Genomic DNA, 288,358 nt, shown 5'->3' with positions numbered 1-288,358 from the left:
CATATCTGTTTGAGTCGGTACAAGGTCTGGCATGAAGAAGATGTTTAATGAACATGGGAAAGTGTAAAGAAGACCAATTTAGCTCTATTGCTATGTCAATAATTTTTACTTAGAAAAAATAATTTTTACTTAGCATTATGATCGTTATATGCATGTGCAATTGGAACTAAAAAAAAATCACTCATTTGGCACTGAAGCGTGACGAATATAGTTTTTGGGAAAGTGCCCCTAGTTTCTCTAAGCCCCACGTGGAGGCCTCATGAGCCCAAAGCTCTTGACCAGTCTGTTGGACAGCTGTATGCCCAAAGAGAGGGGAATCTTTTATACATACAAAACTCCCTTTATCAGGTACAAATGAGATTTCCCTGGCTCTGGCCTTTGCAGTGAAGCTGCAAATTTTAACACAGGCAGGAGTGTCTCCATTTCAGAAATACAAGTGAAAACAAACAATCTATCTGTCTGCATAACATTCCTTTAAAATCAAATGAGTTTATTTAAAGCATGGTAGCCCCCTGGGAGGTGGGTGAAGACTGGCCAACTGTACCACAGAGACTGTAGGAACCCAGGGGCCTGGCAAACTTTCCATCAAGTTTTATGTCAAGGCTTGTGGGGGTGGGGTAATGTTTCATACCAATAACTCAGAGGATTAAACACATTTCTATGCAACTGTGGCAGATTCAGGTTTTATTTTTACCCCACAGTCCTTAAATTACAATACCTCTTTTGATGTGGCATATGCACATTGTGTATTCTTAACTGCTTATTTGGATACATTTGTGACTCTCAGAAGCCTTTTTTTTTTCACTATAGATGCCAATAAGTATGTCTTTCGGAGGAAGGGAAACTGTACTTTTATATTCCTGGTTTGGGGATTCTAATAACGGTTTAAAAATTTATAACCGAATAATGAGCTATGTATACCGCTGCATTATACTGATGGAGTTTCATTTTCCTTAAAAGGAAAAGTACTTGAATTTTTGGTCTAAAAATGATCTACTACAGTTTCCCATCTGGAAATCCTAACTACCTTCGTTGTCTGATGTTTCCCTATTATAGTCTCTGAAAATTAAAACTATGAACAAGCCCCATTAGATGAGAGGAAAGATTCCCAGTTAAAGTCCTTTCTTGTCTTCACTAATAGCTAACTTTACCCTACAGCTGCTACATCCTTGTTCCTGCTGTCCCTTGATTTACAAGTACAATATTATTTTTCTCTGTTGGATTCTTCTATGCTCTGAATACTTGTGGACTCCAAAATCCATTTAAAACCCTAACCCACCCCCCACTCCCTCCTTTGTCGCTACCCTCGCCCAGCTCCTCGCCCTCCCCGAGCAGGTGGCTGGCCAACGACAGCCTTCCTCCGGCTGCGGTCTCTCTCCCTCCTAGCTGTCACTACCCTCGCCCAGCTCATCCCTCCGTGCCCCTCACCTGGCGGGCTCGCCCTCCCTGAGCGAGCAGCCCAGAGTTACAAGCGGGCGCAGGGCACACGGCTCCCGGCCCCTGCCCTCGCATTACATCTCCAGGCTCTCACTGCTCCTATAGGGGCTTCTCTGAGCCTGAATGTGGTGTCAGTCGAACTTCATTTTCGTAGGGAACCAGTAGGTGGGAAGACCCACTGAGGGTGAGCTATGGACCCTGTGAGTCAGCTGGCCTCCGCAGGCACCTTCCTGGCGCTGAAGGAGCCCCTCACCTTCCTGTGAGCCCTGGAACTGTGAACTGGCCCCCGCCAGACCGTGATCGGCACCCTCCCACCGCTGGAGGAGCTGCGCCAGGGCCCGTGATGGGCACTCTCCCGGACCCCAGTAAGAGCCACACGGGGACCCTCATGGACCTCCGGAAGAGCTGCGCCCTCCCAGACCCCGGTAAGAGCTGAAGGTACCTGCTACTCTGCCTTCAGGCCTCCACATGCCCTGACCAGGAACTCCGGGAGCCGCACAACCCCATGTCCTCCCTCCTGTACTCTTGCTGCCTCCACACTGCCACTCATCTGGCCAGAAACTCTGGTAGCCGAGTGTCCTCTGGAGCCCTCCCTGCCTCTGAACGGAGCCCTTCTCCTGCCCAGAGACTTCTGGAGCCTTGGGCTCTCTGTGCTAAAGTCACCGGGCTCCAGGCACTCCCAGAACTGTGTGCACCACCCCCTGCCCTGTTGCTGGATCCAAGGGTGTCACACTCTGGAGCTGCTCCCACAACCAGAACTCTCTGGCTGGGGCAGCCCCAGAAGAGCTACACAGGGTCACTCCCTACAAAGATCCAGCAACAATAGAATGATCTTCCCCCCCAATCTCAGAGAGACACCACCCCAACTCTGTGGATGGCCAGAGGCAACAGTGAAAAACAATCATGAGACAAAATCAACGGAAATACTCTGCCGATATGAATAAACAGAGTAGATCAACTCCCCCAAGGATCAATGGGGCAGACACAGCACAAGATCCCATGCACAAACAAATAGCTGAGATGTCAGAAATCGAATTCAGAATCTGGATAGCAAATAAGATCAAATTAGAATTCCAAGCAGTAACCCAAAAGATGTCTCAAGAATTCAACGAATTCAAAGACCAAATGACCAGAGATTTTGACACATTGAGACAAGAAGTTGCAGCCCTCAAAGATCTGAGAAACACAGTAGAATCCCTCAGTAACAGAATGGAGCAAACAGAAGAAAGGATTTCTAACATTGAAGACAGCTTTCGAACGCTCCCAAACTCTCGGAGAGGAAGAGAAATGGAGGGCAAAAACAGGTCACTCTCTCAGAGAGCTCTCGGTCAATTTGAAGAAAACCAATATTCATCTTGTAGGGATCCCCAAAAATGATGAAGTGGCTTCACAAGGCACAGAGTCTCTTCTCCATGAGATTATGAAGGAGAACTTTCCAGACATGCCAAGAAATCCTGAAATTCAGATAGCAGACCAGCACAACTCAACCCAAATAAGACATCTCCCAGACACATCATAATTAATTTCACTATAGTTAATATGAAGGAGAAAATTCTGAAAGCAGCCAGATGAAAGAAAACCATCACCTACAAGGGCAAGAATATTAGAATAACTGCAGATCTCTCTGCTGAAACCTTTCAAGCTAGAAGAGGGTGGTCATCGACTTTTAATCTCCTAAAACAAAATAACTTTCAATCCAGGATCCTGTACCCAGCTAAACTGAGATTCATTTGCGATGGAGAAATTAAATACTTTAATGACATTCACATGTTGAAGAAATTTGCCACAGCTAAACCAGCTCTCCAGGATATTCTCAGACCTATCCTTCATAAAGACCAGCATAATCCTCCACCACAAAGTAAACCCACCCAGAAAATTTCTGATCAAATTCCAACTTCCACAGTCGCAAAAGGATTAAAAATGTCCACCGGACTCTTGAAAGGCTTATCAATATTCTCAATTAATGTGAATGGTTTAAATTATCCTCTAAAGAGACATAGGTTTCCTGACTGGATACAAAAACTCAAGCCAGATATCTGCTGCATACAAGAATCTCATCTTACATTAAAAGACAAATATAGACTCAAGGTAAAGGGATGGTCATCTATACTCCAGGCAAATGGAAAGCAGAAAAAAGCAGGCATTGCAATCCTATTCACAGATGCAATAGGCTTTAAACCAGCAAAAATGAGGAAGGATAAGGATGGACACTTCATATTTGTTAAAGGTAATACTCAATATGATGAGATTTCAATTATTAATATTTATGCACCCAACCAAAATGCACCTCAATTTATAAGAGAAACTCTAACAGACATGAGCAACTTGATTTCCTCCAGTTCCATAGTACTTGGAGATTTTAACACCCCTTTAGCAGTGCTGGATAGATCCTCCAAAAAGAAGCTAAGCAAAGAAATCTTAGATTTAAACTTAACCATTCAACATCTGGACTTAACTGACATCTACAGAACATTTCATCTCAACAAAACTGAATACACATTCTTCTCATTAGCCCGTGGAACATACTCCAAAATTGACCACATCCTAGGCCACAAATCTAACCTCATCAAATTTAAAAAAATAGAAACTACACTTTGCATCTTCTCAGACCATCATGGAATAAAAATTGAACTCAATAACAACAGGAATCTGCATACCCATACAAGAACCTGGAAGTGAAATAACCTTATGCTGAAGGATAGATGGGTTATAGACAAGATTTGGACATTACCAAATTTTTGGAACAAAGCAACAATGAAGACACAAATTACCAGAACCTCTGGGATACTGCAAAGGCAGTCCTAAGAGGGAAATTTATAGCACTGCAAGCCTTCCTCAAGAAAATGGAAAGAGAGGAAGTTAATAACTTAATGGGACATCTCAAGCAACTGGAGAAGGAAGAACATTCCAACTCCAAACCCAGCAGAAGAAAAGAAATAACCAAAATCAGAGCAGAATTAAATGAAATTGAAAACAAAAGAATTCTACAACAGATCAATAAATCCAAAAGTTGGTTTTTGAAAAGGTCAATAAAATAGATAAACCTTTGGCCAACCTAACCAGGAAAAAAAGAGTAAAATCTCCAATTTCATCAATCAGAAATGGTAAAGATGAAATAACAAAAGACCCCTCAGAAATTAAAAAAATCCTTAACAAATATTACAAGAAACTTTACTCTCAGAAATATGAAAATCTGAAAGAAATCAGCCAATACTTGGAAGTATGCCACCTTCCAAGACTTAGCCAGAATGAAGTGGAAATGTTGAACAGGCCATATCAAGTTCTGAAATAGCATCAACTATACAAAATCTCCCTAAAATGAAAATCCCAGGACCAGATGGCTTTATGTCAGTATTCTACCAAACCTTTAAAGAAGAACTAGTACCTATATTACTAAACCTCTTCCAAAATATAGAAAAAGAAGGAATACTACCCAACACATTCTACGAAGCAAACATCACCTTGATCCCCAAACCAGGGAAAGACCCAACAAGAAAAGAAAATCATAGACCAATATCATTAATGAATATTGATGCAAAAATACTCAATATAAGATCCTAATAAACAGAATCCAACAACACATCAAAAAAATTATATACCATGACCAAGTCGGATTTGTCCCAGGGTCTCAAGGCTGGTTCAATATATGTAAATCTATAAATGTAATTCAGCACATAAACAAACTAAAATATAAAGACCACATGATTCTCTCAATTGATGCAGAAAAAGCTTTTGATAATATCCAGTATCCCTTCATGATCAGAATACTTAAGAAAATTGGTATAGAAGGGATTTCTTAAACTAATAGAGGCCATCTACAGCAAACCCACAGCCAATATCATATTGAATGGAGTTAAATTGAAATCATTTCCACTTAGATTAGGAACCAGACAAGGTTGCCCGTTGTCTCCATTGCTCTTTAACATTGTAATGGAAGTTTTAGCCATTGCAATTAGGGAAGAAAAGGCGATCAAGGGTATCCACATAGGGTCAGAAGAGATCAAACTTTCACTCTTCGCAGATGACATGATCGTATATCTGGAAAACACTAGGGATTCTACTACAAAACTTTTAGAAGTGATCAAGGAATACAGCAATGTCTCAGGCTACAAAATCAACACCCATAAATCTGTATCCTTTATATATACCAACAATAGCCAAGCTAAAAAAAACAGTCAAAGACTCTATTCCTTTCACAGTAGTGCCAAAGAAGATGAAATATTTGGGAGTTTATCTGACAAAGGATGTGAAAGACTCTTTAAAGAGAACTATGAAACTTTAAGAAAAGAAATAGCTGAAGATATTAACAAATGGAAAAACATACCATGCTCATGGCTGGGAAGAATCAACATTGTTAAAATGTCTATACTATAAAAATACTTGAAGAAAGTGCAGGGAAAACTCTTGAAGGAATCGGCCGGAGCCAGTATTTTATGAGGAGGACTCCCCAGGCAATTGAAGTAGTATCAAAAATACATTACTGGGACCTGATCAAACTAAAAAGCTTCTGCACAGCCAAGAACATAGTAAGTAAAGCAAGCAGACAGCCCTCAGAATGGGAGAAAATATTTGCAGCTTATACCTATGATAAATGTTTAATAACCAGAATCCACAGAGAACTCAAACGTATTAGCAAGAAAAAACAAGTGATCCCATCTCAGGGTGGGCAAAGGACTTGAAGAGAAACTTCTCTAAAGAAGACAGATGCACGATCTACAGACACATGAAAAAAAGCTCATCATCCTTAATCATCAGAGAAATGCAAATCAAAACTACTTTGAGATATCACCTAACCCCAGTAAGAGTAGCCCACATAACAAAATCCCAAAACCAGAGATGTTGGCGTGGATGTGGAGAAAAGGGCACACTTCTACACTGCTGGTGGGAATTCATACTAATATGTTCCTTTTGGAAGGATGTCTGGAGAATACTTAGAGATCTAAAAATAGACCTGCCATTCGATCCTATAATTCCTTTACTAGGTATATACCCAGAAGACCAAAAATCACAATATAACAAAGACATCTGTACCAGAATGTTTATTGCAGCCCAATTCATCATTGCTAAGTCATGAAAGAAGCCCAAGTGCCCATCGACCCACGAATGGACTATCAAATTGTGGTACATGTATACCATGGAATATTATGCAGCCTTAAAGAAAGATGGAGACTTTACCTCTTTCATGCTTACATGGATGGAGCTGGAACATATTCTTCTTAGTAAGGTATCTCAAGAATGGAAGAAAAAGTATCCAATGTACTCAGCCCTGCTATGAAGCTAATTTATAGCACCAACTATAGCACAAGAATATGGGGAAAGGACCAAGGGAGGGGGGAAGTCAGGGTGGAGGTAGGGTATGGGTGGGGCCACACCTATGGTGCATCTTAGAATGGGTACAGGCAAAACCTACTAAATGCAGAATACAAATGTCTACATACAATAACTAAGAAAATGCCATGGAAGGCTACGTTGAACAGTTTGATGAGAATATTTCAGATTGTATGAAACCAGCACATTGTACCCCTTGATTGCACAAATGTACACAGCTATGATTAAACAATAAAAAAATAAAAACCCTAACCCTCCATGTTCAGAGTAGTGTCTTTCAGCCTTTTTTTTTTTTTTTTTTTTTATCTCTTAGCACACTTGAACCTATAGTTAAACTTCAAGGCACACTTAGATAAGTTGATCCCCCCCCCCAAAAAAGAAAAGAAAGTTAAGAAAAAGAATATATTTACTGTGCTTTGAACTTCTTTTGAAAATAACTTAATTAATGATCTTTAACAATTTTCCTGGCACACCTAACATCCTCTCACAGCATACCAGTGTGCCCTGGCACAGTGGTTGGAAAATGACTGGTTAGGAGATAAAGCCTTTGGGAGGTGATTAGATCATGGGAGTGGAGCCCTTGTGAATGGGATTATTGCCCTATAGAGGAGGCTTGAGAGGGTTTGTTTGGCTCTCCCACCTTGTGAAGACACAATGAGAAGATATTCTCCGTGATCAGCAAACATGCCTATACTAGGCACCAAATTGCCAGTGCCTTGATCTTGGACTTTCCAGCCTCCAGAATAGTGAGCAATAAATGTTTCCTATTTATAAACCATCCAGTTTATGGTATTTTTGTTATGGCAGCTTGAATGAACTAAGACAACATTTTAGGCATTTATAATATTTTTGCCATCACAAGTAGTTCTGATAATGCATTATAATGGGTGCACAGGAAGATAGGTGTTATGGTTTGAAAGCTTGTCGCCTCTGAAATTCATGTGGAAACTTGATCATTGAAGTGACAGTATTTAGAAGTGTTTCCTTTAGGAGGTGACTAAGTGATGAAGGCTCTGCTCTCATGCATGGATGCACCAATTGTATGGATTAATAGGTGAATAGATCAACAGGTTATCTAAGGGAATAGGTTGGCTAACTCGAGAGTGGATCTGTTATTAAAGCCAGTTTGCCTGTCTCTATGAACCTCTTTGCCATGTCATGCCCTGCACTACCTCAGGACTCTACAGAGAGTCCCCACCAGCAAGAAGGCCCTCATGGGATATGGCCCCTCAATGTTGGACCTCCCAGCCTCCAAAACCGTAAGAAATAAATTAACCTTCTCTATAAATTTCCCAGTCTCAGGTATTCAGAGGACCTGTCCTGGACAGGAGATTAAGGAAGGACAGCTCAACACAGTCTAAAATCCTTCAAACCCAAGCAATGAGGCCTAATCTCCCTGCCTTCACATTAGGAGCCCTGTGCTGTGTGAAAGCCTCAATTTTAATCACATTTCCACTCACAGAGACTGTGATAAACAAATGGAGACTGATGTTGTTGAGCAGGAGAAACATCTTTTCTTTTCTCACTCATCACTAGGTTTATGGCTGAAACCTCCATAACAAATGACAGATACATAAGAGAAAAGCATACAAATTTATTAAATAAGTTTTATATGACATGAGAGCCTTCTTAAGAAAATGAAGGCTCTCAAAATGGATAAACATGTATATTTTATGCTGGGCTTGATGAAGAAATGGATAGTCATAGAGAAACATGACTGGATAAAAATGTGTGATCTAGCTGTAATAATCTGGGAGAAAATTTTACAAAGCATGTTTAGATTCTTCTCTGTGGCCCTGCATCTCAGAGATAAGGAGGTATCCTTCCTTCTGGTATGGGTAGGGGTGCCTCTTAAATGTCTTAAGATCTGCCTCATGGAAAGGTCAGTATACCATTCCTAAGTTTTAGGACCTGCTTCAAGAAGAAGGGCAAGAGAAGGCAAGAGAGTGACTTTCCTGCTCTGGTGGTTTCCGTAAGTGCCACGGTGCCATATTTTGCAATATTATATCCTGAACCCCGCAGGGCTTAGTGCTGACCAGTGACCAAAGTACCACCATTTGGGACTCAAAATTCCAGCCTTCACATTGATTGCCTAGTGCTTGTAGTTCCTCATTCATCTCTACTATTGAGGAGGCCATTTAAGTTAATCAATGATACTTTGATGACTGTCCATTTTTAGCCTCTGGAGACTTACATGTTGGGGCAAAGGCAGGAGATTAGGATTGGGGTTCAACTTCATTGCCAAGTATAGCATCATGTGTTAACCTCATCCTTTCTTGGATTTCCAAGGCTTTAATTGAGTAATCCTATTAGTAGTGTATTTTAGTATTGGGGAAAGAAGAAATACTGTTCCATAAACATGTAGAGCAAACGTCATATTACAATAAGCAACTATTAGTCATCATGCAAAACAAAACTTTTGAAAGCTTGGCTCTTTTCATTCTTGCTTATATGAAATTTTCTATCTTACAAATTATGGTCCTTCTTCAGATCATGTCAGATTTGCACTGTGGTATTAAAGAAAACAATTTTCTTTGACATTTTATAAGAATGATAATGGTAATTGGTGGGTGGGTCTTTCTTTCAGATCTTACTTGAGTTGGCCAACTTCTGAATGACAGAGTAAATTCCTGTTGATAACTTTAGGAAAACATTTTGCCCTTTGTTCAAAATCCTTCCATATTTTCATACAAGTTTTGTCTAAATCTTGGGAAATGTAGAAATTTTTAGACAAATAAAATAGGAGAGTGTGGATTTGGGGAGACAGGACAAATCAAATTTCTTAATTAACATAAAAGTGCATCGCCTTCCAGAGGGTGAGCTCTATGCTGAATATTATTGTGTAGTAGGAATGATTATATGTAAATTGCTTACTGTATTCCTCTGTTTATGTGCATATGTATATGGAATCTGTGGGCTTTTTTGTATGGCTGAATTTGTGGTCAAATTATGTGACTAGGCTTCTTTATTGGGAAGTGTGGGATGTAGACAGGAAATCAGGAATTAGAAACCCTTATGGTTTTACTTTAACAGAGGTAAGGATGGATTGGCATGGCATTCATTTTTCATATGAAATCATTTAAAATGGAATCATTCTCATAATGTACATTAAACATTAGTCCAAAGCAATTTCAAGAAATGCATTCTTACAAAGAAGGTAAGCTTCCAGAACAACAAAATCAGTGGGTATATTTTTCATAATGTGAAATACCTGACCTGGAATATAATAATTTTACTTCTATAAAACTGACTCCCAGACCATTGAAGAAACACTTTTCTATGGGTACACCTTAAATTTTTGAAAACCTGTCTGAATAATTTCACCCATATAAAGCAAATAGTTATATAGCCATCTGCCTAGATACGCTTAACCCTAAGCCAATGAGAACAGTGGAGAGCTCCAAAAGAGTACAGTCTGCACGCAGTGTAGAACTGAAAAAGGACACCAACATCCCCAGATGGATTTGCCTACCACATTGAAATCAACATGGCAAAGATGGGAGGAAATGAAAAGTGTTTATTTCCTCAGGAAATCTCATATATTCATTCTGATGGGAACACATCCATTCAACAAACATTTAGTGAGAGCCTACTATGTGCCAGATCGTGTGTTGGGTGCCAGAGAAGATTCATAAGAGAGCTTCTCCTTGTCCTACGGACCACCATGTACACGGAGCATGTTGTGGCAGAGTCTGGGCAGAGCTCTGACTGACAATTCTGAGGGAAGGTGAACCTCACAGAGGAAAATGCCATTTGGGCTGAGTCCTGAAGGATGTGTAGGAGTCTCCACATGAAAAATGAGGACAGCATCCCTGGAAGAAAGACTGACTCTACAAAGGTGTACAAAGTACATGGAGTGTTCAGGGAACGGCAGGAAGTTTGCTGTGGGGGAAGCACCAGGCTCTGCAGATCACAAACACTTCCTGGCTCTTACCAAAGAGGTCACAGTCTGGTGTCCCATTCAATTCGATTGGCAGACTTTTTTTTTTCTTTTTTTGGCCCATACACTGTTTTAAAAATATTTTGAATTAGTTGCCAAGATTTAAAAATTGGAAGATTTCTCATAAAATTCCAGATTTCTGGCTTGTCTTGAAAAAAAAAATCAGAAGATCTGGCAACACTGGGCCCATATTCCCACATGGCAATAAATGACTGGAGCTGAGTTGCGGCTCCCAGGCCCCCTCCCTCTTTGAAAGAAGCATGTGCTTGCCAGTTCACCCTGCTGTCTTCTCACTGTCATGTTGTGTGCCTGGCCACCTCCAAACCTATTGGTCACTGAGGTAGTGAACAAAACAGCCATGATTCTCATTCTTGTGGAGCAAAGTTCTGCAGAAGACTTCTTGGAGAGAAGTGGGAGGAGCGGCGACCTAGAGGTTGAGTCAACACGGAAGAAAAGCCTTCTATGCCTTCCCCAAGAATTGTGGACATCATCCTATAGGTCTACAGGGAGACAATAAGTAGTTAAGCCAGTGATGTGATTAGATCTGTCCTTCAAAACTCTGACAACAGAGGAAGATGGCATGGAAGGAGAGTCCAGGGCAGGAAAACAAGTAAAAAGCCAACACAGCAGTGAGAGAAACCCAAATTAGATAATGATGTCCTATTTACATACCTACAAAGCTATCGTCCAACTTTGAGTCATGAAAGCATTTTCTGAAGAGAGATCTTCTAAGACTTCAAACACAGTAAAATGTCAATTTATGTATTTTAAATGTTTATATGCAAAATGAAAGAAAAATCCTTCAGGTAACAATGTAAAGAAATGCTACATCCTTTGAAGTTTTGTACTAACATGCAAATATTGAGCCTCAGACCTTCAGATTGGCCTTGCTAGTTCATTTCTAGACAGCCATAGGTGTTTTCCATTAATACTTTGCAAGATATCATGATCTAGTCTTCTATGGAGGAACTTACATATTAGACCAAGTTGACCCAAATGCAAAGGAAAGTTGATAAAATGGGAGACATACTTCTTGTCCTTGTTTTATGTTTCCTTAAACAAGGGACTATGTGATCTTTAAATTCACTATGTATGTAAAGGCCAGAATTCTTTTCACCTCAGAAACTCTTTAGGACACAAATAATTAAATTTAAATCCCAAAATAATATGTTCAAATTCACTTGTGTTCTGTGGATGAATTTTTTGCCTTTTTAGGGTTCCATAGATTTATCGTAACATGGAGTTTGTCATTTTGTCATTCTGTTCATTATATTATTTTCCTCAATCTTCTCTAGCACAGGGAAGAGGGTGAGCAAAATTCAGAAAGAGCTGGGAAAGGTTATGATGACAGTGGATCTCCTACTTTGAAGCTATGAAGTTTTATGTAAATGTATAGTTGTATGATTAAAACAGGTTGCTTAAGGTCTTTCTTGTAGCAAATAAAAATTCTTCAAATCCCTAATGTTTATATTCTAAAGGGGTCCCTGTTAAATAAAGCAGCCCATAAATATCTCATCTTCTGTACTGTCAAGCATTTCTCTACTTTTCGTAGCCTGTGACTTGATTCTTGAATTTCCTTTCAAGGACTAATACTCAGGTACGTAGATGAGTGGAATTCTGTCTTCTGTACAAGTGCATCAAGCCACTTGAATGAATGAGCTCTTAGAACACAGCTTCCTTGAATAGAGAAGCAAAAATACTTTCTAAAATCTCTTCTGACTTTGCCAATACTCTGTGTTCTTTGAATAAGATATAAAGGTTTAGAGCCTTTTATTGCCACATAGGTATGTGTATTAGATCAACAGTCTTGAGTGATGTAATGACCAATAGGATATATTGCAGATTAGTGATCACATTCTATTTCTAAACTCCTGTGTGCAAAGTGATTACATGAGGTTCTTCAGAGTACAAACCTAGAGCATAATAATAGCACATGCTTATTTTGTACCAGGCACTGATCTAAGTAATATGTAACTGAGGTAAGACAATTGAGTTCAGGAACTCATTCTAGAAAAAGTGCTACATATCCTATTGCTGAAAATCACTACAGTCACCTTCCAAGTACTCCCCTTGGGAAGCTACACACCGATGCCACCCTTCACAATAATTTTTGAACTCTTTTCTTAGGAATCGCTGTGGTTGTATGAAGGTCTAATAATTAAGTTCACAAACTCATCCTAGAAAAAGTGGCCCTCTGGTGACCATAGTGATATTGAGCAATGCGGTATGTAGCATTTTTTTCTACAGAGTAGCTTCCCAAGGGGAGTACCTCGAAGGTGACCATAGTGATATTCAACAGTCAGGTATGTAGCACTTTTTCTAGGATAAGTTCCTAAACTTAATTGTCTGACTCCATATTAGTTACTTAAACATCAGTACAATCCTATCAGATAGGTGCTGTTATAGCTCTCATTTCCATTTAGCAGATGAGAAGGCTGAGGCATAAGGAGTTTTAAGTAATGGTCCCAAAGTCTCAAGCTGAGACTGCGGGGTTTGATTCCATGCAGTTTGACACTAAAAAGTCTGTATTCTTGACCACTATTGTCTTTTACTTTCTGGTATGTAGATGTGCCTGCTTAAACATTCAAGGATATTGATGATATAAAATGCAACCTCCCATCAGGCCTCAAATCTCTCCATTTTGATTAATCTGGAGGCAATTTCAGGGCCTGTTAAACATCTTCCATATAAAAATAATATGCAAGACACAGCCTAAGTTTCTCACACAAATGCAAAATTTTAAAAATGCCCTTTAACTATATCTGGCCTTGCTGCATCTGGTACAATGGGAAATTGCTTTGCAGTTAGCTTTACTTAATGTAAAAGATCATAATGGGCAATCTCTGCTATGTCTTAGTCACAGTGGCCACTAAGTATTTAATTCATAGTCAGAAAGTGGAGGAAACTGTCCTCACCTAGGGCAAGGTTTAGCATGACAGCACAACACACTCTGTTATGGTACATACCCTGTTTCCCCGAAAATAAGACCTACTTACAGGAAAGATAAGACGTCCCCTGAAAATAAGACCTAGCATATCTTTGAGAGCACACCTTAAAATAAGACATCGTCTTATTTTCGAGGAAACAGGGTAGAAACCTAGTGGGATTCTAAGCTGAATCTTTTGTTTTCATTGATCGCCCCCCCACAAAGCCACCATGTATTTTCCTTATTTTACACAGTATATTACATTCATGCATTCAATTTTATAGTTTCTTTTTAACTTAAGATACCCAAAGATAAAATTTGTATTTTAATTAAAAATGGTGTTTACACACAATAACCAGTTGATTTTCAATGAATACCTGTAATAATTAGCACTCATTAGTGAAAATCAAAACACTGCTTAAAATAATAGCACATTGAATTTAATTTTTGTACTTGATACAAGTAAGTGATGCTGTCCTCTGATATATGTCAAAATGAATATATTTTCTTTAAAGACTAGTCCTGAAAGAGGTGCCATGAATACACAGAGTATAAAACTCTTGATGGCATTAAGACTTCATCACTGACTCAGCTGGCTTTGAGGAAGCAGTAAAGTGTATTGCGAAAGAAAGAGTTTAGAATTTCAGAACCCTAATCAATTACTCAGCTTTTTCATATGACCAATGAACATAATAATGTTGACATTGTCAAAATCCTGTAAGACTGAAAACATTGCAGAGCACCAGAAAGTCGCTAAGGAAGGTTTTTTTCCTATTATTATTCTTTGACTTATCTGAGAGGTATTTCATTTTATTTTACTGATAGCATGAAATCATTTGTCATGTTAAAAATACTCATTAAAAATGAGTGTTCTAGCTCAGTGCCTGTAGCTCAAGTGGCTAGGGTGCCAGCCACATACACCAGAGCTGGCAGGTTCGAATCCAGCCCGGGCCTGCCAAACAACAATGACAACTATAACCAAAAAATAGCTGGGCATTGTGGTGGGCACCTGTAGTCCCAGCTACTTGGGAGGCTGAGGCAAGAGAATCGCTTCAGCCCAAGAGTTGGAGGTTGCTGTGAGCTGTGATGCTACGGCACTCTACCCAGGGTGACAGCTTGAGACTCTGTCTCAAAAAAAAAGCATTCCATGGTTCTGTGTTTGGCTGCCTTTGAAATCATCTGGGAACATATTAATGCCAGAGTCCCACCCTCAGAAATTCTGAATTACTTCGTCTGGCACTTGGGATTTTTTAAATAAAAGATCCTCATGTGATTCTGATGTGCAGTCAAGATTTAGAAACAATGCTCTAAAATGACTCAACTCAGCCATAGACATTCTTGCTATACCATCAAACACTGTGATCTATATTCAAGTGACACTGGGACTTCCAGTGTAAGATGGTAGCAGTCTAAGCCTAAGCAGCATCTGGTTCATGGTCTGGTAGGTCTCCGTTTGAAATTCCCATCAAAGCATCTAAAAGTATGAATATTCAAATTGTAAAAAGAAGGGAGCAAAAGTTCACCAAAAATCCAGAATTGTTATGGAATTTCCACAAATGAGAGGGAGAAGATGGGGCAGAAATCATAGGGCATTTCCACTCTGTCTCACATGAATCAGAGTAACACCTTTGTCTGGCAAGTAGATAGGAGAATGTTGTTATTAATCTTCTTTCAGTGATGCAGGAGCTAGTTTTATGAGAAAATGAGACAGAAACCACTTCCTTATAACCAAGACTGTTTCCCTAAAAGGCCAGAGCTAAGTTTTACCTTCCCTCCTGCATCAGTGACTATCATTCTACCCACATCCATTCAGAGACCATCACAGGCCTTTGTAAAAAAGGAAAGTGCATCACTCCCTAAAAATGTGTCCCCTTTGGTAAAGTACACCAGCAAGGCAGGAATGGTACATGCTCTAAGATTACAGGGTACAACATGATAGCCTCTGGTCACGTGTGACAATTTAGATTTAAATGGATTAAAATTAAAAAATGCGAAAACTTGAGCTTCTCATTCAGAGCACTTGTGTTTCAAGTACCTAAGGGTAACATGTGGCTAGTAGCTACTGTGAAAGACTCTGCAGATTATAGACCACTTCCCTCATCAGAGGAATTTCTATCAGACTGATATAAGATAAAATTTTCAAAAAAATCTGAAATGTAGTAATGGTAATAATGCCAATTTCATAAGATTTTTAAAACTCATGAAGCAAAGACCACTGGAGACACACCTGCAGTCAACATTTGCTTATCCTGGTGCATAAAGGAGAAGGCTCTCCAGAGGAACTCTGGGTGCTTACGTCATTTGGAACATTAGTCAAAGAATAGCATTGACCAGGAAAGTTCTAGAATGGTACATTATCTTCAACCACATTGGCCTGTTAATTAGATCACCTTGTCTGTCTTATCGCAGAACATATGGGTCCTGTTTACAAAACTTGAGCCTATATACTCTATGTTGTACAATAAGGTTTGATTTAGTGTAGTTTACCTGTTTTGAAGTTTTCAAAATTATGACTTCTGTTTCAATTCTCAGTATCTCTGCTGCTTCCATCACAACCTAACTGGTAATATGATCAATTTCATTTTGCACCTCTGTTTTGTACCTCTATTAAAAAGCTTTGAACATTTGTAATGGTAGTTGCTTTGATAACTATAAGCATTATTTCTAGTTACTTTCTTGGATGGTTATTCATTGAATCATCTAGTGTGACAGTGCAGCATTTAACACTGGAACTCCTATATTTGGCAATTATCACAGGATTATAATTAATGGTCAAACCATGTACCTAGTATCTCACAAACTACAGTATTTGAATATTTCTTAAATGATGAAATATTTTTTCTTTTTAATTCAGAGAGTTGTTTAATTTGTCTGTATGTGAAGAAGTAGTCCAATACCTGAAAATTGTCGGATAAGAGTCTTAGCATGAATGAGAGACAGAAGTAGCTAGCGGTAATTCTGATATCAGAACCAAAGGACAATAAGATGGCTTACAAGAGAAAGAATATAACGTGTAAAGAAGCACAAGACTACTGGCTCTTCTGGCCTCTGGTTTTTGTGGAGAGGGAGAGTCTTGAACCAAATCTTTCTCCTGCATGTGGTCATCTGCGTGTTCTTAGGATCTGGAACTAGCTATCTGTTCTTGAGGACCATTTGCTTCTGATGATTCTATAGAGACCCTCTGATTAATGTTTCTATTAAGTGTAATTTTTAAAAGGTTTTAGAGAATGGATTAAGTCATATGAAAAACATGTATTATTGGAGTCTTACTGCTATGCTAGTTGCTAATAGTACATGAAAAGTTCTCTGATGAGGTTTAGGTGAAGTCTTTTTCTGGTGGTCTTCCAAAATTTCTAATTACCTGGAATATCATATGGAAGCTCATTGGTTGGCAGGCAAGAAAGTCTGTTCATATCTTCTGGTAAAATGAATAAACATCTCTTGCTAATTTATTGTATTACACTACAGTATTAGATTGGAGAAAAGTAGAATTCTCTATTGAGGTGTCACACAAAATTAACTTGTCAGTAGTCAGTTATCCCAGGACAGTGAGGACAGTGATAAATCCCTAGAATTTTAATTTACCCAACAATACATACTACAGAAATCAACAACTGACATTTCACATCGAAACCTAGAGACCGAAATCTCTGTATAGACTCTTACTATATCTATTATGAATATGTTCTATTTAACATGCGAAGCATGTAATAATTGATACATACTTAACAGTAACACATTTTATTTATGCATATTTAACATAGAAATGCTGAACTTATTTTTGAATTTTTCAGTTTTTTAAGAACATTATCTTAACTCAGGTAAAGATAAATGTTCTCATAATAGTCTTGAATTAATTAAAATTTAGAGAATGGTAAACAAGTCTCATGATTCCTACTGTTCCTTTTTATGTAAAGTAAAGGAGAAAATCTTTCTGTTATCCACATTCATTTAGGAAACCCAAAGGTATTTCAGAGGTGAAAGCTATCATACACAATTTCGTTATTCTAAATTTGTGTCTAAATTTGGAAAAAACAAAATCAAGAAGAGTTGTCATAGGAGAGAAGATGTGTTAAGGCAAGATAGTTGCAGGTAATATTTTTAAAACATTAATGAAATTTATTAAGAACTTTAGCTTAAAAACATTTTAAAGTTAAAGTATATCAATAACAAAGAGAATTAAGAGAATAATTATCTTAGGTGGACACAAAATAACTTAGACTTTTTTTGTGTGTGTGAGGCAGGGTCTTGCTACATAGCCTGGGCTAGAGTGCAGGGTTATTTTCAGAGCTCACAGCAAACTCAAATTTCTGGGCTCCCATAATCCTCCTGCATCAGCCTCCCAAATAGCTGGGACTACAGATGTGTGCCATCATGCCTGGCTCGTTTTTTTGTGTGTGTGTGTGAAAATATGGTCTCAATCTTGCTCAGCCTGGTCTTAAATTCCTGACCTCAAGCAATCCTCCTGCCTCGGCCTAGTTTTTGTTCTAACATTTTAAAGGAAGACTCAGGCAAAGTGCTTGTCCAAAGAAAGCTAATTTGATGAGAACTTCTGAACTCTCACCCTCTTGGAGCCATCTCCAGTATGGAGCCCTTGGGCCAATGTCTGCGGTAGCTGATGGGCTTTTTTGACTAGTTCATTTCTAATAAATCAAAGACTTTTTTTTTTTTTCCTGAATAGCTAGAAAAGATCCATTCAGGAAAAAGCAGACCAAAGATCAAATTTCAGCTCAAGCTTATTGATGTTGGAGATTTGTTGCATGGGTTTATACTGTAAACATCCAATATTTGAATCGCAGCGTGACAACAGAGGAGAAACCTATGTGACCAAGGAGTGAATTATATCTGTAAATGGAGATATAAGTCAGGGTCTCCAAGTCTTAATTATTAGGCTACCTGAATGGTAGTTACAGTATCCTCTTGTCTTCAGTTTGTTTTTTAGGTTTGAGTGTATAAGATTCATTGTGCTTGACATAAAGAGAAAAAAAAAGAATCGGGTGATTTTAGTATCTCAACCTACATTATTTGTAGAGTAGCTATTTTGTGAACCCAAGTACTGTTGGAATTGACTCTGGAGGGGCCCTTTTCATGTGTCTATGACCCATTTGGATTCTGAGGTACACGGACTTGCCTTTGGTTCACATGCTAGGATCAGACACCACTGGCTTCCCAGAGTAGGAATGGGAAGTAGGTTCACTTATCTAGTCTCCTAACAGCACACATATAGCTGCTGCTGTCTGCGTTATTTATGTGCAGTAAATATGAGCTGGCAATCATTGAGGGGAGAGTTTGAGGCCTCCTTGGCCAGTGCTCCAGGTGGCTCAGTGGTCAGCACTACTTCTACACTGAGGGCCATGCTGGGGGATTCCACTTGTCTCTTGCTTCCTCTTCTGTCCCTGAGTTCTTGAGGTTACCAAAGGAAAAGAAAATAATCATCTGTCCTCATCAAGTCCCCACTGAGTGACTGTTGGTTTCCCAGTTTCCCAGCCTGGGCAGGAAAATCATTATCTTCAAGTTGGAGGATGTTTATCTGATAAGAATAAAACCAGCTTGCTAAAGGGCTACTGCATGTCTGCAAAGGATGAAACAGCTATGATTAATTGGGAGGAGGGAGTTGCTACCTTATTGTCATGGAAGCTCTTATGGCCAAAGAGAGAAAGGGAGTTGTCAAAAATCAAAGAGCATACCTTGTGCTGAACCCAATGGCTCCCCAGAAACTCCTGCTGTGGCCCCAATCTCCTTATGGAGGCCTAGACTGTAGCTACTCTTCCCTATACCACCAAGGATGGAATACAGTCTTGTCATGGTGGATGGATGAATGATGAGCTGTAGAGTTGGTAGCTTGAACTTGGGGCCATATCCACCCCTTTGGATTTTGAATTAGGTATTTAGTCTTAAATCCTCAATTTCTCCATGAAATGGTGATAAAAATGGTACAAACCCCATAGATTTAGCTTAAGAATTTAATGAAGCAATCCATGTTTCCATCCCTTGCGTATAGAAAGTGTTATTAAGTCTCAGCTATTATTATTTACAAAGTTTGAGAGTCCCCAAGACCACCTTCGCTTTTGACACCAACTGCAGGTTTGGTATCTTCAAGTGCACCTGCAGTTTTAATAATTCACTAGGACTCATGGAACTCATAAAAGTTGTTATACTCAGGGATTATGGTTTACTACAGCAAAAGGATATAGATTCCAAGAGAAGATGCATATAGGGCAGGATCCAGGAGCATGCCAAGTGAAACTTCCCATTGTCCTCTCCTAGTGGAGTTGTGCAACAGTGCCTATTTCTTCTAGCAACTACATGAGGTAGTATACAGTATACTGCCAACCAGGGAAGCTCACCTGAGCTTTGGTGTCCAGTGTTTTTGTTAGGGTTCAGTCATCTATAATTGGTTGGTGGCATCACTGAACTTAGCCAGCCTTCAGCTAAAGGCCCCCACCACAAACCACTCTGTTAGCATAGACTATCTGGCATGACTGGAGGCCTCAAGTAAATAAAAACACTCTTATCAGGCAGGATAGTCCAACGGCTTTGGGAGCCAGGGACAAAGGCCAGACCTTTCTTAGGGTAAGCATCATCCTATACTGCATTGTGAGTCATAATCAACTTCTTTTGCATTGTCCATAGTCTGCTAAAATAAGATTTCAAACTCCCAATTGATTAATAATGAATTGAGTCTTCTGTTAAAAATTATGTTTCGAGCGCTCCCTATGATCCATGCTCCCTGGTGGGCAGTGGAGGTAAAAATGTTCAGTCAGCCAGTGTCCCCCGCAATGAACTAGTGCAAAAGGCAAATATTTAGACAAATAATTACAGTACTATTCACCAAAATATTCTAGGAGCCCAAGAGAGGAAATACTTAATTATGCTTGCAATTGTGGGACAAAGCTAAGTTCCTTTTATTTAGGAAAAAATTTATTTTGATTTATTAGCTAAAATATTAGGTCTTACTATCTTGAAAACTGACTTAATGCCAAGTTACATTCCTAATCTATAAAAGAGGACTGATAAAAAAATATTGCGGTGATTGATATTGGTAGTCCCAACATTTCAAACTTCTCACTCTGTTGTGTCACCCTTTCAAGGCTTCCTAACTAATCCCTGTGCTTTGCTTCTCATTACTTTTATTGACTCCTTCGAAGATTTCTGCCCCAGAGTCTGCTTCTGGGCAGCTGCTCGATGATAAAACAAGAAAAGAAAGTATTTGTTACATGTTTAGGAGGAGGTGAACTTTGCACAATAGAAATATTTGCTAATTTATATATATTTATTGTATAGATCAGGGATCAGCAAACTTTTTCTGCAAAGGCAGAAATACAGTAAATATTTCAGGTCTTGCAAGCTAGATGGTCTCTGTCACAACTACTCAACTGTGCCCCTGTAATGTGAAAGCAACCATCCAAGATACATAAAGGAATGGGGATAGCTATGTTCTAGGATATTAATTAAATTAAATATTTTATTAATATTTTCAAAATTGCAGCTGGGGAGCTTTGACTGTGTACTCTAGTTTGCAGACATTTATTCTAGGTCATTTATTCTGTAGACTTGCCTGATGCAGAAATGTTGAGGAATGAAAAAAGTTCTAATTTAATGCAGAAATATAATTATCCCAGAAAATGGGAGTATGTGATTATCAGCTTTCAAATCTGGCAAAATGGGACGGAACTCTGGTTCTATGAGTGAAAAGAATAACTAAGGCAAATGTGCAAAAGCTACCCTTTTGACCCACTCTTCGGCACTCTGTCTTTATTCAAATGCCATAGGAAGCATCCAGGGTGTCCCTGAGGCTCTGATAGGCCTGTAGGAAAGGAAAGGAGACCTGAGAGCTAAAGTTTGTTATTGTGATAGCATAATGTTTTTAGATAGCTTGATTATAGGAGGGCGTAACTGAGGCTGTCCCTATACAATGTGAAGTAAAATTAAGTGTGTCCCCAAAGTCACCTCTAAAGTCACCATGCATAGGGAACATTAAGAAATTGTAGTTAGGTGTACCTTTATTTGTGAAATATTGATTCCAAATTTTACAAACTGTTTATAAAGTAGTCTATCGACATGCTTCTTTGAAAAATTTTGTAATGAATATTTTATAAATAAAGGTGTATTAATTAAAATTTCCCATTTTCTCTATGTATGGTGACTTTATGGGTGACTTTTGTAATACTCTGTAGTATGCAGATAAATATATTTGGTCACCATAACCAGCTAGTTATTGGTTAGGTATGAAACAACTCTTTCTTATCTATCCAATATCCTTTTTCATCCCTTCTTCCTTGCCAAAGGACACCTGATTTTATTGGGGGAACCAAAGTGCCCAAACACAAAAGAATTCAATTTTTCAGAAAACTAGAGGTGGCCCATGCGAGACAATTCTGGCCAATGAGATATAAGCAGAAGTCTAGCAGGAAAGCTCTTTTCTCCTCATTAAAAAGGAACAGATTCAGCTGCCATGCCCATTGGTCCTGTGCACTTTCTCCTTCTTCCAGCTGAGAACACAGGTGTAATGCCAAAGATGGAGCAACCATCTTGTAGTCATGACAATCAAAGATCCTGAAAGATGGAACAGAAAAAGGAAGCTCAAAACAAGCTGATTTTCCTTCTGGACTCCTTGTTTATTTGAGAAACCTAAGACTTCATTGGTTAAGCCACTGTAGGTGAGTTTCTGTAAAATGAAGCCAAACACAACCTTAATTGAATTAACGGACTTTAAAATTTTCAAAGCGAAAATTAGTCCACTGTCAGTGTTGAAATGCTATCAAGGACAAAGCATAAAGTCTTGGCTTGGTTTTGTGCAATATAGACATAAAGTTAAAAGCAAAGCGGCACAGGATTGGCCAAGGCTGTGGTTCAGGTCCTGTTTTTCTTCATCATCTCATTAGCTGAAGTTTCAGGTTCCTGAGTGGCTAATAAGAAAGACATTTACGATGGTGCAATGTGGAACCATCATGGAGTTCGGTTGGCTGAACACAATTCCCCTGCAGATTCTACACATTTACTGTGAGCCATGTCATAGAAATTTGGCAAAACATTAATAGTAGAAAATCTCAGCATTCGTTAATTAGTTCATAGCCCCCAAGAGCGCTCCCACATTTATTGCTGTTATCTATGAAGTTCTTTAAGTTAACTATTTTATATAAAAGGAAAAATTATTTTTAAAGTTTTAATAATCCTTTCCTGGTTCTTTAACCAGCTTTATAAATAAATTCTATTGAAACCATGTTTATGATGAGTAATTCTTTAAAAATTTTCTCTTAAAAGCCTTTTGCCATTAATATTTTAGTTAATTAAAAATGCATTATCCCTTAGATGCACAGCAGAATAAAACAGCCCATAATATTGAAGTTGGAAGTTTTTTGGGGATTGGATAGTTGAGGTTACATTTGATGGTTTATTAATGTAAACCTGGTGGGGGGTAAATCAAAGAACATTACATGTTCCTATGTTTGCAAAAGAGATCTAATTTATAAGGGCATTATTTCTTTCCTACTGAATCCCTAAATGTTACTATTAAAAGTCATAGAATATGTGTAATATAAACATGTGTATCCCAAGGGACAGTTCAAAAAGATTTCTAAACATGGAAAGTTTGTGGAAGAATCCAAAGTCAAATTAATATCCCAGAACTTGGATACAAACTTGGATTTTGGAAATGTTTTCCCAGATTAAAAAGGAGTTTTGGTGTGGGGCCCCATATGGAAAACATGCATAATTTATTTAAAAGACCAAAGCAAAAGTGAATTCACAGTTTGAAATCTGGATAATTATGCTATAATTGAAGGACTAGTTTGTTTTAGTTTTAAAATTATTGTCTTTGGAGTTTCTACCCAACGCCATTACTATTCAGGCATTCAAAAGTTTAGTTTATTAAAAAAAAAGGTTTAGTGTTTTTTTATAGTCCTGAAAGTTTTTATCTTCCATTTAAATGCAACCCAACTTAATGAACCCATCTTTTCACTACAACACAACAATGGGAACTTTATTGTCCCTTCCTTCGTTGTGACTATTCATTTTAAAGATTATTTCTGAATGAGGCCACAAAGTCAATGAAATTGATGGAGTAAACTGATTTGATTGGATTGGCCACTTAAGTAAATGAATCAGTTCTACGATTCATTCAGTGAACCACTCTTATATGTTGGGTCCAATAGCTATATGGACAGCATCCAATCCTTGATCCCAGAAGCCTTGGGGTTACAGTACCATGAAGATTCTGAAACATTTTATCAATAATGCCACACATCATAGGAAGCACAGTAGGTCATCAGCATTTCAAACACCCAACTCACCTTCCCTCATTTTATTAAAAGGCAAGCAAACAAAAACCTCAAGACTGTTATATAGAGAAATAGGAAATTCTTTTTTCACAATATCTAAAAATTCTTTATAATAGATTCCAATGAATATATATTTTAACGTCTTCCAAGACCATAAAGAAATGAAGTATCTACATATTCAAATATAAAAACTAGTTTTGAGGATAAAATACTCAAGACGCAAGAAAGTTTAGAACATATATACTTGAGTAGCAACTAAACGTTGGTTTCCACAAAAGTCTCTCTTCTCTATATATGTACATTGTATAATTATATCTACTTAAATTATATAGTGATTCTCTATCTCTGAGATTAGCTATTCTATTAGATGCTCACTAGAATAAATTGTACCTATGAGGGATATTGTATATATTTATTCTTTTGACATAAATTCTGGAAAAAATCAGATAAGCAAACAAGGAATATAAAATATGTTGCTCTGTGGTTACCATTCCCGAATGTAGTTGGCCTAATAGACCAATATCCCCTCTCATTGTTCAAATTGAGTACGTGAGCATATTACATAACTAAAATCTCTGATGACCAAGCACAGAAAGATATAGTTGGGAGATCAATTAGATACACCTTATGAGCAGTTTTAGTCTGATACCTTTAATGATATGCGTAATAATCTTCATCATGCAACCTAGGTAGATTTAAATGAGTAAGCAGTTCGTACGTGGTCTGGCAACTAGTATTGCTATTAAAAAGCGAAACCTAGCATTTTGTGGAGTCAGCTGAGAGGAGGAAGGAACAGGGGGCGTTAAGTAGGTCTAAAAGTTGTCCTGAGGTTTGTCTGAACATTTCCAGATCCAATCCTTCTATGGAATCAACATTCTTCTTCTTTTGGCTGAGAGCATCTAGGGAGGTGGCATTTGCACTATTGCTAGTGGGAAGGTACCATTTTGCCCACCCAGATAATTACACTGAATTTAAATAGAGGCAGGTCCAGGACAAGGCTGACGTTGCATTAATGTTGGGGCAAGGTTCCATCTGCCGAGAAAAGCCGACCTAAGAGGAAGCCAGGTGGGTGAAGGGGATGGAAAGTAAAGGTGGAGAGGAGAAAGAAGGGAAGGAGGAGTAAAACAGGAAAGCACAGAGGGAAACTAGAGAGAAGAAAAGATAGCACAAAGGGAGACAAAGCAAAGAGTGGAGGAATGAGAGAAAAACAAGACAAAGGTGATGAAACGAGAGCAAGGGAAAGAAGGAAACCAGGAGAGACATTTAACCGTAAGTCCTGGACTGTGAGTAGCAAGAGAAGGGTCTGTATGTGTCCATCTGCTTGAATGAAATTATTCTAACATCATCATCATTATTTCTGCATTTAGCTTTATCTTTTTAACCTGACTGCTATTTTTCCCCATTGTATTACTCTAGTAATATAAAAATATTCAAAACAAATCATTATTAGACTTGATTTTAAAACTTTTCTACTGTGCTTTCTGAATGAGTTTCTTTGCTATCAATTGCAGATTAGATTTTACAAGCTATGAAAACTAGCTTTTTTAAGTCCTGCAGAAAATTTTTTGAGCTAAACTGAAAAACCCAACCCAAATATTTCACATTTTATGCTGGTAGATCTAATTATATTCCTGGGTTCAGAGAATGGAAGTGTTTAATAAACATCAAGTGTTGATAGAATGACATAACCATCAGTATCCATCAAGTCTGTCTGCTTAAAAATAACGCTGGTGATATTATACAATATCTGACAGGAATTTTCCTGGATTCCCAAGACAGTGGGAGCTATCAGAGAGTACTTCAAGGTATAATGTGACCAGCTTCGTGTTTAGGGAAGATCCCTCTGGAAAAAAGATTAAAGAAGAGCCAGGAGCTGCTTAGATGGCTATTTCAGTCATTCACAGGAGATCAAGAGAGTCTGGACGAGGGTAGGGGCAAGGATGGAGAAGGAGCCCACTTAAAGTTTTTCCTATATGTATGGAGTTGCCAGCCTAGATTGTGGCGTAATTTTCTCCAACAATAAACAGTAGGTGACATTTAAGGCAGAGAAGCCAGAATGATCGATTTGTACTCAAGAGGTTGACCCATAAGAATGATGGGATGGCACTGTGGCTTGGGCCTGGAGAGAGAGAGAGAACAGAGAGAGGGAGAGAAAGAAAGAAAGAGATAGAGAAAGAGATGAGGCACCAGGTGTGTGCTCCCTGTCTGTCTCTCTGTTTTTCTCTCTCTCTCCCGCAACATGCTGAAAGTCCACTTGAGGACATAACAAGAAGGTAAAGCTGCCTGCTAGCTAGAAAGAGAGGCCTCACCAGAACCCAACCTGGCTGGCACCTGCTCATAGTCTGGAGCCTTTCAGCCTCCAGGGCGGTGAGAAAATAAATAAAAACCTCTGTCTGTGGTATCTTGTTGTTGCAGTCAGAGAAGACTAAAAGAGCGGTAATGGTTGCACAACATTGTGCATGGACTAAAGCCACTGAATTGTACACTTCAAAATGGTTACAGTAGTAGGTTTTATGTTGTACTGCTGTACTTTACCACAATAACAAATAATAATAAAAAACAAATAGCTCTGTGAAATAAAATTAAATCCTTGTAAGAAGAAAAGAGCAATAGAGGTGTTAGACTATGAAATCTCATTTAGATATAAAAGAAAATGAAATACAGAAACTGACATAAACAAAAAAATAAGATAAAATGAGAACAAGATACCTACCTCAATGGTTAAAATTAAAAAGACTGACAATTCTCAAGTGTTTGTGAGATGTGGCAACTAAAGCCCTCATATGCTGCAGGTGGAGGTAAAAATTGGTAAAATCACTTTGGAAAATGATTTGTCAGTATCTGATAAAGCTGATCAGCTGCGATCTTATGACCTTACTATTTCTGTCCTAGATATTCCTCTTCTTCTTCAAAAGGAAAAGCATACATTTGTCTCAAAAGACATGGATAAGATCGTTTATACATAAAGCTTTATCCATAATAATAAGAAACTGAGGTCAAGTTAAATGTTTGCCAATAGTAGCATGAATAAATTGTCATATATTTATGTACTGAAATATAGTATCTCTTGCAAGAACATGGTTAATCTTACAAATGTGACAGAGAATGAAACAAGCAGAAAAAAAGGAGTGCACGCTACAGAATTCCTTTTACAGGAAGATCAAAAATAGACAAGGCTAATCAATGATGTGGTTCCCTTTGATGAGGGCCAGGGATGACTTGGTATGGAACCAAAAGATTCTAGAGTTTTAAATGTTTTATTTCTCAATCTGGGAGGGTTACACGAGTGTGTTCACTATGTGAAAAATCATCAGGCTTTACATTTATGTTTTAATAATTTTGAAATATGTTATATTTCAGTTTTCTTTATAAAAAATAGAGTTAATGGAGATTCTTGGGGTTATTGTCTTAGAATCAGTCCTAACAGAAAGCACATTTGCTAGTACCGTAACAGACACTTCAGCAGCCCAAAGTTGAGTTTCTCATACACTTCAGTTCACAGCTCAGTAGTCCGGGCAAGACTTCTCTTGTCTTTTATGTTATTTTTGTTCCCTTCATTCCCTATTTTCTCCCTCTCAGGTTTCCATTCTACTGTATTTAATATATATCCTTTCAACTCACTGTCCATTATTCTATGGAGAAATATGCATATCCTTTAAAATTTTGTGGTGGTGTTTATGTATGTGCATTTAATATATATAAATAGCACTCTGCTAAAATCTCATTTTGTTTCTTACAAATTAGACATAAACACTGATCATGAGATTTATTTGTGTCATATGGAAATACATTTATTATAATTACTACATGGCATTCTACTGTGTAAAATGCATTTTACTCATCCATTACTTTCATAACAGACATGCAAGTTGCCTCCCAGTCCTCTCTACCTCCGCTGTATGGGTTTCCTTATGGATCTGTGTGAGAGTTAGTTAAGCACATCTTAAAGGCTTTTCATCTTTAGCATCAGTCTTATTTCCATACAGATTTGATCACATTCTTATCAGGCTTTATAATTCCTTTTCCCTTTCCCCCAGTCTGATAAGCAAAAAAAAAAAAAAAAAAAAATCTCAATATAGTCTTAATTTGCATTTTAAAATAACTACTCAGATTAAACTTTTTTTCACTTTTTTTGGCCATTTATATTTCTTTTTAGTCAACCACTTGTTCATGTAGTTCATTTTTATTCTGGGGTTTTTTTTCTTGTTGACTTTTAAGAGATAGTCATATATTAGCAAAATTGACTTATGGTTGTATATTGCAATTTCTTTTCATTTTAACTTTTTCATTTTCTTTTAACTTTATTGTTGCTGCTTACAGTGATAGGGTAGTTTGTTCTGGGGTTTTGCTTGTTTGTTGATTGTTATTTACTGTCTTCTTTCAGTTTTGGCTTTGGAGCTAACGCCTAAGAAGAGCAAGAAATTTTCTAATTTAATTTTATGTTAAGAGGCAAGGGGAGTGTGGGGGAAGGTGAATAAAGTTAAGAAAAACATTAATTTTATCAAGACATAACAGGGGAGAAAGTAACCAACCCAATCAAAGAGAACTGTATTGTAAAACAAATTTTTGATGTGAGAGGTTTTCCTAAAAAAACTTCAAGAATATGGAGTTATGATTTATTTAACTGGCTAATCTCTAATTTATAATTTTTATAATTAATTTAAAAGAGTAGTACACTATAATATCCCCTCTTGCCTTCTGACCTATCCAAAAAATTGTGATTGATATTTCAATAAATGTGGCAATTTGTTTTAATTATGTAAAGACTTAATATCTATACCTTTAGACATACATAGTATTTTCCTTTCAATGTACATTTTGCTGATGTTCTGTCTTAGATTTTTCTCTCTTGAAAATTGGGATTTTTCTCTTTTTTTGGCAGTAGTTGATTTTGTAAAGACTGTGAATGGTGTTTTCTTTTGATGAAGGAAATGAGTCCTCCCTGTCATGGGGCAGCAGGAAGGAAGGAAGGGAGGGAAGGAGAGAAGGAGGGAGAGAGAGAGGGGGATGTTTTAATGAAATGTTAACAAACTAAATGTAGCAAAATATCAAAAGGATAATACATCATGGCCAACTGGATTTTATCTCAAGAATGCAAGGTTGGTTGCATTAAAAAAATCAATCAATAGATTTTACCATATTAGCAGCATAAAAGAAAACTACGGAGGGAAAAAAAAATCCAGGCCCAACTAATGTCCTGCTCATCATAATGACTGTGATGAGGGCAGTGAGCAAAACACAAATTTATCTCAAAACCTTATTATGCCACATATGCTTATACCTGTAAGAATGGAGATAAATAGCCAATGGCTGTCCCAAGGCTACTGATAAATAAGCCATTTCCCCCTTCATTTACATAAAAGGCCAACTTTCCCCATCACTGAATCCTTATGTAATCTGAGTAACATAGACCTTCCATTCCACATGATAGTCAGTTTCAGCACACCATCATCAACAACCAACAAATAAACAAAATTCCAACCCATGTTCTCTTCCAAAAGCATTGAAAGGCAGTGTGGATTTTCAAATGCTGAAAGTGCCATTATCTATCTCTGCAGGCAGTGAAACTTGCTTAGAATTCTTTTTAATTATCTTTAATCATCATTTTAAGCCCTCTTCTTGAAGTTTTACCTAAGCATTTCTTTCTTTTCTTTTTTTTTGTTTGAGATAGAGTCTCACTATGTCACCCTCGGTATAGTGCTTGTGGTGTCACAGCTTACAGCATCCTCAAACTCTTGGGCTTAAGTGATTCTCTTGCCTCAGCCTCCCAAGCAGCTGGGACTATAAGTGCTTGCCACAATGTCCTGCTATTTTTTCATTGTAGTTGTCATTGTTTGGCAGGCCTGGGCTGGGTTTGAACCTGCCAGCTCTGGTGTATGTGGCTGGTGCCCTAGCTGCTGAACTACAGGTGCTGAACCTTACCTAAGCATTTCAAATTCTCTGCTCCAAAACTGCAGGTCTAAATTGACATTCTCTTCCATCTCATTTTAGCCACCATAGCACCTAGTCCTCTTCTAAATGATGCTGCCAACTGGAATAGACACCTTAAATGTATAGCCCAGCTCTTACCTCAATGGTGCAGCTCCTTGGAATTCGGGCTTAGGTCTGGACTTCGTATTCTTTCCTGTTGTTTGCACTGTCTATGCACCTTTACTACTATGGTTTCATAATGCTTTACTAACTGATAAGTTATGATCTTTTCCATTATTCTTCTTTTTAAAATCTTTTCTTGGTCATTCTTATCCCACATAAATTCCCAAATCATTCTTATTTTTTAAACCTCTCCCTTGCTTGTTGTTTTCAAGTGAGATTATAATTGGCATTGTGTTAAATGTACAGGTTATTTGGAAAAACATCTTTTTCATAAAATTATCCTTCTGTCTGAAGACATGATTCATATTTCTATTTTAAGTCTTTGTCCTCTTTGTCATATAGGTCCCTATGCATCATGTTAAGTTTATTTCTAGGTGTATATACGTTTGTCCCAATTTTAACTGTTTACATTTTAAACTGGTTACCACTGTCATATAAGACAGCCACAGAATTATAGCATAGTAATTTTGTAATCAGATAAATTGATTAAAAGTCATATACAAGTTCTAACAACTTTCAGTTCTTTTGGATTTTGGGGTAAATAATCTTGTTTGCAAAGAAGAATAATCTCATTTTCTTTTTATTTTCACCTCATTATTGGTTACCTTCGGTGTTTAGAAAATATCCTCTTCAAGTTTGCTGTTGCTTGCTATCAGAAATGGGGTCATATTTTCATCAAATACTTTTCTGGTACCTACTAAATGTATTGTTCATGTCCTCTGATGTATGTATATGACTAAATATTATTTTAACTTGAAGTAAACTAAAGAAGCCTAAGCATAGAGGGTCTGTGCTACACCATTTATGCTGAGGGGGTTCCTTGACTAGGGTTGTCATATTTTCTTGGCTATATTGCAGGGTGATCTTCCAGAAATTTTTAATATAAGCTTTCCAGAGACTGCCTGGTGGTACAGAAATGAGTGTGATTTTGGAGACATATAGACCCTGTAGACCATCCAGAGTACTTACCTAGGTTCCTGAGTCATCTATTATATAGGGTAGGCTCAAACATAAAGGAAATTTATCCCTTGCTCACATAGATAGCCCTGAATAGTGCCAATTTGTTGAAGAATTTGGAAATGGAGAGAGGAAGAGAAGCTCTGTTCCACGTTGTCACTCAGTGAACCAGCTCACAGAGAATTGTGCTCCATGATCTCCATAGCTGAGGAAACAGAAAAGAACAAGGCAGACTATTCATGGGGGATGTTATGGCCCAGCAGGGAAGTAGAGTACATCACTTTTTTTCATGCTTCCTTGGCTGGAGTGCACTCACATGGACACATCTAACTGCAAAAACTGGGAAATGAAGTCTAGCATGTGCCCAGGAAGAAGAAACCATTGTGTTGACAAAATAATGGTCTTTGCCACAGGCCTTTCTGATTTTCCAGGTTCATTAGAGGACTTTTGTTATGTATCCCATCTCAATACAGCCTTAAGGGCTCCTAATTTTAATTCACATACCCACTGTCACAATCTTAGCTTTACATTCGTAGGAAATGCCAGAAACTACTGTTTGTAACCATAAAATTACATTTGTCTCAGTGAGATTTAAGCAGTTTGTGGACCTGAATCTCATTTGCGAAGCTTTCCAGAAACTGTCTGGTAGTATAGAAATGGGTGTGACTTTGGTGATGTATAGACCCTATAAACTCTCCAGACTACTTAACTTTTCCATGGAAGAGTAACCTAAATTTCTGAGTTACGCCTCATTCTTGTCAAATCAAAGACCTTATTCCAGCTCCTACTGCCTGGCATGTTACCTCGTGTTCAGCATGAAGTATGAGGCTCACAGCGTAAGAGATGAAGAGCAGGGACAGTTGAGTCAGGAATATCTGGGCTCTGGTCCCAGGAATTCATTGCATGATCATAAGAAAGTTCCTTAACTAGTCTTTGTCTCATGTTCCCTTAACCCTAAAATAGACATAAGAGTAGTATCTATCTATAGGATTGTGTGAAGGTTAAATGAAATGATGATCCTGACGTCTCTAAAGCACCTATGTAACTAGGTGGTTAATGATCAGATGGTAATGGTTTGGGTAAAAATTAAGCTGGTAATAGTAGGTACAAAAGTTGGCCTTCAGGTATAATTAAAATAATTTATCAACTCTCTTCATCTGAATCTGCTAGGAAGGTTTTAAAATAAACTAAAATATATTTAGGATGTTGTTTGGACTCCGCCCATCTATTATCACAAAGTCCCAGGAGCTAAAGTCAGAGTGTGTATTAACCATTGTGACCTAGTCCATGGGACCTTTGTCATGCAATGTCAAGAAAGAAGATCATGTGGTACAGCCACGTGGCACAACCTTTAACAGTGGTGAGTGTATCAGACCAGGCTGATATCTTCTGAAATGTTTCACATGTGAAGAAAGTAGTAGTTCTTCTCTGCTCAGATGAAAAGATAGTCACTTATTTTTCCAGACACTTCATTTTAGAAATTTAAACTGTGTTTTGTTCCAAAAGGGGGTTTGAAATTGCTCAAAAGTATAATGCAAGATTAAAAGAGTAAGTGAAGAAAGGGGCCAAGGAAGGGGAAGGGAGGGGGGAGGTTAGGGTAGAGGGAGTGTGATGGGTGGGGCCGCACCTACGGTGCATCTTAGAATGGGTACAGGCAAAACTTACTAAAGGCAGAATACAAATGTCTACATACAATAACCAGGAAAATACCATGAAGGCTGCATTGAACACTTTGATGGGAATGTTTCAGATTGTATACGAATCCAGCACATTGTACCCCTTGATTGCATTAATGTACACAGCTATGATTTAACAATAAAAAACAAACAAAACTAGAAAAAAAAAGAGTAAGTGAAGAAATTATAGAAATTTGAGTAAGAAATATGAGATAAATCCAGAGGCAATATTATTACACAAATGCTTCTCCAAAAGTCCCATATAAGTTGAGAAATATGGGCTAGTATTTGAATGAGCTACCTAGCATCAAAAGTGAAAAGAATGAAACCTTTTCAAGAAAATTGTTCAGGAAAATTATAATCATTTGATTATGGAATTCTAAAAGAAATTTCTCCATTGTATAACAACTGTTACATCTCAGCAACAATTAAACAGTGAAAATAAGTCCTCTGTGTAAGCAGCTAAGGGAAAAACTTGATATTTATACACATTGGTTTTAATACAAACAGGACTGAAAATATTTGCCCTTCTTGATTGGCAAATTCTGTTAGATAAGGAAGGACAGATGTCATGAATGTCTGCATCATATAGTTCAAAATTTACGTGGTGATTTTTAGTTTCTTTGAATTCCTATAGCTAAATGCATTATATTTCAGGGAATGCTTAGAAAAGAATTTTGTGACAAAATAGGACTTTTACATTGAACTCTGTAAATCCTGTTTTTTTCTTCCTACTCAACTCAGACTGTTCTTTTTATATCTCTTTGGGGTTCTTAATGAACAACATTTATTGTAATGATGATTTGAGCAACATAGATGATTTGCTACCCACATGCCTACTCTTTTCCTCTTCCTATTAAGACTGGTTTTGTGAGTGTTTTCAAACAAGTAAATTGAGCAATAAAATAGTTCAGAATAAAAGAGTTAATAGGAACAAAAGGGACAAGGCAGTACATGTTTTTACAGTCTCTTATTTTTGTCCCAGTGCTCTTATAGACACAGAAGTGGAGCAAATGCACACTTTCTGGAGCACAGTCAGCCTGTGCAAAGGCTGTCCTGCATTTGGAATTAGTTCTGGAAGCAGGACAGAGGTGTGTTTTTCATTATGCCACATTGGATTTTTGCATTCGAGAGTATAATTACCAAACCCAGCCCTGAAACCACTGCAAAAACATCACATGCTTCTTGTACATATTTTTTTCCCTTTAAACTGGCACACAAGTGCCCACCAAGAGCCCTGTCCACAGTAGGGTTATTTTGAAATTCTTTTCAAACACAGAAGTAACGTGGCTCTCATTCACAAAAGAAGTTTTATCAGAACTTAAACATAGTATTATTCTTAAATTACAGATAACTAGGTGTCTTTAGTGTGTAATGACTGTTATTCTAAGACCCTGAGTCAGGCTCTGCCTGTCTATGAAGCACTCTCGAGGAGTCCTGCACTCAGCAGTGCTCCTGTATCTCTTTCAGGCCTAAAATGAACTAGTGCTACAAATCTGAATTTCAGAAGGTCAATTCAGTTTAGAGTTCAACTTCCATTTAATTTAGAGTTTATAAACAGGAGGGATCGGGCCACGATGGTAAAGTAGAAATAGCCCATGCACGCTTCTCTCAAAGAGAAGATCAAAAATTGAAAGTATATGCTCACCTACAAACGGACCTTTTGGAGAAAGCATTGTGAATCATCAGAGAAGTGATGAGGGAAGTGTGGCCCAGAGTGAAGGTGACAGGAATGGAGTAATCTGCTCAGTAAAATCAGAAGGTTCCTGGGGGGAGGGTTCCACATGTGGGAAAGGATAGGAGGAAAGAAATACTGGGCTCTGCTGTCCTCCATGAACCTAAGCCCCCATTGTGACCTAAGCTGCAAGGGGGCTTCCATTACCATCAAAGACCTCTGGACTGATTAGAGAGTTGCTTGGAGACTCTGCAGTGACATTGCACTGGAGAGCAGGCACAGCAGGGACTAAGTGGCTTCTGTTCTTAGATCACTATAACTCTTGCCATTGTAAGATCTTGGGTCCAGAGTGCCTGATCCACCCATGGGTTGACTTTCCTGCAGCCACCTTCACATTGCCCCTGCAGGGCTAGGGAGGGAGCAGGGAGAACAGGTGTTCTCATGTGCCCTGTGACTGGGACCCAAGCACCCCTCCTTTCCACAGGGGATTTGAATAGAACAGGCACCACTGACACCACCTGAGAAACCCTGTGGTGACTCCCTCAGCAGGACTTCCACAGGGAGAGAGTTCCAGCAGTCCAGCAGCTCAGCCATACTCCCAAGGCTCCCACGCTGCCACCTAGCCCCATATCTACACTCCCAAAGGTCCCATGTACTGCCTGGGGGGACCTGCCCTTGTAGTCCAATGTTCTGCCATGGACCCATTAGCTGCATGCTGCCATTGCTTCTAGACCTGGGTGGAGTGAGCTCTTGCAGCACAGACAACCACCACCACTTATGTAGCCTCATTTAGCTGCCACTGCCACTGCCACTGTTCCAGGGCACCTGAGCAATGCAATCTATGGTAGCTTCTGTAAAGAGGGACTTCCCAAGCCCTCCAGTGCAAGCTTCCAATAGCTGCCTGGGAAGAGCCCACTACTCTGCATAAAAATCATCCAGCCCCAGCTTAGTCTGTGACAATCATAGGTGACTGGAACAACAATTGGTTTGTAAATTTTTTTTTTTTGTCCCTAGCAATTTTGATGCTACTGTTTATTTCTTTGCTTAGATAGAATTGGTTTGTAAATTCATGATTTTGTTGTCTTTTTGATGTGGACGTTTAAGCCTATGAATTCTCCATTTAGCACTGCTTTTGTATCCCATAGATTTTGAAAGCTTGGGTCCCCTCTGTCATTCAGTTAGAGAAATATCTTAGTTTCCATCTTAATTTCATCATTGACTCAAGAATTATTCAGCAGCAGGCTGTTTGATTTTCATAATTTTGTGTAGATTTGGAAGTTTCTCTTAGACTTAATTTCTAGTTTTATTCAACTATGGTCTGAGAAGATACGTTATGATTTCAATTTTTTTTTTTTTTTTGCTGAAACTTGTTTTGTTGCCTAAGATATACTCAATCTTGGAAAATGTCTTATGTGCTCATGAGAAGAATGTATAGTCAGTAGTTTGGGGGTAGAATGTTCTATAAACATCTATTAGGGAAATTTTTTCTAGAGTCTTGTTTCAGTCTGATGTTTCTTTATTGATTTTCTGTCAGTGAGGTGTCAGTATCACCTTGATACCAAAACCAGGAAAGGACACAGAAGAAAAGAAAACTATAGAACAATGTCCCTTACAAACCTACATGCAAAAATTGTCAATAAAATTCTAGCAAACTGTGCATAATGCAAGGGTACATGTCGGATCTATTAAGTATAGAGTATAAATGTTTTAACACAATATTTAAGTGAATGAGATGAGGCATATATTAACGAGTGTGATGTAAGCATTCCTAATTCTATATGAAATCAGCACATTGTACCCCATAAAGGCATTTATGTATACATGATCTATGTGTTTATGATTTAATTAAAAAAATAATATTAACATAAAATGGGATAAATTCATAGATTGGCAAAGCAGATTAATAAACATGACCTAAGCATAAAAAAAAAATTCCAGCAAACCAAATTCAATAGCACATCAAAAAGATAATTCACCATGACTAACTGGGTTTCATCCCAGGGACACAAGGATGATTCAACATATACAAATTAACATGGTGGACCATATAAACAGAAACACAAACAAAGACCATATGATCATCTCAATAGATGCAGAAAAAGTATTCAATAAAATACAGCGCTCTTTAACAATAAAAGAAATCTTCAAAAAATTAGACATAGAAGGAATATACTTCGAAATTATAAAAGCCATATATGACAAACGCATAGCAGACTTCATACTGAATGGAGAAAAGTTGAAAGCATTCTCACTAAGAACTGCAATAGACCTTTGCGCCCACTATTACAACTTCTATTCAACATCATACTAGAAGTCCTAACGAGAGCAATTAGGCAAGAGAAAGAAATAGACCTCATCCAAATTTGGTATGAGAAGATCAATTGGTGACAATATGTTTCTGTATCTAGAAAACCCTAAAGACTCCACTAAAAGACCCCTAGAATTGATAAATAAATTCACCAAAGCTCAAGTTACAAAATTATTGTACACAAATCAATTGCATTTCTATTTACTAATAACAATTAAGTTAGCAGTCAAATCAAGGCCTCGATACCATTTACAATAACTACAAAGAAAATAAAATACCTAGGAGTATATTTAACCAAGGAGGCAAAAGATCTCTACAAGGAGAACTACAAAACATCAATGAAAGAAATCATAGATGACACAAACAAATGGAAATACATTTCATGCTTATGGATTGGTAGAATCAACATTGTCAAAATGTTCATACTGCCCAAAATAATTTACAGATGCAATGTAATGTCATATTTCACAGATCTAGAAAAAATAATTTAAGCTTCATCTGGAACCAAAAAAGAGGCCAAATAGCCAGAACAATCCTAATCAAAAGGAATAAATCTAGAGGTATTACATTACCTGACTTCAAATTATACTACGAGACTATAGCCTTGTCTTTTGGTTTCTATAGTAACCAAAATAGCATAGTACTTGTATACAAGTAGAGACATAGGCCAGTGGGACAGAATAGAGGATGCAGAAACAAAGCCATATATCTACAACCAACTGATCTTTGACAAAGCAGACAATAACATACACTGTGGAAAGGAGTGTACATTATTTTATTTTATTGAATAAATGGCACTGGGAAAAATGGATAGCCACATGCGAAAGAATGAAATGGGACCCCTATTTCTCACCATATACAAAAATGAATTCAAGATAAATAAAAAGCTTAAATGTAATGTATGAACTTATAAAAATCCTTGGAGAAAACTTAGGAAAAGCTCTTCTAGAAATCAGCCTAGGCAAAGAATTTATGAATAAGGCCCCCAAAGCAAATACAGCAACAACAAAAATAAATAAACAGGACTTAATTAAATTAAAAAGCTTCTGCACAGCAAAGGAATTAATCAACAGGGTAAATGGACAACCTATAGAATGGGAGAAAATATTTGCAAACTATAAATCTGACAAAGTATTAGTATCCAAAATCTAAAAAAACTTACACAAATCAACAACAACAACAAACAAGCAACACCATTAAAAAGTGGGCAAAAGACATGAGCAGAAGTTTTTAAAAAGAACAGACAAATGGCCAATGAACATATGAGAAATGCTCAACATCACTCATTATCAGGGAAATGCAAATTAAAACCACAATGAGACACCACCTTCCCTGTCACAATGGCCATTATTACAAAGTCAAAAAATAATAAATGCTGCTCTGGATGCAGAGAGAAAGGAACACTTACACCCTGTTGGTAGAACTAGAAATTAGTATAATCTCTATGGAAAAATGTTTAGAAATTTCTTAAAGAAATAAATGTAGAATTAACCATTCAAATCATCAGTCCCACTAACGAGCATCTACCCAAAGGAACAGAAATCACTTTATCAAAAAAGATACCTGCATTTGAATGTTTAATTGCAGCACAATTCACAGTTGCAAAGATATGGAATCAATCACCTCCCTACATTGGCCATCTCCTGAAGTTGACCTAATTTTCATAGACCAGACGTGCACCATATGTACACATGAGTACGATAGGCCTGTTTTTTTATGTGGACCACCTCTGTTTGTTGACCAGTTTGGTACAGAGGTTCTACTGTAAATGAGAAGTGCATTTGGAAAACAAAGTTTAGAAACAGTACTAAGAAGAAACAAAGATGGAAAGGCATTTTTTTTAATGCTGCTTCTCTACTCAAGAGCCAATTCCAGGTCAGTCAGAAATTCAAAGAGGGGCAGCGCCTGTGGCTCAAAGGAGTAGGGCGCCAGCCCTATATGCTGGAGGTGGCGGGTTCAAGCCCAGCCCTGGGCAAAAACTACAAAAAAAATGAAAAAAAAAAAAAGAAATTCAAAGAGCTGGACTACTTCCCACTCTCTCTTTTCTCGCTGCACATTGCAAACTCATGAGTCACCCTCTCTCTACTCTCAAGCTCAGGGGACAACAGTGACTGAGATTCTTTTGGATCACAAAGGCTAGAAAGAAGCAGTTCCTTAATGAATTGTACTCTAGCAGCTTAAAAGATTTACTACAGGTTTTTGAAGAACTTCAGGACAGAAGAGAAGTAGTGGAAGAAAGGGAGTCATTTATTACTTAGGATAGTGCTGAGCATACATCACTAACATAATGCAAGATGGCTTTAGGTGATACATTAACAACCATTTATGACTTTAATAGTGAGGTGTTTATTATAATAACTTCCATTTAAATAATGTTCACTATGTGCTAGACATCATTCTAAGTGCCTTGGGTGTAATTCATTTAATTTCCCAAACAAATCTAGGAAGGAGGTAGGTAATATTGTGGCTCTCTATTGGAGATTAGCAAACTAAGGCAAAGAGAGAGTGTGTGATTTATCTTTGGTTGTTTAGCGAATTACAGGTGAAGCCTGAATTTGAACCTACCCTGTTTCCCCGAAAATAAGACTGTCTTATATTAAGGTGTGCTCCCAAAGATGCACCAGGTCTTATTTTCAGGGGACATCTTATCTTTCCTGTGAGTAGGTCTTATTTTCGGAGGATGTCTTATTTTCGAGGAAACAGGGTATTTAGTTTAGCTCCAGTGTCTATGATCTTAGCCCCACTCCACTGCTTCTCAATTAGGGTTTCCTAAAAATCAAGCCCTCGGGCTCTAGGACGTCTATCATGTGTGATGAATTACCTTCTCACCTATTTGCACTAGAATAATTATAGCTATGTATGATCCTTGGGGCACATAATCAACATTGTAATGACTTTAGAAAAATCATGATTCAACAGAATGTTGAATACTGCATGTTCTCACTTGTAAGTGGGAGCTAAATAATGAACACACATAGACGTGGAGACTTATATGGGAGGGTGAATGAGAAATCACTACTCACACTAAGCAGATGAGGGTCACACAAAAATCCCATACTTTATCACTATGCAATGTATCCATGTAACTCCAGCAACCAGGCTTATTATGCCCAAACAGACACTTTTGTTAACCCAGAAGTTTCTTCCTTATAGAAACTGAACTGCCCAGAGTAAATGACAAATAATGGCAAATTGCTCAGTAGCAATATGATTGTACCCCAATGAAGAATGAAGATAACCTATCTGGACACTAGAATTTCTTTCTCTTTCTTTCTTTCTTTCTTTCTTTCTTTCTTTCTTTCTTTCTTTCTTTCTTTCTTTCTTTCTTTCTTTCTTTCTTTCTGTCTGTCTTTCTTTCTTTTTTTCTTTCTTTTCGTTTTTTCTTTCTTTCAATTCTTTCTTTCCTTCCTTCCTTCCTTCTCTCTCTCCCTCCCTTCCTCCCTCCCTCCCTCCCTCCCTCCCTCCCTTCCTTCCTTCCTTCTTTCCTTCCTTCCTTTCCTCTCTCTCTCCTCTCTCTCTTTCTTTCCAGACTCTCACCTGTCACCCTCCATAGAACGCCATGGCATCACATCTCACAGCAACCTCAAACTCTTGGGCTCAAGTGATTCTCTCTTGCCTCAGCCTCCTGAGTAGCTGGAACTACTGGCACCCACCACAACACCCAGCTAGTTTTAGAGACAGCATCTTGTTCTTGCTTAGGCTGGTCTCAAACTCCTGAGCTTAAGCAGTCCACCTGCCCTGGCCTCCCAGAGTGCTAGGATTAGAGGCCTGAGCCACTGTGCCTAGCTAGACAATAGAATTTCTGTTCAGTTTTTAAATGTAATTTTTATTGACAAATTACAGTGGCATATATTTATGGGGTACAATGTGATGCTTTGATACATGTAAACATTGTAGAATGAGCAGATCAAGCTAATTAACAAATCCATCACATTACATTCTAATCAGCTTTTTAAGTGTTTTTCTCTTATATAAGCAGATTGGCAAATATTGCAATATATTTGATAAAAAAAAAAATCCTTCCAACATAAAAGACAGAAACCATATATAAAACAGAAAAAAAAGAGCTTGGAGAAAACAGACAACAAGATGAGAAGATGAAAGCAATCATAAAAATTACCATATTAGGGTGGCACCTGTGGCTCAGTGGGTAGGGCGCCAGCCCCATATACCAACGGTGGCGGTTCAAACAAAAAAACTGCAACAAAAAAATAGCCTGGGCATTGTGGAGGGCACCTGTACCACCAGCTACTCAGGAGGCTGAGGCAAGAGAATCGCCTAAGCCCAGGAGTTGGATGTTGCTGTGAGCTGTATGACGCGATGGTACTCTACTGAGGGTGATAAAGTGAGAGTTTACCTCTACCAAAAAAAAAAAAAAATTACCATATTAGTTTTAAAAAGAGAAGACATTGTATTTGTGAGAAAAAAGTATAAAACTATTGAAAAGGAATAATTTAAAAATAATAAAGATATACTAACAATGATAATGTACTAACCAGAAATATAATACCATTAATAATTGCTTCAAAATAAATAAAATACTGACATAGAAATTTAACAAAATATGTACAGGACTTGTGTCCTAAAAACTGCATAATATTAATGAAAGATATCAAAGAAGACATGAAGAAATGGAGACACATACTGTGTTCACAATTTGGAAGGGTTAACATAGTGCAAATGTCTCTCCAAATTTATGTGCAGGTTTAACAAAATTTCTGTCAATATCCCATCCAGGGTTTTTGTAGACTAGATAAGCTTATTCTCAAATTTGTTGAAAGGCATAGGACCTAGGTAAAACAGTCTTTAAAAAGAAGAATTAAGTGGAAATAATCACTCTACCCAATGTTAAAGAATATTACATAGCTATGATAATCAAGACAAGGTGATACTGGTGGAGAGAAAGAGACATAGATTAATGGAGCAGAAATAAGGAACCCCAAAACAGACCCATAGGAATGTGCTCACATGATTTTCATTTGGGCACATTTGCCAAATGAAAAGTGCAACTTTTCTTTTTTTTTTTGTAGAGACAGAGTCTCACTTTATGGCCCTCGGTAGAGTGCTGTGGCCTCACACAGCTCACAGCAACCTCCAACTCCTAGGCTTAAGCGATTCTCTTGCCTCAGCCTCCCGAGTAGCTGGGACTACAGGTGCCTGCCACAACGCCCGGCTAGAAAAGTGCAACTTTTCAACATCTTTGCTTCCAGAGCCATTGAATAGTCACAGCCAAAAGAAAGAGGAAAGAGAGAAAGGAAAGGAGGGAAGAGAATAGGAGAGAATGAAGGACCTTAACCTAACCATCACACACTATGCAAAATTTTTCACTCAAAATTGACCGCTTTTAGAAAAAAGGAAATCTTCAATACCCATATCGCAAAGATTTCTTGGGCTTGACACTAAAAGAAAGATCTACAACAGAAAAAATAAAAAATTATACCTCATTAGAATAGAAAATTTGCTTTCTTTGTTCTCTGAAAGTCTCTGTAAGAGACTGAAAAGATAAGCTACAAGTTTGGAGAAAATACTTACAAACCACCTATCTGACAAAGGACTTTTATCTGAATTATGAAAAAAAAACCTCCCAAAATTCAATAGTATAAAAACAAACAACTAAATTAGAAGATGGGAAAATAACAGGAACAGATATTTTATTGGAAAAGAAGTCAAATAAACACATGAAAGGATATTCAACATCATTAGTCATTAGGGAAATGCAAATGAAAACAACAATGAGATTACTACACATCAGAATATCTAAAATAAAAAATAGTGATGATAATGATAACACCAACAGCTGGTGAAAATATAGAGAAACTGGGTCAATTGTATATGGCTGGTGCAAATGTGAAATAGTACATTTGTGAAATAGATGCATTATTTTGTGCATCTAACATTCTCAAATGTCCAAATTTAAGGATATAGGACAAACAAGTGATTACTAGAGCAAAAGTGGTTAGGACTATAAAAGGGTAGCATAAAAACACCTTGTGTATGGGGGTTACCACTCAGTTTCTAGATATGTAGTAGATCTACGAATCTACATGTGATAAAATTGCATAGAACTAAATGCACACAAAAAAATTAAAGCATGCAAAACTGTTGTTATCATTGGAGGAAATGGAGTGAAGGGTATATAGCCTTTCTCTGCATTATTTCTTACAACTACATGGAAATCTATAGTGATATAAAAATGAAAATTTAATATTTTCATTTTAATAAGTTAGAATTACATATCTTTTGTAAATTGAAAATACAAAATTCAACTTAATTTTTAAAAAATTCAATAGAAAAGGGAGGCTGTGCATATGTAGGGGTAGGGTGATATGTAGGGGTTATATGAAGGTCTCTGGATCTTTCTTTCAATTTCTGGTTTACAAATAAAACTGCTTTACAAATAGTCTTCACATACACACATAAGTAACCATGTGGGTGATGGATATGTTAATTAGCTTGATTGTGGTATTAATTTCACAATATATACATACATCAAAGCATCAAGTCATGTACCTTCAATATATGCAATTTTTGTTGTCAATAATCCCTCAGCAAAGCTGAAAAGTAAAAATAACTTTAAAACTATCTTAGAAATGAGTAGAAAAGAGTAGAATGATTTTCTAAGAAAATCTAAAGAATGTAGGACAAAAAGACAGAAGAAAAAAGGCAATTGTAGAATCAATCCAGGATTAATGGAGGGTGGGGAAGGAAGAGTGGCTGCTAATCAATGCATGGTTTCTTTTGGGGGTGATGAACATGTTCTAAACTTAGATTGTGGTAGGAGTCGAACAATTCCATGAATGTACCCCAAACCACTGAATTGTAGATCTTAAATGGGTGAATTTTATGGCATCTGAATTATATCTCAATAAAGATGTTATTTTTTCAAAAAAGAAAAAAATCAATCCAGGATTGGATTATTCTTTGAAAGAATTAATCTAGCACCTATTACAAATTCCACAAAGGGAGAGGGAGAGACAAGATGGCGGACTGAAGCCAGCTTTCAACAGAGGCTCCTATCCAGAAGGAGAGTTAAGGGACAGGAATTTAGTAAGTATCCTGGTGGATTTGAGCCGCACCAAGAGAGAAGGTTGAAGAATGCACATCAACACCTCTGAGGCAAGCTGTGATCACATGGACGCAAACAAAAGCAAAACAGCTCACTTCTGGATATTCTGAAGCCACACCCCCTGTCTCCCTGGGCAACCAGAGGAGGCCACCAGTGAGCAAAGGATTTGCCTGACGCTGCTCACAAACCTGGGAAGCTTCCAGGGCAGGGCCGACACAGAGAGGTAATTGGACACAAACCTCCAGCAGCAAAGACGTTTGAACTCAGAACAGCCCGTCTTCTGTGGGCTATTTTAGCAGAAACAGAGACAGAACCCCACAAAGTTGTCTGTTCTGTTCTGTTCTGTTAGCAACATCAATCAGGGATGGGGCTAAGCCTGAGTGAACACCTCCCTCCCACCACCTGCATCAAGCACTCAAAGATGTCAGACCCCATCTCCTCCTGCTAGATAGCGGCAGACTGCAGGGGCCTGGCAGACTTCCTTGCAATTCAGGCAGGTGCAAACCCCTGGAGTATCTGTACACTACAGGCAACTGGGTTAGCCATCTGCAGAAATACCAGTGACTGGGTCCGATGGAGGGGCAAAGTGGGGAAGGAGACATCAACCTTCCCAGACTGATCTATTTGCTAGGTGGCTCCTCCTGACTCCACGCAGCACTGGAGTAAGCCATATCAGAGTAGTCACCAGACCCCTGTGATCCAGTTCCCAGGGACCTCTTGAACTTTCCCACCTGAGACAGGTGCCGATTGAGACAATCGATTTGGACCTTTTGAACTGAACTAATAGACTGAGGACTTTTCAGGCGGTGCCCTGGGTATGCGGTTGTAGGAAGGTTTGATTTTCCTTTCCCAATTGGTGCCAGAGGTGAGCGGACGGGGTGACGTAATTGCTGGTTTTTCCACACAGCTGAGACTTCAAGCCAGAGTAAATGTTACAATAGGATCAAACAGAAACCAGCTGAAAACAAGACAGAACCACTTCGTCCCACCACACCAGACAGGGCCCCAGTTTCTCAGGCCACAACACTGTACTACGGGCCCTCAATAAAGCCCCAGGGGAAAAATCAAAGGGAGTAAAATAACCATGGGGCGGAATCAGAGGAAAAACTCTGGTAACATGAATAACCAGAATAGATCAACCCCCACAAGAAAAGATACAGCAGATGTGATTGAAGATCCCATTCATAAACAACTGGCTGAGATGTCAGAAATCGAATTCAGAATTTGGATTGCAGACAAGATTAATAAAATGGAATTAGTAATTCGAGGAGAAATTCAAAAGTTGTCTCAAGAATTTAACGAATTTAAAGACTAAACCACCAAAGACTTAGACACACTGAAGCAAGAATTTACAGACCTCAAAGATATGAAAAATACAGTAGAATCCCTCAGCAACAGAATGGAGCAAGCAGAAGAAAGGATTTCTGACATTGAAGATAAAGTCTTCGAACGCTCCCAATCTCTCAAAGAGGAAGAGAAATGGAGAGCAAAAACGGACCACTCACTCAGAGAACTCTCAGATAATTCGAAGAAAAGCAATATACGAATAATTGGGATTTCGGAGAATGATGAAGTGGCCTCGAAGGGCACAGAGGCCCTTCTGCATGAAATTATGAAAGAAAATTTTCCAGACATGCCTAGAGAATCTGAAATTCAGATAGCAGACAGCTTCAGAACCCCAGCACGATTCAACCCCAATAAATCATCCCCCCGGCATATCATAATTAGCTTCACTAAAGTTAACATGAAAGAGAAGATTCCCAAAGCAGCCCGGCGAAAGAAAACTATTACATACAAGGGAAAGAATATTAGAATAACTGCAGATCTCTCTGCTGAAACTTTTCAAGCCAGAAGAGGGTGGTTATCAACTTTTAATCTCCTAAAGCAAAATAATTTTCAACCCAGGATCTTGTATCCAGCTAAACTGAGTTTCATTTATGATGGAGAAATTAAATACTTCAATGACATTCATATGTTGAAAAAATTTGCCATAAGTAAACCAGCTCTTCAGGATAGTCTCAGACCTATCCTCCACAATGACCAACCCAATCCTATACCACAAAAGTAAACTCACTCAGAAACTTCAGATCAAACTCCAACTTCCACACTGGCGAAAGGATTAAAAATGTCCACTGGACCTTTGAAAAACTCGATACCCAAAATTCCACCAGACTTATCAATACTCTCCATTAATGTGAATGGCTTAAACTGTCCTCTAAAGAGGCATAGGTTAGCTGACTGGATACAAAAACCCAAGCCAGATAGGGTTGCATACAAGAGTCACATCTTAACTTAAAAGACAAATACAGACTCAGGGTAAAAGGATGGTCATCCGTATTTCAGGCAAATGGTAATCAGAAAAAAGCAGGTGTTGCAATTTTATTTGCAGATACAGAAGGCTTTAAACCATCAAAAGTAAGGAAGGACAAGAATGGTCACTTCATATTTGTTAAGGGTAATATGCAATATGATGAGATCTCAATTATTAATATTTATGCACCAAAGCAGAATGCACCTCAATTTATAAGAGAAACTCTAACAGACATGAGTAACTTGATTTCCTCCAGCTCCATAATCGTCGGAGATTTCAACACTCCTTTGGCATTGTTGGATCGATCCTCCAGCAAGAAGCTGAGCAAAGAAATCTTAGATTTAAACCTAACCATCCAATATTTAGATTTAGCAGACATCTACAGAACATTTCATCCCAACAAAACTGAATACACATACTTCTCATCAGCCCATGGAACTTACTCCAAAATTGACCACATTTTAGGTCACAAATCTAACCTCAGTAAATTTAAAGGAATAGAAATTATTCCTGGCATCTTCTCGGACCATCAGGGAATAAAACTTGAATTGAGTAACAACAGGAATCTGCATACTCATACAAAAACATGGAAGCTAAATAACCTTATGCTGAATGATAGCTGGGTCAGAGATGAGATTAAGAAAGAAATCGCCAATTTTTTGGAAAAATACGACAATGAAGACACAAACTATCAGAACCTCTGGGACACTGCAAAGGCAGTTCTAAGAGGGAAATTTATAGCACTGCAAGCCTTCCTCAAGAGAACGGAGAGAGAGGAAGTTAACAACTTAATGGGACATCTCAAGCAACTGGAAAAGGAAGAACATTCCAACCTCAAACCCAGTAGAAGAAAAGAAATAACCAAAATTAGAGCAGAATTAAACGAAATTGAAAACAAAAGAATAATACAACAGATCAATAAATCAAAAAGCTGGTTTTTTGAAAAAGTCAACAAAATAGATAAACCTCTGGCCAACCTAATCAGAAAAAAAAGAGTAAAATCTCTAATATCATCAATCAGAAACAACAAAGACGAAATAACAACAGACTCGTCAGAAATCCAAAAAATCCTTAATGAATATTATAAGAAACTTTATTCTCAGAAATATGAAAATCTGAAGGAAATTGACCGATACTTGGAAGCACGCCACCTTCCAAGACTTAGCCAGAATCAAGTGGAAATGTTGAACAGACCCATATCAAGTTCAGAAATAGCATCAACTATACAAAACCTCCCTAAAAAGAAAAGCCCAGGACCAGATGGTTTTACGTCAGAATTCTACCAAACCTTTAAAGAGGAATTAGTACCTATATTACTCAACCTGTTCCAAAAGGTAGAAAAAGAAGGAAGACTACCCAACACGTTCTATGAAGCAAACATCACCCTGATCCCCAAACCAGGAAAAGACCCAACAAGAAAAGAAAATTATAGACCAATATCACTAATGAATATAGATGCAAAAATATTCAACAAGATCCTAACAAACAGAATCCAGCAACACATCAAACAAATTATACATCATGACCAAGTTGGTTGTATCCCAGGGTCTCAAGGCTGGTTCAATATATGAAAATCCATAAATGTAATTCAGCACATAAACAAATGAAAAACCAAAAACCATATGATTCTCTCAATTGATGCAGAAAAAGCTTTTGATAATATCCAGCATCCCTTCATGATCAGAACACTCAAGAAAATTGATCTAGAAGGGACTTTTCTTAAACTGATAGAGGCCATCTACAGCAAACCCACAGCCAATATCATATTGAATGGAGTTAAATTGGAATCATTTCCACTCAGATCAGGAACCAGACAAGGCTGCCCATTGTCTCCATTGCTTTTCAACATTGTAATGGAAGTTTTAGCCACCGCAATTAGGGAAGAAAAGGCGATCAAGGGTATCCATATAGGGTCAGAAGAGATCAAACTTTCGCTCTTCGTAGATGATATGATTGTGTATCTGGAAAACACTAGGGACTCTACTACAAAACTCCTAGAAGTGATCAAGGAATACAGCAGCATCTCAGGTTACAAAATCAACATCCATAAATCGGTAGCCTTTATATACACCAACAACAGTCAAGTTGAAAAAGCAGTTAAGGACTCTATCCCATTCACAGTAGTGCCAAAGAAGATGAAATATTTGGGAATTTACCTAACAAAAGACGTGAAAGATCTCTATAAAGAGAACTATGAAACTCTAAGAAAAGAAATAGCTGAAAATGTTAACAAATGGAAAAACATACCATGCTCATGGCTGGGAAGAATCAACATTATCAAAATGTCCATACTACCCAAAGCAATATATAATTTCAATGCACTCCCTATTAAAGCTCCACTGTCATATTTTAAAGATCTTGAAAAAACAATACTTTGTTTTATATGGAATCAGAAAAAACCTCGAATAGCCAAGACATTACTCAGAAATAAAAACAAAACAGGAGGAATCACACTACCAGACCTCAGACTTTACTACAAATCGGTAGTGATCAAAACAGCATGGTACTGGCACAAAAACAGAGAAGTAGATATCTGGAACAGAATAGAGAACCAAGAGATGAATCCAGCTACTTACCACTATTTGATCTTTGACAAGCCAATTAAAAACATTCAGTGGGGAAAAGATACCCTATTTAACAAATGGTGCTGGGTGAACTGGCTGGCAACCTGCAGAAGACTGAAATTGGACCCACACCTTTCACCATTAACTAAGATAAACTCTCGTTGGATTAAAGATTTAAACTTAAGACATGAAACTATAAAAATACTAGAGGAGAGTGCAGGGAAAACCCTTGAAGAAATTGGTCTGGGCGAGTATTTTATGAGGAGAACCCCCTGGGCAATTGAAGCAGCTTCAAAAATACACTACTGGGACTTGATCAAACTAAAAAGCTTCTGCACAGCCAAGAACACAGTAAGTAAAGCAAACAAACAGCCCTCAGAATGGGAGAAGATATTTGCAGGGTATATCTCTGACAAAGGTTTAATAACCAGAATCCACAGAGAACTCAAATGCATCAGCAAGAAAAAAACAAGGGATCCCATCGCAGGCTGGGCAAGGGATTTGAAGAGAAACTTCTCTGAAGAAGACAGGCGCCACGGCCTTCAGACATATGAAACAATGCTCATCATCTTTAATCATCAGAGAAATGCAAATCAAAACTACTTTGAGATATCATCTAACTCCAGTGAGACTAGCCTATATCACAAAATCTCAAGACCAGAGATGTTGGCGTGGATGTGGAGAAAAGGGAACACTTCTGCACTGCTGGTGGGAATGCAAATTAATACATTCCTTCTGGAAAGATATATGGAGAACACTCAGAGATCTAAAAATAGATCTGCCATTCAATCCTGTAATTCCTCTGCTGGGCATATACCCAGAAGACCAAAAATCACAACATAACAAAGATATTTGTACCAGAATGTTTATTGCAGCCCAATTCATAATTGCTAAGTCATGGAAAAAGCCCAAGTGCCCATCGATCCACGAATGGATTAATAAATTGTGGTGTATGTACACCATGGAATATTATGCAGCCTTAAAGAAAGATGGAGACTTTACCTCTTTCATGTTTACATGGATGGAGCTGGAACATATTCTTCTTAGTAAAGTGTCTCAAGAATGGAAGAAAAAGTACCCAATGTACTCACCCTTATTATGAAACTAATGTAGGACCTTCACATGAAAGCTATATCCCAGTTATAACCTAAGAATAGGGAGAAAGGGGAAAGGGAGGGGAGGGAGGGGGAGGGAGGGGGAAGGAGGGGGATTAATGGGATTACACCTGCGGTGCATCTTACAAGGGTATATGTGAATCCTAGTAAATGTGGAATGTAAAGGTCTTAGCAAAATAACTAAGAAAATGCTACAAAAGCTATGTTAACTATTGTGATGAAAATGTGTCAAACGATCTATGAACCAAGTGTATGGTGCCCCACGATCATACTAATGTACACAGCTATGGTTTAATAAAAAAAAAAAAAAGAATGGAAGAAAAAGTACCCAATGTAGTCAGCCCTACTATGAAACTAATTTGGGACTCTCAGATGAAAGCTATAACCCAGTTACAACCTAACAATAGGGGGAAGTGGGAAAGGGAGGGGGGGTGGGTAGAGGGAGAGGGATCGGTGGGATCATACCTGTGGTGCATCTTACAGGGGTATTTGCGAAGCTTGTAAATGTAGAATGTAAATGTTTTGGCACAGTAACTGAGATAATGCCAGGAAGGCTATGTTAACCATTGTGATGAAAATGTGTCAAATGGTCTATGAAGTGAGTGTATGATGCCCCATGATCATATCAATGTATACAGTTATGATTTAATAAAAAAAATAAATAAAACAAATTCCACAAAGAAGGAACAGAAAAACATTGAGGAGGAAATTTAAAAAATATATAAGTGAAAAAATATCCTAGTATTAAAAGATAAAAATACATTTATGTTATAGATTAAACAGAGCAATATAGAAAAAATATGCATACCAGCGCACAACAATGTGAAAGTTTGGAATGGTAGGCATAAAAGGAGAAAATTTTGAATTTCCAAAAAGGAAAGAAAGTAGTCACATATAATGGATAGGGAATAGGAATATTACCAGGTTTGTTTAAATTTATTTTTTGACTTACATACGCTAATATTCACTCAGTTTGTTGTATAGTTCAATATGTCTTGAAAAATGCAACGTCACACAATCACCATTACTGCTGAGAGAGAACAGTTACACTACCACAAAAAGAAATTCCCTGCTGCTGCCCCATTTACAGTTACCACTGAAAAAACAATTCCTTTGTTGCAGTCAAACCCTTCTTCACTGCTACCCTCTGAAAATCACTTGTCTGTCCTCCATTACTATGACTTTGCCCTTTCAAGAGGTTGTGTAAATAGAATGATGCAATATGTAACCATTTGAGTCTGGCTTCTTTCAACTTACCCTGAGGCATTTGAGAGTCAGCCATGGTAACGCATGTATTCATACTGCATTCCTTTAAGTGGCTGAATAATATTCCACCTTATAAATGCATCCATTTACTAGTTGCATCCATTTACTTGTTTATCCATTTACTAGTTGAAGAAAATCTGTGTTCTTTATCGTTTTGACAATTGTGAATGAAGATCACATATGGGCTTTGTGAGAGCATAAATTATCACTTCTCTTGAATATACCTAGAAATGAGATTACTGGGTCATACAGTAAAGTAATTACTTATAAAAAACTGAAAAACACTTTTCCTAAATGGCATCTAATGGTATTCCCACTAACAGTATAACAGAGTTCCACCACTTGGTGTTATGTCTTTGTTTTGTTGTGTTAATTTAGTCATTTTAGAAAGTATGTACTGGTACCTTATGGCTTTACTTTATAATTCTTTAGTGACTAATGAGAATGAACAGCTTTTCATGTGTTTATTTGCTATCTGCATGTCTTCTTTGATGAAGGTCTTTTCAAATTTATTTTGTTTTGTTTTGTTTTATTTTATTTTATTTTTGAGACACGATCTCACTATGTTACCCTCGGTTGAGTGCTGTGGCATCACAGCTCACAGCAACCTCTAACTCTTGGGCTTAAGTGATTCTCTTGCCTCAGCCTCCCAAGTAGCTGGGACTACAGAAACCCATGACGATGCCTGGCTATTTATTCATTGTAGTTGTCGTTGTTTAGCAGATCTGGGCCAGGTTCAAACCCTCCAGCCCCGGTGTATGTGGCTGGTGCCCTAACCACTTAGCTATTTTATTTTATTTTTTATTTCAAATCATTATGGTGGTAAAAATGTTTTTGGTTACATGGATTACCTTTATAATGTGTGATTCAGGGCTATAAGTGTGCCCATTACCCAGATAGTGTTCATTATACTCATTGGGAGGGTTTTCACTCATCCTCTCTGCCCTCATACCCTTGGCTTGATTTCCACTGAATTTTACTCCCTTCGATGCACATGAGTGCTCATGAGTTAGTTCTAATTTAATAGCGAGTATATGTGGGGTTTGTTTTTCCATTCTTTAGTTATCTCATTTAGGATGATGATCTCTAGTTCTATCCCAATTATTTTAAAAGGCAATATCCTTTTTTATTGCCCAGTAGCATTCCATGGTATACAAATACCACATTTTGTTAGTTTACTCTTGAATTGATGGGCACTTGGGTTGATTCCACATCTCTGCAATTATGAATGGTGCTGTAATAAGTATGTGAGTCCAGGCATCTTTTTGATACAAGTACTTCTTTTCCTTTGGGTAAATACCCAGTGATAGGATTGCTGGATTGAATGGTGGGTCTATTTCTTTGAAGAATTTCCATACTGTCCATGGAAGTTGCACTAATTTGCAGTCTCATCATCAGCGTATTCCTTTCTCTCTGCAATCAGTCTAGCATCTACTGCTTTTGGGCTTTTTAATAAAAACTGTGCTAAGGGGGTATGGGAATATCTCATTGTGGTTTTAATTTGCATTTCCCTAATAATTGGTGACATAGAATATTTTTTCATATGTTTATTGGCATTTGTCTATCTTCTTTTGAAAATTATCTATTTTGCCCAATTTTAATGGAGTTGTTTGTTGCTTATTTGTTTGAGTTCTTTGTAGGTGCTGCCTATTAGCTCTCTATTGGATGTATAGAAAAAAATATTTTCTCTCATTCTGTAGGTTGTCTCTTTGCTCTGTTGACTATTTCCTTAGCAGTGTAGAAGCTTTTCAATTTAATCAGTTCTGTCCATTTTTAACTGAATTGTTTATTTATAGTTGAGTTTTAAAAGTTCTTTACATGCTCTGGAGAACAGATTCTCCATCAGAGTGATTTGCAAATACATTCTCCAACTCCAGGAGTTTCTTCTCATTCTGTTGTGTATAGTGTGAAGTAAGAGTCCAAGATTTTTGTTTGCTTGTTATGTGGATATTCAACTATCTTCAAATTGTTTGCTACCAGTATAAAGAAATACAGTAGATTTTTAATGCTAATCTTTATGCAGTGACCTTGCTAATCTTTCATATTAATTCCAATAAGTTTTTGTAGATTCCTTAGGATTTTCTACATAAAATTTCACACTGTAAATGAAGACAGATTCACTTCTTTTTCCCCAATTTGTGTACCTCTAATTTCTTTTTTTTAACCTTATGAAACTGCCTATAACCTCTATACAATTTTGAATTGAAGCTGTGAATGGTACGGGCTTCTAAAGCAAGGACCATTTGTTCTCCTACAGCCTATGTTTCTGTAATAACAATTAGTTCCTGTCTTGTTGGTAATTGGGGTAGGAATGTCAATATAATGCAGGACTTTCCTAGCATTTCAACATTTTGTGTCAGTAAGTAGCAGCAACTAAAAGTAAAGCACATAAAATAGGCAAATGGCACGAGCCACGGGTGTCAGCCCAGTTGCCCCACAGTATTCTCCTTGGCTCAGTTTACCTGAGTGATTGTTTATCTTCATCATTGTTTATTTTGCATTTTTCTTCATAACTCAGCAACCTCAATTCCTCCTTTAGTCCTGTTTTATTTATCTATCACTGTATAACAAGCCATCCCTAAACTTAGTGGTTTAAAACATAAACATTGAATTGACTCATGTATTGGCAAATTTGACAAGGAGTGGTGGGGACATCTCCTCACAAGGACGGCTCCAGTGGGTAAGACTTGGGACTACTGGGGCTGGCCAGGTTTCCCTTTTGTCTCCTCTTTCTCTTCTCTTTTCTCTCCCCTCACGCCATCTCTGAACCTCTATCTCTTTCTGTCCCCTAACCCCACGTGGATAGCTCAGGCTTCCTTACGGCATATCAATCTCAGTATGGTTGAACTTCTATTATGTGCCAGCTGGTATTTCCCAGTGCCGGCATCCTTAGAGTCTATGGTGGAAGTACCAAGCCTTCTGTGACCTAACCTCTAAAAATCCTAGAATTTCACTGTTACGACAGTCTATTCTAGGTCAAACAAGTTACAAAGACCAGCTAAGAGTCAATGAAAAGGGTACTGGAATTTACTTCTCAGTGGGAGGAAAAGCAAAGGATTTGTGTCCGTCTTTTATTTACCTAAAGCCCTTGTCATTAAACTAGTTTGAATCTAAGTTTAACTACCATATTAATTATAGCACTTTTTATTTGTTAGGAATTTAGTTTAAATTGTGCCAGTATACCCATTTTAAATTGTGCTGTTAGTAATTTAGGTATTGCTTAATGATCAAATTTGATAGATTTTGAGAGGTTTGCCCAACTAAATTTTCTCCACGAATCTTGTGGTTTTGAGTGTAATATTTCAAAGAACTCACTATTTTCATGTGTATATGCGTCATGTATACACCATTTCAGCTGCAACATCTGTAAATACATATGTTTATGGTTCCATCGTCTTTGCTGAGTGTTTCAGGCCTCTGCTTAGATTCAGCATCTTTGAGAGAGCCCTCATCTTTTATTTTCCTTCTTGGTCCCAAGGCAGAAGTACATTGTTACATCAAACAACACTCATCCATTAAACAGAAGCTGCTAGAAAGAGGCAGTAATAAAATCCATCTTCTGTGATAAAGATGGAGGTTGACTTGGAGGTGAATTTAGGAAAGTAATCTTTCAGATTATTGTTGTTCTTGTTTTTTTTTTTTTTTTTAAACTTAGCACATTGTTATACATGTGCCATGACAGAGATTTGCATGTAAGGTTTAGCTGGAGGCATGTTAGTCATTTCAGCAGGCTTAATGCCAGAGGAGTGTGCGCACATGCGTGTGTGTGTGTGTCTAATCTGTCAGTCAAAGACTCTGCTGAATTCTTTCCATGCCTTCTCGTGTCCTCACCACCCCTTTGGTAAGTAGTTTTCAAAACATAGGAACACCAGAAGAAACCAAATATCATGTACAGCCTAAGCGAAGACGTTGACTTTTCTTTCAGGCACATTCTCTGTAGAAATAAAAACACGTATGCACATGCACCCACACAAACACAGCTTAGCACTGAGAACTGGAGCCACACTGCTGAAGGACTGGGCCTAGCACCAGATTGCTGACTTAAAACTACTTGTCAAGATGACATTCATAAAAACATGAGACTTGATAAATTAGTAACCCCATAGAGATGAAAGTTATGAAACCTTACAGTCACAGGCCAAATTTCAACAAAAATTTCTTGACAACCCACTGTGTACTAAGCATATGACAAGAATGTGTGAAAAGGATCAAGACTTAACCTACCACCTAATTTCTTGGATGTAAAACCTAAACTGCCCTTTGGCTTCTCTCTTTTTCAAGCCTAAGTTCCTACTATAGAATCTACTATCCCACAGAATGTCTAACCCAGACATTGTTCAGCATTTCTCCAGCACCCACGTAATCCAAATCACCACCTTCTCCTCCATGGACTAGGGCAGGAGCCTTCTCATTGTTCTTTCTTCTTTCACCCCTCAAATTCCACATGGCAGCCAGGATGACCTTTGAAAAACTAAATTAGATCACTCCCCTCTGAAAGCTCTCCATCGAACTCCTTCCCATGCCTTCAGGCCCCTGCCTCTCCGGCCTACCTCATCTTCCGCTCATGACTCCGGCCACACTGACCTGCTCTCTGTACTTTGAACGTATCTGGCTCCTGCTCAGCTTAGGTCCTTTGCACTTGCTGTTTCTTCTGCTTGGATTCTTTCTCCTCTTTCCACTCCAAATCCTGCCTCCAGATACTTGCTTTGGGTCTCCACTCAAATGTCATTTCCTTAGAATGGCTCTTCCTAACCTAAAACATCATAGCTAAAATAGCAGATTCCCACTTCCTCCCTTTGTCCCTACTTTGTCTTCATAGCTATTTTTAGCAACCAGAGTAGTGTTAAATGTTTATCTTTGTTTTCATTTTTCTTCCTCATTAAAAAGGAACTCCAAGAGGTCTGTTCATCTTAACTGTTGTCATCCTAGTAATGCCGAGGACAGGGTTTGTGCCATAGTAAATACTTAGTAAATATTTGTTGAAGGAATAAAAACTTATCCCAGAAGAGCACATGATCTATAAGGAGAAGCAAACTTGGAAGCAGTCACGGTCATATAATATGATTGTTTTGTGATAGATTATTGTTAAAGTGTTTGAGGAGGAAAAAAAGATGGAGTCCCTGGCAGAGTTTCTTCAACTGGGTCTTGAAGGATGAATAATAGTTTACTACATGGAGAAATCTGCAGAGGACATTTCAAACACAAGAAATAGTGGAAGCAGAAGGGGACTGTAAAAATATTAGGTAAGGGTAAGACAAGTTATTTTGTTATTCCTTTTTCCACTCAGCTCAGGGCCAGAAGTGACTTTAATAGGAATATGAAAAAGTATTTGGATTTTACGAAGGTACAATTATCTTCAGTTTTTAGAAAGATTTTGCTGGCAATTGTATGGTGGATAGTTTGAGGCAGAAAGGCTTTGCTGTTCTTTGGGCCAAAAGAAAGTGGACAGGGAGAGGTGATGGATGGGAGGCTCATTTTGAGAGCATATTGAGAGGGTTTGGTGACCTATTTGTGGCAGTCAATGGAAAGAGAGGTGGAGGCCTGAAGATTTTTAAACTTGAGTGACTTAATTGCATTTATTCCAACAGGAATGCAGAAAAAGTTCAGAAAGTAGAGAAGGGGAATAGTGATCCTCCATATCTGCCTACTGTCCCTCTTTTCTGTGCTTTGAGGGTTGGGCTCATACCCGCTCCTCCTTCCACCACTGACCCTTGGTTAGTAGCCCACATATACGTGCTTGTCTCTCTCTTCCCTTGAGACAAAACCTCTCCCAGGAGGCTGTCTGTTTCAAAAATAGATCCCTAGCAATTCTACCCCTCCTTACATGGTCAGACTCGCCAGTCCCAGGGGAGACAAGACCTGAGCTCAACCTGCACCTACTCCACCTACATGGCTACTATAATCAGGCCTTTGCATGTAATTTTAAAATTATATAAATAATTTATAACTACCTTCCCATTACTTAAAAGAAATGCAAGCAATTAAAAGGCTCCTTTCATCCTCTCTCCTTAACAAATAAAAGATACCAGGTGGTGCCTATGGCTCAAAGGAGTAGGGCGCTGGCCCCATATACTAGAGGTGGTGGGTTCAAACCCACCCCCGGCCAAAAATGGCAAAATCATAATAATAATAATACTAATAAATAAAAGATGCCACTTCACCTGAGAGTTAGATGTTTCTTTCTTCAGTCTTTTATTCAATATAATTACAAGCATATGTATTATAAAATGACATATTATATATTCATGTAGAAATAATATAGATTATAAATAATATAAATAAATAGAAATAATATAGGTTTATAGATTATTATTTTTGAGTTCAGAATATTATAAAACCTTTTTTCTTTTTTTTTTTTTTTTTTTTTTTTTGTAGAGACAGAGTCTCGCTGTACCGCCCTCGGTAGAGTGCCGTGGTGTCACACGGCTCACAGCAACCTCTAACTCTTGGGCTTACACGATTCTCTTGCCTCAGCCTCCCGAGCAGCTGGGACTACAGGCGCCCGCCACAACGCCCGGCTATATAAAACCTTTTTTTCACTTAAAAATATGTCTTTGATGATTTTTTTTTTTTAGCTGGGGCTGGGTTTGAACCCGCCACCTCCAGCATATGGGGCCAGCACCCTACTCTGTTGAGCCACAGGCACCACTTGTCTTTGATGATTTTTTTACATAAGTAAACATAAATCTACTTCCTTTTTAAACTACTGAATAGCATTCCATGGCAGAGATATATATTTGCCTTTAAATCATTCCCTTCTTTTTATTTTTTTATTAAATCATAGCTGCGTACATTAATAAATCATTCCCTTCTGATGGATACTTGAATTGCTCCTGAGTCTTCAAGATTACAGTGCTACAGAGAGTAGCCCTGTACCCCTCTTTTTGTAGATGTTTCAGATGTTTCTCTGTGACAAATCCCTGAAAGTAGAATTGGTGGGCAGGCCTAATTACCTTTTCTGGAGGCTGCTAGTTTACTGTTCTGTTTTTTTTTAGGTGATTCTAGGTGTTGGTACTCAAACACAAAAATTTCCTGAAATTGTAAAGTCAGTTATTTTATGTATGTATGTATTTTTTGAGACAGAGTTTCACTCTGTCACCCAAGGTAGAGTGATGTGGTGTCATCATAGCTCACAGCAACCTCAAACTCTTGGGCTCAAGCGATCCTTTTGCCTCAGCTTCCCGAGTAGCTGGAACTACAGGCCCCTGCCACAACACCCAGCTAGTTTTTCTACGTTTAGTAGAGATGGGGTCTCCCTTATGCTTGGGCTGGTCTTGAACTCCTGAGCTCTGGAAATCCACCCAAATGAGACTCCCAGAGTGCTGGGATTACAGGCATGAGCCACTGCGCCTGGCCTCAGTTTATTCGTTAACAGGGTCCCTGATATGGCTAATATTTATCCAGTAACAAACCAAACAGTCCCTCTAATAATTTTACTGTATTCCAGAAAGCTAGGAATCTTTGGCTGCAGGCACAAATATTTGTGCTTTTTTATAGTTTTGGGGGGCCTGCTGAAAAATTTGAGATTTAAAAAAATTGTTTACTTTAAAAAGTGAAAAGAACACTAAGGAACATTGAAGTTAACACAGATTTATTAAATACCTATAACACAGAGATTATTTCAACTTCATAAATACTGAATTTAATGTTCATAAATGTTTTATTATTGAGCCCTGAATTCTCCTTAATTCTTTCCCTGACCTGCTCTACTCCTTGGGTTGAGGGACCTGCACCAACCCTCTTGGTTTCTCTTTCCACATATTCAGGGAAAAGACATCCCTAGAAAATAATTCAAGTACTTTCTTTCTCCTTTCAGTTGTTTAAGTGATTTTTAGGGGGATTCCTTTCTGCTCCTAGTTCAGGAAGGAGGCTAGTTTAAGGATAGCAGTTTGGGGACAGAGCTTCCATCCCCAGGAGGGGGCAGTGTTGGGGAGAGAGTGGCATTTGTCCATTGGCAAACACTAGGGAGAAATATTTTTCTCCAGGCTTCTGGGAGAGCCCAGAGAAGGCAGCAAGACGTGGAGAGGAACAGACCCAAAACGTTGATGGGTCAGTGAGCCAGGGGCTCGAGCTCACAGTTTCCCTTTTGTGGGGATGAGGTGGCAGGTAATGAACAGGATCTCCTCTCTTCTTTATTTCTCATGTCAAGCTCTTTTTCAATGTCCTCATTTTCCTCTAGTGCTTAATTCTTAGCAATGACATAGCATCTTACTACATTTCATCATAAAAGTATCATGTTTCAGCAGCATGTTGAGTTAAGCAGTCCTTGCTGATTAGGCTGGGACCCTAATCAACAGCAGCGTTTCTATGGGAAAATGCATTCAAGGTTCTCCACAATAGACTTACAGTTAAACCTTTGGAGCTCAGTCCCAGTCCTGATCAGATACCCTTCACATTGACCACATATGAGATGATCAGACTGTTCTGTTTTCCAAAGAAGTTTGTGATTCTCTGGGAAGTATCCCAGGCCAGGGGGTTTTTTGTTCCAGGTTTGTCTGTAATACGTACTGTGTGGGATGCTTTATGGATTGGCCTGGCTAAATTATGTTGTGTTTAAGCTGGTGATTTTGTAGTTTACAAAATGATCCATGGGGTCTGGCATCTAACAGGCATTAAAAGCTAGAGATGCATTTCTAAGAGTACAAAAGTTCCCTTTGATCGCTTGGGCCACAGAACTCTGCAGGTTTCCATGCATGGGGATTGTTGGAGACCTTCCTTTTCTCCAGTTTGGAGTCCTGCCTAGACCTTCAAAAAATGAAGTGGAATAAACTGTTCAAATTCTATAAATTGCCTGATCATTCCCATTCTTTTCCCCATGAAAATTACGTAATTATTAAAATCTCTCTATAGACATATCCAGGATCTAGTAACCTCAATTTCTCCCTTTATCAGACAACCGAGATGGAATTGTGTTCATCACTCAATAGTTTCCACATGTACACTCCACAGGAGCTCTGACGTAGCAGCACAGGTTCAAGAGTGGATTTTAGTGTTTGAGAAAGCTCCCACATGTCATATGTTTACTTATCTGAAATAAAACTGCACAGAAAAAAATGAAAACATCAAATGTCTTTTGCTTTTGGATGAAATTGCATAAACTTACCAGTTGAGACATTGGCCATACGGAGATGAGGAAGAGATGGTCCCTTTTTTCAGGGTTTTCGCTGTCTAGCAAGATACTTGGTAAGCACTCAACACATGCTTGTTGAATTAAATTCAGAGCCAAGAAACACTCGAGGTGATTACATTCACTAATCCTGTCATCCTTCTGATATCACTTGTCTTGGCCATTGCATGGGATAGGCCTGTCCCTGCTCAAAAAGACGTAGTTCTTTTGTGCTGAGGAACTAGCTAGATTTTCCCATACACCTAGCACATCTGCCACACTGTCTCCTCACAACTGGATCTGAAAGTCCCACTTTACTAACACTTTTTTGGGTTAAACCACTATTCTTATTCAAATATAAGTTACTAGGAGGAGAGGGAGAAGCCTCTGTAAGCCTCCCAAACACTTAACACTTGTATGTTAAGTGTATGGGATATGTTTGTAGTGTTTGGTGGTTAATAAGGGGGAAAGAATAGTAGATAGACTCAAAACCTCTAATTCTATATTTTTATCATGAAGCCACATTTTCTCTCAAGTTGTCTCATTAACACTTTGGAAACCTTGAAACTTGGCTTTGAAGACTAGGAAACAAAATGGTACTGGTCAAAGACTCCCACATGGCAGCGACTCACTTTAATGATACACTATTGAATCCAGTAGCCACCAGCCACATATGGCTCTGGAGCCCTTGGAATTCAACTAGTCCAAATCAGGATGTGCTGTAAATATAAAATACACACCAGATTTCAAAGACTCAGTGTAGGGAAAAAAAGAACATAAAGTATCTCAATGACTATTTGTATTGATTACATGTTGCAAGTATTTTGGATATGTTGGAATAAATAAAATACACTATTAAAATTAATTCTCCCTTTAAAAAAGTTTTTAAAGATGGCTGCTAGAACATTTTACATCACATCCGTGGGTTTTGTATTTATATGTGTTGACCGGCATGGCTCTAGTCACTAGGACACACCCCACCCTAGAGGGCGCTGAAGTCCAGGGCATGGGCAGAGATCCTGAGGCATGAGACTGCTAAGGCAGAAATGTCACTAGGCGAAAAGGGTGGCCTTTGCAGGGGGAGTAATGAAAATTACCCCCTTATGATAAAAGGATTTTTTTTCCTCCTGGGTAGACTTTATGGGGGCAAGACATGATTGCAAGAGGGACTTTACCTAACAATTGCGATCAGTGTATCCTGGCTTATTGTACCCTCAATGAATCCCCAACAACAAAAAAAAATAAAAAATAAATTAAAAAAAAAAGAAAATTACCCCCAAGTGTCTGGTTTGAAGCCTCGCTATGCACACAGTGAATTCTTCCCTCTCTCCCTATTCCAAGCACTTTGGGCCAGTTGGATGATTTCCTTAATGTGGACTCCTGTCCCAGAGGAATACGGTGGGGATGAAGTACAGATCCTGATGGCTCTGACTAGATTTGGTTTGGGATTGGCTCCTGAGATGACCTTTTCACTCTGCCATTACTGGTTCTATATGTGGAATCTGCATTGCAGATTATTAAAATGTTTGATATGAGCCTGATAACACAGGCAGATGTGGAAAGGCTAATAATTCTGTTGATTTGGTAGATGTAAAAATTTCAGATAATACATTTTCTGTGTAAGAATTTGTTTATTAGTTGTCTAAACTGACTTTGTGGATTGACACATACACATTGGTATCAAAGCAGGAATAACTGGGTTTTGCATAGTAGTTTACAGTTTTCAATGTCCTTTTCAGCAAATTATCACTTTTTATTGTCACAACATCTTGTAAGGCAGGCAAGACATGTATAGATTTTTATCCATATGTTATAGCTAAGGGGGAAAAAAAGGTTTCCTTGACCAGAATTTGAAAGCTGTTAAGTGACAGAATTGAGGATGGACCATGGAACTATGATTGGTCACCTGAGCTTTTGATCTTCAGTAGCATCTTCTGGTATATGGAGGATCACTGAGGTGGGGCAGGGGGTGAGTGGGTGGCCCACAGCTACCTGAATTCAAGCTGTTCTGTTACCTTAAAGTAATGTATAGGGTTTGGATATTTGGATTTGGAAAACTGGCATGTAGGAATCTAAGGAAGGGTCTAAGTGGAATACTGCCCTGCACTCAACAAAAATGCCTTTGAAGTCAGTGCCTCTGTTGAATTCCTTCAGCTACCTCCCTGGCAGCCCTTTGAAAGGCCCAGCTGGTTCCTCAGAGCCATAGGCATAGCCCAGAAGAAGGTGCTGGAAGCCTACCCTAGGGTAGGGCAGGGGTGAGAACTGGACACTTTGCAAATATGAATTACCGAATGAGGAGAAAACCCAAGAAAAGAATGGGTGCAAGAGCTTTCCTAACAGCAGGGTGGTGGTGGTGATGATGATGATGATAATGAACACCGTCACCCTGGCAGGCTGAAGGGAGACAAGGGGCCTGGATATACCTGGTGAGTATGTGTTGTTTGGAAATGTTAAAGGCCTAGAGCAAGTTTCCTTAGTTTCCACTATTCGTTTGAATTAAGACAGTCCTGGAACAAGCAGGAAATGGAAGGCGGAGAAGTCAGTGAACCAGAGAGCTGGGGGAAATGGTAGCAGTGATCTCTACGTCAATGCCACAGATTGACTTAGGGGTCTTGACCACCCTTTTGTGATGTTTGTGGATAGTACTGTGATCGCTGACATGAACGTCTCGTAAAAATAGGTTCGGTTACTTGTCTGGATCCCAGCAAATCATTGCACAACCCAACTTTGAACTGTAGATATTTAACAAAGTGATAGATTTAAAAGGGACTCAAGAGATAGTCTTGTCCAATGCCTTAATTTTAGAATAAGGAAAATGAGACCCAAAGATGGAGAAATGGTTTCCAAAGCTCACACGGCTAGTAGTAACACAGAAGAACTAGAAACAGTGAAGTTTCAACATCATGGTCAGGAATGCAGGTTATGGAATCTGGCTTCAAATCTGGGTTCTGGCAATTACTTGTTCTGTGACTTTGGACAAGTTATTTAACTTTTCAGATCTCAGTTTCCTCATCTTTAAAATATGGATTTAAAAAGTATCACCCTTAAAGGTTGATGTATTAAGTGGAAAAATAAGTGTGAAGCATTTACAAAGAGCCTACTTTTATTTTTCTTTATTTATTTGTTATTTTGGTAGATTTAGGGGTATGAGTGAATTTTGGTTACCATGGATGAATGATGAAGTCTGAGCTTTTAGTGTCCTCATCACCTGAATCATGTATATTGTACCCAAGAGGTAATTTTCACCCCACACTCCCCTCCCAACCTCCCCCTTCTGAGTCTTCAATGTCATTATTCCACTCTGCATGACCCTGCGTACCCACAGCTTAGCTTCCACTTATAAGTGAGAACATGGGGTTTTGATTCTGTTCCTGAGTTACGAAGTACCTACTTTTAGTAAAAATTCAATACATGGTAGCTGCTATTATTATTAGAATTCAGCTTCTTTGATTTTCAGGTCACAATTCAATTTTTATACCATATGGCCTCCTTCAATCCTACTCAAGTTTCTGCTTGTCTGTGTAGTTTCATAGTTCTGCTGTGATATCTTCAAAGAAGATTGCATGAATGGTAACAAGGCATTTATCTGACTTCACAATTTCCTCCATATTAAATATAAAAACTTGTTGGGTTGCAGAAAAACAACTAAATAGAGTGGCTTAAGTAGGATAGGAGCTTGTTTCTCTTTCTTATAGTTGTCCCAAGGTAGACAATGCAAGTTAATACAGTCTGCCATTGAATCTCATCTCTAGGTTCAAAGTGCCTTTTGTAGTTTTCATATTTTTTCAGAAAGACAAATGGGACCAGAAGGACGTAGATCCTTTTAAAATTAATACCAAGAAGACCAGGCATTGTGGCTCATGCCTGTAATCTTAACACTCTGGGAGGCTGATGTGGGTGGATTGCTTGAGGTCATGAGTTCAAGACCAGCCTGAGCAACAGTGAGACACTGTCTCTAAAAATAGCCGGGCATTTTGGTGGGTACCTGTAGTCCCAGCTACTTGGGAGGCTGAGGCAAGAGGATTGCTTGAGCTCAGGAGTTTGAGGTTGCTGTGAGCTGTGATGCTATGGCACTCTACCAAGGGCACAGGGTGAGACTCTGTCTCAAAACAAACAAACAAACAACAACAACAACAAAAAAAAAACACCCCCAAAACCAACCAAACAAAAAAATTAAGACCAGGCATTGCATCCATCACTCCTCACATTTTGTTAGCCAAAGCTTAGCCATATAGGCATGCCTAGTTGCCAGGGAAGCTGGGAATTGTACGTGTCCTCCCAGTCAGTCAAGTGACTGGATGAGGAAGTGAGAACAATATTACATGAGACCCAGTCTTTCACAAGCCCCTCACCATTATAGCAACAACAGTTAATATAAGTGCTGCAACAACAGTTAATATAAGTGCTGATATTTCTGAAGTTCTATCTAGCCACTTTTCACAAAAAAGAAAAATAAGATTGCTTGGACAGTATCTTCTCTTGAAGCAGTTTGGCTCTTGGCTTGTGATTCAAAAGTAGGTTAGAGACAGGGAAGTTGTTTGTGGTTATAGAAAACGTGATAAAGAATTACTACTGCAGAACAGAGCTGAAAAATTAGTGGGAGAATCACGAAGCAACTAAGAAAAGTGGCTCACTGATGGAGAGGGAGGGAGGAAACACTGAAGTGCTGTGATGAACTATGGATGCTGTTCTGACCATTTTGGGATAAAATCTTCTTCCTTGAAGGAGATACCCATCTAGCGCACAGTTAACCTCTAAGACCTGCTTAGTTAGGAGAAGGCTTCAGGAGGTCAGCCCAAGGGTCTGAATCCATGAAAATTGTTCTGAATAGAGAAAAACAGTTTCCACAATCTCTCTCATACAGAGAGTAATTTCTAGAACTTTAGTACCTTCTTGGGATACTTTGGGGATATTTAATTGGGATCAGATCAGTTTCTGAGACACTAGATAGTTAAAGCTCTGGAAGAAAGTAAGTGGAATGGAAAAATCCAGGCAAAGATTCTAGTAGCTCTTCCCAGGGTCAAGCATCCAATAGATTAAGAGGACTCTGCCATGAAGTTTTCAGGAGGCCTGGTGGTGACCTCCTCTAGAAGTTCTGTGGCATCCAGTCTCCCCTCGTCACTCCTATTGCTACAGCTCTGGGCCTGGCCTTGGGATTCTTCTGGCAACTTGTCTTTTCTTCTTTTGTTTCTCAAACCTGTCCTATGTGTTTTTGCTGTAACAATTCTCCAAAATCCTTTGTATTATGAACCTTCTTCACCTCAGAATTTATCAAGTGGCATTATTAGCATTGTTTGATACTTCTTTTTTCTCTTTCACTTTTAAAGGTGGAATGTGGATAATAGTATTATCTATCTCATGGTGTTGTTGTGGGGATTAAATGAGATAATGGATGTAAGGTGCCTAGTAGCATTCATAGCCATTATTTCTGTGGTTGTTTTCATTATCCCTTAAGATAGAAGACAGCTGAGCAATGACTCAAATGAACCAATAGCTGCTCACTGTATTTGTTGAATGGATGTGGATCTGTGCCACGTATTTTGGGGTCCTGGATGTCAGCAGAAGCCTGAAACTTTTAATCATTGGAGTGGCTAGTATCCAAAGCTATCCCTTTTTTCTTCTCTTTCTCCCTTCCCGAGGACTGAAAATATCCTCAGAAGTAATAAAAACAAATGGCTATTTCACAGGAGGGGAGGGAAAAGAATGAGAAAGTTGCTACCTCAGACTCCTTGGTTCCACTTTGTAAGAGCCAATCAGCCCAAGTGGAACAAGGGTTCCCAGAGTGGCCTCTTCCCTTTTGCTGCCAAAGAGTATTGATTGCTAAAAGGCAATCAATTTTTGTTTGGTTTGTGGGAGGGAGTGAACACAGTCTGTAAGGTCTTTGAAATTTTATTGTCTAAATGTTTCAAACTGATGTAAATATCCAGGCAGAACTCACAAAGGACAAAAATGTTTGAATGGGAGGGAAAACCTGACAGAGCCATGTTGGGTGTTTCCCTTCTGATGTTCTATTCCTGGGCCTCACGATTCTGTATTTTAACAACCACCTCTCAAGTCAAAGGCAATGGGAAGCTAGGTGTATAAAGAGCCTGCTGACGGCTGACTTGGCTCAGTGTGTGGACTTTGAAAATCCTCTGAGAAGAAACCCAAAGGAGGCACTAAGCCATTAGCCATAACTGGTGCAATCTATTATGCTTTTGCTAAAGGCTGGAGGAGCAGCTCTTGTGAGGCTCTGCGCAGAGGCTCCCTGGTTGTGCGTTTGCTCTTGCAGGTAAGTGCAGCCAATGGCTCAGCACTGCTGCTCCTGGCAGGCTCTGCTTTTTCACTGCCACCTCCTGGGTTTAATCTGCTCTCAAGGAAACTAAAAGAACACAGCCCAGAGAAAAATCTGACCACAATGAGAATAGCACAGGAATTTATAAACTGAATGGAGAATATTGCCCAACACAGCAAGATGTAACCATTTTCTTTCATAAAACCAAATCATAGTATAGAGAAGGGAAGGGCAATGTTTTGTTTCTTTATCAAAACCAAACTAAGTAATATTGGCCACCGTGCAAGTTTGATTCTGAAGGGTGAGAAAGATGTTTCCTAGAACAAGCCTAGGTTCCTCTCACCCACTGGGTATGACATCCTGGGCCCTGTAGCAAGAGTCAAACACCAGAGGACACAGTCTCCGAGTCTCTTTTCCTCTACCTCGACCCTGATAATGTCATATCTCTGAAACTGTATGATGAAAAGTTCTGCCTGAGTACAGCCTTCTATTTTTGAGATGGCCTCTCAGCATGTGGTGCTGGTAACTTTGCCCAGATGAAGAGCCTTTAGTGTAGCGGAAGGTAGGGTGCAAAACAGCTGAGGAGAAGGTACTAGAGAAATGCTTAATAAAATTCAAAGAAAGTTCATTTGTGATGAGTTACTTGAGTTATTTTGACAAGATGAAAATGGATCAAAGAGAAACAGTATGGTGTGGGTGGGTGCTGTGACTCACATCTGTAATCCTATCACTCTGGGAGGCTGAGGCAGGAGGATACTTGAGCTCAGGAGTTTGAGATCAGCCTGAGCAAGAGCAAGTCTAGTAAAAATAGAAAAAAAAATCAGCTGGGCATTGTAACAGTGCCGATAGTCCCAGCTACTCCGGAGGCTGAGGCAGGAGGATCGCTTAAACACAGGAGTTTGAGGTTGCTGTGAGCTAGGATGACACTGTGGCACTCTAACCTGCACAATACAGTGAGACTCCATCTCCCCCCACCAAAAAAAAAAAAAAAAAGAGAGAGAGAGAAAGAACAGTGCGAGCCAATATTCAATCCTTGTTCAAATCCAGTGAATTTCAGTATGAATTGAGAAAGTCAATTGGATCAGCAATTCACACATCATAATAATATAGTGAACATCTGAGTTTTTACTATGTTCTGGGAACTGTTCTAAGTAACTCACAGGTAGTATGTCATTTAATTTTTACAATTTTCTGAGATGGTTATTTGCATAATGTCTATGTGACAGATAAGAAAGATGAGGTTTAGAGAGGTAAGTTGACTTCTCCAAGTTTATGCAGCTAGTAAGTAGGCAAAGATAGAATTGATTTAGTCTATAGGTTTAAAATCCTAAACCATAATTCTTCATTCACCTCAATATTTGTAAAAATTTTAAGAATATTTAATAATTGCAGGAAAATGGATATTATTGTTTCAATAAATTTAATCTTTTAAAAAAAGAGTCATTTCCTGCACCAGCTCCAAACACACACTGGCTTACCCTCCTGAAAGGTGATCACAGTTCTTCCCCTTCCATCACTCTTCCCTATCCTCCATCTTCTTCACTACCAGCCTTCTCTAGGTGGGTGTGGGAGGAGTGTGGGCAATGTTCCACATCCTTCTTCCTGGGCATCCCCCATCCATTTCTCAAGGAGAAAGGAGACGGTAGATTCCAGCCCATGACTGGAGGAAGGTGAAGCACAACTTTCACCTGGGGACAAGGGACAAATTGTCTTTACCATACCCTTCCCCTTACTCCAGCACACACAGAGAAAAGTCAAGTGGCCCTAGTATATAGGAATTTTCTAGATGATGGTACTAAGTCTAGAGGATTGAGATAAGCAAATATAAAGCCTGGAAGGCAAAAATATTTAGTTCTTTTTGGAGTGAGGGAAGGGAGCAGGAAAAACAAAGTAGCTTAGATGCAGGTGTATTTAGAATGCACAGTTCAACACAGTTCAACACAGTTCACCCTTTCTAAGTGCCAAGGGGGTAGAAGTCTGAGGTTTGTTATTACTCATGTATATTGAGGTTTGCTGTAGATACTGTTGTGTGTGGCAATTCCTAGGCAGATGTTACAACGTGGAGTCTCTCTGGGCAGTTTAGCTGGGATTTTTAACAGGTCTTGGCTTAAAAGTCTTTTTCCTCAAAAAACCGGTTCAGTGATTGAGGCTGAAAGGAGCCCTGCTTTGAAATCTTCTCCCAAGAAACCAAAGACAATCAGAACAGCCCTATTTTTTATTGGCATGACTCTGCCATGAACCATCGCAGTTTAGGCCACAGGAAGATCTCTGGACCTCCCAGGCGGGAAATCACACCAGCCCATGGACTATGGAGCTCCTTTGTGAAATCTGCAGCAAGTGCCAGTCTTCAGGAATACCAGAGCTTCTAGGATCATAGAGCAGGGTTTATGAGGTTGTAAGCTCGACAGCACCAGTGCATATTATTTCCTTCCGTGGGAGGCTCTGCTTTTCCTCCTACTTCCATCAGTAGGCTAACTGAAAGCTAGGTGCTTTCTGATATCTAAAAGGTTGAAATTAGAAGGGTAAAATGATAAAATGATAGGGTGGGAGAAAGGCAGGTTCATCAGCTGAATGGCCTTAGTGTCACCCCATTATGAATTTCTGTAAGCAATACTCCTGAATTGTCAATTTTATCAGCCAAATGTAGTTTTTGTGTGTGTATGATAGAATAAGTATTGCACATTTCAGCCAACCTGTGCTTTTCTTTCTTCTCCCCAATTCCCAAAGGACTTTGAAGAAGGGAAATCAATAAGTCAATTGGAACTTTGTCCAATACCCATTTAAGTGACATCACAGCACCATTAAGATCAGACATTAGTTACGGAAAGAGATGGAGACATTATCATTTGAGAATGTATCTGTTTGCCTTTGTGAGCAAGAGTACAAAAAGAAATAGTAAAGTGGTCTTATAAATAATAATTTTTGTGTTGACCTTACCAAAAAATAAAAAGGGGATAATTACAGAGAGGTTGATAAAATATCAATTTTTTAAAAGCAAATCTATTTTTTAAAACTTTATTCAAATTAATATGAGGGCACAATGAGGTTACATTGTTCTCACTTCCAGGGTAAAGTTCTGATAAAATACCATTTGTATCTCAGAATTTATTGAAAAGCCAGTGTTTTATGGGCTTATTCTATAATATTTCATTCAAAAATTTCCCCTATTCTTGCTAAATCAATTTTTTAGAAAGTTTTTTATTTTTTTGAAATATGATTTTAGAAATGTTTCATTCCTGTTGGTTCTTAAAAATGATACCAGAATTTAACACTTAAAAATCTATAAACGTAAACTAGGGCCGATGGCTCATGCCTGTATGTAGTCCTAGCACTCTAGGAGACCGAGGCAGGTGGATTGCTTGAGCTAAATAGTTTTAGGTCAGCCTGAGCCGGAGTGAGACTCCATCTCTAAAAATAGCTGGTAATGTGGCAGGCACCTGTAGTCCCAGCTACTTAGGAGGCTGAGGCAAGAAAATGACTTGAGTCCAAGAGTTTAAGGTTGCTGTGAGCTGTGATGCCATGGCACTCTCTCAAGGGTGACAAAATGAGACTCTTCCTTAAAAAAAAAAAGGCAAAAAAAAAATATAAACACTTAAGCACTAAATTAGGTCTAATATTTGAAGAAAAATCATAAAATTTGAAGAATGCCTTTATGATAGCAACAATCTCACTTTTTTGCTCTTTTTTTATTCACTCATTCATATGTTTGTATATATCCAATATTCTTACATTGAGATGAAACAATACAACTAATTTTGTTTGGTATTTCCCCCAATATTTCAATGTTATATGTAATTTCATTTCTAAAGTTCAGCCTCCCTTTGAACCAAATGCCATACTCTTTTCCACTTAAAGACCTTCCAGATTTTATTATTACAATAGTATCAAAGGTGTGAGCCTTACCAAGAATCCTAAAATATGTGGAAACATAATAATCACAAGGATAATGACTGCCTTATACTCAGACTGGATTGGACTGAGAGGTTAAGGAGAGGAGAGTTCCAGTCTCAGCTCTATCTTACCTGAAGTGATTCTTTGCCTCTGCTCAAGTTTCTCAACCACGGGGGTGCAACCTCCAACCTTTTTTCTTCCCTGTCACACATTGGAAGAAGAGTTGTCTTGAGCCACACATTAAATACACAAACACTAAGTAAAGTTGATTAATTAAAAGAAAAAAAAGTCCGTGCAAACTTTTCACGATATCGACATCACAGTTAAGCAAAAAGAGTCCTCACATGAGGCTTTCAAGTAGACGCCACAGGTTGGACACCCCTGGATGGTCTTTAGGTTTCCTTCCAAGTCTGGAATTCTTTGCTTTTAGGATTGTCTCTGAAGAGATTTTGATGACCTGGCATTAGGAGCCAAATTCCTCTCTGCATTTTGGGTTCCCAGTGAAAGAGGAATGTAGGTGAAAGGAGAGCTTGCAAGTCTTTTATCAGTGGGCATAGAGACCAGGAAGTCGCTGGCCCATCAGCACAGGTGCACTGCAGTGGGTGCAGTGGACTGGCCCGTGGGCTCACAATCCAGCTGTTTTGTCTTTCTCGTTGGTTTAGTGTTGTTCTCTAAGCCTTGGTCATACCTTAAAATGGAGGGTCTTAGTTAAGTCCGTGCAGTGGGAGAGAGAATCTGTTGCTGACATACTGTAGCAAAGCCAGCTGGAACTAAAACAAGTTCTCAACCACTGTACATACACACATACACATGAATACATATATACACACATGACCCACTATACACGTATTTGGGGCATATATGTGGGTATGGGCAAGGGAGGTGATCTCCTGAACCTACAAATTTTCTGGACTATATGTGGATCTAAATAATATAATTAGCTTTCTCTTATCTTCTTTGCTGTGCAACAACCGAGAATTGGGAGCAGGCTTGGCCCTGTGCTCCCCTCTCTGCTCGTGGCGCATTATCCGGAGGGCAGGTGAGGAGTCCGCTGGAGCTTGGCGTTCCAGGGAACGTGGGGAGCAGGGTGGACCTGAGGCTTGGACCCAAGCGAGCCTGGAGCCCGCGGCGGCTCCCCCTACCGGAAGTCCCGAGCAACGCCGGTGGCAGTGTCCAGGGTGTCACAGCCGCCTCCCAGCTGGCGGCTCCCTCACGGCTTCGCCGGTAGGAACAGGGAGCTGCCTCTGGTGGGGCCGGCCGGCGCCGGGCGGAAGCGCTCGGCCCGGGTAATGAGCGTTTCCAGCCTAAGAATTAGTTGCAAGTAAACATTTGAAGCGGTGGCTCTGTAAACGAGTGCCCGCCATACGCCTGTGACGGGCGGGGCCGTGGTGGGGGCGGAGGGAGTGGTGGGAAAGGTGCTAGGCCGGGAAACTAGCGCGGGTATGGGGGTGGGTGCTGGGAGGTGCCCCAACTCGCGCTCCCCGATTCGGAAGCTCTTAAGTTATTAACAAAGTAAGGGCTGGTCTCCGGGGAGGCAAGACCGTCCCCATTCCACCAAGCCCCTCTTCCCTGCCCGGGGTCTGCGCGCCTTTGGTGGTCAGCGTAGCCCGTCCCAGCTCCGGAGGGCTTAGGATACCTGGACCGCGGATCGAGCGCCTCTGGCCACAGCCGCTTTGCACGCGCTGGTCTGACATAACAGATAGTTAATTGGGGCCTTCGAAGTCAAGGACTGAGGTGAGCAGAGGAGTCCCCCAGTCCTGCCCTCGCCTCCTGACTTCGTCTCTTCCGCGTGTTGAGTTCCAGCTGCGCTCAAAGGCAAAGCCATTTGAGGTGAAAGACGCGAGTGCGAATTCGTTTTCGGGCGGGAGGATGCTTACACGTGCTGGGATCGCGAGCTCTTTTATAGGTGTACGGTGCGGAAAACTCCCTCGTGGGTGCAGGTTAATGCACTGCACACTCCGCTGGGACTAAGCATTTAGTTCTGTCGAGGTGGGCGCTGCCCGGGGTAACATGGGCCCGGCGGGTGAGTAGGAAGCAGAATACTGAAGTGCATCATCCGGGAAGCCAGAGCTCCAAAGTCTAGTCCAACCCTCAGCTATTTTCCGTAGAACACGACATTGGGGTATAGGAGGCTGCACCTAAAAAAGATATGGGCGAGAAAAACATGATAGAAAACAATGAGCTGGAGGTCTGGCCTGCCTCTGGGCTTCTTGCCCTCGCGGCCTCCGCAGGCTGGGGGCAGTTTGAATCTAGCTCAGTGCTGTCCCCAGACCGCTGCCGGCTCTGCCTGGGTCGGGGTGCCCCTAGCTCAAGGGGAAACCACCAGTAGCGGCGCAGCATCTTCTGCTCCCCGCCTTGGGATCTAAGACCCAGACAAGGCCTCATAAGAGGACCTGGGTGGTTCAAACCGCAGACCATACTCAGGACTGGGAGGTAAAGGAAGTCTGTCTTTCCCAAGCGTCTTCAGCTGCTTCCTGGGGATCCTTAGGCAGGGACTGCGACCTGTGAGTGGAATCATCATCTCAGCCGTTTTTATTTGTTTGTTTTGTTTTGTTTGTGCCCTGTGTGGGGCTCTCTTGGGTCAAGGGCAGTACACTTTGTTGGTGTCAACAAACACAACACTTAGGAGACCAGGCTTTGCAGTCCGACTGTCCTGAGTCTGAGCTCAGAGAACTGGCTTTCTCCCTCTGCACAGTCTTGGTTCTTGGCCCCGGTGACCGGCCAGGCTCTAGGGGTTCAGGGAGCTGATGAGGGGGAGAAGGAGAGAGTCCTCTGCTGTCTGCTGCTTCTCTGGCCTTTTCAGAAGGTGCCAGCGATTTGGCAGTTGGGCTGTTACAGAGACAAACTTTCTAAAACTACCTTCTCCCCCTGTTCTTGAAGTTATTTCAACCCCCCACCACACACAGACACATCCTTTTATTTTTATTTTATTTTATTTTATTTTATTTTTACTAAATCATAGCTGTGTACATCGACACATCCTTTTCTCTGTCTCCTCCTCCCACTTCCTTGGAAAATGTAACAGGTAGGGAAAGCCCTGTGTCTGTAACACAGCAGGAAGCTAAATGCCTGGGGAAGGGGTTTCCCTAGTGTTTCTTTCTGAAGTTGCTGATAATACCGATTGCCAAGGGAGTTCGGCTTTTTGGCGAGTGAACTGGCTGAGCCCAGGGCACTCAGGCTGTGTGCACCTCGCGCGAACGTGGTGTGACCTGTGTGTCCCTCTGCTTCGGGACCCTTGGCTCTGCTGGGGGCCGGGATCAAGTTCCTGAGCAAACAGAAGAGTAGGACAAATGATCTTGCTTCATTATCCTCCCTAACTCACTATCACCTGTCTTTCCTTCGCTATGTGGTCGGTAAAGGCTGCGGAGTGGGAGTGGTGAACGATCCCGGGGCTGCCCCTCCTGGATTTAGGAACCGCCGGGGGGCGGAGGAGAGTCAAAGGGGCATCCGCTTCTTCTGAAGGAGGGTCGGGTTTACCTCCCGCAGACCGCGGGAGGGAAGAGCTTAGAGCTGATAGCTCTCCGGGATGGCTCTTTCAGCAAGTAATTCTGCGGCTGGATCTAGAGCTGGTGACAAACTCTCGGTGATGGCGACCAGGCAGGGCAGCGAGTTGATTAACCTCCCGGTTATCAAGTTGATTAACCTCCCGGCCTTGTCGGTAGTGAGTTGTCCCCTCTTCTTTCAGCCTCCCTCTCCCTCCAGAAATTGGGGTGCTCCTTTCAAAGAAAGACCCAAGTCTCGAGACCTGGGCCCTTCCTTGCCTCCGCGCGTCCTTTCCTCTGAGCGGGGCGGGGGCAACCCGGGGACAGCGCGCGGACCTGTCCGTTCTAGACGCCGCCTCAAAGATTCGAGTTCACTGGCCCAGGGGCCCCCGGGCGACCTCCCCCTTTCCCGCAACCACTTGTCTGAAACTTACCAGATTCCAACCTTAAGGCAGGAAAAAAAGTCTTTCATATACAAACCGATCACGGTATTTGCAGATAATTGCGAATGTCAAATACCCGGGCGTGATGACAAAGTGCAGAGATTGCCAGGGCCCAGGGCCGGAGCTCGGCCTTAGGGGCGGGGGCTGCTGGCGGGGCTCCCAGGCCACCTCAAGCTTGCCAGGGGCAGGCCTGAGGGGGAGGAAGAGCAATCAGCCGCAGCTGCCCACAGACCTTTTCTCTTAAGACGGCTACCACCCCTCTGCCGGTGGAGCTGATTCAGGAATACATTTAACCGAGTCCACGTTGGAGCCCCGCTCAGGAAGACAGTGCGGCGCGAGAGTGGATACTGCACAAATCCAATTCTCACCCAGATGCAAAAACACCCCAAGCAAGATGGGATTGATGGGCATCAGTTGGACGCTGAACTCCAATGCAAAGGGCCAAGCTGCCCTCCCAAAGCTAACTCCTTGTGGCCTGGCAGGAGGGGTAAAAGCAGAGTCACAGGCCACTTTGGGACTCATGGCTGCCTCTTCCTAATGCTGAGGTTGGGTTTTCACGGAAATAAAGATGAATATTTTAAGAATAAAGGAAGAAGAATAAATAAAATGCTCGACCAACCACACTTGACCCACCTAGCCAAGTCCTCCTACTCTGGTTGTAGGAGGCCGTCCAGGTGCCCTCAGAGCCAAGGCTGTCAAGGACTCAGCAACAGCAAAGGTGGCTGCCTTCAGGACAACTCTTCTGAGACCCCCACCTTCTCTCAGAATGTTTTCTAAAAAATAGAAAAGGGGGAGTTACTCCTTGTGGATTCCAAATCTACTGAAAATTGAGGGGATCATAGGTGATACGATGAAGTTGATGTCAGATGTGTGGCTTCCCAGAATCAGAATTGAGGGTGGTGAGGACAAAGACACTGGAAGCAAGTGGAGCACTCCAGGCAATGCACCTCATGCTGAGTTATGAAGCATGAACCACAGTCACCAAGGCTCTCATCTTGGGGTTCTGGGTCCCAGATTAATGTGGTAGTGGTGCCAGTATAGGGGTAGAAGAGAATGCTGAAAGCCTGATAGATCTTGACCTATGCTCCCTTTCCTTTCCAAGGGCCAAAGAAGCTGGTGGGAATACTTCCCAAGCAGAAGGAAAAAAGTCTAACGGAGTCCCTATCCCCCTTCCATTGAGTGGCTGAAGTCAGAGCATCCCTGGAAGCCCTTAAAGTTTTACATTCCAATTGTCTGAGGTTTCTAAGGATGACAAATTTCAAAAACGCCTGGCTACCACCCAGCACCTAAGGCTGAGAATTGAGGCAAGGGAAGGCTGCTGGATAAAAGCTGCTTGGAAAAATGAAGATAATTGCCTCCCCCTTTTTTGCCACTGCTAAAATTGCTGGGTTGAGACAAGGGAGGGCTCAGGCTAAGGCCCCCAGCTGAAGAGCGCTCCAGTGGTCAGAAAACCTCATCTGGAGAAATTGGGGGCCTGACTCTTTAGCCACCAGCCACCAGGAGTGCTCTGGGCATTCACACCTTCATGCCCTGTTCAGAAAGGCCTCAGTCTGTCTGAAAGACCTGACTTGTGGTCTCCCAGGTCAAGCAAGGTGGACTGGCCTAGGTACCACGAGGCCAATGTAGAAGAACAAAAGCATAGCTCCTGCATGTGGGTAGCCAGCCAGAACCTCACATGTGTAAGATGTGATTCTATTTGACTTTCCAAATCAAAGTGCATTGATTGGAGTCCAGAGAGTTCACAGCACATAACTATTTTAATTAAACTTGCTATAAACAGACAAATCACTTCTTACTCTTGTACACAGAGCTTAGGGAGATGACACAGGGTCTGGCAAAAGCCAGACTTGGGGAATAATCTTTAAAAATAATTTTAAAAGGAGTGTGAAATAGGTAAAGACAGAAAAAGGATAAATGGTGTTTCCACCTTTTCAGAAAATAGCTGAACTGAAACCAAAACACAGGATAGCAGGGAAATAATGCGGGGATGATACTCTAGGTTCTCAGAACAGTTAGGGTGGGACCGGTAGTGGAAAGGCAGGGAGCTGGAGATACCATTAGTTGTTTGGGAAGATGGAGGTGCACTTCACTGAGGCTCTGAGTTACTCTACTCAGCACTTTCCTTCCCAATCCTTCCATCTTTCCTTGCCCTGGTTTGACTTCCTGGTACTTGGAGGACAGCGCTGGATGAATAACATGTCCAGCTTGGGAGACAAGGGGCAGCCTTGAGTGCACTGAGCATGTGCACTGTGGCAGGCCACTAGGAGCCAGAAGATGGCCCCATCTGGAAAGGATAGGAAGTTATAGTAGCCCAGGCAGGAGGAGGTGGGAAGGAAAGTTGTCTGTATCCCTCTGGGAAAGCAGATAATGGAGATCTTAAACCCACAGCTTAAGATCTCCTTCTGTTGCAGCCAAATGCCAACATGGACAGAGGCAATCTTGAAAAGGTTTAGGTACCCTAGTGCCGTGCCCCCAGCCCAAGGTGCAGAGGAAAGGTTAGGGGAGTGGTGGCATTGGGAAGGATGGACCCAATGCCTTCCTCCTCTTAGAATATGCAAAGAGCAGGGGCTTTCTGAATAAATCTAGGTCTCTGGTAATTACCTAACAGAGATAGCCCACCGCAGACTTTGGTTTTCACAGCTTTAAACTAGACAAACTAAGGGAATCCCATCAATTTCCTTGCTAAAGGTGGACAAGAAAAGTTCTCCAGGTATTTAAACAGAGGAGATATGAGTGCACAGGTTTGGGTGTGTTCCAGGTGATTTCAAAAGCTAGCTTTCCCCCACCTTGGTTTGCAAACTTGAGTTCCCATTTCTTTTCATTGACTATTTAGCATCTGACCCCAACAAAAATCTGATTCAGAAATACTCATCATTTCGTTAGACTGACATTCACAGACACTAGTAATGTTGTATTTGATAAGGAATTTAATTCCAGTAAATTTTAGCACAACAATTTTCTAAAAAGTCCTTTTAACCATGTTTTTAACTTCCAACAACAGTAATAACAAATATATATTGCTATGGCTAGAGAGAAACATTCTTAGATTGCCTTTAGATTTCACAGATTTTGTATAGGTACCAGCAACTCCGTAGACGCCAACGAATGTATTATTTACAATTGTTGTTCATGAAAGGACTTTTATATTTTTAAATTGGGGCATGGTTCCCAGGTGGAAAAATTCCTTACAATTAAGAACTGCTTTCAAAAAGATTAGAAAATTGAAAAAAATTAGCACGTATGATACAGCATACAAATCTTTACTAAAAAAAAAACGGATATTATTAAAATCCTTAAGATGAAGTCAGACTAAAGTGAAGTTAATTAAAATGCAAACTATGAGGGAAACACTGTAGTTGTCTTTCTGTTACATCCAACTGAGGGCAATCTATAGAAACTCCACCCCCCTTCTTTTATATTTGTATTGTGACTTGAATTGTCATCATTTTTCTCTTCTGAAATAATAACAGTTCACCTTTCAAAATTCTTCACTCTCAGAGAGAATGGTGATTGTTTTTGAGAGGGAGGACTTTTGAAACAAACAACTTTCACTCATTCACACTCAGATTTGCACACCACAAACACGCAGATTTTGAAAACATTGTCTCTCAATGAGTGGAGGGGGGAGAGAGAAACTAGAGCTTAGGTAACCAACAGATCCGATTACTAAGGCTTTATTGATACTAAAAAGAAAAGTTGCCCTCATAAAATTTATCTGAGCTTATTAGTTATTTAAATCAGCCCTAGGGCTGGACCAGCGACGCCTCAGGCTTCTGGAGGCTTCTGGAGGTAACCAGCCTGCACCCGCACCCTGACCCGCCGCCCCTCGCTACGTATCGGGTACTAGGGGCCAAAGCTGGCACAACGAACGAGGTGAGACATTTGACAGGGGTGCTGGGCCTGGCATGCTTGGCGAAAGCTCCGTGGCCTAAGGTAGGACACCCGGTATCAGACGTTAGAAATGAACAGGTCACAGCCAATAACCAGGGCGCAAGGGAGCAGGCCAAGCGGACGCGGAGCGCGGGATCTCGTCCAGACGACCGCGCTGCTTCACCTCGCGCACTGCGACCCCGCCCGGAACATGAGTTTTGGGGCAGCTAGCCAGCCATAGGACCGTTCTTGGGTCCAAGACTCGGTACTGTTTTGTGTGGGGCTGAGAGCTTTGCAACTGGGTGGCCACCGGTTGAATTTGTACTTTTCTAGGTTGTTGTTCCTTTGAATAGTTGATAGTCCCACGGCGTGACTGCGTGCGCGCGCGCGCCGGTGTGTGTGTTTGTGTGTGTGCGTGTGTATGTATGTACGCGCGCGTGTGGTTGGGGTGGGGGGACTGAACAGTTGCATTTATTTAAAATAAGCTCCAGACTACTCAGTGAAGTCCTCTAAACCCATCGTGGGGGCTCCCCAAATCCCGACGCGGATCTGGGACAGCGGAAAGCAATGCCTAGCTCTATCGCAGGGCCCCGAGGGAAGGCACCGCGGGGTGGGGAAGAACTGAGACCCAGGACATCCCAGTCTCAGCCACCTGGGCCTTAGCCTAGAGGTCAGGCCTTAATGGATTGAGACGGTGTCCGGGGGGATTCGTGAGTCCCAGAGAACAGGCGAAGCGCCAGCTCGGGAAGCCCTTTAAGTTCTCCGCTACTCCGTGCGGGTTTGAACCGCGGGATAAACAGGACCGCCCTGGTCCCCCTGTCCCAGTAAGTGTCTGGGACCTTGGGTCCTGCAGTAGGCTTTCTCGCCCTCTTGGGCATGGTTCCAGACCTGCGCGGCCCAGAGCTGCCTTGCGTTGGGGAAACAACTCCCGCTTGGGCCGCCTCGGGCCGGCAGCCTGCGTTTACCTGCGGTAGGCACAGATTTCAAGACACAGGCCGGCCTGTCTGAAGTTTGGGGTGTGGATGGGGTTGTCGAGGCTTGCACAATCCAGCTGTCCCAACCAAGGGGTTGGGGTATTTTGAGGGCCGGGCGTTTTGCGCGCGCCAATGCATTCTTGTGTTGAGCGGTCTGGTGGTGCCCCGGGCTGGGGACCTGCCCATTTCCCGCTACATCCTTAACCGGTGTACTAGAGGCGAAGCTAACGAGCTGGCTCCGGGACGCGACAGTCAGAGCCGGAGCCGCAGATTTCGGCTGCAGCCCACGCGGTGGCGCTGTCGGAAGAGGACGCCTGGGCTCGGGGCCGGGACCCGGGAAGTGACCCAGGCTCTAGGGTGGCGGGATCTTGACCGCAAGTTGAGCCTGCGGATTCTTCGCGCCCACCTTGAGCCCCAGTCCTTCTGCTTCACTCGGTGTTTTCCGCCGGGAAACGCAGTGGGTCGCGAGCGCAACTCCTGGCTCCAACCCCCTCTACTCTGAGGTGGGGGCAAAAAGTCAGAGGTGAATCCTTCGGTGTTTCCTTCTTGGCCTCTTGGCCTTGTTACTCCAGTCGTATGCAGTTGATTTTTATAAAGTAGATTAGCAGGGTGGTCATTCTCTCGCTGCACTGCTGCAGGAGATCCACCTTTTGACTCTTGAAAAAGAACGAAGGGACCAGGGAATCCAGAGGGGAGTTGCCAGGTGTCGCTGGGGTGGTGCTGGAGCCCCAAGGCCCTCCGCCTTCCCGGGCCCTCAGCCGCAGCCCCAGAAAGGACTTAACAGATCTTCCAACCACCGACTCTTTCGGACTCTCCCCGCTCTGAAACCTGTCTTCTCGATTTCCTCCTCCCAGGGTAGGCAGTGCCCACACAAGACACCCATCTCCAACACCTGGGACCCCAGTGCAGAAAGCTCTCTGTCCTCGCCCGAGGCAGGTTCTTTGCCAACCTTCGCGCCTCCTTTTCCGCCCTCTGGGCCTCTGCATTGTGGGTCCCGCTGGACCCTTGACCCTCCAGCCTCTTGGTGCTCTGCTCACCGCCTTATGAGGACTAGTTGCCCACCACCCTCCCTCAATCGAGTCATCTCCCTGGGGCGCATCTCCCTGTCCAGGCCTCAGGTACTCATCCATTTTCAGACCGGAGGAGGACCTCTACCTTCCCTACCTCTGGCCAGAGACAGATTCCTCACCACTTCGCCCCCGCCCAACGTGCCCCGAGCCGCTGGGGGAGGCAGGAGTAACTTGTCCTTTGCCTGGAGAGGGATGGAATTTGTCCGGCTCTGATGCCAACGAGGAAGGCGTGCGGATAACCAAGTAAGTGTCCCCCGCCCCTGGGCTTCGGTCAGTCCCCAGACGTCCAGAGCAGTCTGGGGAAGGGCTGCAGCCCATCCAAGTCCACCTGTCCTTGAAAGCCCGTCCCCCTCCTGGCATCCTGGCCCTTGTCCTCTTCGTGCATCCGATTTCGAGTCCAAGCCTCCCTCCCCCCCCCCACGCCCCACTGTTACACCGTCCGAGAAAGTTGTTGGTCGCCCAACTGTCGGTCGGCAGTCCGCGGCGGAAATTGGCTTCAGAGCTAGCGTGGGCTTTATTTGAAAGAAGTGATTCCCTCCCGCCCTCCTCCCACCCCTAACAGGGCAAGCACAGGGGAAGAGGCAGGCCAGTCTTAGTTTCTAGAAACCGTCGAAGGCTTTAAATGCTGGCACGTCCCATAGAGTTTTCCCGGTGTGTTCCGGGGTAGATGGAAAACGCGTCACAACTTTCCGTGCTCTCTAAGAGACAGCGTATTGAGGGAGGGTCTCTTTGCCTGAATGACCAACTTGAAAACCAGGGAGTCTGGGTATGGATGGAGGCCGAGAGCCAAAGTCCGGTGCCTGGCACCCTGCGCCCGGACGTCCGGCCTAGGCCGTCCAGAGAGGGCATGCAAGGAATGATGGTTGACCACGGTCGAAAGCACGCATGACAAAACCTCAGTGTCAACAAACAGAAATCAAGAAATATTGTCACTACAAGTGCAGGCCATAAGAGAAAGAAAAAGAAAGGCCTGACAAGAGGGAAAAGGAGAAAAGGGAATAAGAAAAACCATACACATTTAAGCTCACAGTATAAAGATCGGTTGATTTTTAAAATACCAAATTTCAGTGTGTTTATGAAAGACAGGAAACCTTTTACTAAATGACATAAGAAAAAAATTGAGAGATGGGAGATGAAGGGAGGAGGAAATGTCTGTGAGAAGTCCGTGAGTCTCAGGATGAAAATGTCAGTGAGAAGCAAACCGAGGGATAAAAATGTCCCCCAGATTTGAACTTTACGTTTTGAACACTGAAGCAAACTATCTCAATATGTAAAAATGGGTTTTGGAACAAAGTATTAAAAAAAAAAGACAAATGTAATGAAAAGAATTCTTTTCTTGGGTGTGATTTTGTTTCAAAAGTGTTTGGAAATAAAGCATTTGAGGAATACAAAACGAAACCAAACAAAACTTTGAATCATCAAATTTATTTACTGTTTTAAAAACTAGAAAATCCTAGCGAAAGGTAAAAAAAAATCTCTGTCGAAATCAAACATGCTGGAAATAATCGCTTACTTCAGTTGAAATAAGGTCAATACAAAAATTGTGCAGTGAAAAGAATATGTATGTAATTTGAAACAGAAAAGGCCTTTATTAGGGATAAAACCCAAGGGAGGGGGGAAATCCTGACCAGGCATACATCACAAAACTTAGAATTCTCCTTTTTTGAAACGGAAGAAATTTGTAAAATGTGTTACTAAACATAAATCTACATTTAAAATACAATTCTGGTAATAATTTCATTTGAGATTTTCTTCTATGGTTAGTACAATTTTAAACAATTCAGGGTTTTTGTCTAAAATGATATGTTTTTTAAAATATCAAAATCGGACAAGAAAGTCCAAAAAGAGGAAAATCAATGACTTTTAAAGCAAACTAGCCACAATGTACATTTAATTGTATTTAATTGTACATTTTATTTAAATAACCCTTCTCAGGGGTTTAATAATTTAGAATCAATAGTTCCCTTCAAAACATAATAAAATATTTACACTTTATAAAATATTAACCGATTAACAATACGGCCGGCCGTGTTGTTTATAAGAGTGTAACTTAAGTCCTGTAATCATGCTGTTGACACAAGCCTGTGAGGTTAGCAAAGTGATCCTTAACAAAATGTAAATGAAGATCTTCAGACAGTGGTGTTTATAAAATAGCTCATTAATGACTTAGGATTGAATCGCTCCAACCATTCGCATCATCAGATATAATAATAGTGACGAATCAGACAGGAAAGATCCTGGCTAAACCATTTGCATTTTTTTCCAGAAGTACTGAAGTCCTAATATCACCAATTCTTCTAAGTTCCTGGACATTGATTCGGAGGATTCCACAGTTCAACAGAAAGGTAAGGAAGGAAACAGCCTTATTATCGTTAAGATATCAACGAGAAATACGTTTCCCCTCATTTTGAAAACGGGCAAAGATGGACAGTGGTAATTGGTTTTTGCAACACCCCCTTCCCATTTCGAGGTGACAGTACAGATTTTTAAAAGTTTGTGGATCAGACTTACAGTTTGTTTCTTTGCAGCCAGAAACCTTTTAGCTACCACCACGGGTTTATTTACTTGAGCCACTTTGCTCTCCTCAACTTCGAGTTGTGCATTTTCTCCTACTCGTTTGGCTGCGGGTGGGGGTGGGATGCGGGGGGCGGAGGATAGGGCTTGAGTAAGAAAAACAGGGAAAGGAAAATACTGCCCCAAACTCTCAGAGTGGCTCCCTTAATTTACTATCCTGTTGGTTTCCTTTCTCGTCTGGGCTCCGACCGCCCCACAGGTCGTCTCCCGCTCTTCAGAAACTTGTTGGGCGGTGCCTGGGTTCGGGGTTCACTGAGACTTAAGCCGGGGGCAGGTTTCGTTTCTGGGACCCTTTCTCTTCCAGAAGCTCTCAAGCCTCCCAGGCTATGCGCACGCCGCCACAAGAGAGATGCGGCGAGTGGACTGCGGCCTGGTCTCGGGCACCATCAGCGGATGCGGTTTTCCGCGGTCTCCGAACTCACGGCAATTTCCAGTATTGCCTCCGAGCGCGTTTCCCGAAACCGAACTTAGTTTGGCCCTCTGGCGCCGCCGTAGAGTCAATGCTTCTTAAGGGGGACCGGTGGCTCAGGCGGCGAGACGTGGGAGAGCCCTCGGGATCCAGGGAAATTAGGAGGGAGAGCCTAAGTGTGGGGGAGAGACAGGCGGCACAGCCAGTTGAGGGGGTTTCTCCGGCTTCAAGGCCAGCGGGGACGAGTCCATATTTTCTTGTCCAAGGTCCCTGCGGCTAATGTCCGCCGACGCCCCAGGCACCTCGCGGGGGCTGCGGCCCCTGCCCACGTGCTTTTCCTTAAGGAGGCCCCGCGCTTAAGCGGGATCTGTGGGACAAAAGCGCGGCCAGAAGCCGGCCTGCTCGGCTAGTGATCGTGCCACCTTAAAACAGTACCGCGGCCGGAGTCGGGCTGCGGGCGGCCGCGGGAGTCGGCAAAAGTTTGTGGCTCTCTTACGCCTTCGCAGGATCTGCTGGGGACGCTTCAGCACAGCCTCTTCGTCCTAGGGGAGGCTGAGTCCTCACCGCACAGGTCTGCTCGGCCCGCAGCCCAAAGGTCCAGCAGCTCGGATTCCTCAGTACCCTCAGTCCCACAGCCCTGAGGACTGGCACCTTCGCCGCTCTCACTCCCACAGCGTCACGGCCTCCTGGCGGCCGGGGCTGCGAGCGCTCCAGGGATGCCATCTAGGGATGCATCCCACCCTCCGCCCACCACGCAACCCCCTCTCCTCTGCCACCCACTGCCCGGCGGGCAATGGCCCTGCTCCTGCCATTCGGGACACCTGGGCTATTGTTCCGGACTCGCGGCCGTGCCAGTTCTGAGAGAGAAGCGGCCTTCCCTGCGCGCGCGGCAGCTCGGAGGGCGGCCAGCCGGGACGGTCGGCTCCCCTCGGAGGGGGAGCTCGCAGGCTCCGCGAAAAGTTGCTCCGAGGGGCGGAGGCGGTGGGCGGAGGCGGTGGGTGGGGGAGGCGATAGCCCTCCTATCTCCAAAGTCGAAAGTACTCTGCTCAGTTAACGGAGCCTGGAGCCCCGGCAGCCGCGGCAGCCTGCTGCGTGTGGGTCTGCGCCTCAGCCGGCAGACGCGGCACCCAGCGCCTGCCTTGTCGCCGCCGCCTCCGCCCGGGGACTAGGGCGCCTACGGGTTGGGCGAGGCGGCCGCACCCTGGACCCAACACAAGGAGGACTAGACCCCGGGCCCCGGTGCCCGCCTGCGCCCAGACGCACCCACCCGCCGGCCTCGGCCACCACCTCGCGTCGCATTTGGTCCTCTGCCATCTGTCCTTCGCTGCCCAGTGCACGAGGTCCTCGCCACCTCGCTCCGACCGCCGACTCTCCTCTTCCTCCTCCCTCTCAGCCTCCCACCCACCCCTCGCCTGTCCCTCTGCCTCCTCCGCAGCCCCGCCGCCGTTGGGTCGCCTAGCTCACGGCGATTGATTGATTGATGTTTAATTTCCTGCCAGGCGGGGCCCTCCTCCCCCCGCAACCTCCCCAGCCTTCCTCCCCGCCCCCCACTCCCCTCCTCCCTTGCGGTGGACCAGTCTGGCTTGGGTTTGGATCCGTCCCCCCCAATCCCGAAATAACCCATAGACTTCCCCTACCCCCACCCCAAATTATTATTTTGAAGGCGCTAGATCTGGGGACGGAAAGGGGGAGGGGGAGAAATCGGAAACCGAGGACAACCCAAAAGGACTCACTTTGCCTGATGACTCAACGCAACTAATAATCATCTCCCTGTCAGTGTGTCTCTCTCTGCGGCTTGTCAGTGAGTCCGGCTCTGGCTGTTGGCAGAGGCTGCCGACAGGGGAGAGGCTGGAGGTGACAGCTTAGGCGGCCGCTGCGTTTCCTCGCGCGCGGTCCGGGGTCCCTGCGCCTTCTCGGTTCTTGGTGGCACCGGCCTCGCCGCTCTGGCTGCGCCTTCTCGCAACCTAGCGGCCCTAGGAACCGGCAGGCCTGGCCCGCCGCCGCCGCTGCCTCCCGGTTCTCAGCCCTTTCTCTCCAGAACGGGTCTCCTTTCCCAAGGTGTGAAAAGGCTCTTTCAGCCTCCTTCTCTCTTCCCCCCTCCTTCGCGGTCCCCTCCCCCGCTCTCTCGGGTGTCCCTTTGGAGGAGTCCTTTCCCTCTTCTCCTCCTCCTCCCCCTCCCCTCCTCCCCTCCCCCCCATCATCATAACAACCATCACCGCACCAGAAGAAGACACCCTGACCCAGGACCTTAAACGTTAAGACCGGGGGAAGAGGAAAGGGGAAGGAGTAAAGAGAAAGAAAGAAGACTGGGACAACACTGCAGAGCAAAGCACCAGAAACTTTCCACCCTGGATTCTCTACTTTTGCTCCATGGACAGAGCTCCAGCCAGCCAAGTTTCAGGCAGACCGTGAACAGTAAGTACGCAGGGCGAGGACACCCGCGCCGCGCTTGAGAGTTCGGAGAAGCCCCAGGCGGGCTAAGTTCCCTCCCCGCCGCTCTTGCACTCTCAGCCAGCGAAGTCGGGAATGCAGGCGAGACCTTCGCTCGCAGCCCTCCCTCAGGTCTCCGTATCCCGCATCTTTCCTTTCACCTCCCCTGTGACACCCCACCTCATCTCCTTGACCCGTGCCGCACGGTTTTTCCCGCGGCCAGAGCTCCCGGGAGGGTTCCCAGCGCCCTAAGTTGTGCCGGGATCCTGCTTCCCGCGGGTGTCAGTAACAATGCAAGCGCCGATTCATCAGGTGTTTCCCCTGCTTACCCGCCCCCCCCAAAATCGAGGGGTGCCTAGACCTGCGGCTTCTGTGAGAAGCGCACTGCTAACCAAGCAACCCAGAGGAAAACTTTCTGGAGCGATTTAAAAAATGGGGTTGATGAAGTCTGCTCCTGCATCTAAGTGTAAATGCTTTTTGTTTTTGGGTTTTATACTGAGGAACTTTTAAAAAACACTCAAGATGGGATGAAGAACGCTCCATAATAACGACTGTAGCACCCGCTCTTGTGATGGAGGTTTTTCTTTAGGTTATTCTAATAAATACCTCCAAGTGTTTGGATGCTTATTAATGTGGAATTAGAATTGATTTTATGCAAAGTCCAAGTGTCTAGGACTTGCTCCGTAAAAGGTAAATGTGGGGATTCATTCGAGGGTCCTTTTCCCCCTGGTCTTTGGCTCCTGCCTAGCCATTCACAGCGCATTTATCAGGGGCTTAATTCGGTTGTGGACTTGTGTGCATCCCCAACTCCCTTCCCAAGTGTGTGGAACGTCGTCTTCTGAGTTTATTTCTTTCGTAACCCTGACCCCCATACGGTGAGGCTGTCGCGCTGTGAACGGTTTATGCCAATCCTATCCCAATGAATGGGCCACTTTCAGGCGCTGATGGGCGCTGACCTCGGCCGTGTCACCGAAGGCCAACTTCTGGCGAGCAGCGAATGGGCAGCGTCGGAGCACCTCAAGCCTTGGGCTTCCTCTGGGACCAGTATCCCGTCTCGGGCCCCTCGGCAGCGTGGGAGGAAGTTTGTTTGGCTGTGGTGCTGGCTCTGCCACTGGCCTGAACATCTATCACGTGTGTGAGCGGTTTTCCCTCTTTTTTTCCCTCCCCCTTTCCTCTCCCCCCACCCCCTCCCTAGGTCCCTGTGCGTTTTATTGCGACCTGCCGGTGGGAACTTTGTCTCCGAGTCGGAGCAGCATGGAGCGGCGGAGCGAGAGCCCGTGTCTGCGGGACAGCCCCGACCGGCGGAGCGGCAGCCCAGACGTCAAGGGGCCTCCCCCAGTGAAGGTGGCCCGGCTGGAGCAGAACGGCAGCCCCATGGGAGCCCGCGGGAGGCCCAACGGCGCAGTGGCCAAGGCCGTGGGAGGTAACAGCTTGGAGTAGGGAGGCGCGCGCAGCCCGCGGCCCAGTGATAATGGCCCGGGTGTCAGGGTTCAGGTTGATTAGGCGCTGTGGCGGTGTAGGATTACAGGAAGTGAATTCCAGGTTGCCAAATAATGCCTCGGTCGCCTCTCATCTGCAACTGGTAGCTTCATCTCGAGTTAAAACAAGAAAGTGGTTTACCCAGAGGGTGGCATTTTTTGGGCACTTTGCCACTGTGTGCTGAGGTGTTGGCAGGTTTATGTCACAGCCAGCTAACTGTTTTCTAGATTTTCCTAGAGAGCTCTTTAGTGATTTAACTCTTTTGCCTTCCAGAGTATCTGTTGTAGGGATGAAGTTTAGGTGCGTTTGCTTTTATGGACTAAAACAGTCGTTAGTGCCCAGGGTAGTACAAGAGTGTTGGGGTTTGTAGTTAGGGCAGAGCTTCAAGACAAGTGAATGACAATTGGGAATATTTCCTGACACATTTCAAGTGGGAAATAAAGAATCAACCTAAGTTTATCAGGTCCGTAGAAACTTTAATGGTAAAGTTTGTAGTTTGGTCTGTACAGTTTGGTCCTATGCATTTGTAACTTTGTTATGAATTATATAGGACAACAGGTAAAAATAACAGTAGGTTTATTGGGTACTTATATTAGCTACATGCTGTTTTTCTTCCCGAGAATTTAATTTTATTTAAAGAAAATATTTTGTAGTTTTTATCACTTAAACAACTATTTTCTTTTAAACTGATTAGGCACAGTGATCTTAGAAAATAAAGATATGAGGAAAATTTAAACATTAAAATATTTGGAGTTTGTATGCTATTTGCTTAGTTGTCTTTTACATATAAATATACAATTCTACATTGCATGCAGATTTCTTTGTGTTTGGGATAAGTCACTAGTTTAATCTTCTTCTTATTTTTTTTACTTCTAAGATTTTTTTGCCCTAGTATTTTCAGCAGGAACCCATTTAATACAATTCTTTATGTTAGCCCACCCCAGGCAACTTTGGCAAACCTATAAATGATAAGCTCCCACTCCCATGACCCTAGTATCCATTTTGTTTATTTTAAAGTACATACTTCACTGTAAATGTCTACTCTATTTTAAAGAGTTAAATGCATACATTTTATAAAATGACTTTTTTTTTTTGTTTTTACTTATTTTACTACTTTTTCTTCGTGATAGACTTTCAGGTTGGTTTGACTTAGTTCTTCATGTTAATAACTTTGTCCTGTCAATCTTTAAGTTATTCGTCTATAGTGGCTTGTGTATCTCTCCTTTTAGGGACTTGAAAATATATTTTAATGAAGGAAAGGAATACTTGACAGTTCTGTAACCCACTTTTTGAAAGTGAGGCTTATTAATGCTTTGTTTTGAGACAGGAGCAATAACTTCAGGCCTTTCCTATCATCATTTGATATATGCATATTAGAAAAATAGTGAATATGGTGGGACCAAGCATAAGATGATTTGGAAATCTTTTGAGGCAATGTGTTCCAGAGTGGCCTTATGTGTAAAGAAAAAACTTGGAGTTAAAATTTGGTCTTTTTCTGAAGAGCTAGTAGAATTCACTAAATTGAAAGAAGTCTCTAACGTTTTAGAATGTAATTGTTAATAATGGTACTTTCCTAAAATAAAGTTGTTGTTTTCCTTCTTTATAGTACAGCAGTATGAAAGAAACTGCCTTGTTCTGTTGACTAAAGATACTTCTAGTTTTAAATAGTGGTTGCTTTTCAGATTTTCTGAGACTAAATTCACATTTGATTACTTATTATAAATTTGATACGAAGTAAAATTATGGTCTTGAAGAATAATACATGTTTCAACCAACTGCCTTAGATACTTTCTCTAAGGTTTAATTTAGTAATAGCAAAGGTCTTATTAGCTGCTTCTCAAACAGAATAAAGATGGCATTTTTTTGCCTCAATATGTGTCATATACAGTCTCTAAAAGTAAAGTGTTTAAAATAGTTTATGTTTTGTGGAATTTTAAAGTTTTTTTAAAAATCATTTATTCCATATAGCATAATACAGTGTTTGGAAAGAGATTGATTAATTTAGAAAACTTCAGAATGTAACAACTTAGGATATAAAATTTTGAGAGTGTAAAGTTTTCTTATTGAATATTAATGATTATTTTGTAGGCTTAAGTTTATATAGTTTTCAAGTGTACATTAAGATGCTAATAATTTCATTTCTTTGTAACTTTTAATCATGTATATAGATTAGAGAAAACCAAGTCATTTTTAAAAGGCATACTCTAAATTTTTAAAAATATTTAAAATATATTTCTTGTTAGAATTTTTTTTATAATGAAAGGGGGTTTTTGAACATAGGGTAAATTTAAAATAGATCATATGTCTATCACCCTGTGTCCTTTGTTTAAATTTTCTTTATAAAGCAACAGAATAAACATAGATATCTATGAAAGTTATTTATAGCTCTTCATCATTTTTCAGTTATACATTATAGTTTTATCAGTGTTGCAAAGGTAGATATAATAAAACTTGTCTTAAAAATAGAGCTTAAAACTTGGGGGTACATATTTGTTAATTTTAATGTTCTTTCTTAAAAACTATCTCCTTAAGAAGACGGGAAATCAAGTTAATTGGTTTCTCAACAAAATAGCAATTTATTTTACTGTTTTTGAGAAGTAGTAAGGTAAATAAAGGTTTCTGAATGTATTCGCTGCAATAGTAAAATCTGTTGCTGTTACTGTATTTTTTTAGGAGAGGGAAATTGCTGTTTTTTTTTAAGAAGATCTAAGTATTCATAAAAGGGAGGCATTATTTTAGTGTGTGAATTTATGTAGTAGAGGCAGTAGATATACTGTCACAGTCTTCAAGGTTGTGTTTTAATAGGGGACTTAAAAGTTAGCTCATTGTTTACAATGTGGTTAGCTTTAGAAGACTGCATTAGAAACTAGATCAGTTTTGCTTTGTCTTTCCAACACTTTCTAGTATTTTTTTTTTTTGCTCTTATCTAAGCAGTATGTTTTAAAGCTTGTACGTAATAAAATATAAGTGCTCAGATGTGTATGATAGTCAGCTTTTATGGAAGGTCCTTGGTGGGGGAAAAAGGCTACTATCTCTTTAAAAAACATATGAAAGCTGGGAGAGAGTTTAGAGCAAGCAAGAACACTATGGTGTTGACAGCTTTATATCCCTGCTGGGTAACATTCACTTACTAGAATTGGCGTCCCCTCTCAGCTAGTAATTCACTCCATAAGGATTCTGAAAAAGGATGATTAATGGTGGGAAAATTTATATTTGTGAAATTGTTGATTAAAACTTAACAGATCTATTTGAAGATTTAGAAAAGGAAGAGATCATTAAGAATAATGGAAATAGAAAATAAGAGTCAGATGATGTTTTTCACTATTACTAGCATAAGTATCTAAAATGTTCTGCTGTATGGAATGCTCCAGCCACGCAACCTACAGCATAAAATGAAAGTGATGCCAGTCAAGTTTCCAGAGGAAGTAAGGCATTCCGCTTTCCTCCTGTGCTGCTGAAGGTGCTAGCCAGTTGTGCTTTAACAGCGATAAATTTTTGTGCTTTATTCATTGTTAACACTAGCATTTTAGTTTTTAATGTTTGGCTTAAAGAAAAACTTTCAGACAGCTTTATTTAAACTGAAGGAACAGCACTCGAATATACCAAATGGTGTATTTGCTGATAGGAGGTATTAAACATCAGAATCATTCTGATATTTTTTATTTTCCTGTGAATTTTTATGATTTTTTTGGTGTTAAATGTTCTAGATTCTAGGGAAAAATGCTTAGACATTAGGAATATCTTTTAGGATATTTGCTTCTTTTGAAAAAAATTTGCTTATTTTTGAAAAATAATTTGAGTTTTACAAATAACAATTTAATTTTGTTGAAGAACTTATATCTAGTTTACCTGAAGAAGACTTCTTGCTACCAGGCAGCCCTTTCAAGACTATAACTGTCTGTGGAAAAGGGGAAAAAAATCATGATGCAGTACACACCGATGTATTCAAATAGGGAAGCAAATGTGATCAAGATTGTTAGTCAGGGCCTCATTTAGAGCTGAACATTGTCTACAACAACAGTTAGTTTAATTGTCTACATGTGGAACATTTCCTTTTAGATTAAGAGTAAAAGAAATGTAGTTCAGGTCAGGTGTACTCACCATATTAGCAATAGTAGAGAGACATTTTACTTTTTCAAAAAATTGGGAGATACGAAAATATAGATATTTATATAAAAGAATATATAAAATACTTAGAAATTTAAAAATATATTGTCAACATCAGCAAAATGGAGAAAGCTCCATTTCCAGGGATAAACACCATATAATACTTGCAGAAAGGACATATATTATTACTTCAAAAGAAAAAAGATTGTACTTCCCCCTCCCACTTACTTTTTTTTTGAAGGTTTTAGAATCTTTATATAGAATGAACTTAGACTTTAGGGTCATCCAGCAATCTAAGATGTCCTTTGTAGTTTTGCTGAGGTAGAAAAATAGTCCTTTTCTTAAGTGTTTTTAGTCTTTGGCCTGTTATTAAAATAAAGATATACTTGGTTAAAAAAATATATGCAATGGAACATACACATTAAACAGAACATAGAGTATCCGCCCTTCTAAGTCCTGAGTATAATTTGATGTTTCAAGCAATTTTGGAAGCCTTATATTCCATCAGCAGAAATCCACTGACCATTGTATATTCTAGATCAGGCATCCTCAAACTTTTTAAACAGGCAGCCAATTCACTGTCCCTCAGACCGCTGGAGGGCCGGACTATAGTTTAAAAAAGAAAACTATGAACAAATTCCTATGCATACTGCACATATCTTATTTTGAAGTAAAAAACAAAACGGGAACAAATACAATTCACACCGCTTCATGTGGCCCGTGGGCCGCAGTTCGAGGACGCCTGTTCTAGATCATCCACCCTGCAGTGTGTGTGTGTATGTGTGTATGTGTGCTGGAACTACATCAATGTCCCTTAAGGCATCTGTTTTTTAACCCTTAGAGAAAATCAGAAATATCATCATTCCCCAGGGGCTTGTAACCTGTACAATCAGTCTGTGTATATTAGATATTCCATATTAATTCTTCCGTCCTTTTTGATTTTTTTTTAAAAAACCTATTTCTGTAGAGAGAAAACAGACTAATCATCATTTGCTAAATAGCTAAGAATACAAATTTGAGTCATTTTAAGAATATGGAAGTCAGTTTTATTCAGGGAAAGACTACGATAATTTGGTGTATCTGGCAAGATGGTGAGCAGTTAAGTTTGATGGTTCAACTTTGATAATTTAAAACTCTTATTTTTCTTTTTTAAAAAAATTCAGAATAGAGGCAGTTTATATGCATATATTTAAAAAGATACGTTAACAGGGCTGGATGAATTCTAAATTGTATTATTTTCTTGGGTCACATTTATCTTTAGATTTTTAGATTTATATAGAGATAAAATTGACACAGTTTCTCACTATTAAAGAAGTTTCTTATAATTAATCCTACATTATGTGTGTTAAATAAGTGCATAGTTTATTTTATTTCAGGAAGCCAAACTTCATCCTACTTAGCATGTCAATCAATAGAAAGTCCTTTATATTCTTTTATTTAATAAGTAGGATTTTTTTTAGCCTACATAACAAATGTGTGGTAACAGTGATTTTTACTATCTTCCTTTAGTGAATGCTGAGATACAATGGCATTTTGGAACATATTTAAAGATGGAGCATTTGACAAAAGTTGTATGTGTAACAGTTTGTCAGTGAAAAGTGACAAGTGGGAAATGACAAATGAAATGTTGGCATCGTCACTCTTTATTTTGATAAAAATGTCTCAATTTGCAGTGATATAATACTGTTTCATATTATTTCATGAGTTGTGTGAGAATGCATGAGGGGAATTTAGATTTTGTGAACGGAAAATTAGCAGCCCAAACTCTTTTCAGAAGCTTTGGCAGCAAGTCTCCCCTTCTCCCCCACTCCCCAAGAAGAAGAACAGCAGTGAAATATTGGATCTAACCCATACATTTTAACTCATTATTTTTTTTGGGGGGGGGAAAGAAACTGGTTTCAAGTAAAAGACCTTTATGCTTAGTTCAAAAAAATGAAGAAGGGAGTTTGCCTTTTAGTTTCCATTTTTTCTTTATAGCAGTTTTAAAATGAGCGATTTCCTTCTGCTGCGGCTTTTCTCACTCCAGTTACCACTGCTCTCCAGCATTAACTTAGGAGGCCAATAAGAACTGTGAATTCCTTTTGTTTTAAAGCAAAATAGAAGTTTTGAAAATATGCATGTGTTACAAATGGATTTTTATGTACAGAAGATCCATCATCCTACTATTTAAGGGTAATGTGATAGTCCAAGTAGGTGTCCTGAGTGGAACTGAGATTTGAGTTAAAACTAAAGCCAGTTGAAAACTTACAGATAAAAAATAAAAACCTCACACAGATGTAGCCACTACAGTGTATTATTTCCCATTTTCTGATATCACATTGTTCTTTATTGTTAGTGATCAGCCAAACACTTATTTTTTTCTCCTTTTGATACCAGCCTGCATCACTTTTACATAGAAACAAATCCCATGCTACAGTGTTTTTGTGAAAATGTTCCACGGTGGAGTTTTCAAAATCATGGAATGCTATTTTTTCTTTTTTCATTTAACAGAATTGTTTTATGTTTAATGGCAAGTGAGTTAAAAATTGTGGTAAAATCAGAAAAATTAAGTGGTAGTGAAAGTGTATATCAAAAATTGTCTTCCATAACTTGTGTGTCTTTTGCTTCTCAATTGCAGTTTACTTATTTTAGATTTAAAAAACTAGGTAAAAAGACATAAAATGAAATAAATGTGCTTTAGATGTATAATTATGGCAGTTGGGTTTATGTTGTGTATGTTTTTCCTTTTTAATTGATGTCTATGCCTTTAAAACTTAAACTGGTGGATGTTATAGTTACTAGTTTGACAAATGACTGAAATTTAGAAAAAAGCATCCACAGAAATTTTAAGAATTTGAAATCATACTAAAGATATCAGCAAAGTATGTCAGTCTTACATTAAGCATATTTTTTATTTGTGATTATGACACATTAGGCTGGTAAAACCCTCTGGGGAAGTATACTTCAATTTTAGTCCCTCTTGATACCGTTACTGTTTGCTAGCATATAAGACAAATTCAGTTCTGGACTTACCCTAGTTGCCTTGTCGTTGGAGTGGAGTTTTATCTCACATAGTTGGTTATTGAACTGTAGCATAACATAACAACAAAGATCAAAAAATTAAGGGGAAACACTGCAAGCTACTATTTTTGAAAAGGGATGCATTTCACACCAGGTTAACTATTTGATGCCCAATGATGGTTACACAGTTACTGAAATGTACCTAGCAGCTCAGTGTCTTTCTTTGTTTCCTTGAATACATGTGTGAGTGTGTGTGTATCTGTATGTACACATACACAATACACACTCATATATGTATATATATAAAAAATAGGGACTCTAGTTAGAACAAACATTTTCCAAAACAAAGCGCTAAGATCTGACAGAGGTGATTAGTAGGCATTTGTTCAAGAAAGAACTTGAATTTCATCATGTTAACCAGATATCTTTTTCTTTCTTTTAAAAATACTTTTTGTTTTTGCATTTGGCTGAGAAATTAGTATCTCAGTTCTTTTAGACCTGATTATGATCAATTTTTTAACACAAGAAAATATTTTCTTTGCCTAGACAGCAAATTTGGTTAAATGTCATGTCCAAGATGCCTGGAAAGAACCAAAGGCATAGAATAAAAATAACCATATTTTTAGATTTCCCATTTATGCCATATATTATAATCAAGTATTTTTATTGCAATTTTTATTTCAGTTATTTATACATATAAAGAAAGGCAAAATCGACATATTTAGTAACTTATGTATATTGGGGAAAATGCATTCATATGAAAACTCTTCAAGTAGCATATTTTTGAAAAAAAATTTTTTTTTTTTTTGTTAACAGAATAAGAACTTCCTTTTGTCATAATCCAAAGATGCTAACAGAGCAGCATGATAAATGTCTCTTTAAGTGCTGTAGTAAAAGAAAATGACTTGTCTTCTGAGGCAGTGGAGAGTTTATGTTGTTTTGGACCCATTTCCTAAGCAGTGATCGAAAACAGATTACAATAACAATTATACAGTCAGAAGATGCAATATCCATTTCTGCTTTAATTGAGTGAAAGAATAATAAAAACATCATTAAGAAAAATGAGGTGGACCTGTCACACAGTGTACAAATTTTTAGTCTTAGAGAAGATGCAGATTAACTGAAGTGCTTTTCACATACTTTGTCGTGTTTATTAGCTAAAATCTGTTGTGGGGAGAGTCTGGCTCTCATTCTTTCCTGGGAAGTTCAGGGAGGAGCCCATGGGAGGTGGTTGCCCAGGAGACATTAAAAGTGCTCACTGACTTTGTCTTCATATACAATTTGACCAGGAAAATTGTCTTTTCTCAAATTCTACCTGTGGTGTAACTATTCTCTCCCCGTTTTTTTTTTTTTTGTTGTTGTTACCTGTGTAAATGGAAGCCAGAAGTAATGAACGTTCCTCTTGTTACAAAGCCCTGCCAAGTAAGGATAAGGATGGGTTCTGAGCCTGCTGTTCTTTCTCTTCTCAAAGCTCTACCCAGCCTAAGGGGAAGAGAGAACTGAGGCTGAATAATGGGCACCCTTATTTCTACCTAAGACACATAAGATTGTGGGGGGACTCCAGTTTCTATGTGTACAGGTCACTTGATTTGTACTCACCTGACTGTAGCCTGAGACACAGAGGCTCCAGCTTCCAGCTGCAATCATTTGAACCATTATGTTGATAATCCTTAGCATTGCTGAGCCTCTGACCCTCCTTCTTCAGAGTTGTGCTTTTAGCAACTCCAAGTGAACTTGCAGCTGCCAGATCAGTGCCTAGTTTTCCTTCTCTTGGAGAGGTATTTGTTACTTTATTCATAGGAACTGTGAGCTTCTGAGAGGCTGGGTGGTGACGCTGGAGGTAGCCCATGTACCCTCCTCACTGTGAGGCTACTTGACTTGTGAATATTGCTACCCATCAGAGAAGTTGGTTGGACTCAGTTGACAGCCTTAAAGGGGAGTATATCTTGGATGTGTTGCTAAAATTTTTCTTGGGTTCAATATGTAAAAACCTTTCTGAAGCAGCAAAACGAAAGAAATAAGATAGGCAGTACATCCTCCTCCTGGTGGAGGTCTCATAATTCCGGAACTGTCCCAAGCATAATATCATCTCCTTCAGAGTGGAATTTATATCAAACAGTCCAAAAAAGCTTTTTAAAAAATGTTACTCAGTTCAGAGAGTCCAGTTAATAGAGCCTTCATTAAAATACTTTTGTCAGCAAAGGGTTTTTCAGTTTTAACATTTACATAACCTAACAGTGTTGATGAAGGCCACAAGCTTTAAGGGTCTATTAGTGGTTCTGTTTTTTCTGGACTTTATAATTTAAACCTAAACATTAATTCTGGGTGGAACTTGGCATAATGTCTTTTTTGCCTTAGAGGGAATTTTTGTTGTGTAATAAAAAAAGTGTTTTTTTTTTTTTTGTTTTTTTTTTATACAATCACCTTCTCCATGTTCCCCTTACCCCAAGTAAATAGCAATTAAATAGTGAAGCTTTTAAAAGGATTTCCTTAATTTTAAAAAAAGAATGATTATTTTAGGTGAATTTAAAAATTTTCCATTAGTTCACATTGCAAACTATTGCTTTTGATATTGATAAGTAAAGTCTGTATGGCTGATAATGCAATGAAAATATTTTTTTGTCTTGTCTCCATGCAAGAAAATCATGTGGTAACTTTTAAAAATAAAATATTTTTTCATGTTTCTTTGAAACTTATAAACCAGTTACTTATCTTCTTTATTAGAAACTGAGAGACATACAGTTTTTTTAAAAAAAGTTTCTGTCACCCGCAGTTATAATATTGACTTGAGGGAACAAAATTGGAATCTCACCAGGAAGCTGTAAAAGTGCCTGAAATGTCTAGTACTATTTTGGAAAATATACTCAACCTAAGATTCTTAAAATGATCTTTTCTGTATATTAATACATGTTAAAGTTGAATTATTACAAGAATTTTGTTACCTGGTAGGTGGGAAATGATCTGAAAACTGAAGGCACTAAGAACGTTAGTGAAGGTGCATGCCGGGGAGAAGCCTCGGGGAGGAGAAGGGGCTAAGCCCACATAGTCCTGAAGCCTGGCTTTCACGTTACAAGGTTCCATTCAGACAGGTTTGTCCTTTAGATTTGGCAAATGTGGTATCAGAGCACCCAAATCCCTTTATTATTGAGGGAGTATTAAGAAGAGCAAATTGTTCCCTGAATGGGAAGTCATTACATGCTTAAGACCCAGGTGAAGATACTTTAGAAGGGCAAATAAGGTGATCCTGATTTTTTTTCTCTTCTTAAATGATTCTCTAGGTAATATTCAGCAAAACTACCTTTACTTATAGCCTCATTCATATGGCAAATTTAAGCCTTAAGCACATTTTTACAGCTGACTTATAAATCCCCCCAAACTGGAGCTTACCATTGAAAGTCTGCCAATCCTGTTACAAATGGTCATTACTACCCAAGAGACTTTGAGGACAAAAAGGACTGTAGGAAAATGTTGTGAGTTTAGTAAGAACCATTTTGTTGCGTGTGTATTTTTTGCCATGATGACAAAAGTAGGGGCTGACCTGCATGTTTAGGATTGATACTGAACACTCTCCTATGGAAATGTATAGAATTCCAATTTGCACAGGTCAGAGTATAAATGTACCTCTTTTCACACTGTTCTAAGTGCTTAGTGGAAAACAAGCTGCAAAGTAATTCCCTTAGCCCCCCAATAAAAAGATTTATAGCAAAATAATTCTCGGCCCTATAATGGGACTGTTGTAGGCTTGTGTTTGATATTTGTGAGACTGAAATATAGTCCATGTACCCAAACTAAGCATTTACTGTAAACAAGTTAACTGCCAAGAGCTTATATTCTGTCAAACATAATTATATTAAAGATTGATGTATAACTTGAAAGCGAGTTTGAAGGAGACAGTTCTATTTAACCAAGGAAGGCTTCTAAGCTAGCGCTCTCCTCTTCCTTTGATATAATGACTTAGTAAAGTCGTCTTTCTCACAGTCAGCCTTTCGTGTACATAGTGTGTATATATACAGACACACACACATAATAAACATACTTGTTCTTTGAAGACGTATATGTTTGTCAATTCTACTTTTGTTAACAAAATAAAGAAATGAATTTATGGGCGGCGCCTGTGGCTCAGTCGGTAGGGCGCCGGCCCCATATACCGAGGGTGGCGGGTTCAAACCCGGCCCCGGCCAAACTGCAACCAAAAAATAGCTGGGCGTTGTGGCGGGCGCCTGTAGTCCCAGCTACTCGGGAGGCTGAGGCAAGAGAATCGCTTAAGCCCAGGAGTTGGAGGTTGCTGTGAGCTGTGTGAGGCCATGGCACTCTACTGAGGGCCATAAAGTGAGACTCTGTCTCTACAAAAAAAAAAAAAAAAAAAAAAAAAAAAAAAGAAATGAATTTATATTCACGTGAACTGTTATGTTTCTTTTGTCATCCTCATCTCGATCTGGTAGTGATAGTGCTAAGATAAAATAGCAGTTCATACGTTTCTGGTGGCCCTGGAGTTCACCCATACACCTAAATCTATAACTTTAAGTTATCCTCAAGTGAAATCCTTTCTCCTTTAATATGAGGTTTGAAAGAGAGTTATTTAAGTTGTCTTTTTGCTGTTACATTCGTGTTGAGCTTGTGGGATTAGAACTGTTTTTAAACTGTGAGGGAGGGGACGGCACTAATATGTTTCATTTTGTGGCTCAGATATTATGTTAGGCTTAGGAATGCAGGGCATTTCAGGGAAGTCAAACCTTTTTGAGACTGAGATGTTCCAGCTTGGAATTACACAAATTTAAGATTCTGTAGTGGTCTTCTGTGGTTTTTTGCTTTGAGGAAGGTAGAGACTTTCTTACATTTTATGTAGGGTAAAGGTGTTTTACTTTTTTGTTCAGGAAACACATCACTTTAGGTTTTAGTAACACTTCTCAAAGGTAGTGAGAACTGGAATAATGTTCCAGTTTGGCTGGGTGAATAAACGTAACAAGGGTGACAATAAGGTTTTCTATGGATTTCTAAGCAGTGACTTAAATGGGCTCTTTAGTTTTTTTTTAACATAAATTTAATATTTTATTTTGGAAATTATATAAACTATAAAAATTATAAAGAGGATGTCAGAACCATAAAGTGAAAAAAGTAATAATATACTAGTTTTCTCTGTTCTGTTTTTCTGATTTGAGTAATTGCTATAAATTACACAGGTATACATATACCTAACATATTTTGTCTGAGAAGTATTCCATCAGATCCTGGTGTCCCAGGTCTGTAGGCTGGGTTTCATTAACTTGATCTGAGTTACGTTAATAATATCTTACATATTGCAAACCAGAGATCTCAGTCTCTCCTAAGGGATCTAAAGATTTTGACTTTCTTGCTCTCTCTCCCCTCCCATTCTCTTTTCCTCCTCCTTGTTGAGGGGTTGGTTGCTATTGTATCTCCATGGAGGCATTTGTTCATCTAAGAATGAGAGTGGCTTTTAGTGGTTGGGAAAGAATGGTGGTGGCTGCCTGTGTGCTCAAGCTTGTGGCTTTGTGAAAACTGCATTCATTTCACAGTGATAATTTCTACACATCTAGTAAGTATCCTTAAATGTCTTGCTGTTTGAACTCTACACACAATGAAGAATTTTCTTTTGGTGAGGGAGAAAGCCTTTCATTTTTTGCTATGAAAACTTTACTTTTCAGTTTTTTATTTGATAAAAAACTCTTCACTCTAGTATGATTTCCTTTGAGGCTTTGCACCAATGTTTGATCTCAATTTTTAATAATTTTTGTGAGTTAAACTCCCTAAAGGAAACATGGTTGTGCTATGAAATATTCCCACTAGAGATCTGGGTAGTCTTGTCTTATTGAGAGCTGAGCGTTTGACTCCTTTATTAATTCCTGGCTAGAGAACCTTAGTTCAGTTAACCTTTCCTTAACACTACACTGGAGAAATTAATCAAGATGTTTTTTAAAGTTGTTTGAATTAGATAAAATAACATTTAGACAGAGCTCAAAACCGCAGGTGATGAAGCAGATGTTAGTGTAAGGATAATTTTTATTGACTCCTTTTTTGGCACATGGGGCTCTGAGTTACAAATAACTTTTCCAGAGAGGATAATGAAAATAGGAGGAGAGACAAATACAGCTGCACTTATATACTATTTTAAAAATTACCCTTTTGGAAACCTCCAGAATAAAATTGTACTTAATGAAGGACTGAAATCCTGATATTCATGAATTATGATGTATCATTTTTGACATGCCCTTGAGTCTCAAGACTTGTTCATATATATATATATATATACACACACACACACATTTTTAACCAACTATGAAAAGAACCTTAAGAATGTAGGTTTGAACTAAAGATACGCCAATAACATGCTAGATGTTTGAACTTTTCTGTAATATCTAAACTTGCATATTTTTCTTTTTAAAAAATATTTTTATTCCAGGATCAGTAAACATTTTTTCTCTCTGTAGTTACTAAATTTAAAAAGATGCCATAGTTGCTCAGTATAAGACATGAGTACGACTGCCCATGAGACCACCCCAAAGGCTCCAGGTTGTGTACAGCACAGGGCATCCTGCGTCACACTGGTCTGCATGACGTACCCATCCACTGTGATGCCTTCCTGGTGATACACCAACAGTCTCTGTCAACAGCGGTGTCAACAGCTCTGAGGTCTGGCTAACTTCCCCTGCACAACATGGAGAAAGCTCCTGAATCCATGTGTGCAGATTATTTCCTACAAACATTTTCTTGTCTGCTTATCCTGAATGCAGTGCAGTAGGGCCAGAGTGATGCGGACATGTTTGACAGCCGGGGAATTAATGGGACAAAACCAGATTGACACTGCCTGTTAATGGTGATGATTAATGTCTAGCATTTTGTTAGACTAAAGCAGCATTTATTTTGGGGCTATGATAGGTCACGCTCCTCAGGTGGGAGAAGACATGGGGAGTGAAAAAGACTTATCTAAGCCCAGCCTATGTTGGAGAAGTAACGTAGGCCTCTCATTTACACCAGCTAAAGCCTTGCCATTCCCGACATCAGGGAATTTAGTTCTGTGGGACAGGCTTGCTGTGGCAGTTACTCATGTGTAGCTCAGGCTTTCTTGTTTAGGTAAGTTGCCACAACATGCCTCTTGTGTGCCCATGAAATGTGAAATCCTGTTTTGCAAACTGTCAGGCCATTTTGATTTTGAAACTGAAGGGTACTTAGAGACCTCCGAGTTTATTATTCAGCCTTTAGACTAACTCCTTGTTGAATTGTTCTCACTCAGCTTATGGGAGAGAGATGTTCTAACATCAGAAGTGAGGAGGACAAGAGCCTAGCTTTCTTCCCTACCATATTAGGTCCAATTTGAGCCTTTAAAACATTCAGCGAAAAAGGCCCAGAGTCCACACTCCCATCCTCACCTTGATCTGTTTTTGTACTTATCTTCCAAAGTTAAAAATGGCCTCAGGGGTTTGGGTATTGTGGTTCATGCTTGTAATTCTGCTCTGGAAGGCCTAGGCTGGAGAATCCCTTGAGCTCAGGAGTTCTAGAGTCCAAGACCCTGAGACCCCATCTATACTCAAAATAGAAAAATTAACCTGGCTTTTGGTGTGGGTGCCTGTAGTTCCAGCTGCTTGGGAGGCTGAAACAGGAGGATCACTTGAACCTATGAGTTTGAAGTTGCTGTGGCTCCATGATGGCACTCTAGCCTGGGTAACAGAGTGAGACTCGTCTCCAAAAAAAAAAGGAGAGAAGAAGAATGGCGGCTTCTGGGGCTGCAAAGCCCTGTCTGGTTTTACTAAAGAGAATTCTGAGAATAAAGTGTTTCTTGACATATTCCCTATTACCCCCACCCCATTCTCCTTCAAATAGTAGAACAATTGGAGGGTTTTATTGTTGTCGCTATAGTTAGAGGCCTAACCCTGAGTTGCAGACATGAAGTCAAATCTTTGCATGTGTGACTCAGTTTGTGCTTAGAGTACTTATTAAGCAGGTTTCGCCTTCCTCATAATTATAAAAGTCTCCATGATCTTTTACCTGTGAAAGACCCAGAACTTTCAGCTGTCCCACCCCTGTCTCAGCTTTTGCTTCCTCTGCAGTGAGAGTTAAGAAAATTCAACAGGAAAAACAAGTGAATTAATCCTTCAGAGAATGTGTAGTTCACAAGCAAAGGAACACTGGAAACTGGTGCAGTTTGGCGAGCCTAGAGGACCTCTAGTTGACCTGTGTGTGTGTGTGTGTGTGTGTGTGTGTGTGTGACTCCCTTTGCATCTAAATGATTGCTCTCTCCTCTAAAATTGGTGAAATTTTTGTTTCTACTTGATTTTAATTACACTGCCTAAAATTCCTTCCATGAGAAGTTCATACGGGATAAAATGTGTCTTTTACAATGAAGATGTAGCTGAGCAGATAAGGGATGACTAACCCATTCAAACAGCAAAATGTAGCATCTTTTTTATTGATTAATCTCCTTGGAATTTTTGAGATCAGCCCTTGGGGGGAGTAGGAAGTTGGAGTGGAATGTTGAGCCTGTGGCGTTCTTAGCCCAAGAAGCTGTTTGCAGTGCGGGAGACAGCAGGGCTGGGAAGAGCAGAGTAGGTAAGACACGCTTGTTTCATTATGAAGTTTTGCTTGGAACCCCAATAGTGAGGGGAGAGACACCCTTTTCTTCCTTTTGGTTTTTCATGACAATTCTTGGTATTCAAACTTTCCTTCATTATTTTAGGCTGGAAAGAAGGGGCTAGAGGTTAGTATTAGTAAGTTACTTTTTTTTTTTGAGACAGAGTCTCACTATGCTGCCCTTGGTAGAGTGCTGTGGCATCACGGCTCACAGCAACCTCAAACTCTTGGGCTTAAGGGATCCTCTAGCCTTAGCCCCCCAAGTAGCTGGGACTACAGGCACCCCCCCACAATGTTCGGCTATTTTTTTTTGTTATTGTTGCAGTTGTTATTGTTTAGCTGGCCCGGGGCCGGGTTCGAACCCGCTAGCCTAGGTGTATGTGGCCGACTCCATAACCACTGTACTATAGGCGCTGAGCCGGTAAATTCTGTTCTAGTCTCTGACTCAGAATGTTTGTGTGAGTGTGTGAATGTGTGCGTGTAAGAAAGAGAGTGAGAGAATATTTGAGGGAATAGAGCAAGTAAATTGTCTTTCTAGTAAATTTTCAATAAGGAAAGATAATCCTTATTCCTCATTCCTTTCTCTCCCAGGCCTTAGAAAGACCCTGTATTATTCACTCATCTGTTTCAGTGTTTCCCGAGGCTTGTTCTTTTATGTATTTATTGTGGTGGTTGCTGAATACTTCAGGTTTAGTTTTAAGAACTCTGCCCTGTAGCCTTATCATCTTCAGTTTGCCCTGGGACCCACTCAGGTGATAAAACCAGATATGCCCCTGACCCCTGGGGAAGGGAGTGGGCCCTCTGGCAGCCTTCCTTCAAGAAATTGATGGGCTTCAGGAGCCTTTGAAAAGGGAGGAGAAAGACTGGCCTCCGTTCTTCTCAGACTTGCTCCTGTCATTGTGGGGGCAGTTTCAGGAATGAGGGTGGACCAAGGAGACAGTGAGGGAGGAGACTGCAGACCATGCTCATTCACGCTGACATGTGAATCATCCATTTTAGCCAGCTCCTCTGTTTCTTTCCCTCCTTCTCCTCCCCTCCCCCCTCCCTTTCCCACTTCTCCCTTCCTCACCTCTCCCCTCCCCTCCCTTTCCCACCTCTTCTCTCTCCTTCTCTCCTTTCCTCCCCTCCCTTCCCCACTTCTCTCCTTTGCTCGCCTAGCCCAGAGCCTAATACCTGCCAGGCAGTCAAAAGTGAATTCATTTATAGGCAACAGGGTCACCCATTGTACATAGCAGGTGGTAAAAGGTCCCTTAGATTTCTAAGAGTTTGGGTTTTGAAGCATTGTTTTCAACCCCCAAAGAAGCAACATGCTCAGCGTTAAGAGTTGGATAGCCTGAACTGTCCTACTCTTGCCTTCTGTGTTTCTTGGGGCATGTTACTTATTCTTATACTTTCAGTTTCTTGAATTATTAGATGGGAATACTATTAACCCTCTCCCAGGGTAAATGTGAGGAGAAAATGAAAGTATGCATGTTAGGTTACATGGTGAACTAGGAAGTGCAATGAGAAGGAGAGGTTTATTTTGTGTCCCAACTTTGGTGGAAGACAATTGACTTTTGTCATCGACATTCCTGCTGCTGGACTATCTTTCATTAGTGAATTAAATATGTGGAGCATGAAAGAATACTTATTCCTCAGATCACTTTCATAGCCAGTGCTGTGACATTTCCTGAAGTCTGTAACTCTTCTTTAAAATGAAGGGAAGTGGGGAAAAGCCTTTTCCTTATTAAAGAAGTTGGATCAATATAGTTAGTAATAAAACAGCTCCTACAATTGCCAAAAAGGTCTTACATTGGATTTTCACATTTAACCAAGAATCTTCTGTCTTTGAGACTGTCTTGAGTCACCTAAGATCTGGATCACAGAGGAGAGATAAGGAAAGGGCACTCAAGAAATGCTCACAACAATCTCACAATTGTCCTATTATCAGTATGTGATGCATTTATCCTGTGTGAGAAAAAACATTGTATACATTGGTATTTGGCAGGTTGATTAGAGCAGTGCTGCCTGATAGAGTCATAATATGAGCCACGTGTATACTTTTAAATTTTCTAGTAGCACTAAAAGTGAAAGGCACAGGTGAAGTTAATTTTAATAATACATGTGTATTTATTTAACTCAATATATCCCAAATATTATTTCTATATGCAATTAATATTTAAAAATTATTTGTGATCTGTTTATTTTTATTTCTTCTTTGGTATTAAGTCATTAAAACTGAGTATGTATTTTACATTTACAAGCACATCTCAATTGAAGACTAGCCTCAAGTGCTCAATCACATCACTCAGGAGGTGATATGAGCAACAGTGGTTTCTGTGTTGTACAGGTGGTTTTAGAGTATGAAGTATGGTGCTTTTAAACATTTTCACCTTTCTGCTGTGGGTTGTATTGAACATTTTAAGCTGTTATTTGTATAATAGGCTATGTAATGATTATTAGAATCACTTTTATTCTGAAGAAATTCTTTTTGGTATCACAAGCATTGATTGTGGTCCTTGAAAAAAAAAAGAAATGATTGGTTTGTTTTTTCCTCTGTGAAATGATAGTAAATACTTATTTTAAGAAAAGGAAAACAGATTCCATTGTTTAAGAGCTATCTGACAATTTAAATATATAATATTGTTTAATATTCACAACTCTATGACATAGCTATTGTCAGCATTTTAGCTAGGAGGAATTTGAGCCTCAGAGAGGTCAGATAAATTACTCAAGGTCACTCATAGGTAAGGAGGGACGGTGCCAGGTTTCCAGCCTCCCATCAGAGCCTATTCATCACCGCAGGTAACCATCTTCCCCCTGTCTCAGTTCACAAGGCTGTTGCAATGAGCAGAGGTAGTAACAGGGTTGAACTCTTTATAATTATACACAGTTCTTCAGAAATGACTTCATACTGAAAATGACAACTTCAGCATCATAACTTATGACAATTGGGAAAACGTATTTTTCTAGTGTAGAGAGGGTCCTGGGCTTACTTTGCGTCTCTAACAACAGAATGTGCCATGTATCCCAATTTTTGGAACACTTAATTTTTAGCAAATGGCTGTGGCTGAGTGCCTCTCCTTCTTACCTCACTTCTCTCCTTTCCTCGGCTAGCCCAGAGCCTAATACCTGCCAGGCAGTCAAAAGTGAATTCATTTATAGGCAACAGGGTCACCCATTGTACATAGCAGGTGGTAAAAGGTCCCTTAGATTTCTAAGAGCATAAGCAAGGCTTATGATCTAAAGGTTCAAAGGTCTCTATTAGATCATCTGAAAATGGGTCTGGTGGTATCATAAAAGAAAACTAAAGCTATAAGCTCAAGATGTAGGGCTAGAACAAGAGTTTTTTTTTTTTTATTTGCCGCTGCTTGACCATTTCTAGATTTTATTGCAAATTCATTTTAGTTTTACACTGCTATTCTTTTATTGGAATTTACCTTTTAATTCTTCTGATTCTTAATTTATTTTCTGAAGTGCTTTTCAAACACACTCCTAGCTTTCCATCCATTGTCAGTCCTTCCTTTTTTGCCTTTCTTTCTTTTTTCTCCTTTTGTCTGGAGAGATCGGTGATAAAATGGATACATATCTCTTATTTTTGGCATATACATGTATTTCTACTTATCTTTTTATAGTTTGCTTCCCTTAGGGATTTCCTGTTGTTAAAGGTTTTTAAATAAATGCCTTAATTTTCTTCATCCCACATTTGACCTCAATTGTACTATTTTACTATTTTTCATTTCTCTTGTCATTGTCACTAGTAATTGCATCTATTTTTCCTGCCTTCTTCTTGTGTAAAAATTGCATTTCATTATAAAAACAGTAATTGTTTAGGTGTATCAGATTCTAGAAAGAAAATAAATTTCTGTAGGGGTTAAATATAACCCATTTATGATATTCTTCAGTATTTCATATATATAGTATACATACATACACAGACACACATACACATACATGTGGGTCACTACAAAAGTGTTGAGACAGACTGTGTTATTTTCCATTATTTCACATCCAAGAAACACAGGCAACAGCATCCTTTCTGATTCACTCGTGGAAGTTTCAACTTGGTTGGCTTATCGGTGTTGCTGGGAGGGCTTCATTTGTTTCCGTCTGTGAAGATTTTATTTTTCTCTCTCACACACATATATATATTTTATATATATATATACACACACACACACACATAAACATGTTTCAGAACAAGTCCTGAATTATCAGACATTTCCTGATTAATATTGATTTATTTTATAAATGACCTCAAAGTTTTTTTTTTTTTTTTAATTTAAGGCAGGTGCTGCCAGTGAGGGTTTGGTGCTTGCTTTTTGACTGTACTGAGTTATCGCTGTTGTGTCAGCTAACAATTGCTTGTTTTAATCACTAAAATGCTTAGGAAATAGTTAAGTAATTGGCAGTTGGAAAACATAAGTCCCTTCATGTTATAGATCCATGCCCTTTCATGTTGTATTTCATATTTAACTGATTGAACAGTTAATACTATTTTACGAAATTAATAGAGTTTAAGTTTTTTCAGTTGGCTGTAGACTTGAAAACGATTTGTGGTTCCTAAGTAATGGATATGTGACAGCTTATGGAACAACTAGAATTCATGTAAAGTCTTATCTGTGATTCCCAGATGTGTGACCCTCAGATGTTGACATTATGAACTGCACGTAGATTTTTAGCATTGAAACTTACGTACACACAGGGTATTAGTGGTGAAGTAGCTTATGGCACCACTGACTACATGGCTATATCTGTGCATATGCTTAAATCACTAAAAGTAGAAATCAACCGCTTCCTTGATCAAAGATTGTACGGGGTGGCCGTAAAGATCGTGTGCAATTTAAAATAGTGTGCAATTTAAAATTGCACATGAACTTTATGGCCACCCTGTATACCAGTATGTAAGAGTTAAAAGGTCTAAATGGGGGCTATTCCCTGCTGATAAGGACTCATGAGTTGGTCCTTTAAAATGCTTGCTTAGGAAGATTTTATAATGCCTTAAACAATATTGAAGGCAGGATCCATATGAAGCTTGCTGTCACTTGTATCCCTAGAGACACACGGTGATACCTAGTACATAGTAGGTGTTCAGGAAATAAATGCTGGATAAATGAATGAATGCAAAGGTAATTTGGAGGAAATCTAATTTATATTATTCATTATATGTCTTCAATATATTTAGAAATAAACTAAGTACAAATAAATAAGCATTTCATAATACCTTTAATGGTCATAATTTCATTGTGTGGCTGAGCCAAATCCTCTTTTTGTTGAAAAAATCGATCCGTTCTACCCTTTTCTCTTAGATTTTTTGTAAATCTTGATCATGGGCAGTGTATTTGCTATAGATAATAATGTTGTTCTCAAGAGTGAATGTGGAGTCAGTCATTGTCCCAGATGTGATACGGTTTTTTGACTTGCTACACTGTTGTGCAGTCTTAATAATAATTACCATGATCCTTAATGATAACAATTCTTAATGAGTATTATTATTGTTAATAATGATTATATTTAATAATTACACCTAATACTCATTATCTTTAATAATAATAATTAGTACATGGGAACCAGTTGTACCATTGTATTATCTTTAGAACAAAAATATAAATCTGCAGCCCAGTAGTTTGTTCCCACTCTCTGCTTTCTAGATCAGAGTGAGTCAGGAAGCCTCTAGGGTCCTGGCAATAGGGAGGGACTTCTGGAAAAATTCCTAGGCATTCTGTGTATCAGGGGCCATACTCCTGTATAGTCATTTTTACCCAGAGGCCTTATTTTTGTTGTGAAGTACCTTTACCATGTACCATCTAAACTTCTGCCTCCCCTACCTGATGTCTGCTTGCCCACCCATACTTTATAACACTTGATTTTTCTTACATAAAGAGAAGACCCAGAGCAGATCCCTATTCCATAACATACTAATTTGTGTGAATTACATGGGACAGGGTCCATGTTTATCAGTTGTGTGTTGGTAAAACTTTGATCTTCTTCTGCCTTGGCTATGTTTAGATTTAAGTGCCTGTATGACTTTTTAAAAATAAAAAAAAAAAAAAACAGTTTAAAAATCTTTGGTGAATTAAATGCTTTTTGGCTTTTCACACTTTGATACAAAGCAGAGAAATATTTCAGTGACAACAGATTTCAACAGATTTTTAACTAGACTAATTTGCTTTATTCTTTAGGGTAGTTTACTTCTTTTCTCTGAAAACACTAGAAAAGATACTCTTTTTTTTTCCCCAGCAGTAACTTGTGTTAATGTATAAACTAATGATTTCAAACAAAGTTTTATATTTGGGTGTACATTTTGATATAAATTAAATGTAAGTTAAAACTTTCATGATTGGGTCATTTTCAAGCCAGTTTGTGATCTCTTTACTAGGATTAGAAAAACAAAACAATAACTTAACAAGAGGGACTTCTTTTAAATTCCTATTAACTTCCTTGTACATATTCACATAACAGCTTAGGTCCTGAAATTAAACATGCCTCCCTCCTAGGTATCTTATACCTGGAAGCGTCGAAATACATTTTTAGAAAAAAGCAAAATGCTAGTGCTGATTAATAGTTAATGATAAAACTACAGCTTAAAGATTCAAGGATTTTTAAGGTCACTGTCGCCTCACTTACGTGCCAGGGCATCTCTAGTTGGTGTGCTCTACTTTTTAATAGCTGGAATCTGGGGGCTTCTGCCAGAACCCTGGGCAAGTCTGTAATAATAAAGGGGGAGAACCCCACAGCTTCCCATTAGGCCCATCTAACGAAGAGGCTTGTTTAATCTAAACCATTGTCGATCACAGATGAGTGACTTTTATAACTGTCTCTTCCTTTCCCATCGTGGTGATTGAGATTTATCTTGTAATGTTTGTGTTTTGCTCTTGAATTTTGTCCCTCCAGGTTTGATGATTCCTGTCTTTTGCGTGGTTGAGCAGTTGGACGGCTCTCTTGAATATGACAACAGAGAAGAACATGCTGAGTTCGTCCTGGTGCGAAAAGATGTGCTTTTTAGCCAGCTGGTGGAGACAGCTCTTCTGGCCCTGGGGTATTCCCACAGCTCTGCAGCTCAGGCCCAAGGTATTAATCCATCTCCCTTCTCCTCCCTGAGTCTCCTGTGTGTCGTGATATGAGGAAGAGCATGTTTCCTGAAACAGTCGTCCAAACTGGGGTTAAAAGACAATTTTCAGGTTTAGCATCTTTCCCAAATTGTGAACAGCAGAATGTTTCTTATGGAGGGTCTTATTTTCTTTTTGTTTTGGGAAGCATTGGACTAGCATCTCTAGAGCTACAAAACCAACTTACATTTCAAAATGATCATCATAGGTTGTTAATTTGTCTAAGTCACTAAAATAGTGTTCTCAGGGCCAGTGCTGAGATATATGACTCCTAACTTATCCAAACTTTAATACACAGTGTATAAAGCATTCAGTTTTCTAAATGTACATATTGCTATGGGCCTATGACTTTTGCACTTTGTATTAGTTTAAATAGAAAGAAGATGTATCTTATTCTTTTGTATTTTTGAAAACTGGTTTATGCTTTGATGTGGTCCATTCAATTAAAAAAAAATTACAGTGTCTTTGTGATCAATTAATTTTATTTATTTAATTAAATATTAAAATTACATCATTATTTTAGTGTGTTTTATACAACACTGGGGAGCCTGTTGTGAGCTTCTGTTGTTGTTGTTTCATTCTAAAGCATAGCTCATTGTTCTTTCATGCCAAAGAATTAACAAAACAGATAACAAAAATACCTTCCAAACCTTGAATAATGAGAAAATCTTTTTTGATACAGTGGAATTATTATCCTTGTTTTTCAGCTAAAAAAACTGAATTATATAATTTATGATTATGGTTATAACTAAAGGAGAGAGATATGTAGCTTCTGTTATTTTGTATATTAATTTCCTATATTACTTTCTTTAGTGAGCATTTGTGTGTATGTCAAGGAGTTTTGCTATTTTTTGTGAGTGTTTCTTCATATCATTTTTAAGAACTATCAGTTAGAGCCTCATTTATTTTGATAAGGACACTGGGAGGGATTACACATTTATACAAAGTTAGAAATACGGTGATCAAGGACCTGGGATTTAAATTCCCAAGCTCTTGAATCTGATTCTGTAAATAGATCATCGCTTTTTAAAAAATAATTCTGTTTAGTTTTTACTATTCAAATTATACTTTAGTTTTACCAAGAAAGCAACTCATTTGAAACCAGGGGTCAAGAATTTTTTTTTTCCCAGATGGGTAGCACCCTGTGAATTATTGTGAGTCTGAATCCTAGCGTGTGGCCAGCCTGGGTACAGTGATACAGCTGAATTGTGGAGTCTGATGCTTTCAAAGCAGCATGATAAAAGATGGTTCATTTCCTTTCTCTGACGACTTTTCTTCTTGTGTTGAGGGATTTAGGATTTGATCCTGAGCAAATTGCTTAGCGGGCACCGTTACTTTTATTTCATGCTATGTACCTAACTGAAATAAAAGAATCCCTCCTCCTTTCCCCCCATAAACTTTTCATGCCATTTTAGGGATATTTTTCTCTGAATGTAAAGGTCATTGTATCCCACTGCTTGTATCCTGGTGTGCCAGCGTCCTGTTTGACAGGGCTATCCATCTCAGTTAGCACGGCTGCTCAACGCGTTGTGAGCTCACATGTGGAACACAGAGCACTAAGTGGCCAAGATTTGATTCTTGGCACATGCTGAGGGAAGGGGCTCTCAGGAAATTTGTACTAGGGAGCAAATTTGCACTATTCCTTTCAGGGATGTGGGCTGAGAGTTCTCCTCACCACGTGAGCTGTATAAGCAATAAATACCATCTGCAGGGAAGGATTATACAAAGGACAAGTTAAAAGTGATTATTTCTTTTCCTCAACATTTTGAAAATTAAGCTTAAAAATGTTAAATATTATACTTTTTATAAGTTATATCCATATTCTGAAGGTGTTCTAGATCACAGATGTACTTTATTTTGAGCAAAGATTTTATTACTAGGTCCTGAATTATAATCTCACAACTGTTTATTTTATTTTAAATTAGGCTGCTGATCTCTGTTTTGGGGAAATGGAAAATCTTAGAATTGTTTATTTTGAAATGACCATATTAGATATTTGTTGTGATTCAGATCATGTAAAGTGTGCAGTTTCCTGCATATTCTTGTAGACCAAATGACATGCATGATAAGACAGTTCATTCATGTGCTACACAAATAGCAGAGTGAGAGAAAGACTGAAAAAAAGGTAGAACACAATATGATTTTTTGATGATCCAAGGCATGAGGTTTTATGTGTGTAGTTTTTTTCGTTGTTGTTGTTGTTGTTTGTTTAATGTTTGTGTAATTCCCTCAATATAGGGGAACCACTGGGGGATCTCCTAGCAAATCCATTTGCAGCAGAGAAACTGCAGTGTTCTTGAATGTCTTTTTCATATACTGAAGAAGTTGAACAGAACTACACTGCAATAATAGTGGGTTTTGAGCCTATTTAAAAAATTGAGGCTCTTGAAAGATGATTTTTTTTTCTTTTGACATGACCAGAAAAGAGTTTCAGCAATTAAGTTGGAAGAATATTTCAGATTGCCTGTAAAACAGAAAATACATTAGCAATGTTATTATTTTGGAATAGTGCCCAGGTCCTGATGACAAAGAAGTAGACCTATGCTCTTAATGAACATGGTATAGTCAGGTTCTTTTCCTAAAAGGGCATTTGGATTCTTATTAAGAAAGCATATTTGCTTCTATACAATGATAGAAATCTTGCTAAAAAATGGAGCTTAGGGATTTTTCTCCCAGGGTTGATAGTAACTTACTTGTATTTGAAGGCCAGATTTTTGGACCTAAGAGAGAATAAGGATATGAGGTACTGTCATAAACTATGGGAACTGGTCTAGCTCACCAAAACCCTCCATTTCTCAACATACATATCACTGTCATTCTCAAGAATATGAGATGCAGGATTCATCAGATCTGTATATGCAAAAAACTGAAGGCTGGTAGGTCTTTGGCCTCTCTAAATAAGTAGACTAGGGTCTAATGAATTGCAAACACATTTTGCTATATGACTGTGACTATGTGTCTCTGCATCAAGTCTTTGAATCTTTTGGAAGAGGGGTCTTATCCCAGGGTATTGCTGCTGCTCAAGGAGCATCAGAGTCTTCTGATCCCCCAGCTTAACCCCAGCCCTCCCTTTCTTCTTTCTTCTTTCCTTTTCATCCTTTCAATCTCTCCCCATAAGGCTTTTGGGAATAGCTACAGAGCTCTCCGCACCATCCAGAGTTCTGTAGTCCGCTGGTTAAAGAGTGATGATAGACTTTGGGAGCAGCCGTGGTGGTGAGGTGATGCCTCACTGGGCGTATTTGACTTAGTAAGTGTATACTTTATCTCTCTCTTGCTTCCTGTAGATTTTAAAATAAGTTTCAAAATTTATTTTTGACCAGACAATTTTATTTAAAAACTAACATGCTTAGCAAAAATTGAACAAATATCCTTTGACTATTTTTTAAAAGTCAAAATTGTGGGTTCAAAAATAGGTGTATTAATCATCATTATTTATTTTTGATGTTGAAATACTAAACATTTATGCAGTAATTTTAAATGATGTTTTTAAAAAGTGGCTCAAAAAAGATTTATCTAGTAAGTATATTGGTCAAGCAGAGTGCTAACTACAGTCTCAATTGTGTAAAATTGCACATATATATATATAGAAGAAAGACAAAGGAAATAAATTAACATGTCAACAGGGTGGGTGGTAGGTTTATGTGGGATTTTCTTCTTTTTCTAATTAGAAATAAAAAATAGGAAATTCTACATCCTCTGTAAATTGTTCTCTGAATAAGTGGGAATTTGTTATGTCTACCTTAATTCCTCAATTTTGATAAGCTGTTTACTTTGTTCTTAGTTTGTTCATTAGTATTAAAACTTATACATAATACAGATGAATTTCTATTTTTTCAGTGGAAGATTACAAAAAGAATCATTAAGTCATTAATGAGCTCCTGTAATGTATAACTAAGAGATTGCTTAGAGTTTTAGTTGCTAGATAACAATTGAACAATTGCCATATTTTTGGTACTGTTCTACAAGATTTACATGTCTTTATTCATTTAATTCTCATAGTAGCCTTTTGAAACATAAGTTATCTCATGTTTCCCATTTCAAAGAAGAGGAAACTGAGGCAAAGAAAGAAGAGTAACTTTCCCAGGGCCACAGGCTGGTGGGTAGAAGACCTGAAATCTGAAATTCATTGAACTCAATTCCAGAGTCAGGGTCCTTAACCAAAGTGCTGTCCTGTGACTAATCTGCAACTTTAGTAGCTTAAAGTTGGCATAGGAGCTAATTCTTAATTTGATACTTGCTCTTTACTTTGGACGTAAGCCCTAATAGGCAGGGCATTTTGGGTTGGGTGCTTACTAAGTACCTGATGATTATTTTTATTTGATAGTGAAATTTATGCATTTCGTTTATGTGACAAAATATGTACAGATATTTTTTCGAGGTAACTGAGACAGACTTCATTAAAAATTAAACACAAAAAACCACAAAACTCATAGAATTGTTGTCTGTTGATGCTTCTTTATAAAACTAAATACCTATAGAGGGTCAATAATTGGTTGAGTGATTCAAATATACAGTTTTTGCTTATGTGGAAGGATTGAGTCCTGTCATGAAAATAGAGCATATTCCTAAGCTATACATTTCTTTTCTTTTCTTTCTTTTTTTTTGAGACAGAGCTTCAAGCTGTGGCATCACAGCTCACAGCAACCTCCAACTCCCGGGCTCCAGCGATTCTCCTGCCTCCGCCTCCCAAGTAGCTGGGATTACAGGCACCTGCCACAACGCAGCTGTCATTGTTGTTTGGCGGGCCCGGGCTGGATTAGAACCTGCCAGCTCAGGTGTATGTGGCTGGCGCCTTAACTGTTTGAGCTACAGGTGCCGAGCCTAAGCTGTACATTTCTGTTCAAAACTTAGACGTATTTTGTCAGTTGATCTTGACCTCATTTGTTTGAAGGCATTGTATGTAGGAAGACTAATTTCAGTCTCTGAAGTAGGAACAACAGCAAGGATAAATAGATAGAATAAGTTTTGAAGCCGAAATAGTAAGGATATTTTTATTTAAAAAATCTATTATTTATTACCATTTCATATATTATTTATTTATTTATTAGTGTATGCTTTTTAGTGTGTTAGCTCTTTACAATCTACTGTTGGGAAGATCTTTACATAGAAGGTTATTTTAAGGTAAATTTCATCAGTAGCAATGAATACCCTTTCAATTAAAATAGTTCAGTGCTTGAAATGCTCTGCTCTTAAATTAATCCTCTTGAATTTTTTCTTACGGAAAGATGCAACATATACAAATGCAAGAGATTTGTGTAATAAATATTCATGGAGTCCTCATCTAGGATCAACAATTAGAAATTCATGGCCAATCCTGTCTCATCTCTGTCTCTGTCCACTTCTTGCTCCTCCCCCACTGGATTATATCAAAGTGTAATATATCCTAGACATCTTATTTTATCCAGAAATACTTTATTAAATATCTTTAAAATATAAAAGTCTTTAAATAACTAAGCGCAATGCCATTATCACTCCTAAAAAAGGTAATTTTTAAAAAATCACGAAATATTCAGTAAAGATTCTAATTATCCTAATTATTTAATTTATTTGAAATATTCAGTAAAGATTCTGGTTTTCCTTATTGTTTAATTTATTTTAATTTATTTTTTTTGTGTTGGCTTATTCAAATAAAGAGCCATACAAATCTGTAAATTGCACTTGGTTGATGTGTCCCTTAAGTCTTTTTTAATCTATGGGTTTCTTCTATTCACGTAAATTAAATAAAAATTCTTTTCTAAAACTTAAGTTTGCTACTTTAATTCAGAATTATTTTTGTTTTCTAAAATTAATGAAGATTCTAACCCTAAAATTTCCTTCAAATACTACAATTTCAAATAAACAATTATTAAGCTCAATTATAACCTTGCAAAAGGAATTCAGAAAGTCATACTTTTCCTCTCTCCCTCCCTTCTCTCCTTACTTTCTTTCTTTCTCTTCTTTTTTCTTTTTTTTTGAGAGAGGATAGCAAAAAGGCATATGTTGTGTGGAGCCAAAAGGTTTCATATGCTCTGAAAGTTTGACATTTTCTCTATTGAAAAGGTTTAAAATGGTCTCTCGTCTTGTCTTGCTTTCTCCATTTCTTTCTTTGGCTCTCTCTTTCTCTCTCTTTTTATTTTTTTCACTTTTCCTTCTTTAATTAAACTCTCATGTTTGGGAGACTTTCAGTAGTTTTTTTCTTTATAAGGGCAATGTTGAAAAAAGGTGCATATTTAGAAATTTTAAGGCCTTGGAGCAAACTTTTAACAAACAAGCTGCTTTTTAAAAAATTCTGCGGCTCCCAAAAGACTGCTGAAAAAGCTACCCCAAATTACTGTTAACCATATCTCAGCCCTCATTAGAGCTGGATGGGCCAAAATGTAAAACACTGGCTTGGAGGACACAGTTCTTTATAATAGACCCCCCACACTTTTACCTCCTCTGCTACATAAAACTAAATATTCATGCATATGTGTGTGTGCACATATCTGTATTCACATGCACACAGTGAAACATGAAACATTACTATATGCTGAGGCTCACCTTATTTCCTTGTCCAATACATAGTTAAAATTAAACATCTTATATAAATGTTTATAGTTCTGTGTTCCTTATATTTGCTTAGGTGGACATAAATATGTAGCTAGATAATTATGGCTAATGTGAAGGTCAGCTGATGGAAATATTGTCTGTATATAGATTTGTAGAGTGAAGACCCTCTCCAACTTGATTTTCAGGGCAGTTGAGTAGGTAGTGCTTAATAAAAAATTATTGAGGGCAGTGAATGAATGTGTGATCTCACTTTGCCTCTGACCTTGCAATTTCTGTTTGAACGCCCATTAAAAAATCCTAACACTAGAAATAATTCATTAAAAATATCTAGCTCAGGCGGTGCCTGTGGCTCAGTGGGTAGGGCGCAGGCCCCATATACTGAGGGGTTTGAACCCCACCCCGGCCAATAAAAAAAATAGCAACAAAAAAATAGCAGGGCATTCTGGCGGGTGCCTGTAGTTCCAGCTACTTGGGAAGTTGAGGCAAGAGAATTGCCTAAGCCTAGGAGTTGGAGGTTTCTGTGAGCTGTGACTCCACAGCACTCTACCGAGGGTGACATAGGGAGACTCTAAAAAAAAAAAAAAAATAGAAATATCTAGCTCATTATTTCTTCCATGGTGAGGAAAGTATTTAGCAATGTTTTAGGTTGTCTGTTTTGTTTGGGGCAATTAGCCATGGTAGTAATTAGTTTTAGTGTATTTTTTTTTTTTAATTGCTTAAAGTCCTTCTAGGAATGTAGGCATTAATGCCCATGACCTGGAGGGGACTGATCATCTGAGGTATTTATGTAAACGATCCAGATTAAACAGACCTACCCACCAAGATAGATATACAGCCTTTATTTAATAATTCAGATGTGTCCCATTAAAATATGTAGCTCTGCGGAGTTATGGGTGTAAAACCTACAGCCAAAAATTGGTGATAATTTGGTATGATTTATATTGCATTTAATTTTTTATTTTATTCTCTTTTAAAGCATAACTGCCTTTTATTAATGCTTAGTTTTTAAATGCAAGGTAGTCATTTGCTGAAGACCTAGGTCCCTAAGTCTGTTTGTACTTGAAGAGGATGCAGTACAAAACTTATTTGGTAAAGATTACCTTCAGTAAAACGCTTAAAAATGCTTCAGCAGTGCTGTTACCTTTTGGGTAGATCCTTTCCATGTAAAGTTGTCTGTTGATGTAACTCTTAGTTTTGGCGTTATACCATCATTCCAAGTAAAGTCTATTTTGATACTCATTTGACAGTAAAAATGTCTTGGCCATAGAACATTTTATAATATTAGGATATTTTTTAAAAACTTCTGTTTCCTGATGTTTTCTTTTTTATTTGGAAAAGATTCCTCATCATTTAAATCTTATTTCAGTTAACATTTTGCAAAATTGTAATATTTGGTAATTGTAGGCCTGTCACCTCATATTTTAGTATATGTTTTACATTTATGCTTTGTCCAGATTTTCTGAGATACACGTTGTATTTTTATGTTGGAATAGGACATCAATTCCATAATAATTCATTTGTCTGAAAAGTATCAGTAAGTAGTCAGTTTATTTATTACTTACTTTGGTAGCTTGGCATGTGAGTGGGACCCAGGGCTCATGTCTTCCACCTGCAGTGTGGTGGAAGAAAGGCTCAGTGCTGGTTGTGAGAGGCAGAGTAAAAAGCGAGCATTCAACTGTCCAGTCACACATGGGCACCTTGGTTTGGTTTCCTAGGTGCCAGATAGATTTCACATGACTGTGATGAGCATTTAAAACCCAGGGCTTTTAGACGTAGTGTTTTTTATTTTTATTTTTTTTGATGTAGTGCTTTTTTTGACGGCAGCTTTGAGAGCTTTAAAAGGGTCAAGGCTCTAGAACATGTGCCATGTGCTTGCTCAAAAGCAGTAATTGGCAAAATTATTTGTGTGTCAATGAGAGAAAACACAAAAGTTTCCCTCTATCTGTCTGTCTCTTTTTGCTTTGAAGAAATATCACTCAGGACAGAACTGCTGCGAATCAGCTTTACTATTTTACAAGCTCATTTTTCTTAAGTTGGGAAAGATTGCTGTAGGCTATATGCAAATCAGACGGCGCTGAGGTTCCCCTTCAGCTTCCAGCTCAGACTCAGCAGAGATGCTTCTAACATACTCTTTTTGTCAGTTTTATAAATTAAATGGTGGAATGCTGAAAAGCTCATAGCACATTTCAAACCTCTTCCCTCAGTGATTTGGTTGCACAAGCCTAATAATCTCTCAGATAAAAGCCTACCATTATCAGAGCTCAGTTAGGAGTCCAGTTTATTCTTGAGTAAAATCCCTGGCCAGTTTTTACCAACTTCAGACGGTGGTTCTTCTTGAGAATATGTGCTCGAGAGTGACAGTAATAACAATTCTAAATGTCTTGTTTTATTATGAATACAGTAATTCCTTAAAGGATTGGGGAAACTTCCTTTAAAGGGAGCCTGTTTTAGATAATCTGCAGTGGAAGATATATCAAAATTACTTGGGGGGATGAAACCACTTTATTAAGATCTTTAGTCTTCTGAACACTATTGTAAGATAATTGGTCGAGTTTTACTATTCCCATTTTGTGGAGAGGAAAACTACAAAGAAACTTTTAAAGATTATACCTTGGTTCTCTGGTTCTTTAGCATCATATTGTTTCATCCATTCACGTAGCAAATATTCATTGTCTTTTATTAGTCAGGCATTGTTCTAAGTGTTGGGGACAGAGCAAAGACCAAATGTATAGTGCCCCTACCCTCAGGATACTTCCGCTCTTATATGTAGAAGAGATAGAGAATCAATAACTCTCGAAATATTAAAATGTTTGGACCTGATGTTATTATATATTATGTTTTTGTTGACCGCGTTCTCTCCATTGAGTCTAGAATTCAAACTAATAGAAACTATACTTTACAGGTACAAAACCCAAAAATTGACATTTTGAAATTAGTAACTTAATGAACACATATGTATATTTTTAAATTGGGGAGCTTGTTTGGAGTTTAAGTCACAAAATTAGATTTGGTATTTTGGCTTGCATTTTATAAGAACCTATTTTTTAGACCCCATTTTTATGTATTTTATTAGCTCCTTATCAACTTATAAAATTAAAAACAAATCTTTTTCTCATAATAAAGTAATGCTTATTAATTACAGAAAACTAAAAAGTAAAAAAAGTAGAGAAACAAAAATTTCCCATGGATCAACTACCTAAAGATTAGTATAGGTAGCTGTTGGGTTATTTTCCTTTGGTTATGTGTGTATCGTTTGTTCTGTGTGTACTTTTTACATAGTTGAAATCATATGTTTTAGGTGTTTTCATTTGTGGTTCTCAGTTAACATTATAATGTGTAATTTTTGTATTTTTTATTATTCTAATGCTTCATAACAGATTGGGTTTTCAAATCAAATAAGAAACACTAATTTCTTTTGATTGTCTAGAATGGTGTTTTTCAACCTTGTGTATCCTACAGTGCATTTGAACATATAACTAAACTTCCCTGGCATACTTAAATTATGTTGATTAAAAAAAAGTTAAAAAATAATATACTTACTGTGCTTTGAACTTTTTTCAAAAATAGTTTAATGATCTTTAAACATTTTCATAGCACACCTAAGATGCTCTCACGCACACTACTGTGCTGGGGCACACCCGTTGAAAATCACTAGTCTAGAAGTATTTAGAAGTAGTCAGTAAATTAGGGCATGTTAAGTGCAGATACTGTACTAGCACATGCTAGGTAAGCAGGGTGGTTTACTCTAATATTTATGTGCATATACAGTTACCCTTTGAAAATAAATTTCTTTTCTTTTTTTTTTTTTTTGTAGAGACAGAGTCTCACTTTATGGCCCTCGGTACAGTGCCGTGGCCTCACACAGCTCACAGCAGCCTCCAACTCCTGGGCTTAAGCGATTCTCTTGCCTCAGCCTCTCGAGTAGCTGGGACCCGCCACAACGCCCGGCTATTGAAAATAAATTTCTTTCCATTGGCTTATGTTAGGTGAAAGGCCAATTATTAAAAAAAAATAAATGAATAAAAGAATCTTTTTGACATTGACCTGCTTTCTTCCTTACCTCTTCATTGTGTTAAAAGGTTAAGTTTCTCTCCTCTCTTTAATGTAGAAGAAGGGTAAAAGGACATTATGTCATTCAGAAAACTTTAGTTAATTGATTTCATTTGTTTTTGCAATTGTCTTGTTCTTGCCCACATTTGGGGCTTTTTCCTCCTTAAAACATACACACACAGTGTTATGTGGGTTAGTTACTGAGTGCTTACTAGTTTCATAGTGACAGTCCTGTGTTAAGATGTCTCTTTGTCCAGGCATTAATAACTGATGACAGTTTGTCTATTTGTCAGCTCAGCTCCTGATTATTTTTTAATTTAATTCTTTTTTATTTTTTTCTTTATCTGTTATTTTATTTTCTATTTCTGTTTCATTCAAACCAGAAGCCTTTGATTTTTGCCATATGCATTGAGATTTTATGAAAGAGTCTTTGGGAGAATCCCTTTCTTCCAAAGGATTTTTCAGTGTTTGAATTGACAGAAGACAGCCAGTATTGGAGGTAGGGAACTTGTCAAACAAATCATGAATGCGCCCGTGCTTGCAGGAGTAGTAGGCTGTAATAATCCCTTTTGATGCTTTGTTCATCCTGGACCTCAGTCCTGTTGGGCATGGAAGAGAGATGAGCATCCCTCCAACTGCCTTCTGCATTTTATAGTTCTAAAGTGGCCGCACCTTCTTTCACAGTCTTCCCTGTAGCTTAGCAGGTGTGAGGTGGCCTAGCTGAATTCAGACGTTTTTGGCCACCTATCCTAAACCTTTTCCTGGTAGCATCATTGGCTCTCTTCTGATAGTCTCCCTTCTTGTGCGCTTTTCTGGAATCCTTTGGCTCACACTGAGGTCTGTCCTCAGAAATAGGGATCATTCTTCTTCTATGTGACCATGTTGGTGCACCTCCCTCCCCCACTAAGAGAAGTTTTTCCTTTCAATAAATATCTAGGTGTGTTTTCATAAGAGACGTAGTGAAGGTCAGTCAGCATTTATGTAGCTCAAATTGTCTATGAAAATGTACTCATGTAACCAAAAATACCAATTTGTATGAAAAAAGAGTTTTAATTATGGTATTGACATTTTTTGTTTCAGGTTAGTTGAGGGTACAAAATGATATTGGTGTTTTATTACAAGTATGCAAATCAGAGATATCTATGGAACATATTGTTATACGCACTATACTCCTTTTTTCCTTGTAACCCCTCAGTAGATATTAAAATGCACCCATTTTCAGTTTTAAATTAATGCAGTTAAGATGAGCAATTGCTTTTCTCTTACTAGGGTGAAGTTCCTGTTGTGACTAATGATAAGACTGTGAATCTGTTTGAGTCTTTTAACCAGATAAATGACAAGAAATGGTCCATTCTCCCCAAATAATAAAATGACTTATTTTATCTGGGGTAGAGGAATGGCATGTTATCCCAGGAAACTGAGGTGTTACTTAGTATTTAATAAGGGCTCCTGGCTCTGTTATCTTGAAGTTCACTTAAATAAGCAATTTATCATTCAAACAAGCATCCTCTAAGAAGATTTTTTTCTCTTATCTCCTATTGGAATGCCTTAGTAGTAGCCAGAAAGATACAGTCTTATGAAGCTTTCTTGTCCATTTGGTCCTTAAAAGGAGTGCTGTGGCTAGTATTTCTAATTATTAATGCTAGCAGACACAAGCTTACTGTGTGTCAGACACTATTCTAAGTGTGTGGAAATGTTAACTCACTTAATGCTTACAACTCTTGTGTGACATAGTTATCATTCTCTCCATTTTACAGCTAAGGAAACTGAGGCATAGAGAGGTTAAGTGATTTACCCAGGGCACACAACAAGTAAATGTTGGGACTGGGATCTAAATGTTTAAACTCAGGTATTCTTCCTCTTGAGACAGTGGCTTAGTCATTACACAGCCCTCTGCCTCGGTGTGTCATGATTAAGACATTGTTCTGATAGCAGGTTATTATTAAGAATATAAATAAAAGGCCCTATATCACCTGACCTAATTAGGCTAACTCATTAAAATGCTAAATATTTCTTCCTCTTTTTTCCTTTATTCTTTTTCTTCAAGGGGTACTTTGGGAGGAAGGGAGAGAGAATGAGAAATTCAAAGACATCACAAATGCATTCTACTTAATCTGAAATATTTTGATGCTTCTGGAAAAGTGAGATGACTTAATTTCATATATAATTGCATGAGGAATTATAAATTATGTTTTCTAAAATACCTATGACACTAAACCACAAAATGAACAGATAAAACTGATTTGTTCTCTGACAAATCAAGATATATGACAGTGTTTTCATTACAAGTGCCGTTTGTGTGGATGGAGCAGCTGAGTCTGCTACATGATGACAGGAATCATTCCCAGGCAGCGCAGCTTCCACATGGACATCCCGAGTGATTTATAACCCATGCTGAAATTTTTTTAAAGCATGCCGTCAAGCAAAGTCCAGGTCAAACTTCTGAAGTCATGGAATTCAGATATATTTTTCTCATTGACCTTCTTTAGCATAAATTCCATAGAAATAAGTCATTTTATTATTTGGGGAGAATGGACCATTTTCAGGACACTGGAGGTGCCATTTAGAAAATTATCTTAGTGCATTTAACGATTTCTTAGAAATATGTGTTGACTTCTGGAGGGTAATGTAGTCACAGTAAGACTGAGTAAGAGCTCTTGTTTCTTCTCATTGGCCTAAAAACTGTGTGTTCTCGATCTCTGTGGTAGTAGAACGTGAAAACTCAAAATTTGGATGTTGTGAGTGGAAGCACTTCTCAAAGGACCTATGTCCCCAAGCTGCCACAGTCATTTGTTTGTCCTGAATTTAAAAAGGGCTTTGAAATGTGTGGAACCAAATAGTTCTATTTGTAGTACTGGTGATTCTGGGAAAATGCAAGCACGGCCTTCAGAGAGAGCGTTGACGTGGGTTGATTACCAGTAGCCCTGGATTGTTGTGTTGTTTTTGCTATGCAGTGATGGATTTTTTCCTGAGCCAGTCAGAATCACTCGCCTGGTCCTTTTGTGATCCATGACATAAGATTTGTGATGAGTGGGCAGGAACAGGAGTGGAATCCAGACTTTTGGGTCAAAGAGGATAAAGAGGAGCCCCATATAGCAGACCCCGGTCTATTTTGCATCAGATGCTAGCCTGATGAATTCAGATACACAGGGGACATTATTCCTTTTAACAGGAACTTGTATTTAAATGCTTTATGCAATATTTTCTTTTTAGGTGCATTTTCCGTTATGTGTAACAAAATGTTGGCTGAAAGTGATTATAATTTAAGTGTTATAGTTTATTTAAAGAAATAAAATCAAGCAACAAATAGCATTGTGTAAAATTCTGAGAATATAGAAATAAACCAGGTTAAGATTTGAAAGTAAAGGTCACTGATAAAATTTCACAGATGTACATTAGATTTTCTTTTTTAAAGTCTGAATATAATGGACATAAATGGTTAAAGCAAATAGTTTTACTAGTTTCTTTTCCTTGAAGAACTATTAGGAGTTGTTCCTGGCTGATTACCATGGCTTAGCTTATTTAGCAGTCAGATTATCTGAGAGCTAATGCTGCACAGCAGCCATGAGCCTCCAGTTCCGCATCTTCCACAGTCTTGTTGGATTGTGAGGACCCTGTAGAACAGTGTGGTGGTTTGGTGTCGTGGACTCTGGAGTCTGACGGTCAAGCTTATGATCTTGGTGCTATTTCCTAGCTCTCTGATTCTCAGCCTTAGTTTCCTCATCTGTAAAATTAGGATAATAACAGCAATTCCTCCGCTGGAAGGTTGTTAGGAAGATTAAATAAAAAAATCCAAATGAAGTGCTTTACATTACCCTTGACACAGAATAAAGGTTGTATAATGTTTATTGCTATTATGATTCTTGTTGCTGTTATGACATTACAAGGCATAAGCCAGCTATAATGTGTTAACTTCTTTTGTTTTCCATAGCTTCAATTCACATAGCCTCCTTTTCTGAGATAACTGGATGTAAATTGCCAATATTATTTCCTTTATTTTATTTTCTTGAGCTATAGGAATAATCGATTCTCTGATATTCCTTTTCTTAATTGACAATATTCTATTTCATGGCTCTGCATCAACTTGGAAAGGAGTTATTTTCCTTTCTTCCAAAGCATTTAATGTATTTATGTAGGCTGACAATGTAATAAAGCTGTCCTCTCCAATCAACACGTTGAAGTTGTATATTTTAAAAGTGAAATAGCCTTAAAAAAATGAAATAGCTTTAAACTAATGACAAATGAAAATTTAAATATTCACTGATGGCCTTATATCTAGTGAGTTAATTTTTTTAGTCAAGTGACAAGTATTTTATATCTGTTCATTTTTTCTTCTATAGAATTCTAAACATTGAGTTAACTAAGTACAAATGCAACTTGAATGTAGTGAAGCCATCTTGTTTAGCACAACTTTCTCCATGATTGTGTTGAGAAAACAGGCTATTTCCTCTTCCATTTCTCGTCTGATATAGTTGCTCAGATCTTTACTTTTCTTCTCCAGTGGTTCCACTTGTGGAACTGCCTCCAAGCAAATCTAGGGATATGTGGAGCAGAAAGGATGTAAATTATTTCCTCTGGGAACACATTGTCAGTAGGTATTTGTGTCCTAGAAAATTTGAATGTAATGAACTTGTCACCCTTGAATCATTGCTCTTTCTTTCCATTCTCCTTCCTACAGTATTTCACAGGGGGTAGCTTCATGCTGAATTCCATTATTTGGGTGCACATTTACCTGACCTAAATGATAGCTTAAAAAAAAAAAAGTGATATTTGTATGACTAAAGAGCCCAACTAGACAAAGACAGTAGGTTATGCTGTGTTATATTCAGTTATGCTACAGAATCTGCAATTAACTTATAAACAGGGCAGTATGACGTGAAATGGTGAATTCAAAAGTAGTAGTTTTAATGTAGTTCTTATTTATTAATTTCTTTTCCCTCATCTTTCCAATCTTCTTCCACTTTCACTACTTGTCTCTCTTTTCTTAGTATTTAAAGCCTTCCTGTCTTCCCCTATTTTTTTAAAGCAAGATTCAATTCTTAAAAAAAATAAAAAATTAAACCTGAATTACCTGTGGTAAAACATTTGAAGAAGTCCTCTCTCTTGCCAACTGGCAGATGTGTGGTCCCACTGTGTTTTTGGCATATGTTTACTTTAATACTAGAATTACCAACTAAAAGCTAATAATACTCTAGGAAAAGTATAATTATGAAGGTAAATCTGTATCAAAAATTGCATGGTGTACCTCAAAGTCAAATATAATTATTAGTGGATAGTCTTCTGTTTGATAATCATCCATTCATAGATTTGTACATAAAGTAGTGTTTTTTAAATTGTGTAATTTTTAAATTCATTCAGTTTCCCACAAAGTACAATCCATTAGATCATAGACAAAATAACCTACTTTGGCATAACAGAACCATACCTAAAACACTAAAATAAAAATATAAAGGTCCTTCTGCCAAATATATTATAATATGATTTCTGCCAAGTTCTGTTTTTCACCTTCTGTGTCTAGTCATTTTATTTTTACTTTCTTGAGTATTCACCTATACCAAGGTCTGTGCATTTGACAGTTACCTTTCTACCCCATGGCCTTTCACAGCGGCAGTGAGGGCAATGGTGATGCTGCAATTTGGCATATGGGCTTGGTAGGGCCAAGGATAGCCTTACACAGCAGGACAGCTCACAGAGGGTGGTGCTGGGCCTGGAAGCCACCCTCAGAGGTCTTAAAGAGCAGGAAGGTGCATGATGCCAGGAAGGAGAAGGCTGGACCAGTATAGGTTCCTTAGGTCTCCCTTTTGATCATAAAGGTTTGCATGGCCACGGACAACTGATATGGGAAAGCATTAGGGAGGTGATAGGCCACAGGTCATACCCAGCAAGCATAGCCTCACTAGGGACTCAGGGATTCAGTCTGATGAATGACATATTCATTCTTCTATCAAATTAAATCTACAATATTGTTTTTTTTTTTTTTTTTGAGACAGAGTTTCAAGCTGTTGCCTTGTGTAGAGTGCAGTGGCGTTATAGCTCATAGCAGCCTTCAACTGTTGGGCTCAAGTGATCCTCTTGCCTTGGTTTTTCTATTTTTAGTAGACATGGGGGTCTTTCTTTCGCTCAGTCTGGTCTCAAACTCGTGAGCTCAGGCAATTCACCCGCCTTGGCCTCCCAGAGTGCTAGGATTATAGGTGTGAGCTACTGCTCCTGGCCTACAATATTTTAATATAATTCATATATCTATTTATATTATTTTGAGTGAACTCAGTAATTTTTTTTAGCCAGCATTCATATTTGGTATTAAATGCTTATTATAGCAATGTGATTTTGAATGTATTATGCTTAGTAGCTTATTAGCTTAGTAGCTAATAAGTTAAAACAATGCCATGTAGCATTTTAAATAATTCACATGGCTAATGATTAGCAGCTTTTCTCAGAGGTTTACAGTAACTTATGACTTAGTCTTGATTTCAATTAAATATGTGCAATAGTCACTGTTTTAGTTATTTTAAATACCCTGTTTCCCTGAAAATAAGACAGTGTCTTATTTTAACATGTGCTCCCAAAGATGCACTAGGTCTTATTTTCAGGGGATATCTTATCTTTCCTGTAAGTAGGTCTTATTTTCGGGGAAACAGGGTAGTTATTTCTTTGAAGCCAGGGCCATTGGGTAGATGACAAATTTACAGCCATTCTCTTAGTGAAGATAATATTTTCCTCTGGGGCTAGTGGTCACACATGTGTAAGGCATGTATTGTAACCATGTACTGTGAAGGACAATGTGTGTGTTTCTTGCTTTAGGCCCTATATTTTAATATGTAAATATTTGTGGCTTTCATTCTTATTTGAGTTAGTTTTTTTTTTTGGGGGGGTTTTATTCAAATTACACAGTCTCTGTTGCAATTGTTGTGTAATTTTTTCCTCCTTTAATTATCCCCGGTGTTTTGCAATATAAACTTAATGCATCCTCAGCACTGCTTGTGATGTAGCCTTTCCCGTGTGTGGCTCGCTGTGCAACATGCTGCTCATTCCCCCCTCTTGCATATGGGCCAGGAGTCATTCATTCCCTAAGGGATAGGTATGTGCAGATGGGTCCAGTGAGACCTTGCTGCTGCTGCAGTCCTTCTGTTTTGTTTGTGATCCTAGAGGAGAGGAGTGACCAGCTAGCTATATGCTTTTCTTAAGTAGAAGCCACATGGTGTTTCTAAAGGAAAGGCTTTTGCAGATTGGGGCTTATGACAAGCGGGAGAGGCTGGCACAGGGAGTCTTGAGTGAGCGCTTTGACATACCGAGTCACAGCCCATTATCACTTGTGCTGGTGTCAAAACAATGCAGCAGTTTGAACTGCAGCTCCCTCATCCCTGCTGTCACACACTCCTGCATAAGTCATTAGAGTCTTGGCGTGGACTTTTTCCGGATCAGTCAGAGATGCATTAGTAGAGGGGAAGTGTTTATTAATTGAATTTGAGAAGTGACTATTAATCATCTGCTATGTATCTGGCATTGTGCTGGGGGAGGGAGGGTTCCCCTACCAATATGACAAGGCCCTTGACCTCACGGTGCCTCTTGCCTGGGAGGAGGGTACATAAGCACAGTGGCTGTCATAGGTGTGGAGGGGAGCAAGCTAACCTGCTGTGAGAGTTCAAGAAAGGGAGAAATCTCATCAGGTTGGAGGGATTAGTTTAGACTTAAGAGGGATCACATGTGAGAGGGGTCTTGACAAGACTGCAAGATTTTGATAGGCAGAGAGGAGGTGAGACAGACAGTTGGCAGGCATTTCTGTTTGGCTGGTATGCAGGATATGTTTCAGAGGTATCAGGACTCAAGAATCTATTGTAAAGAACCTTGGATGCCAAGCTAAAAAGTTAATGTTTTATTTAGTGATCTCCTACTTGAGACCACCATTTCAAGGTTTTGAGTCAGTGGAGTGCTATGTTAGAAATATACCAGTCCTTACTAGGATGGCTGTTAAGTTAAGGTTACAGTTGAATACATGCAACAGAACCCTACCACAGAGGTTTAACAGAATAGGGGAGTTTTATTTATCCCATGGAGGTGACCAGTACAGAGGATGCCCCCAGGGACCTGGGCTTTGTCTTCATTCCTGGCTTCCTCCTGTTATGATTGCAAAATGACTGCTGGATCTCCAGACATCCAGTTCAGATTCCAGCCAGTAAGGAAGCAGGGAAAGAAGGGCAAAAAGGTAAATGCTTCTCCTTAGGATGCTTTGCCTTTATTGTTCTGGAAGGAATATCCTCCCCTAGGCCTTTGCCATTTATTTCAGCCTCAGGTCCAGAGAGCCTGGGAAATCCAAGTTTTTCATTTGACATAGTGCTGCTCAGAAAAAAAAAGGAGGATTATCTAGTAAAAAAGAAGGGAAAAGTGAATATTGGGTAGGTAAGTAGCATTGTTGGCCATAGCTTGTTTGTGAATCTATTGTGGGAAATCAGAGAAGGTAGAGAGCTGAAGGGTAGAAAGCTAACATTGCCAGTAAAGAGTCTTGATGAGACTCAGAGAAAAAAAAAAATCTCAGAATAAAGTTTCACTTTTAGTTTGTTTAATAAAAAAATATGGGACAATGAGTTAGAAAACCTAGGCCTTAGATCTGGCGTCATTATTAAACATGCATGTGTTGAGAGAAGCCACTTTTGTGAACCTCAAGTTTTCTTATCTATAAAATCGGAGACTTCAAAGTCTATAAGCCAAAATCTGTGATGCTAAGAAAAAATTGCACATGTGCTTTTAAATACTATTTTCAGATTAAACACCAAGGAAGTTATAAAAGTGAATATACAGATTATGAGAAGATATAAATTTTATTAAAAAAAGTTTTCTCCTAATTTGAGACCTAGCAATAATATTTCACATATTAACTTAAAATATAGTATCTAAAAAAAAAAAACAACAACACTCTGTAATATTCCTTGGCATTGGTGTTTTCTGTTATCATCTATACAGTACTTACATTTATTTACTGTAAGGGAAGTAAAAGATAACAGATTCATTCTTGAGCCCCTGCTCTAACAGGATTATTTATAATGTGACGATTTATTACAGTCTTTTCTGATAAATACTTCAATTACATTCTCCATGTATTTTACAGTTCCATCTGGGGCAGCTTGTCCTATACACAGTGAAGATACACAGTTTTTATTTCTCATCCACGACTTATCTCGATGGAGGGGATGTTGTTTTTGATCTGTCCCTGATTTTCTCCTAAACTCAAAATGATAAAGGACTAGCTCTTAAGTGCTTACGTTGTTTTTATGTGGCGGGGGATACAAAGAAATATGAAAGTTGGCCTCTACTTTTGTGGGGCTTGTGATATAATTGGGAAGAGAAGACACAAACACAGGGAGTGAATCGAGAACAGCGCAAGAGGCTGAGTAACGAGGTGCTGCCACAGACGCCCTTGTCTCTGGTGTCGTCTGTGCCAGTGGCGTGTGCAACTACATGAGGGTCCCCCACTCTCGTTCAAGGGTGTCTTCACTTGATCTTAGCCAGAAGGCCAAGAAGCAATCAAGGGTGTCTTCTGTCTTTGCTCATTTAATTGCTGACTCTTTCCCCTTTTGGGGATTTTGCTTCATAATTTGTCCCTGGAGTTCTGTGTCTTCTATATTCTCTCCCTTTCCATTGGCTCTTTCTGTTTGTAATACAGAAATAGTCAAGATTATTCCAAACTAAACCAGAAATCTCAACATTTTCTTCCTGGCTTAGGCCACCACCATATTTTATCTCTTCCCTGTTAAATATTTTCAACAATATACATTACTCTATTACAACTGGTGTGTCATGAGAAGATCTTAGGTGTGCCTTGAAAAATTTTAAAGTTCAGTAATTAAATTATTTTCGAAAGAAGGTCAAAGTGCAGTAAGTATATTATTTTCTCTCTCTCTCTTTCTTTTTTTTTTTTTTGATCAACATAATTTAAATGTGCCAACAGAAGTTTAACTGTAGGTTCAAGTGTGCTGTGAGATAAAAAAAGGTTGAAAAACACCGCTCTGTTTTTAACAATCTAGCTCTCATCTGTCTCATCTTTCTCAGGACAATAGTGCTTTTCTATTCACTAAATTTAGCTGTCCCCTAGTTTGTTTCAGGTCTTTTCTTTTTTTCTCCTTCCGAGGATAAGACTCCTTGCATTTCCTGTCCTCTTTCAGGACTGAATTTCCCATAGTTCCTCAGAGCCACCATATTCCTTGAGTCTTTGCCCTTTTGCATTTTTCTGCACTTGATTTTAGCCAAAAAGCCAAGAAGCGATGATCCTTATGCATTTTCTGAAATGCTTCCCCCCTCCAGTTCATCTGGAAAAGTTAAGACCCATTTACAATTGAGGTTATCTTCCCAGGAAGATCATCTCCCCATCCCGCTGTCTGTTTACCAAAGAGCTTTACTTACTTTCTTCTCTGTGCTCTTCTGACTCTTATCTTTGTAAGGGTAGTTAACACACTGGATAATAGTTTTATCTGTCGACATATCTCTTTTCTCTCTGGTCTGTGAGTTATTCTAGTCTAGGAAAGATTTGTGTCCATACCTACTGCTTGCCAACAGTTTACACCATACCGTAACCATTATAGTGATTATACTGCCGGCTTGGGAATCACATATTGATTCATATTTTGACTCTATGACTTGTTTGTTTTGTGACATTGGATAAGTTTGTCAACCTCCATGTGCATTACTTTATCTATAAATAAAAATAGTACCTGCCCTTAAAATGTTGCAAGGGTAAAATGATATCCAAGCAAAATCCTTAGCATAATGCTTAGAACATAGTAGGTATTTATTAATATGAAAATAATAAAGTTTTGGGATGATGAAGATGGGAAGTGAAAAAACAGTTTTTGTCCAAGACATGAAGAATGACTTGGAAAGAAGTCTTGTCAGATGTAGCAAAGGAGGTTTTGCTAGAGAATGAAAAGGGAAGGTATGTGGCAGAGGAAAGTAAATGATTCAGTATGATTTGAATTTGATACATAGGAATATTGCCCAAATAAGGTCTTTATCGTAAGTAACTACCCTAGATTAATACGTAGTAAATGCCATTTATTAGCGATTACTACTTGGGCTTCTTTAATTAGGAAAAAGTTTCCAGGCATCTAAGATCACTAATGGAGCTTTAGAAGTAAGAGGCAAAAAGGATTTTTATAGTTTTTAAAAAAACTCTTTATTTTTGTATTTACAAAGGTTAATGTAAATGTTTTACCACACCATAAGTGTATGTTTTGATCTACTTTTACACTTATTAACTGCTTAGTTATAGTAGGAAAATTCATCATAGGTTTTAACACTCGCTTTTATGATAGCTTCATGATGTAATTCCTGTGTAGTACATTGCATTAAAAAATAGTGACCACCCTGAGCAGATGGTGAAAATAATGGTGTATTCATTCTTCTTGAAATGCAGCCTAAAATTTCCATAGTTAAAGTTATGGTAATATGTACTGAGAGAGCAACTTTTCAGAATTGTAATCTCACCTCACGGTTGGAGATTGGGTAAAGATGAATTCCCAGCATTTTTGGTCCAATTTTTTGGAGAGAAGCAAAGTTTGCAGATGATACTGGACAATATGGAGTTCTGATAAATGAGGCATTAATACAGTCTTATTCTAATTTTGAAGCTATCTGAACTGAGGAATAAGTGATCAGTAATAACAGTTTAACTCGAATACCAATTGAGACAAGAATACTCCCCTGCCCCTGGGAACAATGACTCCTTTTACAATGTAGGTACAGAATTCAGCAAGGTTCATCTCAACTGCCTCAACTATCATTAAACTAATCTCAGAGCCTAGGATTAGATTTGGCTGATCCAACTGTCCTTTCAGGTCAGAGTTCAAGGAGTTCTGGTTAACTTCTTTGAGCAGAAGCAGGGAGAAGAGCCTGCTCATGATATTTTTTTAAGCGAAGGTTTTATTCTGTTGTGCTTTTGAAATTCCTCAAATAGGCTTCACTGCTATTTGAGAAAGCTAGGAGTAGCTTAACAGAGAAGAAGGCAGTTTTTAATATCTGTCATAGTCTGTGCAGATTATTAATGACTCTGGCCTATAGAGTGTGTACAAACCAAAAAAAAAAAAAAAGTGAAGGTGGGGGCTTTGATGGAATGAGGGGGAGCCATGCTGAACTTCCTCCCTCTTGAATTCTCTGCAGATTTATAATTAAATCCAGACTTAACAGCTGTATCATTACATTGGGAAGATGAGCTAGAAACTCTTTTGAAGTTAAATTTCTTAACGTTACCCCCTATAGTAGAAGGGGCATTCACACTGTGATCAATGTTAAAAATAAAAGAATGCTAAATAGTGCATGCACATTCCCAGCAAAGATTCATCCTTCATAAGACATTTGTTGTAGGTGGTGTTATGACGCCACAGTGTAGAAAAATCTTGTCTTGATTTTTTTTAAGTAAGGTATTAAAAATATAAAGTAAGCAGAGTTGGAGGGCGGAGATTAATTTAGCCATGATAAATATGTTAATTCACCATTTTGTCCATGGAGAAAACTGTTCCTTCAGGGAAGTCGTATTGACTATGCATCCTGTGTACCACATAGGATCCACTGTGTGGCAGCCACACAGTGCTCTAAGTTCAGGTCTCTATTATTTTCTTTGATTCTTGTTTTACTCAATAAATGTACTGTAAACACCTTTCCTTTCAGTGAAGTGTAGATCGCCATTAAAATAATACAGCTGAGTAGTATACAGAACAGAGAAAAACTGGATTTGCTATTGGGATTATCGTTGAGTCAGAAAACGTAATTAAAGACCATCTCTTCCCCTCCTCCACCATATTTAGGAGTCTCCTCCATGACTTCCCGGTGAGCTTTATCCAGCCTTTCCTTGGCTTCTTTTAGGGATGAGGAGCTTACTTACTTGTGAGGCTGTAGATGTCACAGTCGCTCTTGTTTTATGATTCCTAGGGATTGTGAAGGAAATTGTCTTCATAGTATGCAGATACTACTTCCTTTCTTATAGCTCAGATATTTGGAATGTGTGATCATCCCTCCCTAAGATGTTTTTCTTTTGGTAGGCTAAGCAGTCACGGGGTTGAATATATACGTTTGGTTCTCTTGGCTCTCCTCTCATGTTCTGTATCACCTGTATCTGCTTGCTTGCTAGTTCATGGCCCTCTGAGGCTAACTCAGCTTCTTACCTCACATGTGATCTTGACTTTCTGTGAATACATTAATTCTTTTTAGCAGATGTTCACTATAGTGGTCCACATGGAGTTGCCTCAATAAAATAAAGTTTGTTTTTGTTTGTTTATGTTTTTCACATGCCTTTATGCAAGGTCAAAAATTAGCTATATTACACATACATATAATTTTTTAAAATTAATTAATGTGTTTATTCTTGTTAATTTTGGTTTATATATTTCAGGCCATTCCAATCATTTTGAATCTAAATTATGTTATCAAGTGTATTGACCTTGTGAAATGTATAAATTCTCTAAGTATCTTTTTCCAAATCCTTAGTAAAATGTGGAATGGACAGAGCACAAGACAGGACTGTGGTAACCTTGAAGACCGCCTTCCAGGCTGTTAACTTTGAGACTATTCAATAGGACACAAGCTGCCTTGTCAGCTCTTCTAAGTTATCAGGAAAGGTTTCTCAAATATTTTTACCATTCCTTTAACCCTGATGAAAGGACATTGACATTATACCTGTGGGCTGAACTTTTTTACCTTTAAAATTTTGAACTTTGAGTAAACATTTGATTTGTTTTAGAGTTTTTCTGTTTGTTCATGATTTTACTTATTTATATTTTTATCATATCAAATATCAGTTCTACACATTCTGCTAATACCCTGGGATGTGAATTCTCTGGGCCTAGGAGTCTTACACTCATTTGGCACAGCCATGGTTTTATTTCCTGTGTTAGCTTTCAGGGCTTTCTTAGCCATCATTCTAGCATTTCCAGTTTGAAACTTCATACTAGCAGGTAAAATGGAAATAGCAGGGTAATTGGGTAGTTTTACTTCCCATTTATTTATCGTTTCAACATGACATCACTTCCCACAGGCAGTTGTGTCTGTCTTTCCCTAGGTCATCATAAGTTTCCTGACTTCACTTAAAAACTTTATTGAAATTAGCAGGCTGCAAGTCTCAGAGCTTTCTGGGCTGTGACCTCTTTCATAACATTCTTAGAAGTTCCTGTTTATTCCTCTGCTCCGTTTCCCACAATTCTTACCTAGCATTAGAAATTCAAACTCATCATAGAACTTCCTGAGCAGCCAAACAGAAGGCCTTTTAGTGTTCAGATCCTGGCCTCATCCCTACTAGGGTATCTGCCCTTAGAGAAGTCACTTAACTTGTCTCTATGTCATCTGTAAAATGGATAAAAACCCTTCTTACTTTAGGGCAGCTTTAAGAATTAAGTGAGATTGTAGTGACTAGTATGTGACAATGTCAATGCGTGTCACTTTTAATGACTATTATTTCATATAGTGATGCTCACTCTTCTTCTTTTATGTTAATCATACAAGTATTTTCACAGCTTCAAACCATTTTAAACTAACTCTCCCAAAACAGCTCCCTCTGTGGAACTACATCTATATTTTCTTTTAACTTTATGACGTCTATTTTCCTAAAATACAGTATGCATATCTCCTCTAAGAATGCCATTTTTTACTGTAACCTTTAGATAGAAGTGGGTTTTGTATCTCAGAGATTCTTTTGGCTTCATCCCTCTCAAGCGTCTGTTCTTCTGATCCAATCCCAGCATAGTTCCCCTTCATGAAGGTGTTCATTGTGTCTTCCACCGTGAGCTCTATGAGACACATGATCACGGGGCAGCCTCCTCCTCTCAGGGTGCTAAGCTCTTCGAAGGCTCTGAGGAAACCCTTTTCTTCAGGGGGCTAGATTCTCAGCAGAAGATATTCATATTTCCCTGGGTTTTCTCACAAAGGAAACTAAACATTATTAGCAGATAGGGCTTGAATTTTAACAGACTTAGGGAAAAATAAATGAAAATTGTAGAAACATAATCATGAAACTGTAGGGTTTTGCAGTGTTTACATTTTAACTTCCTACCTTGTTAGGTGTAATAATTATAAAAACTCTGCCCATTGGTATCCAGGGGGGTTGCTTCTAGGACCCCCTTGGATATCAAAATACTAAGCCCCTTACATAAGATAGCACAGTATTTGCCTATAACTTATGAACATCCTCTCCTATACTTTAAATAATCATCTCTAGATTACTTATAATACCTAGATTATTTATAATAATATAAATGCTATGTAAACAGTTGTTAAATTGTATTTTTTAAATTTTTTAAATTGTCTTTTTTTTTATTTTTAAAACTTTTGGTACAAGGTTGGTTGAATCTGTGGATTTAGAACCCTGAAATACAGAGGGCTGGCTGTACTTACCTTGAACCATGTAATATTCATATAATTAAGCATCCCTAATTTTTTTGAATTTCTAAATAAGAATAGATTTGAGAGAGTTTGGCCCTAAGTGCTTTTTTTTTTTTTTTTTTTTAAACTACACATATAAGCATGTGGAGTTTGATTTCTTTACCATGAATAATTATACTAAAATATTTCTAGGACATGTTCTAAGTTTGCAGTTATATGTGTGAAGGTTCAGTGAACACTTTTGAGGAAACTGCTTTCCTCTTCCCTGAAAAAGTGATAGTGGTAGAGAACTCCCTCCACCTTCCCCCAAAATATAGCTTCTTTTTTCCCACTCATTTGCATTTTCCTATTAGCCTTTCTATACTTCCCTCAGGGGAACACACCCCATTCTTGTATGTCCCTGAGTCAGCCTGCATGCCTGTTAGGGTGGTTATCCAAAGTACAGATTCCTTCCTGGGCCCATATAGACCAGGAATTGGGTCCCCTGGTGGCAGATCCCAGAATCTTCATTTTCACAGGTTCTTCATAGGGGAGTCTCATGTCCCCAAGTTTTGAGAGCTGCTGCTCAAGTCTAATTGTCATTGGCTTCTATTATGTCTGATGAAACCAATATTATGCAGAGCTCCTTTTTAAGTGCTTTGTTGCTGAAGAACAGGCTGTTGGTGGGCCAGAACAGATTGTCTCCATGTAAATGCAGAGTCAGGGGACATAATTTTATGGGCTCACACCTATCTCTTAGCCAAAGACATTTCAGGTTAGTTGTTTGCCTGTACTGGTAAAGGAATATAGTCTCATTTGAACTGGGACAACCCTAGTTCTGGGTACATTCTGTGGTATTATATTTGCCAACTTACATTCAGCCCATGCATTTATAATTACTAAACTGTTTCCATGCATTGAGTCATTGCAGAAAAGCCTCTTCTTTGTAGAACCTCATTAAGATTTCAGCTGCTAACAGATTTTATTTTACAGTTCCAGCTTTCATGATATTAAGATATGGAGATTTGGGCTTCTGAGAGGGGTTATTTACAAGTTTAAAGCTCTTAGCTACAGGAGCATCACAGTTTTGTTTTTAAAGGTTATAACCAGAAAGGGAAAAAGGGCAGTTTGGTATTCTTATCTACATGAAAGATTATAAGCTATCTTAATTGCTTTTGAGGCAAAAACAAAAAATACTAAATTACTTTTTAGAAAATTATTACTTATTTGCATTTGTGTGATTTTATTTAAGGTAACATTTAGTTTAAAGCGATGTTTTTATAAATGTTATTTATTTGGGATATCTAGAAATACACATAGCATTAAAGTAATATTCACTTTTTAAAGGTATATACTTTCTCTATGCTAAGTATATATGGTAAATGAATAATCTCTGATTTAAATAATACATTTTTTGTGTGTGTGTGTGGTTGCACCCAAAATTATACTGTGCCATTTTATATTTCATATTGCCCTTCCCTGTGGTGTTTTAAAACTTTCTTCTAAATAATGTGTGTTGTTTTCAATACAGTAAGTAAACATTTACTGGTAGTTATTGGTATGTCAAGTAGAGGTGGGACTTATATTTTGTCTTTTATCTGTTAACATAATAATCATTTGTTAGGCAGTCCACAAAGTGAACTTGAGCTAAATTGGAGAGAGTGCACACCTGCAGGAGTGCTAGCTTTCGAGGTGGTTGTTTTATGTCAGAGTCCTTGTCTCTGTCCTCGTCATGGTGGTAACATTGCCTTCAGTGAGGGGGCATTGGCAATCTGTTCCCTGTGGTAGCATCTTTGGGAGGTCAGAGCGGAGAGCCTCACTTACTGGGCACAGCCTGCTGGTGCTGCGGTCACACTTTGTTTCTCTTCTTCCTCTTGATGCCTTCTTTGGCATCTGTCTGTGGATCATTTACCTGTTGTTTGTTCCTGCTATCTTTGCATTACCTGCCCTTTTTCAGCCTGGTGATAACAAACCCCTTGTTGACAGTGATTGTCTTCTGATTCTCTGTGTCCCTCTTGTCATTTGGTCTCTTGCCATCCCACAGGGCACTGTATAGATGTTTGCTGAATAGATGGTTGACTAGGGGAGGACTTAATTTTTGCTGACAGATCACACATTTATGTAATTTTTTGGTGTTCCTATCCAATCACTTTGACTATTAAGCCTTTCTTGCTTAATATCCTCTTAGGCACCATCGTAACTATTCATGTTTCTATATGTAAGATTTCTAAATCGGAGGTCTTCTCATCTGAAGATAGTTGGGAATTTATAAAAGAACTGAGATTTCTGAATGCAGATAGCTTCCTTTTGTGTGTAGGTTGCTTTGCTTTATTTGCAGGGAAGGCATAGCAATTTAAAAGTAATCAACACACCCATTGTAGAAAATATGAAAAATATAAAATGGTATGAAGGATAAAGTAAAATTCCCCCTTGGTGTCACCTGTGGTCCCGGATATTTCTTATCTTAGCAATTTTGCTAATAAAGTCTTTACACACCTTGGCTCAGTGCCATAGCTCAGTGAGTAGGATGCCTGCCACGTACAGCAAGGCTGGCGGGTTCGAGCCCAGCTGGGCCAGCTAAACAATGACAACCGCAACCAAAAAATAGCCAGGCGTTGTGGGGAGCACCTGTAGTCCCAGCTACTTGGGAGGCTGAGGCAAGAGAATCACTTAAGCCTGAGAGTTTGAGGTTGCTGTGAGCTGTGATGCCACAGCACTGTACTGAGAGCAACATAGTGAGACTCTGTCTCAAAAATAAAAACAAAAATAAAAATAAAAATAAACGTCTTTACACACCTCATAGTCTTTTTTCTTTCTTTCCTCAGAGTAAATCTATGTATCTTATTTTTGTGTGTAATATGATAAACATTTTCCATGGGATTGATTTTTAATCACTTTCTAATGGTTGATGGTATGAGTATATTATAATTTACTTAACTGTCCCATTTGTTTTAGAAATTTAGGTTATTTTTGTGAATAACTCTTTAATAAACATCTTTGTTTTTAGATGTCATTCTATATTTTTGATTTAATTAATTAGGGTAATGGATAATAATTAAAGTCTGGATTCTTTTCCCAGCTGACAAATTCATGATTGATTTTTATTGATGCTTAAAGGTGTTACATTGTCAAATTTCAGATTTTAAATTGAACTTATAGTTTTCCATTATCACAATTAACCTGTTATTAGAAATTATCAGAACTTTCATCAGAACTTGCACTGGGGAAAAGCTTTACTGTCCTGATTTAAGGGTCGAACTGAAGAATTTTTAAAGACTGCCTGAAATTCTAGACTGTTACACTTGAGTGTTCTAAGATATGATAGTCATTTAAATCTCACAGCATTGATACCTGTAAATGTTTTATTGTGAAAAATGCCATGGTTGTAAAAGAATGTAAGTAACACATATGTTTGGTGTCAAACAATAAGTAACAAAACAAACACTTTTATTGTACCCAACCTTCTGTTTAGGAAATTAGGACATACCCTGTACCTTTGAAACTCTCTCATGTTCCCCTCAATGTAATTGACTTTTTTAATGCCCACAGGGCTAGGTGATAATGGATTAAATATTGAGGAAGCTTTGAAAGAGTCTATTTTTCCCATGTCCAGCGATTCCTCCTGGTCTACACCAGTGGGCATCTCTGCCATTCATTCCCAGTGCTCTTCAGTTCAGACTCCCCAGTAGCCTGGGTGGAGACTCAAACACAAAAGCTAAATAATGCCATCAATCTGCCTAAAACCCTTTCTTGTTTTTTTGTTTAATTTAGAATAAAATCCAAATACTTACCATGGTCTGCAAATCTCTTTCTAATCTGTTCTGTTCTCTGTCCTCAACCATGGACTTCCTAAGGCCTATTCCCAGCCACACTGCCCTTCTTTGAATCTCTCATCCCACCCCAGCCTTTCTTTTTTTATGAACATCCCACGTTCTTTTCCGTACTTCTTCCCAACATCCCATTTTCATTACTTTTTGCTGAGCACATTCTTTTTCATCCTTTGGGCCATTATCCCCGACTACTTGATTATTCTTTCTCAGAGTATTTTAATATTTTCATTCCTAGCACTTGTTAACTTTTTAATTGTGCCTTTGCTTGTTGGTTAGACTGACTAGACCTAGGTTTCATGAGTGTAGGCACCCTGTCTATCTTGTTCACTATCCTGTACGGAGGTGCCTTCTAGTGTATCCTTAAATGTTAAAAGAATGAATGAATGAAAAAGTTCAGTGATACATTTGGAAAAAGGATATTTATTGGAATTATACAGCTTTTATATTCAAAAGATGCATACAATATTTTGAGTCCAACAAAAACAACTGATTCAGTTCATTGAACCAGGCCCACATTCCTGGACCTCCTTTTATGTGCTATACGTTTTATTTTTTATTCTCACTGACCCATTTAGTAAATGTAACCAGTGTAGGTTAAATAGTCAATTTGAGATTTATTTTATCTCAAGTGCTTATCTCAGGTACTTAAAATAGAAAGAGTTAGGCAACATAATATAGTAGAACGGATCTAGATGTAGTGGAAACAATGTGGGCTTTGGAGTCCTAAAAACCTGAATTAGATAATAGTTATGGTGCTTGTTAGCTGTGTAATCTTGAAAATCTGCTTAACTGTTTTGTCCCCTGGTGTTCTTATCTGCAAAATGTGGATGATAACACCTACCTTCTTAATTTGTTGTGAAGATTAAAGGAGATTATTTATGTTAAATCCTAGGACTGTGCTTGGCACAAATAGGCATTTAATTCATGATATTGTTATTATTAGTAGTATTGGCAGCTATGTGTCTATAGCAGGTTGTTTAATCTCTTTCTGCCTCTGTTTCTTTATCTACAAAATGAGAATGATTATTTACAGGAATAATTTGAAGATAAATGGCATAATTCATAAATGTATTGATGGTACCACATGTAGGGTAACTCTGCCTGGCTTATGGTTGACCCTTAATAAATGAATAAGGGTAGTTAAAAAATAATAGCATCATATTACTTGATGGTAATTTGGAATCTTTTTCATTTATTCATTTATCGGCCAGATATTTATCGGCTGTTTCTTTCATGCGAGGTGCTAGGTTCAGAGCTGGAGCAACAAGAACTAAGATGAAGCTCCATTGAGCAGCATGCATTTTAATGGGAAAAGGAGACTTCAGATCAGTTGTATAGTTATTTACCTCATAAGTGAATGCAAAGTGTGGAGACATTAGTTCTGTGGGAGGGAATAAGAAAAGTGCTGTTCCCTCTGGAGATATTGTTTGAGCTGGGTCACCAAGGTTAAGCAGGCATTCTCCAGAGAGGAAGTGGTACCTTGTTGTGGAGAAAGAATATGGGCTTGGAGTCAGGCAAACTTGGATTCCAATGTCTAGCATTTAACATTAACGCTTAGGCAAGTGATCTATCCTAATCTAAAATGGGGACACTGATATCTGTATCATAGGATTTTTGTGGAAAAATACTTGACATATAGTAAGAACTTACAAGTGGAGGGTCTTCTCAATCATCTCAATTTTCATCCACTTCTCTATATACCAAAAAATTGCAAAATCGTTTCCACTCCTAAGAATCCTAGAATCCAAAGTTATGGGTCTTTGCCGGGTCAAACATAAATTTTCTCTTACTTTAAGTCTTATGTTTATCTTTCAAAGTTCAAAGATTGATTGTTTATCACCATTTCAAATTCAATTTGTTTGAACATTTACTTGGCTTTTTAGGAATTTCCTTCTTATCCACTGTTGGAGGAAATAATGCCCCTCTCTTCCTCCAAGATTCTAAATAAGAAATAAATCATGTTTAACTCTTTATTATTGTGTTTGCTCTTTTTTCCTCTCTCCCTCCCTGTCTTCTTCCCCCCCCTTCCTTTTTCTTTCAAGATAGGGTGTTGCTGTCACTCAGGCTGGAGTACAATGGGTGCTATCATAGCTCACCACAACTTTGAACTTCTAGGCTGAAGTGATCCTCTCACCTCAGCCTTCTGAGTAGCTGGGACTACAGGTGTGGGCTACCATGCCTGGCTAATTTTTTTTTTTGTGTGTGTGTGTGTGTGTGTGTAGATGAAATCTTGCTATGTTGCCCAAGCTGGTCTCAAACTCCTGGCCTCAAGCAACCCTCCTGCCTCTGCCTCCTAAAATGCTGTGGTTATAGGCATGAACCACCATGCCCAGCCTTTGTTTATTCTTTATAAAAAGCCAACAGTAATAGCATCGCTTATGTTTGGTTAACAGTTTAGAATTTATCCAGAACCTGAATTTATATTACTTCATTTAATGCTTCCTACAGTCTTTTGAGGTGGAGGCCATTGTTACTGAAAAAGGGCACATTAACAGGAGAAAAACAGAAGCTTATTAATATTTGCTTCCGTGTCTGCGTATCTGCTTTTCACTTGTCTTCAGCTCAAAATAATCAATATGCAAAGGGGAATATTTGGGGGTGAACATTCTTTCAGTATCAGACCTGCCTTTCTGTTTCGCCTATTTTCAGATCCCATTGTTTCTTTCAAGGTTGCAGGTTGCTGACATTCATCCTCTTTTTTTCTCTCTGCTGCAGCAGTCTTTACTTCCTATGTGTTCTAGGTTTAGCAGTTTCCTATGACCCAGATTCCATAGCTCTAGAACATGCATGCCTGTTCTTTAGCTGATATTGGAAGATTGCTATTTCTCAATCATTTCTCAATGCTCTACACTAGCTTCCCATTGGTCTGTGAAGCAATTTCAAGTTCCTTTTATCTTTCTCCTCAAAACTACTTGGTATTTCCTGTTTCTTGACATTAATTCCACCATCCTGTCAAGGTAGGGAATGTCCAGAAAATATGGCTTCTCTGGGTGGAACCCTTTTATTTGTAACATCCTTTTGTTCCAAAAATCCAGCTATGCACCTTCTGTATGTATTTTTACAGCAGCAAACCCTCAAATTCTTCCATCATGGTATTCTCTAGGGACTTCCATGCCAGCATTAACTCCATTTAAAAATTTATCTGGTACATGCTAACCTTTGTGGTTTGTTGTCTGTTTTTACCCCCCAGATTTTGTGTGGCTTATTTTAGTCACTCTTCATTATTACTGTGTTATTTTTCAGACTCATTCAGGCTTAAACTGAATGACTTTGATTATTAATTCTTAGGATGTAAAGAGCATGATCATTTTAAAGTATGCTACGAGCAACAGAAGCCAATATTGAGATGATAATAGTGATAATTAATACAATGTTTTTCTCTGTTAGATCACAGGTGTACAGCTCATTATTAGTCACGTACTCTTTGCTAGCTGTATGGTTTTCCCAAATTGAAAGTATATTTGAAGACATTTAGCATGTCTTCACAGAACATAGAAACATTAATTTCAAATTAGAACTGATTTGGAATTATAGAAGATTGTGGAGATCTATGAAAACATATGACATTTTTTTCCATATGATCATTTTGTGATCACTGCCTACTCCTTTTCCTAACACGTTTTATTTTGTTATCTTTGTTTAGGTTAATAGCCATTCAAGAAAATGATTTGTACAAAAAGAATGAAAATAAAGACATAAAGGAAAATATATGCACTACCATCTCATGTCTCTCCCCCTGAGATTTTATGTATGCTCTGCTTCAAAAACCAGTTTAAAAATAAAATGATGAGGGCGGTTGCAATCTGCTTCACTTTATGCAGATTAGGTATGGCCCTCCGGCACCTGCCAAATTGCTAATATGGCCTTCCGTTGGGCCTGATTAGTGTGAACCCAGATCTTTTCCATTAAGACAGAAATGTATTTGCTAGGAATAAGATAACAAGGAACGCAATATTTTCTCTGCTAACCATGGGTCAGATTACATTAGACCACTTTCTCAGTGTGTAAATCTCAGCACTTAGGATTTTCACCAGCTTCACTTGGTGTCTTCCTAAAGACATGGAGGTTTCTAGAGACCAGTGAGACTGTGACTTCCCTTTGTGCCGCAGATACTTTGAGAGGTCACTTTCTTCTGCATTTGAAATCCAAAATGCTATTGTTTTTGCACAACACATTTGCAGGCCTTATATTTGCAAAAGGAAATAAATTATCCAGAATGAATGTTTATATAGGCATACCCACTCTGGGCAATTGAAGTTTTGGATTATTCCAACAGGCATTTTGAATGCTCCCAGGTGAAGCATTAATCATTTTTCTGAAAAGATAATAGAGACAGCAAATCTGGAAATCTCAAGCATCTTTTATGACGCCATTAGAGCACTTTTTAAGAAAATATTTTGATATTAGTGATTGTATCTTATAGGAATAGAATGAAAGTTTTGTGTGAATTGAGCAGGGACTGGAAGTTCAAAGAGACAAAAATCAGTCCTTACCTCCAGATTTGGATGCATAATAAGGAGTTATAGAAAGTAGAGTCAACTTTACCAGTTGTTTAAATCCATCCCATGTTGAAAATTGCTGGATATTTAACATGAGCTTTAGCGCATATGAAGTCATTTTGTAACTCAAAATTATTTCTTGCCCGTTGAGGGACAAGAAACACATTTAATAATGGACACATCCTGCAGCATCATGGATAGACCATAGAGAAAAATAGCAGTGCCCAAAATACAGTGTGAAGGTCATTTACATGGGTTGGCTTCACATGGAATGGTTTATGAATGAGTAAAAGATTTTTTTTAGGACTTTATTCTGGTTTATTGTAAGCATTTTTACAGGTACCACTGCAGCCCAGTATTTTGTATCATCAAGTAATTTGGTAGCAAGGACAAGAATTACAAAACTTTTATTTCTTATTTCTTTATTTGGCAAAGTATACATTAAATGTGAAAATTATACGCCACATAGATGTGATTGGGGAAGAAAGTTGTGATCATTTTTGGACTCATATAGTTCTTAGAACATTATTATGTTTCAACACTATTATATAAGCAATTTTTTTTTCTTTTTGCATTTTTTGGCCAGGGCTGGGTTTGAACCCACTACGTCCGGCATATGGGGCCAGTACCCCACTCCTTTGAGCCACAGGCGCCGCCCTATATAAGCAATTTTTTTGAGCTTCTGTTAAGTGTCATATACCCAGGCTAGGGTATTCAAATCAATGAGGTAGTCTTTGGTTGATGATGACTGATTTTGAGATGTATCCAAATGTGTAAGGACCATAAACTGATAAATAAATGTCTTTGGGCATAATAGTCATGCTGAAAAGTGTTATATCAGAACTTAAAAATTAATGATTTGCTCTTTGTTTCTGGTACAAATTAATTTTAATATGATATTGGGTACTTGGTTAACTATTCTAGTGTAGCAACATAGCAATACCACAATAAGCTTAAAAAAGGCTCGGCGCCCGTAGGTCAGTGGTTAGGGCACTGGCCACATATACCAGGGCTGGTGGGTTCGAACCTGGCCCAGGCCTGCTGAATGACAATGATGACAAAAACAACAACAAAATAGCTGGGTGTTGTGGCCGGTGTCTGTAGTCCTAGCTAGTTGGGAGGCTAAGGCAGAAAAATCACTTAAGCACAAGAGTTTGAAGTTTCTTTTTATTTTATTTTATTTTATTTTTTTTATTAAATCACAGCTGTGTACAATAATGCAGTCATGAGGTACAATGTGAGTTTGAGGTTTCTGTGAGCCGTCATGCCACAGCACTCTACCGAGGGCGACATAGTGACACTGTGTCTCAAAAAAAGAAAAAAAAAAAAGAAAGCTTAAAATAATACCCAAGTTCTTCATGGATCATTATAATGTGATCATAATAAAACACTTGTTGAGCATCTAAATGTGAGTAGAGGTAAATTTGAGCCCACTAATGCATCATCAGTATTCAAAAGCCCATTAGTGAACAAAAAATTAGACATGAAGAAAATCAGTCTTCTGGCAGTGAATATTTCCTATGTTGCCTGTCCTCCCCATGTATTATAGAATGTATATGTTAAAACATCAACAAAAGCAGATTGAAATAAAGCAGTAACATGAAGTGAGACTAAATGGACTTTTTTTCCCTCCTCATTTAACTTGCTGACCAGAGTGATCGGATTTATTTTTAAGATTTATGAGAATTTCCTTCTTAGAGGTGGGAAATTGATGGTAGTTTGATATTAATTAGAATCAAATGAAATATCACTCAAGTTATTTTAAGAATGACTGGATTAAACAAATCCTTTTGACACATAAGCCCTTTGGGGCCCCACTGCAGCTCTTTTCCTCTGATAGAAGGCATTATAAATCTACAGTAGAAGCTCTCCTATGACTCCTGTCATCCTTCTGAGCTTCCCTAGTTTTTATATTTTAAAGCCCTCAAAAAAAGTAAGTCTTACTGACATTTTGAGTTTCTTCATGTTAGTTATTCCTAGGGAATTAATTAGTATTTATAATTAGATAATTTTAAGATTTCTGTACCTTTCTCCTAATTATTGTACTTCTTGAACGAATTGTGTTTATTTATGTACGTGGGCTATTCTAGGGATTTAGTTGGTCATATAGATGTAATGAGAAGTAATTACGTATTTCTGTGGAGGCATATCAACAATTTATTCTATTTAGTGCAATAGAAATGCAAAATTGATCTGAATGTGTCTTACTTGTCCTGATAATTGTATTATTGCCTTTTTACTAACAAAAGGATCTTTGGGGAAGTTACTCTTGGCAATTTTTATGTAAAGAACTCATTAACACAATTATATTTATTCAGGTAGAAGTCCACTAGCAGTCTGTAGGCAGCAGCTTTGTTATTTTAGTAAGAAGTGCAGTTGGCAGAATGATAGTCAAATAAAAAAAACATGATTGAGCCATGTTCCCTTTTTTGGTTGATATGAAAGGCATTGTTTTGCTCACCAACTGGCAGACCTTCAATTATCCTGAATTTAGAAGTTGTTTACTATACTTTGAAAGTTTAAAAATGAAACCTCAAAAAAAAAAAAATGAAACTTCCATGAGAAACACAAAGCTGGGTACTTGCTGTTACGTTTTTAAAAGAGTAGAATTTTAATGATAGAAAAATCAATCCACCAATTCAATGTTAAATTTATTTTCATAATTTTGAGGGCTTACAGTATTTTAAAAATGACAGTAATCAAAGCCTCAGTTATTGGACCTGAAGGTATTTGAGCATCGTTTTAATCTAGACTGTCAGAACCTCAAGGGGCTATTAGGATCATTGCTAAATTTCTGATGGTAGAGTAGATTCCACAAGATTTAGTTTCAGGGCGTTAGCAACTGGAGCTTTTCTCTATGCTTTTATCTGTTGTCTAAAGCACCTCTTGTGCGGGTCTTCCTGGATGTCCAGGCTGCCAAGAATATGTATGGAAGGTCAATTTTCTGTTTGTTTGGAGTTGGCAGGATGCTGGGGCAAAGTCTGGGTAGGGCGCAGAAGGCGAATCTGCAAAGTAGGCTGGTGCTGCTTGTGGGCTATGGCGAAGTGAACCAACCAACCTTCCTCCTCCCCTCCGATTCTTCTTTGCTTCCCTCCCTTCTTCTCCTTCCTCCCTCCTTCCCTTCCATACATTCTCTGAGCCTCTGCCATCTGCCAGGTACTATGCTATGTGTGGAACTTACAGTTTAGTGAGGAATAGAGATACCAGATATTTATAAGTGCAAAGAATGTCTGGGATCATTTGTAGCAGAGGGCTGGGGGTAAAAAGCAGCTCCTGCTGCCGTCTTTCAGATTCCAGTCATTCCTAATGATGACAAAACGGAGGCTCAGGAATTAAGTGACTGGCCCTAATCCTAGAGAGAGGACAACTTTCTAAGCCTATCATCTTTGAAGTACATCACATGACTTGTTGGGTTAGCCCGTGACATTTTAGAAGATTCGAGTTTTTGCTTTTAAGTTAAAGGCAACTTTCCCTTAAAAAATTGTAAAAAATTGCAGTGCTTACCTCTTGTTAACTTACAATTCATGAATGCCAACATAAGTTTATGTTGCACTTTATAATTGTCAGTGCACTTTAACTCATGTTATTTCATTATAATTACTATCTTGAATTAGGGAACTTATTTTTGTTTGTTTTTGGCTTTAAATCTCCATTTTATAAAGCAAAAAATAGGTGCCCAGAGAGGTTAAGGCAGTTGCTCACAGGTGCAGAGCTATAGCAACAGGCTGTGGATCCAAGATCAAAATCAAGATCTCTAAATTTCCACCCTACTGCTTTTCCAAAAAAATAGTTTTCTTGTCGATTCCCATCACACACCTTCTGTGTTTTAGGATCCTCATGCTGATAGGGTTGTAGCTTAGGGTTGTAAAAACAAGTTAAATGGTCATCCATCCTCCCCACCCCACTCCACCCCAGTATTGCTGACTTAGCCCATGACAAATCCTTCATACTTAAAAAAAAAAAAAATAACACGGTTAAAATGTACCCTAGCCCCATATTTACATGCTATAATGTTCCTCTTTCTCTTTTAGTATCCTACTTGACAGTAAAGAGAATGTCTTCTGGTGAGTTGAAAAAAAAGGAGTCTGGGAATCTTTTGGTTTCCTTCTTCCCTGGAGGAGAATCGGTATATTGATCTCAGTGCTGCAGGTCCTTGATTTTTCCCCAGACACCTGGCCAGTGATTAGCTACCTTGACTTACCATCGACATGTTTTAGGATTTATCCCTGGAGCTTTGTTTCATAGGCCAGGATGGATCTCATGACTGCTCTAGGAATGACCTCGGAACCCATTTACTTCATCCGACTACTCTGAACAGCATAGTCCTGGGAAAAAGTTTCCATTTCTGACTGTCACCTGTCCTCTAGATCATCTTTTGGTCCACTGCCACAGGATAACTAGACATCCCATTTGGAATAGTCTCTAAGTCTCTCCCACAGTTCATGTCTATTGGTTCATGTGGCATTTTTCTGACAAGGTGGACTATTTTAGGGGGCTCAAATAGGCCATTGTCATTATTTGTCACCAGATATATTGTGACTATAAGTCTACCTTTGATTCAATTCAAGAAACATTTGGCAACTGAGAGAGGCACCTTCTATGTACTGGATCCTTGGTTTCTTTTATAATCATTTAAACAGTAGTGACATATTTTACAGTTTCATTTGCAGCCTTTAAATATTACATTTACAAAAAATGTAAATCAAGGAACTGTCAGGACATCTTTGAATGTAAAATACCTAAAACTTGGAAATCATATCCACTAACTATTAAGTTTAATAATAGGATATGCATGGAAGTGTACCGATATAAACATATATGAGCGTTGCCATGTTCGCAAGTTACAGGCCTACCTGCTTCCACATCTCACAGGTCCCTAAGAAATAACTAACTGTGAAATCAGGTTGGTTGGAGCATGAATAAAGGAGTACAACATCAAGGAGTATACTTTTACCTTCATAGTTGATGACAGTAGTTTCTTTGAGAATATGCATGCTATCAAAATATTGTCCTTAAGATTTAGGCATTATGTAACCTTAAATTATAGGAAACAGAATGTCTGAAGGACAGTCCTGGAATATATGATTAGGAGTATGTAGTTGATACTCCGGGGAGCTGAGCTGGTGAGAGAGTACCTGGAAAGTTAGGTCCTCAGGAAAACCTATTGTAACACGTTAGTTCTCATCTATTAAGAACACATGTAATTAATTAGGATGGGAAATATGTGAGGCAACTGTATTTTTAGCTCTTCAGTGGAGACCTTTTACCCTAGAGGATGCAGAAACGTGGCCTTAAATTAAATTATTAATAGCATCTGCTAGAATGTAGCAAAGTATGCTTCCCCCAACCCTGTGTCTTTGATTGTTGAAGATACTTTGGGAGGGGGCAAATGTTAGGGGTAAATCTCTTAATGCAGATGTATTTCTGAATAGAAAGGTGGGGGAAAGAGAGAAGCTTATTTGTGTTACCTGCCAAAATTAGTCTTTTAATTTAAAACTCTTTTAGATAATGATTAAACTTAGAACAATAATAAGAAAATATATACCAGATGAAATAGTTTTTAACCAGTGACAGAGGTTTAGAATTGATTCCAAGTAATTTCTCATAACACTTTTCTTTCTCATTTGTCCTATTCCTCCATGTAATGGTTTTAAATAGCACCCTTATGAAATAAATAACTAAACACCAACCATATTTTTTTCATATCCTGACCAATATTTTGGCTGTTTTTCAGATGAATTGGAATTTTGAAAATTAAATAAAGGTTTCTAAAATACTAACTTCAGAAAGTTTTATTTAATTTGTGTAATAATTTTGTTCTTTCTCTCTCTTTTCTCCCCCTTTTCCCCCCAGTAAGATCTTTATTAATTTAGTCTAGTTACTTAGTGCTTATATTAAATAATCTAATCTAAGTCAGAGTTGTAACATAACATTTCCCAAATGTGAAGCAGCATCTATTACACGAGACAAAATCTTTATGCCACAAAATGTAAAAGCGATGTATAGAATTACAAGACACCAAATGGTACTATGTACACATATATTTTTTAAATAAAACATTGCTGTAGTGTAAGAGGGTAGTTAACTCGAAACAAGGGTAACAGAGAGTTGTATATGATTACAGTGGGTTCAGAATGCACTCTGAAATTAATTTCTGTTTTTTTAAATTCTAATAATCTTCTTGCTAATAATTCCCCCTGAAAGATACACATAGGATTTAAAAATAAAAGTTAATATCCTAAAAGAGTTAAAACCAACTTTGTTTGTGCTTATCCATGACATCTGAACTGTTGCCGTAAAGAAGCTATCTGTGGGGAAGGAAACAGTACATTTAGTATATGTGTGTGTGGGGGGGGTGCATGCACACACGTGTGCATCTGTTGCTGTCTAGATAAATTTATATAACAGGGTGGCCTCCGCATTTATACTGAATCATTGAATTATTTATTTTTTGTCTGGTGTGTCCTTTTGTATTGTTATAAATGCAGGATTAGGTACATTGTAGGCTCCCAGACAAGTATGTCATGAAGTTTCATTAATTTGTGTAAGTTATGAAAGGCACTCGAGTAATGTTAAGATGCCCAAAGAATGAAATTTTATTTTCCATTATTTTTACCCCAATGCAAGCCATTTGAAATAGATAGGGGGTGTCTTTAAAATCAAAGAAGAAGTAGAAGAGTTTGGTTTATTTCAGTGAGTTGTATTGGGGTACTGCTAAGCTATGCATTGAAAAGGGAAATGTGTATACTTCAAAAACCATTTCTGTTTTGCCTTTTTTTCCATCTTTCCTTACTGAAAGAGTCATTCCCACCACAGATTTAGCAATAATAACAACAATTTATGCCTTTTCACTGAAACAAGTTGATGATATGCCACAGTCAGGCCACAGGTTAGAAACACAAGCTGAGTTATAATATACTGCTGGATAGTGATTTCCTATGAACTGATTTATGGATAAATAATTCTATGTTCTTATTATATAGTACAGACAGCTTTTAATTTCTTTAACAAAGCATAGCTGAACAACAGAAAATTACATGCTATAGCATAAGGACAAGACCACTCCAAGGAGGATAAACAGACGCAATCAATGTCATGAGTTCTCCTGTTTTTACAAGAAGCCTCATCAGCACTTGGTGTATTGTGGAAATAATACTGAGAACCAGAAGCCCCAAGGCTCAGTTATTCTGAGGCTGGGGTTTTTATTGACACTCTTTTGTTGAACTCTTTTCCAGGGAGTTATGAGATACATGAACCCCAGCCTTTGGATATTAAAGCTAATGTCTCATTTTTTCCCAGGCTGACTTTTCACTTTGCTTTTAAAATTAATGTTAAAATGCACCTGGAATAAAAGAAAATTATCCTTCGAGTTGCATTATAGTACTGCTGATATCTTGCTGGGTTGCATGTATCTATTTCACAGATTGATTAGCATGCTTTATTCTGAAGTATACACAATATGTATGTAGTTTATCAGCATCTAACTACATGTCATTGCAAACTGTGAGAACTGTTCTCAGGTACTTTACAGGTGGTCTGTTATAGGCCTTTATGAAGCAAATATTTCTCATACTTTAGGGATGGAGGTAAAAGCTATCACTTGGGGTTTTTTTTTAGAAGTGGTTTCACTTAGTCATGTGCTTAGCAGTAATAAGCTTCTCTGCTCAACTGTGAGCTCTGTAATTATAGAGACAGTATGTATTGGATTATCTTTGCATCCTAGTGACGTGTGCTGCTGACACACATGAAAAATTCATTTAATGAATGAGTAACTTATGCTTAATACAAACTCTTCTAATGTTCTATTGATTATATTATATTGTCACTACATTTTATTTTATCCCTAGAAGTGATTGACTTTCTAAAAACATGAATCAAATATTATTCATCTATAATGCATATTATCACCACTCTTGTTTTCACATAATTACAAGCAACACTAAAGATATAAATTATCCTTTTATCCAGAAGAATATGTAGTTTCTTTGAGGTAGATTACAAACTGATAAAAATTCAAAAAACATATGAACATAAATTGTTGGTATTTCTTTTTGTGAAATGTCAACTCTTTGACTCTGGCAGAATACTGCAGTGAGAGAGAAAAAAAAACTGGTTTCCATTATTGCATCTTTTTAATTTTAGACAAAAATTGCCTCCATTCCAAACCTAATTTTATGTCACTAATGGGAAATTTACCTACAATTGCATTTTGTTATTTGGTCTGAACACATTACACAATGAGTGAATTGGTACTCTATATTTTAGTGAACAGTTTTGTCTAGTTTTATTTATATTGTGCTCAATTCATTCATGTTAACATTTGTATGAATTTCAACCCCAGAATAAAGGCCCATAATTTGTGACTCAGAGACCTTGAAACTGCATCTGTAATAGTCTTCAACACTAGACATTTTCTAAATGTTTGCAGATGATAAATTCTTTGGAAATAATAAGGATGATTTGAGAAACAATGTTTACGTATGAAATGGCACTTTGTGGGAAACTACTTTTTCCAGAGAAATCCCTGGCTCTTTAGTCCTGGGGGCTTGTCACCTGTTTGCTCATTTGTTCCTTTGTTTAACATTAAATGTCAAGCTGGGTCTGAGGTGTGGCTGTGGATGAGCAGTGGCCCTCCTCTCCAGGGGCCCATTGTGTGGTAGAGCAATGGCACATGGGCACATCCTCAGGGCAGCAGTCACAGAGCTGGGTAGAAAGGATATTGGTCCAGTAGTTCAAAAACTTGCAAAATCTAATACCCAGGTTCTAATCTTGCCAGCCATCCACTGATGTTCTTGAAAAGTCACTATGCTAAAAATTCTTAATGATATCAGCTTTAATTCTTGCGTGGGAAATAATTCATGTAGAAGATCCCATTGGAAACTGCAGCAACAACAAAAATAAATAAATGGGACCTGATCAAGTTAAAAAGCTTCTAATGATCAACAAAGCCAATAGACAACCTTCAGAATGGGAGAAGATACTCACATGTTATGAATTGGATAAAGGGCTAGTGATCAGAATATATGAAGAACTGGAGCAAATCCACAAGAAAAGAGCAAATAGTCCCATCAACCAATGGGCAAGTGACATGAACAGAACTTTTTCCCAAGAAAAAGATGAATGGCCAAAAAGCACATGAAAAAATGCTTTTCATCCCTAATCATCAGAGAAATGCAAATCAAAACCTTCTTGAGATATTGCCTAACATCAGAGAGACTAACATATTATCACGAGGTCCCCAAGCTGCAGATTTTGGCGTGGGTGTGGAGAGAGGGGCACACTGCACCTTTGGTGGGATTGCAAACTGGTTCAGCCTTTTTGGAAAGAAGTATGGAGAATCCTCAAAGAGCTAAAAGTAGACCTCCCATTTGACCCCTTTGTTTCTAGTCCCATTACTAGTTATGTACCCAGAAGAAAAAAAATAATTTTACCATAAGGTCATTTATACTCAAATGTTTATAGCAGCTCAACATAATCAGCAAGATGTAGAAATAACCCAAGTGCCTGTCAACCCATTAATGGATCAATAAACTGTGGTATATGTATACCATGGAATACTGTTAAGCCATAGAAAAAGATGGAGACTTTGCATCATTTGTATTTACCTAGATGGACTTGGAAAACATTCTCTTTAAGTAAAGTATCTCAAGAATGGATAAGCAAGCATCCCATGTACTTGGTATTAATCTGAAAATAGTAGAACAACTACAGGCCCACACAAAAGAAAAAAACACAATTACATTTCATGAAAGAGATAGGAGGAGGGGGCTCAATTAGTTCCCACCTGTTGAGTATAATGTTGGGGTATATGGCACACTCAAATACAACTCAGACTTTGGACTTTACCTTACAATGCAAATAATGTAACCTTCATGTCTACCTCATATTAAACCATATTAAAAATAAAAGAAAAGTCATATCCTTTAATCTTCAGCTCACACCCAGGTAGAATTTTGACCCCCTGCTGTCTTCATAAGGATGAACTAATGGTTTTGTAAAACACTTTGCCAAAAAAATGATATTAACAGAAAGGGATACTATAAGATGTTTTGTGTAAGATGCATAAACCAACCAAAAATATTTATTGTGCAACTTTGTTTAGAAAGAATTATTTTGGGTGGGCTGATCAGGGTTGGACTTATTCCCAGGGAAAATTTTGGGGAATGTATTAGATTTTTAGAAGTAAACATTGGAGATCCATGCTCCAAGAAAGAGCAAGAGTGAGAGTTTGATGTTCAGAGAAGAAAAGGGGCTTGACATGTCCTGAGCATCCACTGTGTGTCTGGCTGGAGTTAGGATGTGTGTGTTAAAAGTAGACCTCCATGTGACTCCACAACCCCTTTACTAGGTATATACCCAGAAGACAAAAAATCATGTTACCATAAGGACATTTGCACTAGAATGCTTATAGCAGCTAATACTTTCTAATTTAATCATTATTTTTTTCTCATTTCTTACACTGGGGCTACAAACCTACTCATAGAGTGTGAGTATCAGAAATAACATCAGCATACTAAGATTATGCCATTGTTATTGTTTCTCTAGTGCTGTGATAGTATATGGCCAAAAGGCACATAGCCCAGTCTTCCTTCTTAGTCCTTCTTCACTACATTGTAGCATTTGGTGGGACCTGTGTTCCTTCTTAGAAGCCAGGAAGTGGCTGTTACAGTTGGAATTAGACACACCTGCCGGAATTATTTTAGCTCTTTTTTTCTCCCTGAGAATTTCTTGTTCTTTTAATCCACCTGTATTCCAGTACAGGTTTGAGCAACCCAAACCTGAAAATCTGAAATGCTCCAAAATCTGAGACTTTGACACTGACATGACACTCAGAGGAAGTGCTCATTGAAACATTTGAGATTTCAGAAGTAAGTTAGAAATCCAAAACACTTCTAGTTCTCCAAGCATTTTAGATAAGGGATACTTAATCTGTGCAGCTTAATTTCCTAAAGCTTTGTGTTGATGGTGTCAAGCCTATACTCAGAATCTTGTGGGGATCTATTTTCCCCTTACTTTTTTTTTTTTTTTTTTACTGAGGACTTACTATGTGGCAATCCAGTGCTAAAGTCTCATTCTTATTAAAAACCTCTTAATGACCCTAAAGAGTAGGTATTTTTATTATCCTCGTTTTACAGATAGTGAAACTGACCCTTGGAGTGATGGAACAGCTTGCCTAAAGCCTTAAAGCTGACAAGCAGAGGAGGCTGGACATAAATCCACCTGATTCCAGTCCTTACTTCTGACTCGTACAGTGTGCTACTGAGGCAGGCATTTATGGCCCTCCAAAACTCATAACCAAGCTTCTTCCTACTCTTTTCTTCTATTGTGTCACGTACGTGAGCCAGTATGATTAGCAGGATGACAAGAAGAGTTGAGAGCATTGTCATGGAAGTGAATCTGAACTCTGCCACCTGCTAGTGGTGTTACCTTGGCTACTCAAGAGAAACTAACCCTCCATTTCCTCGAGGAAAAAGTTGAAACTAGATATCCATAGAGGACAGATGGGGAAATTGGAGGTACACTTACAGTAGTTTGGGTGAGACAAAAAATAAAGAGACTGGGAGAACAGAGAGATTGTTGTAGTGTTTTCTAAAGTAGAGGTGATGTGAACCTACTAATAGGCAAAAGTGAAGGAGCCCCTGAGGAGCAAGGAGGAAAGAGATGAGTAAGGGCACAGATGAGCCCTGCTGATGGACAGTCCTCCTGTGTGGTTTAAAATAAATGAGGGGGGCGGCACCTGTAGCTGAAAGGAGTAGGGCGCCGGCCCCATATGCTGGAGGTGGAGGGTTCAAACCCAGCCCCGGCCAAAACCTGCAAAAATAAATAAATAAACGAGGGCCTTTTACAGGCACATGACCCAAGATCGGACAGCTAAGGAGGTCATAAAAAATTTCTTGTGTCAATATTTTTTGAAATCAACTGTGTCTTCCCTTTAATAAGCATTAAAAAGGTCTTTAAAGAATGACTAAACAATTGTTGAGATGAAATTCTAAGGGTTTTACATTTAATCTGCACTATATGTGTATATATATATATATATATTTTTTTTTTAATGAAATCAATACTCTTACTGTTCCAAATTACAGATGAGAGGATTTAGGTGTGGAGAAATTAAGTAACTTGCTAGGATTACATAATTAGTAGGCGGAGTCGCCAGGATGTGAATAGAAGCAATTTGACTTGGAGGCCTGCGTTCTTAGCCACTGTGGTACGCTGCTTCCCAGTTTGATTTCCTCAATTAATGCTTGACTACAATTCCAAGTAATATTTTTGTGTATTTTATATCAGGGGAAGAGGACTGTTCTAAGGAATATATTTCTAAGGGGGATTAAAGTAGTACTTTATTCAGAGACCCTGTTTGAAGAAAAGGCCTGTTTAAAAGATTGACTCCAAGTCCCTACCTGGCTGGAGGAGAGTGGCCTTTGGGAAATAGCCTGGAAGCCCTGATAAATAGTTGGACAAAAAACAGGACTTCTAGGACCCTGCAGGGTCAACTCTAACATGCAAAAAAGTAAATGCATGTACCACCTCCCATTGCCTGAGAAAATAGCACGCGTCACCAGCTCTCTTCTAGGATGTAGAAACCAACCTGTAGCAGCTGCTCTGTATGGAGGTATTCAGTGTTGTGAAAACACCTGTGTGTGTCTAATTCCAGCCCAAACAAGTCTCCTTCCGTCTCATCAAGGTGGGGAGAGAATTTACCTAAATGGAGATTACTATTTCCAGTAGAGTGATTTGTCTGTTACTTCCTGTAGAGATGCCTCTCCCTGTATTTTTTTTTTTAAATTGAGGTATAATTTGCATACAATAAAATGTATGCTTATTAAGTGTTTGGTGGGATTAATTTTGACAATTCTTATGCCCATGCAAATACCAGCCCAAACAAACACTAGCCAGTACCCCCCTCCTATCCCTCTGACTTTTGTCCCCATAAATTAGTCTTGCCTGTGCTTGTATGTCATCTAAATGAAATCCTACAGATATATCCTGTTATGTCTGGCTGCATTGTGGTTATTAGGACAATGGAACACTTCTGAACAATAAAAGGAATGAACAACTGACGTGTACAATATGGATGAATCTCCTGTAGAGTTGTGTGTTGAAGTTTTTAGGATTTGTTTTCTTCATATTGCCTTCATGTTCTTGGTGACCAAAACGACCCCCCAAACCCCTGCTGCTTCTACTTACTCATTATTAGTGGACAATTACTGCCTTCACCTAGTCTCTTACAATAAATCACGCCTTTAGAATACAATTTATACTCTTTAACTTATGGGTGATCATGATAATGACTTCTGAAAGGAATTTAAAATTGGGGAATGACTTTTAAAAAAGGAAATATGTTAGACATGTCACATGGTATCTTTTTAGTACTTGCAAATGTCAGGAGCAAAAGCAGCAAGGAAACAGACCCAGCCTCTTAGAAGTAGCTGTCCAGTGGGCCTGGATGTTCATTTCAGGACTACTACACGCTACATGCTGTGCACTTTTCATTGTCATGAGAGAGAATGTTAAGAAAACTATCCCCTCAAGAAAACAGCTTTTCTTGGCAAGTGAAATATGACTTAAGGAGCCAGAACTGGAGACATACGGTACTATGAATGAGCGCTGTGTTACTTTATTGGATCTGAGTCCAGGCACTATTTATACTGCAGCATATTCAGCACCAGATTGTTAAATCTTAATACTGAAACAGTGCATCATTTTAATATTTTTGTTCTGTTTATTCCCTGTTTTCAAGCATTATGTCAAGCATTGCACATTCATTTTATTTCATCGTGGACAGGACGTGCCCTGACCAAAGAGTTCATTTTTTGTTTTTGGAATTTTGCCCCATACCTGTGAAGAAGCATCATTTTGTGAAGCTTTTAAAAGTTTGCTTGGGCTTACAGATGTTGTCTCTCTTCGATGATAATAAATATATACATTTATTTTTTTAATAAAGAACAGTGTAGTTAGGCTCACCTGTATTGTCAAAAATAAAATAAAAATGCTATCTTTCTTTTATCACTAAGACATAACTGCTTTTTTATGAGTGACAATTTCTGACATCCTGGGGACCGCTGGATTTTTCATAGCTTTACAAATAAAATTTTTGTTACCCTGTGTCATTTGTGAAATGGGTTTCTCTATTTTTCTTCATCAATGTTATGCATGCCCTATGTACCAGATAAGATGGGCCTATTTTAGGAATGTTAGCATTTTCACCATATGGTGCTGAAGCCATCCCATGATTCTTCCTTTAACAAGGGTTTTCCTAAAATCACTGCTCTACTTAGCCTAAGTTCAATAGGATTTTTACTCTTTCTCCATTGTCATGCACATTTTTAATATGCAGCTGGTAATCCACAGGGAAAGAGTGCTATTGTCACTCTAAAAGGAGCTGAGGAATTACAAAAAAGAAACTTAAAGGCATCTTTGCTATTTCTGATCTGTGGTCAATCATGGTGCTTTTGCTTTTGGCCCAGAAAAGCAACCCCTCTGCCTGGCGAGACATGGATATGGAAGTGAACTCTAACTGCTTCATCAGCTCCAAATGCTGTTCGCACTGGGAATCACACCACAGGCAGGATGTAACTGTGTGCTGAGCCCACACAGAGGAATTTTCTCGTACAATTCAAAACCGAATCTTATATTTACTTAAGCCTTACTTTTTTTTTTTTTTGTCTATGAAATCAGCAGTCCTGTATATTTAGCATCAGTCTTAAGTTAGAATGCGAAACAAGACTTTGGGGGAAGGAAGTATCCGTATGGTTTTCTAAGTAATTTAAGAAACAGGAAAACATAAAAGAATTGATTGTCTGTGATTAAACCTCATCCTTTCATTCTCTCTTCCTGTAGAGTTAACTAACTCGATTGTCAGCCAGAAAGAAATAGCTTACTGCATGGGGTTATAAAATATCTGTGTGGGCCTCGAATGTTGACGATTGAATGACCTTCTTAACATTGGACAAACAACAGGAAGGTTTAATAAATAGCAGATATGTGTTTATTATGTTTTTCTTCCCTGTGCAGGAATAATCAAGCTGGGAAGGTGGAACCCTCTCCCTCTCAGTTATGTGACAGATGCCCCTGATGCAACAGTGGCCGACATGCTGCAAGATGTCTATCATGTGGTGACGTTGAAAATCCAGTTACAAAGGTGGGCACTTCTGAACATCTGCCTCTCCTTGCTCTTTAAGCTCCTCTGTTGATCACAGATTCACAACAGGGATGGGCACATCCTGTCTTCATTGATTTCTAGATGTTGGATGAATGGAAAAAAGGAGGAGAGAGGGGAGGGAAGGGAAGCAGTTCACCGGGCATCTTTATAGTCCACATTCCAACTGTTTTATGCTTTGTTTTCAGAAGCGGTGAAGTGGTAACCTAGGGGCAGCTTGATAAATCATTAAAAATCCGTAGCCCTTAAAGGGGAACTGTCCACAGCCCCTTATTCATAGGTCCCCCAGACCCTGCTAAATGCAGAATGCCTACTATTTGAAGAGTAAACACCTCTGCTGTCCTCAGGCTTGTATTGTGAGGGGTGAATTTTGGTCCTCTACCAGGTTTACCAAAATGCACTGGCACTGGAGACCTTTTCATTCCCTTTTTATTTTTTTGTAGAGACAGAGTCTCACTTTATGGCCCTCGGTAGAGTGCCGTGGCCTCACACAGCTCACAGCAACCTCCAACTCCTGGGCTTACGCGATTCTCTTGCCTCAGCCTCCCAAGTAGCTGGGACTACAGGCACCCGCCACAACGCCCGGTTATTTTTTTTGTTTGCAGTTTGGCCAGGGCTGGGCCTGAACCCGCCACCCTCGGCATATGGGGCCAGCGCCCTACCGACTGAGCCACAGGCGCCGCCCTTCATTCCCTTTTCAATGGCCACCTCACAGAAATATGCTTTGTGGCTGCAAAGATCCTGGGGATGGTTTTTTTCTTCTTCTTCTTTTGTTGTTTGTTCCAGATATGGCATCCAGAACAAGATATGCCTCCAAATAAAATCTAGAGGTTCTTTGCAAGGTTTTATTGCAAAGTGCCTGGTAGTTGTGATTTAAGGAACGTTATCCTTTAGTGTAATGGCTTTGAATTTTCCCTTTTTTGAAAATTTTTACTTCAACAGGGACTCAAGAGCCCTTTCCTTGTCTAGGCATGCTTGGGTGTCTTATCTTAAAAGTTACTTGATGAGTTAGGAAAATAAAATCTCTGAATCGTCCTATGAGGATGAAAGGCAGGCGTTCAAACTGCAAATAGGATGGAAAGATCGTTTACATTTAACCTTAGGAATGCCCAATAATTAAATTGGTCTTAGGGAAGTTCATAAGCACACTGTCATGCATTTCTATTAGCACATTGGAAAAATCATATATTTAAAAAAAAAATAGCATTTCTTTATATCCAAAGTGACTATTTTTCTTAGACAAGTGTGATAACTAACCTGTAAGTTAATTAGATCCTGTTGGATTCTATAAAGGTCCTAGAAAAGCAGTTTTGCTCCCCTTCCCTCATTTAGGGCCCACTTTAGACCCTGTTCTTCAGCAGTTCTGAAGTTGGCACAGGACACAGGAGTGGCCACTGACTTCATACAGTCTGCTGCCAGGGTTTTCATGGAGTTCATTCTTGCTCTGTTTTGCAGTTGCTCGAAGTTGGAAGACTTGCCTGCGGAGCAGTGGAACCATGCCACAGTCCGCAATGCCTTAAAGGAACTGCTCAAAGAGATGAACCAGAGCACACTAGCCAAAGAATGCCCTCTCTCCCAGGTCAGTATCTCTAGATGGGGTCTGGGAAACCGAAGGCCACTGGTGGGCTGTATAGTGGGGCTACTGCTGTTGGTTGTAGAGTAGAAATAAAACTTACTGAGGTCTTTGATGTAAGAGGTGAGTATTAAAATATTTATGTACACAATCATTAACTTCCCACATATGTCATTGGAGGGTAGCGTTCAGTGTTTCCATTTTATAGGTCAAGAAATAGAGGTTCGTAGAAGCCCTTAGACCCCCTCTCTAAGCTTACTGGCTGATTAAATGGTAGGTTGAGACCCTATTTCAGACCTTGCCTTCAAAGCTGATGCAGATTATTGCTTTTATTTGGTTAACAGGATGACTCAGCCATGATTAACCCATCTTTTCATGATTTATTGAGCCTTTTGTCTGTTTGGTGGAGAGAGATGACCTTTACATCATATACATATGTAAAGGTTTTGTAGTGAGTTTGGCAAATAAAAACGTATCATGAGAAAAGGGGATATTCCATTTTTAGTGAACTGATCATAAACTAAAACAAGCCACAAAAATAAGAGATTGAGAGAATCAGAGGAAACGGAGGGAAGTGCTGTATTTTTCGTTTGTGTCCATAGGCTAAGATGCTACTTTTAAAACGATGAGATAGTAATTCATCTGTGATGGCTTAAAACTGCTGTGAAAATGAATGCAGGTTGACATGATCTAAACTGGAGGTGTCCAACTTGTGGCCTCCGGTGTCACATGTGGACTTTGTGAAGACTTTTTGTTATTGTTGTTTATCTGTGGTGTCAGATATCACAAAAAAGTAGAAAAGTGTACACAGACCTTTTTTTGCTAATCAGCTCTCCTTAGTGCTTGTGCCTTTAATGTGTGGCCCGTGACAACTCTTACTCCTCCAATGTATGGCAGAGAAAAAAAGCTTTGCATAGAATTCATTTCCTAACGTGAGGTGCTACAGTTGGTTTAAAGCAATGGGCTATTTACACGTCTGTTAAATTCAAGGAAAGATGATGGAAAGTCTAGAAATCTGGTGTGCCGTGTGCCAGAGTAGTAGAGCCTCAGGGAGTAGGAAGGCCAGTGGTTGAGAGCATGTATTCTAGAATCAGATAGCTCTGGATGCATGTCCCGGTTGACAATTATCTGTAACCTCGCCTTTTGTGAGCCTGTTTTTCTGAAAATAAAACTGGAGTAGTAATGGTTTTTAGTCATATAAGGAGGATTAAATGAGATAAACCACATAAAATGTTTGGCCTAGTGCCTGGCATGCAATGATGTTCCATAAACAGTAAACTGTTATTATTGTTGATGTGGGCTGAATATTTTTTGTGTTTGTATTTAACAGTGGTTTTGAATTTAGTGTATCTAAAGCATGCTATTAATATTTGTGCTTCCAAAATCAAGAAGGCATGCATCCAAGTGTTAGATAGCTGGATAGAAAGGGACACTATTCTGGTCTTACGTTTAGGGGTGTTAATACTTAGCTGTAGGTATGTATGTAGGTGCTAAAGGCTTATTGCTAAGGTTGTGATTTATTCCAGAGAGACTGCTTATGAAGTTATAGAAATAAATATTTTTATTATTCTGGTGATACAGAGGAAGCGGATAAAGAACAACTTAGGAAAAACTTTTAATAATTTGCCCTGAATTTCACAACTATTCACAATTAATCAGCTCTTAGATTCACTCAAAAATCAAAACAGGCTTTGCTTAGAAGTGGGCAAACCTTTAACTTGATATCAACAATTCAGAATTTTATCCAGGAGTTTTGAGCTGTATAGAAATTTATACTATAGTACCTGGTGTTGGTGGCTCACGACTGTAGTCCCAGTGCTGTGGGAGGCCGAGGCAGGTGGATTGTCTGAGCTCAGAGGTTCAAGACCAGTATGAGCAGAAGTGACCCAGAGTGAATACCCTGTCTCTACTAACATCAATAAAAAAAAAAAGCCAGACATTGTGGCGAGCATCTGTAATCCCAGCTACTGGGGAGGCAAAGGGAAAGAGAATCACCGAAGGAAGAACAAAAAAAGAAAAAAAAAAAGAAAGAAAGAAAATAAACAAACAAACAAAAACTTCAAATGAAGAAGAATGAACAAGCAAGCTGAAATTGAAAGCAAAAAAAAAATAAAAAAAATCAAAAAAAAGAAATTTGTACTATAGAGTTATGGCTACTTGGTGTGGTTTTAACTATAAATGTGACTAGAGAGGCAGCAAGAGGGGAAAGAATCCACACCAGGGCCTAGAACGCTGAGCTCTCATCTTTTAGCAGGCTGTGTGATCTAGGCATGTCCCTCCACTTCTCAGAGCCTTGTTAAACTTGTCTGTAAACTGAGTGTGATTGTATCTGCTTCTTTCACATAATTTACAGGGTTGCCTTCAGATTCAAATGAAATCATCTTCACCTCACCATAAAATCCTTTTCTCCCCTCTTTCCCCCTCATTATTTACCCATCTAGTTGTCCATCCTAAAATGTCCCTTCTCTTTTACTGTGTTATCTTATGGATTCCACCACCTTTTTATCTAAAATTGTTCTCCCTTGTGCCACTGCCTTGTTCATGCTTCCGTTACCCCTTATCTAAAATCTTCCAGGTCTTCCTGCCTCACGCCTTTCTGCCCACACCTGATTCTCGAGCCCCAGTATTGCCCCATTTCCTTGTCTGAAGCTTCCAGTAACTCCCCCTGTCCAGCCCACAGGAAGTACAAACTCCAAGGCACAGCTCCTAAGAACCATCAAGATGACACTGTTCACACTTATTTCCCCCCAGAGCCACCTTCCTCCCTCTTCCTGCACTCAGCCTATGCTCTACACATGTGAAGTTAATTTATTGTGGAACACTTGCCTCTCTCTAACTTTATCAAAGTATCTGAGAGTGAGAGATGGAAGATACCTGTTTGGCTGGTATTGTGTTATGAATCTAACCAAAAATTTCCTGTGTTATTTTAAAAAATTAATGCAAAGTTTATATTCTGTTTCATATACCTGTATTTTGAATATTTCTTCAATGCCATAAATATCACTTTACCTGTTACATTATTAATCTCTTTCTATGTACATAAGACTGGCCTTCCAGGGAGATATGCCTTGTTAAGCTATGGCTTTGGAAGTCCCTGCACACAATGCTAGTGACCCTGGAGTCCTTCATTTTGACACTTGCTTGCTTTTACTTATGGGATTTCTCCTGGCTGGAATGCATTGCTCTCTTCTGCTTGATGAAATCGTCTTTCAGATTCCAGGAGGAGAGTCACCGCTGAAGTGCCTGACATCCTGGTTGAAGTAGTTGTTACTTCTGCTGTTACTCGCCTTTTGCACACACCCCTATCACGGCACTTATCTCAGCCTGTTGTCATTTTATCTGCCAATTCCCATCATTTGATGGACTGTCCACAACAACAGAGGCCATTTCTTATTTATCTTTGTATCCTCAGCGTTCATTGCAATGTGTACCTTGCATGTATTTGTTACTCTAATGTAGGAGTTCTCAGCCTTGGCCCTGTTAACCTTTGACAGGATAATTCTTTGTGGCAGGGGGCTGTCCTCTGTATTGTAAGATGTTTAACAGCATCTCTGTCCTATACCCGTTGGATGCTGGCAGCATGCCACCATCCCCCTCCTCCCAGTTGTCACAACCAAAATGTCTCCAGACACTGCCAGATGTCCTATGAGGGGAGCAGTATCATTTTTACTTGAGAACCTCCACTCTGATGTGTTTGATGAATCAAGTAAAAAAAGGTTTTAGAAAGTGTGAAGTTTTATTAATATACAAAGTTAGAGTTTTATTATCATTGCAGTGTTCTTAGCAACCCCCATATGCTTTAAACTAGAAATAATGAATAGAGTAGTTTGGTAGTTGATGCTCAGCACGTTTCAGTCAAATAGGGGCTTAGTTCTATTGTTCAGATTTGGGGGAGATTGACTTAGGCTTCTTGTGTGTTGTGTGATTATGAAACATCTCACTGGAGTATTTCTCAGCCAGCATGGACATGGAGTGTGGGTTCTGGCATTAATCCTTAAATGTTCCAGATGATTCACTTAAATTGCATAGCCAGATTGCATTTCAGCATGAAAATAAGCTCACCCATTTTATTGGTGGTTGTCATTGAATAGTTGTATACAGAGATTCAGCCTATGGAATGTGAAAAAGAACCCACTTCTGCTGTACGCAAGGTGAAACAATAATTCAACAGTGTGATTCCACCAGCATTCCTGGAGTCTTGATTCAGTCTAGCACTTGGTAATGGACTGGTTGAGATGAGAGAGGGTGGAGATGAGAGAAAGATTAAAAATCTTTCAATACAGGAAAAGAGAGTGGAGTATCCAGTTATTACTCACCTACATTTGAAGGGTTATTGGATTTTTTTTATTAATATTAAATCATAGCTGTGTACATTAATACGATCATGGAGCACCATACACTGGTTTTATAAACAGTTTGACACATTTTCATCACACTGGTTAACATAGCCTTCCTGGCATTATCTTTTTTTTTTTTATTGTTGGGGATTCATTGAGGGTACAATAAGCCAGGTTACACTGATTGCAATTGTTAGGTAAAGTCCCTCTTTTTTTTTTTTTTTTTTTTGTGGTTTTTGGCCGGGGTTAGGTTTGAACCCACCGCCTCCGGCATATGGGACCAGCGCCCTACTCCTTGAGCCACAGGTGCCACCCCAGCATTTTCTTAGTTATTGTATTAAGACATTTATATTCTACATTTACTAAGTTTCACATGTACCCTTGTAAGATGCACCGCAGGTGTAATTCCACCAATCACCCTCCCTCCGCCCATCCTCCCCCCTCCCTCCCCTCCCTCTCCTCCTTCCCCATATTCTTAGGTTATAACTGGGTTATAGCTTTCATATGAAAGCCATAAATTAGTTTCATAGTAGGGCTGAGTACATTGGATACTTTTTCTTCCATTCTTGAGATACTTTACTAAGAAGAATATGTTCCAGCTCCATCCATGTAAACATGAAAGAGGTAAAGTCTCCATCTTTCTTTAAGGCTGCATAATATTTCATGGTGTACATATACCATAATTTATTAATCCATTCGTGGATCGATGGGCACTTGGGCTTTTTCCATGACTTAGCAATTGTGAATTGAGCTGCAGTAAACATTCTGGTGCAAATATCTTTGTTATAATGTGGTTTTTGGTCTTATAGGATTGAATGGTAGATCCATTTTTAGATCTCTAAGTGTTCTCCAAACATCTTTCTAAAAGGAATGTATTAATTTGCATTCCCACCAGCAGTGTTGAAGTGTTTCCTTTTCTCCACATCCATGCCAACATCTCTGGTCTTGGGATTTTGTGATATGGGCTAATCTTGCTGGAGTTAGATGGTAATGCACGGCCTACAGACATATGAAAAAATGCTCATCATCTTTAATCATCAGAGAAATGCAAATCAAAACTACCTTGAGATACCATCTAACTCCAGTAGGGTTATTGGACTTTAAAAGTAGACTCAGCTCATAAGTAAAGATCCCTGTTTTTGTATGGATAGTATGTATTTTCTTGAGCATCCCAGTGATCTAGAGTGCAAAAGATCATCCTTGAAGGCAGAAGGAAAATGTGGAGAACTCCATGAAAGGACAACAATTGTAGCCTGAGGACTATATATTTAAAGAAGAGGAAAGTTATGATTTACTCATTCTCCGTCTGGCCAGGTGCTTGGAAAGTACAGGTTGTGTCTGAGAAGTTATTTTTGATTTCACCTTTCAGAGTGTGTTTAAGTGCCGATAGCTTCTTCCTTTTCCTCTGGTGTCTGTGAGTAACCACTTCCAACCTCTTCTTTTAGCCACAGGCTTTCCCAAGCATCCTAAATTCCACATTTTTAGCATAGGTCTTATTAAATGGTCTTCTCCAGTTGTTACAATTTGAAGAAATTATGAACACATCTTTCTATAGCTTATTCATTCTTACTTGAGGAAGAGTTAAATGATTTTCTGTCTATTTTTTGATGGCAGAGCCCCAGGTCCTCAGGGTTTTGATCCATTTAAATAAGTAGAGCTATTAGTACCTATCTTGTCCCTGTGGTCAGTGCTCATGCTGACCAAAAGGGATGGCTAGAGAGTTCTTCTTAACTGAAAACTACAATGAATGAACAAGTAATTTACAATGCGTGCACCTTCCAATGTGTTTCTATCCCCAACAGTATGTTCTCTGTGACTCCAGATATGTTTAAAAGCCTTTCTTGTGTAGTAAAATATAAGTAATATGAAGTTTACCCTTGCAATCACTTCTGAGTTTACAAATAAATGGCATTAACTATATTTGCAGTGTTGTACCACCATCACCCTTGTTACTTTTAAAACTTTTTCATTATCCCAAACAGAAAGTCTGTAACCTTTAAGCAATAATTCCCTATTTCTCTCTCCCCACATTCCCTGGTAACTCTAGTCTGTGTTCTGTCTCTGTGAATTTGCTTTTTCTAGAGATCTCATGCAAGTGGAATCATGGAATATTTGTTCTTTTGTGCTGTCTTATTTCACTCAGTATATAGATATGTTTTTAAAGCTTTTTTCTATACCTCCAGATGAGATTTTTATTGTCAGATATTTGAAGGGCAAAATGACTTACAGAAGTTACTGAACTGCAGAGATGTTACTAGATTTCTAGTGTGACAGTGGTAAAAGTGTTTATACACTCTACCTTTAGAAATAGACTGTTGGATAATTATTTCTGTCATCTTAAGCAAGCCTCATCCACTTAGGGATCATTAGGGGACCTAATTTTTATGTACAATATAGTCCAAAATAATTGTACAGTGAACTCAAGCAGCCAGTTGGGTCAGTAGAAAACAATGAATTGAGCATTGCTCATCTACAGTCAAGGGGCTGATCAACTGCATGGATCAGTATTGTGGTAACTAGTTGCCACCTGTCCATTTATTTAATCTGAAGTTTACATAGATACTGGGGATGGATCCTGTCTCATGTTAACCTGTTGCCAACTGTCCATTTAGTTACTTTCATGTGGCCCTGTTTCAGTCTGTGGCTCCACCTCATGAACTCATGTTGAAGAAGGCTTACAAATGACAGCTTAAAATAATTCCCAACTGGAGGATTGCAGTGAACATAAGAAATGTTTGCCCAGTGGGGAGAGAGGACATTTGTTGACTCCACATCTTATGCTGCTAGATTTTTTATACAAAAAATCTCCTGGAGTCTTTACACTGTTTGATGTGGGTGTTAGTATCCCCAGTCACACCCGAGGGTGCCCACATCGGACAAGTGAGCCATTCAGCAGCACCTTTGGGGAAGAGCTCTCAAATGTTATGTTTTCATATTCCAAAGCCCTGATATTATACTCAGAAATGGAGATGGTAGAAGGCTGCCAAGTGGCAATAAATGCATTTTTCAATCAGTGTGTTCTCTTTACTATACTTAATTGAAGTATCATTATATTTATTTATTTACTTATTTTTGAGACAGAGTCTCACCCTGTGCCCCTGAGCAGAGTGCAGTGGCATCATAGTTCACTGCAACTTCAGACTCGGGCTGTGGGCATCCTGTTGCTTCAGCCTCCAGAAGCCACTGGGACTAGGGGTGCTCGCCATGTTGCCTGGTTGGGGTTTTCATTTTTTTAATGAGTTGGGTTTGTCTCTCAGACAAGTCTCGAACTCCTGAGCTCAAGCAATTCTCCCACCTTATCTCCCACAGTGCTGGGCTTATAGACATGAGCCACCACACTCGGCCTTACACTTAATATGTTATTTAGCATAAAACAAAATAGCTTGAAAAGGCTGAAAATGAGCAAAGAACGCACATATCACTCATTGGCAGGCTCCTGGTCTCTCACTCATGTAAATGAAGGAAAGGAGGCCAGGGCATCGCCCCACCTGTCCCCAGCCCCCAGGCTGGGCTTCTTACTGACAGGACGAGTAATCGTTCACTTTGGTTTTAAAATGTTCTTTTCCGGGCGGCGCCTGTAGATCAGTGGGTAGGGCACCGGGCACATAATCCGAGGTGGCAGGTTCACGGGCTCGAACCTGGCCTGGGTCAGTTAAAAACAACAATGACAGCTGCAACAAAAAAAATAACTGGACGTTGTGATGGGCGCCTGTAGTCCCAGCTACTTGGGAGGCGGAGGCAGGAGAATCGCTTGAGGCCAGGAGTTGGAGGTTGCTGTGAGCTGTGATGCCACGACACTTTACCCAGGGCGAAAGCTTGAGACTCTGCCTCAAAAAAAAAAAATGTTCTTTTTCATAGCAAATTTATTGTGTATTTGCAGCTTAGCTACTCTTAGTATCACATTAGTGGTCAAACAAATAAAGCCCACCAAGCCAAGGTGAATGTGGATACGCCAATTACTTTATCTTTCTTTTTGTTTTCTGTGGGAAAAGCAATGCTCAGATCTGTTTTTCCAAGTATATTTATAAGTCACCTTGACCTGTATTTTTTGTTTTGTTTTTTCCTATTACGTGTTAAATTGCCTTTAGGTTGCTTAGCTTTCTCTGCTTCTAAGCTCCTAATTAACTTGTACAAGGGCCTGAGGTCACAGCTTTGTTTTACTGTTGTTGTTGTTATCCTTGCCTTGTTTCTTGTTTTGTTTAAAGAAACGGCTGTAGCAGCAGCTACTGAGCTTGTGCTAGCTGATGGAGGAGGTGGTGAATATTTCTTTCCTCTGATTAATTAGTTTACCTTCTTAAGAGATGCGTGAAATAGCATAGCCCTTTGGTAGAGTCTCCTCGTGGTCCTTCCTTGTGCTGTTTGACTTTGGAGAAGATGTTTCTGTATTTGGAGCTTCCAGGACCTTAGTTTGAAAACAGAACCATACCTATAATCACATGTAACATCTATTCTCTGGGCTAGTTAAAAAACCAACAAGTGAATTTAAAATTTGTTTCTGGAACCTAAAATAACAATTATTTTTAGATAAGGCAATCTAGCTATTGTAAGTATTAATAACAATATTATAATATTCTCTTACAGTTTGGCTTATGGTAAATTCATATCCACTAGTAAAATTTCAAATAACTAAGGAAAATTGTGGAATAGTTTGATCCCTCCAAATGTGTTATTTTCTAAAAAAAAACCTTTTAAATACAAGTGGCAAACTTACGTCAGATGGACTGCAAATAAGAACACTTAGGCTTCATAAAATCTTTACATTTAAAATCCCACAATTAATTGCAAAGAAACCTGGAGTTTTTCAAAAGGTTCTGTAGTTGGGAAGACATTTTAAACATTTTTATTTATCTTAAAATGCAATGTTACTCAAAAAGCAGCATTGACTGCACCCACTTTTTATGTGGTGTCTGTGGCTAATGTCTGCATACCTGTGTGGGGGCTGCCCCTGTTGCCCATCATGCGTGTACCCTTACCCTTCCTTATCACAACCTACTGCCACACAGGGTGATGTGGGCTTGGTAAATGCAAAGTCATTTTAAAATTAGCTCTAGTAAAACAGAGTTCTTCTGTTTAATTACTAAAAATAGCAATACACATCTCTTCAGGGCTTTTTAAAAATTAGCATTGCTTTATATTAACATGGATACTCAAGAGTAGATTGTGTTTTGGATTGAAAAACATGTCGTTTCTTTATGATAAAGATGGAAGGATATTACAAGGCCAACTGGGTGGTTGCTCTAGAATGACAGGAAAACATAAAAGAGCAAAATAAGCAGCAAAATTATAAATTAGATAATAAATAAGTATAAATTATATATCATACTATGTAAATTACATACTTTAAAAAGTAGTAAATAGAATTAGATCCTTTTTGGCAGGGTGGTCAATGGGAAAGATTTTAATCATTATCTCTTTCTGCATCAAATATATCTATATCAGGTTTAAGATGGTATACATTACAAGATACATCTCTATTTCAGTGATATACTTCCATACGTTAAAGTGTAAAAAACGGCCTTAGCAAATAGAAATTCTCTGTGTCCCAGGACCGCTGGAGAAGATTGTTTCTTGTGGAGTGAAAGTCAGCATGTGCTGAGTTTGTGTTAACTTCTTTCAACTTTGCATATTATTTATAAAGTTTTGATTTTCTAGAAATGTAATTGACATTGTCATGAAGATGACCTTACAGTGTGTATGTGGAGTATTCTCCTGAAGCGCAGACCATGGGAATATAACAGTCTTGTTAGGGTTACAAAGTGTTCATGTTTGAAGTTGGAATATTGTTCTGTGGTCAGTAGGGATGAAAACTCATTTATGATAATCTGGGGAAAAAAAACAAATCTGAGTTGTGTAAAATATAGCACCTTGTGATGGGGCTAGCGGGAACCCAGATATTAATCCCCTTACCTCATAGTTTAACACTGGCCTTATGCAAGGTTGATGAAGATACAGTTGAAGCAAGAATAAAGTGAGAGGCTAGAGAGGGATGGGATGTGGGTTGTCGGGCGCCAGAGTGATGTGAGCAGTGGCCTTGTTTTTTGGCAGGAAGAGTTGAGGACCAGCTCCAGGTGGTATTTAGACGCTTTAGTCTGCTTTCTAGACCAATTTGCAATGCAAGTTTTAACTCTTAACTCCTGCGATGGCTCTATATTCTATGACCTTCCAGAGGATGATATTCGTATAAACAACATAGAGAGATGATAAGTGCATTTGTGATTATTCACATACACCAGGAAGGCCAATGTATCTATTATTAGGATGCTTTCATGTTAAAATGTTTATTATTATCACACTGCAGTTGGCATTTTAAAATTTCATCTCTGTCCCTCTTCATGTGCTAAATTTCAGTGACTCAGATATCCCACATCGGAACTATGTGAGACACGAGGTAGGAAAAAAATGAAACAGACATAGTCACTGTCCTCAAGGGTCTCACAGTCTAGGAACAGAGAATCTCAGCCCAGAGAGGAAGCTGGCTCAGCTTGTCAGGAAATAGTCTTCCTTAGTTGTTAACAACACAAAGCAGAATGCTGCCTGTGAGATTAGGATTCCAGTGGCCCCCTAAGGCATCAAGCAAAGTGTCATAGGTTCTATCATACATTACTGTGATACTGACTCTTTGACTTCCCAGTGCTGTATTCAGACCCTGGTTTAAAAGACTTCTCCTTACTGTTTCTCTTTAGAGAAAAGAATTGTCATTTAGAGATCAACGAATGGGGAAGGCTAGCCATCTGCTATGTACAAAGGGCCAAAGAGATTTCTGTGAATTGAATTAAGGACCCCTTTCCCCACCAGTATTGCATACTGATTAAAAAAGACAGGGATTCTGATGTTTTAAATGGGAATGTATTAAGTAAGTCTATCTCCTGGTGTTTGAAACTCTTGGTAAATAACTTGGCATTGGTTTGATTTATGGTTATCCTTTTTATCTCCATTACTTTGTAGAAATGTTGTTAGAAGTTCTGAGATTTCTCTAAACTGTTCCATGACTGGGGATAACTTAGAGAAAGATGAGGTTGCAAGGCAAACTATAAAACCTTATGCAGGTCATTTGGATCTCTTGAGTTGTTAATATTCATTTGTTTGCAGGCAAAATTTGCAGGAACAAAATCTATATATGTGTATGAAACATACGTGGTCAATTCAGGTATAAGTTAACAGTCACAAATGTTGGCCCAAGCATGCCTTATTAACTGCAAATATATCTCTCTGTAGGAAATTCAATTCAAGGTATAAATTTATAATTTTAACTTTTCAGTGTTAAGTCCGAGTATGTTCCCCTTCTCTTTCCCTTAATGTCAATTACAAATAAGTCAGCTGAGGGCTCAAGCTGAGGAGAGAGAAAGATGAGAGAGCAAGGAAGAACCATGCACTTAAGCACTCAGAAAATTTTAGCTTTGATTCATTTTTGGTTGAAACACAGTACAAGTGTTATGTTTAGTTTCCCCTGCTCTAAAATAGCACTGTTAATTTTTTCATTTGGTGAATTTTCACACAAGTGCTAATCACACGTTTCTATAAATTATATTAATTTAACTTATTTCCCTAAATGTTGTTCTGCAGTGCATAGCACGGATGTTCTCAGAGTCTTGGCTGTGTACACTTGTTGCAGTTGGGAATGGAACAGAAACATCTGAAAGGCATTATTCCTGTTATGGATGCTGGAGCAGCTGACCTCACCTTTTGCTCTGGTTCCTGAATCACAACTGTTCTTCCTCTTTGCATTTAACCTCATGCCCTGTGCTCTCCATTTTTGACATTGTCCTAGGACTGGCTTTTTGAAGAGATTATTGTCATTGTACAAGTATAAGTTAAAGGGTTAGTAAATTCAGGTAATGATCTTTGATGTTAAATAGTCTAGTTTGCAAGACAAAAGAGATTGGTGTGAGCTATAGTGTACCCTTTCATGTCCCTAAAAAGTTATCATAATTTTGAAAAATAACTTTTTTGTTCTTTTCAGAGTATGATTTCATCCATTGTAAATAGCACATATTATGCCAATGTGTCAGCAACCAAGTGCCAGGAGTTTGGGAGATGGTATAAAAAGTACAAGAAGATTAAAGGTAAATGGACTTTTTTTGTCTCTAAAGCCTATTTTTAGTTTCTTAGGTCAATAAGTTGTTGGTTGTTGGGAATTTATGCTAATTTTAGATATAATTTATATATTTTTTTTACACAGGTCAGGGTCTCAATATTTCTGTCACGAAATATAAATTGATTCCCTTAGAACTAAGATGGTGTTGGAACTAAAAGTAAGATTTTTAGCATAACATATGAAGTTGATAGTTTTCATAAGTGATACCTGCCAAAGCTTAGATTCTTTAGAATGGAAATTTAAAAATAATCATTCTAAGTTAAATTAGCATTTATACTTGAGTACCAGTTAACAAATTGGAATGACACTTGTGGTATAGGGAACTCTTTGGTCAGAAACAGAGTTTTGATGCTGTCTTTATTTGAGATAGTTCGAGAGCAGTGGTTAAATTGCAGACTCTGCAGTCAGGCAGACTTGTGTTCAAATCTTTGCCTTCCTCTTGCTGGCTGTGTGAGCTTCAGCAAATATGTAACTTCACCAAGACTCAATCTTCTCCTCTGAAAGTTGAAAATAATCAAAGTACTTGGATGGCTGGTGGTTGTGGAACTAAGTAAGATAAAACTGACCCAAAATAACTCTTACTAAATAATAGCTAGACCATGTGGGTCACTATAAAAGTTTCTGAGACAGACTATATTATGTTCTATTATTTCACTTCCAAAAAACACAGTTGATAGCATCCTTTCTGATTCACCCATAAAAGTTTCACCTTGCTTGGCTTATTGATGTTGCTGGGAGGGATTCATTTGTTTCTGTCCTCCCAGATTTTTCTCTAAAATTTCATAATGACTCATGTACTATACTAATAATAGGGACCCACATACTGTACTATACTAAACTTTCATAATGACCCATATACTATACTATTAGTAATGAATAGTAGTAATACTAGCAGTAATGTTTTATATATGGAACTATGGTTGGTCCTGAAAATACAATTTTCTTATGTAATAGATAGGATGCTATTTAGACCACTCAGTTCTTTAAATATGTCATTTTTCCATTTTTTTGGAAAAATGTCAATGTTGGAAAAATTCTGTTCTCACTCCAATTCAGATACATACCAACAATGAGGCAAAATTGGGGAATTTTTTTTTTATTGTTGGAGAATCATTGGGGGAGGGGCATTTTTAAAATACTGATGTTTGAGAGTCCTTCAACTCCAAATTTTGCATGATTATCACATCATCAATAACACTTTATTGTAGGTATTCATAGTCTTGCTGATACCTCACTGCTCCCATCTGAGGGTCAAATGATAATTTGGTTGATGATAAGGTAAAACATGAAATTTATTTGTTTTACTACCTGTAGGTTTTCTCAGGGGTCAAAGTAATGCTAATTGGCTATTGTGTGTTTGGGAGCTTGTTTACAAGATTATCTTTTGAGGAAATAAGCTTTATTTGCGTTGTGGCACATTTCTGTTACAAATGGATGAGAATATTTCATGCTATTTCATATACAGTTTATAAGGAAAGCTAATGTGGAGCTACCCAGGAGAAATTAAATGTACTAAAAATTGAATTAAGAACCATTTCTTTTCAACATCTTCTAAAATTATTAGAATCCTTTAGATTCTGGCTTTAGAATATTAATATTCACCCTTGTACAGGATAAAATGAGTAGCTCCTTGTCATAATAAGACATGATTGTTTGGTTCAGAAAGGTTTATTTTCTTTAAGTGTTGCCTCCAAGTTTTTCTTTTAAAATAGGATTGTTAAAGTGCTTGAACATATCCTCTTTGGCTAAAAATCAAAGGAATCATACAGCTTCAAGGTCCTTTGTTAGATCCCATTTACTTGCTGTTGTAAGAGAAAGGAAGAGAGTGCTTTCTTTTAACAGGCTGGAGTATAATTCCAGTTTCAGAAACACTGGAAACTCTTCACTCTAGTGGTCTCAGAGTTGCCACTACAGACTCTGTGTGTGTGTGTGTGTGTGTGTTGAGCACGTGCACATTTACATTCATGTCTTCTGTTTTACTACTTTCTTTATTCCTTCCTTGGAGACTGAAGCTCTATTTTTTTTTCAAAATAGTAAATGCACAGTTAAATTCTTAAGTGCTGTAAAAGCAGATTGAGACCTTGATTTCATTCAGTGGGTCAAGGACCCGCACCTGAAGAGGCTGTCAGTGTACACATGCTATTCAAAGAGATGGAGCTAGTCACTGCTGCTGAAAAGTGTGTGTGTCTGTGTGGGTGTCAGTAGGAGGAGAAAAGGGAAGGTTAAGGTATGTGTGAAGTAAACACAAGCTGCCGTAAAACAGTTCAAGTGGTGTTGATTCATCAACCAAGGGAGTGGGAGGAAAAACAAAGCATTCATGACAGGTATAATGGTGTACAGAAAATAAACACCCAGAGAAGTGCATTTTATTAACTTTCGACCCTCAGAAAAAAGGAAATGCTGGACCTAGACAGACATATTTCATTCAGCAGAAGTTTTTTGCCATGAATAGTTGTCACTGTGGGAGTTTCTATTTAATGGGACCCATTCATCATGGGAAAGTTATGATTTAGTTTGTGAAATTTCAGTTTGTGTTCATCTATATCAAAAATGAATGAAAAAAAAAGTAGTGAAAGTCAAATCTGGAAATTGGTAGCAACAAAACTAGAATTCTACCTGAGGGTTCTTTCCGAGAATGCTGAAGTTCCATGTCCCTCCCTGCCTCTCTACCTTCTGTTTCTACCTCAGTTACCAATTTACATATACTGTGGCTGATACTCAGTGTAGAAGAAAATCTAAGCTTACTTACTGATGTCCCAATGTAAAGGCAGGCTACATTGTTAAATGTGTTTCCTATTATCTGCTAATGTCTGTTTTAATAAAACAGTGGGAACTAAATGGTTGCTTCTTAATCAAAACCATGATTTCCTAAACATAAGCTATGTGATTCTGTTACAAATTGCCACATATAGATCTCCTAGGTCAAAATTTTTTTCTCTTCTCATAGAAATAAATAAACAGTAAAATAATTATATATTCTGGAAGATCAAAGTAAATATGACTAAAACCTGGCAAAAATAAAAGTCTACTGGAAGGATTAAAAAAAAAAAAGAGATCAGATTGCAAATTCTATAGTTAATGCTTAAATAAATATGAGAAAATGAACAATCAATAATTTGATACCATTAAAAACAGATGTAAAAACTATATACAAATGGAATTGTCTAAATTTTGAAGTAAACATTTTAATGTGCATTTTTTGAATTTGTTGTTATTATAGCTGAACTATTTACACTTATTCTTTAAAAAGTCCTAAATTGGTTTGGCTTAGCATGTTAACTTTATTTTCCCCAGTGATCACAGCAAAGCACATTCTTTTTACCTTTTTTTCTTTAATTTCAAAAATAATTGCAGTTGACGCAGACATACTTGAGTTAACATTGCAGTTACTTCAGGGTAGGTAGGGAAACAGAGTTCATATACTCTGGTTTCAAGAACTAGGTCCATGAACCTGTTTCTCAGGAAATTTTGACATTGAAGACAATGGAACAGGTGGGTGGGGTGATGAGTTGATTTAGACAGCAGTTTTCTTATAATTTTCATATTGTATAATATAAAGCTTTTTAAAATAATATTTTATAATGTAAAATCCCTAAGCTCAAGTATAAGGAAAAATGTACATTCTACCTAAAAGCAGAGAAAAAAGACCAATACCAATAGTTGTTTACTGTTTCATAGTTTTAGTGTTGGACCCCCCAAATAATCCATAGGCACCTAGAAATATTCATGCTATTATAATATCATGCTAAATATTCAGGGTTTTAGAATTATGAAGGCTTTGCCCCATTAATTTTTGTTTTCTTCTTATTTTAATAAAAGATTATATACTTTTACCCAAATCTTCTTTTGTGTGAACTCTATTTAAATATGAACTTGTCACATAATTTTTTATGAAACCAAATGACAATTATGTATACATTACCACCACCAATTATACTGTTAACAGCAATTTACTTTTTGCAGGGGATATAATAAAAATAAGAAAGCACCATAACAAAGAATGTCTCATATCCTTTAAATGTATCCTAATTAATAAATTAAAATAAAATAATTTTATATCTAAAGTGCCTGTCATCTGATACCATAAATGGATTAACGTCTTTGATGAGGTCAATCCTACTTATTTAATATGTCTCAACTGTTGAGGAGGTCACTGAAAGTTCACACAAATACTTGGGGTTATTAGAAAATTATTTGTGTCATAAAATAATACCACTAGAGTGAATAGACCTAACCAAAGCCTGTATTTTGGCCAGAGTGCAGAATTTTCCCCATCACTTTCTTTTTCTCAATCATTGCTCAAGAATCTCCTGATTGCTAGTTGTCTTAATTTTATTTGTTTATTTGCGCTTATTTCGCAAAATATTAAAAAGCTGGGAAAAAAGAGGATTTACAAAACCAGTGTTACTTCCCCAAGCCTGGTTTATTCTAGTAATCAGTATTTTATCTGACCCTGTCTGATCTAGTCTTGCAAGATCAAACATCCAGGCCAGCAAGCAGACAGTAAACAAAGCTCATGAAGGATTTCAGTAAACAAAAAGATTAGATGTTGAATGAAAATTAAACTCCTTGAACTAGTCCTCTGTACTAAAGTGGTTAAGTGGGTTGTGATTAAAAGAAATAAGTAATTATGATCATTATAGCTGAAATGATATAATGTTACCACATTTAAAGCACCTCTTGTACCCGAAAATGATTGTGTCATTTACAAAGTGGTGCCTGAGAGTTGAATACAGAAATCAATGTCCTCCGACCTGTTTCCATAAGGCAGCTCTTGCTTAGCCATGGTGGAATCGGTGGTTAGGACAATGCCTTTAATCAACTCCTGGTATTTCTGTCTCTGCTGTTGTTTAGCTCTGATGAGGTAAAAGTAACTTACTTTTCTCTACCTAATGCTTTTGAGTCATGAAAGAAATTTGCTTTCAGCTTCACATCTAAATGAAAATGTTCTACAAGGAAGTTGATCTGCCCTCTGCCTGTATCCTGCTAAAAGTAATGGCAACATAAAATCCTTTGAATCTTGCAATAATATTTATTTATTTTGTTGTATGTTGAAAAATTGTAGTTGTATATATTTATGAGGCACAAAATAATGTCATTTTTTAAATATAATGTGGAATGATTATATCAAGCCTCAAATATTTGACATTTTTGTGATGAGAACATTTAGGATTTACTCTCTTTATGGTATTGAAATTACAGTACTCAGTTAGCTATATTTGTACCATGCTGTACAATAGACATAAACAAAAAATCAGGCTTATTCCTCCTAATGGAGGTTTCCTACCTTTTGGTATTCATTCATCTCCTCATTGTTCCTACAGCCCCAGCCCCTGGTAACCACCATTCTTTTCATCTATGAGTTCAATTAGATGCCACATGTAAGTTTGAACATGTGGTATTTGTCTTTCTGTGTTTGGCTTATTTCACTTTGCACAGTGTCCTCCAGCTCCACCCATGTTGTCATAAATATTGGATTCATGGAATTAAAAACAGCACTTCCACAACCAACTAGTGTTCATCCTGCTAGTTTTCCCACATTTGGAAGAGACTTGTACATTTTCACTGAGACAATCACTGGTGTGTATTCATAGCCAGCTTGGCCCTTCAATCAGAAGCTTATAGGTAGCGTCAGCAAGTGGAAAATGTGTAGGGAATGTCTTGGGCACTCAGCTCAAATGTGGGCTAATTCCTTGCCTGGATCTTGAGAAGGTCAATCTAGCTGTACTGGTAGCTGCTTTGCTGGCCTGAATGTATTTATTTATAAATATTTAAATAAGTAAAAACAGTTGTTTGTTGGTAATGTGGTTTGGGATTAAAAGAAACACACTTGCTATCTGCTCATTTTATATTATTAATAATGCCATTTTAAATATACATTAAAAAAGTATGGAAAAAAGGAAAAATGATCTGCTTCCTTACTTCTTCCCTGTCTCCTGTGCACCTACCCCTCCAACCATCTATCATGTAAACTTACCATTTGAAAGACTTGTCAGACCCTGTTCCTGATTTCAAAAATCCTACTGTTTATATGAAACAATTAATTAATAAGGTAGCATATATTTTTTCATTAAAAATAAATTTGAGCATCTATTTTACGTGTGTGGTGGGATTCTAAAGACTGGGGATACAGTGCAGAGTATTACACTGGTTTTCATTGCAAGAAAACTATAGTCATAGTTAAATACATAATTTTAATTAAATGTTTAGTGAGTGCTTCTACTGCAGGCCATATTCAGTGCAGCAAGAAACATCCAGAAACACATCCAGAAGATGTGGCTCCTACTTCTAGTTGTGTTGCTCTCCACCCAGGAGGGGAAATATTCCTAAAAATGTATCTGGTAATGATATATTAGTGGTATAAACTAGTGCAATGGTAGTGCAGAGAAAGCTCCATAAATTTTATCTGCTAGGTTTGGGGTGGGGTGGTTATGGAGAGGTAACACATGAATTATACCTTAAGTATAAGCAGAATTTTACAGCAAGGAGAAAAAGAGAAAGAAGAATATTTCAGGCAATTTCATGTTCATGAGTACAGATACAGGGGTGCAAAAGAGCATTGTGTGTTTAGAAAATTACAGGTAGTTGTCCAGTATGTCTAGAATGGCATTTATCATGGTTAAGATTTTGAACAGTGTAAGGTAGAGCTAAGGGGAGGATGGTGGCACCAAATATTGGTAGATGAGCAGAAATGGTTGGGACTAGATGAGGGGAGAGCATTTGTGTTTTAACAATGGAAAAAACATTTCTGGGAAAGTAGAAACCAACCTTATTTTCCATTGTTACAACACATGCTCTCCTTAGGGGATTTGGAAAGCCTAGTTGAGGTGTTCTGAGGATGTCTGAAGACTGTTCAGTAAAGGAATGATATAATGAAAATGGTGGTTTTAGAACCATATTCTCGAAGCCAGAGGGTGTATATATGGGAGGAAGGGAGGCTGGTGGCATGTCCACTTGAAGGAAGTAGACAGAGTTGAATCTATTGCAGTGATTGATAGAAGTGAAGACGGTGAGGGAAGAGAGGTATTGGCTTTAGGCGGCAGGAGTGAGAAAGGCAGTGAGCAACCAATGTGAGAAGTTAAGCAGATAGGAGCCAGCGAGGCTTGGAGAGAGTGAATGGGCATGTTGGAGAAAGAAAGAGAGTTCCAAGCAGAATCCACACTTCTGTGCTTAGCGACTGACTCTTGATGGTTATAATAGAAATAGGACAACATGTATGAAAAGGATACATCAGTGAGTATTGGCAACGAGATAGAAATGTCCCTTAGGCCTTTCAAGATACAAAACAAGTTGACTAAAGTACAGGACTAAAGAATACATTTTTGTCCATTTTTTTGGATAATAGTTGAAGTGGTACCAAAGGAGCATTCTTTAAACAGAACAAGAGAGGCCTGGGAGCTTTGGGAGGAAAAGGGCCCTGAGTTAAGAAGATGCGCTTAGAGAGAGAGTGAGATTGCAGAAGCCAAGGGAAGGTGTGTTACCAGTGGGGAAGTGTTACCAAGGGTGTAGGGGTGGGGAGGCAGAGGGAGGGCATTGGAGACTCTTGGTTTTTGGGAAAAGGAGACCACAGTGCCATTAGGCATTGGAGGGAGCTGTTTCCCTGTAGTGTAAGAACAGCAACTGTGTATGTGTGTAAGAAAGGAGAGAGTGACAAGGAGACAAAGGCCATAGAGGCTGATTTTGGAAGCGAAGAATCTGAAGTGGTTTAACCTTAAAAGTGCAGCAGGAGGCTTCAGTGTAACTAGGAGAGAGCATGGACGGGAAAAGGAAGAAGTGGAATGAGCAAGAGTTCACAACCTAGAAGGCAAGGGGGTCTGAGGCATTGATGTTGTTTTGCCTTTGAAAGAAAGAGAAATAGTGATAATCTTCTTCAGAACAGGCAAGGTTGGGGCAAGGAGATGCGGAAGGAGGCAGGTTTTTAACACTGAATGGGCAGTGAGGAAGAGTGGCTCCTGCTGAGTTACGGGTGGGGGTGGCAGATCTGATTTCAGATTTCCATTTGTCCTGCCCAGAAACAAAAAAAAAATCAAAAACTCAAAACCAAAGATGATTTGATGAAGAATTTATGGAGCAGTGAATTTTCACTAGGAAATACCCAGGTTTTTTTTTTGTTTGTTTGTTTTTAAATCTAGTATTTGAGGCCAGGAATTTGAAACCAGCCTGGGTGATGTAGCAATAGACTCTGTCCTCTAAAACAATGGGAAAAATTAGCCAGGCATGGTGATGGCACCTATAATTCCAGCTACTGAGGAGGCTAAAGCAGGAAGATGGCTTTAGCCCAGGAATTTGAGGCTGCAGTGGGCTATAATCCTGCCACTGCACTCCAGACTAGGCAGCAGAATGAGAGCTTGTCTCTAGAAAGAAAGGGGGAGGGGAGAAAATCTGGTTTGACTGTGGGGATATCTTCTACTTTGGGGGGAACCAGCAGGTTATGTTAAAATCAGAGAACTCTGTTAGTTCAATTACATAAAGATTATTATCTTTTTCTCTTTAGACCATTTACAAAGTAGAAAGTGGAAAAGCACTTAGGCTTATAAGGTGCTTGAAGCTCTTAAGTGCTAGTAAGATGCTAGGACAGAAATCACATTGCCTAACTGACAGTTATCTAACTAGCTATTTGTCTGATGATGGTCCTTTATTCTACTCTTTATAAGAATTTATGATTATCTGACCCCAGTTGGAGTCCTGAACTCCCAAAGGGACAGACATGAATCTCAAATCATCTGGGGTACAAGTCACACAGTCAGTCCTAACATGGGCCTTTTAAGTCATCACCTTTCTAAGTTCCATATTACCATACTAAGTTTGATCCTTGACTACTCTTCCTTCTGCATCAAAAGCTCCTTGAAAAAAAATCTGAGTAGGGACATGGGGGTGCAGGAATATAGCAATTTTGGGCCCTGCTCAGAGTCCTGTGAGCATGGTGCCTTTGAACATTGTGAATGCTTAGTAAATGCTAGCCGAATTAAGTTGGCTATAGATGAACTTTTTTGAATATATGCACTTAGAGCAATTTTATTTTTGCATATGTTATATGAGTAATGTTATTTGCTATCTAATCTCTCAGTTGAGAGAAAAAAGAAAAAAAAAGAAAATTTACCTTGTTTAGTTCGTATTGTAAATGTTCTTAGCAGATTAGTAATTGGTTAGAATCATTTTCTTTTTTCAATTAATTACTTATTGAGAAAAGATTTAACAATAATCAATTCCACTGAAATGGGACTAATACTTTTTATAAAGTACAAATTAGCGACTGTTTATGTAGCTTGAGAGAAACATCTCTTTGAGGTTTGTCCAGCTAATTTTTTAAGTATTTCCCTTAAAATAATGGCCTAAAACGTTGAAGTTCTGTAAAATGGTGGAGACTGGTCAGTGGAAGAGAATAACTCATAGATTGATGGCTTCCTTGATTAACTTTTCTTCAGTAGGTTGAATTAAAGAATCAGTACTCATTAAGAAATAATGTTATGTTTCTTTAATGTGATTTTTTTCCCTGTTTTGTATTACATGCTGAATACACCTTACAAATTATAGTTTTAGGTTTTTGAAATAAAGAGTAAAAAGAAAGCTAAAATTAGATATTAAATAGCTTTAGCCTATGCAGAAGTTATAGGAAAATGTGACAAGGTTGAGGATACCTAACTGATAAAGTACATTTGAAACCAAAAGGGACAGTAATGTTCTGATGCAGAGGATTGGGAGTAGAAAAGATGGATGATTCTCACTTTTTCCATGGGATATAATGGGTCCTATGAGTTTTTACTGCCAGAGAAATAGAGGTGTCCAGATTTGAGTTGCTTTATGGTAGGTATATATGTTTCTGTGGCGTTTAACATGTTGGAAAAAGGAAGTTGATAATAAGGGGAAAATACACCTAAGAAAACCAGTCATATGGTATTATCACAATGCCGGCTGCTACACTTTGCTTATAGGCTGTTTTACTAGGAGTTAACAAGTTGGCTCTAAATATCTTGCTCTAGGCAGAGACTTTGTAAGTAAGTTCTCAACCCAAAGACAAATTCTCTTGAACAAATTAAGATGAAAAAAAGATCTTTAGGTATAGTAGCTGTAAAAGACTTAGGTTTGTTTTTTTTTTTTCTTTACTCTTCAGCTCTTTCAGACTCCTAATAATTTTAAAAAATGTGTATAGTGAACTTTCCAGGTAATGATTTTGTTGTTTGTTTTAGTGATAGGGGATATATAGCTGATAGTACAGCATATTAGCTTTTGCTCCTGCAGTCATGTATGTCTGTATTTGCGTTAACATAAAATAGTTTTTATGCAATGAATTGTACTTCTAGCTATTCACTAGGAGAGAATAAATCAGAAGTATTTTCAGTGACTGTGCATATTCAATATTGGCAGATAGGATACTGTTTGGATTGGAGAAATTAGTGCTATGTTTACATTTTAAAAAGGATTTAACCAGTGAAAGACTTGGGTAGGTAGAGGGAGTATTGTGTGGCCCAGCTCAGAGAGGAGTGCAAATAAATATCAGGGTTTAAACTATGTGGAACTATCATATTTGTAGGTCAAAATTGTTATGTATTACCAATTTTATGTAGTTGCACCACATATGAATTTTTTTGATTCCCAAGATTCTCAAGTTATTGCAATGTTATGTGAATGTGTATACCCCATTTTATTTCTTGTTGGCTACCTGTTTCAAAGAAACACTTTGTATTTACAGAATTTATAAGGAGTACTTGCAAAAGCTCTCCATTGTGTGATTCATGTCTGTCATGAGTCAGGTGGGAATTTATGCTGATGACACTTATTTTGAGACAAAGCTTTTTTTGGTTTCAAGAAAAAGAAAAGAATGGGGGGGGGGGATATTCGTAAAAATAATATAGCCACTATATAAATGTATTGTAGATGACTAGAATGACTTGCTAATAAACCAACAAAATAGGAATTTAAAGGACCTATCTTGTTTCATCAAATAGAAATTCAATTTAAATCCTAGGCAGTGTTGTAGATCTATCTATGTATACCAGTTAAATTGTCCAAAGCAAATAAGTTTGTGGAGTTTTGGAAAGCTAATGTTATTTAGTACTTACTATCTCCCTAAGGGCTGGCATCATTACTGGCACATACTAGCTAATTATTAAGTATTATATGAATTAAAAAAAACAGGTATAAATGCTGTTATTTTTATAATTAACTAATTCAACTGTTGAGAAATCAGTGATTCCATTACTTTCAGAATTGACTAACTTTTTCAGTGCATGTCAAATCAGAAAGGTTTATAACGCATACAGTGGAGGGTTCCAGTTGAGCCCTCACCATTCAGAAAACTCATCCACATGTGTGCCACATGTACTCATGCAAATGAAAAATGGGACTTAGCTATAAGAAAGCTCATTGGTCCTAACCCAAACCCTTAAGACTATTAAATAACCAACCTGCTTTAATTTGGGCATTTAAGTCAAGCAGTGGAACACAGGCCTTGGGGTCCTAAGACATAGATTTGAAGTCATACTTCTTTGAATAGTTTTGTGACATCAATTTTTCTCAACTTCAGCTTCCTTGATAAAGTGAGCATACTAATATCTATGTCCTGTAATAGAATCAAATGACAATGGGAATCAAATGACAATGTGTAAAGAGTTCAGCTCAGTGCTGTAGCTACTATATAAATGGAGGGCTTGATGTGACTTGAAATGCCAACACAGTTTGAAAGAAGTATATTAGCAATAAAGATAAGAAAATGCCTGCATGTATAGTACAGACTTTTTTTAAAAAAGGGAATCCATTAAAAACGCTTTGTGAAACATTCCATGAAAACTTTACTTTGAGTTATGCAGAGAAGGAAGAAAACAGCTCTTTTTCTTTTTCTTTTTTTGAAACAGAGTTTCATTTTGTCACCCTCGGTAGAGTGCAGTGGCGTCACAGCTCACAGCAACCTCAGACTCTTGAGCTTAGGTGATTCTCTTGCCTCAGCTTCCCGAGTAGCTGGGACTGTAGGCGCCTGCCACATGCCTGACTATTTTTTTGTTGCAGTTTGGCCAGGGCTGGGTTTGAACCCACCACCCTCGGTACATGGGGCCGGCGCCCTACCTACTGAGCCACAGGCACTGCCCGAAAACAGCTCTTTTTCATTGGCCGTGTAGTTTGTTCTTATGAGGCGAGAGCCAGCACTCCTAATCATTTTGAATATTTCTCTGTATGTATCTGCATTTGACCTTGACAACTTTTTAAATTTGTTTGCTATTAGATAAGATATTGTCTTTAAACTTGGGTTCTCAGGTTTTAGGGCTTGAGGTAGATGTTTGTAAATCTAAGGCAATCATATGCTCAAGAATATCTTTTCTTTATGCTCAAAGTTTGGGTGCCAATTTGAAATTATTGATTTGTTTGGCAGATTTTCTGCTAAGGGTGCCAAAAGCAAGTCTGTATCTTTTTTGCCTTTGTAGAGTCACTTCCAGGGTACTTTCTGAGATTGAAAGAGTGTCAGAGAAATTCTTTCCTTTAAAAAAAAAATTATTTGGCATGTATTTTTCTACCCGGGGGTTCCAGGAGAGGGTTCTGGGGAATACTAGAGTGTTATCTTACTAAGGAATCCATTAGCACTCATTCATGCTAATCCATTTACATTTGCATAAGCATCTTAATGGCTTAAAGAAAAATCCATAGGCCAGAGATTCTGGAAATTTCTCAGTGCAAAGCCTTTTACTCAATTCATTGCTTTCCTCTTATTATAACTATGGACAACCCCCAAGGACTATTTTCCTAAAGTAGCTATGTAAAGGTTTGCATTAAAACACTAGGATCATATCCCTGGAAATATAGTATCTTTTTAGCAGTATTGATAAATTTGCAAGAGCAATATTATAACTACTGTTACTATCGCCACTATGTAAACTACAGTTATTCTTGTAATAGGGAGTTCCACATATTTATCTCTGGAAAGTCTTAAATTCTTGCTAAAGACTCAAGAACAGAAGCAAGTATTCTGAGGAAGAATTGTTTTAAAAATCCTAGCAGTGTTTCTAGATAAGTAACCTCGACAGCTACTTTAAGACTAACCTGCAGCTAACGGTCCCCTTGTCACGGCTAGTTATCATGTACGCTCTTTCCGTCTTTCCTGTGCCATCTTGCTGGGATTGGCGGGCATCTGTGCCTATCACATGCTTCTTTTGCTCATGAATCTTCCACAGAAGCTATTCTTTGGGGCACTTAGTCATTGCAACATATTTGGGCATTGAAATTTTATTACATTTACTTTACATAATTATAACAAGGAAATGATAATAAAAAGAATTAAGTGCCAGAATATGCATTTTATTTTTGAGTATTGAAAATGTTCTTGTAATAACCTAAAATATACATCAGAGATTTGCAATATTTAAAATAAATACTTGGCTTTCTGGATGTACTGTAAAATTGCCTTAAATAAAATAAGATTTTTGGACTAAATATCTTTTCATTATAATACAGACAAATCCTTGGGGAGGAGCGTAACTTTCTTGTCTATGAACTACCAGCCGTAGCCAGAAGTCCCAAGCATCTGAATGGCTAATGGTCACAGAGTGCTCTTAGTTAGAACATTATCTCTGTGAATTTGATGAGGCTTTAGGAGTCCCTGAGATTCTAATACAGGGGAACAAAAGCCATACCTACTTTGGAGTAAACAGAATCCCAGAAGCTTAGAGGGAATTTAGGTAATGGTTGTCCATTCTCTGCAGTTTTCACTCAGTCCCAGAAAGCTTGAAGAAATGTATCAGATCCTCATTGAACTCTGAGTTTCTCGAAACCCCTGGACTAGGAGCCTTCCCCAGATGTTGCATTAGCTACCAAAAACCTCACAGCTACTAGCTATAGAAGTGTTTAAGTTCCCCTTGCCTCAACAGTTCCTCAGGTATGTTGTGTTTGGAGACTCTTATTTGAAGCTGAGGACATCATTCCTTCCAGGCACTTCCCACCTCAACATTCACCTTCAGAGCTTCAGCCTCAGTAGGATCAAGTTCACTATGAATTAAATCACAGTTTTGACTTAAAGCACTGGGAACAGTTGTGTTTTTAATCTATCTTTAATAAGTCAGCACATTGAATATTTCGGGAGTATCCTCTGTTGTCAATGTGAGCATCGCATTCACCATCAGAGGCAGCACTGCCTTTCGTTCCTCGCTTTTCCCGGGACTTCTCCTCTACTGCTGAGTTAAGCAGGGATAAGATGGCTCTTGGCTTAGTTTAAGACAGACTTTCACAGGGTGAAAAAAAGAAGCAAAAACATGAAACCAGGTACTGCTGTTACAGGTCTGCATTTCAGACATTGTGATTACTTTCTAATTATTTTAAAAGAAAAAAATGAGAGAGGAAAGGAGGAAGGAAAGAAGAGAGAGAAAGAGAGGGAAAAGGAAGGAAAGGAGGGAGGAAAGAAAGGGAAGAAAAGAAAGAAGTAAAGGAAAGAAAAGGATGAAGAAAAGAAATAAGAAATTTCAGGCTCAATTTTCAGATGGAGTCTAGCACATTCTGATGCTTCTCTCTCTCTCTCTTTTTTAAGCATTTGTACTTCACTTGCTGTGACTTACGAGTCTAAAGATATTCTTCTGTTATTATTTTTGTAGGAGTGGTAGCTAGAAATAAATGAAGATGTTTTAAAATTAGGCAGTCTGTGCAAACCATTTCTGAAATTGTACACTGCCTTGGTCAGTGGAAGTGAAGCCTGTTGGTTAGCATTTGACCCTTAGGCATTCCTAGTTGGGATGATTTTTTTTTTTTCTTCCTTCATTCTTGGGAGTAAAGAAGTTGGCTTTTATTGATAGAGCCATCAGGGACTGAAAAACAAAAGATGTCTTTCATTTCAGAGGCAGAATTTAAAAACTGTCAGCCATGGGCAGGATCTGGTTTTCAGCAATGTTTTGTTTGGCTTTTTTTGTATTTTGAAAATGGACTTAGTTGCCAACATGTAATGACAATACAAAAAAAACACATACTGGCTGAGGTAAGGTAGTGGCTGCTACTTTTGAACTAGATAGATTGTCTGTCACTCCACCTCTGCGCACCTCTACAACTGGCTTTTCTGGCTGTTACCTACCTGGACAGTTTAATTAATACAATGATTGAAAAAGTGAACCTCATTAAAGGTTTATACTAAGTAGTTCGTACTTCATTTCATTGCACGTTTCTAAGGATACTTCCATCGTTGCTGTTCTTAACTATGAATTTGTAAGGATCTGGGAACTCACAAGGATAGAACGAATTATTGTATATAACCTTAAAGACTCTGGACTGACATTATTTAGACTCTTACTGTACCAATTCATATAGGTTTCATGGAGCTCATGTATATGCCGTGTGTATAATTATTACTAGATTTATGAATGGAGTGAGCCTTTTAAAATTAATGATGTGATTTAGATATATTTGAGGAAAGTAAATTCATTCAGATGTAATTAGATTGTTGAAAAATGAAAATACTGAAATTTTGGAAAAAGATTTTGGTCAAAGAATGCCTTCTCTAAAGAATGATTTTATGTTTTTTAAGAAGAAAAATAAATAAATATAACATTTACTTATTAAATACCTGAAAATATCACATAATTTAATATTTTAATTCATCTTTGCTTTGTCTGAATTAAAAAGCAAATAAACAAGCACAAGTGAATCAAATGTTTCAGTAAGGCCAACCTATAAGTATGATTTCACTTTGGAAGCAGCCCATGGTCCCTTTGCTTCTTTTTCCAATAAGGAAATTATAATAGCAATTTCTAATCTATGGAAACTGTTAAGATTACCTTATCTGAAGGCTCTTACCATTTTTTAAATTTAGTTTCAAGACTGTATACTTTAAAGTTTAATTAATACAATGATTTAAAAAGGTTTGCCTTTAGAGAATAAGAGTAAAGTAATATGTCTACCTTGAACCTAAAGAGGGAAAGGTGACATATAACTAAATGAATTACATTACAAGGATTAAGTTAGAAATTGAACCCTAAAAGTGGTTTGAAGTAAACTTTTGACTTATTTGGGAGTTCATAGGAAAGGCAAGCAAGAATTCAGTTTTTTATAAAAAGCAGGAAAAGCTATTGTACCTGTCTGAATATAAGGAGATCCCAAAATATGGGTGTTCACTTATTTTCCCATTAAGATATTTGCATATAAAGGGTGCCAAAAAAAGGTATACAGATTTTAAGCAAGGAAAAGACTGTATTAAGTTTGTAATACTCAAGTCACATTTGACTTCTGCAATTATGAGGTGCTCAACATGATTTGTATTCGTCTTTGTTATTTTGAGTATTACAATTTCTTTTTTTTGAGACAGTCTCACTATGTCGCCCTCATAGAGTGTTGTGGTGTCACAGCTCACAGCAACCTCAAACTCTTGGGCTTAAGCAGTTCTCTTGCCTCAGCCTCCCAAGTAGCTGGGATTACAGGTGCCTGCCACAATGCCCTGCTATTTTTGTTGTTCTTGTTGTTGTAGTTGTCATTGTTGTTTAGCAAGCCTGGTCCAGTTTGAACCCGCCAACCCCAGTGTATGTGGCCGGTGCCCTAACCACTGAGCTACAGGCACTGAGCCTGAGTATTATTACAATTTTAATACAGTCTTTTCCTTTTTAAAAATGTGTATATATTATTTTGTCACGCTCTGGATAAAACTTTTATGCATGTAGATAAAATGGTCAAATATATACCTACATTTGTAATCTATTAATTTAGTTCTATATATATATTTTAAAATCATGTATTACACAAAATGTAGAAATATTACTGTCCCCCACCCTTCATTGATTGATTTTATTCAAATTCCTCACTTAATTTGGCACCAGTATCTTTGTCATCACTAAATCCCCTGTTTCAAGGTATCTCATCTAATTTTCCAACACATTATTTCTGCCTACATTTTTTCAGATTCAAAGTATTACTTGATACAAATATAATTTTGTCACTCTAAATTGTATGCCAACCTATAAGCATCATTTGCACAATAGGGGGACAGTTATTAAAAAAGAATTGTTCTATAGATGAATATTTTTGATCTCCAGCATGTAACCATTAATAATAGTGCTTTTAAAAGTTATTTTTCCATGGTATACATACCCCCAATTTACTAATCCATTCATGGGTTGATGGGCACTTGGGCTTCTTCCATGACTTGGAAATAATGAATTAGGCTACAGTAAACATTCTGGTGCAAATGTCTTTGTTGTGAAGTGATTTTTGTTCTTCTGGATACATCAGAAGAGGAATTGAAGGATCAAATGTTAGGCCTACTTTCAGATCTGTAAGTGTTCTCCAAACTTCTTTCCAAAAGGAATGTATTAACTTGCCATGTAATATTGTGCAGCCTTAAAAAAAAAAGATGGAAACTTTATCTCTTTTATTTTTACATGGATGGAGCTGGAACATACTCTTCTTAGTAAAGTATCTCAAGAATGGAAGAAAAAGTATCCAATGTACTCAGTAATACTATGAAACTAATATATAATCACCCACACTTTCATATGAAAGATAAAACACAAATATAGCCCAAGATGAAGGACAGAAGAGAAGAGGGAGGGAAGGGGTGGGGCGAGGTTGGATGGAGGAAGGGTAATCGGTGGGACCACACTTATGGTGCATATTGCAAAGGTACCTGTCAAATCTATTAAGTGTAGAATATAAATGTCTTAAATTAAGTAAGTGAGGTGAAGGCTATGTTAACCAGTTTGATGTAAGCATTCCAAATTGTATATAAAATCAGCACATTGTACCCCATAAATGCATTGATGTATATAGTTATGATTTAATAATAAAAAAAAGTTACTTTTCACTAGGCTTAGTGTCTCACACCTGTAATCCTGGCACTCTAGCAGGCTGAGGTGGGAGAATTATTTAAGCTCAGTAAGACCAGCCTGAGCAAGAGTAAGACTCAGTCTCCACTAAAAATGGAAAAATTAGCCGGGCATTGTGGGTGGGCACCTGTAGTCCCAGCTATTCTTGAGTCTGAGGCAAGAGGATTGCTTGAGCCCAGGAGTTTGAGATTGCTGTGAGTTAGGTCGGTGCCATGGTACTGTAGTCTGGGCAACAGAATGAGACTCTTCTGTCCCCCAAAATAAAATAAAATAAAATAAAATAAAAGTTACTTTTAACAACCTTTTGCACAATAATTCCTAGAATTTGTAATTGTGAGGAACAATAACTAAGTATTTGTTAGATTAGAGCTCTAATCATTTAAAACTATTAATGAGGGGTTCATTCATTCTAATATATTTTCTTCAAAAATCACTTTGTCTTACATCATAAAGTAATATAGAGACTTAGATAATTACTTGACTCTGAGGTGACTCTTTTCCTGAGAAATGATCTTGGGGAAAAAAAAAATTTGCCTTATCTTTAGACATATGTAATACTTTCTTTTTCTTTTCCTTTTCAAGGTTATTTTTTAAATCTTCAGTAAAGTGCAGTAAAATGTAATAAAGCAGATAACCTGGGGTAGGGAAACCATGTCATGGCAAGTTGAGGTGTTGTTAATAATTTTGCGAGTTTTGTTCTATATCTGAGTGTATATCACAATTTTTAAAATACCCATTTATTAAAGAAACATTTCTATAAAAATGATATCAAGTGAATAGATAAAAGTATACATTATGTGGTTGATGTTTTCTATAGTTGTATGATAATATTTACTTGTGTGTGAGAACTTTATTAAAAACTAGCACTTAATTTGGCTGGAGGTGTTGTCCTTGTCATTTCCTGATAACCATAAGCTACACCATTAACCACAAGCTACAGAAGATAAGAACAGCTGGTGTTTTTATAATAAAGGGTGATAGGGGAGACGATAGTGCTTGGGAATATGAGAGGATTTAGAATTTGTGATAGTAATTTCTGTCTTGGCTATTCAATGACATGCTTACTTTAAAGCATTTAAACAAAATGAAGTGGCAGATACTTTTATATCTTTTATGAAAACATCTATTGTGGTAACATTTTGGAAAAAAAGAATCATTTTCACTCTGGGGCTTCCAGCTTTGTATGAAAAATGGTTTATGTTATTAATGTACAAAAAATATAATTATCTAGTACTATATATATAAGCAATAAATTTTACCAGTGAAAATAATGATAAATTATCATTTTTATCTTTTAATAGTGGAAAGAGTGGAACGAGAAAACCTTTCAGACTATTGTGTTCTGGGCCAGCGTCCAATGCATTTACCAAATATGAACCAGCTGGCATCCCTGGGGAAAACCAACGAACAGTCTCCTCACAGCCAGATCCACCACAGCACTCCAATCCGAAACCAAGTGCCCGCGTTACAGCCCATCATGAGCCCTGGTCTTCTTTCTCCCCAGCTCAGTCCACAACTTGTAAGGCAACAAATAGCCATGGCCCATCTGATAAACCAACAGATTGCTGTTAGCCGGCTCCTAGCTCACCAGCATCCCCAAGCCATCAACCAGCAGTTCCTGAACCATCCTCCCATTCCCAGGGCAGTTAAGCCAGAGCCAACCAACTCTTCCGTGGAAGTTTCTCCAGATATTTACCAGCAAGTCAGAGATGAGCTGAAGAGGGCCAGTGTGTCCCAAGCTGTCTTTGCAAGAGTGGCATTTAACCGCACACAGGTACAATTAGCACTGAACAGTATAATTGGTGGTTAAGAATTAACACTAGGGAAAGAATTGTGATCTGTCTCTTTTAAAAATTTTGTGGCTCTCAGAGTACATAGAATTAGTTAATTAATGGTCCTTAATTCATAAAACACTATCACAACTCCTTCATGCATAACCCTGATTAATTAATAATTTTAAAAATTTCCATAGATTTAGAGGGTACAAGTGGGGTTAGAGCTTTTATAGTACCTGTTACCTGAATAGTGCACTTTGTATCTGATATGTAAGTTTTTATCCTTCATTTCAGTAATGTAATAAACGTGTGTGACCCTACCACCCACCTCAAGACCCCCGAATGTCACCAGTGTCTTGAGTCTTTGTATGTAGTCCTCCCTCATCCTCTTATCCGCATTTCCCTGGATGTAAACTTGATCTTTAATTTTATAATTATCACTTCCTATTATTTTTTTAAAAATTAGTTGTAAAACTATTTATGCATGCCCAAACTATTTATTGTTACCCTCATTTTTGAGCTTTATAAAAGAAGTATCATTATATGTCATAAACTTATCATTTTAATTAATCCCTCAAAATGTACAAGTTAGATTTAAAATATTGATAAAGTGATAATGGATAGTTTGCTTATATTTTTAATGTTTTGAGAGAATTATATGCAGTATAATATTTAATGATGAAAGGTAAAAAAAATTCATGTGTGTCTTACTTTATCGAAGGCTACTTTTATGAAAGGCATTCTTTCCTACCAGTATTTCTTAAACTTGAGTGTGCATCAACCCACCTGTTACAGAGATTGGTGAGCCTCCATTCAGGGTCTCTGATATAGTATGTCTCAGGTGGAGCTCAGAAATCTACATTTCTAACAAGATCCCAGGCAATGATGTTGTTACTAGTCAGGGGGCCATATTTTCAGCCCTTATATCAGTAACAAAGAAGTAAAGGTGCCTAACCTCAGAGAGCTAACGATCTAGTAGTGAAACCAGATTACTGTACTAAAATATGAAATATGGTAAATAATGTAGGAGAGTATAACCAATGATTGTAGTGAAAGTTCATAGCAAGGTGGGGTTAGGATTACTTTCAGTAGAATAAATATGGTATGTCTTCAAGAGGCAATAGGTTTCAGTTTATCCGTGCTTCTGAATGCAAGGCAGGAAGCTAAGCTCTGTGCAGATGCAAAGAGGAAAAATATTACGGGCAAACACATGCATAAACAACTAGCTTAAAGAATTAGGTTGCCAGAATGTGAGACCTTCAGGATAAATAAAATTTAACAGACAATGATGAAGAAAAAGCTTATTTTAGGCAAAGCAAGTTCATGAGAAAAACACTGAGTCAAAAATGAAGGAATAGTTGATAATAAAGTTAGATAATAAAACTTAAAGTGGGCGGCATAGAACAAAAAGTCTTGAGGACCATGCTAAGAACTTTTAACTTTAATAGCCACTGGAAAACATTGAAGGAATATGCTATGATCCAATAATCAGAATTAGATCATTGGGAGATTTTATTTTGTCTCTCACAATAGCAAGAGGATAGGAATATCATTTAGGAGGCTGCCGCAAGTATCCAGATGAAATGTGTAGAGGCTTGAACTAGGCTGTGGAAATGGAGTGGAGGATATAGATTCAGGAGACATTGTGGAAATAAAATTGACAGAAAGTGTGTGAATAGATTAAGAAGGAATGAGTAAAGATAACACCAAATTTTGAGCCTAATGACTGAGAATAAAGGTATAATTATTAAGAGAATCAAGGAAAATGTTGAAAGAGTGATTGGAATAAGGTTAAAGTGATTATTTTATGTTGAGTTATTTTGACTTTGAAGTTCTGGACAACTTCGTAAGTGAAGATGTGCAGCAGTCATTGAAGGTATGAGTTTAGTAGTAAGAAGAATTGTCAGGGCTAGAGCCTGGGATTTGAAGAGTCACAGATGGAAGGGAAGAAACTGATACTATCTCTACCACCACTATCACCAGCAGCAGGACCATAAAAAGAGACAGAAGAAACGTCAGGGGAGATGTGGGTATAGTGGGTAGAGATGGAAGAATAGGGAGATAGCAGTGAGCATACAGAAGACATGAGTGGAGAGTTTCCCGAAGGAGACTTGTCCTTGTGTGGAAAGCCGGGAAGTCTCAGAGGGAGGGTGTTGAAACCATGCCATGAATCTTGGAAGTTGGTTGGGAGAAGGCTTTGGCAAACTTTAGAGTATACTTTCACTGGAATGGGGGGCGGCAGGAGCTAGAATTTAGGTATTAAAAAACTATTAATTGTTAAGGGTAGAAAAGCAGTTTACTTTCTCCAAAATTTGGTGTTGAAAGGGAGGCCAATAATATGTGGACATGTTGAATGTGATGGGGAAGTTGATTTGCAATTGCAGGTTTTGCGAGATAGCTTGAGGCCTCACAACATGGACTAGTGATGTACTAACCATTGTGGTTTGGAAATGGTCTTCAGCTTCCTCTGGAGCTGCAGTAGGACAGGAAGAAACAGTGGAATTGTTTTAGATTTGGTACTGACTTACTAGGTATGGCAGGAGACCCAGAGAAGTGAAATGTCTTGCTCCCTTAACTCTTAGCTAATTTATATATTCTAATATTGATGAGTCTATTTTCATCACTTGAAAATGAGTTTGGAGGTTCAGAAAGACCTGCACATGTTTCAGACATCACTCTAACACTTGTGACTCAGTGCTCAGGCAGCATTTGTGTGTTCACAGTAAAATACAAATTGGAAGGATGTGTCTTTTGACTTTGTATTTCATAGTTCTCTCTGTGCGTGTTTTCGTATACCATTTATGTGCATGAATAGGCATTTCATGGCTGACCAACATTTTATTGCCTGGTTATGTGTATAGCTCTTTTGGCTAAGGATAATATTGAAGCACACTTACAACCAAGGAACATATTACTTTGGATTTTAAAAGCAAATTTAGTATACATTTTACCCAAATAGCATGAAGCATGAGAGTAGATTCACAATGAGGCAAGGGAAGGGACAGACCAAACTGGTGAGAGGGTGTGCCCTGCCAAGACCCCAGCCTCCTGGAGGTCTGTCTTCTCCTATACAGTTCTTTTGTCTATTTTTATAGATTAATGATTTTTTTTTGGCATTGCCATCTTTCAAGTGCCAAGTTATAAAAGGTCTAATTGAAGCATGGAACACATTTTATTATTTTCCGCCTGCCATTAAATTTGTAAGATGGCTACACCCAGAAAGAAACATTCACTTTCAATCAACATGAGCTTGAGTGCACGGGCCAGCCTTGAGGATATCAAATGGAAACTGCATAGGAATGTATGAGTATTTCCTTTTAAAATTCTGCTTTTAATTTGGGAGAGCTTTTCATCCCTCTGGGATCATAACCTGTTGTGTATAAAGCCTAGCCTAATCAAGGTAGATGGTATTGACAGAATGACATAGTTTGAACTTAAGCAGGAGGTCAGCAGGCAGATTGTTTTTGCTCTAGGTACTGTAGCCACTAACAGCAAGATTGGGCAGCTGGTTTTATCAGCAGCATTGTTAAATGGAAAGTAGGTATATGTGTATTATACCCCATGAAACCAGCCATAGATTTTCCAAATATTGAGGTTTTTTTGAGTGAAGTCATACATTTATTGATAATATAGTAACTCACCAGCTCTAATAAAACAAATAAAAGTCACTATCCTCAGTCTATTGAATATTTTCCAGAAATCGTTCATGATCTCTATTATTCATATATTATCAGATACATTTTGTCATCCTATGTTTTGTCTTCTTGAATTTGTGCTTGGTGATTGTACCAAGAACAAATCTAGCTTTTGTGGATGTATGTGTGTGTGAGAGAGAGTAATATATGCAAACATTCATAAATAAAGCTAGAAATATAAAAATCTTATGCTTAGTTTTTCATGTTTAAGACTTCCATATGAAAAACTCAAATTCATAATAAGTAGGATGTAAAGTGTCAATTCTCCAGGAGAAACTATTATTTACCTTGTTATGGATGATCTATTGCTGCTATATCATTTGATGATGTAAAATAACATAATTAAGGGAATAGAGCTTTTTAAAATGCATTTATTTGATAAAATGATGTCCTATCCATGCTTCATGACAAGCTCATGGCTTCTACTGGAGTCAGAGATAGGCAACTTTTTGCCAGTCTGATTTTATTTTTTACTATCATTTTATTCCTTACATTTTTATTTTGATTTGTTAACAAAAATAGATTGTCTAAAGAAAATACAATCAAGTCACATTTTGTAGAAGAGATACAGCACCTTTGCTATCATGCAATGCCAGGATGTGGAATCTCCAGCATGAGACTAAGATTAATGTATTTCTCAATGTGGGGAGATTCTGAGTGCAGCAGAGTCACATCCTGTCTGTGTCACTAGAACGGGTATTATAACCCTACATAAAATATATCCTGAGTATCACCACTTTTTTTTTTTAACTAATCTATTGAAAGATATCTGAAGATTTTTATGGCAGATGGAGCTTAATGAGAACTGGTATTTTCTGACTTGCCCATTAATATTCAGACAATCCGTGACACATTTCTAGGCACTTATCCCTATGGTCACAGAGCAGAGGGGGCTGAGGCAGGTAACATCCTTGCTCTGTTCTTGGTGCTTTCTCCCACCCTCCTTCATTTTACTTCTAAAAGCCTATGTCTGCTATTGGCCTCTTCATTTAAAGGACTCTCTTCAGGCTGCTGATTTCTCTTTGCTTATCCTGGAAGAGAGCTGGAAGTGCTTACCCACTGACGGGTAACGGAGGGTGATGGCCCTGCTGCTTTGCCTCCTGGAGTAGCACACTGTGAAGCTCTGACACGAGGCCAGAGCTAGGCTGAGGCTGGACTTTGCTTGGGTTTCTTCCCTTCCCTGTCCTGCCTCTCTCTCTGACCGGTTTTCCTTGGGAACACCTCCTTAATAAATCACACACGTAGGAATCTTTATCTCAGAATCTGCATTTTGTTCTAGACTATAGATCCATGCCATTGTTTGCTTACGGGGCATTTGGTCCTGCTGTGAGATAGTAGTTTGTTTAAAAAATATTTATAGTTTTATGCCCATTTCCTTTACAAATTAAAAGGGACATGTTATTATGACACTAAGACATAGTATAGGATTCTTTACTATGCTGCTTTCTTTTGAAAATATTACCACTATTGTTATTTTAAACCAGAGCCCCTTGTAGTGCTACAACCCAATGGGTTAATATTGTCCAGATTGGCTTGTAGATATTGAATGTGAGGAGAGAGGGTGGGAGAGAGGGAGAGGGAGGGTGTGTCATACTTTATGGGGGCAAGACATGATTGCAAGAGAGACTTTACCTAACAATTGCAATCAGTGTAACCTGGCTTATTGTACCCTCAATGAAGCCCCAACAATAAAAAAAATAAAAAATAAAAAAAAAAAGAAAGGGATAGGGAGAGAGAGGGAGACAGGAAGACAGAATGGAGATAGAAGGGAGGAGAGAATGGAACTGACAATGAAACAAACAGACCTTGGATTTGAGGTCAGGTTTGAGTCAACAAACTTGACGTATATGAAAACCACCCTTGCTAAATGTGAATGGTAAATTATGTGACTGTGGGACTTTTAGAGTAGCTTCACTTCTTGACCCTACCTCATCTCCTGATGACATCTGTGGAAATAGTTAAGTGTAGGAAGCAATAGCACCAGTGTTCTATCAAGTTTTATTTTTTTCATATTCACTCATAATATTCAAGCTATCTTGAATTTATTTTAACACTGACATAATTTACACATACTAGGCCTATGAACATGAAATAAGTTGCTTGACTATTTACTTTGTTTACATTTTTGCCTTTTGACAGTTTGATTATACCTAACCAGAAGCATTCTTTAGCTCTTTGTTACTTTATGGACTCAAAAAAATTAATTAGGGGCTTATGGAAATGTCTGTGACAGTATTTTAGAAAACTTAATATTACCAAGGGATGCATGTAGAATGTCCACTGACCTATAATAAGCATGGTTTCATAAAATATGTACAGCGAATCTTCCTTAATAGATAAACTATTCTCTAATTTATTTAAAAATCCAATGACCTACATATTCATATGTTCAGAAATCCCCCATTTACTAACATTGTTTCTCCTCTGAGACCTTCCATCTGAACAAATCTGTTAAATGAAGTAGAGGAAGCTTTGATCCAAACTAGGCTAAATCCAGTGGAACGGATGCCCTGCCACGTGTGAATGGGAGCATTAGAATGCCAGAAAAGGGAAATTAGGTGTGATCCTCATATAATCTCTATACCACTGTCTTCTTACCTTGGTGGCAGAGTCTGGGAAATATCACGGAAGCAATAAGTTTGTGTCATTTGAAAATAAGATGTTTGCTACATTTGTATTTTCTATGTAGTACAGCTATTTTTCTTATTTTTCCTCTAGCAGTTCATACTATAACTCAGAAAATTTCAGGTTGATTTTGTGTCTCAGGTAGTTCTGCTGAACCAATTCTTAGAAACCAGTTTTCAGGAGAAGTACAGATATGTTTGCAAAATGTTCTATTCTTTTGTACCAGTAGGTCTTTAATTTGGTATCTTGCTCCTTCTTCAGTTCATTGAAAAAGTCAGAGTTACACAGTATGCAGCCTGTTTTCAAAGGGCTTGCTTGAGAAAGCTATGCATGCTGGTCTTACCTGATTGAGAACAGGATTTTAAAAATCCCGTGGGAGCTCATTTGATTAACCTGTCCTTATTTGGCTATTTTCTTAGTTTATATGAGACTTTGCCAAAAAAAAAAAAAAAAAAATCTACAGTTTACTCATCAAAGCCATATCATTTGAAGAAACTTAAGACCAGGGTCATAAATACAGTTTATGAAGTCACTCAGCAACTGGAGAATGTTTTCAATAGCTTGGAAAGTTAGATTGAATGGTGCATCAGGAAAAGCTGGCAGTAAGGTCAACTGCTGGAAATGCAAATGTTCTGGTGTAAAATGACATGAATTTTGCTTTTATGCTTTATTGACTCAGCGTTTATAGTACATGCATGCTGCAAATTATTAAGATTAAATATGGCTAAGGAATTGTCGAAGACTACATTTTGAAGTGGCACAATTAGGAAGAAATGTGAAGCAACAAAATGAAAACCTTGGCAACCAAAAAGTTTTGATAGTCTGAGCTTCATTGTGTTACCAATCAATTCTTTAAGAGAAGAAACTTCTCTTTTAAAGCCTTTGCTTGATTGATACTATTGTTAGCCAAAGATAGACACATTTTAATTATATGTACAGTTTATATTTCTAGAAAACTTGACCTTAAAGATGTTCAGAATCCTTGTCAGCCAACATCTGTTCTCAGTCATCATTATTTTTCAGTATCCAGTAGAGATACAGGTGCTGGGCAAGTCATAGAGTAATAGAATATAATGTGAATCCAGGGGTCTTGGCTCCATGGTCCAGTGAGCTGGTTATAAACTGACAAGGAAACCTCTGAGAAAAAGGAAGTCCACTCACTGAGAGATGGGCTGTAAATATGAACTGCTGCAGATCAGGCATGAAGCTGTTATTGAGTTTTGAAGTAAATAATATACCCTCTTTTGATTTCAGAACCTTGTATTAATAAAGTAGGAAGACATGTCCCTGTTTGCCTCATAAAATAAACCATCTTTCATTTCAGAATCACTGGCTTGAATTGATAGATTCAAAGATTATAATAATATTAATATTTCCCAGGATAGCCACGTCTCAAAGTTATTAGATTACCTGAAGGTGGCCCTCTAAGCAGCAGTCGCACTTCAGTCCCTCCTGCACACATAAGGACTATTTATTGTGAATTAGCACCTTTTAGGCCATATCAGCAGCAATAACAAAAAAACAGACCATGGATTGGGTAGGCTAAAGACCCAGTGTAAACAGATTCAGGGGAAATGCTGGCTTTGTGCTCTGGTAAGGAGAAGGTTGATTCGGCATCTGTCAGACATACGCAACTCTTCCCCATTCCTAAATCCACTTGAAATAGACACTTGTATGTAAAAGACAATAAGAACACTTCTTTTCTCCCACCTTCACAAAACTCATACCAAGGAATCAGGAGAAGCAAACATGATGGCATATTGTGCTGTGCATTCATTTTTTCCCTGACTAATGTGCAAAGTCCTTAAAAATTAGTTACTTAGACTCACTGAAAATTCAGGTTTCTCTTTTTATACTGGAAAAAAAAAAAAGAACATCTCGACACCTATAGCTCAAGCAGCTAAGGCGCCAGCCCCATACACCAGAGCTGGCAGGTTCGAATCCAGCTCGGACCTGCCAAACAATAATGACAACTACAAACAAAAAGTAGCCGGGTATTGTGGCAGGCACCTGTAGTCCCAGCTACTTGGGAGGCTGAGGCAAAAGAGTCGCTTAAGCCCAGGAGTTAGAGGTTTCTATGAAATGTCTAACACTCTACCCAGGGTGACGGCTTGAGGCTCTGTCTCAAAGAAAAAAAAAAAAAAAAAAGACTTATTTTTGGTGAAAATTTTCTCAGCTTTTTTCACCATTCTGTAAAAAAGGAGCGATTGACTCAATTTCCCACGGATACAAGTTTCTATCCTCAATAAAGACTTTCTTTCACCTTTAGTGAAGGTATGTCAGTAGAAACCTGTTCTTTTCATTATTTTACTGGTCTCCTCAAATCTTGGATGATGTTTTATATTTAAAGTATAATTTTTTTTTTTTTTGAGACAGAGTCTCACTATCCCACCCTCAATAGAGTGCTGTGGCATCATAGCTTACAGCAACCTCAAACTCTTGGTCTTAAGTGATTCTCTTGCCTCAACTTCCTGTAGCTAGAACTACAGGTGCCCGCCACAATGCCTGGCTATAAAGTATAACTTTTTATGAATGAAATGCAAAGAAACACTAGCTTTAGATCCCATTATTTATATATTTTCATCATTGCTTATTTAAGACGAAAAAAATACACAAGGAGTTTTCCTTTCATAGCCATTGATTAAAATGATGACCATTTGTTGGGTTAATTGCATGTTTGTTCAAATAAAGTGAATTAAGATTAAAGGCTAGAAGTGCAGTGAAAAAAATGTAATTATTTATTTAAAATTAATTTGAAATTACTTGGTTGTTTTAATACTCCTTCCAAGTTTTGTGCCAATTGCCAATATAGTCTATAGAATTTACTTTCAAACTTCTCTGACTGTAGTAACCATAAGAAATACAAATATATGTATGCCTGTCTCTAGCTGTATCTTATTTATACCTCTCTTTATCTATCTGTATATTTCTATAGCAAAGCCTTCATGAACAAACAACGAAAAGAGATCTTTGTGAAATAACACTAATACCATATATAAAACACTCTGGTATTTTCTAAGTTGTTTAATTCCATTCAATTCTTTATAAAAAGTTAGTTATGATCTGCTAAATTCATTTTATGACACACTATAATTATGACCCATGTTTAAACAATGATGTGAATTAAAACGTCTTTTAAATGATAGCAAAGTGACTTCAAGAAGGAAAGTTGTTTTACTTTTCTGAAGTATAAAGTGAATACCTCAATTTAATGCTATCTGGAATATCCATATATACATATTCATTTATATAATTTATTATATTTTTCTTTATTTTCTCCTATCTCAAATCATTCCACTTCCTAAAAGTTATTCTTTGTATTTTTTTCCTTCTCTATGAGAAGACATTTAGCAAAGTATTATCAGAGGGCTTTGAATATTTAAAGTTTCAAATTAAAAAAAAAAAAAGAAATGTACCAGGATTATTGTTCTTTTTATTCATTTAACAAATAGTTACTACGTATTCAGGGGCTATGCTAGGCGTTATAATGATGGCTAACACTAATGGAACTCTTAGCTATGTGTCATGTACTGCTGTAAGCTCTCTAGGGAACTCTATCTAGGAGGTAGAATTATCTCAATTTTATAGGTGAGGAAAATGTGCCATAGGGAGGTTAAATGATCCTTGTTCAATCAAAGCCCAATTTTGAACCCAGTGAGTCTGACTTCAGAGCTCACACTCATACCTACTTTACTCTTAATCATTCCTGCCATCCTAGAATGGAAGGTGAAAGACACACCCCTTCTTCAAGGAGGTGCAAACGGTAAATAGACTTCAAACTGGTAATCCTTTTGTGTTATAATAAGCACTGTGATGTGTCTCATGTGCTATGTGAGAACAGATGCTTTTGACCCTGAAGGTGATTAAATTTAATACAGAAATATTTCAGCAGGAAGGAATAATGTTTTATAACTGTTTGAGGACAGAGTCAACTCTGTGTTGTTAAAAGACTGCTTTACTTATATATGTAGGCATCTGATACATTTGAGGCATAAATATTCAATAAATGTATTTTTGGGGTTTGTTTTGTTTTGTTTGTGGAAAGTACTATTTTTGCCAATGTTTTGACAAAGTAGCCAAAGCCAGTAGATTTTTTGGGCAGCTTGCCAACAGTTGTTTCACAGAACACTCATGAAAACTAGAAATAACTGGGGCCCAGAACTTTGTGAATGAAATAGTCGCAGTGCCAGGTACTTGAGGTGTGAGTAGAAACCACGTATGTGCCCAGAGCTGAGAAAACCACCGGTAAAAATGTTTCCAAAGGGAACCTGTTCAGTTCTGTTTGCTTTCAATTTTTGGTGCTAACGTGTTCAGAAAATTTTGACTTGGATTGTTCATAGCTTCCTACTCTAGTGCCTAAGATTTCCTGTAGATAGTGAGGAAGAAGGGATCATCAGTGCATAGATAAAATGGCAAAAAGTGGTAAAGTTGCCAGAAATCTGGTTTGGGCTGAGTTCTTCTTCCATTGTATGTATTCACCTGTGCTTTGGTCAAGGGTATTGCAGTTATGAGTGCACTGACTATTGTGGCTTCAAGAATGTTCTATTGTACCCCACACTTTGTGTTGCATATTTAACTCTATTCTGATGTATCAGGTGGCTCCAGTGAAGTTTTATCTTATGCATGAGAAAGAAAGCTGTCTGTGAGACAAATGTTCCATTTAATAAATTGCAGATTTGGGGTATATGGAATATTTTTTCTTAAGTGGAGTTTGCATGACCCCAAATTTCAGTTTCAACTATCTTATTTTTAATAGGCTGAATTAAAAGATCTTGAGTATAATATGACTCAGACTTTCAATATGTAGCCTGCCAGGGTCTGTTGCTCCTGTTCAGCAAAGACAGGACTCCCACTCCCAGAAATGTACAAAATACGCATTTGCTGCTTTCTTTGAGCCTCTATTCCTATAAGTTACCAACTAACCACTAAATGCGAAACATACAGATTCTGCTCTCAAGGAGTTAATCATGGGAGGAAGGTTTTGTAGTACCACGGTGTAAAGGACAATAAGTGTCAAAAGTGGGAGACAGAACTGGTGCCATCCTGGTGGAGAGAATCGAGAAAGAATATCCGACTGCAGTGGGCATACATATATATCTAGTCTTTTAGTGCTTTGCAGAATATATCTCTATAGTAACAACATTTTTTCTGCAAATGTTACTTTTATATATGCATTTATATTTGCAGTGAACATTAATTCCCTTTAGATGCTCAATTCCATCCACCCCATCCTACAAAAATGCCACATGCATAGGCTGTCTTTCCTAATAAAGAAATATTGTAATAAAAGAGAGGTTTTATTAAACTAATGCAATAATGACATTTTCTTTGAGGATTTAACACATCATTCTTAATAATAAAAATCAAATTGTCATTGTTGTGCCTTGTGTACCCTTTATTCAAATCAGTCTAAGTACTCTAGCTTCATGGCTAAGCAAAGCTCAGGGGGGTGGGTATTTTTAGCATTACACAAATGAATTTCAGCAGTCAGATTCGTTGTGGGGTGTAGATTATGAATATGGGACCCAGGGAAACCTGTCCATATTTGTGAGCAGAGGGGAAAATGCCTCTCTGGGGCACCTTGAAGGAAATGAGACTGAAGATTAGGAGAGAAATGATTTTGCTAGGTTAGCTTTCAGGTGGCAGGATGCTGATACTTTGCACAGCCAAGCCAGTAATTTCACTGCTTTGACTCACTTTGAATTGATCACCGAAATAGAAGCATTTGCTTTGTGTGATTAGGCTAGGAATTTGGTATTGCCTGGCTTCCTTAAGAAGAGACCAGGTTTTGGCTCTTCTGTCGCCTGGACCCAGACATTCTGGGATTGTGTGAAAAATAAGGCTAACAAATGAGGATGCAAAGGGGTAGGTAGTGAAACCGGGATGGGGAGTACCTTTGGAAGGAAGTTTTTTTTTTGATGTTTCAAGGGACATATGTGACCTGTGGGTTCTGTTCAGGAGCAGGGTGGTGCGTTGACCTAAATGAGTGCCAAGGCCCTTTCCACCTCTGACTCCTGTAGTTTTATTTTACCTGTAAAATGGGAGTATATGAAATATTTTTAACCTTGTTGATTGGTTATGACACCATTTGTTTAAAGTAATATATAATTATGAGCTGAACTATATCTTCCGACTCACTGCTATGTAATGAATGTTCTGAATCATACCTCGTTAAAGAGATGTAACTTGATTCTGAAGATGACTGTCATTAAACACCTTACGTAATTTGTTCACACATTCTAGAATTAATAATTAAAATATGTTATCGGGGGCGGCGCCTGTGGCTCAGTGAGTAGGGCGCCAGCCCCATATGCCGAGGGTGGCGGGTTCAAACCCAGCCCCGGCCAAACTGCAACAAAAAAAATAGCTGGGCGTTGTGGCGGGCGCCTGTAGACCCAGCTGCTCCGGAGGCTGAGGCAAGAGAATCCCGTAAGCCCAAGAGCTGGAGGTTGCTGTGAGCCGTGTGATGTCATGGCACTCTACCCGAGGGCAGTACAGTGAGACTCTGTCTCTACAAAAAACAAACAAATAAAAAAAAACAAAAAAATATGTTATCGGGAGATAGGGCTTATTTTCTTTAAAACACCCAATCCAAATGTTTCTAAAGAAGTGGTCAGTGTATGATTTTACTTTAAGCATAGCGATCAGAAGTACTTACAAGCTATTTGGAGTTTATATGACCCTTTGTGTATTTGCCTTTGTTCAGATTGGACCCCACCCAACACTTTGCTACAATTCGCTTTATGTGATAAATGAGCATTTCTTTGGATTAAGTTACTTCAAGGGTATATATATTAGAGTAAATAGGTGAACGCTGAAAGTTATCCTATCTACTTCCCATTTGAGCTGCTGCAAACAGAAACATAATTTACAGAAATGAAAACAGTCTCCAGCTAGTTTGAGGCTTTTTCCAAAGGGAATCCTGGGCGTTTGGCTGGGCCAGTTTCCTTAGTACACACCTGGTGTATATCACTTTAAAAAATAAATTATGCCTCATTAAATTACAATTAAATGGAATCGTGATCATTTGTTTTTCTGGAAGGAAGATGTTTTGCATATTGAAAGCCTAATTTGTTGCAGGTGACAAAATCACTGAACAGATTATCTAATATCACTTCATTTGGGGGGGGTAATTTTTGCTGGTTAGCTTGTGTATACTCCAGTAGTTCAGAATTTTATTAATGTGGATTGTGTTATTTTCACTTCCAAACATCTTTTACCACTTTATTACTTTTTGTACTTTTTTTTTGAATTTTAAGGAAAGAAACTTCTCTTGGTATTCTGAAGTAAGCATGTTCATTCTTTTTTCTCCACATGTGCTAATACTGTAATACTGTCCAGTCCCTCCCCTTCCCCTTTGCCCGGTCTCACCACTGTCTCTAAATCCATGTAGTATTATATCTATACTTAAAGTCCCGGCTAGATTTCCTCACCTCTTCCGATAAGTCTCCCCTGAATCCTGACATTGACAAGGATACTTTCTCCCTCCTTTGAGCCGAAGCAGCACTAGTTCTGTCTTGAATTTATGATGCCTGGCATCTTTTACATTGTGGTACTATAAAATCTTCCTGCCATCATATAGTGCAGTGGTTCTCAACCTTCCTAACGCCGCAACCCTTTAATACAGTTCCTGTGGGTCATGACCCACAGGTTGAGAACCGCTGGTATAGTGGCCTCCGTCCACCAAAGCTTCATCCATCTCTGAGCTTGGTATCAAGTTGTAAATAAGAAAAGTGTTAAGGACCAGTCTGTCATTTTGAGACTTGGCATGTTGAATTTGAGGGTTCCTTAGGTAGTCAATGAGAGATATTGTATTTAGGGCTCCCTAGGTAACAATATGAGATACAGCCGAATCCTAGAGAGTTACCAGCAGTCTGAGAGCCTTGAAGAAAATGGATACCTGTTAAAATCTGGTCACTAATGACTTTAATGATTGCTTTCAGCCCTGAAGTAGCATGGGGGTCTTTGAGGGGCTCAGTGTTCCTAAAACCTAACGCGTGCTCATGTTCTGTTACTGCTTTTTTTATAGAGTTAAAGGCCTTCAAAGGTAGTTTCTCAATTGTCCCAGAAAAGGCATCAGGGCTAGTGCAAAAACTTGAAAGTAAATTTTATAGAACCAACAATTGTTATGTTTCCCAAGCTTTTGAACATCAACATGTATCATATATACTAACAATTTGGGGCAAGCTATGTAATTTGTTGAAGTAGTATAGAAATCAAAGCTAAGTGACAGAAAGTGCCACTGAGAACCTGTAAGATCATTTAATTTGTTGCAAGGAGTATTATTTTAAAATATTAGAAAATGTAAGAATACGCTTAGCCCAAATTCTTTATTTTATTTGTGGGGATAGTAAGCAACTAGATGGCATTCTATTATCTTGTTTTGCACTTTAAATTATTATGCTTTTAATGAATTTTCTACCAAACTCATATATTCTTTGCTGGTGCTAGAAGTTATATAAAGCTTTCAAAATTCTCCGTCAGTAGGCTAGGGAGAAGGCCTGTTTGAGGGTCCCTTTTCCTGCTCCTTTCTTTTTCTAGTGACTTGTCACCTAAGCTCTATTTTGCAGGTATCTCTTTACCTTGGGCAGATGTTCATTCTCCTTTTCAGTCAACATGTTTCCTGATCTTACATAACCTCAGCCTAACACTGTGGAGGAAATTGTTATAATGTCTCCCTGGAGAAGGCTCTGTTGCCTACAATGAGGAAAATACTTAATGATCACTTTATTCAATACTTATAATATGTTTTAATATGATTACTGATATGAAAGTTTAATAAGCTATATCCTGGTTAATTTATTAATTTCCCTCCATTTGCACATTCTCAATATTCATGACCTTCCTATTCATAAAAGTACATCTTTTTGTCGGTGCCCAGGTGCCATGCCACATTTTCTGTACCTCAGACTGCATAATGGGACTGTCCAATGACACCTCCTGCCTGGCTGGTTGGTAATTAAAATGCCAGATGACATAGTGGCAAGGGCTTTAGAAATATTTATGTGAGATAAATTATTAATTTATGTTCTATTCAAGGCAGTTTCAATATGATAAACATTTACTTACCTTGATAATTAGATGGTGGTATATGATTTGTGGTATATGTAAGTTACACTGTAGATTTTTTCTTTTGATTCTTTTTTCCTCTGATGATTTTCAACTAATTAAATAAACTTACTTTAAATTTATGAGCCTGCAGAATTTGAACTACATTTAAAAAAGTACTTTGAATAATTAAGAGCACATAACTAAAATGAAAAAGACTCGACAAAACAACTAAAACTCTTCACATGCCCACCAGTTAGCCATTTGTTTTTGAAAATGTCTGAGGTGAAAAAGAATCCACTTTGGGACCAGGGCTGCACAGATGGGAGTTTAAGTAAGCAATTTGAAGTGGTGTTCTAATTCTCTGGGGGTCAGACATGGAGGCGGTGCTGGCCACCTTATTCGTTTGAGACTTTATTTTCAATTAGGCAAATGAAACAGAGGCTGCACTATATCCCTCAGCCTCTTAAAATACAAATATTCTGTCTCTTTTACTTTAAAAATGAAGAAGAGCATTCTCAAGGATGCTTTATCTTTATTTTCCTTAGAGATGGACTAACTTTACAACAAGGTAGTCCAACATGTAAAAATAAAAATGTAGGGGAGGGAGCTATATAGTTTCAAAGTAGAAAAAAAAAAGTGAACCAAACAAGAAATAAATAAAGACAATATATACCTGTTTATTAATTAGGAATGAACATACTTATAATTTTGAGCCACGATCCATTAGAATAACAGTTTTTGTCATGTCACTATTTTGTATGCAAGATTTTTTTTCTGTAATGCACTCCATAATTGGTGAAGATAATTTTGTGGAGGAAGAATAAGTTTATACACTTTGCCTTTAAATTTCTTGAATATAATCCTAATAACTATCACAAAGACTATAACCATGTTAACTTTAAAACACCTTCAAATTTTAGTAATTTGAAATGTGTTAAAATAACGGAAGTTATTTGTAGGGAAGGAGAAGAAGGAGAAGTAGGGGAGGAAAGGAGAAGGGGACCAAATTGTTCTGTGTACGTGGAGATCATCATTAAAGGGAACTCAGAAAATGCCAATCTTAGTGTCTTACTGGTATCAGAAGTTGGTAGTGATTTAAAATCCACTTCTCCCTTGCTTTTCCACATATTAATTTGGATATTTTAATGTAAGAAACAATCCATTTCAGGTTGCTTAGTGCAAGTGGAAAGTAGGATAGATTAAGGCAGAATTGACTTTTAATTTCAGAAAGACAATCAATACCTAGATTGTATAATTTCTAGGGGGGAGACAAGGAGATAAGTGTCTAACTGGTTGATTCTAAAAGCATGACAATATATCTAGATTTTCCTAGAATCATTTTACCTTCCCTGTTTCTTGGGCATGAATGTGCCTGTACATGTGTGGACATACACACAGAATTCTTTAGCAATGTTTATGTACGCACTTCTATCAAGTATTTGTTAGAATTCCTCTAATCAAAATAACATGACACCCAAGTTGCAGAACTAGTGGATGACGTGGTACTTGTAGCTTCCTTATAGTAAAATTGTCTCATGTATGGGGCAGCACCTGTGGCTCAAGGGATAGGGCGCCGGTCCCATATGCCGGAGGTGGCGGGTTCAAACCCAGCCCCGGCCAAAAAAAAACAAAAAAAAAATTGTCTCATGTCACGTTTTGAGTAGCGATTACTTACTTGGATTGCAAACCATGGGAGACACACTCTTATTAGTGGAATTTGCTTCACTATATTGTAATGTATTACTTTATTTTTTTATAGCATTGCCTAACTTCCCCTGAAAATTTCTGGACAACCAGAGATGGTATATTTCTCTTCCATCCAATGCCTTTTCATATTTAAGCCACATATTAGGAACCTGATAGTGTTTTCTTTGCATTAATTTTCATCTCACCAGAAGTGTCTTTGGCATCTGTGCTACTTTACTACAGTTCACAGAAGTGACTTTTTTTTTTTTGTAGAGACAGAGTCTCACTTTATGGCCCTAGGTAGAGTGCTGTGGCCTCACACAGCTCACAGCAACCTCCAACTCCTGGGCTTAAGTGATTCTTTTGCCTCAGCCTCCTGAGTAGCTGGGACTACAGGCGCCCGCCACAATGCCCGGCTATTTTTTGGTTGCAGTTTGGCCAGGGCTGGGTTTGAACCTGCCACCCTTGGTATATGGGGTCGGCGCCTTACCGACTGAGCCACAGGCGCCACCCGGAAGTTACTTTTCTTGATTTGGGGTTGCTCCATCTGTTCTAAGACACAGGATTAACATCTCAACTCTTCCTGGGGGATAATCCTAAACCCTGATCTGACCCTGCCCTGAGAAGAGATATTAGCTAAGAATACAAAGTGATGCCTCTGTGCAATAATCCAACCAGCATACAGAAGGGAAATGGATCTGCATCTGCCCCAGTACTACAATGTCCCACCTTAGCTCTCCAGCCATTTTTTTGAGTCCATACTAGCTTTCTCTAGACTACGCAACCTTTTCCTTTTCTTTGTGGAATTCTGTCATTAGCGTACATGGAAACACTAATTTTCTATTTAAAGCTTTCTATGTGGATGAGTCCCTCATTCAGAAGGTATCTGAGCCTATCACAGCTTTCCATGCACACTATTGTCCCGGTGTGCTCTGTTGGCCTGCCCATCACTGGATGGGACTACATTTTCATTGCTTTAATGGTGAGATTAGAGTTTGCCCCTTGAGGGCACCTCATAAAAAGGTTTGGATGCCCCTGGTACATATATACAGGGATAACTATTGCATGTGTGTAGATTGGGAAGTAATTAGAGGGTTAACACAAATTATAGCCATTTGCTTTGTGTCTTTTTTTTTTTTTTCCATAAGAAACATCTATATTGAAAACAGTGGCCGGTCACACAGAAATTCAGCCAAACTTTTTTTTTTTTAAATCGGTGTAAATCTCCCATGCTGTTTAAATGTCGAAACTAAATTTACCAAACTTGGCAGATTTGTAAAGCTGAGCAGGACTGCCAAGTGTTCCCAGCTTCAAGCAGAGAGAGTTCTAACAGTTCCTGAAATACTTGTAGGAGGCACCTGGTGGTGATTGCAGTTTCACAATTCTTCCCGAGTGCCTACCTTGCTAGCTGGCATGTCTGTACACTGACCATTATTACAGTAATGATAATGTGTCAGAATAGGACGGTCCTAAAATAAGGCACAGCCCCCAGAAGACAAGCACATTCCTATAACACCTTTGTGCAGGAGAACCTTGAGGAATAAGCGTGAGGTTCTTGACATCAGAGCCAGCTGGTTACATCAAGCAAGTAAAGGGGGAGAGCACAGAAGACAGAAATGACACACGCACACCTGCACATGTGGCCTGACCTCTTTCTTTTTCCCCATTTAATCAGGGATTGTTGTCTGAGATTCTGCGTAAGGAAGAAGACCCTCGGACAGCCTCTCAGTCTCTTTTGGTAAACCTGAGGGCCATGCAGAATTTCCTCAATCTGCCAGAGGTGGAGCGGGATCGCATTTACCAGGATGAGAGGGAGCGGAGCATGAACCCCAACGTGAGCATGGTCTCTTCGGCCTCCAGCAGTCCCAGCTCCTCCCGAACCCCTCAGGTGAGAGACCTGCTCCGCTGACTATCCACTGTGCCTTCACTTAGACTGTGTTTGCCCTCAGACACTAAGAGGCATAATTCAAGAATCCGAACATGCCAAAGGATGCGACCCTTTGGCCATCTAATAGTGTAATAGTGTACTCCCCTGTCCATTTCTGCCCCTTTAGGGAACTCCCTTCTTCCATAGATGGCAGGCGAGTGGGTGGGTAGGCAGGAGTAAGTGCAGGGTGGGCTCTAGAACAGTGCTTCTCAACCTTCCTAATGCCGCGGCCCTTAATACAGTTCCTGGGGGTTACGACCCACAGGTTGAGAACTGCTGCTCTAGGTCTTCACACAGCTGCTCTGTTATCGAAGAAGGAGCTGGGGTTTTATGTTGAAGCCGAGTTTGCATAGCAAGCACACTGCTTTTCCTGAAATTCCTATGTTTATTTGGATGGGATGGAGGGTGGTCGAGAGCAGGGGACAGAGAGTAGTCCAAGATTCAATCTGAAAAAGACAAAATGAGGGTAAACCTGAACGTAGTGGAGGCATTGCAGTGCTAGGGTGGAGTGAATGAGATTACCACTCAGTGAGCCCTCAGAAAATGATAGTGGAAAGCTAGGCCTTAATTACTTTCCTTTCTAAGATGGAGATCCCACAGGATTAGGTGACTTCCATCCTTCCTCTCTACACACTGTAAAAGTTTTGTGTTCCCAGGCCTTCCTGCAGATGTATACGTCTAGCAATGATGTATCTTCAACGCTCGCGACCATGAAGGGTCAGGGTCTCAGGCAACCAGGGGTCATTTCCAATTCAGACTGAGCCGGCTCCCTATTTCCCCTGAACTTTTACTACACCATGGATTTATGATAAAGCTATTCCATTCACTGTTGCTAATATGGTTGCAAGTTCCATCTTAGTAATAGTTCTCAAAGCCTGTATTTAACAGGCAGACATTTATACACATGTAAAAACTGGGTGCTTCAGAACCAATGGCTGTTTTGATTAGATACTATCGCTTTGGTTTTATAAGTTTGTTTCCTGATAAATTCCAAGGAATTGATTAAACATAGAAGCAGAATTTTATCCTAATGGAAATATTTGAGCTTTTCCAAATACATCCATTTTTCACACATTTTAACGCTACTTACATTTTTTGCATTCTGCAATAAATTTTTAATTGAAGATCGCTATTATGCCCTGCCAAATTGTGTTACTTACATTTTAGTCTTCAGTGAATTATGAGTTTTAGTTACTGTTAAACCAAAAATAAGTCCCTTGACTACTTACGTTGAGTGAGACTAAGCCTTTTTATTTATTTTTTAAAAATCGGGGGTGGGGGTATACAGATTGAGCTATTATGTTGGGCAAGTTGTTAATTTGTGCTAATATTTACTTCTATTAAATTCACTAGTACTTTTGACACTTTTGAAGCCCATTGAACCATTATAAGAGAGTCTAGCCATGCTTCTTGGCCATTTATCCAGGCAGCTCTTCTCAGAAAGTTACCCTACTTACTAGAAAATAACGCAGGTGGTATGCGGTTTGTTTTGCTCTCCTTTTTATTATTTTTCTAAAAAGATTATATCTCACACATCTTTCAAGGATGTTTAGTTTGCAGAGTCAGACCAACTTACAAGGCCTTAGGGTCAGTGTTTTGCTTATTTTGAACAGAATACCATCTAGAAAATGCTTAGATAAAGGTGCTCTTTAAGGACAAGTATAAAGGGAAATCGATCATGTATTTTCACAGTTGAGATTTTTGAAATGAAGTATAAAGTATTTAAACATTTTTTTGAAAAGACAGTTATGGCATTGCATTTTTACATTCTCTAGAATTGTCTTCTTTGGGGAGGGGCAAAGATTGAGAAAAGGGAAGTTATTAAAGTCTTTTAAACCATTTCATGATTACCTGCTTCCAAAATTTATTATAGGCATAGCAGTAGTAAAGCCCCGTAAGATGGCAACGCTTTCACTGTGAGAACATATATTAGAGTAGTGCTCACTGACTCCGCCTTTTTGTTGAAGCCAGTGATTTATTGCACCCAGGCAGCTTAAGTAGATTCAGGGAGATTATTTTCCAGACCCCATTGGTACTTCAGCATTGGTGGCTAAAAAACAAATTGAAGAAATTTCAAATTTGAAATTAAACCTCCGATAATTCTTCAATTGGCTGGTATTTCTTGGTATGCTTAATGATAACAAAGCAACCATGCCAGGATAAGAACCATCATTTGTTAAAGGCCTCATTGTGCATTAGGTGTTGTGAGCATTTTGCACGAATTCAGTCATCACCATTTTCTAGTATTGTCCCCATTTTACAGCTGAGGAAAGTGAGGTTTAGATAGGCTAAATGCCTTGTATTAAGTTAAAACCTATTTAATTTGGCTGAATGGTAGAGCTAGGATTTGAAGTCTAGTTACTGTGATCCCAGAACCTGAGCTCTCAGCTATACATTGTGGTTCCTTGAGGAGTTTCAGTTTAGCTTTAGCCCTCAGGGTTCTAGAGAAGGTCTGACTTGTTAGGTCAGATACTTACCTTATCCTAACCCTAAGGCCAGTGAAGAAAACCTAGTTGAGAAAGGCAAAAATGATACACTAAAACATTCACTTAGCAGGGTAGGAAACTGAGAAGAAAGAGTAGTTTCTTGGAAAGAATGACAAGAGAACTGGATTATTAGGGGAAGGCCCCAACCTACCAGGAAAGAGTATTCTTGTAAAAACAGCACCCACAGTGAGCTGGAGATTTGAGGGATGGTGATGAGCAGTGGTCCTGTGCCTTCACTTGCTGCTGCATGTTCTTCCAGTAGGTTAAAGCTTCTTTTATTCCAATTTCTTCATTTATGAAGTGATAACAATAATGTCTAACTCACTGGGCTGGAGATTCTTAGAAGAATTAAATGAGGTAACAGAAGTTAAAACTCTAGTTTCTAGAGTACCCGGCCCATAAAAAGTACCCCACAAATTATACTTATTAACTCACGGTAATTGCAAAATAGTATGAGAGAGGGAGGTTGAAGGAGAATGGCCAAAGTCACTGAGCACCCTTAGGAAGCAAGGCCTTCATGGAAATTTAGGGCCCTAAGTTCACCCTCTGGACATCGTTGATCACATAATGTCCAAACTGCGTCTTTTGTCTTTCTTCAGACCTGTGGATTGTTGGATCCATTGGAGAACAGTCAGGGCATTCATGGAGGAAAATTGTGACAACTCCATTGGTTTGAGATTGTAGGGTGGTTGGGAATGAAAAGAAAAGATCCAGTTTCAACTGGTAATGCCCAGGGTTCAGGGCTGTCTTTTCCTGGAGATCTGCTGCCAGGGCTTCTAAGAAAGTGGCTCAGCCTCTTCCCATTAGACATCAGCAATGCATTGTTCTGACCATCTTTTTGATCGAGTAGATTCAAACGTTTTAGGGTTATCCTAACCCCAAGAAGTACAGACACCTTCTATATTGTCCTTCATTTGTCTCCGAAGCTGATGGGAAATCATTCAATTAAAACGAGCACGGCAGAATACATAAAACCACAATATGAGTTTAAGAAAATGAAAACTGCACATCAAAGGCATTCTGAAGCCTAGTTTTATGAAATGAAATTTTGTTTCATTTCCACTGATTTCCTAGGTGAAATTAGGTGACTGTCTGGGTAGCATAATGATGATAATGATGGGAAACCATACATACTCGAATGACATACATACAGCTTTAATAAAGAATGAGAGAGACTCAGGGGAGTGCATTAAATTGAGTAATAATTTATTATTCAGAGACCTCTACCCATTTACTCATTTTTTCTGGAAGAATTGGTTCTTCCTCTAAGGTGTGACACTTTGAGAAAGAAAAAGGTGTGTGTGTGTGCTCTGCATGTTTGTTTTCAGTTAGATGATTGCTTATAGTTTGGTGTCCAGGGTAGCCATCCTACCTGTGAACCGTCCAGGACACTGTGAGGGAGCAGAGTTGACAGCATTCTGCATGTCCTATAGGAATGCAATGCAATTATTTCCAATCACAATTAACCTGATTAGAATAATGGACAGGAAGTGTCCCTCTGTAGCTAATGCGGTTTGGCATCAGCTGACTGAAATCCTTTGATAATTTCTGCACAGATGGCTGGGCTGAATGCAGCACTTTTTAAATTATTATTTTCATGGTCTCTTGGTAGGCCAAAACCTCGACACCGACAACAGACCTCCCTATTAAGGTGGACGGCGCCAACGTCAACATCACAGCTGCCATTTATGACGAGATCCAACAGGAGATGAAAAGGGCCAAGGTGTCTCAAGCCCTGTTTGCCAAAGTGGCTGCAAATAAAAGTCAGGTGAGTGGTTTTTAAAAGAGCAAAATTGAGGGCTGGAATTAGACCCTTCTCCTCCTCCCACCAATAAAAATACATCTGTTCCTATAATAATAATAACAATAATATTCTCCAGGGAACCTGTCATGTTCTGCTTTTTGCTCTATGGATTGCTTTTAATTCCCACTGGAGTTCAAAATATAGAGTAAGCCAAAACCTCAGCTTTTTTCTTTTAAAAAGTTTTTTTCAGAAAAGAATCAGCCTTGAGTGATTTTTCTCCTTAGAACTATTCTAAGCACTGCTGTATACTCTTTTGTTTACCCTTCTGTTGTGGGTTTCGTTTTTTGTTGTGTTTTTTTTTTGGTATTTGAACAAAACATGGAATGTACATAACAGCACCTTTCTGAGACCATGTTTTAGCCAGGTATCATCGTCTCCTGTTCCCACCAGGGAAATGGCTGACTTCATTATAATAACCACTTTTCCCCAGCCCCAGAGACACCTTTCAATGTCAGGTGTTTCTTTTATGTACAGAATACAGTTGTTTTTCCAGGAGGAAATACACGAGGGGAGTGCAGAGTAAGTGCTAAAATCTTTTAACAGAAAAACATAGAAGCTTATCCAGTAAAATTTTTCAGAGAGCTGGGATTGTGGGGAATGCAATGCTCTAGGGAAAAGAGCCGACAGATGCTTGGATTTTTTATTTCTGAAAGCAGCAACAGTTGATGGGATCTATCTGCTTCAGTTTGTTTAAAGGGGACAACTTTTGCCCAATTCTGAAATCCTGGTTAGTTTGAGGTGCTTACTTATTTATTCTTAGGGTGAACAACTAATGCAGTAGGGGGGAAACACAAGTTAGTTAAAGCAGAATTTTGAGAGTCCTTTGATTCTGAGCTTCATTTCCTCTGTGGCCTTGCATGACAAATATTTTCATCCTTACATATGTAAATGGTGAAATGGTCTATCATCTCCCTAACAGATCTGTTGTGTGCTGTAAAGAAAGGAAGTTAATGAGTTTTGTGTTTCTATTAAGCAAGGACATTTTCCATAAAAATTATTTTGAAAACTTAAAAAATTTCAAATGATAATCTGAATGGTATGATTAGACTAATTATATGCCTTTGGGGAGATGAGGCATTTTTACCTACAGTTTTGCAGTAACCTGATGTAGGTTATTTTCAAATGTTGATAAAGGAAGAGGAGGAGAGTATCAGGGAACTTTAAAAATGTTTTAATGTTTGTTTTTCTTTTCAATTTTGCTGTACTAATTTTTCCATATTACTCTGACTTTCTCTCATCAATGAAATCAGTGAAATACAGCTTGCTAAGATAGGATGTCCAACCATAGTACATGAAAAGAAAATACCGTGGAGCCTTCTTAAACTGTTAAATGCATAAAATCCCATGTACCACATGGCAAAATATAATGAGAGTTGGAGCTGTTAAACGAATAAAGCTGTTAAATGCATAATGCCACTTGGCAAAACTACTGTGCATTTAATGGTTTTCCACTGTGTAATAAAGGACATATGTGGTGAATGTGCAGTGAGTATAAAAGCTGCACAATTGATTTTGCAAACCTGCCCCTTAGTTGTGACTTGATTTAAATATCAAAGTTTCCCTTGGTCCTTCTTTTATAAGCAGATTTCAAGAGAGGCTGAAGACTATGGTCTGAGAGCTTGTTTCACAAATGCCTTATAATCTTCCTGTTAACTTGACACTATGGCTTTTGGAAATAGTGATGCCTTCAGTCCTCTCCCCACCTAAATAATTCAAGTAGCTGATTGAAAGCTGTCATTGCCAATTGGCAGAAGCTTAGCTCTCCAAATTCTTGATGTTTCCTAAAGAATCAGTCATCCTGATTTTGTAGAGTCTGGGGGAGAACATAGTTCTGGGAATTAACATGCTGAAGGGTGAGATTGAGTTTAAGTGGGGATAAGATGGTTTGAGGTTTTGAAGTTTTCCTTTTTTCATGGGATAATGATCTCATTCTTATTTATGAATAAGGAAATGTATTATAAATAGCTGACTATTTCTAAAACATTTATAAGGTAATTCAGGCATTTTATTTTTATTTTTTGTTATTTTAATAATTAAAAATATTTTTTTGATTGGGGAATAGGGGAACAGAGCTCGCCTACTCTCCCTGAGTGCACCACCCTCTGGGATCCTGCACTATTCAGCTATCCAGAAGTTCCAGGCAGTATACTTTTTAAAAAATGGTGCTTCCAAATGTGAACGTCACTGATAGTTTCAAAGACAATTTAACATAAGATATTCATTCTATTTTATAAATACCAGCATTCACTTGATAAAAAGCACATTTAGTTCAATCAGTTGCATGACTTGGTACCTCCGACATGTATTTGGTGCATATCCATAAAGTGTACATATGTATATGTATGTGTATACTGTGACTAAAAGTGAGACTCAGCCTGGCTGGGCTGTGATGGAAAGTGCCACACCACTCTGCCGGATTGTGAGGATGGAGAGAACAAAGGTTTTTCTTCTACTCTCTTGATTCCTTCCTCTCCCTCTTTTCTTCTTTTTTATGTTTTTAAAACATAAAAACATTCTCACATCATCTTTATTATAGCCATTATAGTATCCCCATAGATACAAAATGCAGAAAAGAATATAAAATCATCACAGCTATTAGATATAGGTCTGTATTAAGTGGATGGACATAGTGACCGTGGGCACTCCTGCTAGGGTCCTCCCAGACGGCCATGTGCTGTGACAGCAACTTCAGCCACACTTCTTTCCTTTGGCATCAATTACCCCTTTCCCCAGACACTAATTCATTGTTTTTTTCATTTCCTGCTCTTTTCTCTCTTTTCTAGCCTACACTAGTTCAGCTCGTGGAATGCCAAGGATCATCTGAAGTTGGTTTTTGGTGTTTTTTGAGAGGAGAGTGAATTATTTGTATACTCAAAGAATTATTTGTATACTCAAAGACACAATTCTACATATATAACTGTTTTCCTCTTAGGTTTGGGCAAAAATGGAGTTGGGAGAAAATGAAAAGGGGCTTACTTTAATCCCTGTTTTCCCTGTCCTCCATTAAAAAGATAAAAATAAAGCATGAATAAAAACTTCAGAAAGGCCCTGGGCTTTCTTTCTGTATCGGGAAGGTAGAGAGACGTTGTGTTCTGTTCCATATGGACAAGGGGAAAGAGAGAGCCTGGTGGTAAACCCCAGATGGCAGTAACAAAAGAGCCACTCCTGGAGGCTGCTGGGATAAAAGAAAGGGGGTGATTTGGGGGAAACAGAGACCCAGGGGCGTCCCTGGTGAGATGACATTGGTAGGATGCCCTTGTCTTTACCAAGGTTTAAAGATCCCTGCCAATCGATGCAGGAGTTGCTGCCAGAGTCAGGGCTAGGAGAGTCCTTCTTACTACAAAAGGTAGAGTAGGAGGCACAAACGTGATTGCATTGTAGCTGGATGAGATGTATTTCTGGCCTTTAATACACAATTCTAAAATCATTTTCCCCATAGAAACTGATCTGCATGGTGATTGGGTTTCAATATGTGCTACTTCATGTACATTTGGATTAAGTGGATTTTGTGTGCTGACCTTTATTCCTTACCACTATCTTTCTACAAAAAAAAAAAAAAGTGTTCTGAGTTCTCAGCTACCTACAGATCGCCTTTTTAATGTTTTAGGCTCAGATGAATATTCTTCTTTTTCTTAGAATCTAATCTTTCCTTGTAGATGGTCTAATTTTCTTAACTAGCTAAATGATTTAAAGTACACAGAACTCCATGGCAGGTCTTTATAAAATACCAAAAACAATGGAAAGAAAGGCAGCATTACACAAAGAAAAATAATAGATTTTCTTTTGGCTTGTATCCTTCCTTTTATAGTTTTTTTGCTATAAGGACAATAGCAAAGGAGAACTCCAACAGGAGTGCCCACAGTCACTATGTTTTCTCCTCGCCAGATTTCTGCTTCCCAGATCACCAAAGATTAGGTGCAGTTGGGAAACCAGGGGAAAAGCAGCCGTACAGGATTTGAGTCAGAGGGATGGGGGGATTACCAGAAGCCACTGAGAGACAAGGAGCTCCTCGTGGCCACTCAGACTGCAAGCTCTGCCCTTCACTTCCTGGGGCCCTTTGTGTGCGAGGGTCAGACTGAAGTTTATATCACATTCAGCATATGTGCTAATATTTTCCTCATTTAGTCATGGGCTAATATATTTGTTTTTGCATTTTTTCTTAAAAATGTCCCAGGCATAATTTAGTATATATTATTTTTAAAGAATAAAAACTTCTATTTTTATGATTACTCAAGTAACAACACCTCATTTCAGAAAATTGAGAAAGTGAAGAAAAGCAGAAAGGTGAAAACATGGATCACCCGTATTTCTGCAACCCAGAGATAATTACCATTAGCATTTTAGAGTCTTTCCTTTTCCAATACATATGTGTGTACATGGGAGCATACACACTGCTCTTTCCAAATTGAAACCATACTATGCAACACATAGTTATAAGACAAGTTAAAACTATAATTCTGTCTTTAAAGCCAAACTGTCATGTGGGGGAGTAAGTTTATAAAACATAATATATTATCTTTGACCTCATCATTTAGTTTCCTAACTTTTAGAAAAGGTTGTCAAGGGATCAAAATTTTGCCACTTGTGCTTTGATGTTTATCTTAAATTATTACGTTCCCATCATGGGGATAGCTTTCTGGGCTGGGATAACTCAGGGCAATGGAAGTAGATGTGTGGCTGCCCTGATCTCTCTGGTATGAAGAGTGACAGGAAGTGCAGGCCATCGGATGCCCCCACATGAAATGAGTTGGTGGTCTCAGCCTCAATTCTGCACACTTTTACTTTTGTCCTTGATATTCAGCCTGTCGGGCAGGGTGACATGAGCTGTGCAACCTTGCCTGAGTAGCTGCACTTTTTTTGGTGATTAGGTTTCTTCAGAACACAATCATTCTAAGAGCCTATCAAGGAACAGCTTCTACTTTTGTCAACTGGGGCAGGTATACCATGATTTAGGGGCCAATTGTCAAAATCAAATTAAAATAATTAATATATTTATACTAGAATTGCCACTTGAAAAAAATTATTATACTTACTGAAGAAATTTTCCAAGATTTCCAAATGCCAAACTAAGTGGACAGTTAACACAGTGATGCCCAAGCGTTGGGCCGAACCTGTCAATTTCTCTTCCTTTTCCTCTCAGCATACTCTCAAGAGATTAGGTTCTAGTGAAGTGTTATTAGCAAAACTTCCCACAAGATCTTGGTTTTATTATTAACCTCATAATCAGAATTGAGTTCTTCCTACAACCATCATAGTTGACTATGTTAATTTTTCATGCCCTAAACCTAGCCTTTATGGGAGTGCTTCATTAGGTATCAGTGGAGATTAATCGCAGACTTCATATACAGTTCTTAAAATGTCAAATCAGTTTTGACAAAGTTAAGGGTGAGACTGAAACCACAACCTCATTTTACATGGGGCATCATATGGCCTGTACTTCCTGCCCCTGTTCGTACCAGAGAGATCAGGGCAGCCACAGTCCCAAGTTATCCTAGCCCCCAAAAGCCATCACTAAAGTTTTTGTACTGGTTTTAAGCTTTTCTTTACCTACTGCAGAAACTCATTGAGGTGCATTATTTTGCCTGTTCATAACATGGTACCTTTGAAAAATTACATGTGATTTTGAAGCAAATCAGGTTGCCATATTAAAGCTGCCCCTTTGAAGCTTCCCCAGGCCTCTTGGGAAGAAGACATCAAGTAAACTCAGTGGGAGAATAGCCTTTGAGTGGTTACTACCACTTTGCTATAGAAACTATTTAATCATCATCTTTTCACCGGGCCACGATGAGGGTGAGGCAAGTGAGGTGCCTAGTGTGCAGAACATAAGGAGGCCTGTGCTTGCCAAGCCACAGCCTGCATTTTCATCATTTCATGCTCTAGCCACTTGCTCACCTCACTCTAGACCCCCATGTCGATCTTTCAAGAGAGTCTTACTACTGGTTTTCTGCTCTAAGTGTCTGTTTTTTTCACCCCTACTCTGATAAATTCTTGAGGAGCTTGCCCACTATAGTGCCATATCACAGGTATGCTGAGATTTGGGCCCGAAATGGGGGACTAGAAATATTTTGGTTGTTTTCTGTCAGTGTATTTTGCTGTTAATATTCTGCTAGTGTTTAAGTGGAAAAGTACGAGATTCCAAATTCATTCTTTTTTTTTTTTTTTGGACAAATATAAATGACTCTTGCAGTTGTATGTACCCGTGTACGCATGTGTGTGCATATTTACATATATAAAGACATAGTCAAGCTGCATGGCGTCGAAGCGCTATGCATTTCCTGTATGTCTATGGGAAGGAGGGCAACAAAATTTTATGTAATCTCCTCCTCACTTGAGCCCACATATCAGAGGAGTTAAAAGAGCTGTTCTGATCTAACATTTTTCTTACTCTCAATTGTGGTCTCAGTCATTCCAAATACGTTCATAGAGATGTGAGAGACGTGTTAAGATAGCCCAGAGACATGAAAATACAGTTTAAAATATAGTATGTATCTTCGAAAAGTAAGAAAAGAAATAAGCAGATCACTGTTACTTATTACATTTAAGGTATAAAATAATTAACTTTCAACCATAACCAAATGCTCAGCACAGATCTTTTTTTCAGGTCTAGATGACCCCCCTCTTCAGGGATTCCCTGAAGCCCTTGACAAGTCTCCCTTGCAGTTAGCCTTTTATCCATTTCAGTTTTCTTGATTAGGTTATCTTGAATCATTAGGGGGTTTATTTATTTTAATAGACACTTATTGGATTCATGAAAAGAGAATTCTGTGACTAAGAAACAAGAGCTGAATATTATCTGGCTCATTTCACACTTCAGAAGAGTCTCAACCAGCTGAAGAGAAATCCTTTCACAGTTACAAAAGTTTGTTTGGGGACTTTATGTGCTTCCATTTAGAAAGCGAACTGTCTGTGGTTAATAATATGAATTTCCTTTTGAGACACTCAGAAAACATTTCCTTTTGGTTACATATGCTGACATTTTCTGTATTGAAGATGTGGGTGAGTAAATGGCCTTTTACATTTCTGCTGCAGGAAAACTTGAGTCATTCTCTTGAAGAGCTGTTCATTTGCTGACTTATCCATTCATTAGAGTTCCTAGAGGGGCAAAGCTGTGGGGGCTAGTTGCTATTTAGTAGATTGAATTCACTCATTAGATCTGGGTCAGGCACATCAAGGGGAACAATAATCACTGTGGCAAGGCCCTGCTTTCAAGGAGCATACAGCCTTACTGAACAGAGACAAAGTTGTTAGTTCTGTCTCGGTAGAGAGTAGAGCAGGCTGTGAACTTGTGTGTAATATAAGCAAGTTCTCGTTTGTGTTTGTTATGAAATATGATAAAACCTAGAAAATTGGTCATAAACATAGAACTTTTTTTTTTTTTTAAGTAAAATAAAAACATGGGGATTGGGAGATGTTGAGATCATAATCAATGTCTTTTCTTTTTTTTTTCCAGAGACAGAGTCTCACTTTGTCACCCTGGGTAGAGAGCCGTGGCATCATAGCTCACAGCTCCAACTCTTGGGCTTAGGCAATTCTCTTCCCTCAGCCTCCCAAGTAGCTGGGATGATAGGCGCCAGCCAGAAAGCCCAGCTATATTTTTTGTTGTTGTTGCAGTATGGCCTGGGCCAGGTTTGAACCAGCCACCCTTGGTATATGGGGCCAGACCCTACTCACTGAGCCATAGGTGCCACCCATAATCAATGTCTTGAGGAAGGGAAAGCAAGTAACTTTGTACACACTGGCATTTCAGTACCATGGACAGAATCCCACTCTGCTCATCTGCAGGTCCCCCCACTCCCCACCTACCCAATATCACTGAAACCTAAAGTTTAAAACTTGGATTCAAACTCCTATCTGATAGGCTCCAAACTCAAACACTAGGCGGTATCATTGTTTTGTGAAAGACCACCCTGGACATTTGAACATTCTCTGTCTTTGGTATGCTGAGCATGGAAAATAAGTCACTCATTTACTGTCAACTTGAAAACTTGAAATCTTTGAAAATTTTTGAAATGAACTAGGTAATGCCATTCCTCAGTTGTTTTCAATCCAGGTGAGCTTTAAAAACTCTTATCTGAACAACAACACAACAACACACCCATCCCCCCTACATACATACTGAACCTCGTTCACACACCAAGAAAATAAATAGCTAAAATGATGAGAACAGATTATTTAAATGATTGATATACTGTAGCTCTTTATGATACATGTTATGTCTTTTTAGAGTGAAAACTCCTGGAGGATGTTGTTTATGAACTGTGTCCTTTACTAATACCAGGCCTTCGTGGGTACCAGTTAGTTCCAATCAACACAATTTTACTATGAAAAAAAGATATCTAGGCTAAGCTAGGAGTGGTATGCTTGACTTGTCATAGTCTTTTCTCCAAGGACTTCTTGCTAAAAAGGAAAAATGTGTGGGCGTGTGGGAGAAAGAAAAGTTAATTCTTTGTCATATGAGGCAAAAATCCTTCAATGACTCATAGGACCCATAGGATTAAGTTATAATTTCTTTGCCTGGCATTCTTTATAATCTGACCCCTGCCTTCATTTCCAGACTGTGCTTTAGTCCCACAGAATTGCTTCTGATTCCCTGGGGGTGATAATTTTACATGTCTTTGCATTTGCTGATATTGTTGTCTGTACTTGGTATGTGCTTCCAGTTTTCTCCACACCCATTGAGATCCATCTTTATCTTCCAAGATTCAACTTACATGTCATATTCTCAATGATGACACTTTTCCTGAGCTGTTTCGATCACTTCCTTGTTGATAAATAAAAAGTGATGATAAAAAGTGATGATGACAATTAGATGATGTATGTAGTGTACCAGCCCATTGCATAGCACACAGGAGGTGAGTGTTGAGTAGATTTTTAACTGAATTAATGTTCTGAGAGAGCCCAGGTACTCTTTGCAACTTATGTAATAGAATACATTGGATCACCCCATTTTCCATATTATGTGCATGCATTAGAGATGGGGACACAAACCTCAGCACATTGACAAGAGTGCCTCTGAGAATTAGCGCTGCTCCCCCAAAATAACCCTTAGAATGTAAGACTGCAAGATATTCCTGTAGGCTAATTTCTACGTATTCCAATAATATCAGTTCAATCCAATGAGAGTTTATTGAGCATATACTGTGTGCAAGGAACCATACTCTGCCAAAATGAGTATGAAACCAAATCTTGTCTTCTACTTCCCTCAAGTAGGTGATTGTTTTGATGGGAATGCAGACATGCCTTCTCCTAACAATAATAGTTACCAAATTGTGAAAGCGTAAAAGCAAAATGCTTTAGGGTCTTGCAGGAGCGAGCAATGAATTCTCACAGGAGATCACGTAAGACTATGTTCAGCTGAGCTTTGAAGTACATCTCATAGGGAACAGAAATTTGGGCATGAGATATTCTACCCAAGAGAGTTACATTGCAAAAGCACGGAGGTGAGACTGTACCCAGCATCTTGGGACTGTAAGCAATTCACAGTGGCTGGAACACAAAGTCAATAGGGGAATTGATGGAAGATAAATTCATGAAAGAAAAACGAAACAAACTGTGGTTCTTATTGTTGTCTCTTCTAATGAACCGTAAACTAGAGATCATTTCATTTATGCACCTCATCAGTGAAATTACTGATTTAACCAAAAATAAACTCTGGGGTTATTACTCACCTTCCAAAAGAATTAATGGCACATTGCTTGAAATAGTAAGAATTTCTGATACATTTATAATATGATTTGCTTTGTAAATTTAGATTGACAGTCAACTTTTAAAAAACACATGTGTTGTAAACAAACTAAATCTTGACTGGTGTAAGTGTCACCTCACCTGTATAGTTGGGAAGGGTAGTTGGAGTTGTTTTTTCTACTGATGGAAATATATTTGTTTAAGAGGCTGATGAGATGGCCAAAATGAGATGTTAATAAACATTATTTGCTTATTCACTGAATGCTTGGGAACTCTTTAACCAGTGATTGCAAGGAAGCAATCTTTGAACTTATGTTCCTTCTCTAGGTTGAGATTTTGAAAGGTTAAAGAAGGTTTTGGTCATGAATTCCTTGGTATCATTACAATTAGGCATGTATTTATATTTTTTAATAGAAGTTCTAAGTATTTTCTTCATTAAAAAAACACTTTTTTATTTTGAACTAATTTTAGACTCACAGAAATGTTGCAAAATTATACAGAAGGGATAATTGTACTGAACCGTATGCATATCCCTCACCTATATTCTCCTAACACTGACACCAAAATGCAATTATTCATATAGTGCAATTATCAAAGCCAGGAAATTAACATTATTTTAATACTATTAACTAAACTAAGACCTTATTTTAATCTTATAATTTGACCACAGGATTCGCCATGTGATTCCAGGAACCACATTTCATTTAGCTGTTATTTCTTATTGATCTTCTGTAGTCTGCGACAGTTCCTAAGTTTTTCCTTTTCTTTCATGACCTTTCCACTTTTGAAGAGTACTGACTGGTTTGTCAGATACCTCTCAATTTGGGCTTGTTTGATGTTTTCTCATGTTTTGACTGAGGTTATGCATTCAGGGCATGACCACCTCAGATAAGATACTGTGTCCTTTGCAATGCTTTGTGTCACAGCATTCATAGTGTCAGTATCTAATCACTTGTGATACTGGCCTTGACCAGTTGGTCATGGTGGTTTTTCTTTGCATTTTTAACCCTGAAGGCTAATCACTATCTGCTATTTCCAACAGATAACAAGACAACAGATCTTGGAGTGTGGAATGGGAAGGGAACATACAGATCATCTTTTGTTAACCACTCCTTTCATAGTTGAGCACCTAGAAACTCCATCAGTTACTTAATGGTCACCCACTTATTATATTTAATGACAGAGCAGAAACTTAGTAGTTAGGACTCAGGAATCCAAGTCTAATACTCTCTGTACTTCCTAACTGTGCTCAGACACTTGTAATTCACTTAGTCCTAGTTTTACCAGACTGTACAAGCTAAATGGACTGTATGAATATTCAGCCAACCTTTGGCTAAAACTTAGAACCAAACCAACAGAGAAATACAGGGAGGTATCTACTCCACAATTCATGATGCCCACTCACAGAGTGGGCCAAGGCTAGAAATCAGATGAACTTCTGTATCTGTGTTTCCAAAATGAAAATAATTCTCCTGGAATACTCCATATAACACATAGGGAACAACAACAAAAAACCTACTTGAGATTTTTAACAGAAAAAGGAGATTTGTTTATTAATAATTCATGAGTTCCCATTGAACATGCATGACAGAAACAGTGCTATTCAATAGAGAATACTGTCATCTGTCACTGTTTTATTTGACATTTACACTTTTTTTTTTTTTTTTTTGCCTGATACTGCAAAACTTTCTTGGATGGCATGCAAAAATTATATAAATGAAAAAATCCCAGTGTGGGGACCCTTTATCTCTTCTGTGATGGGCCCACTTACAACTACATACATGTGTGCTCGTGCGCAGCGTGCTGCTTTCTCACACAGTCATTAGTCGCCAAACAAGCTAATAAGAGACCCTATTGAGAAAACAGAGATAAGCATCCCAAAAGGGCTGGTGAAAGGATCATGTGAATAAAACAACGGTGGGTGAGATGGGAAGTGAGGTGGAAGAATAGATTGCCTGAAGATTTCCATACAAATGAATGGAGTGAGCAAGTGAGTCAGATCGAGGGGAAAGCACATCATGGCTGCCGTGAAGAAAGCTGACAAAAAAGTACCTTGCCATTTCAGATACAAAATAAGTATTTATAAACGGCATCACAGGAACACCACGAGTAGGGAATATCGGCATTTGGTCAAAGAGCAAGTTTGAGTTGGGAAAGTCTGATGGTGTGTGCTACTATAAGGCCCCAGTAATCATTCTGCTCTGTAGGGTTAGTTATTATTTATACAAATCGCAGAACCAGCTGATACATTCATAAACTAATTATTGAAGCAGCTGGGTACACATGGTGCAATATGTCCAAGGCTGTGAAGTATCACAGATTTCTTGGGGCCTGCTGTGGTGGGGGTGCACTGTTGAAAGCGCCATCCCTTAATCTGATCAGCCAAGCAAACGCTTTGTGGGGAAACTAGATTAATAACCCTCTAAATACCATGAATGTGCTTCATCTTCAAAACCGGGTTCCCTTAAACATGCTATTAGCTCAGCTCCATCAGGGAATTGAGGAAGTTCTCTGGTGCCCTAAGAAGAGGGTCTTGTTGGGTACCTCCCTGTGCCAGAAATTAATTTGGTTTGCTTATGTCTGCACACATGATCACACTTGAGTCTAATCTGCTTCCTAATAGCTTCAAGGTCAAGACCTTGCATGTCAGTGGGCAAATTGAGCACTACGCTTCTTAAAGACTGATGGCAGACAGCACACAGTCCATAACGAGGCCCACAGTGTTGTTCTAAGTGATTGTAATGAGTGCAGATTATAACAGCGCGTATAAATCAAATGCAGCAATGAATGTTGTGCGAGACATTCCCAGTGTCATAAGTGGAGATACTACTCAGCTGTCACCTGTCTCCTTTCAAGCTGTGGGTTCCCACAATGCAATTCAGTCCTCCCGCAGAACAGCAGGTGCTGTCTTCCTTCAGGTCTTGGTATCTCAGAACTTCATCTCTTAACAGATGTAGGTTTTTGTTTTTATTTCCGTTAAATGATTGGTCTCCATGCTATCACCTCCCCTGCGAGATGTTAAACATACCTGTTTGAAACATTTGAAAGGTTTCAGTTGGAGACTTATTCAGATCTGTGAAAAGACAGAGAAAAGGAGCTTATTTTTTTCCACAGATGGTTTATTTTCCATTTCAAGAATTCTTTCCTTTGTACAAAGAAACCCTTGAGGAAACACTTTAGAAATTGGACGTTTTAAAAAATAGAATTTATTTTCTGGTAGGGATAACAAATTTGTCTTCATTTTTCATATACATTGCACCTTGAAAATCAACCATTACCTGTCTCTCAATTGAGTTTTTTAAAAAAAATCTATGAAAATACTGGGAAAAAAACATTTCCAAGTAAATGATAAGGTATCTTGTTTTCATTCTTCCTAACCTTCTAACTCTCCCAAGCTTCCAGTTTATTGCAAGAAAAGATCAGGTCTGCGCAAATGTGGCCTCTCACTTGTAAAAACAAGGCAGTGTTGTGTTACAGATTAGTTTATAAATCCCTGGTGGCTTCACAGTTCAGTGCCTACAGCTGCTGCAGATGGGCCTGGGTTTTTGTCTCTTCGCAGTGCTGCAGCCGGCAGTTGAAGGAGAAAATGGAATGATCAGGTTATTAACATGGAGGCCGCGAGGAAGAGGCTGCACAATGAGAACAGCTGGTGTTGCTGTCTTGGCTGATGCAGCGGAGATAATCAAATCTTGCCTTTTATTTTTATTTATTTATTTTTTTTGGTAAAGGCAGAAGACACAGTGGAGAGTTAGACAAACAACAGCTTATGATATTATATGGGGTTTTTATAATGCATGTCAGGAACTTTGAGTGGCTTACAAGTGATGATACAGAATTTGCTGAGGTTTGGGATTTATTTATCACAAAGTCATTTGTGTTTATTGATGCACCTTTTTAGAAAAATTTTTACTCTTTTGCAAGAGGCATAATGTGGGACAATTCTTGTTTTTAAAATTAGCGATGTAGCTTGGAAATGATGGGTTAGAAAGCTACTGAGTAAAATATTTTGACATGAGTCAGTGAGCGATGTTGACAGCATCCTCTGTATTATTTTCATATAATCCATCATTATTTGCATTACATTTTCTTTCTCGTGCAGTTGCAAGGGAGACAACATCCGGATGCCAGAGTTTGGAGGCAGACATTTGCAGGTGTGACCCCACCAACTGCCTACCTTCCTGCAGGTGTGGCTGTGGCAGGACGGTGATAGGTGATGGTTAAGGGGCCTAGAGCCCAAAGCATTCAGAGATTGAGCCACTATACATTTCTTTTATTCTAACAATTTTTTCTATTTTGTGGAGTTATTGATAATTGTAAGAACATTTCCTCTCTAGAGAATTCATTGTTATTTACACTTAACACATTTTTCCTTTTTTAGAATTTGCCATCTCATGACATATATTAGTTTATCATCACTTTTTTCTTAGAATGGAATACTAGCCAACTGGGCGTAATTTATAAAAATTGACCAACACAAACTTCTTTTTCTGAGAATCAGATAACTATAATCTTGCTTGATTATCTTTTACAAAGAAACTGCAGTTGGGAATATGTTTTATAAGCAGGGTGATAAAATAATCAACAAAGGTAAAGATTTTTAAGCATTGGTGTAACCATCCAGGTGGTTATTTTTTGGTTTTTAGAGTCAGGTTGTTTCAGTGTCTCCCCTCAGGTTGGTAGGAACAATTTCAACAAGAAAATATGCTAAATTGGGGGTCATCTCAAATCCTCTGCACCTGTAGGTGAACTTTATTAAATGCTTCTCTCTCCAGGGATGGCTGTGTGAACTACTCCGCTGGAAGGAGAACCCAAGCCCTGAAAACCGTACCCTCTGGGAAAACCTCTGTACCATCCGCCGCTTTCTGAACCTTCCCCAGCATGAAAGGGATGTGATCTATGAGGAGGAATCCAGGCACCACCACAGCGAGCGCATGCAACATGTGGTCCAGCTTCCACCTGAGCCAGTACAGGTGAGCCCCACCCCCTGCACCCTCCGTCTGAGCAGGGCTTTCTGTGCCAGCAGTAGCTGCTGAGGGTCGGGGAGTGCACCACACTAACTTCTGTTGGAGGATGTCCATGCCATGTCCCCAAGTACAGAACACTTGCTGTTACAGTGTGCACACTGTGTGTGTGTGTGTGTGTGTGTATGTGCACACACAAAGAAAAATGACTGAGAAGTGGAATGCCAAAGATAGCTCCTTTCATGAGAGCATGGTATTTGTAGGGTTGTGAAGCCATAGCACTCGTGGAGAATGAAATCTCCTGATTGAGAAATGTAGTTTCCATCAGTTCATTTTCTAAAGAAAAACTCTGAGGCAGTTTTTGACCTAAAATTTTTCAAGGAATGTTTGATTAGGCTAAGGAGAAGAAATGGCCACATGACCTAGGGAATACCATTGAACTCAGCTGAACCTTTGAGAGACAGATTGTGACAGATTCTTAGAATTTTTAATATGGAATTTTGCTGTCTTTGGTTTCCTCTGTTTTAGAAATCTGCCTTCATTTGGATTGCATGTTTTGTTGGCTTAATTTTCGTTCTTATTAAGAGAAGTAATAGTGCTTTCTGAAAATAACTGAGTTTAACTACTGACTCTGCAATCTAAAATTAATTACTGTCAAGAAGAAATATTAACTAGGGTTTCTGAGGTTAGACCTTGTCAGAGTTTTGCACAGGAATTGTTTTGGTGAGATCTGTTGTACTGCTCAACCCCAGCTGCTACTAAAGAGGACTCCTTCATGGCTTCTCTCTGAATCTCCTTTTGTGTAGCAAGAAGAGGACAGTCCAGGCTGGTGTGCATATGTGTGTGTGTGAGTCTGAGAAAGATGTAAGAGAATAGAGGGAGAATGTGACATGGTTTCTTGATGACATCAGCAGAGCGGAGGTAAAGGATGTGCTCAAACACTCTGACCTCAGGTTTCTGTGTCTCCTTCTCCTTGCTATACCCATTCATGCCTTGGGGAGAAGCCGAAGATAACTGGGACCTTACGTCACTTTTCCTCCAAATATTGACATCTGAGTCTGTGCTTTCACGCTGTCATTGGTCAGTTTCCAGGGTCAAAATCACAGAGGGAATTGTCCTGTTAAGACTCATGGCTTCTTGGGGTCAGTCTCTTGTAATTAATTCCATAGAGCACCCTGTCCTCTCTTGGTCCTTTCCTTACTGGGGCCTCTCCCAAATACCTGGGTACCTCCCAATAGATAATTAGACCAACATACTGAGTCACACAGAGCAATGAATGGCTTTTAAACTTGAAGATTTAATAGAAGTTAATGAGAGGCCAAATATAGGTTTTCCAACCTTTTATTTTAGAAAATAAATTTACTTGAAAAATTCAGGCGATGCTCTCATTTATTATCAGTATCATTTCATAAATACCCTTTAATTTCCAACAAATGAATGATATGAAATCAATTCAGCCATATGAAAAACTCACTATTACCTTTTCTCCCCTCCTTCTTTTGATATGAACTGGTCCAAACTTCTGTCTCTAACCAGCCATAAGGCCAAGGATTCGCTTCAGGGAGCCACTGACTGTGCGTGGACTTTTTATTCAAGGTTCCATCTTAGTTCAATACAGGTGAAGTAGAAATAGGACAGGAGTGTAAAATTGATTTATTCTAGATATTAATAACAGCCCATTTTAATCATAAGATGAAGTTGGAAACTTGGCAAAATTTAAGATAAAAATACTAAAATGCATTCTCTGTTCTAATTAAGGACTCTTCATTTGGATAGCTCTTATACCACACCTGTCTCTGCTTTTTGTCTGGAAATGATCCCTGTGGGTCCTGTGTTTAGGTAGCTAAAAAGACATTCATCGTGATGTTTTGTCTGATAGTTGACCAGTTTGCGTACAGTAAATCTTAGGAGCAGACTCATAAATTGATTTATGAGTTTTATTATCTTTTATGTTAGTCTGTCAGAAATAGAGTGTCCTAACAGTATTTAATGGCTAAGCAAAAATCAGTCTGTAATTTTTCTTTTTATCTTTAAGCACTTTATGACTATTAACATTTATTACTAATATCACTAAGAGAAATTCACTTATTTTATCAAAGGTTATTCCTATTACTAAGATCTTAGCTAGAGAGTTTACAAATACGGTCATTTTCTCTACAGTGACTTTGCCTTAACCGTTGACCTTGATATCACAACATGAAACTCTTCAGTACAACACCTTTTTTTATATCATGCCTATCTCTGAGTGACATTGCTTTGCAATGTTGAACTTGTGTTTGTCAACAAAATTTGAAGCTGGGAGATTAATTATTTATTACAGTCATAATCGAAAAACAAAGAAAAATATCTGGCACCAGCCAGCAGAACTCTTTTTTTTTTTTTTGCAGAGACAGAGTCTTACTCTATGGCCCTCGGTAGAGTGCCGTGGCCTCACACAGCTCACAGCAACCTCCAACTCGTGGGCTTAAGCGATTCTCTTGCCTCAGCCTCCCGAGTAGCTGGGACTACAGGCGCCCGCCACAACGCCCGGCTATTTTTTGGTTGCAGTTCGGCCGGGGCCGGGTTTGAACCCGCCACCCTCGGTATATGGGGCCGGCGTCCCACCGACTGAGCCACAGGCGCCACCCCAGCAGAACTCTTGAAACCAGAGAATACAGTTGGCAGAGCCTCTTGGACTTGGGAAGAACTATGTTTAAAAAGATACCAAGCTACCAAAAAATGTTGATAATTGTCCAAAAGTCAAGCCGTTGGACTCAGGCTTGGAATTCACTTGTGCCCTTTTATCAACTAAAATTTTAGCAAGATGTAGTAATACATTTTAGAAATCTTAAAATTCATAGGTAGGCAATATTAGTTTGGTGATGTAGTATTATTTCTAATTAGGTAGGAAATGTGCCATTATTAAATAGTTCAGTATCGGTGAAATCAGTGATTATTAAAAGCTTCTGATATATGCAGCATATTAAAAAATGCAGAAGTCCTCTCCAGTTGTGGTCATGGAAGAGCACCATTTAAATGTCTTTAGGTAATTAGGGTGTGCCATTCCTGGATTTTTCTTAAATGGTACAGGTATGAGGCCATGATTCTTGTGCATAATTAGAGTCATAGCCTCTCTCTTCACAGAGTAAAGGAACTTTTTCATGCTGTTTGTTTGCAAATAGAGATCACACATTTTCAGGCTTGTATTGGCTGCAGATGTATTTCTCTTAAGCCCACATTTAAAAATTAGGAGATTTCACATAAAATCCAGAGAATCAGAAGGTCTCCCCCATGGGACTCAGAGTTGTGCATAGGTGGAGCTGATGCCCTTTCCTCAGGGCACACTCCTGTCACTCACGCCCGGAGCGTGTACCAGTGTGCCTAGTGGCCACATCAGAGCTACAAGTGCTTTGCCCCACGGCTCTGAATCCTTCGATGGTAGCCATTATATACCATTTATCCTTGTAATGCTAACTCCCTCCTTTGCATGCTCACCAGTAAGCACATATTTGGTGGAATCTCACATGAGAGATGAAGCAAGATTATAGTTGAGACTAAACCGGGCTGGGGCCACTGAGGGGTGTTGTCATCTCTGGAGACCTGCCAGACCTGGTAGAATGAGATGGCTCTTCCCTGAGAATTCAGATCTCCCCGGGTACTGTGTGGGTTTGACATCATATTGAATTCTCTGGTTTCTCCAGGTTTCTTTTTGGTATTCTAGGTCTCTTCAGAAACTTCATTTAAGTCCCCACTGTTAGAACATAATTTGTAAACCAGATCCATTCACATTAGGGATGTACAGTGGGAGCAATACTATCTCAGGGGGGTGAAACTTGGTTCTTAGGGGGCATTAAAATCTTAGATTATCATTTGTTTGTAGCCTTCCAAAGGGACATGGTACATAAAGAAATTAATATTTTATGAAGAGAGGCAGTCATTAAGTCAGTGCCAAAAATGCCTAAGGAGGCTCTTTAAAGGTGATGCCAAAAATGCCTAAAGGAGGCTCTTTCAATGATGAAAAACCTTTGAGAAATCCTACGCTACATAATGTTTCTAGTTCATGTGTAGGTAGCACACAGAATAGCAACAGAGGTGAGACATGGTAAGGCAAACCAAGCCAAACCAGAATAGTTCACAGAAAAGATGAAATGAATTCCATTTTAACCTGAAAAGGTTAGAGGTAAAATTACGTTTTGTGGTGGTAATGATTTTCACCCAGTGGTTATTATAACCCAAGCCCCTGTAGTGAATAGATATCCTCAAATGAGAAAAACTAGTTGGGTTAGGGTATTTGTTATTGCCAACTGCAGTTTACAACTGGAAAAACCAAAGCAGAGTTGGGTTGAAACTTGCCTGAAGCCAGGGTCAGCAGCTGAATGAAAACGCAGGCGTTTTTGGCATGCAGGCTTTCCCCTGCCCACACTTCCCTCTTAAAGCAGTAGAGAAGAAAGGACACTGTTCATGCTGTGACTCTGCCACTGAGGGAGGTTGGCTGGGGAGCATTTGCCAAATTGCTCATGTCTGTGTAGTGTGTGCTTTACTGCTTTATTGTATTTCCACCACAGTGTTTCCACGGGTTATTTTGTCAGTTCAGGAATTCTGAGCTTGCTGCTGTGTGGTTTCCTAACAAGTACTTGTTTTAAAATTCTGCGTTGTACATTACATAAAAATGTGAGACCTGGTTGGTGACAGCCAGACACTGTCAGCTCTGTTACCTGTCCTAGTCCAGATTGCTGCTCACTCGGGAGGTTGTCAGTATTTTCTAAGCCACAGACTTCCTGACTTTGGTATCAACCAAGGGTTCTCAACCAGAGCTGATTTTGCTCCCTAGGGGATATTTAGCAGTGTCTGGAGGCATTTGGGCTATTATATTCAGGGATATTACTGGTATTTACTGAGTAGAGTCCATGGGTATTGACAAATTTCCCACAATGCATGGGACAAGCGCCCCCCTCCAAAAAATTCCAGAGTCCTACCTGACCCCCAATGCCAGTAGTGTTGGGATTGTAAAACCCTGGTATAGACATGGTAGTAATATGCCTAACAGTAGAAGATAAGAATTCATGAATGTCTCTGAGGCTGATTCTGAGTTTTTCCTATCAAAATTCCATAGTAATAATGCCAGGGACAGAGTGATATAGTGACATTTCTGAGTCTTCTCCTTCTCCTCCCCGCTCCCTTCACCTTCCCTCCCTCGCTCCCCCTCCTTTTTTCCTCCTTCTTCTTCTTCTCTGGCAGCAACTAGGCTTTGTGAGAGCCAGGCTCTTAAAATGTGAGATTTTTACATGTCTTATCTTCTTCAATTATTGTGAAAAATCAGAGGGGTGGTTGATTTTTATCTACTTTCACAGACGAGAAAGTGAAGCTTAAAGAAGTTAAGTAACTTGTTCAAAGTGAGAACTTAAATTTACATCTGTCTGCCTCCAGAGTCTGACTTTTATCTGTGTGCTGGAAAGAACTGTTAACTTGCAACAGCCAGCATTCCCTGAGCACTTACCATTAGCCGTCTGGTATTATGCGGAGTTGTTTGTGTCTACCTTTATTTTTAATCTTTCTACTGAATAGATCTACGTTTTACAGTACACTTAATGCAGTAAAGTCCCTCACTCAGTGTGATGTCAAAGAACTGATGTCACTGAAATTGCCACTTTTCATCAGCTATTTTGGCATTTTTGAGATAGTGTCAAAATACAACTGTCATTGCTAGTGTTTAATGTTCCAATTTACCTGTCAGTCCTGAGAATTTGATACTGCTTGTCTACTCCAGCTGTACAGACTGTATCTTGATTTGTAAATTTTCTACCTGGAGGACAACTTCTAAGAAAATAAATAGGCTAATGAATCAATCCATTAAGAATGTTTGCAAATTCTCCCAACAAAGTTACTAGAATTTTTTTCTACCGTGGTTCATTCTGAGCTCCTATTCAAAGCCTGCTGTTTGAATGTGGCTCCAGAGTGTTGACACCCACTCTGATCCTCAGGAAAAAGGCAAATGGACACTTTCCATTTTTAGTAAAAATTTTGCTGCCATTGGGAACAAGTATGTCCTCATGTGGGGAAGTTTCTGTGAGTCCCTAACCATCAATGGGGGGAACCACATTTTTTCGTATTAATATTAGATTATCCTGCATGCATTCACTCTACTTGAAGAGCATCCTTGGTTTCTATTGCCAGTTAGATTTTCAACATGTCTAAATTTTTTAATTTGCATTCAGGAATATAAAGATATTTGGAAGTCATTTGTAATTCTTTTCATTCTAGGAGATGAACATTTCCATTGTGGGTTCATCTTCTGAAGTGTATTGAATAGGTTTCTCTCTGTGACGATACCAGAAAGTTGAAGAAGCTCATTTGAGTCAGTAGTCAGTGGATTAGACATTACTCTGGCTTTGTTTTTTCCTCAAGATTTAGGCAAAGCAAGACTGCCTATTTTTAAAAATTTACTGTTTCTTAAAGTTTTATTTCTTTTATAAGACAAATTCCAGTTTAGTTAGAAATTGAAGGTATTAGAACTTTAGGAAAATCTGGGGTATAGGACTCTGAGTATGCTTAGATTTTTTTTTTTTTTTTTCCAGCCTGAAAGTGGGAATTCTGCAGTTGCCATTCATGGATTCACCTTCTTGGTTGCCATCTTGAACATCATATACCTCTTTCTCATGTCAGTTTCTTTCCTCTATCAGCTCTTTCCCTCAACATCTGATGGTCCCTTTGTTGTGTAGCCTACCTTATAAGTTCTGCTTATACTCATCATGCCTCTGCACTAAATTCTACCTCCTCTGCACCTTGGCCTGCTTGGGGTACCTGCTGTACGTCGTGAACTTTTTCCATACCTTTGTGAAACCCAGTTCAATACTTTAAATTCACCACAGAGGGACATTGACGAGTCTACCGTATCCTCATGGAGGCAGATTTCCTCAACACTTAATTTCCAGCCAATAATCTGCTTAATTTGGAAGGTATTTCATTTCAAAGAAAGGGCTTTGTTGGGCAAGATATTAGAACAATCTCAAGAGAAAGCCAATTGGCCATAGGACACTTGTAGGTGACCCGTGAGTGGGTTATCCTTCAGCAGGAAAATTAGGGCCCATTTGGTAGAACGTGGCTCCCAGCCATGATTATCATGGCAGATAGTTAAAGCAAGTCTAGTATAACTTCTCATATCAGGGTAGACTTATATAACTTTAAAAAAAAATTTAAAGCACTGTGATTTTAAGTTCCATGTGTGATTTTCAATTTCATGTCTATCCAGAATATTATGCTTTTTTATTTTATTGCAGTTTTTCTAGCATTTGTCATGAAGTTTCATAGGTTTAGTCCCTGTTTATAGATACCAATAGAAATTAAATTTTATAATAGTCCATTCTGGGTCTCCTTATTTATTTCTTTAAAGTGGGTTTAACATTTTACTAGGCTTGTCATGTTAATAATTGAAGCTAGCTTTTTACTTCTCATTTTTCATGGGGTGCTTAGAGTGTATTTGTCAAGCAGAACAGCTCCTATGGGTGACTGAACTTCTGCGACATACCACCTTCCAATTTAAACATCTAGTGTTAGCTACTTCCTGGAAGTGAAATGTTTAATGGCTGGGTTCCACTTCTCCCAATCTTTTCCTGCCCTGTGGGAATGTAGAGAACCTTGGTTTCTTAAGTAGCTGTTATTCCATAATTGCTATGTTTCCTTAAATAATAGTCTAATTTTAATATTTTGCATTTTCAAAAGGCAGCACAACCCTTGCAGTTTACTCTTTTGGTTACTCATCTGCTCCCTGTTTTTTAGATCCCGAAACTGAGTAGAAAGTACTTTATCCAACATTGCTCTGATTGTAGAATCAGGATCAACTGTGTCATTTACATCCCTATAAATAGTCCTCACAGATACAAGTTTCTGCACTGCCCAGTACTCAGAAACCACTAAATTTTATACATACTTTTATGAAGAATCATTTATAGATACTGTCTTTCTGACTTAATAGAAGATTTCCTTTTTTTAGAAGTTTTGGGACAAAGGGTAGAGAAAATTTGTTATTTTTTTTATTTCAGAATATTAGGGGGTACACGTGTTTTGTTTACATAACGTTGTTTTTTGCACAGATTGAGTCTGCTCTTTTGCTACTGTGAACATAAGGATTCTTTTATGTCTCATGGCTTAAGAATCATAAAGGCTAAGGCATCTGAGCTGTGTTAGTAATCTTGATCCTCTAGGAATCAATGAACACAATATAGACATTCATTATAAGCAAAGTGAAACAGTGACGCAGAAGAGTTAATTTATATTGAAATACATGCAAATTATAAGGATTAAAAAGAGGGAAACATGAAACATTTTTGAGAAAAAAAATAAAAGTTTTGGGATAACAAGGTAATCCTTATACGTGTTTTCATATTTTCTTCTGGTGGTATTGAATCAAACCAAGTATAATATGAAACATTTTGTTTCTTGACCTTTTCTTGATATTCTGATAGGAAATTCGTAAGACTGAATGTAACACTTTTGAACATAAAGCTTTGTTATCTTTTTAAAAAATATAATGCTATGGAAATTGTTAGGAGATATTTTTGCTATTATCTTATTGATCATCTCAAGGTTGCTCTTCCTTCCTTTGTTCCTTCTTTCCTTCTTCCTCTTTCTCGTCTTTCTTTCTTTGCAATAATCTGAAACACTCTTTTTTTGTTTTCAGCCTAAAAGTAGAGGGTAACGTCAAATACATTTTGTGCAGGGGAAACTTATTAAATGTGAGTAACATGAAACCATGAGAAAGCGAAAGGCAAAATAAATAGGGACTAAGATAGAAAGTGCCTGAGAATGCGGCCTCCCTTTTCTCTCCAACAGAAAGGAACAGCAATTTAACCCTCAACTAAAATTCAAGCAACTGTAGATATTGATGTGTCATTGTTCTAATCAAGGGTCTTGTCACATTTCATTTGTGAAAAGCAAAGTACATTTCTTTATACTTGTACAGATATCTAGCAAGTCTGCCTTTTGAAAAGATGATTAAAATTGATTGATAAATTTATTCTGGGGCTTTAAGTTATACAGGCATGATTGAGAAGATCAGCTATTTTTGTTCTCACATTTTTTTATTCCACAAATATTTGCTGAGCTCATTCAGCGTTCCAGGTATATTCTAGTTACCACATACATGACAGTGAACAAAACATTATTTCACACCCATACTGGGCAGTTTTCTCCTTTACTCAGAATGCATTTTTGAAACAGATTTCCATTTCCCCCTTGGATACCTTGTATTTTTCTGGAATTCAGACTATAGTTCAGGGGAAGCCATAGGTTCTATTTCTTCCTCTAATCCTGATATTGTGATCTTGCTGCAGTTTTCTAGCTAATTCCAAAATGGACTAGGTAATATGTCTCTAAAACATGTCGAGCCTCTCAGAGGTAGGATTACCTTAAAAAAAAAAAAAAAAAAAGCATGGCTATTTGAAGGTACCAAAGCAAACAGACATTCTGAATCTATTCTAGGGAGTCCAAAGTAGCTCTTCAAAGAATTGCATCTGTTGAATAGTGATTGAGTGGCATTTTAAAAATAGTTTTGGTGGAAAACAGAGAGACGGTAAGTATATCCACTCCATCTCCAATTTCTCCCTGACCACCCAGACAGACCTACCTTTTTTATTCTGATCATATTTATTCTCTCCACTCAGAGTGGCTTCTCCAAGTAGTAACCGTATCACTTGGGATAATTCATTCTTTCTATGTGAACTGAACCACTGGGCTCATTCGGGCATGCACTGGATAAAGCTGTGGCCCTTCGATGAGGTGTGTGAACGAGCCCCTCTTAATAACAAATTGTATGTCAGAAAAGCACACCCTATTCTAGGAGGGATGGGTGCCCGATTCACATTTTCTCCTTAAACTTTCTACCACAGTGATTCTCATTGTTAGGTCATTGTTGATTTGAAAGGTATGATTCGAAAGATGTTTATTATCTTGCAGAAGAAACAGAAATGCACATCTGCAGAGAAGGGCTTCCCACATGGGTGAATGAAGTTGTTATCATTTCACTCTGTTTGGCCAGTATCGGGTGCTTATTTCACATACTTTGGTTTGGACCTGATCACCCAAAGGAGGTCATAAATCTGGCGGTGGGTTGGGGGGGGCGGATTGCAATTGAAATGGGGCATGAGGATAGCTTGAAAAACATTCTTATGAAGTGATGTGCTGGGAACCTGATGGAAATGACAAACTTGACATACAGCCATTGTTAAGGCGTTTTTGAACTGCCTGATTAAAAAATACTTCAATGGAACGTAAAATGCTCAAACGAAAATTACATTTATTTTAACCTCCCTGTCTTAACTTTTAAATGTAAGTGCTATAAATTGCCAAAGACTAAAACAGCTCTGCCGGAAACATGGTGAGGTATGTTAATGAAGAGGAAAAGCCAGGAGGCTTTCAAAGACTTGGGTTTGAATTCTAGGGCCATCACTGGACTTGGAGTTCTGATGTTGCAGAGGCAGCTTAAATTTCTGGAACTAGATATAGTAATTCCAAACCTAAAGGATTATTTAGGTTTAAATGATTTGGTGATTATGCAAAAGGCACCTAAAAAAGGTTAATATTAGTCTTAAGGATAAAAGGAATAAATCCTACTCAGAAGAGTCCAAAGCTGAATCAAGAATGGTATTTAACATCTGATTTTATAACCAGAAAGATACGGGAACATTCCTGGCTTCTATTGTTTGCCTGTTGTACAATTGTTTTGAGACAGATTGAGAGACTCAGAGCTGTCTGCTTTCATATGACCTTTCTACATTTTAAGCACTTTTAAAAGTCATTATAAGTTATTTAAAAGTGAGAAGTTTTTTTTCTCAACTCTGAATAAAATTCTTCTATAAGGCATAATGAAATGTCATTGGGTATGACAAAAGTTAGTCCTTTTTTTTTTTTTTTATGTTTTTAAGCTTAAAAGGCAAAAAGACCACTCAAGTTGTGGATAATCTCAGTAGTATTTGCTGTCCTTGGAACACATCGGCATCTTCCAGATTGTGAAGGTGCCATGTGTAACTCTGTCTGGGTCTCCAAGAGCATTAAATGAGCACCTACTGCATTAGGCCCTCTTGTGCTGACCTCTGATAGACAGACAGTGAAAGGAAACATTATCTGGTCTTGAGCTGTTTACAGGCTACCAGGGAAATGAATATAGACTTGCAAATTAAGACAGGTAGTAGCAAGCAAAGTGGAGATACAGAATTTTCTAAGATCTTAGGATAATCTTCAAGGGGACCTCTGTGCTGAGAATAATAATGGATTTTCACTCCATTCCTGACATCGCTGTCTAGAGTTCCACTTCTCTCCTTCTCATGGAGAAAGGGAAACCGTGTCATTGTCCAAGAGTATAGAATGAGATTTATTTACCAAAACCAAACCAAACAAAAATGTAAAACATTTGTAAATTTTGCTATTTTAACAATTGATGGTAACAAGTTATTTTAAATGACATTCAAAATAAATGCATTGAACAAATCATAGCTTTATGATTGAAAGCTACAGAGTTAAGAACCAGATAATAAATATGACCATTTGATTTTAATTTTGAAAAATTATGATATCTTGCTTATATAATAGTAGAAACAAACATAAATGCTGCTTTTGAAACCACGGCCTTTGTTTATAAAAATTTTAAGTGCATTTAAAATAGAGATGACTGAAATTTGCTTTAATCTACATGTAAGTTAGCTTTAAAGTAAAAAGTTCTCAAATCTAAAATATTTTTCTTCATGTTTGTTGCCCCATAAGGATTTCTATGCACTGTTTCAGGAACTAGGAAATCTTTTTTTTTTTTTTTTTTTTCTTTTTTTTGAGACAGAGTCTCTAGCTGTCGCCCTGGGTAGAGTGCTGTGCTATCATAGCTCACAGCAACCTCAAACTCCTGGGCTTAAGCAATTCTCTTGCCTCAGCCTCCCAAATAGTTGGGACTACAAGTGCCCGCCACAAGGCTCAGTTATTTTGTTGTTGTTGCAGTTGTCATTGTTTTAGCTGGCCCAGGCTGGGTTTGAACCTGCCAGGCTCAATGTATGTGGCCGGCACCTTACCCACTGAGCTACAGTGCTGCCCAGGAACTAGAAAATCTTATAAAGCTTGTAAATCACTTTCTGTCCCTACTTTCAATGAACCTTTGACCGAATAAGAGAAAAGATGGTGTTTGTAAAAGATGATATACTATGTCAGCTACATAGAGACACTCTATGTAAGGGACATAGAGTCCAATCCTAGGGTTGACAGTGCGAACTTGAATGAAACGTTCCACTCTTTGAGTTCCCATTTATTGCTTATAAACTGTTATAACATGAGTTAGGTGATCTCAGAGACCCTTTTTATCTGAAACAGTCATTCTTTGAATTGGTTGATTCATTTCTGATTCCCATTTTAGTTATTTTAATGAGAATGTAAAAGAACAAAAAAATAAAAACTCATTTCTCTTGGGAGGTTCAAATGCATTTTGGAAAAACAAGTTAGCAACAGTGTAACAGATTATGAACACCTTATATTGAACTCAGAGATCCACTTGATTTTCTTATGACCAATAGTTTTGAAGATTGCACAAAAAGCCAGCCACTGAGTTTGAAGCTATCTTAACCAACCTACCTACTGTGGCTTCTCAGCTGTTTCTGTTTAGTGTGGAAATCTAATGTAGCTGAAAACTACTGCTGATTTTTATTAAGTTGAAGTCTGGAACTTCCCCTTATAATGATAGAAAAGCACACTTTCAATTAAAGGAGAACTGCCAAAATTCTGAAATTCATTTGTTTTATTATTACTCGGTTTGACCCTAGAAATAGGAGATCAAGCAAGCTAGATAGGTTTGACAGTTCTAAGGTCACAAGTTCAATTTCCTCACAAGTTGTTTCTAGATCTAATTTACTGCAAATCATATAACCCTTCACCTTTTGATATAGAATCTTTTATAGAATTGTATATCATATCGGGGTCATCCTTAATCAATTTGAGTCTGGGAAAAAATGACATGTAAGCCAGACCATGCAGAGGAATTTCAGTAAGCAAGTCTGGGAAGCAGCATGTGGCTTGTCAGAGGTGGGAAGTGGTTATTGTTCTCTATGTTAGAGTCAGGGTGTCCTGGAATAAGGTTACACTGCTTTGCAGAAACCGGGTGTTAAATTTTCAGTACTTCTTAAAGCTGGTTATTTCACCATTGGTAGAATTAAACCAGCCATAGTGGGATTATTCACGCTGCAAAAATTGGTGAATGATCCAATTGGAGCTTTTTTCTTCTAAACAGCCAGTTGTTAAATATTTACCAGCATGACACTGAATAGACTACAATTAACTTTTTTCTTAAAATGCATGTTGATGGCCATCCATGTATTTTTTTTTTTTTTTTAATAAAGCCATTGTATGAAAGAAAGGTCAGGTGTTCCCAGAACTGAATGGCTGATTGGTAATACAGATCACTTGATCGCCAAATATCAAAAATAGTTTATTCACATAACAATTGTTTCTACTTTCCCCCCTTTACTCTTTCTTTTTTAATATGAATTTATTTCTTCCTGTTCATGGAAGTTTGTATTTTTATATTCAGTGTACAAGGCTTTCTTGACTATCTGATTGGATTCATTTTGCAGAATGATGTAGCATCATGAGACCATGGTTTGTGATTTCCTGTGCCAAACACATCCAACATTTGAGGCCTTTAGGTAGAAGACAGAAAAACAGATTATTTTAACAAAGTTACTTTTTTAGGGATGGTAAACTGAACTCAAACAATGTACCTCAAAATGAGGAGTTAGTTATTCTTTGAAAAGTAAACTTAAGGAGCTAAAATCTATGATGTGAACTCTGAAAGATAAACATATATGGATATAGAAAGGTCTTCCTGTTTCTATTAGGATCTAGATGAATAGAATGTGCTAAAGTAAGCATACACTGTATAAATGCAACATTCATATGCAAATGATTCTTAAAATACGGCTTTTCACGTGCCATTTTTTTCAGTAATTTGTGTCAACAGTGAACCCAAAAGGATGGTAATAGAAGAATGGCCAGGAATTGTAGTGGGCCAATGTCAAATATTTCCATGTGGGAGTAATTTACAGGTACCCTTTAGAGAGGAGTCCTTATTTGAATGCTTCACATGGAATGAAAACCTCCCAAAGAAATAGGAACAGAAATAATTCAGCAGCGTGCATAGTAAGTTAATATAGTAAGAAAGGGAGAGAATAAAATGGACTGATTCTTTAGCTTGTAAAACATAATCTGGATCAAGGCATTGGTGTGTTATATCAGCTGGCAATTCTGCGATGTATCTGCATATTAGAATTACCGAGACACTAGGAGAGAAGTTTTCTTGTCACTTTATTTTTATGAAATCAACCAACTTATTTTGAGTTCCTAGAACAGATATACCAGAGCTGGTTTGCTGCACTTTGATGATCTCTATATATTTGCATATGTGAAACAGAATAGTACATTCTACCATATGAACATGTAATGTCATCTGTGTTCTATGTTGCTATTCCTAACATGTAGAATGTGTATATAATCAGTTGTTATTTTATGTCATATTCATCTGCATTTGCAGCATTTCAAAGACTAGTCAGAAACATCTTGGCACAGATGGGAAAAGCAGAATTACTTATAAGTTCCAGAACTACAAAGACATAGATCAAACATATGATATTAATAAATAGCTTGGGTGGGGGAGAGGATTAAAAATTAGGTTATTTATTTATGAAGTTAAAAGTCTCTGCTTGTGATCATTTTCCATTCTTGAAAGGAAATAGGTGCCAAATTTTGCTCCCCCCCATCCTCATGTTTCCCTTCTCCATTTTCTCATGTTTTGAATTAAAACATAAAGACAGGCTGAGAGCATGTATATAGAACTATAAGAAGGATGTGGTAAATCGTAGTAGTGGTTCGTGATCTCACAGACGTGGTGGTGTCAGAGACTAAAAGAGCAAGGGCGAGTCCTTAGCTTCCAATGGATTTACTTAAAATTCTTCACCCTGTAGTATATCATGGGTAATAGCATATCATGGATAATTACATTTTTACAAATGGTAGAGAAAATCATTTTGACACACACATAGTATTTTTCAGCCAGACCAGCTTTTCAATCTTTTACAGCTTTCGTGCATTAAAGCTCATATTTTCTTTGTTTATTTAAAAAGTATTATCATTAATGATAGGTTTATTCTGTGGTCAGCCTCTGAATAGAAAATACTGAGGAAGACCCCTTTTTTCCTCTTGCCCCAAGTCAAACATTTGATACCTTTTCCTTTGTAGAAGTTTGGGCTACTCATGTTTTTTATTTAAAAAGTTATGGCAACCAAATTTTCATGGAGATTTTTAAGAGCTTTGGTCATTTTTCAGCTTATTACTATGTGTAATAGAATGAATTATGTTTAGTGGCAAATCACCAAAAAGGGGGGAGGGGAGTGGAGAGGAAACCTCACAAGAGAAATAGTGTCATTGATTTTTTTGCCACTACTGTTCAGTAAAGTGAATTCTGACTCACTGAGCCTGGAAAAGGTTATTCCCACTAGCCACTCACCTACATCAAAATTTCAAGGAACAGTTTGATGAAAATATTTTAAATTGTATATAAAACCAGCACATTGTACCCCATGATTGCATTCATGTACACAGCTATGATTTAATTAAAAAATATCAAGAAACAGAAAAAAATTGGGGAAAATTATTCTCTTTCTTAGCCCTTTCTGATCAAATGTGGCATTTCATTTTGAGAATGAAATTAATTCCCCAGAGGCCTTTGAAACTGTAATAATACACAATAAATAAAATTATATCTAATAACTCAACAGTTTCATTTGGCACCATCATTTTCTAGATGTACTGCAACTGCGGAAACATAAATACTTGCGGGCTTCAAAAGCCCAGTTTCTATTTGCTAAATAAACTTGGCTTGCTTCAAATTCCTCTGTGTACAGTCATTAATACAATTCACTTTGACAGCATTTAATTAAAGTGCTTTTCTCTTTTAAATTCATTAAAAGTTCTTCCCCCACCTCCCAATGTATAACTGTGTTCCAGATGCTGAGTGGCAGGAACCTATAAGCCCCACGTTAAATAACTTCTCATTTCTCTTTGTAAAGTGTTTATTACATTCAATTTGGAAACTGTTAAATATGGCTTAGAAAGGAAGTCAGATTCCAGGACATGTTCTGTATCCCTTCACAATCTCTTAAAAACAAATGTTAGTTTAACTCATCTGAATAAGCATTTGTTATCTGCATATTTTTCTTATACTCTGTCAACACTACAAGGCATTTAAACTGGGAGGTAATAAAGATATGATTTCCATATTAGGGTTGGGGAATTTGCATTTGTTCTAAGCAGGTACTTGGCTTGAATACATTTGCCTGCAGATTCAGGGAAAGTGAGCGCAACAGTCCAGTATTAATAGATTATTGACAGTTTAATGTCTTGGCACCTACTTAGCCCATGAAGTATAATAACCAGGAAGCTGTCTGATATGAAAGCCGTCAGTAGCATTTTCAATCAAACCCTTTCAGTTAATTGCTGGTTGACCTTAGAGATTTCCTTCAGGCAATACCATTCTTAGTTTTAAACCAAAAGGACCATATTGATTTGTAGAGTTTATTCAGAGATGATTATTTAATACCTATCATTCCAGTATATGTGGTAAATTTTGCCTTTTCTGTGTCTGCCATATGAAGTGTCTTTTTGGCGGTGCTTTTCACAAATATTCCCTTTACAAGCTCTACTTTGAAAATATCTCATTAAATCTGTTCTCCTCTCAGAAATAGAAAGTTGGGAATCTTCAGAGCATACATGATCGAGTGTTTTAATATGATAATAGAATTTTGATAGAATTCTTTGCTCAGTCTGGAATTATAATTCCAACAGAGATCCTGACAAAGCTAAACCTATAATTTCAGTAAGGATAAAATATAATACCTTAACAGCACTGTATCTTAAAACAAAAATGTTCTTTAATGACAAAATACTTTTTGATCTGAGTATAAATGAGATATGACTTATATTAGGTTTCTAGATTTTCTATACTTGCTTTCCATGATTTATTTAATTTTAGTTGAATAACTTTAGAAACAAATTTGATGAATTCTCAATAAGCTACAAAGGCAAGCAAGAGGAAGTCAAGACAGTTTGTGGCTCTAACTTTAAATCAGTTCCTTTGCTCATTTTGGAATGTGTGGTGTTGCAGCTGTAGAGGTTGAATCAAAGTCGGGGCAAAAATATGTACTTTGAATTAATTTGGTTACTTTCTTTCTTTGTTGGTTCTTCCCATACGGTTACTTCATTCATTATGTTCTAGAGAAAATCATTTTGGCATTTAATATTTGTTTTGGACAATACCATTCAGTGTTTTCTATAACATTTTATAGATAGGCAACGTTCCTTTGAATTTCACTCAGTTGAAAGCTTTTAGCATCTCAGGATTTATTGTGATATATGTATTGTGATACATTCCATTTCTTTTTTTTTTTTTATTAAATCATAGCTGTGTACATTAATGTGATCATGGGGCACCATACACTGGTTTTATAGACCGTTTGACACATTTTCATCACACTGGTTAACACAGCCTTCCTGGCATTTTCTTAGTTATTGTGTTAAGACATTTATATTCTACATTTACTAAGTTTCACATGTACCCCTGTAAGATGCACCGCAGGTGTAATCCCACCAATCACCCTCCCTCCGCCCATCCACCCCCCTCCCTCCCCTCCTTCTCCCCCTTCCCCATATTCTTAGGTTGTAACTGGGTTACAGCTTTCATAAGAAAGCCATAAATTAGTTTCATAGTAGGGCTGAGTACATTGGATACTTTTTCTTCCATTCTTGAGATACTTTACTAAGAAGAATATGTTCCAGCTCCATCCATGTAAACATGAAAGAGGTGAAGTCTCCATTTTTCTTTAAGGATACATTCCATTTCTAAGAAAACATGTCTAGCTTTTAAAAATTCTGGATTTTTCTTAAAGGTTCCCTTTCTTTGTCTTATGTGGATTCTCTCATTTTTATTTGTTGTTTTGCTGTTCTGCCTCTGGCAACTTTGCTTGTCATATAAACTGTCTGCTGTAGGACTTTTAAATTCTGGTGATAGTAGAAATATTTCGGCCAATTGGAAAGGAAGAGGAGGAAGCAAACTGATGTCAGTTTTTATTCCTGAGAACAGGAACACACTAAATGTATATCTCATGTGTCAGTAATTTTCAGTCAGAAAATTTGGGAGGAGTTAAAGAACTGTTGTGAGTCACTGTATGGTACTATTAGTCTATGCAAAGTGTGCATATTTGTGTAATAATTACTACTATAATTTTACTGTTCTATTATAATTCAGATTGTTCTAGTAAATAGAGTTATTTTTTGAATGAGTGCCTAATGTGGAGTTGTCCCCTCCCCTTTTTTTCTTTGCTTGAGAGCTGTTAGATCTAAATTTTAAGAAGACTGTTGGTCTGTATAATCTGGTCGTTGCTAGTAGAGAGCTGAACTGTTCATTCAATGCTCAGTGCTTTGACACTGTGCTGAGTTTGGAGTATGTACAGAATCTACCCTTAAGGAGCCCATGGATCAATGGCGAGGCAGAAGACTATAATACGGTGCGTAGTACAGTGAAAGAAAAGCACAAATGGGCTACACCTGCCCCAGACCTGGTGAGCTAGCGGATCCAGAAGGCTTCCGGGGTAAAGTCATGCATGTGACTTAGAGAATCCTCAGGAGGGCTCTCCAGGAGGGGGCAAAAAGAGCATGAGTATGGGGGCTGCAGCTTCAGAGTTCTTGGAGTACAGCTGAGGAGCAAGGCCAGGCCCTGGGCTGCAGTCAGGTTATGGGGCCTTCTTGAACACACGGGGGCCCTTGGTCTATCTGAGACCACTGAGTACCTCTGGCAAGATGCTGTATTGTGGCAGGGAGGCCCGTTGGGAGGAAGTTGGAGTAATTCAGGCAAGAGATTATAAGGGTCCGAATTACAGCAATGATAGTAAAAATGGAGAGGGGAAATTTAATCCAAGAATTGTTTTAAAGGAATCAGCAACATGTGGGACTGACTAGCTGGGGGAGTTTCAGAGGAGGGGAAGGAGTCAGGGAGAACTCTCAGATCTTGGCCAGAGCAACCTGGGAAGGGGTGGTCTTGGAGTGCCAATGGAGAGCATTAATGATTAATTCCCTGCTAATGTCATTTGTAAGTATGTTTGTTTTGCACTGAGTTCTCAGCTATTAAATTAAATCCACCCCGAAGCATATTCACATTAAAAGTATAATAACTTGACAGTTCTTGTTTCTGAGGACAGCCTATGTAGGGTAAGCAAATACGCTTGGAAAAGCCCAAGGCAGTGCAGTGTGGAGACACAACTGGACTTGTCTTGTGAATCTGAGTAGGTAAGGATGCTGAACGACCAGCCTCATGGGAATAAAACAGTCAGCTTAGAAACTGAAGTATTTCTTGTGGGAACAGGAGTCATTAGTTCAGTTATACTGCCTGAGGTGGGGGAGTAGGAGCTGAGATCTTCTTCCCAATGGCCATCCTTGGCACCCTGGGAGAAGGAGACCCATTTTCTGGAGGAAACCATCGTCTGAATTAGAGTGCCTGCTCCTGCCAGCTTTCCACTTCTCACCTGGTGTAGATATATAACATCTACCACAGAGTTTAAAAGAAAAAGTCTCCCCATACCCGGTTTCAGTTAGTAAGATCATTAATGTGTAGGATATAAAACCAATATCCCCATAAAGAATGAAAAGTGGTTTAGAATTGAAAAGAATACTTTGGAATTAAGAGGACTGTTTTAACTTTTGGGAAGTTTCACCTCCCTTCATTTAATTTTTCCGTATTCTTTTTCTCTTGAAAGAAAATAATATCAAGAAAGCCAGTCTCTGATGAAATTAAATGAAGTTGAAAACTAAAGACTGTGTTTGATAAGCTGTCCTTTGACACTTCTTACGCACTAGGCCACAAGGAATCTTTGCTTGCCACTTCTAGAGATCAATGGCCTCTGCCTCAGGGTCTGAGGCAAACCCTTCTTTGATCATTTGACTTTGTTTACCCAGAATGGGCTTTAGCGTATAATAAACTATAATATGTCAGTGGAATGGTAATGCTAGATATTTTGCCTTTTACCAGAATGGTTGATTATAATGCACTGCTTAACCTTTGCTGCCTATAAAAGGAATATTTGTACTTTTATGTGTTTGATTCACACAGTGCAGTTTTCTCAAGTCCTGTTATTAAGTGGTTACATTCAGAAAGCAAAAAATCTGCTGAGGTAGTATTTTATTGGTGAACATCTAATATTTTCACTAACCATAACTGTTAGATTGTTCTAACTTCTAAGTACCTCAACTGTAAAAATTATACAGAAAATGTGGCCTGTCCCAGGATTCTAAATAGCCTTATGTGAGCCTCCCCCCAAGGGAAGAATCTAATCCAAATGCCCTTTCTACCTAAAGACTTTAAACTCTCTTCTTTAAGAAGCTGGAAATCAACATACTTGTGATATCATTAGTGCCATCTCAATTATGAGAATTTTTAATCTTCCAACTGGTTCTTGGCTGAGTTTTTTCAGGAAGGGTCTCTTTTTTTGTGCTAGCAGATTTTGATGAAATTGGTTATCTGCTTTTTAAGAAAAGAGTACAAAGGTAGAAAAGTAAGAATCGCTTTACACCCACTCAGAGTTGACATTTGGGAGGGAAACTTCTCCAGAATGTGGTCTAATTCTTCCATCTTCATTGTCTTCACTTCTCCCCCTAAACTTGAAGTCACTGAGGTAGCCTCTGTCATTTTTAGTGTTACTCTTAGATTTTAATTGGACAACATCTTTTCACTTTAAAAGAAATTTGTGTTCAAAACTTCAATTGAAACAGAAGATAATTTTGTATTTTTCTCCATTAGTCAGTTAAAAAGTAGCAAGAGTGTATTTACTACATGTTAGATTCAGAGAGCTGTGATTTGGAGGTCAGAGCTCAATTTAGTGTTTTCATTTCTTCCTCTGAAGAATAAATACAACTATATCCACTGACACTGGGAGATTAGTTTGTTATCATTTATTTTTGTTTGAGAAACAAGAAATACAAAGGATGGTAAAGAGCTTTGAAGATATCCTAATTATAGATTTAAATAATTATAGAAATTTGACATATGAAGCATGAAGTTACATTAGGTAATTTATGTGTAAATCAGCAATAATAGTGCTTTATTTCAATGAAGCTCACATAATTTATTGTGATCCTATGACTAAAAGTATACTAAGGTGTTCTTTCCCCTTCATACCCATATTATCCTTGTTTCTAAATCATTGTTTTCCAAATAAGTGTTTTCAAACTATATTTTTGTCCCTGTGTAAATACTATATCAGGATTTTGGCATGGTTTAAATTCTGACTTTTTGGTGCTGTACCTTATTAATCATTTTCTTTTTTCTTTTTTTTTTTTTTTGTAGAGACAGAGTCTCACTTTATGGCCCTTGGTAGAGTGCCGTGGTATCACACAGCTCACAGCAACCTCCAGCTCCTGGGCTTAAGCGATTCTCTTGCCTCAGCCTCCCGAGTAGCTGGGACTACAGGTGCCCGCCACAGCACCCGGCTATTTTTTTGTTGCAGTTTGGCCAGGGCTGTGTTTGAACCCACCACCCTCTGCATATGGGGCCGGCGCCCTACTCACTGAGTCACAGGCGCCGCCCCTTATTAATCATTATTTAAGTCTTCACGGATGGTTCTTGGCTGTCTGTCCTTATGTCTGATCTATTCATGTCTTTCATTTATCTTAAAATGTTTTTAGTTAAAAGGAATCAAAACTTTTCTCTGGTTAAAATTATTGGATGAAATTTATTTGTCTGAAGTAGTTTCTGCATTCTCTTCTTTTGAGTTTACCTTGAATCTGTTTTAAAAAATCAAATTTAAGATCTCACAAATCATGTTTCAACCAGCATTGATGAAGTGCCTTTCACTTAGGTCAAATTTTCACTTTGCTTAAGAATTATTTAGCCAACGAGGTTAACTGTGTATGAATTCCGGTGGGGCATTCTTAATCTGAACCCTTTGCACATCTTTCCTGACCTGTTGCTATTGATAAGGTATTATTAATTTCCAGGCTGGTTCTTTTAATGCCTGGCACCCATTGTAACCTTTTAACAGCTTCTTTTTAATTTTATGGAAGTGCAAGAACTACTTTTTTCTCAATCATACTAATGAAAAACAAGTCATACATTTATTTAAAAATCGGATTTTTAGGCTGGGCACAGTGGCTCATACCTGATAATCCTAGCACTGTGGGAGGCTGAGGTGTGTGGATTGTTTGAGCTTAGAAGTTCAAGACCAGCCTGAGCAAAAATGAGACCCTTGTCTCTACTAAAAAAATATGAAAATTAGCTGGGCATTGTGGCAGGCACCTGTAATCCCAGTTACTTGGGAGGCTGAGGCAAGAGGATCTCTTGAGCCAAGGAGTCTGAGGTTGCTGTGAGGTATGACTCTAGTGTGGGCAACAGAGTGAGACTTTCTCAAAAAAGATATCAATTTTATAGAGGTAACAGTCAACTCTAATCATTTCTGTGTTACTGTTTACTCATTATAGGACAAGTATAAAGTCTTTAAAGAAACTGTAATACTATAAGTGCCTTGAATCTGTTCTTCAAAAGATAGGTCTTTTTTGTGAATTTTTAGGATAAGCTTTGTGTTTGAGAAAACATTAGGAAAGACAGTGGGGGTTTGTGGGGACAGGAAGAAAATGAATGTCTGTGGATGTCAGCTGAGTGAGAATGGAGCGGGTGAGTGGAGGATGGTTTCTCCCCAGCGTAATGGTGCATGGTCGTGGCCCAAAGCATTTACGGAGCCTGTTCTTCTGGTGTCCTTCCATGGATTCTGTCATGTTTGTTGAATGGTTTTGGTCATGTTAGGCTATAAATGATCAAATAAACCTATTTATCAAATGATGCTGATGAAAGGAAAGGTATATAGTATAATTGTCATTGGGTTCAATATGTATTTATACTTTACCTCTCTTAAATTTGAACGTGAGAAAGGGTTGTTTTCTGTGCTGTGTTGGTGTCTGTTTGATTGAGATATAGTTATTCATCTTAACCTTGCTTAATTTACTATCAGCTCATCTTCATGTAATGAAGCAGCAGCTCTTTCAGTCACCTCTTTAGTATTTATAGATTCTGGTTATTCCCAATAAATCAGATTAATGAGTGCAACACCTTCCCCCCACCCCAAACTATACAATTGTTCTCACTTTATTGCCAAAGAGGAAATGATATAAACCAAAGGCTGTTTTACAAATCATGCTTCCTCCAACACCCAAGTTTACTTTAACAGCTTATTGTGTCACAGTGTCTTTATGCTTTTTCCTTTGACCAAAGTGTTTATTTTGAGAAACAGTTATTAAACTGCATTAAAAACATACATAGTGTTCTAATAGTATCTTGGTTATAATATTTTAAAAAAATAAAAAGACTAAGGCTGGATGAAATTGAACACATATTTCCATGTCTGACTTCCTACCACTTTGCTTGTTTGTATTGATTTCTCTCGACATGCTCTTCTTTTATTGAGCACCACTTTTTTTCTTATTTCTCTCTCTCTTTTAAATCCCCTTCCCATAGCTGTATGTGCTAAGAGCAATTGTAAAAAGGAACCAACTTATATTAAACCTGCCTGGAGTCAAAATGTAATCTAACACCTGTAGTCTGCAATTTGTCATCACTTCATGGATACTTTTTTTTTTTTTAATAACAGATTTCCTGAGTTTTGACCTTAGGATACTGTATAATCCAAAAAAAGCAACAAAACTAAACCATGATTTTTAATAAGTCTTATAATGTTAGGATGTGAAATTATAGCCATAAGAGCCAACTCAAGTTAACATCATTTAAAGTTAGAAATAGTGCTGAGTTGTGTATCTTGGAGAATATGTTTTGCCTGTGAAAATGTCTTTGTGTGATGAAGTCAAGAGACAAAGCATAATGCACATGTAATTTCTCTTACACTCGTTCTCTGAGGCCTTCCTAGGCAATTTGACTCAAGTATGGTTGTTCCGTTAACTGCAGAGTTCTTTTTTAATGTTAGTATAGAGTGCCTGATTATCACTGGGGGAAGGCAGGGCTATGTGTTGAGTGTGATTCATGTAGTACAGAGTTTTAAAATATTTTGGTCTTGGAGCCCCTTTTCACTCTTACTGTTGAGGGCCCTGATAACATATTAGACCTCTGAATGCTTTCATATTAGAAATTAATTCTGAGGAATGTTTTTAAATGCTTACTAATTTAAAAATAATTTAAATAATATACAGTCATTCCTTGTTATCCAAGGGGGTTAATTCTAGGACTCCTCATAAATACCAAAATTTATGGGTGCTGAAGTCCCTTATATAAAATGGTATAGTATTTGTGTATAACCTACATATATCCTCACATATATTTTAAATTTTCTCTAAAATACTTATGATAACTAATACAACGTAGGTGCTATGTAAATAGTTGTTATACTCTATTGTTCAGGGAATAATAACAAGGGGAAAAAAGACAGCACAGACACGCCATCCTTCTCCCCCCCCCCAAATGTTTTCTATTGCAGTTTGCTGAATCTATGGATATAGAACCCATGGATATGGAGGGATGACTACGCATATAAGTAAATGTTATAATTTTTATGAAAATAATGTAAAACAAAAACAACAGAATGATACCAATGGTCTATATATTTTTGCAAATACTATTTTAAAGACTGGTTTAATGAAAGACAACTACAGTCTCATAATTGCTTCAGCATTTAATCTAATACAATATGTGGTTTTGGTTGAAATCAATGGAGAAAAGTGTGAGACAGACATGTAATTAGAAAAGGAGGGAATATTTTAATATGCTTTCCAGATAATTGTGATATTATTCTTTGATACTATAGTTTCTTCAAAGTTAGCTGCAAAGTGAAATTGAAGCAAAAACCATGTTGATGAACTTCTCATCCTTTGTGGCCTTATAATCCTTTGGTCTGCATTGTCAGTGGAACAGATCTTTTAGCTATTCATAACTTTGCAACATCATGCATTGGTCATTTGGAAAATGTTGGTTTACTGACTTATGCAGATCTTACAAGTGTTGGCACATTTTATGTAAGAAACATTTAAAAACAAAACATTTGTGAAACCACCACCAAATATCATCAGAATAAAAGTCTTTAAGTATTGGGAAACTATTAAGCTTGTCATGGCCACTACAAGTTTTCAACATTCTAATTTTTGCTTGAAAGCTCATATTTTATCATTGACAATAAGTACTGTAAAATATTTTTCTTGAAATGCCAAGCTCCTATTTTTAAGAAAATGACTGCTAAATATTCAAATATGAATAAACATATTGTTCTTCCAACAACAAAATATGATTTTTTTCAAGTGAAAGTGATATTTCATGATGAAAGTGGATAACTCATCTTGCAACTCAAGTGCTCTTTCTTAAGACAACCAACTTCAGTGAGCTACAGAAGTGCTTTTTACAGACAGGTAGTTCCCAGTTTACTAACAAGATAAGTTCTATATATTTTCTTTTAAGTCAAATTTGTATGTAGGTTAGAACAGGTACATTTACCTATTACTTAATAATAACCTCCCTTCATAAGGGTGAGTTGTGCGAAGGCAGGTGTTTATAACTTAGGAACTGCCTGCACTTCCTATTTCCTCACACAGAATATTAAGATTTAACATAATTAATAAAATTGTAAATAAAATTTTACTATTACCCCCAAAATATTTAAAATTCAAGTAGTATCATTTTTACTCTAAGTACAGTGAAGGATACAACTACTGGTGGGGTTTGGTGCCATTTCTTTGCATGGCTATAGGCCACCAGTTACTCCACCAGTGCTTTTGTACCATCGGTGCCAATTTCAGCATGGTGAAGTCTTACTTTTGCTATGGAAATAGCTTTGATGTCAAGGACCTCTTGCATGCACCGCACTTTGAGAACCACTGATAAAGAATGTCTTCCTAAGAGATGTCAGTCTGTGTATATAGAAGGCGTCACCTTGGACAGGGCTATCACCTTAAGATTCAATTCCACGGTACAGATGCTTCAGAGGCAGCTTCATGTGCCAGATGCCATGTTAAGAACAAAGGTATATGTAGTATTTGAGTGAAAGAAATAAGAAAAATTATTGGTAGACACATCCCTTTGTAGATCTGTAGATTTTTGAGGCAAAAAGGACAGACAGATTTCTAAATTTGTTGCTTTTATAATAAACATTGATAGAAAAATATGTGAGGCATTATGCTACTGGTTCTTAAATCCTCCTCACATTTTGTAACGACGGCTACTGATGGAGATGTTACCTCTTTCATGTTTACATGGATGGAGCTGGAACATATTCTTCTTAGTAAAGTATCTCAAGAATGGAAGAAAAAGTACCCAATGTACTCAGCCCTACTATGAAACTAATTTAGGGTTTTCACATGAAAGCTATAACCCAGTTATAACCTAAGAATAGGGGGAAGGGGGAAAGGGAGGGGAGGGAGGGGGGAGGTGGGTAGAGGAAAGGGGATTGGTGGGATTACACCAGCGGTGCATCTTACAAGGGTATATGTGAAACTTGGTAAATGGTCCATGAAGCTAGTGAATGATGCCCCATGAATATATCAATGTACGTAGCTATGATTTAATAAAAACAAACAAACAAACAAAACCTTACTTAATGATAAGAACTCTGCTGCCTATCTTAGCATACCTTACCTCACTTAATCCTCCTAACACTACAAGGAAGATTTTATGGTGTGGCTCAGAGACAGAAAGTAACTTGCTCAAAGTCTTAAGGCTAGTAAGCAGGTGTGGTTTGGGGGTAGGAACTGGATTTGAAACCAGAACTTTGTGACCCCAGAACTTCTGCTTACAACTTCTATATAAGCCATCTCAAGGTTTATAATAACCTAGATTTTTTTAAACATAGAAATGCTAACAAAAAGGAAAGATTATATCCCTGCTCTCTGATACATGCTAGATATAAATTCCTATAATTAGTGACTGCTTCTTTATTTTTTAAACATAGTTTTGCTAAAAAGGAATAATAGCAAGAAAAATAATAACCAGTTGTGCTGAACAAGAATAACAACTGATTTGAAAGTAATAATTGAAGCTATGGAATTAAATCAGTGCCTCAGAATAAAGATATACTGTGCACTCACCCAAGCATATGGTATCCCAATGTGCAGCTCACAGTCCAAAGGCTGAGACTAGTATAAAATAGTTACATTAATATTTACATTAGCTATTGTTCATTAATGGTAAATTCTCCCCGCTGAATTTTTGAGCCAAAATGAAGAGTCTCTAATGCCAATTTTGAGAAAAAAGGAATATTAAATGATAGAACTAGGTTGTCAAAACTTCAATTCATGATGTTTCAAATATAGTATGTTTGTAAGATGACCACATGTATTCATTTGTCTATTTAACAAATTCTAATTGAGTTACTTATAAAGACTTATTGTTTTTACTGTTGTTAAATATATTTTTCTCAGAAGTTGGAGTGGGAGAATGCTTTTTTTTTTTTTTTTGGATCAACAAGTATATATTCTGTTTTCATAGATGAGATAAAATTAAACAAGTCAAATAACAAGTCAAAGTAATTCTGATATTAACCCAAAATTAATGTAGACAAAAGTCATTTTTGTTTGTGTTCTGATCTCCTGAAGATGTGCCTTCTCCTTTAGTAAGACCTGAAGCTCTGAGTGAGGCTTGTCATGAAAGGCAGATATGGCACCCAGAAAACTTTGTTTTAACCTATTACCACACTGGATCAACCGCCTTATACAGTCACCTCCTTAATAATTTCTCATTTTCTCTATAAAGAAAGACCACAAAGTCTTGGCTTATTATAAGTAATCCAGTTCACCCCATAATGATACAGTGAATTATATACTTTCCTAAACTTAATCATTCAAGATCTTGCTTCCTTCCCTGCAGGCAAGAACCATTACATTTTACACATGGCTCCCAGCTGGTTTTCATTGAAGCCTTCAAAATCTATTTTGAACACTGGGAGCTTTAAGAAGAGACTGCTTTATCTTTCTTAGTTAAGTTTTGTCATGGTACTGTTAGGTCCTTTTGTTTTTTTGATTTTGAAGGCAGAGAAACAACATGTGTCCATATTATAGTTGTGCTTTGTTGACTGGGCAAGGAACTTTGGGATTTTATTTGCAGTTGATGTCTGTTGGAGTATATTCACAACTCCTCTTTCTTTATTGCCATCTTCCATCTTCATTTATAGACATGTATGTCACATTTCAGCCAGAGGAATTTCAGCAAATAAATAAGAAGGAACATATTAGAACTTATAACTTCCAATTTGTTTACATTCTACCCTTAACTTTCATCAAACTTTGATAATTGGATATAGGACTCCTTATTAAAAAGCTTTGTAAATCAGTAGGCCAAGTTACTGTAGCAAATTAGTGCACTGTTTTTACCCCAGACATTGTTTTCAATGTAATTCTTTTTAGACATGATAAGCACCTTGGAAGAAGGAGGCGGCTGCCACCAGTTAAATGTGAAGCAATCATTCTTCTGGAGGATGGAAGTGCCGAGGCAGACTTCCAGTGGTTTTTATGATAATGTTGCTGTTTATGGTATTCTGATGTAATATTGTTATGTTACCAGCTAAATTTTTCTTACTTAGTATGTAAAAATATAAATATTATCCCTTCTCTCTAGTAATAATAATAGTTTCCAAGTCCTACTGTATTTATGGCTGGAACAGAGCATGTGACTGTAGGCCCTGGTTCTCCCTCCTTGTTGATCATCTGTAGCATAGGGCTGTCCAACAGTACTTCCTGTGATAAGGGAAATGCCCTGTGTCTGTGCTGTCCAGCTTATTGGACAAGTGATACAATTGAGCACTTGGAATGTGGCTAATGTGACCGAGGAACTCAGCTTTTCCCTTTTTTTTTTTTTTTTTAATTAATTTCAATGTAAATGTAAGTAGCCACATGTGGCTAATAGCTACAGCTCTAATCTCCTGACTTTCTTGCTGTTTTGCAAATATACCAAGTGTATTCTTGTCTTGAAGCCTTTTTGCTTCCGTTTCTGTTGCTGGGAAAGCTCTTGCTTGTAGATGAGCTCCTCAGCTCCAAGGCTGCCTCTTTTGGGAGTCTTCCCAAGTCACCTTTTCTCAAATAATTTCCCCTACCTCCAGTGTTCCTTTTCATGCATTACATTCTTCTTATTTATGTACACAGTATTTATTACTACCTATTATTTTATTTATGGTCTGTCTGCTCTGGAAACTTCATTCACTTCTTCTATTTAACCTTGCCCATAGAAGGCAAGAGACCTTATGTTTAAGAACGTGGGTTTTAAAATCGCACGGGTATGCTTGAGAAGCCCTGTTCTGCTTCTTACAAGCGATGTGCCTAAAACAAATTACTTGAACTCTTGAAATTTGTTTTCCAATCCTAAAATGGTATAAAAATACTTTCCTTCGGAATTTCTGTGAACATTAAATAGCATAAAATATATGTATAGCCTTTAGGTCAACATGTGGCTCATAGTAAGCATCACATGAATGCTAACACCTGTTATTACTGTTACCATTATTGTTGTTGTTATTAAAGCTGCTTAAATATTTCACTGCTGTGAACCTTAAATGTCATATTGAAAAATCAGTAACAGAAGCTATGAGAAGGGGCCTTTAAACAAACTTTTCATGACTCTATAGAAATTGTCAGAAATAAATTTGTTGATTAGATCAAAGTTTGTGATAGAATTTCAAATTAAAATAGTAGTAAGATGAATCGTCAGGCTTCAATGTGCAAAGGTCAAGAGGAAAAAGGAATGCATAGGTATCTTTACAGAATGACGTATGATATTATTTAGATATAGACAAAGGTTGACTACTGGGCCCATTTATAATTTTTTTATATTAAGATATGATATAGTTTATATACAGTAAAATGTATAGATCCTAATCATACAGCTCAGTAATCTTTTAGACATCTATGTACCTTTTTAACTAACACCCAAGTCAATACAAAGAATATTTTCAACATCCCAGAAGGTTCCCTCCCACCTCCTTCCATGTGGTAAGCCATGCTGACATTGGCCATTGAAGGTTTTTCCCATTCTTGTCTTTCACATAGATGGAATCCTACTGTCTTTAGTCATTCACGTCTGCCTTCTTTAAGTCAGCAAAATGACTGTGATATTTATTCATGTTTGTGCATATAGTAATAGTTTATTTTTTCCCACTGCTCTGTGATAAAAGTGTGTCACAATTTATTTGTCCATTCTGTTATTGGTAGTTTGATTGCTTGGATTGCTTCTAATTTGGGGATTTTATGACTGGAACTGCTATGAACATGCCTTTTGGGGGGTATAAGCACTTAGAAATACTTCCATACAGTAGGTGCATGTTCAACTTTAATATGTGTTACCAAGGGGGGTTTCCCCGTCCAATGGGCCCATTTTGAAAAGAAAAGAAAGGTAAAGCTGGAAAGTCTGTAGTCTTTCTAGTTTTGTGTAAAGAGTTGGGAAGATGCTCAGTGAAACTTAATATGAAGAAAAGTCCAGAAGACTGTATATCAAGTGTATAAGGAACTAGTTAGAGAAGAGAACTCTATTCATTAGCAGGACATTCTCTATCTTGGCTGAAATAATTGTGAATTTTATGACTTAAAAATTTAATCAGCCAGAAATATATGCCTGAACTGTCAAATGAGCTTAGGAAAGAAACTGCTTATAGCTCCGTCCATCAGCAATTATTAACAGGACCCTCAAGGCACTTGCTTTGGACAGAGACCAAACTTGATTCATTCTAGCTAACTAAAAGGGTATTAAGAACATGCTTGGAGAAATTCAGAGAGAAAAAAAAAAAAACTAAACTCATTCTGGGAAGATTTGACATTACTCAAAATGTAAGAAAGTGAAGAAAAGATTTGAACTGCCCTTTAGATGGGAGAATTTTATGAGCTGGTTTGGATCGATCGTCCTGTGTAGTGAAGACCATCTTATCGGCTTTAGGCACTCCTCTATTTATGTTCAGAGTACTTACACCACTGGAAGAAAGCACTGCATGATATTAAGAAGAATTCTTAGGAATTGGCTAAAGAGGAAATTATGCATTCCTTTTTTCAGAACAACTCTCTGCCTTGAGTAAGTAGAACATTTGGAAGTAATGAAGACAAAACAGATAATTTGGGGAATTCCAGATATTGTATATATTGTCATTGAAAGGGAGTTATAACCAAAGACAGGTATCAGGGTAGTGGGAAAAACAGCCCTTTTGGTAACTTGCAAGACAGTTTCGCTTTAGAGATGCCCATGAAGGCCTTCTGCATTTCGACTGCTCTTGCATTATCTGTTAGAAGATGCTAGAATGATATCACTTCACCTTCTTTGTGTAGATATGGTCATGCTTCCCAACGCACTATGGTATATTGCCTGACCAGAAACTATATATTTCATTTCATAGATAATTTCTCTTGCTATTACATAGCATCTCTCTTGAGAAACATCTTCCTCCTCTATGAGGAGCAATGACCTGGTAATTGTCCATTGGAAATCTGCTTTCTCAGCCTGACAGCTCCCAGTGTTTATGGTTTCCAATTTAAAGGATTCCCCTGAGAAACTAAATTTTTCCAGTTTGTTCCTGACCTTTGAAATAGCACCTTCATGAGGAACTGTCAGGATTAAATTAGTTAGTTCACGTACAGTTCTTAGAACTTCCCGGCACAGAAGAAGCGATCAGTGAGTGGCAGCTATTGTTACTGTCCTTTCTCTAGTCCGTGTTTGGCTTCTCTGTACACGTGTGTTACTACTGCTCAGTTCTAAGAAATGAGGGGGGAGGTGAAGGAGGCCAGTTGGTTGGACCTAAGGAGAATAAACGCGATCATGCAGAAAGATTATAGTAACTTCAAAGTATAGTTTTGGAAAATCTCTTTAAATCTAACCAACACACAATGGAAAATCCCTAAAGAACCAATCTAATTATTCAATTAGATGGAACCGTTATGCTGACTTTTACTACAGAAGGCAAGCATAATTTAGAAAATGGGGCATTTTAATTCTCTTTTGTTTTCCAATTAGCACAGTTGCTCTAATAGGGAGTACTCATGCCTGAGTAGATGTTCTTCCAGTATGTACTCCGCACATCATTTCAGTTTCTCATCAAAAGTGGAACTCCTCACCTGCTGGTGCAGAGGTTTCCATATTACAGTGCCCGTGCTACCCAGACTGTGGCCTCAGAGCACCTTGCAAGCCCGTGTGAGCTGCACCGACCCACCACGCAGCTCTGCTTTCCCTGCCGGGTATAATTAGGATGCTGAAGTAACGGCGCTCTCACTTTTTTGCTGATGCCAGCTTACCACAACAGACCACATGAGTTTACTCTTAGTTGAAAGTGGTAAAGAAAATGCTAAGAACATTCAATTTAATTGGTCAGCATTATACGGACTTTAGTGCCACTGTTTTATAGTCCTGTACTTTAGATTTTTTTTTTTCTGCTACAACCATCAGCTCATTATGATACTTATTTGCTTCTGATGATTCTTTTGGCTATTGATTACGTGGAAATTTTAAACCTATTTATTATTTATGTAGCAATTTCATATGCCCTAATATTTATTAAATTATCTATAAAAGACTGACACTTTGTTTTACGGACCCCAAGACTGGGATAATGGCAGGGATTTTTTTTTTTTTAACGCCAGCTTTGACACCAGTGTTTCCTAGGTTAAGAAAATGGGTCATATAGATTGGTGGTGGGGATGGTGGTACTAGGGTTCTTTAATGTAATTAGACATTTTTTATCTGCATGGATTGGACTTATCCCCCCCGAACTCCAGAAAATATTTAATATGTTTCTCTAATATGGAAAATAACATAAAATATGAGAGAATGGCAAAAGGAAAAAAGCATTGTTTTTAAAAAATGAACTTACTATTCTTAAAAGTTTGGGGAGGCTTCATTAAGTTACACATTGAACCGATAATAGGAAATACGGATTTTGCCTTTAGAGTTGACATGACACATTTTAATGGGGAAGATCACTGTAGTCTTTTAACCTCTCATATTGCAGCTGAAGCTGTGGGTGTGAGCAGGGCTGAGGTTCCTCACCAGGATCTCCCACTCCTTCTTCTCCTTCATCATGTCCTTCTCACGTAGGCCTGTGGTGAGAGCAGGACCCACGCCTCTGACAGTCTTCACAGTAGCACTTTGTTTCTTTAGTCAGACGGAAGAAGTTATTATATTAAGATTAGAATGGGAAATTACACGGAGAGATTATGTTAAAGAAGTAAGTAATTATGAAGATGAAGAGTAAGCTTGCTTAACTAGGTTTTTTTTTTTTAATGAGTAGGGAAAGGTAGAGATAAAAGAGAAGTTATTCAAATTTCAAAAACTATAAAACCTTATTAGGGGGGGAAAAACCCAGAAATTAGGAAGTGTATACAAAAGAGGATTAGTTGATAGAGATATTGAGCTATATGAGTAAAAAATAGTCTTTAAAATTAATAATTTAAGAAACAGTTATGTCTTTTTATATATATATATATACACACATATAGATTGGGTATGGCTTAGTTGCCTAGGCTGGAGTGAAATTGTGTCGTCATAACTCATTGCAACATGAAACTCCTGGGCTCAAGCAATCCCCCTGCCTCAGCCTCCTGAGTAGCAGGGACTATGGACACATGTTATGACAGCCAGCTAATTTTAACTTTTTTTGTAGAGACAGAGTCTCACTATTGTCCAGGCTGGCCTGGAACTCCTATGCTCAAGTAATCGTCCTGCCTCTACTTGCCAAAAGTGGTAGGATTATAGGTATGAGCCACCTCACCTCCCCCTTGTCCATAAATTAATTTGGAAGTTGTATTTTTTAAAAAGAAAAGAACATTTAAAACCAAAAGGACTAAAATCAGAACTAAAAGAAAATAAAGTTGTTCTAATTTTATAAAGGATTGATTTTTCTGGCTCAAGTACCAATTAGTCCTCTGTAGCACTCTAAAAGTAATTAAGAGGCTGATGGTAATAATGATAATAATTACTATCATTTATTAAACATTTGTTCTAAGCCAAAAATAGGCAAACTATGCCCCATGGGCCAAAGCCAGTCTTTACTGGAGCACAGCCATGCTGATTTGCTATGTTGAATAGTTGCAGCAGAGACTATATGGCCCTACAAAGTCTCAAATATTTACTATTTACTGTCTGGTCCTTTACAGAAAAAGTTTGCCAATCCTTGACTTAAGACAAGCACTGTTCTTTACAACAATTGTGCCATTTAGTCCTTACCACATCCCTAGGAGGCCAATTTCTTATCCTTCTTTTATAGATGATGAAATTGAGGGTTAAAGATACTAAGTGAGGTGCCCAAGGATACCAAGCTAAGTAGAAGAGTCTCAGTTTAAAGCCTCGATGTCTGACTGCAGAGGCCATACTTCCCTTCTGTGTTCAGTTTCTTTGTCATTAGCCTTCAGAGAGGTGGCATATCTTAGTGGTTAAAGATTGCTTAATTTCAAATGACTTTGGGCAACAAATGACTTAATTTCTTTGTGCCTTAGAATAAAAATGTTGGCAAATATTACTATTTTGAACCTTTTGGTTTGTAAATGAGATTCTAAATCTCCACAAATGCTTTTAAGCTTTCCAAAGATCTGACTTTACAAATTACTAGGGCATAACTCCAGTGCTGGATAGAGAGCCCATATTTCACAGGGCTGATGACTTTCAAAAGGCAACATCATGTGTCAGATGTTCATGTTTTTTTTTTTTGTTTTTTTTTCACTTTTCATTATCAGGTCCTTCATAGACAGCAATCTCAGCCAGCAAAGGAGAGCTCCCCTCCCAGAGAAGAAGCACCTCCCCCACCTCCTCCAACTGAAGACAGTTGTGCCAAAAAGCCCCGGTCTCGCACAAAGATCTCCTTGGAAGCTCTGGGGATCCTGCAGAGCTTTATTCACGACGTGGGCCTGTACCCCGACCAGGAAGCCATCCACACCCTCTCGGCCCAGCTGGATCTCCCCAAACACACCATCATCAAGTTCTTCCAGAACCAGCGGTACCATGTGAAGCATCACGGGAAGCTGAAGGAGCACCTGGGCTCCGCGGTGGACGTGGCGGAGTATAAAGACGAGGAGCTGCTGACCGAGTCAGAGGAGAACGACAGTGAGGAGGGCTCCGAGGAGATGTACAAGGTGGAGGCCGAGGGGGAGGGCGCTGACACAGGCAAGGCGGCGCCTGCTGAGCTCGACCAGAGATGATGCCAGCTCCTACCAGGCAAAGCAATACATCAGTCCAAGGATTTCCTGTTTTAGTTTCTTTCAAAAACAAACAATTCTATTTGCTTTTTTTTTTTTTTTTTGGTCTTTTTATGTTTTGTTTTTCTTACCCTTTTTGATATGTCTTTGTTGCACAGGATACACCTATGACTGAGTAAGTTCAGTATTTCCGCATCAGACATCGCCTTGGCAAAGACACTAGAGTGTTACACTTTTACATTTGACTGGATCATAGTAATTATAATCACAGGAGACTCTGCCTTCGTTATCCTTGCACTTATGGAAGTTACATCAGGCAAGTTCCAGGATGAAAAGACCTACGAAATAAATGAAGGAAGCTACCAGTGTGTGTGTATATGTATATGTATATATCTCTATATTTACATATATATATTAAAATTGCATGGGACAGAGAACTTTACAATCCGAAAGAATAGACTGTGAAATGAGTTCTTAAAGAAAAGACTTGTTTATGTATTAAAAAAAAAAACCACTTCACAGTGAGTCGCTTTGGCTTTTTGATAAACTGCGGCCTGCTCTCAGGGTGGGGTGACTATTTTTGAATTCCTATTTATTTTTGTGTTTGTCCCTGATTTTTTTTTTTTATTCTATGGCTTCCTATTTGGCAGCTTAATAGGTAATTTTTGAGGTATGTATTTAACAAAATAACACTGCCAAAAAAAAAAAAAGAAGAAGAAGAAGAAATAAAGAAGAAAGTAAAGTGAAAAAAAAAAAATCAGGGCACGTTAAAATAATACAAGTCAAATTACTCCTAAAGACACAAGGCACACTTAAAATGACTCAATAAAATGACTTGCTGGGTTCCGTTATCAATTTGTCATTACTGTAGTGAACAGATGCATTTCTGTGGAATTCCAAATAAGCAAAACTGAAATTCAGTGCAGAGAAAACTTGTCCATTAGTGCAAGTCTTGATAAAATTACATTTTGACATTGGATGTATGGATTTCATAGTATAAGCCACATTTTGTTGCGAAATTTATTTACCTGCTTGTGGCTTCAAATCTTACAATTAATAAGCCTGCTCATTTAAAAGTTGTTTGTTGTTGCTGTTTTTTTTTCCTAATAGAAAATAGTTCAATGTAATGTTAAGTTAGAAAATAAATTGCTGCCCAATTAAAGGGGCTCCCTCTCAAATAAATCTCCATCTTTCCCTCTCCCAAAAGAAGCTTCTTATTTCTGTTTCACTTTGGGCTTCCTCTTCCTCATATACTTTCCATCTAGCTAACTGAACATTTTCAGTCCCTGATCTCTCCCATCCCTTTTCCTGGAATGGCAGCCCTAACAAGAACCTGTTTTTGAATCATTGTGCAGCTCCAGGCTATAGAGTACATGAAGTGATTTCAGTAGAGTCACCCACTTGTCCTAAAAGGAAAACATCGTTTCAGTTACCTACATAGCAATTACCTTACGTAAGGCAGAACTAATGCTGACTGGCTGTTGGGTGGGATGAGCATTAAAGCTGCAATCTACTATAGTTCTCCAGATCTCCTTCAGCTTCCTGTCAGAAACACCAGTAGCATTACTTTCCACTTCTACTTACAGTAATTGCAAGAGGGGACCTCACCTTCAGGACTGGCCTAGTGAAGCTGATCATCCTTGCTTTCAAACGGCCATTACACAGTCCCTCATGGTTGGATTTATTTTGAGTTGTGCTTTCATGCAACCTTGTCAAAGACCTCATGCAATATCACTTTGAAAGTTATTTTCTGTTTACTACACAAACATTGTAATATAACTGTTAATACTATTTATATATTTGAAAGGTATAAAAAGGTAGGAGTTAAAAAAAAACCTCTATGTGTAGATATTAACTCAGAACTTACAATATACAGGGAGAAGACATGTTGCAATACAAGCTAATTCTAGCTGCTCAGTAACCTCTGGAGTTTTTAAAGGGACATTTTCCTGTACTTTTTCAAATAATGATGTTTAAAAAATTATCTTGACATGAGCGTCATATACTTTTGCAAAAGGATGGCTGTTTGCAGTTAAGCCCTGGGCCCATCCTTCCTATTTCTGTAGTATGCTGCAGCTTTAATCAGAAAGTCCATGGTTGCTGCTTCTCCGAGTTACTCTTTCCAAATTGTCTTCTTACACTGTTGCTGAAGGTCACTCTGTACACGTAATGGAAACTGATTTTGCCAAGCTCTTACAAGGTGGTTCATCTATCGATGGCATCCGCATTTGGTATCTTTTACACTTCAACCAAAAATTTATTAGGTATTTTTCAATGCTAAGTCTTGCCTTTTATTTTTTAATTTCACTGCCAAGTTTGCAGTGGTTCTAAGTGAATCTGTGGGCATTTTAGCCTGTGGTCTTGCCAGATCTTTGCGAATTACAATACATATATGTCTATTTATTCAATATCTGTCATATAATATCTATTTGGAAGAAGAAACTTTCTTGTAGTGCCTCTTGACAAAGCACAATTTCCCGCCTTTTTTTTTTTTTTTGTGAAATGAAAAAAAAAAACAAATTGTGTTTTATTGCGGTATCAACAATGTGAATAAGGATTAACATATTGTAAATGTTCTTTTTTTCCATGTAAATCAACTATCTTTGTTATCACTAAGTGATAATTAATTTTTAACTTATGTGCATTGTTAGGCTGTTAGAAATTTTTTGGTTGTTAAAATAAACGCATTCAATAAATACGACTTTGTTTGTCAAGTATTTTACCGGGCATTGCTTTCTTTTCCATTTAATTTGTCATGCAGAGCAAGACCTGGTGAGTCTAAGGAAAATCTGTACCCTTATTTTAGAAACAAAACAGTGGTGCCCACAATTGCAGATGTTTGAATCCTACACCATGCATGGCTTTAATTGCACATGCAAATATATGTGTGTCTCTGTGTGTGTCTAAACACAAGCACGCTCACATCCTGGAGTTGGCAACTAGGACAGTCATTTATCCAATTGTTTTGTTGTATACAAACAAAGCTAAATGTATAAAGATGTATTTGTGGGTTGCTTCTTTATTTTCCTCGTGAATATTTTCTGTTTATAATTAAAAAACCACAAATGACTGCGTGTCAGGAAACTTTTGGAGCACATATGTCCATGGTTAATGGACATAATAAAAATCTTTTATATTTAGAACTAGGGTACCATAATGTGTGCATAGAGAAATGCCGGAAGGATTGATGTATCTGAGAAATGTGTGAAAATGATTTTTTAGAAAGTGCTTACAATGGAAAAAATTGTTCAAGAAACTAAAGTTAATAAGAACTAACAAGTGCTTCACGTCCTCAACTGGCTAAAAGAGTCAATTAAAAAGTGATTTTGTTTTCTTTTGATATTGTTAATACAAATTTTTTCTTCTTTACTTTTCTGCTTTTAGTTGACATACAGATTTAACTTTCCTCAGTTCCACTTGCCTTTTATTCCATCATAGTTAACAGACCATGGACCATAGTTTAAGAACAGTTCGTGGAAACTGGTTGTTTGTAGACAGCTCCAAAGTGCAGAGGACTAAAAGTTTTTAAAGAACAGCTAGAAGTTCACAGGCTAAAATATGTTACTAATGTAAATGAATTCTGCATTCAAGACAAAAAACCAGGAGAGCATTTGTAAGATAATTTGACTGCTAGCACCAGAAGCTTCTGTTTTCATGAGGTTATGTTTTTAAGGGTCAGTCTTCATCAGAGATAACAAACTCAAAAGTGGGAGGCTCCACCAGGTAGGGGAGTTGGCTTCTGCCCAGAATGTGGTTTTTGTGCTCATGACTTCTGTTTTTAAGAAAACAGTAAGAAATTTCTTGACGGAAGAGAAAGTCATATTATGGCATCTCGGACCTATCACTTCATGGGATGAGTTTTGTCTTTATTTTTCCCCTAAGGACCTATTTTCATTTATAATAATACCTAGTTCCCTTTCTGAAGAATTTTAAGTTTTTACTTAAAATTTTTTTCCAAAAGGCCAATCATGTCATCATTAGAGAGTAGCCATTTATTAAACATGTTCTCAGAATCAGACAATTTACTAGGAATTGAGGTGACAAAAGAAAACATATGACTTAGTGCTCTCCCCTCAGAGAGCTTATAATTTGTTGGAAAGGCATGATATAAATCCAGGAAAAGTGAAATTGTCATTAAAAGGTTGTCTTTAGGGCGGCGCCTGTGGCTCAGTGAATAGGGCGCCGGCCCCATATGCCGAGGGTCGTGGGTTCAAACCCAGCCCCGGCCAAATTGCAACAAAAAAATAGTCGGGCGTTGTGGCGGGCGCCTGTAGTCCCAGCTGCTGGGGAGGCTGAGGCAGGAGAATCGCTTAAGCCCAAGAGTTAGAGGTTGCTGTGAGCTGTGTGACGTCGTGGCACTCTACCCGAGGGTGGTACAGTGAGACTCTGTCTCTACCAAAAAAAAAAAAAAAAAAAAAAAAGGTTGTCTTTAGACAGATTGGTTTGTTCAGTGGGTGGTACAAACATGCTATAAATTAAGAAAAGGAAATAATGTATGCTAGAATGATCTTGGAAGGTGTATAATTCATGATTAGGTTTAGATGCATATAATAGAGATTTAAAGAAAGCACGAGGTTAATAATGTCCCAAATGAGGTAAAATTTTGTCTGCTTCTTGCATGGAAGAAATCGCTGAGATGAGGTAGCTTTGTGAAGTTCTCAGAGACACACTCCTTCCAGCTCACAGCTCCACTTGTCCTTGGGTTCACTCCTGCGTTCCCTCTAGTTAACTTACAATATCTGATGAATAAGCTATGTTAATAGTTGTTATACTGTATCATTTAGGGAATGATGACAAGGGAAAAAGTCTGTACATGTTCAGTCCATGCACATGAACTATCCTTTTAAAAATATATTCTCAGTCTGTAGTTAGTTGAATCCCACGGATGGAGAGCCCACAGATATGAAAGGCCCACTATATTCCTTTTCTTCCATGGAGACTACAAGCTGTATGCCTGAATGCGAAGGAAGCGGGCAAACGTTTTAGCTGTTTCATTAATTCCAGAGAAAAAGAGAGAGTGGGTAATTGGAAGGCAGCTAACAGCCTCTGCCACGGGAGGTACTGAGAGGATGTTGAAAATAGTTAAGAGGCTGAGGGAAGGAGGCGCGTTTGTCCTGCTGCCACTCCCTGTGCCTTTCACCTCTTCCTTCTCCTCCCCCTGAGTTTGTTCCTGGCTAACTTTAAGGGTAAGTCCAAGCGTCACTTCTAGGAAGCCCTCCCCAGTCTGCTCTGCCGGTGTGATGCGGATCCTTCTGTGCTCACGTAGCCCCCAGTGGCTGCCATTGTCACAGAGCTTGTGGCATACTGTGGTTAATGTGTTAAATGTCTAATCCCCGTGAGCCCTGGAGACCTGCAGCCGACTGCCGCTCACCAGGTTCCCTAACACCTGGGACAGTGGCTAACATGAAATGAGCACTCAAAAATATGTTTTCTGATTGAATGATTCTTCATTAAATGTGTGCAAAAAATAATGTATTCAAGGACACAGAGAAAAGTAGAAGGCTTTCTGGGACAGCGAGCACACAGGTGGTGCCTCCAAAGGAGAGAACCTCTCCTGGGTTCCTTATTCCCTTACGTCCTTACAGCCACTGAGAAAGGACAGCACCTAACTCAAGATCTCCAGTGGGTTCATGGTCCTTTTTCACATGGCTAGTCAATTATTCAAGACACATGCTCTAGGGTTCATTTAATCTTGTATAATTTCCAGACTGTTTTAAATAGTAAAAATTGGGGAATTGATTTTTAAAAACCCAACAGAATCAGGACAACAAATTTGGTAGAAGTTCAGGATTTTCGTCCTTTTTCCCCCCCCCAAATTTTTAATATGGTTGTAAACTAAACCACAAAAGCCAAACCTACTCCTAAAATGATCCACCGTTTTAGACCATTATGGTTCACAAATAACTGTTATTTCTTTCTCCAAATTCATAGCACTTGTCTGTAGCACTCAATGAACAAATAGAGTGGTGTTTGGAGACAGCCCTGGTAGAGCTATTTCCCATCTTCTGGATTTATGTTACGGACTTGGGTGACTTGACTTGGCAGATGATATTAATAAGGAAAAGCCCTATACTTCAAAGGGAGTTTGAAGCTAGACTATTTGGTTTCTGATGGTGGCACCACCATTTCCTGGTGTTGGCCAAATTGCATCCTTGAGCCTAATATTACTCATCTAAAAGTTAAGGTTAATAAGTCCTAGCTTAGTGACTCTCTCAGGGTTATGGAGAAGCCAATGGTATGAAGATGCTTTGGAAACCACAAAATATGTGAAAAGGCTATATGTTTGTGTCCAGAAACTGTCAAATAGTGATCTAATATGAATTTTAATTAATTTTATTGATTAACTTTTAGGAATCCTGATGAAATGAAGCAACATTTAAGCTTTTTAAAAGTTATTGTAGACATTTAACTAAGGTTTGTGGTATGACGTAAGAATGCCATGATCAACTTAAATAATCTATTTAACAAATATGCTTGCTGTGTACCGGCAATGGCCTTGATTTTTTTTAATGCAGACTCTAAACAGTTCTGAATACATTTAAAGTGATTAATATCTAAGATTTTTGTCTTCTGTAACCCCAGAGGATGCTGGTTCAAGGAACCCTGAGAGTGCAGCTAAATATATTGGTTTGTGTCTGAAATGCTTACCATTAAAAAGTGAGCATGTGGGCGGTGTCTGTGGCTCAACGGAGTAGGTGGGTTCAAACCCAGCCCCAGCCCAAAAAAAGAACTGCAAAAAAAAAAAAAAAAAAAAAAGTGAGCATATGTGAAATGTGCACATTTTGTTTTCCTTCCATTTATCTTTCCAGAGTAGAGAAGGATAAATTCTAGGAGACTGCATCAGAGATAATTAAGAAGTATTTGGACAACGACTCAGCAAGGTTGGGGTGGGGTGGGACTCTCTAAGGGCAATGACAAGGCCTGAAGTCTTTGCATTTGGCCATGCAGAGGATAGGGGTGGGAGGATGGAGGTGACACAGGGCCCTGGGGATAGGTGTGATGATGTGTCCTCTGGATGAGCATGTCTAGGATGGACCTGCTGAGTCAGAGACAGAAACAAAGACAGAAAGGTGCATGAGGGACAGGTGATTAGGAACCTGATTGCAAATTCAATCTTGCTAGGAAATCAGAGCCAGGATCTAAAGCCAGGTCTTCCTAACTCCAAAGCTTTTGTTTTCTGCCTAGCATCACACCACCTCTATGTGCCCTGGTCTATACCAGGGAGACTATATGATCCAAGCATCAATTTGTTGGCCAGCTTATTTTATACAAGGTGATTATATGACTTCTCTTGACACACTTTTTCATAATCTTTTCCACATATAACATTTCTAATTGAGTTTTGTTAGGAAGAAAAACCCTATTTTTTAAAAAAACCATGCTATGCTAGTATAACTGTCCCAGAAGAATCTAGAAGCTGATCCTTTGATGACATTTTAAAAGGTTTAAAGTGTTACCTTCACATATGGTGAAATAATTACAAAAATATTTCATTAGCAATGTAACAAATAGTGCAGAGCAATGATTAATTAAAGAGATAAGTATAATTTATTTACTACCCATTAACAAGCATAATCCCATTTAAACACAAAATAGTACGTACTAAGGGAGTCCTGAGAGACTCCAGGTAACTTTGGACTGAGCCCACCCTCGAGGAAAAGTTAAGCAGAAAAAATCTTTAGAACTTTTTTCTTACATTGATTGTGTGAGAGGCAGTGAGCTATTCTAGTATCTATTTCTTACTAATTTTGCAGCTTAAATAAGACAGTTTTCAACCACTAGTTTCATCATCTATAAAATCTGATTAATGATTTATACACCTCGAAGTTGTTGTTACGATTAACTGTAATAACTGGAAACATCTAGAATAATTCCTTTCTTCTTTCCTCCTTTCTCAGGGATTAAAAAAAATAGCAGGATGTAATTAAATGTTACAGATGACTTAAAAATAGTGCAGATGAGTTTTATAGTAGGATTAGGCCTACTGTTTAGGAATTTTTTTACACGATTTAAAATATTTGTGCCTAAAAGGCTACTATACTATATATACTTCCTTCTTTTCTTCTTCTCCCTCTGTATCTTCCATTGTCTCTTTTATTACAGTTTCTTTTCCTCCCTTTGTTTCTTTCCTTTTTCCTTTCAAGAGCTATAATACGATTCCCTCCCTTCCTCCCTCGCTTCCTCTTTCCCCTCCTCTCTCCCTCCCTCCCTTCCTCCCTCCCTCTTTCCCTTCCTCTCTCCCTCCCTCCCTCCCTCCCTCCCTTCCTTCCCACCTTTCTTTTGAAATACGCTCTCACTCTGTTGCCCAGGCTAGAGTGCCGTTGGTGTCACAATAGTTCACTACAACCTCAAACTCCTGTGATCTCCTTGCTTCAGCCTCCCTAGTACCTGAGACTATAGGTTTACACCACCACTCCCAGCTAATTTTTAAATTTTTATAAAGATGGGGCAGCATGTCTTGTCACCTTGTGTAGCCTGTTCTTGAATGCCTGGCCTGGAGGATCCTCCCACCTCAGCTTCCCAAAGTGCTAGGATTATAGGTGTAAACCACCATGGCCGGCCTATTTTTCTTTCTTAACTAGAAGCAAAATGAATGAGGTGTTTTAGTAGCATTCGGAAGTCTTCAAAACACTAATACTTGCTTGTTTCTCTCCCATCTTATTCCTGCCCATTCTTGGTGTATTTTGCTAACTCTTTCTCTTCTCTGTAAGCTTTTATGCTGAGGGTGACCTAGGGTTCCTCCCCGGGGCCTCCTTTTTCCAAATCTACATTCCTTCCTCATCCAGTATCATGACACTCTATGTACCCAGATGCTGCCCACACTCCAGTTCTCTCCAGTGCCAACTAGACCCTTCCTAGATCTGTAGACCAGGAGGTCCCGCTGCCTACTCAACACTTCCACCTTGGATGGCAAACTTCACGTGGCCCCAAATGACCTTTTCAGCCTCTTCCCCAAATCTGCTCCACCCACTTGTTGGCAATTTCAACTTTCCAGTTTTTCAGGCCTAAAGCCTTAGATTTGCCCCTTTTTCTTTTTCATGGAACATGGTGTTCAATCTATCAGGAAAGTCCTGTTGGCTCTACCTTTAAAATATATTTATAATCTTCCCACCTCCTCTCACCGCCGTGGGCTTGCTAACAGCATGGACAGGCCACCAGGATTGCTCACGTGAATTACAGAACATCCCAGAATGGGTCTCCTGCTTTCTTTACCCTGCCGCTTCTCCGGGACTGAAGTCCTTACGATGACCTGACAGGCCCAATGTGATCTGACTTTCCTCTCACCTCCTTTCCGACTTCTCTCTCTCTGCTTCCTGGGCTCCAAGTACGCTGGTCCCCTTGCCGCCCCTGGAATACACTAGGCCACTCTTGCCTCAGGCCTTTGTTCTTTGTGCTCTTCTCTCTGCCAAGAAAGCTCTTTCTCAAATAGCCACATGGTTGGCTTCCACAATTCCCTCCAGTCTGCTCAAAAGTCACCTTCTCCATGAAAACTATTCTGAGTGCCTTATTTAAAATTGCAAACTGACTCCACTCCTGTCTTCCCTTTTATCCTGTTTCACTGCTTTTTAAAAAATTTCCTCCATAGCTTCCAAATTGCTCTATGTTTTACTCATTTTTCATATTTTTATTTATTGTCAGCTTTCTCATCCAGTGATAACACTCCGAGGGTGTCCTAGGAGTAAGTCCTCCCCTTACTTTGTAACCAATACATGTTTGATGAATAGGGTCCATTTCATGGCAGTTTCCCTGTAGTTAGATTTTAAAATTAAGGATTTAAATTGCCTTATAGAGGGCGGCACCTGTGGCTCAGTCGGTAAGGCGCCGGCCCCATATACTGAGGGTGGCGGGTTCAAACCCAGCCCCGGCCAAACTGTAACCAAAAAATAGCTGGGCGTTGTGGCGGGCGCCTGTAGTCCCAGCTACTCGGGAGGCTGAGGCAGGAGGATCACTTAAGCCCAGGAGTTGGAGGTTGCTGTGAGCTGTTTGATGCCAAGGCACTCTACTGAGGGCCATAAAGTAGTGAGACTCTGTCTCTACAAAAAAAAAAAAAAAAAAAAAAATTGCCTTATAGAGATGAACTTCATCTAAATATTCCTCTAATGCATAATCAAGGTTCTTGAGGCATAAGTCTCTTGACCTAAGAACCTCTGTGGCTGACATTTGTAAACTCCACATTTGGGTAATTCATAGTTTGTGATTCTATGCTATCCTGGAATATAGAGTCACTGAACCATGAATTTGGTTTTTTATTTCTTTTTCTTTTTCTTTTTTTTTTTTGAGACAGAGTCTCAATTTGCCACCCTGGATAGAGTGTGGTAGCATTGTAACTCACAGCAATTTCAGTCTCTTGGGCTCAAGAGATCCTCTTGTCTCAGCCTCTTGAGTACCTGGAACTATACGTATGTATCACCATGCCTGGCTAATTTTTCTATTTTTAGTAGAAATGGGGTCTTTGTCTTGCTCAGGTTGGCTTCAAAATCCTGAGCTCAAGTAATCCACCTACCATGGCCTCCCAGAGGGCTAGGACTACAAGGGTGAACCACCACACCCAGTCCTGAACCAAGAATTTTGTCATCTTGCACATCCTCTTATTCAAAGCAGAAGTCCCTTTCCAGGCCCCCTTGGCTGGAGGCCACGCAGTTGTTGTTCCCTCATGCCTAGGAACCGAGGGGGTCTGGAACTCAGTCCATTCCACTTTCGTTAGGTTCTGCTTTTCCTCAACCATTACTGATGCCATGTAAAACTACATGGGCTCTTTTGGAACTACCTCACATATTTAGGCTTATATTCAATTTTGACCACTAAATCCCACAAGTGTTTAGGTTCCCTTTATTAATCATATGATGTAGTTACTAAAAGCATTTATGTCATTCCAGACTGCGTATGTGGAGACGTACAGCTTCAATCAAGGGACATGACCACCCTATGCTCTTCGGTATTAATCAGGCCACATGGCGGCATTGTTTTTAGTTCTTGAATTGTGAAAGGATATTGATATTGATACATTGATACATTGTGGCACATTGAAGATAAACTAGACAGTTTATCTTCCATTAATTTATTCTGTTCAATCACTTTATCATTTGTCAACCAACAAACCAAATCTATCAAATAACTCATTGTGTTGAAGTCACTGTGAAGGAAATAAAATCAAGATCTTCTAGTTGACAACCCACAAAACTAAAAATAACTAGTTAAGAAAAAAAAAAAAACCCAGGAATTTACTAAAAGTTACTAGAATCCTCAGAGAATTTTTAGGAGAGTCAGAAAATCAAGTTGGGTAGGATGACGTCAGGGTGCTACTGCACCAGGGGGCAGCAGCCTCAGAATGTGGCCCCTTGCTCCCGGACACTGAGTGCCACCTCCAGAATCTCTACCTCTGCTGCCTTGAGGCTGGATGGCTCTGCGAATGCCCTTAATAGAATGGAACCCACATGGTACATGTTACTTTATTCCATTCCCTTCTAAATCAAAGTCTTATGAATGTGCAACTAATTGAAGGAATGTAAGTCGTACTCAAGGAAGGCTGGGAAAATGAATTCATGTCCTCTGTCTTGGGAAAATACAGACTCGTAGGTGGGAAATTCGCTAAGCATAGAAAAAGCAGTCATAGGTGCTCACGGCCCAAAAGCATGCCAAGTGCCCTAGACTGTGAACTCATTGAGAAAAGATCTTTTTAAAACAACATAGGACTTGGTTTGAGATCAGAAAGATTCAGCTGGCAGTAGATCTACTCTACTTCTTAGACTTCTGTGAGTTGGGCTATTGTTTAGCCTGAACTTAAGTTTCCACATTTATAAAAAAAGAGGAAAATTATGCCAGCCTTGCAGCATTTGTGTATATGTGCATGTGTGTGTAATATGGTCAAAGCATACAAAGCAGAGTGCCTGACTATAAATTATAGTTTTCCTATACTATCTTTATATTCTTATTATCAAAGATGATTCCTGTTACAAAGTGTTCACTTTCCTTTTTTTTGTTGTTGTTATGGTTGAGGATTCATTGACAGTACAAGAAACAAGGTTACACTGATTGCATTTGTTACGTAAAGTCCCTCTTACAATCCTGTTTTGCCCCCAAAAGGTGAGGCACACACCAAGACCCCACCCCCCTCCCTCCTTCCCTCTCTCTGCTCTTCTTTTCCCCACCCTCCCTCCTTCTTTCTCTCTCTGCTCTCCCCTTCCCCCACCCCCACCGTGACCTTAATTGTGATTAATTGTCCTCATATCAAGATTGAGTACATAGGATTCATGCTTCTCCATTCTTGTGATGCTTTACTAAGAATAATGTCTTCCACTTCCATCCAGGTTAATATGAAGGATGTAAAGTCTCCATTTTTTTTAATAGCTGAATAGTATTCCATGGTGTTAATCCATTCCTGGGTTGTTAATCCATTCCTGGGTTGGTGGGCATTTAGGCTGTTTCCACGTTTTGGCGATTGTAAATTGAGCTGCAATAAACAGTCTAGGTCAAGTGTCCTTATGATAAAAGGATTTTTTTTCCTTCTGGGTAGATGCCCAGTAATGGGATTGTAGGATCAAATGGGAGGTCTAGCTTGAGTTCTTTGAGGGTTCGCCATACTTCCTTCCAAAAAGATTGTACTAGTTTGCAGTCCCACCAGCAGTGTAAAAGTGTTCCCTTCTCTCCACATCCACGCCAGCATCTGCAGTTTTGAGATTTTGTGATGTGGGCCATTCTCACTGGGGTTAGATGGTATCTCAGAGTGGTTTTGATTTGCATTTCTCTAATAATTAGGGATGATGAGCATTTTTTCATATGTTTATTAGCCATTCGTCTGCCTTCTTTAGACAAGGTTCTATTCATGTCTCTTGCCCATTGATATATGGGATTGTTGGCTTTTTTCATGTGGATTAATTTGAGTTCTCTATAGATCCTAGTTATCAAGCTTTTGTCTGATTCAAAATATGCAAATATCCTTTTCCACTGTGTAGGTTGTCTCTTTGCTTTGGTTGTTGTCTCCTTAGCTGTACAGAAGCTTCTCAATTTAATTAAGTCCCATTTGTTATTTTTGTTGTTGCAATTTCCATGGCAGTCTTCTTCATGAAGTCTTTCCCCAGACCAATATCTTCCAGTGTTTTTCCTATGCTTTCTTTGAGGATTTTTATTGTTTCATGCCTTAAATTTAAGTCCTTTATTCTTCTTGAATCAATTTTTGTGAGTGGAGGAAGGTGTGGGTCCAGTTTCAGTCTTTTACATGTGGATATCCAGTTCTCCCAATACCATTTACTGGATAGAGAGTCTTTTCCCCAGTGTATGTTCTTGTTTGGTTTATCGAAGATTAGGTAGTTATAAGATGTTTGTTTCATTTTCTGGTTTTCTATTCGATTCCAAATGTCTATGACTATTTTTGTGCCAGTACCAGCTGTCTTGACCACTATGGCTTTGTAGTACAGCCTAAAATCTGGTATGGTGATGCCCTCGGCTTTATTTTTATTACTAAGAACTGCCTTAGCTATACGGGTTTTTTTTCTGGTTCCATACAAAATGCAGAATCATTTTTTCCAAATCTTGAAAGTACAATGTTGGTATTTTAATAGGAATGGCATTGAATAGGTAGATTGCTTTGGGAAGTATAGACATTTTTAACAATGTTGATTCTTCCCAGCCATGAGCATGGTATGTTCTTCCATTTGTTAATATCCTTTGCTATTTCCTTTTTTAGGATTTCATAATTTTCTTTATAGAGGTCCTTCACCTCCTTTGTTAGGTATATTGATAGGTATTTCATTTTCTTTGATGCTATGGTGAAGGGAGTTGTGTCTTTAATTAGCCTTTCATCTTGACAGTTATTGGTGTATACAAAGGCAACTTATTTGTGGACATTGATTTTATATCCTGAGACATTACTGCATTTTTTGATGACTTCCAGGAGTCTTGTAGTTGAGTCTTTGGGGTTCTCTAAGTATATGATCATGTCATCAGCAAAGAGGGAGAATTTGACCTCCTATGCTCCCATTTGGATTCCCTTTATTTCCTTGTCTTGCCTAATTGTAATTGGCTAGAACTTCCAGCACTATGTTGAATAGTAAAGGTGACAGAGGACAACCTTATCTGGTTCCAGTTCTAAGACGAAAAGCTTTCAGTTTTACACCATTCAGTAAAATATTAGCTGTGGATTTGTCATAGATAGCTTCAATCAGTTTTAGAAATGTGCCACCTATGCCCATACTCTTCAGTGTTCTAATTAGAAAAGGATGCTGGATTTTATCGAATGCTTTTTCTGCATCTATTGAGAGGATCATATAGTCTTTATTTTTGTTTCTGTTAATACAGTGGATAATGTTTATGGACTTGCGTATGTTAAACCAGCCTTGCATCCCTGGGATGAAACCTACTTGATCATGATGTATGATTCTGTTGATGATAAGCTGTAATCTATTGGCTAGGATTTTGTTGAGAATTTTTGCATCATTTTCATTAATGAAATTGGTCTGAAATTCTCCTTTTTAGTTGTATCTTTTCCTGGTTTTGGTATCAGGGTGATGGGTTTGCTTCATAGAACGTGTTAGGGAAGATTCCTTCTTCCTCAATTTTTCAGAATAATTTCTGCAGTATGGGAATAAGCTCTTCCTTGAAGGTTTGATGTAATTCTGGTGTGAAGCCATCTGGACCCAGGCATATTTTTGTTGGAAGCTTTTTTATTGTTTCTTTAATCTCAGTGCTTGAAATTGGTCTGTTCAGAGGCTCTCTTTCTTCCTGGATATGTCTAGGGAGAGGGTGTGATTGCAAATATTGATCCATTTTCTTCACCTTGCCAAATTTCTGGGCATAGAGTTTCTGGTAGTATTCAGAGATGGTCTTTTGTATCTTTGTGGCATCAGTTATTTCCCCTTTATCATTACTGATTGAGGTTACTAGAGATTTTACTTTTCTATTTGTAGTTAGTTTGGCCAAAAGTTTATCTATTTTATTTATTTTTTCAAAAAACCAACTCCTTGTTTCATTAATTTTCTGAATGATTCTTTTGTTTTCAATTTCATTGATATCTGATTTAATTTTTTTCTTTTATTCTTTTTGTTTCCCTCCACCCATCCTCCCCCCTCACTCCCCTCCCTCTCCCTCTTCCCCATGTTCTTAGGTTCTGATTTAATTTTGTATATTTCTTTTCTTCTACTGGGTTTAGGCTGAAGATTGTTCTTCTTTTTCCAATTCCGTAAGATGGCTTGTGAGTTTGTTGATGCACTCTCTTTCTGTTTCAAATGTAGGCATATAAAATGATAAATTTTCCTCTCAGAACTGCTTTTGCAGTATCCCACAGGTTTTGGTAGCTTGTGTCATCATTGTTGGTATGCTCAAGGAAGTTAGTGATTTCCCGTTTTATTATTCCTGCACCCAAGTGTCATTCAACAGAAAGTTGTTTAATTTCCATGCCTTTGTGTAGGGTTGAATGTTTTTGTTGGAGTTGAGTTCCACCTTTAGTGCCTTGTGGTCTGAGAAGATACAAGGTAAAATTTCAATTCTTTTGATTCTGTTGTGTTTTGTTTTGTGGCCCAGGATATGATCAATTTGGGAGAATGTTCCATGGGGCAATGAGAAGAATGTATATTCTTTGTCTTTGGGATGGAGTGTTCTTTGTGCTTCTATTAAGTCCAGTTGTTTTAGGGTCTTATTTAAATCCCTTATATGTTTGTTTAACATATTATCAGATATCATATTGCTCAGACTGAGTAAGGTCTGTTTCAAGAATCTGGGAGCATTTAAATTGGGTGGATAAATATTTAGAATTGAAACATCTTTTTGTTGTATTTTTCCCTTGACCAATATAAAGTGACCACTTTTGTCTTTTTTTGACTTTAGTTGCTTTAAATCCACATGTATCTGAAAATAAGATTGCAATTTCTCCTTTCTTCTGAATTCCATTTGCCTGAAAAATTGTCTTCCAACCCTTAACTCGGAGTTTTAATTTGTCTTTTGAGGCTAGTTGTGTTTCTTGCAGACAGCAAATGGATGGCTTGTGTTTTTGAATCCAGTCAGCCAATCTATACCTCTTCAGTGGGGAATTCAAGCCATTAACATTTATTGAGATAATTGATAAGTATGGTAGTGTTCTATTAATCTTATTTTGTGAGGGTCCATTGCTTAGTTTTATCTTTTGCATCAGTGTGGAAGTTAGGTTCTGTCCTTTAATTGCTGAGTTCTTACTTTGCTGTTGATCCATTGTGATGGTCAGTGTATAGAAGAGGTTGGAGTATTTCCTGTAGAGCTGGTCTTGTTGTGGAGAACTTTCTTAGTACTTGTATACTGGTAAATGATTTGATTTGTCCATCAATTTTAAAGCTTAGCTTAGCAGGATATATAATTCTGGGCTGGAAATTTTTCTGTTTAAGTAGACTGAAGGTAGATGACCATTGTCTTCTTGGGTGGAAAGTTTCATTAGAGAAGTCTTTAGTTACTCTAATGGATTTGCCCCTGTAGGTCAACTGGTGCTTATTCCTGGCAGCATGAAGAATCTTTTGTTTTGTCTTGACTTTGGACAGGTTCATCACAATGTGTCTTGGAGAAGCTCGGTTAGAGTTGAGCCGACCTGGGGTCAGATATCCCTCTGAGAGGAGTGTGACAGAATCTTTGGTGATATTTGGGAAATTTTCATTTATAATATTCTCTAGTATGGCTTCCATTCCCCTGGGGCATTCTTCTTCCCCTTCTGGGATACCTATAATTCGTATGTTTGAATGCTTCATAAAGTCCCACACTTCTGTCAGTGAACATTCTGCTTTCTCTCTTTTCTTTTCTGCCTTTTAAAGAATCTGAGTTATCTCAAGAGCTTTGTCATCTACCTCTGACATTCTTTCTTTTGCATGGTCTAATCTGTTCTTGATACTTTCTATTGCATCTTTAAGTTCCCTAATTGACTGCTTCAGTTCCTTCAGCTCTTCTGTATCTTTTCTATATTCTTCATATCATTCATCTCTTATTTGATTCTGTTTTGTGATTTCCTTTTGGTTATTTTCCACTTTATCAGCAGTTTCCTTCATTGTTTCCCTCATTTCCTTCATTGTTTTCATCATCTGTATTCTAAATTCCCTTTCTGTCATTTCTAACATTTCTTTGTAGGTGGAATCCTCTGCAGTAGCTACCTCACGGTCCCTTGAGGGAGGTTGCTCTAGACCGGTTTTTCATGTTGCCAGGACTTTTCTGCTGATTCTTTCTCATGAGTGATTTCTTTTATCTGTTTCCTTGCCCTAATTTTCCTTTCACTTTCTCTTGCTTTTTAAGCTGCCGTGCCTCTGAATATTTTCTGGGCAACAGGTAATCTTCTGGGGTATGAGATGTTAATCGCAATGCTGATATGCCTGTATGAGATGGAGACTGGAGGCCTCTGCTAATTTCTCAAAGCCCGCTGGGTGGAAAGCCTACAGTGGAGAACCTAAATCTCTCCACAGCCCATGTAAAAGGCACTTTAATTGCTAAACTTGGCAAAGCCAAAGTTTTCCTAGGAAAACTTGTCACTGGGATCACTCCTGGAGTGGCTATCCACTTACCCAATGTGCCAAAACCGGTCTCACTTATGCCCTGAGGGCTAAGGCTGCAAGGCATCTCAGTCCCCACCTTTAGGCTGCTCAGTCACTAGATTACTAGCTCCCAGCCAATCCTTGCTCTCTGACCCTGAGGGCAGAACTTGCCAGGGCACTTCTCCCACAATGGCTCTGGGCGTCCTACAGCTGACCACTATTAGCTCTGTCTGCCTCAGCGGCTCAGTCTGGGGCCCTAGACAACGCTTAAAGTCCTCTGCACTCTTGCCCAAGTTCTCCCAGGGTAGTTCAACTGAGGGCCAAGTCCAAAAAAATCAAAGCAGCTCACAGGTAAGGCCTTTCCAGTTTGCAATCTCACTGCTGCTGTACTTACAGCTGCCAGCAGGATTAGACTGAATGAACACACGCAATCACTTTCCACTGCTTTTGTCCTCCTCCGTGGGTCCAGAAGTCTCTTGCTGACTCCCTGTGTCCCCTCAGTGATGTTTGTGGGCAGATCTCACCAGCCAGAGATGCCTAGAGTCTTGTCTCCCCAGACTCACCATGTTTAGTTGCAAGGAAGCTGTTACTTGGCCGCCATCTTCAAGTGTTCCCTTCTCTAAAATGTAGGAATGTTTGTTGAAGTCATGGTATTTACCTTCAAGGAAAATATGCCAGTGGGTAGGTAATACAGAAACAAAGAACACAAAGGTACAAGGTGGAATAATGCAGATCCACCAAAGAAGGGGAGGTAAGTGTCATCCAAGGCACTGATGCCCACTTTTATTAGCAGAAATGAGGACTGCCGAAAAATGACACTTGGCCCCAATATCTTACTCCTATAAGAGTGACTCAGTGTGAACTTGATCAAGGGTAAATCATTTTCATCAATCATTCTCCCATATTCAGTTGGACACTACTAAATATTTCCAGATGGCAGACTAACTCATTAGATTATCTGGGAGAATACATTTTGTAACTAATTCCATTGCTGGTAAACATCAAGTTGGGATGTTTAACATCAGAAGGAACATCCAAACATAAGGGAAATTTCCCTACATCAGAGACAGCTTACAGGTTATACTGTAAGGAGACGCTTTGCAATCTTCAGCACCATCATAGGACAAGGGTGGTCGTGCCCTGCCCCCATCAGCAGATCTGATTCTTACTATCTGCTACTTTGGGAAACACTATTTTGTGAAGATAATCCATAGCAGTAATTGCTAGACATTGAAATTTAATGGACCCGTATCAGCCACCCCTCAGAGTTGGGGCCCCCAAAAGAATTATCAATTTACATTGGTAAATAAAGGCATTCAGCAAACAATACAAAATGTAAAACTACTATCTTTGCTACTGTCAATACATGAAAGAAAGGACCTTGAACTCCTCCCAGGGATGGGAAGACATCATCTTAAAATAAATCACAGTCTAATTCAAGTGAGGAAAGTTGACCACCTTGCTATGAAATATACATGACTTGCTCTTTTTTTTTCTTCCTTTCCTGGGGTGAAGTAAAAACTCTGTAATTGCCCAGAAGGTGACTACAAATGACTTCTAGAAACAGCTAGTCTGAGGACTGAGTTAGGTATTTACTTTCTCAGAAGTTCTGTCTTTTGATTAAGTCAGGCACCAGAAGAGCCACTTTAAGAAAAATTAGCTCAGCCTTTTCAGAATTAACTCAACTAGGCTTTGCTATTATCAAGGTTTGCTATAAGAAACTGACACCATATGCTTGCCACTGCCTTTAGCATTAAACTATCAATACATTTATTGTTTCTAACATTTCTAAGTGTTCTCAAGTGAAATTCCATGTAAGAAATTTCTTTAGAGTTGCAAGTAAAAAAAGATCATTATCTCACCAGTGAAATGGAAATACTGTTTTCTTTTTCTGATAGAGGATATTTGAACTTCTTGAGTTGCCTTTTCTTGCCTTGGCTACTAGGAAGCTCACAGTCAATTCTGGTATGTATTCATAGCCTTTGAACTAACTTTGTAGTTCTAAATGGGAAAAAGATGACAACCTCAAATTACCTAAAAAGCCACGTTTGAGGAGCACAAGGATTTGTGGACCAAGTAAATTTAACCTGATAAAGTTTCTTCACATAGACAGATCCATCCTTCCAAAGAGACCAACAGACTCCCCCACATTCATATTAAGGGTCATCTCTTGTGATTGTGTGGGTTGTTTACAGTGCAGGTGTCTGGGTAAAGAGGCAAGTAGAGGCTTACCAAATCACGTCCTCTGATGTGGGGTCTGCCTCTGTCCAGAGGAAGTGGCCTTTTTTTTCTAAGTAGTGCCAGGTACAGAATGGGCCAGGAGTGGCTCTGCCCACACTCATGCATGGCTACATTTGTGTGTACGTGTCCCATTTCAGCATTTTCTCCTCATGCCATAATGCCACAATGCCACACCAAAGGACCTTATGATTTGTAAACATGGAGCTTTCCTTGGCTATTTTCAGCCTTGCATTAGGGTGGGGCTGAATGACGTCTGTGTGTCAGTGGACTTTGGGCAAATAATGGGAACTCTGCCTGAGTAAAATTGCGAATTTCCCCCACCTCACTGCCCCTTCACGTAGTCTTTAATAGAGAGGCAAGACAAGAAACAAGAGAACTACCAGAAGCAATGAAAAATGTTAGTCAGAACTTTTGACTGATTGGTGCCTCCAATTTCCCCCAACATGCCAGATGTACAGCTTTTTACTGTACATAGTTACATATGTGTCCTTTGCATAAAGTCTCTCTGGCTAAACCTCAATCCCTAACTATTATATATTCTGAATAAAAGTGAAACATCTCAGCATTTGCAAAAATTCAAGATTTATCAACATATTGAGCTTTTACTAAGTCATGAATTCTTGATTTGTATTCACAGTGCTTTTACATATTCATAGCCCTCTTTAGCCAAAGATCTTCAATATTCATTTACTATGGAGTGGTAAGTATATATTATTCAACTCCACTTACCAATGGGTAAACTGATGCCCAACTAAAGGCCTCATCAGAGAAGCCGAATAAAGAGCAAGATGCTCTTAGCCCCTTGGAGAGAGCTCGCTCCAGCTGTCTCCCTCCAGAAATAAAGGCCCATTGCCTGCTTGTGATTTTCACTTCTCAAGCATTAGGGGAATCGGGATTTTTCCTTCTGTATCTGTTGGAATGTCTTGGATAGAATTTCCTCTTAAAGTGCATGGGACAAAAGAATGACCCAGGGAAATAAAAAATACCATTCTTCCAAATTGCTTCAAATCCATGTTGGCAAAGGTTAATTGACCAGATTAGTTCCCCCTAAACTTAGAAGAGAACGGGTAGAGAGAATCATTCACTCACTCCAATAACCAGTTAATGACATTGATTGGGCTGGAAGGGCCCTGTCTCTCCCACTTTTATTAGAGAACCAGAGGTCAATTTTCTTAATACCTTCCTCTAATACAATCTATTTCTTTAGCTTCTAAATAATTTACTGAGGAGTCTAGCTACATATTCACCAGGTGCTGATTGAAGGGCAATTTAAAACATAAGAACAAATATTTCTAGCAAGACGTAGAAAATTGTAAGGGACAAAATCTGAATGATCCCATGAGAGTAACACACATCACAAAAGAATGTCAAGCCTTATGGTTATGTTTGAAACTGTACAAGTATGTATTAAGCAAATTTATGTATGGAATTTTGCAATAATTTTTTTTTAAAGTAATGTCCTTGTACGGTACTAAAAGGAAGAATATCTTAAAGGGATAATTATTAGGAAAATGACTACCTAATTGTCTAACATGTTAATTTTAAACATGGTGCTCAGAAGGCTCAGTCTCTATTTTATGCTGAAAATAAATAAAGTGTACGTTTTCAGGATTTTAACCCACACAAATGTCTGTTTTTGTCAAAATGTGTTGCTCCTTAGATAGTGAGATGATGACGCAAAGCATTACTGTTAGTTTTTATTAAGAATAAGCGCACAGTAGAAACTGATAATGCAGAACAGATCTCTTCCCTCGAATTTTCTTCAATTATGAAAATGTTCTACATCTATGTTGCCCAATATGGTAGCCATTCACACATGCGTACAGTTGCCAAATTTAGCAAAAATTCCCACAAAATTTTTAAAAGTGGGGCACTTAGTTTACTTGGCGTTTCGAATAAATAATAAATAATTTTCAGTGTATTTATGTCCCAAGCAATATTTGGCTCAATAAGTGTTAGCTATTGTTAAAATTTTTGACTTGTGTTTGTGTTTGACTGGAAGAAATCTACAGATATAAAGTGTAAAAAGCAACCAAATAGAGTTCTTCGACATAACCATGGAAGTGCAATCAGCATCTTACAACTCGGAATAGAAGGGATCTTATTTTCTTCTGGCCTCTGCTGTCACTGCGTAATAGTGAAAACCATGGTTAGAGACTACATACCACCTTAAAACAGGTGTTTTCATTTTCAGGATATCTCAATTTATGCGACAGGTGCATTGCCTGTAAAGTTGCTTTATGTCAATTTTATCTGAATCAAATAATTCCAGGACTTCCTCTCTGTTTCAAGGAACATCGAGAGAGGAGTGTATATATATGCACACAGACACACATGCACATCTATATAAATGACAAGTTACCATATATAACAAATAATATATAACATTTAGAAAATTTTTGATAGCTATATTTAATTTCTTTGAAATACGATGTTTCAGTGAATATCTTGGCAGGGAACAGATGGCACATGCAAAGTGTTTAACCGAAGTGATTTAACAAAGGGCCTGTTGATAGAGGTGGAGTCAGAGGGTGTTGGGGACATGCTGCTACCAGAGGTCTGAAAAGGCCAGGGGATAGGAGCATAGGAGAGGCTGCACCACAGAATCTGTGGCCTCAGAATCCTGGCAGGGGCATAAAACCATTATTCCATCTCTTTTCCATGTTCCAGCGTTCTGTCAGTTCCTGCTGTTGGCCTGAATCATCTTGAAGCCCAAGGGCAGAGGGGCCTGAGGAAAGAAAATGATAGAAGTGAGCTTTCAAGGTGCACAGTAGGGCAGTGGAGGTGAGGAATACATTCAAGGGATAAACAGAAAATAACCAGCACACAGAGTGCATATACTTAATGTTTTTTTTTTTTTAACT

At 38.4% G+C, this 288,358-nt stretch overlaps 1 protein-coding gene across 2 annotated transcripts; it reads left to right on the top strand.

The window, feature by feature from the left end:
* The first annotated feature begins 80,274 nt into the window (after positions 1–80,274).
* SATB2 (SATB homeobox 2) lies at positions 80,275–268,475 on the top strand. 2 transcript variants are annotated; one of them, XM_053598062.1, is made up of 12 exons: positions 80,275–80,295; positions 82,319–82,397; positions 86,661–86,888; positions 109,508–109,684; positions 158,981–159,107; positions 160,581–160,704; positions 172,996–173,098; positions 192,209–192,681; positions 211,415–211,627; positions 215,765–215,920; positions 230,413–230,610; positions 265,321–268,475. In XM_053598062.1, the coding sequence occupies exons 3-12, from the start codon at positions 86,720–86,722 to the stop codon at positions 265,780–265,782; spliced, it is 2,202 nt and encodes a 733-aa protein (XP_053454037.1). In that variant the 5' UTR covers positions 80,275–80,295; positions 82,319–82,397; positions 86,661–86,719; the 3' UTR covers positions 265,783–268,475. The 2 variants fall into 2 exon arrangements, with proteins under 2 accessions (XP_053454037.1, XP_053454036.1); XM_053598061.1 differs by lacking the exons at positions 80,275–80,295; positions 82,319–82,397 and adding an exon at positions 84,664–85,450.
* The last annotated feature ends 19,883 nt before the right edge of the window (positions 268,476–288,358 follow it).

This window comes from Nycticebus coucang, chromosome 7 (assembly GCF_027406575.1).
Source record: "Nycticebus coucang isolate mNycCou1 chromosome 7, mNycCou1.pri, whole genome shotgun sequence".
In the NCBI taxonomy this organism is placed as follows: domain Eukaryota; kingdom Metazoa; phylum Chordata; class Mammalia; order Primates; family Lorisidae; genus Nycticebus; species Nycticebus coucang.
This window is presented reverse-complemented; position numbering and strand designations above follow the sequence as displayed.

Excerpts from the sequence above, each read along its gene's own strand:
- SATB2 (XM_053598062.1), top strand. The coding sequence starts at position 86,720 with ATGGAGCGGCGGAGCGAGAGCCCGTGTCTGCGGGACAGCCCCGACCGG. Across the intron at positions 173,099-192,208 it reads AAAGTACAAGAAGATTAAAG|TGGAAAGAGTGGAACGAGAA; the intron begins GTAAATGGACTT and ends ATCTTTTAATAG. Across the intron at positions 230,611-265,320 it reads TTCCACCTGAGCCAGTACAG|GTCCTTCATAGACAGCAATC; the intron begins GTGAGCCCCACC and ends TTTCATTATCAG.